Source organism: Equus caballus, chromosome 19, assembly GCF_041296265.1.
Source record: "Equus caballus isolate H_3958 breed thoroughbred chromosome 19, TB-T2T, whole genome shotgun sequence".
Classification (NCBI taxonomy): domain Eukaryota; kingdom Metazoa; phylum Chordata; class Mammalia; order Perissodactyla; family Equidae; genus Equus; species Equus caballus.
In genome coordinates this window covers 22810053-23042855 of record NC_091702.1, presented here as the reverse complement: position 1 = coordinate 23042855, position 232803 = coordinate 22810053, and the positions used below count along the sequence as shown (strand labels likewise).

Sequence of the window (232803 nt, the reverse complement as noted above, 5' to 3'; positions counted from 1 at the left end):
CTGACCTGACTTTACAGAACGGCGCTCCTATCCCCATCACTTAGATTATACTCCAAGTGCCCCTGGGTGCCTTTAGACGCAGGCAACATTTGGGGCCTATCGGAAGTTTCCCCTTGGAGGCCACAAAGCTTGGGGCAAATTATACCACATGTGGCATATCTAGCAGCTCGTTAAAGCGTTTCCACTCAGTGCTTTATGACGGATTTGGCAGCCTCAGGAATTCCAGTTGGATATGTAAACAGCCTCTTCTTGTTTGTTATTCTAATTGTGGTCATTATACAAACGTAACTGAAATGTACACTCTGCCCTTCATTTGCGTGTCGATTTGGCAAGCAGTATTTGAAAAAAAAAGTCTTGTCACCCACTTCTTTTACCAATCACTACTCTTCTCAGATGATAGATTAACTCATTCATTCATCCATTCAATTATTCCACAAATATTCACCCCGCACTTACCATGCACTAAGCAATGTGAGATGGTAACAGGCATGGGATATACAAAAAGGATAAGGAGATAGTCCCTGCTCTTAAGGAGAGTATGATCTGGTGGGAGAGAAATATAAACAGATGAATTACAGGTACTATTTGTTTGTTAAATGGCAGAATTCGGGTAGAAATAAAATTCTATGCCAGGAGACCCAAGCAGGTAGGTTTAACAGAAACATTATTTGAGTTGGATTTTGAGGGACGAGTGGGACATTTCCAAATGGAGACAGCTCAGAGGACATCTTTAATAGGAGAAAGAGCAAAGGCATGGAAAAGATATGGGTGGAAGGAATGCAGTTTTAGTTCTGGTCTAAGTAAAATATAATTAAGTAAAGGAAATCCACTTTCCATTGCCTTCCCTCCCCCTTCCCTCAATCTCATAACAGGAAAACTAACAGAAATAATTTGGAACTTTGCTTCTGTTCTCTACTGTTATAAAGAAAGAGAAGATTTTGTTACTAACAACCACGAAAACAGCAACTAACTTGGGTACCATGCTATTTCACATCGCTATCTCCCTTGATCTCACGAGTCGTAGAAAATAATCAAACCAGACTTGTCGAGAATTGCTGGCTGACTGAGGCCTACCTGGAATAAGGAATATGTTTGTGCCAGGGCAAGAGAAGTTTTCCAGGAGGTCAGTCAAAATGTCAGCTACAGTGTCCTCAGCTGTGCAGAAGTATTACAGGGACTGGCTGAGTACATGGTGCCTGCCTTCTCGGGTCTTATTGGACAACTCCCACGGAGTTGTGCCATGAGGTTGAAAGACAGATGACTCCTCAAGGGGCTGGTTACTGTCCCAGCAATGAAGCGGTATAGGGACTACATTTTCTAAAGACAAAATGAAAATTCGTGTCTGGTAACGGGACCTGATACCTGAATGCAAGACCCTCTAGAAAAACTGCCAAGATGGAGGGGAGCAGCAAGCATTTCCTTGAGAAGGATTCTGCTCTCTATATGAATGCTGTCCAATAAAAATGTAATATGAGTCACAAATGTGAACCACACATATAATTTTAAACGTTTTTATAGCCTCATTAAAAAAGTAAAAAAAAAAATATAGGTGAAATTCCTTTTAAAAATATATTTTATTTAACCTAATCTGTCTAAAATATTATAATTCCAAAATATAAACAATATTTTAAAAGTATTAACACAATATTTTACTCTGTTTTTATACTAAGTCTTTGACATCCGTATATATTTTCCACTGACGGCACATCTCAGTTTGGACTAGCCACACTGCAAATGCACTATGGCCATGGGTGTCTAGTGGTGATGGTATTGGACAGCACAACTCTATACTAAAGGAACTATCTGTGGCCCTCCCCTCCCTGCACCACTCTGTATTGGTAATAGTCCCCAGATAACCAAAGGATAAGTCATGGTTAATCAAGACTCTGGCTAAGGACATATGGTAAATCTCCTTGGTTCTTTCATTCACTTATTTATTCACTTAGTAAACATTGGTTCAGTAACCATTATTGTTAGTCAAGTTATGTACATCATGTCGTAACACAAAACGAAATAAGACTTGGCCTCTACTTTCAGAGTCTAGTTGAGGAGAAACAAGTAAAGCAATAATGATGCAAGGCCTTGAATTCTTTGACAGTGTGCTCAAGGAGCCTTGGGAGCTCAGAGGCAAGTCAGAGAATGAGCAAATAAGGGGGAAGAACTGGGGAGTCATTCACAGTGCTGCAGGACCAGTGAAAGGTTATTTGGATGGTTGTAAAGTGAAAGGGAAAACACACTTGGAAGTAAAAGGAATATGTGCAAAGATCTAAGGCACCATTCTACAGAAGTCAAAAGTAAAATCTGTAATAAGGAGGTTCGAGGGATGTCAGAGAATATGTCAGGAAACCTTGCATGTCTGTATATGTATATTGTATATGTATATATGTATATGTATATTGTATATACCCAGCTACAGTTGGCATATCATGGAGCCAGAGAACCTGCAAGCATCCAGCACCTGGTTTAGAGTCTTCTGATAAGTTCCAGGCAAATCCCTGCAACTTGTTTTTAGACAGGGACAGTAGATGTCTGTTATCAACATTTCAGAACCAAACTAAAAATCCAATAAATGATGCTGCAAATGTATATCCTGAATGTGAATGTACAGTACTGCCACAGATGTTCAGACTTGCAGTATTTTCAAACCACGGGCTGGGGGCTTACAGTCAGAATGTCTTGCTTATAAAATAGAATTTTTTCTACCAAATCAGAGAACGCTTTGCCAAAATATTTTCAGCCACCAGCAGAATTACACTTACCTTGGCTGACTCCCTTTGACTTTAAGAGGGCAGGCAATGGGGCTGGCCCAGTGGTGCAGCAGTTAAGTTCGCATGTTCCCTTTCAGTAGCCCGGGGTTCACCGGTTCAGATCCCAGATGCTGACCTACGTACCGTTCGTCAAGCCATGCTGTGGTAGGTGTCCCACATATAAAGTAGAGGAAGATGCGCAAGGATATTAGCTCAGGGCCAGTGTTCCTCAGCAAAAATGAGGAGGTTTGGTGGTAGATGTTAGCTGAGGGCTAATCTTCCTCAAAACAAAAAAGAAGACAGGCAAGATTCCCCCCTTGCCTACATCTCCAGCCTCACCTCCACCTTCATCCCATCCTGACACACACCCAAGTCCACTGCACTCCCGTCACAGTAGATTCCCTCTGGCTCCTGGAATGTAGAACTGTAGACTCTGTCAGTTGTGTACCTTTGCACATACAATTCCCAAAATGCACTGCTAATTTCTCCCTGACCAGCTCCTTAACACTCAGTTCAAGCGTAACCTCCTTGAGGAAGCCTCCCATCCTCTCCACTCTCCACCCCTCTGGGCGGGTGCTACCCTCACGGGCTCCCATTCATCCTCCTATCGTGAATATCTCTAACAGCTTTTTCCTCCATTTATTTATTATCTTCTCCCACAAGACTGTTAACTCCTAGTGGACAAGGCTTTTTTTAAAATTTCTGTATCCCCAGCACCTACTCAAGTGCTCAATAAGTGATTGATAAATGGATGAATAAATGAAACCATCAGATAATCATGTGGTCTTTAGAACAAGATGACTCAGGTTGGAGAAGTTATGTGTCGTGAATAACTCAGATACAAAAGACAGAGTAGTGGCTAGTCATTCAAATTTTTTTTAAGCAAAGTAATGCACGGTAAAGGATATAAAGGGTTGTGGCTAATTAAAGGGAGGCAGATTTGGGCTCAAAGTGGAGCTTTGTAACAACTAGGGCTGTCTCACAGAAGAATGGTCTACCTCGGGGTAGGCAAAATAGATCTGTGGACCAAATCCAGCTCACCGCCTGTTTTTGTAAATAAAGTTTTATTGTAACACATCCACACCCATTTATCTACATATTGTCCATAGCTGCTTACACACACAAAGGCAGAGTTGAGCAGTTGAAACAAAACCCTAGCGCTTGCAAAGCCTAAAATATTTACTATCTCTCCCTTTACAGAAAAAGTGTGCTGACCCCTGGTCTACTAATGAGGTTGTGAGATTCCTATTATAGGAAGTATTCAAGTAGAGGCTAGACCTGTCCAGGATGTGGAAGGAATAGGTTGCTTAAAAGTGAGAATGGTAACCTTTACATTTCCTCCCCTCTGGGCAGGTCTATGATTATAGGCCTGCTTTTCTAGGACAAAAACAAGTCATACTCTCTAATTTGTCTTTGACTGACAGCCCTATAATGGGCAACATTACTAGTTGTAGAAAAGGAAATCATCACCTTTACAGCCATGGTTTAGGCAATGCACCTGGCTTCCTAAAGACACTTTACTGCCACTCTGAATAACGAAGAAATATATTTTCGGCTTTAAGGGTCACCAGGGCTCTATCATGCGAAGAAGTCAGGAAAGATTCAAAAGAAACCAGGAGGACAGTGATCTGACCTGCTGCTGACTCCTTTGGACCACAGGTGTTAATCAGGGGGCAGCCCTTTAGCGTTGGCTGTTCTTTATGATGCTGGATGCTCATTGGTGGGAAGGGAGCCATCTATGAGATTACCTCTTCTGCTTGTTTTATTCTTATCGACTCCCCTCCACAGTGCTGGAGGTCAGGTCTCCAAGACTGCTTTTTCATCTTTTGGCAGGTTTATTTACTAGGAATGAAAAATTCTCAAACTGAAGCACTCTGGATGGAAAAGGATTCCTTTTCAGAAATCCTTGCATTTTCACATATTAAAATGACACTATGCAAAATGATTTTAACGTTGAATTAAAGCCACGTGTGCACATTCATTTGTTCTTCATTAGGAGGGTTGAAACGTTTGCATGCTTCCATACTGTCATTTCCAGAGGATGTACCTTTAGGTAGGTTAAGGAAGGAGCTGCTGCACCAGGAAGAGAGAAGGAATTCCTGTTTCCCATCACGCTGGAGGTATTGCTGCAGGAAACTGGCCACGGATGGTAGGTTGGGAGGCAAAGTGTGTATTTGCTCCCACTACTGCATCAGTAAAGCTCAGCAGTCATCTGAGCACATTTCTGTATAGGTTTATTGTTCTACAAATAAAAGAGGGACAGAAGCAAGTCCTGAAGACTCCATTTTAAAATGGTTACATGAGCTATCCCCAAAGATACTTATATTCATTCCATCCCTCTTCAAATATCTCCTCACCAACCATGTCCAGTCCCGGAAGATGCTCAAAGATGAAGGCAGCTGAAAAGACCACAAAACCTTTGTGGTAGGAATTATTTATTGCTGCTGTTTACTTCTTTCCTGTGGTCTCCTTTGAAAATGCTTACAGGTTTCTAGTCAACCCTCCTCCTTTCTTTCCCGTCCTTTTACAAAGTGATTCTCTCTCTCCTTGTTCACCGTGGCTGCTGTGCCAACGAGCGGCACTCTTGCTCTCAGCTTTCTGCCGACTCTTGTTATCAGTCTGGAGGAACTAGCTGCTTTAGAAGGAAAGAGAAGCAATCTCTCCACCATTCTGTGTATAAAGGGAGGATCACGGAAGTTATAGGTGTCTGGGGCCAACTTGCACGGACACTTGGCGTTCGTTCTTTCCCTCCCCTGTGCTGGAGGATACCCGCTGTAATAAAAAATGATGGAGAAAATTTGCTCCCATAAAGCCTTATTGAAGTGCTTCGCTGGAAGGAGTGACTGTAGGTTGGGAAGGGAAACGTTGGGTCAATGGAATGCAGAGCCATGCTCCCTCTTCTAAACTCCCATGGCACCAACTGGCTAAACCATTCATGGCTTTTATCAAATCCTGCTCTTCTCTGTTGTCTGTGCATGTCTGTCTCATGCATTCAAAAAGTGTGTAAAAATTCCTTAAAGGCAGTATAATTCCACATACACTCCTTTGTACCTCTAATAGATCCTAGCCCAGGGCCTTGCACTGTGAAATCATCAGAAATTTCTTCTTCTGTTCTCTTTTTGAAGCCTGTGAACTACGTTGAATATATTTTAAGAATTTTTAAAAATTTGAAGAGTAGGGGCCAGCCCCTTGCCCGATTGGTTAAGTTGGTGTGCTCTGCTTCAGCAGCCTGGGTTTCACCTGTTCAGATCCTAGGCACGGACCTACACACCGCTCATCAAGCCATGTTGTGGCAGCACCCCACATAGAGGAACTAGAACAACTTACAGCTGGGATACACAACTATGTACTGGGGCTTTGGGGAGGAAAAAAACAAAGAGGAAGATTGGCAACAGATCTTAGCTCAGGGCCAATCTTCCTCACACACACACAAAAAATTTGAAGAGTAATCAGAACACAGAAGAGAAAGGGGCAGATTTTTTCATCCTTCCTCACTGTGATAGGCAGAATGATTGCACCCCCAAAGATGTCCAAGTCCTAATCCCCATGACCTGTGAATATGTTGTGTTGCATGGCAAGAGAATTACAGTTGCAGACAGAATTAAGGTTGTTAATCAGCTGACCTTAAAATAGGGAGATTTTCCTGGATTATCCAGGTGAACCCAATATAGTCACAAAGGTCCTTAAAAGCGGAAGCAGGAAGCAGAAGAGGACTTGGGGCCAGAATGATGCTATGTGAGAAAGAGTATACTAGCCATTGCTGGCTTTGAAGATGGAAGGGGATACATGCCAAGCAATGCAGGCAGCCTCTAGAAGCTGGAAAAGGCAAGAAAACATATTCCCCGGAGCCTCCAGAAAGAAATGCAGCCCTGCTGATCCCTCGCTTTTAGCTCATTTCTGACATCAGAGCTGTAAGATTATAAGTTTGTGTTGTTTTAAGCCACCAAATTTATAAAAATTTATTACAGAAGCAATAAGAAACCAACAGACTCAACTATCCAAGACTTACGTAAAAGGAAGGGAAGTTTAATGTTGAGGCATTTTGTTCCTGATAGTTTCTGCCTCAAGAGGGCCTTCGATCCTGTTTGACCAGAACATTTCTAAGTGTTAGGAACTAAGAAGGAGTCAAGAGACCATAAGGAAAAATCTCTGGCCTCCGAGGCCCGTGTATGTCTCAGGTAACATCTTCTGTGGGAGGCAGAGCTGGCCTTGCTCCCACATGAAATGAGCAACTGTTTCTGTAGTTTATTTCATGGATAAGTTTCCACGACCAACTTCCCCAAACATATCCCTCCCACTTCCCAACTAGGTCCTGAGAACTGGGAGAGTAATATCACAGCCAGCTGAATAGGGCACCATCCCTGTTTTTCTGTAAGGAAATCTTATATCTGTAGATATCAAGGGTCTAGTTTTCACAACGGAAAACCACTTGCTACAGTGCCTGGACAACAAAATGTCACCTGAAAGTGGTGTCCCCAAACCTAATAAGCAGTGGCTGTTGCCAAGTGAGATAGGCTCAGAGCCAACGATGCTGGCTGGCAGCACAGAGGGATGCATGGAGACATCGGTGTTTGCCAAGCCAGGGAGAAAAAGTGAAAGAATTGGGTTCCAAAGACCATCTTTGCTAATATCACAATTTTGCTTACTGTCAACACTTAAAGGGGCAGGCTCCTCAATTCAGTCTTTGTCAAGTTCATTAGCCTGGAAGAGCTGCAAAGGCTGCCTCTGTTACATCCTCCAAGTGAAATAGGAGCCTCCAGGGTTCTTGTAATTGTTCAGTACTGAGGTACAAGTTGAACACATTTATGGGAGTTGGTCTCTAGCCCACTTCTTATGAATGCACATAAACACACCTTTTATTGCTCAATAATGTTTTCCCCTTTGCAACTTTTTATGAACCACTAAAAAAAAATGGGCTTATATTTTAATTTTTTCAAGAGAAGAAACCACAGAAATACCAAATCTTCCAAATGGGAACTTCTCTTGCCTGCTGCCTCAACCAAAAATTATATGTCAAGGGAGCGGTTGAAGCTTCAGCATCAACAACTCAAGATATTAATTTGATCCAAATCCAACCGACTTGCTCTCCAGACTGAGTTTCTGCATTCCTGTTTACGAGCCCAACCTTGCTCTCTAGGGTGCCTAAGGTGCAACGCAATAGAATTCATCAGTTCTATATGCCTATGGGATGTGCTCCCACACCAGCTCTATTACAAATCAGTATTCTCTTGCCCTGGCTCCTGTCTGGAAGAGCAAGGAACTTTTTCATCCATGCACACCTTTTCATTGCCACTTCCACACCATGAGTCCAGGCCTTTGTGATCTCCTGCCTGGACAATTGCAATAGTTTCCTAAAGGGTCATCTTGTCTCCAATATCCACATTCTCCAGTGTTGCTGTTAGACTAATCTTGAAGGAGAGATACAATCATATCACCCCAGTTTAGATGCTTCAATTGTTCTCCATTTTTCACCAAGTGAAGTTCAGTCTCCTTAACCTGGCATTCAACCTCATCCAGCCTGGCTCCAAATTACCTTTCCAGATGTATCTCTGACTACTACTCTCTTTCACGCATTCTGCACTGCTGACAATCTGGACGGTTTGGCACTCTGCAGGGTACTCCACACGTTCCTTTATTCTTACCATTTTGAGTTCTTTGTTACAAGCCACAAAAAGTGACTTGGCCACCTTAGGAACAAGGAGATGTGCTGGAAGGATGTGTGGAAATTCACAGAATCTGAAGAGCAAGGCACAGAAAGGACTGGAGCCAGAGTTGTTCGGGGAAGACTGCGCTCAGTAGCAGGAACTGTTGGACAATCTCTTCAGGGCACAAAGTGAATAAATAAGCTCCAGATTTTTGAGTTTCTTGTTTTGGCCTGGTTTTTTGTCATTCTGCTCATATTCCAGCTCCAGAGAGTATTCAATTGACCTGGCTTTGGCTAGAGAAAATCAGAGCACCTTGATAGATAATTTTATAAACAGTATTCGATAGGAGAAGAGAATTCCTCAAAAGTAAATTACAGTGGGAGTACCAAAAGAACAAATAATAGAGGCTGGGCAGCCAAAAGCAACAAATATCTGTGACACATTATATCTCTGGAACATTCATTTTCCACCTACCATTCTATGCCTGTCCTTCAAGAGCCAGTTCAGATATCATTTTGAACCCTCAGCTCATCCCTCTTGTCGTGAACTTCCGGTTCAGAGTGTGCTCCTTCTTTCAGTCTTCTTTACTTTCTTCCTTGTTTTATAATTTTTATGTCTTATCCCCTTCCTTGCTAGCTTGTAATGAGAAAGTCACATCCCTTCTCGATGCTCCAGTTTCTAGATCTACAAAAAGGAGATAGAATAACTATTTCACAAAATCATTGTGAGTAGGATTAATGTCTGTGTGTAATGGAATTAATTCAGTGCCTGACACACAGTAAGACCTCAATATATTGTTGTTGTTATTTTTATTAGCCTGCCATTATCATCATTATCAGTATATAACTCTTTCAGACTGGGAACCATAGTTTATTCATCTTTAATAAGCAAGGATTATCATAGATATTCCAAGAAATAGACCAGAAGAGAGCTTTCTACCGAACATTTTGTGGTTCTGAGGCAGCTGGAAATACAGCCCCAGTTCTGTTCTTTTGCAGCAATAACCTGTGTCTGCAGGAGGTTTTAAAATCGATAATCAAAAGAAGGACAGAAGGAAAGAAGAAAGAAGAGGAAGAGGAGAAGGCAGGCAGGCAAACATTAATAAGAACTTTAGGGTGACCCACAGTGATAGGAAACAGATATCCCCAGCCGCAACCTAGTTTTCTAACTCTGTCAGTGTTTCCCTCAAGAGCCATTCTTGGTACTGCTACTATGTGCAATAGTTAGGGATGCTACTTAGGCCCCCTTATCTCCCGAGGTTACCACTGTGGGTCTGTCATCTATGAATTTATCTAAACCTATTCAAATCTATTTATATGTCCAGCCTTTGTCTCTTTCCACTTGTATCTTAAAGCTTTGCTTTAAGTCTCATCTGGATGGCTAGGGAAAAACGAGAAAAAACTAGCCCTTCCAACAGAGAACTGGAGACAGTTCCATTTTAAATCTTGCCACCCACTCAACAGCCTTAGGCCAGGCATTTACCCTCCCTGCTTCACTTTGATCCATTTAAAATTGATATAATAATCTTCAGATTAGTGCATTAAAGGTTAATTAGATTTTAACTTTTTCATGCCGCTCAGAATATGAAGGAGATTATATAAATGTTACATCTTATTATAGATTCTGGATAAGAATCCTTTTTTAATTTGACTAAATTAGTATCCCTCCCCATCACTCCCTTGTCCTCCACACCACTATATTTTTTACACACTTTTGATAACCCCTGTAAGGCCGCAACATATGGTTGTATAGATTATGCATTGCACTACGCTAGGAGGGTGGCATTCATATCCTGTTTATCATAGATATGTCCATTCATTATGAAAATTTTCAGACGAACGTCAGTAACATGTCTCAAGGAAACATTACCTTTTTCTACTTTACACAAAGATATTAGGAAGACATTATGGCTAGATTTGAGACATCAGTATGTCTTCCCCCCACTTTATCTTTGAGTCCTTAATAAACTTCCATTTATTAAAGAGATTCAACAGAGCCCAGTGGTATTTCAAATATAATACACATGTAGTAGTTACCTCCTACCTCAGACTTATCAATCACAGTATACAGCCCTTTGATCCAAGTTGTTCCTCATAGAGCTGGTTTTTGAGGCCCAGCACTTCCTCTTCTAGCCATAGTTTAGGATCCAGAAGATACACACTTTAACACAGTCTATAAATTCATCAGGCTTGAATGTCTTCTCTTCAGATCCCCGATGTCTGGCACAGGAATCTGTCTCAGGTTGAGTGTGAAGACACCAGGCAAATCAACAGAGCAGCGCTAAATCATGTCCCAATTAACAGCATCCTTTATTTTCTCCTCAAAACGAGGTTGGCCCCTGGATTTGGCTCCTTTGGGGCACTGAAAAGTATATTCTTAACCCTCAGTGTGGAGCCAAGAAAAACATCTCTTGTTCTGTTTCTAGATTTAATATTTCCAGGTGGGTTTAAGAAAACCACTATTATTTTGTTCCAGGTACATACATACACTCACACACACACACACACACAGACACATACATAAGATCATCTATGTAAAACAAAATTTAACCATTTTAACAGAAATGGTTATGCATCTCACAGAATTGGGAATCAGAATTCTCAGGATGACGCAAGCAATCATCCATCAAGTATTCACAGGGTTTTATGTAAAACTCTGCTTTTGTTGAAATCACAGGGGAGGCAGAATTCTTGCCCTAGGATAACAGTGGAAAGAGGTCAAGTTACTTACTCTACTAAATCTCATTTTTCTAATCTTTAAAATGAGAATAATAATATCTACCTCACAGACCATTAGTTAATTGAAATAATAGACATAAAATCTCCTAAGTGGCCAATAAATATTCAACAAATACTTAGGGAAAACCTACTGCATTAATTAAAAAGACAAGCATTGTTCTTGCCTTCAGGAAGCTTTTACTCTTATTAGAGTCTTTCTTTTCTTTGAGAGGTTCTTGAGCAAGGGAGCAACCAATGGTGTGCTGGAGGAAGCTTGTACTGGCTTGCAAGAACCAATTATTAAATGTTCAGAACTAGTTGCTAAACCATTGGTAGCTTGAAATTTGAATTGGTTGTTAAACCATGGGTAGCTTGAAATGTGAGAGTATTTACTCCACAGAAATTGCCAAGCACTATAAATCAGGCTTTTTTTTCCCCAGAAAGCCAGTTTTCTAGCACACCATTGGGAGCAAAATATGAAAGCATGAGGAATTCACTGCAGTGGTTAAGAACAGGAATCTGGAATTGAAGAAATATGAATTAAAATCCTAGTTCTAGAATCTACAAGCTGCAAGAATTTGAGCAAGTCATTTAGCAGCTCTGATCCTCGTTATAAAATGGGATAATATTGTATCCTACCTATATTAGCCTGCTCAGACTGAGATAACGAAAATGGGCTGCATGATTTAAACAATGGTTTTCTCACAATTTTGGAGGCTAGAAGTTCAAGATCAAGTTGTTAGCATAGTCAGTTTCTGGGGAGGGCTCTCCTTCTGGCTTGCAGATGGCCACCTTCTTGCTGTGTCCCCACATAGCCTTTCCTTGGTGCATGTGAATGGAGAGAGAGAAAGAGTGAGATCTGTAAAATCTTTTCTTAAAGGACGCTAATCCTATTGGATCAGGCCCTACCCTTATGACTTCAATTTAACCTTAATTACGTCCTTAAAGGCCTTATCTCCAAATATAGTTACCCTGGGGATAGGACTTCAAAATATGAATTTTGAAGGGACACGAATGTTCAGTCCATAACACTATCTCATAGGTTTGTTGGAAAAATAAAATGAGACACAATATGTAAATGCAATGTCTAGTGCTTCACAAGTGCCCAATAAATATTAGCTATTATTACTATTACTTGTTAGAAGAGTGAGTCTGGCTTTGTGGGGTGGTGGAATGGGAGACTAGAGAGAGAAAGTCTACAATTAAGAAGATCATTGAGCAGACTGTTGGAAAACCTCAGACAGAGTTTCAACAAAGACAAATCCTATTTAAATGAAAACTTAAGAAGATATAGAAACTGACTAGATACGGCGGCAATAAGAAGAAACTATCAGAAATAGCTCTAAGGAGTCTGGGTGAAAAAGAATTGATGGAAAAAAGACACCATAAGATGAGAATCAGTTTTAGGAGTTTTAGACAATAAACTAAAACATTTGAGAACTTAAGATAATAACCAAAAACATCCAAAACCCCCAATTTCAAATTCAGAGAGTATGCATTTACTGGCTAAATATTTCTTGAGTTTTTACTATGTTCAAGGCAGTATAAAAGATACAAAAATGGTCAGTATATGGTCTCTGTTTTTGATATGCCTATGGCCCATTAAGGGAGAAGACAAGAAAAGAAAATTGTCACACAGCCTCGAAAGAGATTCAAATTAGGTGCAACGGATTTTCAAAAGAAAGGGAGAAGGCTTCTTGCTGGGGATAAATTAAGATTCCATGAAGGCAAAGGGATGGAGCATGAAGGATAGATTGGATTTAAATAAGTAGGAACATGGGCATGAGGCTAGAGAAAGGCAACCTCATAAAGACTCCCGTTTAGTGTAAGAAAAGACATTGAGTTGAGAAAATGTATTCAGAGGGCAGTTCAGTTCACCCAAAGCATAGACAGTCAATTAGAGAATAGTAGGAAATCAACCTAGAAAGTTCACCAAAGACCAAACCACAGAGGATCTTAACATCTAGGTTAAAGAATTTGAACTTGAGAAAACATTGATGAGGGAATTTAAAGAAGACACAGATAAATGTAAAGATAGCAATGTTCCTGGAATGGAAGAATTAATATTGTTGAAATGTCCATATTACTCAAACTGATCTCCAGACTCAGTGTAGTCCCTATTAAAATCTCAGTGACATTGTTCACAGAAATAAAAAAAAATCCTAAAATTCATATGGAACCACAAAAGACCTCAAATAGCCAAAGCAATCTTTAGCAAGAAGAACAAAGCTGGAGGCATCATACTTCCTGATTTAAAATATATTGCAAAGCTACAGTAATCAAAAGAGTATGGTTCTGGCAAAAAAAAAAAAAAATAGACATGTAGACAAATGGAATAGAATAGAGAGCTCAGAAATAAAGCTACACATCTACAGTCAACTGATCTTCAACAGGGGTGGCAAGAACACACGATGGGGAAAGTATAATGTCTTCAATAGTGTTGGAAAAACTGGATATCCACATGCGAAAAGATGAAATTAGACCCTTATCTTACACCAGATACAAAAATCAACTTAAAGCGGACCAAAGACTTACATGTAAGACATGAAACCATAAATCTCCCAGAAGAAAACAGGGGAAGATCTTTTTTGGCATTGGTCTTGGCAATGATTTTTGGGATATGACACTAATAAAAGCACAAGCAACAAAAGCAAAAATAGATAAATAGGATCATATCAAACTAAAAGGCTTCTGCACAAGGAAACAATCAACAGAGTGAAAAGGCAACTTACAGAATGGAAGAAAATACTGTAAACCATATATCTGACAAGGGGTTAATATCCAAAACATATAAGGAACTCATACAACTCAATAGCAAAAGAACAAACAACTCAATTAAAAAATGGACAAAGGACCAGAATAGACATTTCCCAAAAGAAGACATGCAAATGACCAATAGGTATGTGAAAAGGTACTCAAATTCACTAATCATCAGATAAATTAAAATCAAAGCCACAACGTTAGAATGCCAATATCACACCTGTTAGAATGGCTATTATGAGAAAGATAAAGTATAACAGGAGTTGGCAAGCATATGGAGAAAAGGGAACCCTTGTGCACTGCTGGTGGGAACATAAACTGGTGTAGTCACTATGGAAAACACTATGGAAGTTCCTCAAAATGTTAAAAATAGACCTTCCATATGATCCAGCAATCTCAATTCTGGGTATACATCCTAAGGAAATAAAATCATGATCTCAAAGAGATATCTGCACTTCCATGTGCATTTCAACCTTATTCATGATAGCCAAGATGTGGAAGCAACCTAAATGTCCATTGATAGGTGGAGGATAAAGAAAACGTAATATGTACATACAATGCAATTTTATTCATTAAAAAATAAGCAAGAGAGAGGCTGGCCCAGTGGCATAGTGGTTAAGTTCCCATGCTCCACTTCGGCAGCCCGGGGTTTACAGGTTTGGATCCCGGGCGCGAACCTAGCAGTGCTCATCAAGCCATGCTGTGGTGGCATCCCACATAAAATAGAGGAAGATTGGCACAGATGTTAGCTCAGCAACAATCTTCCTCACACACAAAAAAAAGAGCAAGAAACCCAAATAGACATTTTTCCAAAGAAGACACACAAATAGCCAACAGGTATATGAGTAGGTCTCGACATCACTAATCAACAGGAAATGCATATCAAAACCACAGTGAGATATCACCTCACACCTGTTAGGATGACTCTTATCAAAAAGACAAGTGATAACATGAGGGTGTGGAGAAAAGGGAACCCGTGTGCACTGTTGATGGGAATGTAAATTGGTATAGTCACTATGGAAAATAGTATAGAGCATCCTCAAAAATTTAAAAATAGAACTACCATATGACCCAGCAAACCCACTACTGGGTATATATTTAAAGAAATGAAATCAGTCTCTTGAAAAGATATCTGCACTCCCATGTTCATTACAACATTACTCACAATAGCCGAGATGCAGAAACAACCTAAGTGTCCATTAACAGATGAAAGGATAAAGAAAATGTAACATATATAGATGTCCAATGGAATATTATTCAGCCATATAAAAGAAGGAAGTCCTGCCATTTGCAACAATGTGGATGAACCTGGAGGACATTATGTTAAGTGAAATAAGCCAGACACAGAAAGACAAATGCCATTTGATGTCACTTATACATGGAATTTTCAATACTCAGTCACACAAGATGAATTAAGTTCTGGAGATCTAATGTACAACAATGTGACTATAGTTAATAATTCTGTATTGAATACTTCAGATTTGCTAAGAGGGTAGATCTTAAGTGTTCTAACCACAAAAAAAGAAAATTTTTTAAAATGGTAACTGTGAGGTGACAGGTCTGCTAATTAACATGATTTGGTGATTATTTCATAATGTAGATATATATCACATCAAGTTGTACACTTGATGTAGATATAAATATATATATATAATTTTTAATTGTAAATTATACCTCAATAAAGCAGGAAAAAATTTAAAAAATAGAAACTGCCTCCCAAAAAAGAATTCGAGCTTGACTCAGTAGGAAGTGGTGAGTTACCACCACATTGTTCAAGTATGAGCATCTTTCACCCACCCACAATGGATTTACTTAGACTCTTACATTCCCCAAATCTCTGAGTAACCTTTTATCAGCTGTGCTGACTTTTAAGGTGCCTAATTCCTGGCATTAATCCTCTTGCAATCCCTGTAGCAACCAGGCTGTCCACGATCCCAGTGCTCCATTCCCCAATCTCTGGAAAACTAAACCATCTCCAGCCTTTAGCTACGTTAACTTTCAAACTCAGAATTTTCTCAAAATTAAGTTTTGCTCCTCTCACTTCTGCACATATTCCTGCGTGCAGTATAGTTCACTGCAGTATCAGTTCATAACAGTTATTAAGCAAAACAAAGAGAAGCTAAAATATCCAGGTGACTTACCAAGAACAATTGGAAGGTCTTCTCCGAGGCCCTACTCCTCTTTTCCTCTTCACTGGGAGTATTTGGGAAGAAGAGAGTCAGGGGAAGAGTATGCAAGCAGAAGTTTTTGAGGCTCCGGACCACACACATGTACACACCTGCTGTCTCCCTCACAAGCATTTGCACCTCTGCCTCTTCCTTCCTCCAAGAGAGAGACTCCCCTAGGAGACCGCAGGTCTCTACAGAACATGCCCTTCTTTGTGTCTGTACCCTCATGTTGCAGGAGGTCATTGAGAGGGCGTGACCACCAGTTGAACCACAAGCTGGGTCAGGGCAATCAGAGGCTCCTCACCTGTACCCCTGTCCTTGAAATGTACACTCTGCCCACCATTCCCACAGTGGGAGCTGTTTTCAAGGATGCAGGCTTGAGAGACCAATGTGTTGTTGAGACCATCTAGATGGTATTCATGACTGAACCCTGTTCAGGTCTTTATATAAACTTTTAAGATTCTAGTAGGTGAGTAAGGAGGTCTACTCATCTTTCGGCCACCCAAGACCAGCCTTGTTTCTAAGTTCTCTTGCTTCTTATACCTGCCACCTACCAATCTGGAGACGTCTGTCTCTTTCTTCCATCTCTCCTTGCCCTCTGTATACCTGGGCCAGTTTCAGATTTCACTCAGGGAACTCCAGAGGTTGCAAAATAACAGCCCAGTACCTGGCTTTGGGCCTGACACAAAATAGGTCCTCAGTAAATGATTGAAGAAGGGATGGAGGGAAAGAGAAAAGAGAGGGAGGGAAGGGACAGCAAGACAACTGTGCACAGGGCTTTGGCACTGAGACGTACCAGGCTCAGTTACTTGAGAGCAAGTTTGCCTCCATTTTTAGATTTTGAGCTTAAGAACAAAGACCGTAATCTAGAATCACCTTTATTTTCTTCCAGCCAAAATGCCCAATATAGAATTAAAAACAGACTGAACATTGAGTACGTATTCCCTAAATTGAATTTCCTCAGTGAAGTGAGTCTGCTTTCTCCTTTCACTTTCAGGGAGGCCAATATGTAGGTTAGCCACACTTTTGAAAATCTACAGACTTTAGGGGGCCGGCCAGGTGGTGCAGCAGTTAAGTGCGCATATTCCTCTTCTCGGCAGCCTGGAGTTCGCCGGTTCGGATCCCGGGTGCAGACATGGCACCGCTTGGCATGCTATGCTGTGGTAGGCATCCCACACATGAAGTAGAGGGAGATGGGCACAGATGTTAGCTCAGGGCCAGGGTTCCTCAACAAAAAGAGGAGGACTGGCAGTAGTTAGCTCAGGGCTAATCTTCCTCAAAAGAAAAAAATCCACAGATTTTTGAAGATAGGTAACTTCTAAATCCAAAATTATAATGGGTTTATTATTATTATTATTATTACTACTACTGCTGCTACTACTACTACTACTTGTGCTATTCCTACTTCTTATACCCAGGAATACCTGTAGATCCCTAGGTTAAAGGAGACCGGAGTCTTTTAAAGACTCAAAACTAAAGCAACCTGCCTTCACCTTCTCTCCAGCACACCAGCAAGAATTAATTACCTACATGGGGGAATGAACAGAAGCATCATCCCATCCAGAAGGGGAAAACTACGCCCTGGGGAGTCAGAGGGCTGCAAAGCTGAGCCTGCTAAACTGCATCAATTTAAGGAGGATTAAAATGCTTTACCTTGCTTTCTCTCTGTCAGAAATGAATCACATTGCAATGAAGAGGAAGTCTAGCAACGACAGCAAGCCATTGCATGAGGTCAGCTGGCACAGTCTATCCTAGTAAAATGAAGTCTGAAGATGGCAGCTCGGTCTCCGGAGTTAGCGCACCTTTGAATTGTTAAGAATAGGGATCAGGGATTAGAAAGAAGCCTTGTATTTAAAACAGATGGGTTTCTCTTAATTTCTAGGGAAATTAGAGATGCCCAGATGCTGCCACTGATAGAATTGACTTCTATTAGCGTACTGCAAGTTTGATGCTGCGTTATTTGTGCTTTAGTTCAGATGCTTTGTCATTTGTTCAGAGCACAGAAACAACCAGCAAACCGAAGCTGGGAGAGCTCCTTTGTCCACATCCCTCACCGTCTTCCACTTCCCCTCTTCGGCCCTGCACAGAACACACTCTGATTAAAAGCCAGTCACCCATATAGTATGCAGGAGCCCAGCAAAGGTAATGCGCTCTGTTTGTAAACTGAATGGAATTTCAATCTGTTACCCAATTTTGCTGCACACCAGTTTTAAAGCTCTTCAGCAAGCTTCCTAGGTGATAATCAGTGCAAAAGAATTCACCGATTTATTCAACAAATTCTTCCTTTTTATGTGTATTTTCTTAATTTAGTTAATTGATTGAGGTCTTTCTTGACCTATTGGTGTAAATAGAAACAAGAGTCATTTACCATCTTTCATACTGGCTATTCCTTACCTTTTGCAGTGCATGTGGACCGAGTACTTTGCTTATTATAGATACTGAACAAATGTTGCTCAAATTTAACCAATCAAGTCAGGCAGATTCATATACCAAAAAAAAATTCTATATACTTGCTATTGAGCAAACTACTTCTTGCAAAAAATCTTGTATATATTATTTTACAACATTCCTTAAAGTTGTTTTTATTATCCCTGATCATACAGCTGAGGAAACTGAATCTCAGAGAGGCTAACTTGCCCCAGGTCACACTGCTAATGAATTACAGCGTTGGAACTATGCCCATGCCCATCTGATCTCAAAGCCATGTTTTTGGCTCCAGACTACTAGGCAGTGTCTCATCTTTGGTCCTGGGGCTAAATTTGGCTGCTGTTAATCGCCAATAGACTCCGCATGTACTTTCTAATGAAAACAATTCTTTACTATGAACAACTCCACAGAGAATTTGAAAAAACGAAGAGTAAATTTGGAAAGGTCAGAGCTTTGAAATTTTTTCCCATCATATTTCTTGAAAGCAATTGCTCAGGATGATAAGGAGGTGCTTACTTCCAGTAAAAGTGTGACAGTCCCAGAAATGCTGACTCACTTGTAATGGAACGTCATTCCTGGAACCACATGCCATATAAAGTGGCCTGTCAGAGCTCTAGCAGATGTGAAAGGGCCACTTTGATCACAGCACCTCTTCCCTCACTTCAGTGAGAGTGTTCACAGGATAGCTTCTGTCTGCTTGATGCTTACATGGTAGGTCTGTGTTAGAGAAGCAATACTCCTCAGGTTGCATCCTAAAATACATAGCTACCAGGGCATTTGTTCTCTTTAAAATGAACAGAGTTTGAAGTTAATAACTTATTCTGTCTTCTTTACTATTTTAGCATTTCGTTTTGTGGATTATTTTACCCTACTTCATTTCCGTGCAGTTCCCTTCCGTAGAGTGCTGCTCCTACATCACAGAGAGCAAGAAGCAGAGCTCTAGCCAACTCTCTCTCTCCAAAACCCCTGCCCAATAGTTTCTAGTATCTCTCTATGGCCGAGCCTTTTGGCGATGCATTTCCACTCTATCACTTCTCACTCTCTCCTCAGTACTCAGCCCTCAACCCATATTCCACCCACTATAGGAAAATGGTCTCATTCATGCACCTCCAAAGAGTTATGTTGAATGGATGCTTCTATTCCTTATTTATTTTATTTCTGCAATATTTGATACCACTCTCATTTCCTCCTTGAAACTTTTATGTTCCTTAACTTCCTTGGTATCATTCTCTTCTCATTTTCTTCCTGTTTGGCCAATCCTCCTTCCCATTTTCATTCATATGCCATCTTTCATATCATTCATCCTTCTTCTTCTTTTTGCATGTTAAATGTTAATCATTCATGGGATCCTGCTTCTGCACTTTTAAGTGTACTCTCCTTAAGTGACCTTATCCTCGAGACTTCAAATGTGCCCATTATACTGTCTGCCGAATACTATAATCATAATGAGGGCGAGGATCACACCAATCTTGGCCTGGAGCATAGAAAATGATTAACAGATGTTTGTTGAGTGCATTAAATATCTATCTCCAGCCCAAGTCTCCCTCTTGAGCACCAGACAATAAATATGTGTATGTGCACATGGGTGTGTACATATTATATGTCTCCTATTGGGCTACTCCAACTGAATGTCCTACAGACACCTCACTTTTATCTTATTCAAAAGTAGCTTATTCTCAACTAGCTCCCAACCTCTTCCTTAGCTTCGATTCTCTATTTCAGTAAATGGCACCATGCCAATCAGACACCCCGGATGTTGTCTTTATGAACCCCTCTTCACTCACATGCCCTGTCCCCATATCCAATTATTCATCAAATCTATTTTTTTCCCCTTATAAATCTTTCAAATCTATCCTCTCTACTGCATCCACTCACACTGCCACAACCATTGTTCAGGCCTTCATCATTATTTAACTACGGTGGCCTCCTAACTGGTCTCACTCTCTCTCCAGCCCTTGAGCACCCAATGTGTCCTCTACACTGCTATTAGAATGTTTTTCCTGAAAACAAAACCAATCACACACAATTATATATCCAGTATTATAAGTCCATGAATTTCCTAATAAGCACTGCAACTGGCACCTTTCATCAAAGCCTCACTCAAGGCAGAGGCAACCATACCCTTGTAACAGGATGCCAACCTTCTCTAATGGCAATCAGAGCTCTGGGTCAAGAGCACCCTAGGTTCTTATAGTTTGCTCATGCAAGGCCAGTGGGGCTTGTACCATAGTCCTAGCCAATATACTTATCTAGAATAGTACTTAGCTCACTAATTTAAAATTATTGCTAGCATCCCTTAGGCTAGTTAGTAAGTCCTCTAGTGCTAATGGAAATGGCTGAGAGTTAAACATTTACAGTAGCTACCTGATAGGAGTCTTTCAAATGGTGACTAACCTACCCTGGAGTGTGTATTTCTGATTAAGGTACTTCAAATATTAGCAAGCTGCCCCTGGAGGTAGGTTAAACTAACTAAAACCACACATATGTATTACACTTTCTATGCTGAGTGATTTTAAACTAAATTACAGACAATATAATGCCCCATTTTGCGGGGCCTTACATGCATGCCCAGTTTGCCTACTGGGTAATTAAGCAGTGCCAGTATGTACCCAACCCTTGGCATTCTCGCCTCAGTGCTCAATACAAAAAAGGATGTACAACAAATGTTTTGTTAATGAATAAATGAGTAGCTTTACTAATCCCTTAGTAATAGGGACAAAGACTCTGGATGGGAACTCAGAATTCATTTCCTCTATCTGGGCTTTAATCTTCCATTTTTCTGACAGTCGTCAATATTAAGCTGACCCGTATGAAAGTGCCATCTTTACAGTCGAAAAACACACAGATATTGGCAATCTTATGTGGTTCAGTCTCCTATGAGGCTCCCAGCCACCTTCAAAAAAACAAAGAGAAACTAGTTTAAAGTACTTGTAAGAATCAAGTTCTATTCTGATGCTTAATGACGAGGTCCCTGGAGGAGGAGCAGGTCCCTACTTCTCACTGTTGCTGGTGCCTCCAGCCTCTTTACCATCCTTAGTCCTTAATACGGGGCTGTGGTTGCTGTGAAGTTTTCACAGATCAATTAAATCCTGGGCGCTTCTGAGATGACGTTCAGATTATTGGGAGGGTGAAAAGAAATCAATCCTTACTTTTCAGCCTGCAGGCGCCCACAGATTTCCTGGTGTGAACAGTGAACTCACTCTCATTTCAAATACAAGGCAAAGATGGCCTCTCCTTTCAGGGCCACTAACTGATTGCTGAGGTGATGCACGGAAGAATAGGAACCCCAGGGGTCTTGCCTTGCCATTAAGGGCACAGACACAAAAAGAGCTCCTTCTACCAGGAGTTAGAAAGGGGAGAGGACGGAATTCCTATTTCACCAATCCTTGAAGTAAAATTACCTTGAGAATTTGGGCTTCAAACAGGGATAAGAGCACCAGCCTTCATTATCCAGCCAACACGGGAAGGGGAGAAATGCTTTTTGAGGACGAGCATCACTTTGGAGGGGCGAGGAGAAGGAATGAGTCGTCGAGTGAGGCAAAGTGAATTCCACCATTTAATTAGCAATCACCCCTGACCTGCCAGTCATGGTGATTGTAATTCCTGAATAGTTAAGTCAAAGTAAAAAAGCAGGTAATTAGACAGCAAGCACTAGAGCATTGAGAAGTGTCACTTTTCCAGCGTCTGTACTGAGAGCCAACTGGTTATATGTGCTACGCTTTTAATATGTTCTGCTTTCTAATCAGCAATCAGGACTGATTTGTCAGTCATTCTACCTATAATGCATAAAGCACTGGGACATAGGAAGAAAAAAAAAAAGCACGTTCAGAAAATCAATTATGCTTATATTTACATTCCCTCAAGGCTGAGGTGTTGCAAAAACTGCCGAAATATTATCTTCCTCTTTACAAAGGAGCAGAAAGGAAGGGTGAGATTGCAATTCAATATAATGAATAAATCTCTGGCTGTTTGGGGAAAGGGACAATAGCTGAATATTTATGAGATTGATGATAGGAAATGCATTTCATACGGTCAGCAATTATGGAAATATTGCACCATTTTTAAAGAGCATAGGAACGAGCACTTGTTTGAGAAATATAGAATCATCTTTTACATATAGGAAGCTCACAGGAAATGTTTTAAAATTCATCCTCTTTATTGGGCAGTGGTTGGTAGAAAGGGAATTTCTCATCTCTCTCAATCAGCCACATGAGAGTAACACTACACTCACACAGAGATAGTATGTAACTTCCTTCTAGCTGTCTCAAGAAGGTCCTCTCATCTCGTTCAGTTTCTCTGCTTCCTCAGCTCATATTCAGTGCCCAACCAAAGCATCTGCCTTCCTTTACCACCAGTCCACCAAAACTAGCCCTGCTGAGGCCACCAGGAACCTCTTCATTTCCAATTCAGTGACCACTTCCCAGTGCTCATCTTAACAGACTTCCTTGCAGCTGTTGCCACTGATGAACTGAAAGTAGGGTCTCAAAGAGATTTTTGCACCCATATTCATAGCGGCACTATTCACAATAGCTGATACATAGAAGCAACCGAAGTGTCTGTCAACAGATGAATGGATACGCAAAATATAGTCTATATATACGATGAAATATTATCCAGCCTTAAAAAAAGAAAGAAGTCCTGTCACGTGCTACAACATAGATGAACCTTGAGGACATTATGCTAAGTGAAACAAGCCAGTCACACAAGGACAAATACTGTATGATTACACTTATATGAGGAAAATCCTGGAAACAGAAAGTAGAATGGTGGTTGCCAGGAGGGGACAAATAGGAGTTGGTGTTTAACGGATATAGAGTTTCAGTTCTGTAAGATGAAAAAATTCTGGAGATCTCTTTCACAACAATGTAAATATTCTTAACATTACCGAATTGTGGCTTAAAAAGGGACAAGATGGCAAATTTTATATTGTTTTTTACCATAATAAAAAAATTTTTTAATCAAAAAATTAATGTATATTTTTTCACTTCAAAATGACAAACTAAATAGACATCTTCATATACTCTCCTTTCTGAGACTAGATTAAAACCTTAATAAAGAAATTGTTTTAGCTTTTTATTTTGAAATAATTTTAGATTTATGAAAAAGCCAAAAAAATAGTTCAGAGTTCGTGTATACCCTTCACTCAGCTTCCTCTAATGTTAGTAACTTATATACCCATAGATTAATTATTAAAACCAGGACATTAATGTTGCGACAACACTATGAACGAAACTAGAGACCTTATTTGAATTCCACCAGTTTCCCCCTCCACGTGCTTTTTTTGTTCCGGGATCTAATCAAGGATCCCACATTTCTCCTTACTCACGTAATCTGTGGCAAGTCCTCATTTTTTCCTTGTCTTTCATGTTCTTGACAGAGTACTGGTCAGTTCTTTTGTAGAATGCTGCTCAATTTGTTTTTTGATTATGTTTTCTCATGATTAGATTGACCTTAAGCCTTTGGGGCAAGGATACTACGTGACATAATGTTTTGTCCTTCTCAGCGCATATCAGAGGGGCATGCCTTATTACTGGTGATGGACCTGGATCATTGGATAAGGTGGAGACCGAAGTGTTTCCTCTCTAAAGTTAGTGTTATCCCCTCTCTAATTCACGGAGATGGTTTGAGACTGTGCTAACATCCTGTTTCTACTCAAACTCTTGCCCAATGATTTTAGCGTCTATCTTACTTAGCGGATCTCGCTACTGGGTTTGCATAGTAATGATTTTGTATTTCTTCTACATTTTTTAATTGGAATTTTTCTGTAGAGAACAGTGATCCTTTCTCTTCATTTACGTATTCAATTATTTATTTATATTGCTGTTAACTCAAGGACACATATTATTCTATTGGTTATAATCCAATATTATGATTATATATTTCATCATTCAAATTGTTCCATTTTTGGCCGTTTGGAGCTTCTTTAGTGTCGCTCCTGTGTCCTTACGACATGCCACCATCCTTTGAGCACTTCCTTATTTTCTGACACCACGAGATGTTCCAGTTTCATCTTTTATTTTCTCTCCTTTAACCCAGGAATCACTTTTCCAAGGAACTCTGGTTTCTTTTGTTGGAGAATAGTATTTATAATCCAGGATTATGCCACAAGGTGTGCTCATGGCTACTGGAGTATCGTTACTCCCAGGCCCTCTCAGCAGATACAGCTGAGTATTATGTGTATGAATACAAACCCACACATACACACATCAGTATTTATTTCTACATCTATCTGTATATACATCAAAAAACGATGAATTCATATTGACACTTATGATTCCGATCCAACACCATGAAGTTCATTCCAGCCTTCTCACTTTATTTATCTGTAACTTCTTTCTCCGACAGTGAGAGACCTGGCTCTCATTATCTATAATATGTTCACTTGTTTCTTCAATACTAGTATACACATAGAGTAGTTATGCAATTGCTCATCTATATCCTTGTGAGATACGGATTTGCTAACTAGATCACAGTACGCGTATAAAGTTCTTTTTATTTTTAGCCTCACAGTATCCAGTCAAAATATGATTTTCCAAAGCTATTTAGGACAGTTCTTTTTTATCCATCTACCTCAGTGCAGGTATGCCCTTTGCTTGTAACATAGTTAGGTTCATTTGTTACTGATTATATTCCATTTCTGATTTACCCCACTTCCAGGTCAATTTTAATTATTTACTGGGGAAAAGATACGTATGTGGAACATTGCTATGGTTCTAAAAGTCAAACCTAGGTAAAAAAAATATAGTCAGAAGAGCGTATTCCCTCTTCATCCCTGCTACCTGTCCCCATTCATTCCTTCTTCCCTCACCTTTCCCGCCAACCTCTGTAGGTAGCCAATCTCTTTGGTTTCTCAGTTATCTTTCTTGCATTTCTCTTGCACAAAGGTGCAGACACATATATAGTTTCTTATATCCTTATAGTCCCTTCTTTTTCACATGAAGATAGCTTGCTATATATACTCTTTTGTACTTTTCCTTTTCACACAGTAGTAGGTCTGTCCTGGAAATCACTCTGTTTCAGTTCATTAAACTCTTCCTCATTCTTTTTACAGGGGCGTAGTACTCCATTGTGTAGGTGGGCTACCATTTATTCAGCCACTTTCCTACATCTTGAAATTTAGGTTGTCTCTAATATTTGGCAATTACAAACACTACTGTAATAAATAACCTTGGCATATATATTTTTGGAATTTATTTGTATTTATTGGAAGTATATCTTCAAGGTAGATTCATACAGTGGGATTTCCGGGTCAAAAGGCAACTGCATATGTAGTTTTGTTAAGTATTACTGACTTTCCCTCTAGAAGAGTTACGTTGGTGCAACTCTCACCAGCAATTTATAAGGGAGTGTCTGTGTCCTAATAGCCTCGCTAGCAAAACCTGTTGACATGCTTTTTCATTTTTGCCAGACTGATAGTGAGAAATTATACCTCAGTATTGTTTTAATATGCATTTCTCTAATTATAAGTGAATTTGAACATTTTTTCATATGTTTGAAGGCTGTTTATATATTTTTGTGTCTGTTCCTGGGGTTTTTTCCCCCCATTTTTCAAATAGGTGTTGATCCTTTGTCTCTCAGTTTCTACAAGCTCTGTATATATGTTCCTGTTTGTGGTATATGTTACAGAAATGTTCTCCTAATTTGTCTATTGTCCTTTGATTTTGTTTATGGTGTGTTTTTTTGTCATGGAAGATTTTTTTTTATGTAGTCAGATTTCTCAATCTTTATTTTTATTGACCCTGGATTTTGAGTCATGGCTAGAGAGTCTTTCCCTTCATATTTAATAAGATTAAAGAAGAATTTACCCATGTTTTCTTCACATATTTGTATGCTTTCATTTTTTGCATTTAGATCCCTAGCCATTTGGAGTTTATTCTTGTGTGTAGCATGAGATGTGGATCTAATTTTATCTTCTTCCAAATGGTTACCAAGTTTTCCAGCACCATTTATTAAAATGTCCAGCTTTACCCCAATGATTCGAGATGCCACCAAATAAACTAATTTCTAAAGTTACAACAACAAAGAGATCATGAGAACCATCCACAGAGAAGAAATTTCAAAAAATTATTTATTATAAAAAGCAAATAGAAAACAATTGACTGATGAAGCTGAGTTAAGGAAGCCCTGCGTAGAATACACACAGAGCAGGGACATTCTGTAGTGAGGAAAAAAGCCAATTCATCCACACACAACTATCTTAAATGTGTATAACTATGGCGTGTCTCTTGATTGATTTTCTAATCTAAGAAAATGCTATGGCTCTAATTTAACACAAAAGTTGGGTTGGAAAATCATTTCTTTATCTGTTCTTCTGAAATTGTTTTCCGCTTTAGCCCCCAGAGTCAGAAGCATAATGATGAGCTTCCAGCCACATCTAGAGTAACATCTTGACATCTCCCACATACTTTAGGTCCTTGGAACACAGCTGGGTATAGTATTCATTCAATTCTTCCAGCTGTGAGTTTTTATCTTTTGCTTTTGGCTTTTTAAAATTTTACCAATTCATTTCCATTCTCCTAGAAAAGTTTCAGATAATGAAAACATCAATTTGTTTCAAAGGAAGTGGTTCTGGGATGGGACTTTTTATACTGAAGGATCATGAAAAGCCAAGCAAACATTTCCTGGCTGCATTACATAGGCAATCTAACTCCATGTTAGTCCTGGGCATGTTAGTCCTGCTCTGCTTCACACCCTGCAAAAGCATTGAAAGAGGAATCATTTAATTTCAAAAACACTTTGTGTTAATTACAAACTAGATTTTGAGTTTTGCTATAAGTAGGATCAGTTTGACATTTAGGAAACTCTCCAGAGTCTAGCTTTAAGGTGTTGATGAGGTGGGTAGACTAAGTCGCTAGGATTTGTACCAAAACATTTATCCATGCCCCTGAGCTGTTGGAATCAGTGAGTCAGTCAAAATCTTCACTTCATGTTTATGAGATGTCTTTCCCCCAGGGAGTTCTCCTCACATTCATTATCTTGTTAATCATCCGCCTATTCCCTTGGAGAAAAGAAAGTGAAGAAACATGGGTTATGTTAGCTCTTTTATTCCCAGAAGGGAATACTGAGGCTCAGAGAGAGCAAATAACTTAACAATTCAAACCTGCGAAATAATAATAATAAAAAAAATACTGTCATAAGAAATTGGTAGATTAATTATATAGATTTTATTATTTTAATCCCTAAAATTGATACTGAGAATAAGAGGTAAACTCTCCCCAAGGGGCATCATTAGTGTTAATTTGTAATTTAACACGAAAAGAAGTTTATAACTCTGTAGCAACAAGATTGGTCAAATAATACACAAACTTATCAGATTCTCTTCTGGCCAAGCTGCCAAAAATCCTACCCCCTTGCCCAGGCTGTGAGGACTTATGAGCTCTACCTCAGTTAGGAATAAATCACTGAATTTTCTCAGCTGTAAAATGAGTCCTCTGGCCTAGCCCATGCCTTTTGCCCTAGGTACTTGGAGAGAATGAAAGATTTGAAAAGTTCCCTACTCCTTAGAAAAAAATAATTACGTATGGTTAGTCAGGCAAATTATTAGAGGCTGAAAGCCCTAGGACTTTAAGAGAGACGAATATGCCACTATGACCAGAGTGGGAATTTTAATAAAAATGAAAATATACCATGCAAGTATCTATTGCTGTTTTGTGGCTCCTGATATTTATTTCTGGGAGACTGTGCTTATGATTCCAACCAATGAGGTTTTATAAGTTGGTCACCATTTGAAGTAATGGATATGTTTATTACACATATGAGGGAATGGAATTAAGTAAGATACAGGGGATACTGTCTTTGCATGAATAATTGTAGTTATTCCGGACAGCATCCAAAAGAAGAAAACATTATTATCCTCATTTTACAAATAAAATAGGGATACAGATAAAATTACAAAAGAAACTTATCCAGGATATCACAGCCAGTAGGTGATAGAGCTGAGATTTGAATTCAAGTCCTTTGATTCTCAAATATATGTTCTTTTGTGAGCACTTGAGAAGAATGTGGATTCTCCTGTTTTGGGATGGAGTGTTCTATGTATGTCTATTAAGTACAACTGTTTTAGCTTTTCATTTAATTCCACTGTTTCCTTGTTGATTTTCTGTCAGGATGACCTGTCCAATGATGTGAGTGAGGTAGTGAGGTCTCCTACTATTATTGTGTTATTTTTGATATCTTCTTTTAGGTTTATTAATAGTTGCTGTATGAACTTTGGTGCTCCTGTGTTGGGTGCATAGATATTTATAAGCCTTATTTCTTCTTGATGAAGTGTCTCTTTGATCATTATATACTGACCCTCTACGTCTCTCTTTACCTGCCTTATCTTGAAATGTGTTTTGTCTAATATAAGTATTGTGACACCTGCTTTCTTTTGTTTGCCATTGGATTGGAGTATCGTCTTCCGTCCCTTCACTCTGAGCCTGTATTTGTCATTGGAGCTGAGGTGTGTTTCCTGGAGGCAACAGATTGTTGGATCTTATTCTTTAATCCATCTTGCTGTTCTGTGTCTTTTTATTGGATAGTTCAGTCCGTTTACATTGAGGGTGATTATTGATGCATGAGGGCTTCATGCTGTCATTCTGTCACTTGTTTTCTGGTTTTCCTGCATTTCCTTTATTCCTCGTCCTGTGTGTTTTGGCCTGTCCGTTGACTTCTGAAGTTTCTTATGCTGGGTTTCTTAGCTTTTTCCTTATTTATTTTTTGTGTCTCTGTTCTATTTTTTAGTTCAGTGGCTACCCTGAAGTTTGTTTTCAGAATCTCGCGCATAACATAGTCCATTTTATGGTGTCCTTAGCCTAAACTGATTCAGTCTCTTTCCTCCTTCTCTCCTAAGTTACTATTGTCATCTCTTATTCCAACTTGTGTTGTGAGTTTGTGGTTAAAGAGACAAGATTGTCTTTGTTTTTGGTGTTTTCCTTCCCTTTATCCTAATTCTATAGTCGAATATTTGCTATCCTATTCTGATCCTATCTGTCTCCTTACTCTGTGTTTTGTGACCCTTTTCTCCATTTTTTTTCTTTTTTCAGGTATGAGGGCCTTCTTGAGGATTTCTTGTTGGGGGTGGGGGTCTCATGGCTATGAAGTCCCTTAGCTTTTGTTTGTCTGGGAAAGATTTAATTTCTCCCTCATATCTGAAGGATATTTTTGCTGGATAGAGTATTCTTGGCTGAAGATTTTTATCTTTTAAAGTTTTGAATATGTCATTCCAATCTCTCCCAGCCTGTAAAGTTTCTGCAGAGAAATCCACTGAAAGTTTGATAGCAGTTCCTTTGTAGGTTATTTTCTTCTGCCTTGCTTCCCTGAGTATTCTTTCCTTGTCATTCACTTTTGCCAGTTTTACTACTATACGCCTTTCAGTAGGTCTTTTTACATTGACATATCTAGGAGATCTGAAATCTTCCTCCACACGCATTTCTCTCTCATTCCCTAGATTTGGGAAGTTCTCTGCTATTATTTCTTTGAGCATGCTTTCTGCTCCATTCTCCTTTTCTTTGCCCTCAGGGATACCTATTATTCTTATGCTGCATTTCCTGAATGAGTCAGCTATTTCTTGGAGATTTTCTTCATTTATTTTTAGTCTTAGTTCTCTCTCTTCCTCTGTCTGGAGCCATTCAATATGTCTATCTTCAGTTATGCTGATTTGCTCCTCTGGGAATCCACATGGGCATTCGGGGAGTCTGTATTATGTTTTATTTCTTCCATTGTATTTTTCATCTCTAGTATTTCTGATTGATTCTTCTTTATAGTTTCAATCTCTTTTGTGAAGTAACTCCAGAACTCGTTGACTTATTTCTCTATATTTTCCTTTACCTCATTGAGTTTTATGACGATAGTTATTCTGAATTCATTGCTGTTTAGTTTGCTTATTTCTGAGTCCTCAGGACATAGTTCTAGGTGCTTATTTTCCCTCTGGTCTGGAGTTTTTATGAATTGTTTGGTGCTAGAACGCTTTTTTCACAGTGATATTATTCAGTTGCAGTTACAGCCTGTCACCACTAGATGGGGGTCGAGAGCAGCATATGCTGAGCCATCTGCCTTCAGCTGAGATGGCAGGTGCAGGCTAGGTTGGGGGGTTGCACCTTCTCTTGCATGCAGACCCAGGTTTCCCAATGAGCTCTCACTATCTGGTGTCTTGGGGTCTTGACATGATGAGGTCACCCCACGTGAAAGCTTTCACCTGTTAGAGGGCTTCCATCTGGGCTGCAAGGGAGCTAGGGAGTCCTGGGTGATCCTGCTGATGCACAACCCCTGTCCCACTCCTTCCCTCATGGAGCCTCCTGCAGCAGCAGTCCCAGTCTTTATGGGAAGGAGTCAAGTTCTCTCTTACCCCATTCTAGCTCCTCCAAGGGTGGCTCCAGCCTCTCCACCCTCCATCGTTTGGCTGCTGTGGGTCTCTGAGGATTCCTGTGCTATTAGAATATTTTTGTTGGAATATGGTTGCTCCTTTTTGTTGTACGTTGATGGGGAGAGAGTCCCGGGCAAGCTCACTCCACCATGATGCTGACGTCACATCAAATACATGTTCTTTCCAGTACATGGAACATTTGCCAGCAAAGACATGTTTCATCTTAATTTGAATTATTCCAACATTTTAAATTATGTAATTTACAAAATGGACCTGCATCTACATTTGTTGTTCTAAAAATAACGGGCTTCTGGACAAGATGGGAGCAAAATCAACTGTCATGAGTAGAAAAGGGATATTTTTTCTCTGTGGTTGCTCTGTGGGAACTCCACCCCAGGGGAGTTTGCAGCTCACTGGGACTCTCTGAAGGGTGCTCCATGACCTGGCCTGTCTGGAGAAGGAGGTATTGTGGGTATTTGTTAAATATCTGACAAAAGAACAATGTTCAAGGCTACGACTACTACTACCATACACCATGACATTAGTTTTCGACTTTTATTTTGCCCAACATTCCTGTGGCATGTGGTACTCTGCTATCAGCAATAGTCATGTAGTTCTCTGCTACACCAATTCACAGCCAAGTGGGCAGCCTATCTGAATCCCTGAGGATAAGGTGGTGAGCCCCTGCAGAAATTTGCAAAAGGCCCCTCTCTCAGACGATTCAGCTATGGGAGGTGGGGCAGGTAGGAAGAGCCATATTCCCAACACTTAATAAATCTAATCCTCATTAGAACAAATGAACCATGCCTTTGTGCAAATTATTAGAAATAGCCTGAAAAATTACAAGCAGGTCCCCTTCCTTCAGCTTGATGTAGCACCATGCCAAGGCAGGTGGCTGGATAGGTACGGGCTGTACTTCAGTCCTGACGCTCCTCTCTGGGCCAAATAGGACATGATCTCCACAACCACAGGCTGTGCCTCTGCACAGGGACCATGAAAACACAGGTCTCCACACTTCACTAGAAGCACAGAATGGCTCTAAGTACCTGCTAAAAAATTAACACCTCAATCTTTTTGCCCCTCAATAATTATCAACAGCTCAGTTAATTCACTGAAAAAGAAAAGCATATATACAAGAGCTGTTTAACCTAACTAGAAATTAAAGAAATGCAAATTAAAATAATTTTTCACTTCTAAAAGTTGAAATTTTGTAAAGAGAAACCAATGTTGATGAAGATAAGATGTGAGACTCATACACTGCTGCTGGTGGGGGCGCATGTTAGCACAAACTTACTGGAAAGCACTGTGGCAATGAGATACGAAAGGTAAAATTAAAGGCTACATCCTGTATGATTCCAACCATGTGACATCCTGGAAAAGGCAAAACTATGGAGACTGTAAAAACTGTCAGTGGTTGCCAGGGGTTAGGGAAGAAGAAAGAATGAATAGGTGGAACACAGAGAATTTTTAGGGCAACGAAACTATTCTGTATGATATTATAGTGGTGGATACATGTCATTACACATTTGTCAAATCCCGTAGAACATACAACACAAGGAGTGAACCTTCATGTAAACTATAGACTTTGAGTGATAATGATGTATCACTGTTGGTTCATTGTTTGTAACAAATGTACCACTCTGCTGCAGGATGCTGATAGTAAGGGAGGCTGTGCATGTGTAGGGGTAGGTGGTACACGGGACCTGCAATTTTTGCTCAATTTTGCTGTGAACCTAAAACTGCTCTAAAAAATGAAGTCTATTTTTTAAAAAAAATTTTGGAGGCAAAGATGTCCAGACCCTTTGGTTCAATAATCCTACTTCTAAGAATGTATCTTGAAGACATACACAAGATGCAATAAAAAAGCTTTGTTAAGGATGTTTATCAGAGCAGTTGTGAAAATTTAGAGACAAACTAAATATCTACCAGCGAGGTAACAGGAAGATAATTAGTGATACAGACATAATGAAATACTACACAGGCATTAAAATCAAGCTTTTGACGAATACATAAAAATATGAGAAAATTCTCAAGTGTAAAAATCAGGATATAAAAGTAAATGTAGTCCCCAGGGTATGCAGCCCTTTCCACCTCCTGGAGATGATAAAATCTACATCTAGGAGAAAATGTAAAGGTTTTTCTTTTAATATTGAGATGGAGAAGGCTTTCTGAAGTATGACAATGGAAAAAGAATCCATAAAGAAAAAAGGGATAGAGTTTAATGTATATAAAATCTTTTAACTTCTGGGCATCAATCAAAACAGAAATATAAATGCAAGTTAATGAAAAACTAGGGAAAAAAATACTTTCAATGTATGTAGCCCCAAAAAACAAATAAATAAATGAATGAACTAACCTCACAATCTGTATTAGGTAAACCTGGGTACAGATCATGCTACTTACTATTGTATTAAACCTTTCTTTACTCAGTTTCCATTTCTCTCATGTGTGAACAATAACAGCTACCTCATACAGTTGTTGTGTGGATTAAATGAGATAAAGCTTTTAGAATTCTTAGCACAATTTATGGTACATAGCTCTAAATTGATAATAGCTATTACTATTAATGAGCTAAATAAAACTCTAACAAGTCAGCATTTGTCACCCAAAATATTAGTAAAAGTTAAAATTAAAAATAATACCCAGCACTGGGAAGGGAGGAGGAACTGACACTCTCATAGATTGCTGGTGGGGGGTGTAAATCTGTAAAATCTTTTTAGATGGCAATTGGGCAATACATATCAAAACTCTTAGAAAGCCCAGATAGTCGTTGTTTGAGATATTTCAATTCTAGGCAGTTATCCTAAGGACTATCACACATGTAATGAATATACAAGGATTTTATGATAAAATTGCCTATAAATTGAAAGTTGGAAATAATCTTCTGTTCAACGATGAGGAATTGATTGAATAAATTATGGTACATTAGTACTGTTAGGATTTTTTCTTTATAAAATCATGCTTCAGTGGAACCAAAAAAAATTCTCAGAGGAAGCGTGAGCCCAATCATCCATTAAGACTTCCCAAAGACTGAAACATAATTTAAAAAACCAGAGTCATGCAGGAGCCAGCAACCTAAGAAACCACAGAATTTGTCCTCCTCTCATCACTCCAAATTTGTTAATCCTGACTGTTTTACTGAGTCCTGACTCAGCTGCTATCTAACTGATTCTACTATGCCTGCTAACCAACTACCTCACCCTCAACTCTGTATTATTTACCTTCCAATAACCGTAATTTCTCTTAATCTTGGCATCTACTGCTTTATTTTCCTCGTGCCAATCTTTTCCATGAGATCTTCAACCTTCTGTTTCCATTGTCACTGACTAAATCCTTGTATACGTTGTACAAGTTCTCGGAAGAATACGATTCATTGTGTTAATTGCCATCATCTCCAGCTCAACAAGCTTTTGTGGCAGGCCACTTCATAGATTCCAGTCCATGCAATGTCCACATATTGACTGCTCTGGAGAAGGTCAGAGGCTGCACGTGGACTAAGTCTAGTCCATAGACATGATTGGCCTGAGCTTTGTTGGCCCACACAGCGGGGCAATCAGGGAATTTCATTTAAAAATAGGAATTTTTAGCTTTTCTTGAAAATCCAAAGATCTGGGCAATGCTTAGTCTTTATTCCTGGATGACAACAGTTGGCAAAGGCTGAATGTTGGCCTCCCCCTTAAAACAGGCCATGCCGTCTCCAGTTCTTTGCAGTCTCCAATGAACTCCCTGTTGTCTCCTGCATCTGCCTGCTTACTTGCTGGCCTCCACTGGCTTTTGAGTTTGCAAACCCTGAGGTAAGTGCCCATCTTGGCTCCAATGATTTGTGACAGAGCAGTGGAGTCACATGATAAGAAACAGCTCCCTATTTGCAAGAAATGATATAGTCCTGCTCCAGCAGACCATCATGGATAGGACACCTTCAGGAGGGAGCTGTGGGTCTGTCAGTTATTCTGAGGTTTGGCTTATCCATTACACAAACAGGGCAGATACATATATTTTTATAAATATCAATATATATAATTTATTAACATGGAGATATGGTCACAATATATTGTGGAAAAAGCAGGTTCAAATCAATAAGATAGTATCCATTTATTGTAAAAAAAATAAATTTATATACAGACATTGTTTGTTATTTGAATCTAATCCTTTCCTGGTTTGAGATGTTGGGTATAAAATTTGGAAGTAGTGGGAGAATGGGCTATAAATATTCTATTATTCTAAAAGGGAAAAATTACAATCTGTTTCAAGCCCATCCAACAACCCCAACTGATCTTCCAAAATTTAACTAAATACTCTTAAACACCAATATAATAATATTCTCAAGGATTTCTGCATAAGTATATAAAACATCAACTACATAATTATTTAATACTTAACTGGCTTTTTTATTGAGATAACGTTGGTTTATAACATTGTATAAATTTCTAGCAAATATATTATCATGTTATGCAACAATACAGAAGAAACTAGTTTTCCTTATGTATTGCAACAAGCATACACTATAATGTAAATTTAAAACTATATATTTTAAAGTTATGTAATATGAATAAAAATAACAGTTAAGTAAGCAAACAAGAAAACATTTTTTAAATGATTACTTATCAAATAGGGAGTGGTTTGGACCAGCCCGGTGGCGCAGTGGTTAAGTTCGCACGTTCCGCTTCTCTGCAGCCTGGGGTTCACCAGTTTGGATTCCAGGTGCAGACATGGCACCGCTTGGCAAAAGCCATGCTGTGGTAGGCGTCCCACATATAAAGCAGAGGAAGATGGGCACGGATGTTAGCTCAGGGCCAGTCTTCCTCAGCAAAAAGAGGAGGATTGGCAGTAGTTAGCTCAGGGCTAATCTTCCTCAAAATAAATAAATAAATAAAAACAATAAGGAGTGGTTTAAGGACAGGAAGATGGAGGCTGCGATTAGGCAGACACTGATGCTGTTCAGGAGTGAGTAAAGGTGAGTGGGGATGCGGTGGCGGAGGGCAAGTGAAACACCAAACACCGGTAGTTCAACTATGTTCAAGTCCAAGGACCTTGAGGACAGTCATCTCTGTGGCATTTGAGTCTCTAGAAGTGGAGGGCTGTGATATGAAGATGTGATGATCTGATATGGTTGATAGCCATAAACCAAAAAAACAAAACAATGCTTGCAAGAACAATCACTTTATCTGCGTAATTCCAAGTTTTCTAAAGAACAGGCAACCAGGATTTATGGCTCTTCTTTCTCTTCCTTTGACCTAGAATGAACATCAAGTTGGGCAAGTTTCTTGGCCATAAGTTCTTGTACCATCCACTTCACTAAACCTGGCCTTCCTCACAAGATTTAGGAATTTTGCTTTGCATTAATCACTCCCTCAAAACCTTGGAAGTCAGCAACAATTGTGGGACCACTTTTTCCCATAGTCCATTCATTGTTTGTTATGATACATGCCAAACCCAGTTGATCAATTTGAAGACCTTCTGAATGTCAAAACTCTTCCATAAATCCTTAATCAAGGGAGTGTTGCCTGCATCATCACACCGTATATCAGCATATAAGCGCCACATGCTGCATCACCATCTGTAAACAATATGCCTTGAAGGCTGCAACGACTCTTAGGTCCAGAGGCTACAATAATGACATAATGCTGGGAGGCAAAAAGACTTCTGCGATATTATCTCTATAATTGTCAACACTAGAAGGACAGCTGGGAGCACTGTCTATTACCAAAAAAGCCTTGTTTGCAAGTTTTCCATCCTTGTATAATCTTTTATGAATAGAGACAGTCAGCTCCTCATGTAATCACTGAACACTGCCTTGGTCACCTAATCTCTACAAGTCGAATGTCACATAACAGGCAATTCACTCTTCAATAGTCCCTAAAAGGCGCTGGGGTTTTTGAAGTGATACAGCAGGAGAGGTGTTAGCTCAACATCACATTCACTTTAAAGCAGTGTTAGCCCATTTGGGATGGTTTATGTTCTGGCACTTTTGTCTCCTTTTCTGAAATGAACATACAAGATAGCATTCCTTTCCAAAATAGTCCAATTTCATCAACATTAAAAATTTACTTTGCAGTTCAATCACCTTAGTCAATAGCTTTCTGCAATTTGTGGGCTCATCTACTTTCTTTGCAGGCTTTTCAGCATTCTTAGGAGATATTTTCATATAATAATGTGTGGAATCTGATGAGATAATGCACAACATGTTTAAATGGTGTAAGCACAAGGCCCCGTATTATCAAAAGAAGAGCTGAGAACCTACTGCAGCACGCTCTCTATTTTCTCCTCTGAATTTGTGCACTAACTAAACAGTGTTGCTGCTGTGGCAACATGGATTTGTTATAATAAGTTTTTATTTCAGATAAATAATTTTGGGGAAAAATTTTATAAGTCATTTAAACAAAGATTTGGATAGTGAGATTCAGATGGCAAGGATTATCCACTACAGTATAAGAAGAATATAAAAGGATATAAACCAAGGTTAGTAGTAACTACGCTTGTAAGATAGGACAGAGTAATTTTAATAATTTTTCTTTTTGGCCATCAATGCTTCTAACCTGTCAAAAATGAATTTATGTGTCAATTTTACAGTTTGTGGAAAATAGATAAATCAATAGAATAAAATGCCATCTACCTGGGCTAGCACAGTGCTTCACTCCTGAACCATATTGTTTTAGTCCTCAAAGCAGAAAGTCACTTTAATAACATTTCCCACCCACTTATACTGCAGAACCTTATCAAAAATGTAACAAGATATTAAAATGGGACTCTTTTTCAAATCTGTTTCAGCAGAGACCACCAAGAAGTTGAGAGCCAAACAGAAGATGACAAAGGAAACTGGCAAAGGAGGTGTCAGAAAACTGACTTTTTCACCTTTGGCTCAACACCATGTCAAAGGTATAAAAAGGTTTTTCAGAAGAAGAGAAGAAAGAAAACATGCAGTGCTGCGACATTGTCCCTTCCCCTATCCTTGGGAGGAAAAAGGCTGTTTCTGCTTTACCTCAAGCTAAGAGAAAGGGGCTTTCAGGGGAACATTTAGAGAGCTTGACAAGTATTTCCTGGAATGTGGAGGCCACAGCTGACTGGTGTCTGACGTACGCCTGAAGGATCCACCACCTGAGGTATAAGAGCCAAGAAGGAGCCCAAGCTGCAGGGGGCGCCAGCTACTCTTGCCCCAACAGCATGGGCACAGCACTACCAGTCAAGTAAGATGCTTCCCAACCCTGACTTCTCTTTTCTCCAAGTCAGAGGAATCCAGGACAACTTAGTCATAGAGGGTAGGAGAGGAGAGTGTAGTAAGAAAGGAGAGAAGGAAAATTTCAAGACCTTCAAAGAAGCAAGATGCAAGACCATGACCCATTTACCACCAAAGACTTCCAGCCCAACCCAGGGGAGAGGAAAAGTTCAACTTCAAGCACAGTTCAGGGTTTTGATTATTTTAGTGGACTGAACATAATCAAGATGAAAACGAGATATTCTAGTGACTAAAAGTGAACGGAAACATTTTGTTTTCTAAGAATGATAAGAAAACCCAAGGGACCTGTCTTAAATTTCACCAAAGGAGTGGGGAAAATTGACGGGTGTTAAATGGATAGTGATCGTGGTGTGGGAACAGGAGAATAAAGGTGCTTATAAACGTACCCTATAGAGTTCTGTTTGCTCGTATTACTACAGCTCCCACGTGCATCATAAAGTCGTGTAGTACAGCATACTCCACATTCAACATGTCTTCTTTATCAGAGCCCACGGGAAGTAATTTTACCCAGGCTTTGTTCCAGCAATGGCTCTCCTCCATAGCAGATTGTTTGTTCTTGTATTACAGGCACCATGAATCAAGGAACTGGTCCTGCTTCTGGTGGGACTGGTTTTTGCTCACCTGTTAGAACGTTCAGAATAAAACGTGTGGTGCAACTCTAATGAATGCACCAAGCACTCTGTAGGCACTTGGGTACCAACCTCAATCCTACCTTCATCTTACCAATACTACTCTTTTTGCCATTGCTTTCTTTTATCTTTTTGTGTAGAGTGTTTTTATGTAAACCACCTCAAATCCTTTCTGTGATATGGTAGGGCAATAAATATATTCATCACAAATGTCTACACACCTAGCTTAAAATAATTTGCACTAAAACTGATCTTGAACACAATTTAACTTTGTTCTGATAAGTATGAAGGTGATTTGGGGTATTGTATTGCCTTAAGGACATCAATATGAGCATCAATTATTATGGCACTATAAATGTGATTAAGCTGATAAGGGGTCATTAAAGGCAGATCCAATAATAAAGTTTTCTCTGTGTTACTAGCCTGGAGTAGGTGGGAGGTGATGCTAATGTTCTGAAATCATCATCTTTAATTTTTAGGTGTTTCTAAGAAAACATTCATCTATATCTAAGGCATTTTGCTTTTAAAAAATGAATGTTGTTTTTACCTGACAATGTGATTTGTACACATTTAGGATTAGATAGGGGCTGGCCTGTGGCCAAGTGGTTAAGTTCGTGTGCTCCAACTCGGCGGCCCATGGTTTCACTGGTTTGGATCCTGGGTGCAGACATGGCACTGCTGGTCAGGCCATGCTGGGGCAGCGTCCCACATGAGACAACTAGAAGGACACACAACTAAAAGATACAACTATGTACTGGGAGGATTTGGGGAGAAAAAGCAGAAAAAAAGATTAGATAGATAGATACACATACATATACATATATGTACACACACAAATAAACTTTGACCATTATATTTAGAATGTGGACCAAGTAGTAAGAAGGGTTTCTAGTTCAAAATGTAGCTTAAGCCTTAAGTGAAGAAATAATGCAATCGCAGTAGACAGAAAGGAAAACATCAGTAGAGGAGAGGTTTGAACACATTTCTACAAGATGGAAAGAGGATGAAAGTTTGTTAAAGGATAAAACCCATTGAGGAAGCAGGGACCTAGAATTCATAGAAGGAGGAAGAGCCGCCCAAAAGAGACTGTTAACCAGAGGCTGGTCCAGTGGCGTAGGAGTTAAGTTCTCATGCTCTGCTTTGGCTGCCAGGCCCAGGGTTCGCCGGCCCAGAACACGGGTGCAGACATACGCACCACTTATCAAGTTATGTTGTGGCAAGTGTCCCACATATAAATAGAGGAAGATAGGCACAGATGTTCGCTCAGGGCTAATCTTCCTCAGCAAAATAAAGAGAGAGAGAGAGAGACTGTTAACCTTGATGGCAGGACCCCAGAGAGACTCCCAATTCAAGGTCAGAGGTAAGGAGAAGGACAGGAAGACAGAGAGCTGAAGAGAGATTAATTAAAATTCCTCTGCTAAACCACACTCTGGGTGGTAGGGGTGAGGAAGGTGTGGTTGTGGTGACAGGTGAGGGAGGAATGCAACAAGGACCATACGGGAAAGAATCTTACGAGAGAGTCATGTCCCCAAAGCCATGTAAACTGAAATGTGGTGTGATATTGAGCAATTGGAGGAGGGCTTGCTGAGAAGAAATGGAAATCCATTTGAACTGGAGATGAGAATCATTTGGCTTTGATTGGTCTCAAGGCTGAGACACTGAATTTATAATCCTAACGCATTACTTGTCTCTACACTGGACAGTATTCACTTAGTCATAATAATGTAAATGCTGTGTATTTAAGTTCAACCTTTGAATTAACCTATAAACTGAAGCTGGAAAACCTTAAAATGTTGCATAACAGAATGTAAATGTTACCAATTTTGACAACATAAAACTTTTTTCAGAGCAGACAATTTAATGCTCTCCCCCCACATCACCATCCCACACTGTCCTCCACAATGTCCCCTGCCCCGTGGTATCCCTTGCACTGGAGCCCAGACAGTGTGCACAAGAGCAAGCTCACCATCAGCACCACCTTTCCCAACCCCAATGCCCAGGACTGGAAGTGGCTGCCTTTTTGCATTGGGGACCTGGAGGCAGAAAGAAGAGAGGGCTTCTTCTGAAGGACAAGAGCCACAGAGAAGAAGGAAGAATGGTACTCTCGCTCTAGATGGTGAATAGCACGAGTGTGGGGAGTGACAAGGGAAAAAGGGCTGTTAGATGCAGGGGGGTCAACAGATACATGGTGAAAGGGAAAAGGCAAAGTGGAGGGAAGTTGACGCTTTCTAATAGCCTGCTCTATGGGAAACCATGGGACATAATCATTAATAGACAGATGACAGAGCCATCCCAGCTCTATCTGGTCAACCTCACTCAAGTTACATAACTACTCTGTGCCTCAGGTTCCATGTCTGAAAAAAGTGAATAAAAATCTCTATTTCATATGTCTGATGTGAAGATAAATGAGTTAAAATCAAGTGTTTAGAACAGTTCCTAGCATACAGTAAGCACTCAATAAATGTTTAATATTATCTAACATCATTGAGAGTTATGAGATGCTGTCTCACTTATTAAAATAAAAATAAAACAAAAATAACAACTGTTTTAAATTGGAGGAGGAAGGGGGAAAAAAGTGTAGAAAGAAAGTGTAGCTTAGGTAGGCTAAATACTTTTCAGCTTCTCAGAAATTCAGGGAATAAATAATGCCTGAAGTTGACAGTTGAAGAAACAGCAGTTTTGTATTATTTAAAGTTAGGGAAGTAACCATTAGAAACACTAAAAGCAGAAATAGTTATAAGCATTTATTCTTTTTCTAATCAAGTAAAGAATTATACAATTATTCTTTAAAAAAATAAAGTTACAAAAATTTGGCACAAATTAATTCTGTGAAAGCTGAAATCACAAAAGCCAAATAAATCAAGCTGAATCTATTCGTTTGCAAATGAATTCAGCCTGGCAGATTTATTTGGAAATGAAAAATAATCTCTCAGCCTACAATATTTTCCCAAGTTCTTGCCGCACTTTCCTGGGTTATAGCAATGCTACACCTCTTGGCGGTGAGACTCAGATCCCGGGGAGGCACAATATTGGTGCCTTATGTCACATTTTCAAACCGTACAAAAATTATTCTGGCCCACAGCCCAATTTCATCCAGGTTCATGTGGCTGCTTTTGTAGCTCTAGTGTGTGGGTGCAGCATATCTGGATGGCTGAAACGCTTTCCCTAACAGATTGCTACACAGGTTATCAGTTTTCACACTTCTTGCAGGCAGGTGATCTGCAAAGCATTGTTTCCATCAGTAACAACAAAACCGCTCTTTGGATCATTTTAGCATGTCAGAGCTGCCACCTTTATCATGCACCTAAGACTCCTTCATGCAGTGCTTAAAATCTGTATTCTTTCTAAGGTGTATGTAACAGGAACATGTTAGATTAACAGCTTCTGAGAGGAATGAAAACCCCAAAGGTATTTAGACATACATTGAATGTGGTGATTCTTCACGTCTGTGATATAGTTGGTTCTGAGAAGAAGAGTAGAACATTGGGGCTTCTTGAAGGAGAAAATAGCTGAGCAAAAAAGGAGAGGAAGGGCATTCAAGGGAGAGGGTACAGCATAGATAAGGAGCCAGAATCAGAGTGGGGCATGGTCTGGAAGGGTTTATATCAGAAAGCAGTGAGTGATGGCTCTAGTGAGGTAGGAAGGAGCCAGATCATAAAGGGAAGGCCTTTATGATACACTAAGGAGCATATATTTTTCTGTAAGTCTCTAGGTCTTATTTTCTGTAAGTCTCAAATGACATTGAGACATTTGAAGCAGGAAAGTAACATAATCATTTTGTTTCAGAAAGATTACTCCAGCTCTAAATGATGGATTGCAGAAGGAGGACAAGAATATCAGTTAGAAAGTAAATCAGACACTTCCTATGGGCCACTTCAAACCATCTCAGGCACCCGCATTTTCTTAGTGAAGCCATTGCTGGAGTGTGTGCTACCTACTTCTCACTTCCTACACCAGGGATTTCTGAGGCTTTGGGATGTAAAAATCACTGGGTATTCATGTAAGCACAACCTGGAATTGCTGCGGACTTAATGTCCATAGGACCACTCTTGAATGACTAGGATGGAAGCTGAGAAATCAATGCTTCCCCCTTTCACACAAGAGATGGAAATTTTCCACAGGACTGAGCAACAGTGGTTTGTGGTGGTGGCCAACTTGATACAGCAAACTGTGTTGGCTTTCTCTTCTCTGTTTTTCCATTCCTACTCCCAAGGATAAACTACCCAAATAAACCTGAATATAAGCTTTTGTCCTTCTGCTTTTGTGGAACTCAGGATAAGACTAAAGATTACCACATAAATCCAGGAGAAAGTCATGCACGCCTGAAATAAACCATGGCAATGGGAATGGAGACAACAGAATGGATTCATTCATAAGATCTTAAGGATGTGGAGTCAGCAACTTGGTTATGAACAATGAGAAAGGGAGACAAGCCTGGTTATAGGATGATACCCAGGTGTCTGGCTTAGGTGGTAGGTGGATGGTGATGCCATTTGTAGAAAGCTTTAGAGGGAAAAGAGAAACAATATTGAAGGGGTGAAGGAAGGAGAAGACATTTCAGATTTGAACATACAAAGTGTGAGGTGATTTTAAGTCATCAAAGGGAGGTTTTATAGAAAGATATAGGCAATTTTATACATAGATATAGATATATGTATAGATATATAGATATGGATATAGAGAAAAAGATATATATATATACACACATATGCATAAAATAGTATACTGTGAGTATGTAAAGTGCAAATAAATGAGGACCAAAGATAGACATTTCAGGAACATCTACATGTAAGGGGTGGGCAAAGATTCTCCATTTTATATATTCAAAGAAATACATTGAGATGTAGCTCAATAGGTATGGGGGGGAATAGTGGACAGAATGAAAGGAGGAAAGAGTATTTTAAAAGAAGGTATGATGCTTCAAAGAATAAAATATGTAAAAAAAAATTTAACCAGGGAGGTGAAAGATCTCTACACTGAAAACTATAAGATATTAATGAAAGAAATTTTAAAAAGAGACACAAATAGGGAGTGACATCAGCATCACGGAAGAGTGAGTTCTTCCCTTAGACTCTCAACCCTAAGATACAATGAAAAGGACATTCATAAACCAACAGAGGACATTCACACAAAACAATAGGTGTCTGAGAGACTCATGCAGCACATCTGAAGGTGGAGGTGCTGGACCATCTGGAGGAAATGTAAGGAGGTAAGGGTATCTCCTCTCTCTCCCCAGCAGTGATCTAGGGCACTAGACTGTGCATGGCTCTGCAAGGAGAGTGGGGAGGGGCAGCTGTCTATGGGAACCTCTTCATTCTCCAAGCTGCCTCCCAGCCATGGGAAAGACCCACACAGAGGAAGCCAAGGAATTGTGGGGGTGTCTTCATCAAGACAGCACCTCAGGAGAGCACATAATGAAGGCAGAGAGAGAATGCCAGTGAGATTGGAAATGCAAAAACAAGTGCCATTCCCCCCGCCTGGTGTACCAGCTCAACCAGAACAAAGGACCCCTGCCAGAGCACATGCACACACATTTGTAAAGCAGTCGAGTGAGCAGGCAATCGCAGATGTGCCCTGTCAGCATAGATGCCAAAGGACAGGCGCAGATGCCAGGGATTGCAGCAGGCTCAGAATACACAGCTCCTGCCCCCTGCACCTAAATGGTGGCAGGTGGAATCTGCGACCAGATACTTCCACTATGCAAAGTCCCAAATAAACCCCATCAAATATAATGAAAAGATATTTTAATACTCCAGACCAGGAGGAAAATGAAAAGCACACAGAAATCAATTTATGAAGGCACAAAAATTTCCAATCTAAAAAACAAAGAATTCAAAATAGATATCATAAAAAAACTCAATGAGTTACAAGAAAATTCAGAAAGGCAGTTCAATGAAATCGGGAGTAAAATTAATGCACAGAGAGAATTCTTCACAAAACAGATCGAAACTATAAAGAAAAACTCATCAGAAATGATGGAGATGAAAATCACAGTGAATGAGATAAAGAAAAACCTGGAGTCCTTGAATAAAAGAGCTGATATTATGGAGGACAGAATTTGCAGGTTGGAGGACAGAAATATAGACATGCTTCAGATGGAGGAGGAGAGAGAACTAAGACTAAAGAGAAATGAAGACATTTTCTGAGAAATATCCAACTCAATTAGGAAATGAAACATAAGGATTATAGGTATTCCAGAGGGAGAAAGGGGCAGACATCTTGTTCAAAGAAATAATAGCTGAGAAGCAGGCCCTCATGAGACATTGTATCTACTGGCACCTTGATCTTAGACTTTCTAGCCTCCAGAACTATATTCTAAAAAAGCTGGAGCTTTGGAGTGAAGTCAACATCATGGCAGAGTGAGCTTTCCTGGTAATCTCTCCCTTCCACCATGCAATGAAAAAGACGTTCATACTCCAACAGAGGACATCTAAACACAACACAAGAAATATCTGAGAGACCCACACAGCCATACAACCGAGGGTGGAGAGGCTAGAGTGCCCCCCAGAAGAGGTGGAATGGGGTAAAAGAAAACATTGCTCCCTCCCCTAAAGACTGTGGTCCAGGACTGTGGGCCACCTCTGAGAGGGAAGAAATGGGGGAGAGGATGTTCATTCATGGGAATGTCAAGGATCCCAAAGGGCCCTTGCAGCCTAGAGGGAAGCCCTCTACCAGGGCGAAAGCTTTCACAGGGGGTGACCTCATCAATTCAACACCCCAGGAGAGCAGACAGTGAGAGCAGGTAAGAAAACCTGACAGCACACAGAATAAAGTGCCACTACCCCTACCCACCCAGCACCAACTCCAGCACCTGAGATCTGGGCAGAAGGCAGAAGGCTCAGAATATGCGGATCTTGACCCCCACCCAGTGGCGATAGGTGGAAACTGCGACCAAATAAAACCAGGATGCAAAAAAAACAGAGCCACTCCCTCTAGCAATATCAAACATTATATTAGACCTCCATACCAGAGAGAAAATGACAAGTACCCAGAAATCAGTCTTGAGGACACAGAAATATGTAATCTAAATGACAAAGAATTCAAAATAGCTATCACCAAAAAATTCAACGAGTTAAAAGAGAATGTAGAGAAACAATTCAATGAGTTCAGGAGGTACATCACAAAAGAGATGGAAACTATAAAGAAGAATCAATCAGCAATATTAGAGGTGAAAGAAACAATGAAAGAAATAAAACAAAATATGGATTCCCTAAATGCTCGAGTGGACATGACAGAGGAGCGCACCAGCATAATCAAAGATAGCCATGTTGAAATGCTCCAGATAGAGGAGGAGAGAGAACTAAGACTAAAAAGAAATGAAGAAAGTCTCCAAGAAATATCTGACTCAATTAGGAAATGCAACATAAAGATTATAGGTATTCAAGAAGGAGAAGAGAAGGAGAATGGATCAGAAAAGATGTTCAAAGAAATAATAGGAGAGAACTTCCCAAACCTAAGGAAGGAGATGGAAATCCGGGTGGAAGAGGCTAACAGAGCTCCTAAATATGGCAATGTAAAAAGACCTACTGCAAGGCATATAGTACTGAAACTGGCAAAAGTGAATGGCAAAGAAAGAATACTAAGGGCAGCAAGACAGAAGGAAATAACCTGCAAAGGAACCCCTATCACGCTTTCCGTGAATTTCTCTGCAGAAGCCTTACAGGCTAGGAGAGACTGGAATGACATATTCAAATCTTTGAAGGACAAAAACTTCCAGCCAAGAATACTCTATCCAATGAAAACATCCTTCAGATATAATGGAGAAAGGGAGTTTGTAGCCATGAGACTCTCCCTACAAGAAATCCTCAAGAAGGCCCTCATACCTGAAAAGAAAAAGGGAGAAAGGGGTTACAAAGTATGGAGATAAATAGGTAGAAAGAATCAGAACAAGCGAGCAAATACTCAAGTATAGCATTAAAGATAAAGGGAAGGAAAACACAAAAAACAAAGATAATCTTGTCATTTTAACCACAAACTCACAACACAAGATGGAATAATATGTAACAAAAACAACTTAGGAGGGGAAGAGGAAAGGGACCAAATTGGTCTAGTCTAAGGAAATTAGAGACCATCAGAAAAGGGACTATCTTATCCACAAGATTTTGAATACAAACCTCATGATAACTACTAAACAAAAAAGCAGAATAGAGAATAGAGACACAAATAATAAATATGGAGAAAACAAAGACACATCATAAAAAACTACATAATTCAACTGGTAGATCAAAATACACACGACAAGAAAGCAAATGCAGAAGAACTGGGAAGTGAGTGATACAACAGCAGCATTAAGCCCCCATATATCAATAATCACCCTAAACATAAGTGGATTGAATTCTCCAATAAAAAGACACGGAGTGGCAAGATGGATTAAAGAATAAGACCCAACAATATGATGCCTCCAGGAAACACATCTCAGCTCCAACGACAAACACAGGCTCAAAGTGAAAGGATGGAAGACGATACTCCAAGCTAATGGCAAAGAAAAGAAAGCAGGTGTCATAATACTTATATCAGACAAAGTAGACTTCAAGATAAGACAAGTAAAGAGAGACAAAGAGGAACAGTATATAATGATCAAAGGGACACTCCATCAAGAAGAAATAACACTTATAAACGTCTATGCACCCAACACAGGAGCACCAAAGTACATAAAGCAACTATTAACAAACCTGAAAGAAGTATTAACAATAACACAATAATAGTAGGGGACTTCAACACTCCACTCACATCAATGGATAGATCATCCAGACAGAAAATCAATAAGGAAACAGTGGAATTAAATGAAAAGCTAGACCAGTTAGACTTAATAGACATATACAGAACACTCCATCCAAAAACAGCAGAATACACATTCTTCTTAAGTGTGCATGGAACATTCTCAAGGATAGACCATATGTTGGGAAACAAGGCAAGCCTCAATAAATTTAAGAAGACTGAAATAATAACAAGCATCTTCTCCCATCACAATGCTATAAAGCTAGAAATTAATTACAAGAAAAGAGCTGAGGAAGGGACAAAGATGTGGAGACTAAACAACATGCTATTGAACAAGCAATAGATCATTGAAGAAATTAAAGGAGAAATCAAAAAATATCTGGAGACAAAGGAAAATGAAAACATACCATACCAACTCATATGGGATGCAGCAAAAGCTGTATTAAGAGGGAAATTCATCACAATACAGGCTCACCTTAACAAACAAGAAAAATCCCAAATAAGCAATCTCAAACTACAACTAACAGAATTAGAAAAAGAAGAACAAACAAATCCCAAAGTCAGAAGAAGGACAGAAATAATAAAAATCAGAGCAGACATAAATACTATTGAAACCAAAAAAGGCAGTAGAAAGGATCAATTAAACAAAGAGCTCATTCTTTGAGAAGATAAATAAAACCGACAAATCCTTAGCTAGACTTACCAAGAAAAAAAGAGAGAAAGCTCAGATAAATAAAATTAGAAATGAAAGAGGAGAAATAACAATGGATACCACAGAAATACAACAGATTATAAGAGAATACTATGAAAAACTATAGGCCAACAAAATGGAAAAAGTAGAGGAAATGGATAAATTCTAAGACTCTTACAACCTCCCAAAGCTAAATCAAGAAGAAACAGATAATCTGAACAGACCAATCACAAGTAAAGAGATTGAAACAGTAATCACAAGCATACCAAAGAATAAAAGTCCAGGACCAGATGGCTTCCCTGGAGAATTCTACCAAACTTTCAGAGAGGACTTAATACCTATCCTTCTCAAGCTATTCCAAAAAACTAGGGAAGATGGAAGGCTTCCTAACACATCTACAAGGCCAACATCACTCTGATACCAAAGCCTGACAAGGACAACACAAAAAAGGAAAACTGCAGGCCAATATCACTGATGAACATAGACGCAAAAATCCTCAACAAAATATTAGCAAACCAAATACAGCAATACATCAAAAAGATCACATGTCATGACCAAGTGGGATTTATACCAGGCACACAGGGATGATCCAACCTCCAAAAATCAATCAATGTGATATACCACATTAACAAAATGAGGAATAAAAACCACACGATCATCTCAATAGATGCAGAGAAAGCATTCGACAAGATGCAACATTTTATCATTTATGATAAAAATGCTTAACAAAATGGAGATAGAAGGAAATTACCTCAACATTTATATGACAAATCCACAGCCAACATCATACTCAATGGGGAAACACTGAACACCATTCCTCTGAGAACAGGAACAAGACAAGGATGCCCAGTATCACCACTGTTATTCAACATGGTACTGGAGGTTTTGGCCAGAGCAATTAGGCAACAGAAAGGAATAAAAGGAATCCAAACAGGGAGCAAAGAAGTGAAACTCTCACTGTTTGCAGACAACATGATCTTATATATAGAAAACCCCAAAGAATCCATCGGAAAACTATTAGAAATAATTAACAACTACAGTAAAGTTGTGGGGTACAAAATCAACCTACAAAAATGAGTTGCATTTCTGTACTTTAATAACAAACTTACAGAAAGAGAACTCAAGGATACAATCCCATTCACAATTGCAGCAAAAAGAATAAAATGCCTAGGAATAAATTTAACCAAGTAGGTGAAGGAATTATACAATGAAAACTATAAGACATTGAAAGAAATAGATAATGACATAAAGAGATGGAAAGACATTCCATGCACATGGGTTGGAAGAATAAACATAGTTAAAATGTCCATACTACCAAAGCAATCAACAGATTCAATGCAATCCCAATCAGAATCCCAATGACATTCTTCATGGAAATAGAACAAAGAATGCTAAAATTCATATGGGGCAACCAAAGACCCCAAATTGCTAAACCCATCCTGAGAAAAAAGAACAAAGCTGGAGGCACCACAATCCCTGACTTCAAAACATACTATAAAGCCATAGTGATCAAAACAGCATGGTACTGGTACAAAAACAGGCACACAGATTGATGGAACAGAACTGAAAGCCCAGAAATAAAACAGGACATCTACACACAGCTAATCTTCGACAGAGGTGCCAAGAACACACAACAGAGAAAAGACAGTCTCTTCAATAAGTGGTGTTGGGAAAACTGGACATCCACATGCAAAAGAATAACAGTAGACCATTATCTCAAACATACACAAAAATAAACTCAAAAAGGATCAAAGACATGAAGATAAGTCCTGAAACCATAAAACTCCTGTAAGATAATATAGCTAGTACACTCTTTGACATCAAACTTAGAAGGATCTTTTCAAACACTACGTCTTCTCAGACAAGGGAAATAAAAGAAAAAGTAAGCAAGTGGGACTTCATCAGACTAAAGAGCTTCTACAAGGCAAAAGAAACTAGGATCAAAACAAAAAGACATCCCACCAATTGGGAGAAAATATATGCAAATCATATATCTGATAAGGGGTTAATCTCCATAATATATAAGGAACTCATACAACTGAATGATAAAAATACAATAGCCTGATCAAAAATTGGGCAGAGGATATGAATAGACATTTTTCCAAAGAAGGTATACAGATGGCCAATAAACACATGAAAAAGATGTTAAACATCACTAATCATTAGGGAAATGCAAATCAAAACTACACTAAGGGGTCCAGCTCAGCAGCACAAGGGTTAAGTTCACATGTTCTGCTTTGGCAGCCTGGGCTTCACCAGTTTGGATCCTGAGTGCTGACCAATGCACTGCTTGTCTAGCCACGCTGTGGCAGGCGTCCCACATATAAAAAGTAGAGTAAGATGTGCACGGATGTTACCTCAGGGCCAGTCTTCCTCAGCAAAAAGAGGAGGATTGGTGGCAGATGTTAGCTCAGGGCTAATCTTCCTCAAAAAAAAAAAAAAACTGCACTAAGATACCACCTTATCCCTGTTAAAATGGCTATAATCACTAAGACTAAAAATAGCAAATGTTGGAGAGGGTGTGGAGAAAAGGGAACCTTCATATACTGCTGGTGGGAATACAAACTGGTGCAGCCACTATAGAAAACAGAATGGAGATTCCTCAAAAAACTAAAAATAGAACTACCATATGACCAGCTATCCCACTACTGGGTATCTACCCAAACAACTTGAAATGAACAATCCAAAGTAATATATGTACCCCTATGTTCACTGCAGCACTATTCACAATAGCCAAGACATGGAAACAACCCAAGTGCCCATGGACTGATGATTGGATAAAGAAGATGTGATATATACATATACAATGTAATACTACTCAGTCATAAATAAAGACAAAATCATCCCATTTGCAACAACATAGATGGAGGGAATTATGCTTAGCGAAATAAGCCAGACTGAGAAAGACAAACACCAGATAATTTCTCATATGTGGAATATAAACAAACACATGGACAAAGGAAACAGTTCAGCAGTTACCAGGGGAAGGGGGGTGGAGGGTGGCCACAGGGGGTGAGGGGGAGCACTTATGTGGTGACAGACAAGAAATAATGTACAACTGAAATTTCACAATGAGGTAAACTATTATGGACTCAATTTTTAAAAATTGTAAATAAAAAATGAAAAAGAAATAATAGCTGAGAACTACCAAGCTGGGGAAGGAGGTGGATTTACAAGTAAAAGAAGCTAACAGAACTCCTAATTATATCAATGCAAAAAGACATTCTCCAAGACATATATTAGTAAAACTGGCAAAAGTCAATGACAAAGAAAAAATATTAAGGGCAGCAAGGCAGAAGAAAATATCTTACAAATGAAGCCATATCAGGCTTTCAGCAGATTTCTCAGTAGAAACCTTACAAGCTAGGACAGAGTGGAATGATATATGCAAAATCTGAAAGACAAAAACTTTCAGCCAATAACACTCTATCCAGTGAAATTATCCTTCAGATATAATGGACAAATAAAAGCTTTCCAAGATTAACAAAAGCTGAGGGAGTTCATTGCCACAGGAAACCTCCCTACAAGAAATGATCAAGAAGGCCCTCATACCTGAAAAAGAAAAGAAAGGGTTACAAAGCCTTGAGCAAGGAGATAAATAGACAGACAAAATCAGAAAATTGCAGCTCCCTATCAGGACAAGTTAGCAAACAATCATGAAATTAAAGTTAAAGGGAAGGAAAACATCAAAAATAACTATAATCTTGTCATTTTAACCACAAACTCACAACACAAAATGGAATAAATTATGACAAAAAATAACTTAGCAGTGGAAGAGGAAAGGGATGGAACCTATTTAGACTAAGGAAATAAGAGGCTATTGGAAAATGGACTATCTCATCTATGAGATCATTTAGACAAACCTCACAGTAACCACTAAACAAACAATCAGAATAGAGACACAAATGATAAGTAAAGAGAAAACCTTCATAGATCTTCCAAACTAAATTCGCAGTCCGAAATACATGGAACGAGAAACAGGAAATACAGAACAACCAGAAATCAAGTAATAAAATGGCAGCATTAAGCCCTCATATATCAAGAATCACTCTAAATGTAAATGGATTGAATTCTCCAATAGAAAGACACAGAGTGGCTGGATGGATTAAAGAACAAGTCCCAACATTATGCTGCCTCCAGGAAAGACTCCTCAGCTCTAAAGACAAACACAGGCTTGGAGTGAGGAGGTGGAAGATGATACTCCAAGCTAATTGCAAACAAAAGAAAGCAGGTATTGACATATTTATGTCAGACAAAGTAGACTTCAAGATAAAAAAGACAATGAGACAAAGAGGGGCAGTATATAATGATAAAAAGGACATTCCACCAAGAGGACATAACACTTATAAATATATATACACCCAACACAGGAGCACCAAAGTACATAAAGCAACTATTAACAAACCTAAAAGGAGATATTAACAGCAACACAATAATAGTAGGAGACCTTAAAGCCCCACTCACATCAGTGGATAGACCATCCAGACAGGAAGTCAACAAAGAAATAGTGGAATTAAACGAAAAACTAGACCAGATGGACTTAATAAGTATATATAGAAAACTCCATCCAAAAACACTGAAATACACATTCTTCTCAAGTGCACATGGAACATTCTCAAAGATAGATCATATGTTGGGAAGCAAGGCAAGCATCAATACATTTAAGAAGATTAAAGTCATATCAAGCATCTTTTCTGATGACAATGTTATTAAACTAGAAATTAACTACAAGAAAAAAGGTGGGAAAGTGACAAATATGTGGAGACTAAACAACATGCTACTAACCAACCAATGGATCTTTCAAGAAATTAAAGACAAAATTAAAAAATACTTGGAAACAAATGAAAATGAAAATACACCATACCAACTCATGAGATGTAACAAAGGTGGTCCTAAGAGGGAAATTCATAGCGATACATGCCCACCTTAACAAGCAGGAAAAATCTCAAACAAGCAATCTTAAACTACACCTAACAGAAATAGAGAAGGAAGAACAAAGCCCAGAATCAGCAGAATGAAGGAAATAATAAAAATTAGAGCAGAAATAAATGAAATTGAAACCAAAAAGCAGTAGAAAGGATCGATAAAACTAAGAGCTGATTCTTTGAAAAGTTAACAAAATTTACAAACCCTTAGCCAGACTAAGAAAGAAAGAGAGAAGGACAAATAAACAAAATTAGAAATGAAAGAGGAGAAATTACAATGGATACCACAGAAATACAAAGGATTATAAGAGAATACTGTGAAAAACCACATGCCAAAAAATTGGACAATCTAGAAGAAGTGGATAAATTCTTAGACTCATACAACCTCACAAAACTGAATCAAGAAGAAATAGAGAATCTGAATAGACCAATCACAAGTAAAGAGATCGAAGCAGTGATCAAAAACCTTCCAAAAAATCTAAAGTCCAAGACCAGATGGCTTCTCTGGAGAATTCTACCAAACATTCAAAGAAGATTTAGTACCTATCCTTCTCAAACTATTCCAAAAAATTGAAGAAGATGGAACAGTTCCTAACACACTTTATGAGGCCAACATCACCCTGATCCCAGCACCAGACAAGGACAATACAAAAAAGGAAAACTACAGGTTAATATTGCTGATGAACATAGATGCAAAAATCCTCAACAAAATATTAGCCAACTGAGTACAGCAATGCATTAAAAGGATCATATGGCACAATCAAGTAGGATTTATACCAGGGACGCAGGGATAGTTCAACATCCGTAAATCAATCAAGTGATATATCACATTAAGAAAATGAGGAATAAAAACCACATGATCATCTCAATAGACACAGAGAAAGCATTTGACGAGATCCAACATTCATTTATGATAAAAACTCTAAAAAAAAAAGGGTATAGACAGAAAGCACCTCAACATAACAAAGACCATATATGACAAATGCACAGCCAACATCATACTCAATGGGGAAAAAATGAAAACCATCCCTCTGAGAACGGGAACAAGACAAGGGTGCCCACTCTTGGCTTTCTTATTCAACATAGTATTGGAAGTTTTAGCCATAGAAATTAGGAAAGAAAAAGAAATAAAGTGTATCCATATTGGCAATGAAGAAGTTAAACTCTCACTGTTTGCAGACATGATTTTATATATAGAAAACCCTAAGGAATCCATTGGAAAACTATTACAAATAATCATCAACTACAGCAAAGTTGCAGGGTACAAAATCAACTTACAAAAAATCAGTGGCATTTCTATATTCTAATAATGAACTAACAGAAAGGGACATCAAAAATACAATCCTATTTACAATTGCAACAAAAAGAATAGAATTTCTAGGAATAAATTTAACCAAGGAGATGAAAGGCCTATACAATGAAAACTATAAGACACTATTGAAAGAATCAATGACCATAAAGAAATGGAAAGATATTCCATGCTCATGGATTGGAAGAATAAATATAGTTAAAACGTCTATATTACATAAAGCATTCTATAAATTCAATGCAATCCAATCAGAGTCCCAATGACATTCTTCACAGAAATAGAACAAAGAATGCTAAAATTCGTATGGGGCAACCAAAGACCCCAAATAGCTAAAGCAATTCTGAGAACAAAGAACAAAGCTGGAGACATCACAATCCCTGACTTCAAAATATACTACAAAGCTATAGTAATCAAAACTGCATGGTATTGGTACAAAAACAGACATACAGATCAACAGAACAGAATTGAAAGCCCAGATATAAAACTGCACATCTACAGACAGGAAATCTTTGACAAAGGAGCTAAGAGCATACAATGGAGAAAGGAAAGTCTCTTCAATAAATGGTGTTGTGAAAACTGGACAGCCACATGCAGAGAATGAAAGTAGACCAATATATCTTTCACCATACACAAAAATTAACTCAAAATGGATTAAAGATTTAAAGATAAGATGTGAAACCATAAAACTCCTAGAAGAAAATACAGGCGGTACACTCTTTGACATCAGTCTTAGAAGGATCTTTTCGAATACCACATCTACTTGGACAAGGGAAACAGAAGAAAAAATAAACCAATGGGACTTCACCAGACTAAAGAGCTTCTGCAAGGCAAAGGAAACCAGCAACAAAAAGACAACCCACAAACTGGGAGAAAACTTTTGCAAATCGTATATCCAAGAAGTTAATCTCCAAAATATATAAAAGAACTCACATAACTCAACAACAAAAAAACAAACAACCTGATCAAAAAATGGACAGGAACTGAACAGACATTTTTCTGAAGAAGATATACATGTGGCCAACAGGCATATGAAAAGATATTCAACATCACTAATCATCAGGGAAATGCAAATCAAAACTACACTGAGCTATCACCTTACACCCATAAGAATGGCTATAATCACCAAGACAAAAAATAACAAAGGTTGGGGAGGATGAGGAGAAAAAGGAACCCTCATACACTGCTGGTGGGAATGCAAACTGGTGCAGCCACTATAGAAAACAGCACAGAGATTTCTCAAAAAATTAAAAATAAAAATACCATATGACCTAGTTATCTCACTACTGGGTATTTATGTAAAGAACTTGAAATCAACAATTCAGAGAGACTTACACACCCCTATGTTCATTGCAGCACTATTCACAATAGCAAAGATGTGGAAGCAACCCAAGTGCCCATCGACTGGTGAATGGATAAAGACATAGTATATATACACAATGGAATACTACTCAACCATAAAAAAGACAAAATCATCCCATTTGCAACAACATGGATGAATCTTGAGGGTATGATGTTAAGTGAAATAAGCCAGACAGAGAAAGACAAACACCGAATGATTTCACTGATATGTGGGAGATAAAATAATACACAGAAAAAGAGAACTGATTAGCGGTTACCAGAGGGAAAGAGGGGTGGGGGGTGGGCATAAGGGTTGAAGGGGCACATATGTATGGTGACTGACAAATAATAATGCACAGCTGAAATTTCACAATGTAATAAACTATTTTGACCTCAATTAAAAAAAAAAGACACAAATAAATGGAAAGACATTCCACGCTCATGGATTGGAAGAACTAATATTATTAAAATGTCCATACTACCCAAAGCAATTTACAGATTCAGTGAAACCCCTATCAAAATTCCAATGCCATTTTTCACCAAAATAGGACAAACAACCCTAAAATTTGTATGGAACCACAAAAGACCCTAAACAGCCAAAGCAATCTTGATGAAGAAGAACAAAGCTGGAGGCATCATGCTCCTAGATTTCAAACTATATTACAAAGCTATAGTAATCAAAACAGTGGCATAAAAATGGACACATGAATCAGCAGAGCAGAATAGAGAGCCCAGAAATAAGCCCATGCATATATGGTCAAATAATCTATGACAAAAGAGCCAAGAATATATACAATGAGGAAAAGACAGTCTCTTCAATAAATGGGGCTGGGAAAATTGGACAGCCACATGCAAAAGAGTGAAACCAGACCACTATCTCACACCATACCCAAAAAAGTAACTCAAAATGGATTAAAGACTTGACGGTAAGATTGGCCATAAAACTCCTAGAACAAAACATAGGCAGTAAGCTCCTTGACATCAGTCTTGGTGATGATTTTTTGGATTTGACACCAAATCAAAGGCAATAAAAGCAAAAATAAACAAGTTGGACTACATCAAACTAAAAAGCTTCTGAACAGCAAAGGAAACCATCAATAAAATGAAAAGGCAATCTACAAAATGGCAGAAAATATTTGCAAATCATATATCTGATAAACAGTTAATATCCAAAATATATAAAGAATTCATACAACTGAATAGCAAATCACAAACAATCTGATTTCAAAATGGGCAGACGATTGGGCCAGCCCTTTGGCTGAGTGGTTGAAGTTCCGTGCACTCTGTTTCGGTGGTCTGGGTTCACAGGTTTGGATCCCAGGTATGGACCTACTCCATTCATCAGCCATGCTATGGAGTCATCCCACATACAAAATACAGGAAGATTAGTAGAGAGGTTAGCTCAGGGCAATCTTCCTCACCAAAAAAAAAAAAAAAGCACGGAGGATCTGAATAGACATTTTTCCAAAGAAGACACACAGATGGCCAACAGGTACATGAAAAGGTGTTCAACATCACTAATCATCAGGGAAATGCAAATTAAAACCGCAATAAGATATCACCTCAGAGCTAGTAGAACAGCTATTATCAAAAAAGCAAGAAATAAGTGTTGGCGAGGATATGAAGAAAAGGCAACACTTGCACACTGTTGGTAGGAATTTAAACTGGTGCAGCCACTATGAAAAACAGAATGGAAGTTCCTCAAGAAATTGAAAATACAACTACCATATGATCCAGCCATTCCACTTCTGGGTATTGATCCAAAGGAAAAAAAAAACACTAACTCAAGAAGATATATGCACCCCCATGTTCACTGCAGCATGTTTTACAACACCCAAGACATGGAAGCAACCTAAGTGTACAATGGTGGATGAATGGATAAAGAAAATGTGGTATGTGTGTATATGTATACATATATGAAGTATCATTCAGCCATAAAAAAGAAGAAAAGCTTGCTATTTGTGAACAACATAGGATAGACCTTGAGGGCATTATGCTAAGTGAAATAAGTCAGATGGAGAAAGACAAATATTGTATGAGCTCACTTATACGTGGAATCTAAAAAACAAATAACAAGCTCACCGATCTAGAGAACAGGTGGTTGCCAGAGGCAAGGAATGTGTGTGTGGGGTGGGAGGGTGGGCAAAATGGGTGAAGCGGGTCAAAATGCACAAAATTCCAGTGATAATATAAATCAGTCCTGAGGATGTAATGTACAGCATGGTGACTATAGTTAACAATACCATATTGTATATTCGAAAGTTGCTAAGACAGTAGATCTTAAAAGTTCTCACCACAAGAAAAAAAATGTGTAACTTGGTATGGTGATGGATATTAACTAGATTTATTGTGATGATCATTTTGCAAAGTATACAAATATCGAATTATTAAGTTATGCACCTGAAACTAATGTTATATGTCAACTATATATCAATTTTAAAAAATGTATAAATAAGTAAAAGGAAAAATAAGATTCTGAGTGGAAATAGTGAATTTTGATATTAATTTGAGAAGAATTATTTTAAATATTAGGTATTCCCATCTAGGAAAAATAAGTCTCTGTGGCCATTCGAGACTGATTCATGCCCTTAACGGTTTGTATATACATAGGGCCTGTACCTTTCTTATTAAATTTATTCCATTGTTGCTTCAGATGCTAACTGGATATTGACAACTTGGAGAAAAGCTTTTGATTTGTGTCTGTCTTTCACGTAACCAGTCAAATATGAATCCTACGAGATCCGACAAGGGAAGACTTCTGAGTATACAGCCACATTATCTGCAAATAAACATGTTGCCTATTCATTTTTTATAGCAATTATTTAATTATCTTGTATTATTGACTTCGCTAAGACTTTAAAAATAAAATAAATAGTTGTGGTGATGGAGGGTAAATCTACTTTTTCCTAATTTAATGCAATAGTGTTAGTATTTCACTATGTACCATGATATTTGCTGTCAGTTGTTACAAATCATCATGTTTAAGTGACTTCCTTCTATTAGTTTTACTTTGAAAATTTTTTCACTTAAAAAAATTTTTATTTTAAAGTATATCATACAACTTAAAATTTAAAATATTATAAGAACAACAAAATAAATACTGATGTGTACACCATCCTAAGAAATTAAAAATTACCGGTATATTAGATGCTCCCACATCTAATTGTGTTCCTCCCTGACCACATCTCTCCCAACAACCACCACTCCAAGAGGTAGCTATGACCCAGAATTTTGAGTTAATTATGCCCTTGCTCTTCTTTAAAGTGTTACTAGCTATCTATCCCTAAATAACTCCGCTTTTCTTGTTTTAGAGCTTTATACAGATAGAATAATGCTGTATCTATTTTCCTGCCTTGCTTTTTCACTCAGTCTGTTCCTGAAATTAATTTATTATTGCATGTAGATACAACGCATTCATTTTCATTGCTGTATGTCGTTAAATTATATGAATATGCTGTAATTCACTTATCCATTCAACTTCTGATAGACATATGGGTTGTTTCCTTGGGAATATTATAAGCAATGCTGCCGTAGGCATTCTTGCACCTGTACACCAGCAGACACACGTGTGTGCAAGGGTTTCCCTTAGGTAAGAGTGAATATAGTTTCGGTCATGTACAACTTTACTACATAATGACAAACTGACTTCTCTTCAACAAACCAATTTATCTATACACCAATATATCAACTGATCTTTCCTTGCACCAAATACCATATTGTTTATGTCGCGATATCCGGTAAAGCAAATGCTCTCGCCTTGTTCTTGCTCATGAGTATCTTAACTATTACTGGATACTTGCTCTATCAAGTTCATTTTAGGATCAGTCAGTTTAATAAACTAAAAATTCTTATTGAGGATCAATAATCAATTTGGGGAATTTCCAATCTAAGAATATCTCTATATTTTTAGATTTTCTTTAATGCTTTCTAATGCAGTTTTGATTTTCTCCATAAAAGTCTTGCAGATCTTGTTGCAATTAATTTTAGCATTTTATATTTTTTGTTGCTATTACTTTTTTTTTACTATAGCTTTTGATTTTTGCTGGTGTACAGATATAAAATTTTTAGTTATTGTTTCCAGAACCTTATTAAACTCTCATCAATTCTACTAATTTTTCTGTATATTCTTTGGGGAGAGGGAGATGGGGCTATGCAGACAATAATGTCCCTGCGAATAAGAGGGTTTTTTTCCCTCTTAAATTCTTATACTTTTCGGGTGGGAGTGGATCATGGTACTGGCTAGGATCTTCAATATAATGCTTTAAAGGACATCCTTGTATTGTGATCTTGAAGGAAATACTTTTAAATGTTCTTTATTAAGACGTTGCTGTAGTTTTTTCTTTGGCTAAAGTCTTTTATTGTCTTAAAAAATGTTTTCTATGTATTATTAAATTTTGCAAAGGCTTTTTATGTATTTATTGAGATGATCCCATGATTTTCCCCTTTATCTGTTAATGTAGTGAATTACATTGATTTTGTGTTATTAAAGCAACCTTGCATTCCAGAGATAAACTCAACTTAGTAATGATACATAATCATTTTTATACAATAGAGATCCATTTTGCTAATATTTAGAATATTAGCAGTTTTAGAATTTTTCCATTGATAGTCTTGAATGAGATTAAGCTACAGTTTTCCTTTCCTGTTCTATCTTTGTTTTGATATCAAGGTTATGTTAAACTCCTTAAAAGATGGAAAATGTTCTGTCTTCAAACTGTTTCTTGAATTTGGGGTCTAAGTATCCTAAAAACATCTAGGCCAAGTGTTTGTTTTCTTTGCCAGAAAGAATTTTAACTTTGGAGTCTATTTTTTAATAATTATAGAATAAACCACTTTTTTTCTTATTGACAGTTTTGTTAATTTGTATTTTTTTAAAAAATTATCAATTTCAACTAGTTTTCAAGTTGGTTGGCAGAAAGTTGTTCGTAACCTCATGTAGCATGTGTCCAGATGTAGCATATCATACCTAACATTATTTATTTGCTCTCTCTCTCTCAACCTTGCCAGGTGTTTGTCACTATTATTGGTCCTCTCATAGAAGTAACTAGCAAATAAAACAATAAATTACCATGAAGTGAACAACCGTATAAATAACACACAGGTTAAGAAACACAATGCTGCCAGCAGCACAGAAGTTCCCATGTGTCCCTTCCTCATTTTCCCCCTATGTTGGCTCTCAGGGTAATTATTTTCTTGCTTTTCTTTAAACCTTTACCAGATAACTCTGCACCCTTACACAATAAACTATCACTTTACCAATTTTTAAACTTTATGTAAATGGAATCAGATAGCAGTTATTCTTCTATATCTGTTCTCTTTCATTCAATACTTTCAGGATTTATCCAGGTCATTGCATGTTCATTCAATGCATGACTATACCACAGTATATTAATCCACTCTAACATTGACATAAATTTGATTTTCCAGCTTTAGACTATGTACAATGCAGCTATGAACACTGTTGCACATGGATCCTGGTATTCACATGCCTACTGATGAAAAGAATAAGAATAATAAGTTCTCACGTATCGAGGTATTTGTAGTCATTCTGGTTTAAATCTGATTCGTCTTGAAACTTGTTTTTCCCAGAGCAGCCTGACTGTGGCCCACCAAACATGCATTGTGCATCTGCTTCATTGTCCCAAAGCAAAGAATGCAGTCTTTAAAGGTGAGGATGTAATGGCTCCCTTTCTCTGATGCTGATACCAGGACTTCTTTGAAGATAAGCTTTTCTTCCCAGTGTACCCAGGGCAAGTTGACCTTCTGTGTATGTGCTAAACTGCAGCAAAATACCTCCTGTTACTCTGGGGGGAAAAATGCAGTCCTGTCATGCTTGATGTATGTTCTTTGCTCTGAAACAGTATATAGCCATGCTGTAAACCACACTCCCCCAGAGAACTTTCTTCCCTGCAGAAGAGAGCGCTTCTGGGCTAGTCCTCACATTAGGCTCAATAAAAACCACTCTTTCTTATCTATAGATTGGTTATTATTTGCATTGACTCCTACACTTCTCTGGAATATCTGGGACTGGAATTGCTGGGTTTTAAGGTAGACATACCTTAAACTTTATTGGTTAATGCCCAAGTGTTTTGTAAAATGGTTATTTAATTTACACTCCTACTAGCAGTGGAACACTTCTCTGCCTCCCGTTTGTGCTAATATGGCACATGTGCAATGGTATCCTATTTGCACTTTCTGCAATATGAATGAAGAATATTTCGTAATAAGCTTATTAGCCATTGGAATTTTGTCACTTGTGAAATGCCTATTTTTTATAGGGATGTCTGATTCTTCTGTTCCTTATATATTCCGTGTGAGTCCTTTGTCAGATATATATATTGTGAACATCTACTCTGTGACTTTCTTAATGATGTTTCAAGACCAGAAGTTCTTAATTTTAATGTAGATTTATCAACCTTTTCCATTATACTTATCTTAAACATGGTAAAAGGTTTAAGCAATCTTTTCCAACCCAACAGATTAAGATACTCTCCTATATTATCTAGTAAAATCTTTATAGTTTTACCTTTCATATTTACATCTATAATCCCCTTGGAATTCACTTTTGTATAGAGTGTGAAGAAAAGATTAGATTTCTTTCTTTTTTATAACAATATTCATTTTTCTCAGTACTGTTTATTGAGTTGACTGTCTTTTCCCCTACTGTTTTAAAGTGCCACTTTTATCCATCTGTAGGTACACCAAGACTTTTAACACCTCGGGCTTGCTTACTACAGCTTTATAATAAACCTTATTTCTGATAGAGCAAGACCTCTTGCTTCTTGAACGGATTGGTTATTCTTAATCCTTTTGTAATTTCCATATAAATTTTGGAATCAATTTGTCATGTTACACACACAAAAAAAACCTGTTAGTATTTTGATTGGCTCTGTTGTAATCTATAGTTCAATTTGGGGAAAACTGCTATTTTTCAATATTGAAGCATCCAATCCATGTTATGGTATAGTCTCTCCATTAAGGTCTTTAATTACTGTAAATAAAGTTCCACAGGCTTCTCTGTGAGATCTTGGACATCTTTTATTAGATTTCTTCTTAAGTGCTTCAATGGTTTTTATGCTATTGTAACAAGTACCTTTTAAGAAAAAGTATTTTCAACCTATTTGTGGCTGGCGTCAAGAAATACAATTGATATTTGTATATTGATTTTGTATCAGATTTTAATCTAATTTATCCATAGGTTTTTTAGGATTTTCTATCTACACAGTCATACCATCTGAGAATAATGACAGCATTATTTTTCCCTTCCTAATTCTTATAACCATTTCTTTTTCTTGCAACACTGCACTGGCAGGGGATAACAGTAAAATGTTGATTAAAGGTAATAAGGTGAGCAGTCTTTTCTCCTTTCTGATCTCAAAGGAGCTGTTGCCAATGTTTCACCATTAAGTATGATGATTGTTACAGTATTTTTGTAGATAGCCTTTATCAGATTAAGGATATTCCATTCTACTCCTAATTTGCAGAGGTTGATTTGATCATAACAGACATCAAATTTATCTAACGTTTTCTCTGCAACTATAGAGATATTATTTTTCTCCTTTAGTCTATTAAGTTGGGAAAATATACTGATGAATTATCTAAACTTAGAACACTCTTGCATTCTTGGTCTAAACCCAACTTGGTCATGAATTCTTTTTAATAAATTGCAAGATTTGATTTAACATTTTATTTTGAAATTTTGCATGCATTCTCACAAATAAGATTAATCTTTCTTGAGATGTCCCAAGGTATGCGGGACTCATAAAATGAGTTGGGGTCGAGGGGCAGCCAGGTGGCGTGGTGGTTAAGTCGGCACACTTCACTTTGGCAGCCTGGGGTTTGTGGGTTCAGATCCCAGGTGTGGACCTGCACACTGCTCATCAAGCCATGCTGTGCAGCATCCTGCATACAAAATAGAGGAAGACTGGCACAGATGTTAGCTCAGCCAACAATCTTCCTCCAGCAAAAAGAGGAGGATTGGCAACAGATGTTAGCTCAGGGTCAATCTTCCTCACACACACACAAAAAAAGATGAGCTGGGAAGTGTTCCCTTTCTCTATTCTCTTTAAGAATTTGTGTAAGATTGGTATTAATTCTTCATTAAATATTGGAGAGCATTACACAATGAAGCCATCTGGCCTGGTGATTTCTTTCCAGGAATGATTTTAAATGTGGATTCCATTTCTTTAGTGTTTATAAGAACATTTACAGGGCCGGCTCTGTAGCTGAGTGGTTAAGTTTGCATGCTCCGCTGCAGTGGCCCAGGGTTCAGATCCTGGGGGCGGACATGGCACCGCTCGTCAGGCCATGTTGAGGCAGCGTCCCACATCCCACAACTAGCAGGACCTGCAACTAAGATATACAACTGTGTACAGGGGGGGTTTAGGGAGATAAAGCAGAAAAGAAAAAAAAAAAAAAGATTGGCAACAGTTGTTAGCCCAGGTGCCAATCCTTAAAAAAAAGAACATTTACATTTTCCATTTCTTCCTAAATCAATATTGATGTGATATTTTCTAGAAATACGTCTATGAGAATTGTAGTATTCTGTTGCAGTAATGAATTCCAATCTGCTCATATCTTCCTGCGTCCACGGTCCTGGGTAATAGTACCTTCCCACGTTGACTTTAGGTTTAGGTATGCATATTTTGAGGAAAAAGTTCATACCTGTGTGATTACTAGGTCAAAGGATAAATGTATATAATTTTGGTAGGTATTTACTAAATTCCCCTCCATGGGGGTTGTAATCATTTTATCTTCACACTAGAAATATTTGAGTATGTTTCCCCACTGCCTCACCAGCAGGAAACAGTATCAAACATCTGAAATTCTGATAATGATTAAAAATAGTATGTTAGTGTAGTCGTAATGGTATTTCTCTTGTAAGATTGATCATCCTACCCTTATTTTAAAGGTCACTTTTCATTGCTTTTTGTGAACTTATTTCATGACAACTTTTCTACTGCATTGTTCTTTGGAGATTAATTCTTAAGAATTCTTCATGTACTCTAAATGTAAATCCTTTGTGTTATATTTTCTCCAAGTCTGTGGCTTTTGTTTTTTGTTTACACTGCCTTCTTTTGTATTAGGTTTCATAAAAAATCCACTAAAGCTTTTGGTTGGACTTAACTGTATAGATTACCTTGGAGAAAATTCACATCTTTCATACTGGGTCTTTCTATTCATAAACACATTAGAACTCTCCACTTACTTTTCTCCTAGACTTTGTCACTATAATGTTCTCAGTAAGGATTTTGATGTGCATGCTTCATTTTAAGTTCCACGTCTTTCTACAAATTTAGAAAGCTCTCAATTGTTCTCTCTTCAAATATTGCTTTCTATGCCTCCCTGTGATTAAATTTCTTTCCGGATGTTTTACAGGGACACTGGATGTTCACATTCTACTTCTTCTCTCTCTTAAACACCTTTCAGCACTTTCCAAGTCTGTGAGGTCTTCTGGGAAATTTTCTAAAATTGATCTTTTAGTTCACTAGTTTTCTCCTCAGCTGTGTCTCTTTTTATTTCATTTCTAGAAGTTCACCTTGGTTCAAGTCAAGCTTTTTCATTTTTTTAAAGTTAATGCTGGCATATTATTCAATATCAGTTTTTGTGGCAATTTTTGGTGATGGAAATTGGCCCTGGGCTAACATCTTGTTGCCAATCTTCCTTTTTTTTTTTCCTCCCTAAAGCCCCAGAAAATAGTTGTATATCCTAGTTATAGGTCATTCTAGTTCCTCTATGTAGGATGCCACCACAGCATGGCTTGATGACTGGTGCTAGGTCCGTACCCAGGATCTGAACCAGCAAACTCCAGGTTGCCAAAGGGGAGTGTGCAAACTCAACCACTCGGCCGCAGGGCCAGGCCCTGAGATTTTTCTTATAAGTATATTAACGTGTCTTTGTGATTGATGCATTACTTCCAGTTCTTGGAGTACAGATTCCATTTGCTGTTATCAGTTTATTTTCCTCACACCTTTTCATTTCCCATCTTGCTTTTAACTGAGATCTTCTTTTCAGCCAGGCGTTTTCTTCTTTTCTTTTAAAGACTGTTTCATATGCTCTAAGCCATTTCTAACGGATGGGTCAGATTTTTTAAAGTTTTAGGATCTATATAATAGGATATCAATTCAAGATCTATAATCTTCCATGGTCCCGAGGATCTATCTCCTATGCCTGCAACAGGACAAGGCAGGAATGCACTCTCTAGGCCTCCATCTTGGTCTTAAATTCATTCAGCTCATCATTGGTATCAGTCTGCACTTACCACTCTGGCTTTGATTTCTCTCAATTTCTCATACCTGGTGATTTTCATATTATTCTTTTATCTTCAGTTACATATTAAAATTATTTTTTGTTGTATTTCAATAAAGAGATGCTTGATGCTTCTGTTAGGACATCCACTCTCACTGTATTAATTTAGTCACGTTGCCAAAAGTCCTTAGAAGTTTATTAAGAACAGGTTCTGAGTTGTATTAACTTCTGAAATCTATTGATAAATCATATGCCTTTTCTCCTATAAATTGTTGATATAAGTCATATTGATAAACTTCCTTATATTGAACCACCCTTGCATTCTTGGAAGAACACTATTTGATGCATTGAAAGCCCTAAGCAGTTCAAAGGCTCTTTAGCATTAAGGTCGGAGCTATCTAGGAAACTGATGCCCATTTTGGCTCCATAATGGTGCTGAGTTGACGAATATACTTGAATCAAACTCTTTTAGTCTAAGAAGGCTGAAGTAATGGACAAGAATATATTCAGATTTCTATGTAATGCACTATATCCTGGAATCATGCTGTATTTCATGACTGATTCTTTCTTCCTTCAGACAAGAAAACTACATTCCATTTACCATGATCATGTCAACTCAGACCTACCATGTTTATTAGTCAGTCTAACGGTCATATATTTGGTTAGGCTGTATTTCCTTAATTACACTTGAGAGTTAAATGTTAATATTTTATTCAGAATGCATGCTTCTATATTCATAACTGAAATTAATTAGTACTTTTCTTTCTTACATTATTCTTTTAAAATGTTGGTATAAAGCTAATCTTAACTTCATGAAAGGAACTGAATAACCACCAATCTTTTTTAAGTCTGTAAAGTATGACTATTACTATAAATTAAGTAGTCTTTAAACATTGGAACTTGGCTTTAAAAATCATTTGGAATTCATGTCTTTTTAAACAGTACATATTTAACTTTCTACCTTGTGCTATTTATTGTGCCATCAGAATTCTCTCTCTTCTTGGGTCAACTCTGGCTATATTTTGCCTAGTTTCTCCAGATTTTCAAATTTGCTTTGGAGTTAAACATTTTCTTACTCTCTTCCATATATGTAATTCTTTATTTTTTATGGTTCTATATTCAATATGTCATGACTAAGTAGGGTATAACCTACAAATACAAGAGTGGGTTAACATTACAAAATGTATTAATGTAACCCATCAGATTAAAGAACAATAAACAAAACATCATTTTCTCAACAGAGAAGAAAAGGTTGATTATATTTAGTATTCATATGCATGAAAGTATATTAACAGATAAATACATGCAAGCTGTCTTCAACTGGTAATGGGGATATATCAAAAAATACTAGATACTAGAGCAGGTGTAGTTAATTATAAAAACTGGAAGCATTTCCTATGTTTTGCCAGTACACAGCTAATACATTTCCAACTTCATGCCTTATCTCACGTCATTTCCTCTCCCTTGAAATCCTACACTTTTGGAGGGAATCACAGCTCCAGCCCCAATAAAATAAAAGTTCCATATTTTCTGCCATAAAAATGCATACATGCACAAAAGCACAACATTTTATGTAACCATCATAGGATTCACTACCTCCATTCTGCAAAGTGGACTCCGGATTAAAAGCTCCTATCCTACACATAGCCCACTATACACGTAATGCTCAAAAATATTAATGCAGGAAGGTATAAGCACATAAATATGTAAGCAAATACACAACAGCACAGAAATGGATGCAGGCATTCACACAGGCCTATGAAAATTTGTCTAAAGGAACTATTTAAAACATGAAACATAAAATATACTTGGGTTTTAACTATTTATTTACAAAGTTCTTGCTAACACAACTGCTTTTAAAATATAGCAATAAAGGGTCATTTACTATTTAAAGTGGCACATGTGGCATAGAAAACAATCTAGTCAGTTAAACTATTAAGGCAAATAATTGGAAATTGTTAAATGACCATTAAAAGTTGGCAGTACTCCCTAAACAGGTAGGAAATAAAAATGCATTTATTCATAGGAACTTGATTCTTTCGCATTACCGACTATTTAAAAAAAATTGTGAAAAATAACATCAGTGCTTGAAAAATATTTTACAACAGCAAAAAAATGCATTCCAATTTTACATTTAATTATGAAACCACAACAGAAAGTTGTCCATACACGTATCTATGTATTTTACAGCAGGTTAGTAAAACTGATGCCAACTTTAGAGTTATTTCATAAAGAATATAAACAATCTTTACCACAATTTCCCGCATGGTCTTATCCTTCAAAATAAAATTCCATACACTATTGAACTAAATTAAGATTTGCTACTGGTTAAAATCACCATAAATATATTGTCTTTGAAACAGCTACAAGTATACACCAATATCATGTTTGTGCAAAAATATACATTATTTTTTAATCTTTCTGTCCTTATTTCAATTTTCAAAAGTATGTTGGAACAATATCCTTTAAATGTTATTCTTCTTAAGGGCTAATCTTTTTAAATCTGTACGCTAGATCGTGAAAACACTTGAGAATAAAATAAACTGCAAATGGAGCAGCTAAGTAACTACTTCAAACAGCACATGTGAAATAAGACTCCACTATTTAATCAGTACATACTATGCTATCACTTAATTTCTGCACAAACTGAGATACACAAATATGTATTCCCAAAAATTCATTCATGGACATTATACAAAGAGATTCACAGAGGTATTTGGCATCCACCAATAAAATTTATTTACTCTATCAGGTTGCAAAGTTACTGACATCATGAATAACTTAAATTATTGGTCCAATGAAGGATTCAAGAAGACAGAAAAATTACATCAAAATCAGTACAATTTTTTACATGGATTAACTGCAAAACTGTAACAGGTTAACTTCTTTCAAAAAGACAATCAAATCGCATAGGTTAGTGTTATCTACCTTCTTTCCAGCTTTCACCAAGTGCTAATGATAAGTACCATTTAAGTCAGTTTCTTATTTGGTATAAGGTGTTTATAAGCTTCTATAAATTAAGATTTTTTTAAGCTTCATATCAAATGAGTTGTAGATCTACTTAAAGTATGACTTCTCCTTTCAAAAAAGGAAGGAAGGCTGACAAGGGAGGGAGATGGGATACCCTGTAAAGACAAGACAAAGATTTTAGATTATCTTTCAGAAAATTCTAACATACTGTTTAGCATCATGCATATCATTTGTACATTTTACAAATTACCGTAACAATTAATTAAAAGACATCTGAAAATTCTAAACTCTTTAAATATGTTTGTGTGCATAATTTTGCTCCAAATAAAAAATGAGCAAAATTGCAGCGCTTCTGATAAGAGAGATTATTAAGCTACTCAGCTGTCTAAACTTATTGTTTCAGGGGTCAAAGTGAATAACATCAGAATTTTCAACAATAACAAAGAAACATGCACAAGAATACCAAAAACCCAAGAGTGGGTGTAAATCAAAATGAATTATAAAGAAAACTACTGTTTTAACATCCATGAATGGCTAACTGTAGCTAAACTTAGAGCTAACAAGGTAGCCGGCTGTTAAGTTCTCATCACAAGGTAGTAAAATGAAGTGTTGAAAGAGCTGAGTTGGTAAAGTATTACCGTTCAAGCGATAACAAAGCAATGATTTAAGTAGATAATATAAAAGTTTACATCTTCCTCAGGTGAATCTTTTATGATTTGCCATACTAAAGGCACAAATTTATATATATGCCATAAATCTAAGATTAAGAATCAGATTTAGAAAATAAATCCACTTTACATGACACTTACTACTATTCTTTAAAATGATCGTTTTCATAAATAAGAAAATTTGTAATGAGATTGATTTTTTATGGACTTAAGAGTAAATTACCTTGCAAAAATATTTTCCTGTGCCAACACGCAAAGAAACTCTATAAAGCCTAAGCTGTTGTGAATTCGAAGGAGTTATATAGTTGTGAATTCAAAAGTCCCCATCCACCTAATAAGTGATTCAGTTTAGAAAGAATACTTTCTTTTTTAACAAATACAAATTTCAAATAGCTAATTAAGCTCACATTAAACTTCGAGGCTTGTTTCCATTACTGTTGGCATATCTCCTAATTCTTCACAAATGTCAAAGATGACTTGGATAGAACTTTTTTTGAAATTTGAAAAAGTCAGTATTTCCTTCTAGCATCTCTGAAAAACTAGCTCGTGAGGCAGAATGACGGACAGATGGAACCCAGGAGTTCTGAGCGCGCCCACCAGTAGAGTTTGAGCGCTGAACATAAACAAGCTTAGTAAATCCAGTTACATTGCTTGTGGAAACAGAATGGGTAATCTGTCAGAACAGAAACAAGCAATTGAGAGGACACAAATGTCTGAAAGATATTTTAGATACTTATTTATATTTTATTTACATAAAAATGGCAAAACCATAAATAATATAAATTGCCTAAAATTTTTCTCTACAATGCAGTTACTTTCATATGAAAAGCTTGTAAGTTTATAATAGTTATTATAGATGCAGGAAATAAAGAGACAGTACTTTGGCCTTCAGAGCTTATAATCTGATTTTAATAAATGCAAGCTCACTGTATTTGATCACTTTTAACACATTTTTCATTGATCAAATTTCTTTGCATATATTTATATTACCAACTAAGTACAACTCCTCTCTCACCGAAAGGTTAACCTTAATCAAAAATCTGTATAAACATACTTATAGATTTAGCTGTACCTCTTTAATATATTAAGTAAAGGCTTAACTTTTTAAAAAATAAGTTAGTGAGCATTATGTGCCTTGCTGTATAAATTTTATAGAATAAAAGGTAACCACTTATAAAACACTAGAGCACTGTGTGCCAGGGACTGTTCAAAGTGCTTTGCACATATTAATTTATTTAATCCTTACAGCTACCACTTTAGGTTCATTTAAAGACAGTGAAATTGAAACAGATCTTTAATAACTTGCCAAAAGTCACACAGCTAGTATGACAGCAGAGCTGGGATCTGAACATGAGTTCCAGTGTTCATTCTCTTAACCACTCGAACTGCCTCTCAATATAATTGCATCATATGTATGTGTGTGTGTGTGCTGTACGTATTTAGTCCTTATAATAACACAATAGGGTAATATAATACAACAGGATTATATACTATTAATCGCTTTTCTGTCATCTACAAAAATGGGGATGAGAGAATAAGAAACTTGCTGAAGGACACACAACTGAGAAGTGACAGTCACTTGCTTTTCTTAATGTTAGTAGGTTTGATTAATAATAATTTTACAAAGAACATACAGATCACTCATTACTTAGTGACAGCAGTAAAGGTTAGAAATGTCCTTAATATTAATTAAACATCTAATAATTCTGACACCATTGGGAATTTGGATTGTTCAGGAAACATTTAAAATATATACATGAATTGAGAACTCTTATCATCCTTTGAAGTTCACAGCTTCAGAGATTATATTCTACTCATCACAGAAATAGTAAAAGGAATAAAGCTTAGTTTCTGCTACATTATTGGAGCCAATCTGTATAAACAGAACCATTGCTATTTATGTTAGTAAAGTGACAGCCCACATTGAAATGTATCTCTCTTCTTAGAGATTTTAGAACATATCTCAATCCCAATAAAATTTCATATCAAATAAACTACACATTAAGTATGTCTCTAGTTCATTAAGTGAGGTTTTCTCAGTTACTTTTACCCAATTAAGAGGTTAGAAGTTTAAAGATATCTATTTTAAAAATGATGGAGATATTAAGAGTTCCATCTTTAAAAAGTTAACAAATTGCATACCAACTCTATAAATATGAATAAGCCATTTAGCCCATTAAATCAAAGTCACTTACAGCTAATGATGATGTGCTAGACAGACGACTCATTACATGCTTCTCATTGCTGGAAGGACTTCTTCCCTCCACTGAGCTTTGAGATGCCATGAGAGCCCTTCGTAGAGCTCTTTTTGGAGTTTTGGAGAAAGAGAATGCTCTTGTAACCTAGAGTTAAAAAGAGCTATAATTAATTAAGCCTAGACAAGTTTAACATAACTGATAAGAATGACCATGCATAAACAAGGCCAAATGACACATGAAAAGCTTTTCTACAAATGGTATATGGCAAAATCAGAACCTCTTTGGACAAGGCAGTGAGAAAACACAGTACACTGTAGACCATTCCATGTCGCATTCATAGAGCATCACAGTCCAAGGGGAGAAAGAAACTGTGAGGAAAAACCTGGCCTGGGAGAGAGGAAACTTGGGTTTTTGTCTGATTCCACTAAATTTAGTTGTGAGATATTTAATACAAATCCACTTGAACCTCAATTTCTTTACTGAAACAGTGAAGGAGTTCATTTGAATCATCATTAACATGTCTATCTACTACACATCACACATGTTAAATGCTGAGAGATACAAAGGTGATTAAATAAAGTACAGCTCCTCCCCTCCAACTCAAAGAAAACTAAAGACTTTATAAATCTAGCAGTAGACTACAGCTGCAAATTTCGCCTGGTATATTAAAATTTCAGTTCTTTTAGAAAGTCCTATTTACCAAGATTCTTACATAGTCCTCAACATCTCTGACAAAGTAAGTAGGAAAGTTATCTTCATCGTTAGAACACTGAAACACACTTATGATCAGGAATAGATCCCAGGTCTCCTGACTCTATCATGTGCTCTTGGCTGAAAAACATCTGCAGCAATATTTAAGATGAATGCACATACATCTCTATCTAACACACCATCAGTACATTTCCACCCAGGTATACAGTTCGTAGAAGCATCACTGCAATCAGAATGAGAGGGATAACAAGTTGTTATAATTACTGAGGCAAAGAATTCACGGAACTAAAACTATAATCTCTGTGGACTATTCCCTAGAACCAAAAACAGCTTTGTTTTATAGACTATCTTTACAATGGTGTTTATGGCAATATTATTTTAATATACTCTGAAAAATACATTTTGGAGATATGTTAAATAATAATTTCACTAAGACTCACCTTTTTTGAAGTCTTTTTTATCGCTCTAGAGGCTCTACTCAATGTACTGTCCATATCTTTTGTATTTACTTCAAAGGATTCTGGATCAGCAGTGTACATAAGATTCTCCTGTTGAAAAACAAGTTTCTAATCATTTTAAATATATAAAAAATAAAAACACACAACTGTTTATAAACCTTCAAGCACTTATATACATATGGAAGTATACATAAATGAAGCTACTCAAGATTTTTGATGTGCTTAACATAATTTCTACTCTGAAATGTACTAATTTAAGGAGAGTGGAAAATAAGTATCAAGTAAATGAAAATTCACTGCAAGGACCATGGACACCAAAGCAATTGGATAAAGAACTCAATATAAAATCTTACTAACAAGCCTAAAACTAACAAGTTAGAAATCGAGCAGACATAATGCTTAATTATAAAGTCTGCTAGAAAACCAGTATCACAAACTCTCCTTGAGATAATCTCAAATCAAAACAGAGTTTCTCCTACTTTCCCCTTACTTCCTCAATTAACATCTAGACAGATTCTAAATCAGAGGTTCTGAACCTGTGATCAACGGCTCCTAGAAATGGCAATGGATAGAAATCAGGAGGTATGCAACCCCCATGAAATTATGTGCAAACTTCTGTGTGTACATAGTACAAAGGACATTTTTTCTGAGGAGGGGGTTCATAGCTAATACATTCTGGAAGGAGTCAAAGATTTAGGCCAAGAACCACTAACCAAAATTAATTTTAAACGAGACAACTAATCTCAAGTACTTCAAAATATTACTTGCTCCAATTATGTCTGGGCTTTCAGAAGAAAGCAAGTTAGACAAAATGTTTTTGCATACTTCAGCAGCCAATGTTCACTTTAAATTGATAAATCTAGGCCATGAACCGGCGAGCTGTCTCACTACTCCAGCACATAAGACCATCCTCTAGCAAGATCATTCTGTAGCTAAGGAGAATTTATACAATCTTGCAAATGTTGGTTTTTCTGAACATGTTCACTCTGCAAAATGTAGAAAATACCTGGTATATATAACCCATAGTAATTATAAGGCTCAAACAAGATAATGCACAGTATTTAAAATGAAATATTAAGCCCTTTACAAACACAAGATGTTAAATGAACAGCTGATAAGAATCTCTTCTGATTATACTAGAGTTAAGTTTATCATTCTAGTATTTTTGAACACTCAAAGAGCTTCCACTTTCTTGTTGTTAGGAAATAAACTATTACAATAGCATTAAAAAGTATAAAGTAATACCTAGGAATAAACTTAACCAAGGAGATGAAAAGTTTATCCACTGTAAACTACAAAATGCTGTTGCTGAAAGAACTTAAACAAGACACAGATGAATGGAAAAACATCCTATGTTCATGAAATGGAAGATTTAATATTGTTAAAATGTCAATAACCAAAAGCAATCTACAGATTCAATGAAATCCCTACCAAAATCTCGATGATTTTTTTTTCCAGAAAAAGAAAAATTCATTCTAAAATTCATATGGAATATCAAGGGACCACAAAAGGCCAAAAAGCTTGAAAAAGAAGAACAAAGTTGGAAGTCTCAAATTTCCTTGTTTCAAACTTACTAGAAAGCTACTGTAATCAAAACAATATGGTACTGGCATAAAGGAAGAGAATAGAATGGAATGGAGTAGAACAGAAAGCCCCAAAATAAACCCTCAGATAATATGGTCAAATGATTTGACAAGGGCGTCAAGACTATTTAACAGGAAAAGGATGTCTTTTCAACAAACAGGGTGGAAAAACTAGACAGTCACAAGCAAAAGAATGAACTTCGACCTTTCCTTACGCTATATACAAAAAAACCAACTCAAAATGGATCAAAGATCTAAACATAAGAGCTAAAACTATAAAACTCTTAGAAGAAAATACAGTGCAAAAGCTTCAAGACTTTGGATTTAGCAGTGATTTCTTGGATATGACATCAAAGGCAGAGGCAACAAAAGAAACATAGACAAATTAGACTTCATGAAAAGTTAAAAAATTTTGTCCAAAAGACATTATCAAAAGAGTAAGAAGGCAATCCACAGAATGGGAGAAAACGCTTGCAAATCATCTATCTCATAAGGGATTAATATGCAGAATATATAGAGAATTCCTAAAACTCACCAACAACAAAAATAAACAACCAGATTCAAGTTCAGCATTCACCACCTAAATTTTCTTGAGTTTTTCAAATTTAACTCTTAAATCTATCTATAACTAATGGGAATATAAGGTTAGGATACACACCTAATTTTCTCTAAGCACTTAACCAACTATCTTAGCACCATGTGTTAACAATCTTATTAAATTATTATAATTCTATATTTGTCATACAATAAAGTCTTATTTCAAGGCCGGTTACCCTTTTTGATCTACCTATAAATTTTTGAATCAGTGCACTATTCTGATCATTGTAACTTTAAAAATACAATTTAATAGTTCATAAAGGAAGTACTGTTTTCTAAATTTTTTACTGTTGCTTTTTGTTCAAAAGACCATCTTTAGAATAATTCTGTCAAACTCCAGAAATTTCCTATAGGACTTTATAGGAACTGTAATGAATTTACATCTTCATGGCTAGTCAGCATTCTCATTCAGGAACATCATAAGTCTCTCCATAAAGTATTGTAGTTTTCTTAAAATAGGTTTCACTTGTTCCTTATAAGGCTATTGCTAAATTTACACTAAAATTTCCTAAATGTATATCAAATTTTACTTGAAAAGGGGGTCTTCTCTTCCTGCACTTTCTAGTTGGTTACTGCTAGCATAGAGGAAAAATAGTGATATGCATGTACTTACATTTTATTTAGTTACTCAACTAAACTCTGTTATAAATAAGTTCTAAAGAGTTTTCAATTGGTTCTTGCCAATTATTGGGACAATCGCTTGCAAAATAGCTCTGAATAGTTAACATCTCTTGCCAATCCATGAGGAACAAAGCAGTCAGGACTGTGACTCAAGCTCCGCCTGTCCCTGAGTGTCCCTGCATTCCCATCACATTCACCTGCAAGCTTTTGCCTTAAGATTCCCTATACCTCACAGAGGAGGGATCCCATTTCCCACATGGCTGTACATACGGCACCATAAACTACGCACAGCTGTAGCTTTAGTTTTATGAACTTAATTTTGTTTTTATTTCATTCCATTTTTAATTTTAATTTCATTTGATTTCATTTCAATTTCATCCAATCAGCAAATATATATTGAAAATCTATTATTTGATAGAAGTTTTTTATATTCCAAGACATAGAGGAAAATTCAAAAAAAGGATGTTTTGATGCTGAAATATGTTCTCCTTCTTTGTTTTGTTTTTAAACTACAAAGTAAGTTATCAATGCTCATTCTGAATTGGTCAACTTACATTTTTTATAAACTGAAAACTGAGAAACAATAGAATTAGGTGGAAAACAATTAGAAACAATAAAAGAATTAATTTAATAAAAGAGACGGGTTACAAAATTAACATACTTATATCAAAAATTCACCTATATACAAAACTAGAGAACAACTTAAGCAGCAAAAACATCTCATTTATAATATTATAAAGAGAAAATTACCTAGGAATAAATCTAACAAGAAATGTACATGTCTACACTTATATTTCCAGAAAGATACCTATGAAAGCATCAAAAGTTGCACTGCTGATAAAAAGACTAGTGGGACAAGTACATATATTTTACTACAGTACACTTATCTATTTGATTTTTTTCTTAAGTGCAAATACTATTTTTCAATTTGAATTAGAGTAAAAATTATAGCATGAATATAACTAAATACTGGTAACTTTAATTTACTCCTTGAATAAAATATATGATTTCAAAATGTATTAATGTATATATAATGAAACTAAATTCCAAGTGTGTTTCATTTTGATGAAATGCTCTTTTTATAATGAAGGCGCCCGAAATTTAAACCCCTAAGCAGCTGTTAATAAAGAAGAGATTCGCAGTCTTTCCTATTGCTATCTTAACTACTACTAAGCATATAATAACCACCTATGAACTGAAAAGGGAGCAGATGGCTTCATGTTTTCTCTCAATGGACAAATAAATTGCTTCTGATTCAGTGCGGGCGGGGGGTGAGCAGTAGATATGAGGTCTTTTACGTTTCTAGAAGGCTCTGGGTTCAGAATGACAGAGAGTAAACACCTTGCTCACTAGTTGCTGAGAAGACAACGTAGCTGTTTGCTAAGACGTAACAATGAAGTACTTTCTTTAGTTCTCTCTGCTTAGAGGAAGATAAATAGGGCAAATCACAGGCAAAGTGCAAAAGAGGGAAAATGTATCTTCCGTATTCCTAGGCTTTTTTCTATTACTCTTTTTTTCTCATTAATAATTACCATTAAAATGGTAACTATTCAAAAAAATCCTACTGCTTTCTAATCTATTCCTCTAAATTTCTAAAATAAAAATGAAATTTATACTGGAACCGAAACTCATTTTCAATAACAAACTAAAATAATTTTTACAACATTTTATGACTTATTCAATGTATCTCAAGCATTAAAGCAGCTTGGGAGCAGAAGGAGTTCTTCAGTGGGCCTCCAATTCACATGCACCTGAGAGCAGTTCTAAAGACAGATCGGCCGAGTTTAAGATTAGAAAGTAGTAACCAAGTTCTCCCATTGAGATATAATATTAATTTCAAGGGAAACAGCTACAGATTTCAGAGGTCTACTCACGGGTGCTAATTCACAGAAAATTTTCTAGCATTTCTGACATCTTAAGCCAATGAACCCATCCACATGTGAGTTATCAGACTCTCCTTTCCCTAAGTTCTCCTCTCCCACCAGTCCTCAAACTCACACACACAAAAGAAAAATTATCTAGTGTCATGTGTCCCCTCCCTTAGCCTCTGCCTCTGCCTTAGTGATTTCCTCAAATTCTGTAATTAGGTTTACAGCTTAGAGCTTCTGATTTGGTCAAATTAAAGTAGTACCAATAACAGACATTTATATTAGCAACTTACTATGTATGGCTGATAACCAGAAGAATAATTATAATTTTAACTACATATCGTATTAAGTCCATTATAAATATTGGTTCAGAAGCACAAACTCTTCTGATATATGTTCTATCTTCAGCCTATTTCTCACATAGTTAGAAATTCTAGTTACAAATTTAAAAGCTAAGAATGAATATTACTACTCATAAATAGCCAGTGGTGATTTGACCAAGATGTAGGACAAGTTTGATTTTTAAAAGAAATATAAAGAACTAGTGGTAAAAGTAGTGAACTGTAGCATAGAGTATTTAACTATCAAGTTACTTCTTCTAAACTATTCAAAGTTGGGGGAGGGGAGTTGTAATATTGCTTAAATTCATTTGTTAATAAAATTATACTTTTCATATTAGACGTTAGAAATCTGAAATGGCTTCAGCAAAGCTACCATCTGACTTCAGGCAATATATGAACCTTACGAGTATGGATCATGCAATTAAAGGTTACATGTTGGCAAGAGACCAAAAATACATACCTATGTATTGTGACAGATAAAATTTTCAACAGATAAAAATTTTAATCTAAATCCTGAAATAACAGAATTTGGGATACATCCATGGAGAGAAAAACTACCAAGAGGGTTTAACCAAGAACAAAGATACCTGGATTCTAATGTTAGCTTTAAGCTCTTCTTGATCTTAGTTTCACATGTAAAATAATGACATTAGGATCTCGGAGAGGACCGGGGCGGGGGAACTTTCAAAGGCGGGTCCGGCGATCCGGTGGAGAAGCGCCGGAGCTCCGCCCGGGCAGCAGACAAAACTCTCTGTCTGCCGGTAGCAGAGGGGCCACGCTGAGCATTCAGAGCTCCCGGCAGAGGCCCGGAGAGAAGCCCAGAGGGCGGGGCGACCCCCAGCTGCCGTTGCCCACCAGGTGAGGCTAGGGATTGCCGGAGATCTCGGAGAGGACTGGGGCTGGAGAGAGTTCCAGAGACCCAGCTTAGTAGCCTAGGGGGAAACCCTACAGGCTCACAGAAGCCTTAGGGAAAGCCTCAGCACAGCACCAGTAGAAGGCACCCAGCCGCCAGCCACAAGGCTGGAAGACCCCAGGGCAAAAGCAGCATAGCTAGGTGTACTAACCACAGACTGTAGAAGATGCCAATAGCTCTCCTGCGACCCATAGAGGACAAGTGAGATTTGGTGGGTGCCGACAGCAACCGAGCGACAAATAAAAGTGATCCCACCCCTGGCCGCTGGAAAAGCCCATAACACCGTTGCAGACCCCAAGGAGAGAGCGCATCTAGGTGGGCAACAACAGTAGGCACCTGCAGTCTGAAGCCCCCCGTGACGGCCCCCACGGCAGAGGAGGGAATCCAAAGGGCCACTGTGGCTACGAAGAGGGGCCCAGGCCCAGTTAGCAACTACGGACAGGGTTCCTGGTTGGTGAAGTATAAACAGCTGCTCCCCCCACCGCAGCAGCTGAAACAAGTGAAAGGAGCAACTAAGCTCTATCTCCATGCGGAGGCACAAATCAACATCATCAAGCAATATGAAAAAATACATCAAATCTCCAGAACAGAAAGAAAGTAACAAATACACAGAAAACAATCCCAAAGAAAATGAGATATATAACCTAAATGATGATGACTTCAAAACAGCCATCATTAAAATACTCACTGAGTTAAGAGAGAATTCTGACCGACAACTCAACGAGTTCAGGAGCTATGTCACAAAAGAGTTTGATACGATAAAGAAGAACCAAACAGAAATACTGGAAATGAAGAACACAATAGAGGAGATTAAGAAAAATCTAGATGCTCTGAACAGTAGGGCCGATAATATGGAGGAAAGAATTAGCAATTTGGAAGATGGCAATATAGAATTGTTGCAGGCAGAGGAGGAGAGAGAAGCAAGACTTAAAAGAAATGAAGAAACTCTCCGAGAATTATCAGACACAATTAGGAGATGCAACGTAAGGATTATAGGTATACCAGAGGGAGAAGAGAAGGAGAAAGGGGCAGAAAACCTATTCAAAGAAATAATGGCTGAGAACTTCCCAAATCTGGTGAGGGAGATGGATCTTCAGGTGACAGAAGCCAATAGATCTCCAAACTTTATCAATGCAAGAAGACCAACTCCACGCCATATAGTAGTGAAGCTAGCAAAAGTCAACGACAAGGAGAAAATATTAAGGACAGCCAGGCAAAAGAAACTAACCTACAAAGGAACCCCCATCAGGCTATCAGCAGATTTCTCAGCAGAAACTTTACAGGCTAGAAGAGAGTGGAATGATATATTCAAAAATCTGAAGGACAAAAACCTACAGCCGAGAATTCTCTACCCAGCGAAAATATCCTTCAAATACGATGGAGAAATAAAAACTTTCCCAGATAAACAAAAATTAAGGGAGTTCATTGCCACAAAACCTCCTCTTCAGGAAATCCTCAGGAAAACCCTCATTCCTGAAAAATCCAAAAAAGGAAAGGGACTACAAAACCAAGAGCAGAGGAGATAAGTAGAAGGACAACAACAGAGAGTAGCAGCTCTACATCAGAACAGATTAAACCATGGGACGAGAAACAAAGGAAACTGAAGAAAACCGGAAAACAAGACACAAAATGGTAGTGGTAGGCCACCACGTCTCAATAATCACTCTAAATGTAAACGGATTGAACTCCCCAATCAAAAGACACAGAGTGGCAGGATGGATCAAAGAACAAGATCCAACAATATGCTGCCTCCAGGAAACACACCTCAGCCCCAAAGACAAACACAGACTCAGAGTGAAGGGATGGAGAACAATACTCCAAGCTAATAATGAACAAAAGAAAGCAGGTGTCGCTATACTAATATCAGACAAGGTAGATTTCAAAGCAAAACAGATAAAGAAAGACAAAGAGGGACAGTATATAATGATAAAAGGGACTCTCCACCAAGAAGACATAACACTTATAAATATATACGCACCCAACACAGGAGCACCAAAATTTGTAAAGCAACTCTTAATAGATCTAAAAGAAGACATCAACAACAATACAATAATAGTAGGGGACCTCAACACACCATTAACACCAATGGACAGAACATCCAGACAGAAAATCAACAAGGAAATAATAGAATTAAATGAAAAATTAGACCAGATGGACTTAATAGATATATATAGAACACTTCATCCAAAAACAGCAGGTTACACATTCTTCTCAAGTGCACATGGAACATTCTCAAGGATTGACCATATTTTGGGAACCAAAGCAAACATCAATAAATACAAGAGAGTTGAAATAATATCAAGCATCTTTTCTGATCATAACGCTATTAAACTAGAAATCAACTACAAGAAAAAAGCAGAGAAAGGTGCAAAAATGTGGAGACTAAACAACACGCTTCTCAACAAACAATGGATCATTGAAGAAATTAAAGAAGAAATCAAATATTATCTGGAGACAAATGAAAATGAGAACACGACATACCAAATCATTTGGGATGCAGCAAAAGCAGTCCTAAGAGGGAAATTCATCGCAATACAGGCTCACCTCACTAAACAAGAAAAAGCTCACGTAAGCAACCTCAAACGACACCTAACAGAACTAGAAAAAGAAGAACAAACAAGGCCCAGAGTCAGTAGAAGGAGGGAAATAATAAAAATAAGAGCAGAAATAAACGATATTGAAACAAAAAAGACAATAGAAAGGATCAATGAAACAAAGAGTTGGTTCTTCGAAAGAATTAACAAAATTGACAAACCCCTAGCCAGACTCACCAAGAAAAGAAGAGAGAAATCGCAAATTAATAAAATCAGGAATGACAGAGGAGAAATCACAACAGATACCAATGAAATACAAGAGATCATAAGAGAATACTATGAAAAACTATATGCCAACAAATTGAACAACCTGGAAGAAATGGACAAATTCCTAGACTCCTACAATCTCCCCAAACTGAATCAGGAAGAAATGGAGAATCTGAATAGACCAATCACAAGTAAGGAAATAGAAACGGTAATCAAAAACCTCCCCAAAAACAAGAGTCCAGGACCAGACGGCTTCTCTGGAGAATTCTACCAAACATTCAAAGAAGACTTAATACCTATTCTCCTCAAACTGTTCCAGAAAATTGAGAAAGATGGAGAACTCCCTAACACATTCTATGAAGCCAACATCACTCTGATCCCCAAACCTGACAAGGACAACACAAAGAAGGAGAACTACAGGCCGATATCACTGATGAACATAGATGCAAAAATCCTCAACAAAATTTTGGCAAACCGATTACAGCAATACATCAAAAAGATTATACACCATGATCAAGTGGGATTTATACCAGGGACACAGGGATGGTTCAACATCCGCAAGTCAATCAACGTGATACACTACATTAACAAAATGAAAACCAAAAACCACATGATCATCTCAATAGATGCAGAGAAAGCATTCGACAAGATCCAACACCCATTTATGATAAAAACCCTCAGTAAAATGGGTATAGAAGGAAAGTACCTCAACATAATAAAGGCCATATATGATAGACCCACAGCCAACATCATACTCAATGGACAAAAGCTGAAAGCCATCCCTCTGAGGACAGGAACAAGACAAGGGTGCCCACTTTCACCACTCCTATTCAACATAGTTCTGGAGGTGCTGGCCAGAGCAATTCGGCAGGAAAAAGAAATAAAAGGAATCCAAATAGGTAACGAAGAAGTAAAACTCTCGTTGTTTGCAGACGACATGATCTTATACATAGAAAACCCCAAAGAATCCACAGAAAAACTATTAGAAATAATCAACAACTACAGCAAAGTAGCAGGGTATAAAATTAACGTGCATAAATCAGTAGCATTTCTATACACTAACAATAAACTAACAGAAAAAGAACTCAAGAACTCTATCCCATTCACAATAGCAACGAAAAGAATAAAATACCTTGGGATAAACTTAACCAAGGAAGTGAAGGATCTATACAATGAAAACTACAAGACTCTCTTGAAAGAAATAGGCGATGACATAAAGAGATGGAAAGACATCCCTTGCACATGGATCGGAAGAATAAACATAGTTAAAATGTCCATACTACCTAAAGCAATATACAGATTCAATGCTATCCCAATCAGAATCCCAAGAACATTCTTCACAGAAATTGAACAAACAATCCTAAAATTCATATGGGGCAACAAAAGACCGCGAATTGCTAAAGCAATCCTGAGCAAGAAAAACAAAGCCGGCGGAATCACAATCCCCGATTTCAAAACATACTACAAAGCTACAGTGATCAAAACAGCATGGTACTGGTACAAAAACAGGTCCACAGATCAATGGAACAGAATTGAAAGCCCAGAGATAAAACCACACATCTATGGACAGCTAATCTTCGACAAAGGAGCAGAGGGCCTACAATGGAGAAAAGAAAGTCTCTTCAACAAATGGTGCTGGGAAAACTGGACAGCCACATGCAAAAGATTGAAAATTGACCATTCTTTTTCTCCACACACCAAAATAAACTCAAAATGGATCAAAGACCTAAAGATTAGGCCTGAGACAATAAGTCTTTTGGAAGAGAATATAGGCAGTACACTCTTTGACATCAGTTTCAAAAGAATCTTTTCAGACACTGTAACTCCTCAGTTGAGGGAAACAATAGAAAGAATAAACAAATGGGACTTCATCAGACTAAAGAGCTTCTTCAAGGCAAGGGAAAACAGGATTGAAACAAAAAAACAGCTCACTAATTGGGAAAAAATATTTACAAGCCACTTATCCGACAAAGGGTTAATCTCCATAATATACAAAGAACTCACACTGCTTAACAACAAAAAAACAAACAACCCGATCAAAAAATGGGCAGAGGACATGAACAGACATTTCTCAAAAGAAGATATGAATATGGCCAATAGACACATGAAAAGATGTTCATCATCGCTAATCATCAGGGAAATGCAAATCAAAACTACACTAAGATATCACCTTACCCCCGTTAGATTGGCAAAAACATCCAAAACCAAGAACGACAAATGTTGGAGGGGTTGTGGAGAAAGAGGAACCCTCATACACTGTTGGTGGGAATGCAAACTGGTACAGCCACTATGGAAAACAGTATGGAGATTTCTCAAAAAGTTAAAAATAGAAATACCCTATGACCCAGCCATCCCATTACTGGGTATCTATCCTAAGAACCTGATATCAGATATCTCAAGAGTCCGTTGCACCCCTATGTTCATTGCAGCATTATTTACAATAGCCAAGACGTGGAACCAGCCTACATGCCCAGAAACTAATGATTGGATAAAGAAGATGTGGTATATATACACAATGGAATACTACTCAGCCATAAAAAAAGACGAAATTGGCCCATTCACAACAATGTGGATGGACCTCGAGGGTATTATGTTAAGCGAAATAAGTCAGTCAGAGAAAGACGAACTCTATATGACTCCACTCATAGGTGGAAATTAGTATATTGAGAAGGAGATCTGATTGGTGGTTACCAGGGAAAAGGGGGGGTGGGGGGAGGGTACGGAGGGGGAAGTGGTGTACCCACAACATGACTAACAAAAATGTACAACTGAAATCTCACAAGGTTGTAATCTATCATAACATTAATAAAAAAAATAAAAAAATAAAAAAAAATAAAAAAAAAAAAATAATGACATTAGATTAAGTTTCTTTCAGCCTGAAAATCTTAATTTTTAAGGCATTTACAAATGGGCGTGACAAACAAAATAGTACAGAATAAAACAGTTCTACTTATTTTACTCTTAAGTAAGCTCCAATTATTTAGGGCACCAAAAAATATATGATAGGGAGGACAAAAACTACTGTCAAAGAATCAGATTTTTTTAATATCTTTTACATCCTTTGAGTATATATATTCTTAGAAATACTTTCTCTTCAACATGGCAAATGTTCTCTAATGATAAGACACTGACTCAGGGCTTTTTAAAAATTTACTATGTATAGTATTTTAAATGTGGGAAAGAGCTTGACTGAAGTCACTGAATATCTGAATTTACAAACATATTTTTTAGTAACAAAATTTCACAACTTGAAAGAATTTTGTGGTTTAAGACAGTAAATCAGCACATAGTTAAATGTTTGCTGCCATCTTGTGGCTGATTTAACTCTGTGAAATTTTTTCATTAGCTGTTTAGATTTCAGTTCTAAGATTATTAGCCATCTCGTGGCTAGTAATTCAATAGATTGCATTTTAAGGAAATTTTTCCATTAACTGTTTATGCTTCCATATTATCATTATAAATTTGGAAAGGATTGCATAAGCCATCTAGTCTGACATGATAAATGCAGAAGTAATTTCTACAATAGGCAATCACTGTACCGTAAGGATCTATTTTATATACAGATACCTAGAATTATGAAAATAATTCTTCCTTATAATGAGCATTTTTGTAAGCTTTATAACAAAAGCTATCTTCATCATTTTTTAGCCAGTATTCTGTTGTATGCAGTAGCACTGTATTACCCTGTATGAACATTTTCAGAACAAACCAACCTTTATTTATAACATATTCTTGTCCCATATAAATTTCAAAAAAAACAAACAAATCAAAAAGTCTGTTAATTGTTCTAAACACTGAGGTAGGGACCTTTAATCAAGTATTGTCTATTTAATAAACAATAATAATTATACCTCAATGTCTTTCAAAGTCAGGCTCAATTATAATAAAATAAATGTTTATTCCCACAGGAATGTCCAAGACAATGTCAGTTACAGTACTACCATACTGAAAAGAGTCATCTATCAATACATTCTCCTCTATGTCATTTGTGCAAAGATGAAGGGGTCTGTATCTGTCCATCACATGTCTCTCCCATACACAATGAAGAAAACAAATTATCTTCTAAGGGACCTAGATTTCATCCAAGATCTACACAGGCTACATAGTTTCTGGTGAGTCATTTAACTTCACTAATTTATTTTCTCATATATCTTCACTTTAATCTGTATATGATAAAGATAATTATATACTCACAATGGCATTTGATTTTAAGGGGTTGGACTGAGAAAAGTGGGTTGGCAACTTGCCTGATAGGAAAAGCAACTAGCGACAACTCACATAGTGCTTTCAAGAAGTTTAAAAAACAAAACAAAACACCCTCTATTTTACAAATAGCCAGGTCAAAGAACACCAATGAAAATCACAGGATACATTACAAGCCCCAGAAGCCTCACTAAATCAGAGCCACAGGCTATGAGGGCCTGTCTGCAAGCTAGGGACTCAACGAAATGTTTCATGCATCTAATACTTTTAAAAATCTTTTCCAAATAACTTATTAAACGAGGTGTCCTCAATACACACAAAACTAAAACTGTCTCACATTCATAATTAACAAGGTATTAGAGAGGGACAGGTTTATTGCTATGGAGTTTAAATTTCACTATAGTAGTGGTTTAAGAACTTACAGCATCTGCTTTACAAATGGTGTTGGCTACATGTCGACATAGCATCTTTAGCCAGTTTTCCTTTGGAAGTTCCTCTGATGTCATCTGGAAACTGAGTAGCACATTTGCCTGCTCTGTTGGTGGCCTTACAAGCAAGGCAAAAGCATTATGGCAATCTAGGATTCCAGAATAATCATAAACATTAAATGTTACTCTTTTGAAAATAATAGATTCATTCAAGTTTAGTTCCCTCTGAGCAACAAAATTCCAATGAAATTATCTCTTCCCCATCCTTCAGTCCACTCTTTTTAACTGAACAAAGAATATCACCATATTACGCTGAAATACTGGAAAGAATTAAAATAGTAAGTACCATGTGAGAAACCAAGAATGATAATTTGACATTAAGTAAGCAGTATTTTCCACATTTAATACTTTCTATGACGTTGTTTTTAAAATTAGATTATATCATTTCTTAGAATTCTAGAAGGTTTGAAGCCCCGCACCCCCACCCCAGTACATAGTTGTATATTCGGGCTGCGGTCCTTCTGGTTGTGATATGTGGGACACCACCTCAGCATGGCCTGATGAGCGGTGCCATGTCTGTGTCCAGGATCCGGACTGGCGAAACCCTGGGCTGCCAAAGCAGAGCATGGAAACTTAACCACTGGGCCACGGGGCCGGCCCCTAGAATTTAAGTTTTATAAGAATAATTCAATAGCTCAACCTACTGAAATCAAGTTCAAACAAATAAAATGTCCAAATATCAAAACAGTTAAAAAAATGTTTTGTGATGAAGATGCTAAAATGGAACCTATTTTAAACAATGAAGTCTTCCATAATTAAAATCCAAAAATATGGAGATGATTTAAATAAATGCACTATGTAACCCTTAAACGAATCTAGAATTTGACAACCAAGTAAGGATAGCAACATAGCTGCTGTTCAAGTTTTTTTAAACGTTTCTATTAACTCAAAGCCTTACATCATTAAAGGATGGGATCAGTAATGGAACCAGCTTACACTGTAAAAACATATGTCCAACATCCAAAATATGCCCATGTACATACATCACTAGCTGCCAACTAAACAGATGACACTGTGTTTAGTAGGTACAAAGTTTTAGCAAATTCAGGCCTTCAGAGAACCCTCCCTAACACTAGCAAAGTTGAGAGTACAAGCTTTCCTTAATACACATTTGACCCGTGTCAAGTCTACCATAGTCACTTTGGATGTATCTATTCATGCACATCCTTTCCTGCTCATATCCTAAACATAACCCTAATAATGCCGCCATCGGCAACAGGGAAGGTGTAAGATGCGGAGCACAGGTAACAGACTGGTGATTTCTTCTGGGTTCTGAAGGAATAAAAATAAGTTTTGGTGTGGGAATAGACTAAGCTAAGGCACTGTTTTGTCATGTAACCATTGAAGGGAGGAAGATATTCCTTAAAGGATGAAGATATCCCACAGGTTGAAATAGCACTTTCATTGGAAAAAAATCAAAAGTAAAGTCAGTTCCTGGAGATGGAGCTGAGACATAAGTGTAACAACAATTATTCTACCAGAACTAACCAACTATATTTAAAGATAATTTACCAGTTAAAAATTAAATAAATAAGGGAGTGAATCAAACTTACAATGAATATAAACTATTTCTATTTAGCCAATAGTTTATCCAATGAGCATACCTTCTGTTTCTCTTATGTCCAGCACCTTCTTAATTTGAGAAAGAGGCATTAGATGAATGTGCTTCAGAGAAGCTGGGGGACGGGTATGGCCATGAGGACTCCTAAAAGTGCCAATAACCTTGTGCCGTTTTCTTGCTATCTGATTGTAGGGAAAACAAAGTCACTGTCAGTAATATGAATAAAAACAATTAAAGACCAAATACTTAAAAATAAAATGGCACTAATCATGTAAATCTGTATGTAGCTCATTTGACTATTAGTCATTCCAGAATTATATGTGATAAGAAGGAGAGTTACTATGTGACAAATTCATCCATGTAATCGTAAAGCAGAAATTGTGTAGCTCTTCTCACGTTTATATGACAAGAGCTCAAAAATCAAGAAAATAGGCTAAGGGACAGGGTCTCTGCAAAAGGTCCCAGAGGTGTGAAAGAACTTAGAAGCACTGTGAGAAGTAACAGCATCGAAGGATAGAGGAATCTTGAGTTCAGGAAGGGGAATAGTTGCCCTGGGATCTCTCTCTTGGATTTAAAAAGATAATTGATACCAGTTTAAGAGCAGAGTTCACAATTATTTCTGATCCCGTGCAAGACACTGAGGTTAAATAGTAAATAATGCAGAAATGGTTCTGCTCTCATATTTACACACTACTGAAAGAGAGAAAGGTTAAAGAGGTAACTAACCAATACACTAAACAAAAAATACAAGTTATAAACTCAAGGTGCTGTGTTAAGATATAACTTTTTCTAAACTGGGAACTCATGCAAAAGAAAGAGATAGGTAAAGTAACACTGGAAAAGGGAGGAGCAAAATCAGAAAAGACCTTGTGATTCAGGATGTACTTCAGTTCTGTGAATTTTATAAGGTCTTTAAATTTATTGTTTTCATTTCCATGAAAGCCTAGTATATTATTTTGCCTTTTCAAAAGAAAATCTCTTAAGGTTAAAATCATCAACTGAAAGACATTAACACAAAATGATTTAGATTAAGTTACTTAATGAATTGAGATTGGCCATGATCGTGAATATGACAAACTATAGCTGAAAATTGTACTACCTTGTATTAGCTAATTAGAAAAGATCAAAAAGCAGTATCATAATCACAGGCAAGCAGAAATAGGACAGAGATCTATGTTACATATCAAATATTAAAAGTTCATTTACATTAATATAGTGAAAATAAGCAATAAAAACTCTTTCTTTAAAGAATTATTTCCACTGTAATATTTGAATGTACTTGTGATGACACCAATGCTAGTACATCAAGGTAAAAAATTCAAAACACAGATGAAAATATATCCTTAAATCCTAAATTAGTTTATCTTCAGTAAACATCATATTTAATGGAAAGCAACATAGATTTTCTTCATTTTAAATGTTTCCAACTTTTCTATACTCTTCATTCCAAATTTGCTAAGAATTGTGTGTGTGTGAGGTTTTTATTTAAACAAACAAGCTAAAGAATAAGAGTTTAGGATTATAAATCTTGAAGTTCGAGTTTAACGTTAGAAACAGAGCTGTTTCAGTTAATGTGACTCTGAGGCAGGGAGGCTGAGAGAGTAGAACAGAAAGTCACAGGTAAAGGAAGTGAGGGGCCAGGGAATCACATAATGCATCTAGAAGTCACAGGGAATGACCAGTTGCAGGAATTAAAGTGGAAGGGAGGTCAATGAGCCAGTTACAAAAGACTTCACGTAATTTGAAGGGGATGTAAGATCAAAAATTTCAAGGAAACCACAACTCTCTCAGGATTAAGGGGGTAAAAACCAGAATGGATTAGCCTATTAGATGAATGGAGCCAGTTGACCTAAGGACTTCAACAGGAAAAACCTTAAAAAGCATTAGTAGAAGCAAACAAATAGAAGTACTGAGCAACTATATATAGTAAAATCCCAAGACAATGCAAATTCAGATAAAATACGACTGAATATTGACTGCACCTACCCCTTTTCTCAAAAGCAAAGTAGGCTAAATTTCTAATTATAGAAGAGACAAGTGAGTCCAGAATTATCTGCTTCATGATTTTTTATGACTTTCTCAGTTTAGGGTACCGTATTTTTCACTGTCTTTTTGTGTTTTGTGACATTAGCAACCAAATGAAAATATCATTTTTCACTAACCTCGCAACAACCTCTGCATTTAACACAAGAGAATTTTGGGTGAGATTTTATTGTACCTGTAACTGTGCATGGCTTGTTCTCTAAGACTCTCTTGTATTTTATACTTTAGATAATAATGTGCATGATGTAAGAGGGCAGCACTAGAAGAGAAGTGAAGTAAAAAAGGTTAAAAGGAAGCAAAGACTTTAAAGAAAAAGCAAACCCATCAAATCACTTTAATGAAAGCAAGAGAAAGTTACCCAGTTACAGAAATGTCAAATTAGTCTTCTGGTTAATGTCTGTTTTATCAAAATGTTTTGTCTTCTGAGATGAAGGAAAATAGGACTCCCTTTATATCCCCCATTGGACTGTTTAGTTGTTTAAAAATATACTATTAAAATGAGGAAAGAAGAGTTGAAAAAGCACACAAACATAATTAAATTTGCCTGTAGGGTTAATATGGGGGAAAAAATTTAACTTAGATAGATGAGAATTTTAGAATTAGAATCAATGCACCCCATCTGATATACTGGCCACTCAATCACTCTAAAACCTACTGACTTAAGGAAGAATCAGGGGATCATAATTCATAACATTAAATAATCAAGTTATCTCCCTCTTCAACAAAATACTGACTTCTTTTTCACTAAAAAAACTACTTAAATTTCTAAAAGAAGAATTATTTTGTAAATCTTGAATAAATATACATAGAAATACGAAGTTTCTACAATTCTTGACCTAAGCATTTATTTGCCTGGAAATAAACTAAATTTTCATTTGGATTTGGATTTGAAACCAGGGCAATTTATCATACTTCTTAGTACTAGGCCTTCTCCTAAAAGCATTCTATCAACATTATTAAACCAACAATTGGTCATACAAATCAGTGGTATTATACTATATTAAGTACAACTTTACCTCCAGGCAGTCATTGAAGAGGAAGAGAGTTACTTGTTCTCCTCTGTCACAGGGGTGCTCACCTAGAGAAATGGTTTCAACTCGTTGGACTAAGCTTCGGTGAGACGATAAAAGATTAGCCTGTAGCAATTGAAAATATTAATAGAAGAGATCACTTGGTAGCAAGCAATTTTTTAAAAGTGATAATTTTTTTAATAAGTGGTCCCAAGATTCTGTTCATATTAAAACTGTAGAATCTAAACAAGAAAGAGAAAATAAACTGACAATCATCAAAAATGACCACTTACTGGGCATCCATCTACTTCATAAACAACATCAAAGATTTGCTTTTGAGCTTCAGTTTTTCTCTTATCTTCATTAATATGCCTGAAAAATTAGTAAAGTTATCTTTAAAAAACAACAGAATATGAAAACTGCATACAAATACATCTCCTGTCACTATGACGTTCTTCCATGTGAGTCTATTTTAATTTTGATAGGTGAATCAGTTAAAATAGTGCCCTAGAAGTATCCCACGACATTAGAAAAAAGTTCCATAGATCCTTCAGAAAAGTATGTGTAACTATACTCCTTACTACATTCTTTTTTTCAAATCATTATACACTTCCTAAAATACATTAAACCAGTACAAACTTCAAGGGAACAGAAGTTCTAACTATAAGTTCAGTTAAGGTTTTATGCAAGTCAGTTGCTAATCATTTCACTGAAACAAAAACTAAGGCTACTGCTTCCAGATAGGGTGGAATAAGAACGAAAGGATATACCCTTCTGCCAGAAACAATTAAAAAATTATCAAAATATAACAGAAACAAGGGTTCCCAAGACACTGAAAGTTAATTCCTATGAGACAGGAAACAAGGCAAGCCAACTATAGTCGATTATACTGTCTATAGGAGACACACTTTGGATTCAAAGACATAAATAGGCTGAAAGTAAAATGATGGTACTACTCCACCCAAGAACAGCAAAACTCACATTCTTCTCAAGTCTACGTGGAACATTCTCCAGATTAGGCCATAACATGCCTTAGAAAGTTTGATTGAAAGACTGAAATAATACAAAGTATATTCTCCAACCACAATGCAGTGAAATTAAAATTAATAACAAAAGGAAACTTCTGGAAATTCACAAATAAGTGGGAATTAAACAAAACACTCCTAAATAACCAACAGGTCAAGAAGAAATCACAAGGGAAATTAGAAAATACTTTGAGATAAATAAAAACAAAAACACAACATGCCAAAATGTATGGGATACAACTAACTAAAACAGTGCTTAAAGAGAATTTATAGCTATAAATGCACATAATAAAAAACAGTAATTTCAAATCAATAACCTAACCTTCCACTTTAAAACTCTGGGGGAAAAAAGAGCAAACTAAATCTAAAGCAAGCAGAAAGAAGAAAATCATAAAGATTAGAGTAGAAATTAATGAAATAGTGAATACAAAAATAAAAAAATCAATAAAACTAAAAGTTGGTTCTTTGAAAAGAACAACAAATTGACAAACTTTAGTTAGGCTGACCAAGAAAAAAAAAAAAAGGACTCAAATTACTAAAATCAGGAATAAAATATGAGACATCACTACCTTACAGATATAAAAAGGATTATAAGAAAACACTATGAACAACTGTATGCCAACAAATTAGATAGCTTAGATGTAATGGACAAACTCCTAGAAAGACACAAACCATAGAAACTAACTCAAGAAGAAACAAAATCTGAATAGATCTATAACAAGTTCAATTAGTAATTTTAAAACTTCTTACAATAAAAAGCCCAGGCCCAAATGGCTTCACTGAGTAATTCTACCAAACACTTGATGAATTCATAAGAATTCTTCATAAATTCTTCCAGAAAAATAGAAGAGGAAGAAACACTTCCCAACTTCTCCTGTGAAACCAGTATTAGCCTGAGACCAACGCCAAAGACATCACAAGAAAACTATAGAGCAACATCCCTTATGAATGAATATAAACACCAAAATCCTCAACAAAATGCTAGCAAACCGAATCCAGCAACGCATGAAAAGGATTATACACCATGACCAAGTGAGATTTTATCACAGGAACACAAGTTGGAGTTAACATGTAATTATCAGTATAATACGCCATATCAACAGAATAAAGGACAAAAACCACACGACCACCTCAGCAGATGCTGAAAAACTGTTTGACAAAATCCAATGTCCTTTCGTGACAGAAACATTCAACAAACTGGAATAAATGAGGACTTCCTCAACCTAACAAAGAGAATCTACAAAAATCCCACAGCTACCATCATACTTACTAGTGAAAGACTGAATGCTTTTCCTCTAAAATCAACAAGACAAGGGACAAGATGTTTGTTCTCCTCACTTCTGTTTAACATTGTTCTGGAGTTGCTGGCCAGGGCAATTAGGCAAGAAAATTAAACAAAAGGCATCCAGATTGGGAAAGAAGTAAAACTACGTCTATTTGCAGATTACATAATCTTGTTTATAGAAAATTCTAAGGAATCCACTAAAAAGATAATAAAACTGAAAGAAGTTCAGCAAGGCTGCAAAGCACAAGATCAATATACAATACACTAGAGTGAACAATACAAAAATGAAATTAAGAAAACAATTCCATTTACTACAGCATCAAAAAGAATAAAATACTCAGGAATAAGTTTAACAAAAGAAGTGCAAAACTTATATTCTGAAAACTACAAAACTGAGTTCAAAGAAATTAAAGAACGAAATGGAAATAAATGTTCACAGATCAGAAACTCAATATTGTTAAGATGAAAATACTCCCCAAATTGAAATATAGATCCAACAAAATCTCTATTAAATTTCCCACTGTTCTCCTCCCCCAAAACTGACAAGCTGATTCTAAAAGCTACATACAAATTCAAGAGACCCGGAATAGTCAAAACAATCTTGAAAATAAAGAACAAAGTCAGAGGACTCACAATTCCCAATTTAAAACTTAATATACAAAGCACAGTAATCAAGACTGTGTAGTACTAGCATAATCATAAACACAGAGATCAATGAGATAGAATTGATAGTCCAGAAATAAACCCTCACATTTATGGTCAACTGATTTTTCAATAAAGGTGCAAAAGCTTCAGTGGAAAAAGAATGGTCTTTTGAACACACAGTGTTGGAACAGATTTCCATATTAAAAAAAATATATCAACCCACACCTCACCCTTTATACAAAAATTAACTCAAAATGGATCACAGACCTAAATGATTTTTACCTAATGACTAAAGTTACAAAGCTTCTTGAAGAAAACAGGAGAAAATCTTTGTGACCTTGGGCTAGACCAAGATTTCTTAGATAAAATCATAAAAGTATCATTCATAAAAAAAAATTGATAAACTGAATTACATAAAAATCTAAAACTCCTGTTTTTTGAAAGAAACTGTTAAAAGAAAAAACACAACACAGACTATGTGAAAATATCTGCAAATCACATATCTGACAAGTCTTTTAACCAGAATATATAAAGAATTCTCAAAACTACAAAGAAAATAACCCAAATTAAAAAAAAGTAGACAAAAGATTTGAACATACAATCACCAAAGAATATGGATAGTAAACAAGCACAAGGAAAAATGCTCAATATCATCTGTCATAAGGGAAAATGCAAGTCAAAACTACGAGATTTCACTACACATCTATTAAAATTTCACAAATTAAAATGACTGACCATAGTGAGAGCTGATAAGGACAAGGAGCCACTGGTACTCACCACACACTGTTGGTGGGAATATAAAACAGTACAACTGCTTTGGAAACAGTTTGGCAGTATTTTTCAAAGTTATACACACATCTACTGTATGACCTAGCCATTCCTACTCCTACATATTTACCCAAGAGAAATGAAAGTATATGACCATACTAAGACTTGTTCACGAATGTTCATAGCAGCTTTATTTGTAATAGCTAGAAACTAGAAACAATCAAAATGTCCACCAACACACAAATGGATAAATTGTGGTATATCCATATAATGGAAAACAATAAAAGGGAATGAACTATTGATACAAGCAACAATAAGGACTAATCTCAAAATAATCATGCTGAGTAAAAAAAGTCTGACCAAAGATAGTATACTGTCTGATTCCATTTAGATAAAATCCCAGAAAATGCAAATTATAGAGATGAAAAGAAGAGCAACTGTTGCCTTGGGATGGGCAGGTGGGACAGGGAGAGGCAAGAAAAGGGACTACCAAAGGGGATGAGTAAACTTTCGGAGTTGACGGAAATGCTCACGGAAATGTTCCTTATCTTGATGGTGGTGATGGTTTCACGGGAGTACATGCATGCCAAAATTAAACTACATTTCACACATGTATAGTTAATTTAAAAAATAAATATTTAAACTACTACAGCATATATCTATGGCAAATTAATGTTTATAAGTTAAGTCATGTGTAACTAATATCATTAGAATCCAATTTTAGGTTTTTATGGTTTGCTTAAATGGCAAGCACTAGTTAGGTGGTGGTCATTATTTCCTTTACCTGAGGTATTATGGTTATTTCAATCAACCACAAGCCTTTAATCCATAGGCTAAACATTCAAGAATCTCAAGAATTCAGATGTGGTCAAATTCTATAAAGTTTATAAATCAGCATCACAATTCAACATAACAAATAGCATAAACTACCATCAAAATAATATCGGCAGAGTTTCTACACACTAAACAGGTAAACTGGGCAGGTAATAACCTCTTAGCTTTTCTCTTTTGTGAAGATATGCTAACACTGACTGCCTACTTCATAGAATTTGCTGAAAGAATCACGGTAGTATGTGTGTCAGAATATGTTAAACTATCAAGTGTTGAAAAATAACTATTACCCTGGCTTGAAAACAAATCAAAAGCACGAAGTTTGGCTGATGAACATATAAAATATGAACATAAGCAAAAAACAAAAAATGTATAACCCTTTCAGCAGCAACAAAAGCTGGTATTCCCTAATTTGAGCATTATTCTACTGCTGAACCCTCTCTGTAGAGCTAGGAAACCTTCTCCCTAAGAGCTCTTTCGCAAGTATGTTAAGAAACTATTTCACACAGAAGCTCCCCATGGAATCTCAGAAATCACCTAATTCTATCTATTAAACATGTTGATATGTAAAGTCCAAAGAGCTGAAGTGCCCTCACCCTCCATGAGGCCAGAGTTTTCAATTCTGATCATAATAATAGGCATGAAAGATGATTTCTGATCAGAGCTGTCTCCAAATTAGACCTACAGCAAGTAACCAAAGTTAACAATCAAGCTCCCCAAGTCAATTTCATCACATTTATACTTTAAATACATCTCCAACCAACCTCATCAATTTAATTATATAAAACTCAAGGATATGAAACAAAAAGTAAAAATACAAGTATTATAAGTCTTTTCTTTTTATTCCATCATGGTCAAATTCCTGAGTTACATTTGGGCAGTTTATAGAAAGATAAAAACAAGCTATGACTGGAGGTATATGAAGAAAATGTCTATTAGTGAATTTATAACATATTCAAATTTGTACACCATTGTTCCTTCCATGCATAATAGCTTAACACCTTCAGAATGTGTTCTTGATTAACCAATGTATTCTTACAATACTTCTCTCATCATTTTAATGTGTAACTACACTATTAGAGAAATAATATATATAATATTTTACAAAAATTTGTTACTGATATTTTTCTCTCCATTTAAGACTCTAATTTTTCTATTAATTCCACTCTAAATCTAAGAACAAAAAAAGTTTAAATAATGCACTTACGTCATTACTTCCTTTAGTGATCCAATAGCTTTTTCTAGAGTGCTTTTGTCAGGATTTTCTTCAGCTGTATGCTTCTTGAGATCTGTCATGATAAAATGTTTGCTCCACAATTAAAAGAAGTTCAGTGGTTTTCCATCTAAGACTTAAAAATGCTATCCATTATGATAGAAATAGGTTGATTAATTTTTAAAGGTATATCTAACCCTTACTTTAAAAAATGTTTTATGCAATGTTGCTTTAAGAGCTTCCTTCTTACACCTTTAAGGTTTCTACATTTTTTTATTGACCAAATTTTCAGAATATGTAACACATCTTCTTACACTGCTATCTCAATTCCCTTCTAGTAAAGCTTGGGGACTCCTAGATTCCTCAAACTCTCTCCACAGTGCTGAATGAAAACACACAATCTTCAATTAGCTGAGAGATCATTATACGTGTTATATTTCATATTGGGGCCCATGGCTCCATCACAGAGAGCATTTGGTATCCTTAATGGCAGGTCTGTTTAGTTTACAGGTTCATGAGATGCTTACTCTTTTACTCTTCTTAACCAAGTTGTTTATGCTATGTTCCACCTAATGGTTCCCTAGCAGCATGCCCACCTAATCTTTTAAGTGGGGTGACAGGAAAAAGGCTTAGAAATCACATTCATTTTAGTCATGACAACATTTGAGGGATTTCAACAAGTACTTAATGAAACAATAATGAAGATAAGTAAATAAGCAAAAAATATACTGCTCTATAAAGTTTACCATTTGCTTGCTCATATAATCTCCTTACAATCTATAAAATGGGATAGCTTTTAAAGACTGAGAAATCATTTTATAAGGTAATAATTGTAAATTCTATTAGATAACCTTAAAGAGAACAAAAATTATCAAATTTTTTAGTTACCACTACAATTCATATGTTAACCAAAAGATTTTAAAGAAAAAATAGATTAAATAGTCAAAAAGTTAGCCTTCTCATCTGCTATACATACTACTGTAGTTAAGATTTGGGGATCAAAAAGCTTTATTACACACTTATTCCTGTTTGGCAGTTTTTTTATTATTTCTTAAATTTAAGTATGAAAACTAAACTAGAATTTTATAAAAATATTCACTACTTTAGTCAACTAAATGTAAAAGCATATACATGCCTTTCTTTTACTGCAGGCAAAATTTATTCATAAAAATTTACTTTCTGCTGTAAAATTTCCTTCCATTGATACCTGCAGTTTAAATTCTAGAATAAATGGCTGTATGTTTCAAGAGTGCTCTGTACAATCTAAGGGGAAAAAAAGTAAGCAGAAGAATAAGTATATAGAACTTTACTAAGATTCAGAAAAGGACCAAACAATTTGAAACATGTCATCTCTCATCTTGTGATTTTGTGGATGAATTGTGTATTTACGTGGATGTAAATTGATTTTGAATTAGTGACACACCACAAAATGTAAGAAGACTTAGCGGAAGAAAAAGCATAACACGAGTCAATATAATTGATATCAGAACAATTAAAGCATTTTAGGCCAGACTGAATTTTTATAGCATCAGTGATTATTAAGATTATCCATAAAGATATATTCTATGTAAAAGATATAAACTTTAATGGTGAAATCTAAGAAAACTATGAAAGTGAGAAGAATTTCAATTTTTTAGAACAAAACAATTCCATAAAAACATCCAAAATAGTCTGAAAACAGATCAGACAAGTACCATTTAAAAGTAATGCAACACTGGGTAACCTCTGTACTGGTCTGATGAGAAGTTCGACAAGGCTCTGCCGTCCACATTCTGGTTTAGCTTGGTTTATCTGAAAGAAATTAATTTATTCAACAATAAAAAAAGGTCTTCTGCAAAGATTCACACCCTACATTTATTAGACTACACTTCATCTTTAGTGCCCTAGGATAAGAACTAAGGGGGGTGGTAGGGTGGGAGTTGTTCTCTGGCATATTACTGGGGTTGAATAATCTTCCAGGCCCTGAAGTGACCTCCTGGCCAGCCCAAAGGTTAACATTTTAACGGAAAGTGAGTTCCTGTACATACTCGCAAATATTCCACCTTAAGTTTCTCTTAAGTCTACAGCATTCAGAAGAAAAAAACAGTTTTAAAATACTAACTATGCTGATACCAGTGGATAAACAAAGTAAGGCACTGGTAAGAGAAAAAATCATTAAAAGGAAAACAAAATGTCACTGGAAAAGTTTTAGGTGTTTAAGAACTAAAACATGTATAACTTTTTTAAAAAAAAATAAATAACCACATTAAGTTTTGCATGCTCTGCTTCGGTAGCCCAGGGTCAGTTCCTGGGGATGGACCTACACCACTTGTGGCAGCCATGCTGTGGCAGTGACCCACATATAAAATAGAGGAAAACTGGCACAGATGTTAGCTCAGGGAGAATCTTCCTCAAGCAAAAAGAGGAAGATTGGCAGATGTTAGCTCAGGGTGAATCTTCTTCAGCAAAAACAAACAAACAAAAGAAACCCACATAGAACATTCTCATTCACTCAGCTGCCTTTTGGACCCTGCTACCTAGTATGTGAAATCTTCTGAAGCTAAATATCACTGCCACTCTCAGGTACAGCTAAAGTTAATAAATAACATTAAGGAGTTGTTATATGGATACATTTTGACCAAAAGTATAATTTTAATAAACTCCTTCAGAAATTATTCTTAGGTTTTAGGGGCTGGCCTGGTGGCGCAGCAGTTAAGTGTGCATGTTCCACTTCGGTGGCCTGGGATTCGCCAGTTCAGATCCCGGGTGCGAATCTGGCACTGCTTGGCAAGCCATGCTGTGGTGGGCATCCCACATATAAAGTGGAGGAAGATGGGCATGGAAGTTAGCTCAGGGCCAGTCTTCCTCAGCAAAAAGAGGAGGCTTGGCAGCAGATGTTAGCTCAGGGCTAATCTTCCTCAAAAAAAAAAAAGAAGAAGAAAAGGAATTATTCTCAGGTTTTAATCTGAAAGAAAAGTGAATTACCTTCAGAAAAGCATGAAATCTTGGTTTCTGTTTTTCACATTTAATAATTGTTTCCTTGCTCATTTCAAAGAAGTTTACAAAGGGAGGATAGGTTTTTACCAAATCTTTTGACTAGGAAAACAAAAGAAAAAAAAAAGCCAAAACAGTAATTTGTAATGCATGTCACCCTTAGACAATAAAACTTAAACTCAATCAATCAATACTCACAATCTGACATACTGAAAAGAAAAGTTTAAAGTAAGTTTCTTCTCAAGTTAAATACAGAAATTTATTTTATAAACTTCTCACTAATGAGTGAGTTGTGAAACAAAATGCATCAATTGGTACAGACAGCATAAAACCTGAAAAGCAAATAAAGACCCAGAAAGAAACAAAAGTATACTGCGGCTTACTGTATTGATATAAACATGACAAAGTTTAAAATTTTCTGTAAGTTCAGAATACAGTAATTAGAGTTGATTTATGCAGAACCCAAAAACATACTACTATTTATTGAAGGATCCAAACCACCATTAAAAGATCAATTATATTACTCAAAAGTACAAACAAAAAAAGGAAAAATATCTTGGGTAATAGTGGAGAATAATAGGTATCAAAAAGATACGTGACAATAATCTGCATATTTGCAATTTTCAACAAACCAGAAAACACCTAAGAGACTATATGGTAAGAACGGAATTTAGGAGGAAGCCTCAGAGAACAAAAGTGCCAGAACCCAAGGCACTGGAATTTATACATAGTATTCAAAGAGACTGAAAGAAATTTATAAATTCTATTCACAGCACTTCATTTAAAATGAATTTACAGAGGTGGTGTCAAGATGGCAGCGTCAGCTGACTCTGAACTCACCTCCTCCCATGGACACAATGAATTTACAACTACTCTTGGAACAATCACCCGTGAGAGAGAACTGAAAACTGGATAAAAAGAATCCCCACAATAAGGGATAGTGCTGACTGAGGTGAAGAGGCAGAAATTCCTTGCTGGAGAGAAAAAAGCCACCTTTGAGCCACAACATTTCACAGGCAGCCCAGAGCAATCCTAAGATACAAAGTCCTCCCTGGAGGAGTGGGGGACTTGAGCAAGAAACACTACCACAATCAGCAGCTTTTGGACTCAGCACAACCAAGACAAGTGTCATAATACCTGGCTTTGCTGGCTATTAACTACAATGAGGAATATTCCCAGAAAAGCTATTGGACACAAGGAAAAAAACAGCAGGCTCTTAAAGGGCCCAAGCACAAATTCAACTCTTTCAGAAAGCAACCTAAAATCACCAGAAAGAAAGGTGCACAGTCCTTTGGTGAAAAGAGACTCACCTGATAGGCTCTGCATGCATCTCACTGAGAGGTGAGACCTCTCCAGGGACTGAGACATTGGCGGCAGCCATTACTGTGACCTAGTGCAGGCATGCTGACACAGATGCTGGAAGACGTCAGTGGAGTTCTTCCTCTGGCCTGTTAGCCCAGGGTCTGCTCCACCCACTAGAGCACCAATTTAATCCAGCTCAGCCAGGGAAGGCAACCCACACTCTACCCAAAAGCCACCTCTTGGGCAACTTGTGGACCCACATGGGCAGGGTGCCTGGAACCTCTGTAACCAGGCAAGTGGGTCCACTTCAGGGGGCAGGGTTTGAATGAGGGAAGGACCTGCAGTGGTGGAGTGAGCAGAGCCTCTGCAGTGGGGTGACTGGGTACACTTCAGTGGGTCAAGGCACTCAAACAGGGCAGGATTGTGTTGATGGGGTGTGTGGCCCCGGGGCAGTGGGGCTTGTCAGCTGCAGCAGACTTGTGCTTCTCAAAAGCCACATAGGGGAGATGCCTCACATTCCAAAGCCTGAAACAACTGGGTGCTCCCATACCTGGGGGCGGCCCAACTAGGCTGCAATCCTGAGAGAGCTGACAACAGTTTTGCAGGCTGGATGTCCACAGCAATTATAAGCCTCTGTGCCTAGCAACCAGCCACACTGGGGGCCTACTCAGTAAAAAGAAAAACTGCAACAGCTATTACACTTTGTAGCCAACTGTTCTGGGACTTCCCATACTCAATAAAGTGACTGAAGGGACCATAATAGCCACATGCAGCTGAGCATTACAACGAGCTGGCCAAGGGGGCAGCCTAGCCTCCCTGGGCAACTGCAACAAGAGCAACCCTGTCATAACAGAAGGACACACGAAGGCCACACAGGGCACACTCCTGGAACATTTGGAACTCGTGACGAGAGGGAAGCACACTGCTGGGCCTCATAAAGCATCTCTTACATTAGGCCACTTCTCCAAGATTGGAAGATGTAACTGACCTATCTAATATACAGATATAAGCACAGACAAAGAGGCAAGATGAGGAGGCAAAGGAATACGCGCCAAGTAAGGGAACAGGAAAAACCTCAGGAAAAGAACTAAACAAAAAAGAAATAAACAACCTACCTGACAAAGAGTTAAAACAAATACTCATAAGGATGCTCACTGATATTGGGAGAAGAACGGATGAACTCAGTGAGAACTTCAACAAAGAATTAGAAAATATAAAAAAGAACCCATCACAAATGAATACGATACCAGAAATGTAAAATTCACTAGAGGGACTCAATAGCAGAATAGATGATACAGAAGAACCGATCAGTGAGCTGGACAACAGACTAGAGGAATACACCCAAGCTGAACGGATAAAAGAAAAAAGAATTAAAAAGAATGAGAACAGTCTAAGGGACCTCTGGGACAAAATTAAGCACACTAACATTCATATTATAGGTCTTCCAGAAAGAGAAGAGAGAGACAAAGGGGCAGAGATCTGCTTAAAGAAATCATAGCTAAAAACTTTCCTAACCTAAGGAAGGACACAGACATCCAGGTACAGGAAGCAAAGACAGCACCAAATAAGATAAACCCAAAGAGGCCCACACCAAGATATATCATAATTAAAATGTCCAAAATTAAAGATAAAGAATCCTAAAAGATGCAAGAGAAAGGCAACAAATTACATACAAGGGAAAGCCCATAAGGCTATCAGCTGACTTCTCAGCAGAAACCTTACAGGTGAAGGGAGTAACACAATATATTTAAAGAGCTGAAAGGAAAAAACCTTCAGCCAAGAATACTCTACTCAGCAAGATTATCATTCAGAATGGAAGGAGAGAGAAAGAGTTTACCAGACAAGCAAAAACTAAAGGAGTTTATCACCAAGAAACCAGCCTTACAAGATATGCTAAAGAGACTTATTTAAGAGGAAAAGAGAAGACCACAAACAGGAATATGAAAATTATCACACACACACAAAAAAAGCAATAAAATCACTGGTAAAGGCAAATACACAATAAAGACAGCAAATCAATCACCTAAGAAGGTCAAAAGACAAAAGTACTAAAATTATCTATTTCCATGATAAGAGGGTAATGGATACACATGCACAAAAAAAGAGGTCAGATATATCATCAAAACATAAAATGAGGGAGAAGGGAAGTAAAAGAGCAGAGCTTTCAGGAAGAGGTCAACTAAAGAGACCATCAACTTAACATAGATTACTATACATGTAGGTTATTATATACGAATCTCACGATAATCACAAACCAGAAAGCAATAATACACAAAACAACAAGAGAAAGGAACCAAACATACTACTAAAGAAAGCCATCAAACCACAAGGGAAGAGAAAGAGAAGAAAGGAATAGAGAAGAACTACTAAAACACACAGGAAAAAAGTTAACAAAATGGCAATACGTATATTCTTATCAATAGCTGCTTTAAACGTAAATGCACTAAATGCTCCAATCAAAAGGCAGAAGGTGGCCAATTGGATAAAAAAATAAGATCCATAAATATGCTGCATTAACCCACACACTAGAGACCTAAAGATATAAACTGAAAGCAAATGGATAGAAAAAGATACTCTATGCAAATGGTAATGATCAGAAAGCTGGGGTACTAATACTTATATCACACAAGATAGATTTTAAAAACTGTAACAAGAGACAAAGAAGGGTACTAAATAGTGATAAAGGCAACAATCCAATAAGAGGATAACACTTGAAAATACCTATGCACCCAACATAGGAACACCTAAATATATAAAGCAATTATTAACAAACATAAAAGGAGAAAGAGACAGAAACACAATAATAGTAGGGGACTATAACACTCCACTTATACCAATGGACAGAGCATCCAAACAGAACATCAATAAGGAAACACTGGCCTTAAATGACACATTGGACCAGATGGACTTAGTAGATATCATATAGAACATTCCATCCAAAAACTGCAGAATACACATTCCTTTCAAATGCACATGGAACATTCTCCAGGACTGATCACATATTAGGTCGTAAAACAAGTCTCAATAAATTTAAGAAGACTGAAACAATATCAAGCGTCTTTTCTGAGGACAATGGTATCAAACAGAAATCAACTACAGGAAGAAAAGCCACAAATATGTGGAGATTAAACAAAATACTACTGAATAGCCATTGGGTCAAAGGAGAAATCAAAACATACCCTGAGACAAGTGAAAATGAAAATACAACATGCCAAAACTTATGGGATACAGTAAAAGTGGTTCTAAGAGAGAAGGTTACAGCAATACAGACCTACCTCAATCAACAAGAAAAATCTCAACTAAACAATCTAACAGTACACCTAAAGGAACTGGAAAAAGAAGAACAAACAGCCCAAAATCAGCAGAAGGAAGGAAATAATAAAAATCAGAGCAAAAATACATGAAATAGAGGACTAAAAAAAACAATAGAAAAAAAGAAAATCAATGAAACCAAGAGCTGGTTCTTTGAAAAGATAAACAAAATTGACAAACCTTTATCTAGACTCACTGAGAAAAAAAGAAAAGGCTCAACTAAATACAATCAGAAATAAAACAGGAGAAATTACAATGGACACCTCCGAAATACAAAAGATAAGATACATTAGGAAAAGCTATATACCACAAATTGGATAATCTAGAAGGAATGGATAAATTCTTAAAATCAAACAAACTTCCAAAACTGAATCAAGAAGACAATTTGCACAGACCAATCATGAGTAAGGAGATCAAAAAGGTAATCAAAAACCTCCCAGAAAATAAAAGTCCCAGTCCAGACGGCTTCCCTGGTGAATTCTGCAAAACATTCAAAGACGACTTTATAACTATCCTTCTCGAACTCTTCCAAAAAATTGAAGAGGAAGGGAAGTTTCCTAACTCATTCTATGAAGCCAACATCACCCTGATACCAAAAGCAGACAAAGACAACACAAAAAAAGAAAATTACAGGTCAATATCACTCATGAACATCAACGTAAAAGTCCTCAACAAAATACTAGCAAATCGAATACAAAAATACATTAAAAAGATCATACACCATGATGAAGTGGGATTTATTCAAGGGATGCAGGGATGGTTCACCATCCGCAAATCTACCAACATGATACACCACATTAACAAAATAAAGAATAAAAATCACATGATCATCTCAACAGATGCAGAGAAAGCATTTGACAAGATACAGCATCCATTTATGATAAAAACTGAATATAATGGGTATAGAAGGAAAGTACCTCAACATAATAAAGGCCATATATGACAAACCCACAGTTAACATCATTCTGAATGGAGAAAAACTGAAAGCTATCCCTCTGAGAACACGAACCAGACAAGGATATCAACTTGCAACACTCTCATTTAACATAGTATTGGAAATCATAGCCAGAGCAATCAGGCAAGAAAAATAAAAGGGATACAGATTGGAAAGGAAGAAGTGAAACTTTCACTATTTGCAGATGATATGACTTTATAGATAGAAAACCCTAAAGAATCCACCAAAAAGCTTTTAGAAATAATAAATGAATATGGTCAAGTTGCAGGACACAAAATTACCATATAAAAATCAGTTGCATTTCTACACAGTAACAATGAAGTTAAGAGGAAGAGAAATTAAGCATACAATCCCATTTACAATTGCAACAAAAAGAATAAAATATCTAGGAATAAACTTAACCAAAGAGGTGAAAGACCTGTACACTGAAAACTACAAAACTTTTTTGAAAGAAACAGAAGACACAGAGAAATGGAAAGATATTCCAGGCTCTTGAATTGGAAGAATTAACATAGTTAAAATGTCCATACTCCTTAAAGCAATCTACACATTCAATGCAATCCCTATCAACGTTCCCAGGACATTTTCTACAGAACTAGAACAAAGAATCCTAAAATTTATATGGAACAACAAAATAGCCAAAGGAATCTTGAGAGAAAAGAAGAAAGCTGGAGGTATCACACACCTTGACTTCAAAATACCACCAAGCTATAGTAATCAAAACAGCATGGTACTAACACAAAAACAGACACACAGATCAATGGAACAGAATCGAGATCCCAGAAATAAACCCACACATCTATGGACAGCTACTTTTCAAAAGAGAGCCAAGACAACACAATGAAGAAAGGAAAGTGTGTTCACTAATGGTACTGGGAAAACTGGACAGCCACATGCAAAAGAATCAAAGTAGACCATTATCTTACACCACACACAAAAATTAACTCAAAATGGATTAAAGACTTCAATGTAAGACCTGAAACCATGAAACTTCTAGAAGAAAACATAGGCAGTACACTCTTCAACATCGGTCTGAGCAGTTTATTTTCAAGTACCATGTCTGACCAGGCAAGTGAAACAATAGAAAAAATAAACAAATGGGACTACATCAACTAAAAAGCTGCACAGCAAAGGAAACCATCAACAAAACAAAAAGACAACCTAACAATTGGGAGAAGATATTTGCAAACTATTTATCTGACAAGAGGTTAATACCCAAAATATATAAAGAACTCATACATCTCAACAACAAAAAAATTAACTATCCAATTGACAAATGGGCAAAAGATCTGAACAGGCATTTCTCCAAAGAAGATATACAGATGGGCAGTAGGCACATGAAAAGATGTTCAACATCACTAATTATCAAGGAAATGCAAATCAAAATTACAATGAGATATCACCTCATGCCTGTCAGGATGGCTATAATTAACATAACAGGAAATAATAAACATCAGAGAGGATGTGGAGAAGAGGGACATACACTATAGTTGGGAGTACAAACTGGTGTAGCCACTACGGAAAACAGTATGGAGATTCCTAAAAATACTAAGAATGGCTATTAATTAATTAAATTAAATTAATATATTATTAAAATATTAAATTAAGTAATATTTATTTAATTAATTAATTAAATATTAAGAATCCAGCTATTCCACTGCTGGGTACTTATGCAAAGAACATGAAAACATGAATATGTAAAGATACATGCACCCCTGTGTTCACTGCAGCATTATTCACAAGGGCCCACCTAGATGCCCATCAAGGGATAAAAGGATAAAGAAAATGTCATATATATACACAATGGAATATTACACTGCCGTAACAAAGAATGAAATCTGGCCATTTGTGATGACATGGATAGACCTTGAAAGTTATTATGCTAAGCGAAGTAAGTCAGAGGGAGAAAGTCAAATATACCATATGATCTCACTCATAAATAGAAGATTAAAAACAACAACAAATTGTGTGTATTTACACAGAGACAGAGATTGGATTGGTGGTTACCAGAGGGGAATGGGGGAGGCAGGAGGGTGAATGGGATGATTAGGCACTTGTGTGTGTGTGTGTGGTGATGGATTGTAATTAGTTTTTGGGTGGTGAATATGATATAATCTAGACAGAAATCAAAATATAATGACATACACCCAAAATGTACAGAATGTTATAAACCAATATTACCACAATAAAAATAAAACAAAATGTATTTACTTTATTTAATAAACTTAAGTGGTTCTTATCCTAAAGAAGGAGTTCACTAGAAGGTTTTATACAGAGCAGACATATGACAGCAAAAACTGCTATCAACTAAAGAAAGAGAAAAATAAAAACTCAATTATAGAAAATTTCCAAAAAAATCATTAATCTGTGGCCATTAATAAGGGAAAATAACTTGATATGTAGTAAAACAACTAAAGTTTGACAATTACTGCTCCTACTGCTGACCTTGAGCTATCAAGAAAGTGTTAAATTGTATACAGAAAGTATGTTTCAGAAGACAAAAAAACTTAATATATTTTACAAAAATAACTATGTCAAAGTTTTTAAAGCTCTCACATTTAAACAGGTTACTTTCACTCCCTTCAGTCCTTGATTAGATGATACTTTAATCTGAAAACTTAAAAAAGAAATAAAATACTTACATATTTAAGAAAGATGTCACCGATGCTTTTGCTCTCATCCCAATTAACAATAAGGTCTTCAAGATCATCCTGAAAGAGCACAAATCATTTAAAATTTAAAATTGAACTTGACAATTTAAAATCTTTTAATATTTTTAAGATATTCACTTGAAAGCACTTTAGAAAGTGTCTTAAACTTGATATTCAAAACAATTAATAATACATTCTTCCTCCTCAACAAGGAATTAACTCTTTGTGAAGAAAATATCCTTTTAAAAATGATTTTAAGAAAATATAAAGAGTGTCAAAGTCACTAAGACTAACTTCCCAATATGATGTGATAGTTCAATGTCTTTTCTAGTTAACTATGAAGGTGATTGGTGTTATTTATTATAAAAAACTACTTTCAATCCTGCTGCTGAACCATCTTATTTAACATCAGCCATTGGAAACTGTAATTTATAATAGAGATCAGCAAACTTAAAGGGCCAGATGGTAAATACTTTAAGGCTTGCAAGACATATGGTTTCTGTCACAAATACTCAACTCTGTCCTTGTAGAGTGGAAACAGCCATAGACAATCCACAAACAATTGAGTGTGGCTGTGTTTCAATAAAGCCTTGTTTAGCAAAACTTTACCAAAATCCAAAACTGGTTAGATTTGGTCCATCGACCACAGTATGCTAATCCCTTGTCTATAAGACTTATCAATCATCATTCAAAAATACTACATATTTGTAAAATTTTAGAAAACCTTTAAAAGCTCTGTAGGATAATAAAACACAAATCAGATGATAAAATGAGATGCCAAGAAATGACACGCCTTAATCGAAATTCTAAAAGTGACTTTAAAGTAGAAATTAATCAACAAGCTCTTATACCAGAGGTTCTTGAAGTATCATCCACAGACCCTCCAGCACAACCTTTTAGTAGGAGCCATGAGATTAAACTATTTACAATACTAAGGCATTATTTGATTTTTTAACTCTAATTCTCTCACAAGTATACAATAGAGTTTTCTAGAGACTATGTGATATGGCAACAGACTGAATTAAGCAGCAGATATGAGAAAGAATCTTCTATTAAGCCAGGCAGAAAAAATACAAAATGACATCACTCTTCTCACTATTTCTGTTTTTGGAAATTAGTTGTTTTTCATAAAGAATATATTATTTATGCTACCATGTATGTAATGAGTTATGAGGACTTTAAATGTATTAATAAAAATTGTTTTAATTGGATATCCACCAAATAATTACCAAAAAATTAACTCAAAATAGATTATATACCTAACTGTAAAAGCTAAAACAATACAACTTTTAGAACAAAACACAGGAGAAAATCCTCAAAACTTTGAGTTAGGCAAAAATTTCTACATGACTCCAAAAGCAGGGTACATAAAAGAAAAAAATGCATAACTGGACTTCATCAAAATTTAAAACTTTTGTACTTCAAAAGACACCATTAAAAAAATAAAGACAAGCTACAACAGACTCAAAGAAAATATTTGCAAAACACACAGCTGATAAAGGACTTGAATCCAGAATTTATAGAGAACACTTACAACTCAATAAGACAAACAACCCAATCAAAAAATGGACAACAGATCTAAGCACACATCCACCAAAGATAATGCACAAATGGCTAATAAGCAGGTGAAAAGATGCTCAATATAATTAATCATTAGGGAAATGCAAATCAAAACCACCAAGAGATGCCACTTCACATCCTAGAATGGCTATTTAAAAAAAAAAAAAAAAGTATTGGTGAGAATGTGGACTAATGTGAACCCTCATACATTACTCTAAGAATGTAAAATGATGTAAAAGCCTGGCAGTTTCTCAAAAATTTCAAATATAAGACTACCCACCAAATATAAGATGATCCACCAATTCTACTGGTAAGTATCTACTAAACAGAAATGAAACCATGCCCACACAAAGACATGCACACAATGATCATAGCAGCATTATTCATAATGGCCAAAAACTTGAACAACTTAAATTTCCATCAGTTGATGAATGAATGAAGAAATATGACATAGCCATATAATGGACTATTATCTGGCCACACAAAGGAATAAACCACTAACAGGCTACATCACACATGAAATTCAAAAATATGCTAAGTGAAAGAAGCCATATGTAAGACACCATATACTGTATATTTGCATTTATGTAAAATGTCCAGAAACTGCAAATTCATAGAGACAGAAAGCAGATTAGTGGTAGCCTAGAACTGGGGCTAGGCATGGGGATTAACTACAAATGGGTGTGGAAGATCTTACAGGGGGAGTAGAAAATGTTCTAAAATGGATTTATGGAGACAGTTGCATCATTTGGTAAAGTTATTAAAATCACTGAATCGTGTATCTGAAACAGGTAAATTTAATGACATGTGAACTACACCTCAATAAAGCTGTTAAAAAAATTGATGCATCCTAAAAAATATTTTTCAATTTTCTGTTTTAATTTCAAATAAAGCCAATGCCAACAGGTAAAATCCACATAAACAAAAGTTCCTCAATTTTTGAAAGTGAAAAAGGATGCTGAGACCAAATAATTTAAGAATCATTGTCCTATGCCAGCAGACTCACAAAAGCTCAAAAGGGGAAAAAATTACTTTTGATAGCATATAAGTGAACTCAAAGCAAAAATACTTTAACAGCCCACAAGTCAAGAAATAAATTTAACTATTTAAAATTTCACTTGAAACAACAGAAAGAAGAAAAAGATTAAAAATAAGACTAGCCATGAAGCAATATAATGTAGAAGAGTCTGGCAGTGACTAGCTTAATTTTAAATATTGGATCTAGGATTTGTCAGTTCTGTGCCCTTGGCTAAGTAACTTAATCTCTAAATGCCTCAATTTCCTATTCTGAAAAATTAGGATATTAATGAGTCCTAACTCATAAAGGATTAAATTAGTTAATACCTGTATAACATTTAAAAGAATCCTTAACAAATAATAGTGCTCAATAAGCTATTATTAACTATATTTTCCTATGTATTTAATATAAAGTGGAGACGGATATTTGGAAAACTGACGCGGAAGAGAAAAACCTTAGAACTCTCACAATGTAATCTAGTGACATGTTTTTAAAGTGTAAAAAACTACAAGATGGCTGTATATACTTATATAAGAACACTGCTATCAGAAAGTAAAACAATCTGTAGGCACTCTGAAAAATAGTCTACTCTGTTTCCAGTTAACCTTTAATTCCTAATGCTTGTTGATTAAATAAAGATTTCTGCATTAATCAACTGTTAGTTCAAGAACTAGGTAATAAAGGAATTAAGGCTTAGAGAGATTGAGTAACTTGCCTCAAATCACCCAGTTGTGAAGCAGTATTCAAACTCAGTTTTGTCTGACTCCAGATTCCATCTCATTCCACTTGAGATCTATACTACAGTGCCTATCCATTAGAAACGGGGAGTCAGATTGGCAGGCCAGCCCCCAAGAGTATCATTCACAGTGTCACCATTTCTTAAAATGTTCCTGTGGGAAAATGCCTAATCCAATTTAAGACAGATGCTGAAACATTATCTCCTTCTCCTTGTCCATAACATACCAGGAATTCTCCACAGAATTCTCCCAACTTTACCTCCTAGCCATAAGAAAGCAGAACTCTATAGGTCTAAGACACAGAGCTTAACTCCCAAAGCCTGTTTGAAAAGTAGAGGAGGTGGTAAACAGATGGGAGTGAGAACACTACATTACTTTCTTCTTTTCTTCCTTGTTAAAGATTTCTTCTGTACTATTACCATTTACTTTTATATAAGATGGGTTTCTCTTTTATCTAGCTCATTGCACAATACACCAAATTAGAAGATTACCCAGTATACACCTGTTCCTGAAACAAGTACAAGGCATCTTGAGACTTACACTAATTTAACAAAGGATAAACACAAAGAAAAAGCACTCCCTCCAACCTGGCCTTTTCTCTTTTGTTCCATCATGGTTCCATACAAAAGAAGGCATTTGCACATCAAGGACCAGTGTCAGTTAGTCCTCAAAAAGAAAAACTCACTCTCAGGAAAAGAGAGGTATTAACAATCTCAAAAGTTCTCACCTTAATCTAAATATCATCAGACCTTGAAGGCAAATTAAGAATGAGGCTGGGGCCGGCCAAGTGGTAAAGTTCGTGCCCTCCGCTTTGGTGGCCCAGGGTTTCGCTGGTTCAGATCCTGGCTGCGGATATAGCACCCCTCGTCAGGCCATGTTGGGGTGGCATCCCACATGCCATAACTAGAAGGACCTACAACTAAGATATGCAACTATGTACTGGGGGAATTGGGGAAGAAAAAGCAGGAAAAAAAAGATTGGCAACAGTTGTTAGCTCAGGTGCCAATCTAAAAAAAGAAAGAATGAGGCTAAAGGTGTCCACATAAAATCTAGATGAGAAAATACACCAAGTTCCTTCCAGTCCCGATTCGGACATTTAAAAGTAGCATGACCATAATTCAGCAAACATTTACTGACAGAAATCTAAGTGTCAGACACAGTGGTTGTAAATACAGTGAGTAAAAAATGGTTTTAATCCTTCACAAAACTTCTGAACAACAGTTTACCCACCTTCTGAATTTAATTATTAATATAAATTGCTATTTTTATTTATTGATTGCTCAATCTCAGGCACTATGCTTAGCAACTTGTAAAGAAAATAAAAATAAAAAATTTCACAATCACCCACGAGTCAAATACTACTATCCCCATTTAACAAATAAGAAAACTGAAGTACTTAGTCGCCGAACTTCAAACCCAAATCTGCTTTATTCCACAGTCCATATATCCATAACCACTATTCAATACTATAAAATACAGACATCAGTGCTTCTCAGGAATACCATATTAACAAGATGATAGGAAAAACTGTACAAAGACACATTTACATACTAAAATAGTGTATCTACAGCATGATCATCAAGAAGCAACATAGCATTAGTAATAGCCAAGACATGGAAACAACCTAAGTGTCCATCAATGGATGAATGGATAGAGAAAATGTGGTATATATACATAACGGAATATTATTCAGCCGTAAAGAAAAAGGGAAATCCTGCCATTTGTGACAACATGGATGGGCCTTGAGGGCCTTATGCTAAGTGAAATAAGTCAGAGAAAGACAAATACTGTATGATCTCACTTATATGAGGAATCTAAAAAAAACCAAACTCGTACATACAGAGAACAGATTAGTGGTTGCCAGAGGCAGGGAAAGGGGGATGGGCAAAATGGGTAAAGGTGGTCAAAAGGTATAAACTTCTAGTTATAAGTAAATCCAGGGGATGTAATGACAGCATGGTATCTATAGTTCATAACACTATATTGTACATTTGAAAGTTACTAAGAGTAAATCTTAAAAGTTCTCATCACAAGAAAAAAAATTTGTAACTATGTGAGGTGATGGCTGTCAACTAAACTTACTGTGGTGATCATTTCACAATATATACATACTTCAAACCATTATGTTGTACAACTAAAACTAATACAATGTTATACATCAGTTATATCTCAAAAAGAAAAAAAAAGGCAAGATAGCATCAGCATAAAGTCAGACAAAAAAGGGTTCAAACTGCATCCAGCATTTACAGATGTCTGACTTTGGAAAAATTAATCTCTGAGTATAGCAGTTTCACATCTGTAAAATGTGGACAATAATACCAACATCTTGGTAGTGTTCAAGAGATGTGGCAGTACTTGATAGATGGCTGGCTACATTTAAAAAAGAGGGAAAAAAACGCTATGTATAAAAGAGACAAAATACAACAAAATCTAGTAGTATTTGGGTGATGGGATTATGGGCATTTTCTACTCCTTTTTCCTTTTCTCCTGATTTTACAAATGTTTGACAGCATGTATTGCTTTCATGGTAGAAAAGAACACAGGCTCTGAAATTTTTAAGTGTGTGACAAACCTGAAATCAGCTAAAAATCAACTAATAGTTGAAATATTGGTAATCCAACTTTACAGAAGCTGCTTAAAGAATCACGTTACACATGAGAAAACTAAAGGGTAATAATCATTTTCAAAGCGCCAGTGAATCAGAGAATAAGATCTTCTGAATTGAGATTATGATACTGTTCACTTAAAAAGTTTAACATTTTATATTAAAAGGGAATTTGAATACTCAACTGGCTAAATGACTGACAAAAATTCAAACTGATCCACAACTTATTAGAAGAACACCAAGATGAAAAGCTCCTTGCCTTCCCACTCTACCTTTGTCTTTCCGTGTTTCTTACGAAGTAAAACACATTCCAAGGATACTTTCTTCTTCAAATATTCAGAATGCTAAATAAAAATAAGGATAAACTAGCCTAAGACTTGTTGGTTTTTAAGCTTTTGAGAAAATAAAGATTCCTTCAGAGTTCCCTTTAGATCTAGCTATAACTAAAATATGATCAAGAATACTGATAAAATACAAAATACAAGCATTTGATAAATTGCTTTTTATTAACTTACAGATCTTTTATATTGTTTATGACGTGTAATAAAATCGAAAGTAATTTAATGCATTTGTTTGAAAACATTTTATAATCCAGATTAATCTTTTTACTTGAATATTGAATAAACATTAATATGGGTTGTTTTGAGGAGAAAACTGGTCAATTTTGCTCAAATACCACACAGGAAAAATAGGAGGAAATAAAGTTAAACTACTTTTAAGAGTTCAGCTAAACTTGCCCAAAAACTATTTCACTATTAGAGATTGATACCTGGACATGATGGACCCTTCATCAAAGGGAAATCATTAAACAGAGGAAAGCATTATCTCATCTTATGGTTTTGGCATTTATCTGACTATAAATGCAGAAATGAATGAAATGATATCCAAGTCCCTTCCAGTCTCACAAACGAAAGCAAAATAAAAACATATAACTCAAGAAGAACAACAGTATGAAAAGAAGAAAAACAGTATACTAGCAACCACATCTCTAACAAAAGACACCATAAGGTCTTAATTCCTTATTTTCAAGGTTAATCAAAATCAAAAAACAGGCAAACAGCAAACATTAATAAGGTACTGGAGCAAAGGAACAAACGATTCCAAGGAATAAATGAGGGAGTAAGAAGTTTTACTTACAATATCATCCTGAAAAATCATAATTAATAAACACATCCAAAAAGAATTACTACCAACCTAACATATACAAATTTACCTTTATCTTTGTGTGCACATCAAAGATATCTGGGATACTACCAAAAATAGTCTTAATCTCTTCTGGTGCAAGGATGGGCCCGCCACGCTGTCCTTCCTCTTCCAGTGGTACCTGAAACAGCTAAAAGGTAAAAAGAGACTAGTTTAGGTAGATTGTGGGCAAAAGGAAAAAAAAAGCTGACATATAGACAACGACAAAGGAGAGATGAGATGTTGATGGGAAAGAAAAAAGGAATTAAAAAAATACTTCTCCCTAAATTTGAGACCATTTTTTCTCATAACATTTTCTGTTCTAATTTATCCTATTTATATATCTGTGTATGTGTGTATATATACTCTTATAATAAAATGTTAGGTTAGAATCTAATAAAAGTTTATCACAGTTCTACAAATCATTAAATTATTAGTATGATATAGGAGTAATTTCTACTTTTTTATTCAAATTACTAAGGAAGAAAGCAATAAGCAATCAATCATTTCCAGACATATACTTAATGCAAGTACTAAATGTTTTGAAATGGTAGCACAGAAACTTGGTTTAGGGGAAAGAGACTGGATTTGAAGCTAGAAGACCCATTTGAATCCATGTTGTTGGTTGTATCAATCGAAAAAAATAAAAGGAAAAAGACTCCTAGAACTAGTGATAAGTGAGCTTAGCAAGGTCACAGGATACTAGGTCAGCATGCATGCGCGCACACACATACAAGGCTCGTATTTCTATATCCCACATTCCTATATACTAAAACCAAATGAAAACCAAAATTTAAAAAGTAGTGCCACCTAGGCGGTTAAGTTCGCGCGCTCCGCTGCAGGCGGCCCAGTGTTTCGTTGGTTCAAATCCTGGGCGCGGACATGGCACTACTCATCAAACCACGCTGAGGCAGCGTCCCACATGCCACAACTAGAAGGACCCATAATGAAGAATATACAACTATGTACTGGGGGGCTTTGGGGAGAAAAAGGGAAAAAATAAAATCTTTAAAAAAAAAAAAAGTAGTTCCACCTACAATAAAAAATTAAAATAAGTATAAATGTAATAAAACATGTACATGAAGCTGAAAACCACATCAGAATGCTGATGAAACAAATCAAAGACGACATAAATAAATGAAGACATATGGTCATAAATTAAAGACTCAACACAGTAAGAATGTCAGTTCTCTCCCAAAGTGATCTCCGGATTTAACCCAATGCCTCTCAAAATTCCAGGATTTTGTAGATAAAGAAAACTGATTCTAAAAATGCATATGGAAAGGCAAAGTAACTTCTTACTATAAAGCTGCGGTATTGAAGACTGTGTGGTACTGGAGAAAGGAGAAACATACAAGATCAACAGAACAGAATAAAGCCCAGAAACAAACCCACGAAAATATGGCCAAATAATTTTTGACAAAGGTGCAAAAGCAATTCAAATGAGGAGGGCTAGTTGTTCAACAAATGGTAGTAAAACAGGACTTGCCACAGGCAAAAAAATGAACCTCAGCCTCAATATAACACCTTACACAAAAATTAACTCAAAATGGATCACAGACCTAAACAAAAAATCTAAAAGTATGACACATTTAGAAAAAAACATAGGAGAAAATCTTCTGATTCAGACTTAGGTAAAGAGTTTTTAAATATGAAATCAAAAGTAGGATCTATAAAAGAAAAAAAGTAATAAATTGGACTTCATCAAAATTAAAAACTTTTTCTCTGCAAAGACTTAGAATGAGAAGACACGCTATAGACTAGGAAAAAATATTTGCAAATCATATATCTGACACAGGACTAGTATCCAAAATATATAAAGAATTCTCAGAACTCAGAAAGGAAACCAAAATATATAAAGAATTCTCAGAACTCATAAAGGAAACAACCCAATTAAAAATGGGAAAAATTACAGTTATTTCAACAAAAAATATTTACAGATGTCATATACGGCCAAGAATAGATGTTCAACATCATTAGTTATTATAGAAATGAAAATCAACCACAATGGGATCTCTACACACCTATTTAAATTGCTAAAATAAAAAAATGATAATATTAAGTACTGCTGAGGGTGTGAGCAACTGGAACTCTCACACATGGCTGGTGGAAATGCAAAATTGTATAGCCCCTCTGAAACAAGGTTTCACAGTTTCTTATAAAGTTAGACACTACTTCAGTTCCTGGGCACAGACCTACACCACTCATTGACAGCCATGCTGTGGTGGCAATCCACATACAAAATAGAGGAAGACTGGCACAGATGTTAGCTCAGGGCCAATCTTCCTCAAGCAAAAAAATAAATAAATAATAAAAGTTAAATAAACTGACATATTCATACAGGAAAATGAATTACAGCTACATACAACAACACAGATGTGTCAAGAATATTTCTATCAAGTGGAAAAATGCAAGGCAATAAAAATATATAAATATGGTTACATTTATATAATTTGTTTTCCTACACAAAGGGAAATGACAAGCACAAAATTCTGGATAATGATTATCTCCGAGCGGAGGGAAAGAAATGGGAACAGGAAAAAACAATAGAGGTTTCAAAGATATTTGTAATCATTTATAAACATTCCTTTATCCAGGCAACATTTAAGTAAAAATCCTACACAAAAATATTCAGACAACGAAAATACATCAAGCTTCATTAAAATCTCTCAGTAGTCTTAAGACATCTTAAACTATCGTAAAGAGTTCTGTTTAATCCTCCATATAAAACTAGATAGCCAAAAACTATTGATTCTACCTTTCCAGTATTTCTCAAATCTATCCTTTTTCATTTTTGCTAATATCCTAAGAAGTTCAGGTCCCCAAAATCTCTAACCAAGACTGCTGAAATAACCTCCAAGTTGGCCTCCTTGCCCCCACAATCTCCCCTCTTCAATACCTCCTTCAAAGTGAACTAAGTTATCTGTCTAAAATATAAGTCAGATGATGTCATCTTTCCCTTTCCATCTAAAATTCTCCTATAGCTTACAGAAGACAAAGAACACTAGACAAAGGCCTTCTCCGGTCTGACAGGGGCAGTTTTACCTCAACTCTCACTGTATCCACACCCCACCCTAAACTCTAATCCCACTGGACCACTCAAAACACCTTGAATAATACACATCTTCAGTTGTCTGTATTGTTTGTGCAATCTCAAATACACTTCCCATGCATATTCTATGTACCAATCATACTCATAACTTTAAAATTCACTTCAATTTTTATCTTCTTTATGATGCTCGTTCCAACTTTCAACCTATCGAAAACTCCAGCCCAACATCTTCTCTAAGCTGAAAGAGAGTACACCTCTTACTTCATAAATCTCGAAATACCTAAATAAACCTCCCCCATGATGTTCATAACCCTCTACTTGGTATTATAATTAGGTATGCATGTTTTATGTCCTCTTCCAGTCAAAGCTCCTTTAAAACAGGAATCCTCTTTATCACCTGGCACAATACTTTATATTAATAGGCACCCAAGTATTACATAGAATAAATAAAGAAGGTTCGGGATATTTACTTTGGGGGCTAAAGTTATTCCAAATCCAATTTTTTAAAAAAAAGAACACATTAGTCCTAAAGCAAAGCTTAAAAGAGAAAAATATTATGAATTTAGACCACAATCTTTTTTTCTTTTTAAGATTGGCACCTGAGCCAAAATCTGTTGCCAATCTTCTTTGTTTTTCTTTCTTTCTTCTTCTCCCCAAAGACCGCTAGTACATAGTTGTAAATTCTAGTTTTAAGTCCTTCTGGTTGTGCTATGTGGGAGGTAGCCTCAGCAAGGCCTAATGAGTGGTGCCATGTCTGTGCCCAGGATCTGAACCAGGGAAACCCTGGGCTGCGAAAGGAGAGCCCACAAACTTAACCACTCAGCCATGGGGCCGGCCCCTAGACCACAATTTTTTAAATAAAACCTTAGGTGAGTTTATAATAAGCATAACGATATGAAACTTTTTGTCTACAGTCTAATAATTCCAAGAGCTTTTTTAAAAGGAGTTTTAGTGAATTTAATTGATACGCAAATTAAAATTCTGAAACTCCAGTGCATTTACCGTGGTCTGAAAGGATTTACATTTCTAGGTAATAAATGCTATGGAAGTACATGAACAGTATACACCAAAAGGGATTGTCTGCTACACAACTACATTTTGGCTGACTATAAAAACTTCAGTAAGAAACTCATCTAGGATGATTTCCCTTGAGGAAGAAAAGCAAAGCTGACTTGAAACAAGTGAACTTTAAAACAGCAGAGGGCCTCATAAAACCCTGACTATTGCTAAACAAATTAACTGTGAAGAATAACCTCTCCATGATTACCAACAAAGAAGTCTTTCCATTTCTTAACCATGCACTCTATCGATGGCACAGCAACTACAGGTTATTCTATTGGACTCCAAGGAGTTAAATTAAGAACTCAGATAGAGGTCAGTCAAAAATCAAACACAAACAGAAACTCCCTATCATTTTTCTATTCAAAGACAAGCTTACTGGTATGAACTTTATTTTTCTGACAAACTCTCTCCTTCATCACCTAAAACAAATTTATTCCTTCTTTCTACAGATTCCAAATAATGTTCTGTTACTGTGTTTTTCAGAACTTAGAATTTTGGTTGATTCCTTAATATCTTCTTCAAACATCTTACAGGGACTCATCAGAATTGTTTTTCTTCAGAAATCACTTCATAGTACATTTAATATTGGTAAGTAATGAGTTAACATTTATTTATGACTAACCACTGCATACTTTAAGAAAACTTGACACAAAAGAATTATTGGAAAAAATTACTGACATCCATAGTGCTATGCTTCGTGGCTCCTGCTTTTTCACAGATATACAGTACTACAGAAAGCAATGACTCTGGAACACATACTTTCAGAAACTTACCTACCACTTCCAAATATAAATATAAACGCAGCATCAAACTCAGTCCGCTCTAAGAGCATCTACTGAGGATCCTTCCCTCTTTAAAGTCACTATAAAAAATGGTGCTATTTTTGCATGAATAAAGCTACTATTACTAGGGCATTTCTCTAACAGCAGTTTCTGTCACACATTTTCATTTTTAATATCTATGTTCAAATTCTATGCTTACATAATTTTCTTGTAAGAAATAACATCTCAGATTTCTTAAGAACACTGGAACAGAGATCACTTTGCAACCAAACTCTTACCTGAATGATTGTGGCCAATATATTTACATAATTACTTTCAGTCTGATAGAGCTCTTTTGCAACTTGCCACCTGGCTGACTGCTTTGAGGGAACTGGAGTGGAATTTTTAGAAGACTTAGTACAGGACTTTGGGGTTTCTAAAAGGTAAAAAGAAGGAAAGATTTAAAACGGAAGCCAGATATAAGTACCAAACACTGTACAGATTTAACAGAAAGAAAGAGAAGGATACCTACTCTCATAAATATACCACCATACAGATTTTCATTAAAGTATAATTTCCTTACAGGATAAGGCCAGAAAAAAATAATGGTCAAAAATACCAATGACTCCAAATTCACATTCTACTGAACAAATGGCCCGAACTCTTCAAAAATGGCAAGGTCATTAAAGACAAAGAATGATCAAGACACTGATCCAGGTTAGAAGAGACTAGGGAGAGATAACAATATGTGATCCTGAATTGTATCCTAAACCAGAAAAAAATACTATTTTCTTTTGCTGAAAAAGACATTAGGGCATGGGGCCAGCCCAGTAGCACAGCGGTTAAGTTCATGTGCTCTGCTTTGGCGGCCCGGGGCTGGCTGGTTCAGATCCTGGGTGTGGACCTATGCACCGCTTGTCAAGCCATGCTGTGGCAAGCATCTCACATATAAAATAGAGGAAGATGGGCACAAATGTTAGCTCAGGGCCAGTCTTCCTCAGCAAAAAGAGGACTGGCAGATGTTAGCTCAGGACTAATCTTTCTCAAAAGAAAAAAAAGACATTAGGGCATTAATGAAACAACTGGTAAAATTTGAAGGTCTATAGAGTAGATCATAGTATTAATGTTAATTTCCTAATTACAATACTTGTACCGTAGTTACCTAAGAAACATCCTCAAATTTTGCGAAATATAAATTTAAGTATTTAGAGGGAAAGGCATATCATCTGCAACTTACTCTCAAACACCACAGATATAAAAACTACGTGTGTGTGTGTAGAAAAAAAGAGAGAACGAATGCTAAAGCAAATAGCAGATTATTTCCATTTGGGAAATCTGAGTACAGGAATCCTTATACTATTTTTGCAACCTGAAATGTTTTCAAAATAAAAAGCTTAAATAATAAAATAGAAAGCAACATATAAAAATATTTAAGTTGAAAAAGGAGGAAAAGGTTGTGATGATTACACAAATAGAATAATGAAAAACTTTTCGTGTATATACAGAGAAAGCCTCCCTCAAAAATCTCCAACATCAATTGCAAGTTCTTTGTTAGTTCAAAGTATCTTATAAAATAAAACATCCAGTCCAGGGGCCAGCCCCGTGGCCTAGTGGTTAAGTTCAGTGTGTTTCGCTTCAGCAGCCTGGGTTCCCAGGTTTGGATCCCAGGCACAGACTTACACCACGTGTCAGCCATGCTGTGGCGGTGATCCACATATAAAAAAACAGAGGAAGACTGGCACAGATGCTAGCTAAGGGCTAACCATCCTCAAGCAAAAAAAGAAGATTGGCAACAGATGTTAGTTCAGGGCTAATCTTCCTCAGCAAAAAAACAAAAACAATTTTTTTTAAAAAAATCCAGTCCAACCCAAAGTGGAAGGAGGATGCATTAGTATATTTTATATGCATTTTAAGAAAAATTTTTTAAAAAATGAAATTTCATATAATCTTAAAATACATTTTCTTACTATTAATATGGTTACAATATTTCAACGCTATTACAGAAACTCCTAATAGAAAGCTTTTCAATAGGAAAAGGAATGAAGGCAATAGAGTCTCAGCATACCAATTTTACTCAATGGTAACTTTAAGCACTACTAAAACCAGCATGTGTACTATGGAGTTTTGAAGGCTTTTTAAAGATAACTGACTCCAAAGAATTTCCCACTTGTCATACATAATCCAGGCTATTCTCACCAGACCCAGGAGCCTCGACCATTACAGGATGCTTCAAGGGGAAAAAACTGACATATGCTGATACAAATTTAATTATTGTCTGTAGGCAGTGATCTACAGACTGGGGATTCTACTACATAGAGTACCTGGTACATTAGTATAGTTGTCATGTCTGTTTTCTTAGTGGTTCATTTTTCTTCTCTTGTCCACTAAACTGCATATTCAGGTTTCAGTCCTTTATGATCAGCTCCTACCACTCCTAGTCCCTTGAGTCCACCATGATTATAGAACCAGTAAATTCTCAGGTCTCTGTATCTAACCATATTCCCCTGCCCAAGAACCTGGTTCCACTTTTCCAAATGCCTACAGGACATTTCCATCTCAATTTAACCTAGATTTTCCCTAAAACTTCACTATATTCCTCCAAAACATAAACGTCCTATTTTTGCCAAGGTAACATTTCTTCCATTTAATACTTTGCCGTCATCTCCTCTTATTCCCTTCCTATCACTCCATTCTATCAATATTTCCCCAGCATTTCTTATTTCTTTCCAACCATCACCAACCCTAGGTTCAGGGCCTTATCACTTCATGGCTCAGCTATCTCTAAACTGCCTTCCTCCTAATCATTCTTCAGAATAATCCACTACAAACTATATATTCAATCAATTACTCTGCTGCTTAAGAGTTTCTAAAGTTCTTTGTTGATGAAAATACACAGTTCAGATATATCTGTCTGATTTCAAAGTCCCCTAATATTAGGCTCAATTAACTTTCTAATTTAACTATTACTCTTCCATATTCCAAGAAAACTGACCTGTTCACTATTTCCTAGAAATTCAATTTATATACTGTTATCTCTATTCCTGCTCCTCATATATTCTCAAATCCACCTTAGTTTCCTGGGCCTACCTTAAATTGACTTTCAATTCCTTCCATGAATATTTAGTGGGTACCTACACTAGGCACTGGGAATAAAGCAGAGGATAAGATAGGCAAGGTTCTTGTTCTCTTAAAGCTTACATTCTGGTGAAGCAAATAAAATAATAAAGAAATAAACAAAAAACATAATTCCTAACAGTGATTACTAGTGAAGACAACCAGGTAATGAGTTAGTCAGAAGCAGTGGTAGAACAGGGACTTAACTTTATAGAGAACCTAGTAAGATTTCTTTAAGGCAGAGAGAGCAAGTATAAAGTTCCTGAGGTATGGATGTAGTAGAAATATTTGAACAATCAGAAAGATAGTGCGACTGAGGCTTAGAGAACATTATTGGAGAGTAGGATACCACAAAAGCTTAGAGGTAGGTGAGAAAGGATTACATACTTGAAAGCTATAGTAATACAAAGCTACCGAATGACGTTAAGCAGAGGAGTGGCATGATCTAATTTATATACTTTTAGAGACCTAAGTGCTGCACGTAGAAAGGCAAATATGGATATAAAAAGACCACTTAGAATAACACTGCAATCTCTAAGAGAGATCTTTTTTATAGAAAAGGCTGATTAAAGGGTGACAAAGGAATAGAGCTAAGAGTGGTAGACAGAACCAGGAGTTCTAATTTGATTATGTTAAGTTTGAGATGTGTATTAGACATGAACAAGGCTGGTATCGAGCAGGCAGTTAGACAGAGAAGACAAATTTGGAAGTCATCAGCATTAAAAGATTTTTGAAGCCATAGAATTAAATGAGATCATTTAGGGAGAATACAATAGAGAATAACTTAGGAATAACATTAAACATGTAGAGGTGGAGAGAGAAGTTAGGCAAAGAAGAATGAGAAATGAGTGATGTACACACAAGCCAAGAGAAAAAAATGCATCCAGGAAGGAGGAGCTGTTCATGTGTTGAATGCTACTGATTGCCTAAAAACTGTCAGTCTCCCCAGCAAGAGCAATTTCACATAGTAGGGACTGAAGTTCAATTGGAATGGGTTGAAAACAGAATGAAAAAGCAAGGAATTGAGATGATGGATCAAGGTAATTTTCTGAAGAATACTCATGTGAAATGGAAGAGGGAAATGGGATAGTAAATGGAGAGGGTCATGGGGTCAAGGGGGAGGTTTTGATTGTTTCTTAAATCTAGAAAACACAACATATTTATGTACAGAAAAAAAACAAAAATAGAGGGAAAAATGGATGATCAAGAGAGAAGAGTTAATTGTACGAGCCTTCCTGTATCAGTTGAGGACAAATTGAACTCACCCTCCCCTGACTTCATTGTACCTATTTTCTCCATAAAGCATGTGACATCCTATGTGACTTTTTTTTAGCTAGTGTTAAGAATCTGCTCTTTGAACAGCTCTATCACTTTCTAGCTGTGTGACCCTAGACAAGTGACTTCTCTATCCTCAGTCTAGTCATTTGTAAAATAGGGGTAATGAAAAAAGTTATAAATACTCAAAATATTAAGAACTTAGCATATACTAAAGACCATTAAATGGAAGCATTTTCATGTGCCTTTTCTCCTCTAGAAGAAAGGTAGTTAAAAGCAGAGCCTTTCATATTTACTATAGTAGGGATCTATCAATATTCTATTAATCATACCATTCCACTAAATTGTAAAGATGAATTTTTAAAAATGTGAATTACCTCCATAGTTAATGCTAGACTCTGGTGTATTGGAGATATCTAGGAGTGATCCTATAGAAAGGGAATGTTCAGCAGACGGACGCTTACGGGGAGGGAAAGGTGACATGTCTGTCTCTCTCGAAAGCTGAGCAAGTGTCTCTTTTAAACGACGTCTTTTGCGATTGCTGTTTGGTGTATTTAGAGAAAGCAGTGACACTGATTTCTTGAGCTCAGGTGTATTAGCCTGCAATGAAAAGCACAAAAGCTCAATTTTACTTCCATGGCTCTTTACTGAGACAGAAACAAAAGAAAAATATATTTATGAGTCTGACAAAATCTGGATTTTGCACAATAATTCTACAACTATACACTCTGCCAGGTAATTCAGAAGCCTCATAAAACATGATAGTCAAGGGACCAATGTAATTGTCTAAGCCCCAGCACCTCACTCCTTTTCTTCATAGCACTCTCACCAGTACACATTCATCTGTAAGCTGGCCTACTGTCTACTGCCCCATTAGGTCATAAACTCCAGGAGGGCAGGGACCACTCGTATTTTGTTCACTGTATCCCTAGCATTCAGCACAGTACCTGGACATAACACTCGCCAATATTCGTCAAATAATGCTTGATTTTAAGAGGTCTCTCCCATAACCTAAAGCATTTTTTTAAACTTTATATTAAGAACCTTACACTGAGAACAGAAGAGTCAGAAGAGAACACAATATAGTACCTATTTAGATTTTATAGAAACATACTAAATCCACACCTCATCTTCAACATTCCATTCAAAAGTAAATTTCCCCTAAAGCCTGCTTCTATACCTTTATGCCACATTGTGGTGAATAATACTACTCTTCACCAAGACTCAGCATGAAGACTGGATTTTTCTTGCCTACATTCTACTACTAGTCATTTTTTTAATGACATCTCTCCCCTTAATATTCTTCAATGACTCCCAATACTTATATGATAAAATCCAAACTCTTCAACACATTAAAAACTTCTTGGTTCTGCCTACCTAGTTAGCTTCATCTGTTGGCCTTCTTTCCCATACTCTTTTCTAAAGCTGTACTAAACTACTTGCCATTTTATTGTACTTTCAAGCTTTCGTAGCCTCCCCCACCTGCTGTCTAACTTGAATTTCCTTACCAGCTTAGCCTAATAAGTTGGCTCAACATTTATCTGCTCTTTTGAACCCTGCCTGAGTCTCTCAGAGTGAGGCTAGTTAGAATACTAGCACATACTGATCACAGTAAATATCATTCTGCACTGTACCTGTTTGTATATCTACTTAGAACCCTTAAGGTTCTAAGTTTCTGAAGATAGGGATGTTATTGCTCATAACGGTATCACCAAGAATTAGCACAGAATTAACATATATTAGAGTAAAGTAATGTCCATTACACTGAATAGTTTCACTTAAATCTACATAGCCTAAGACTATTATTCAATATCCAATTGTTTATTCTGAAACTCCTAAAGATGATATAAAAGCTGACCGTATGCTAATTATACCATGCTCATTTGGGATGGACCATCATCTTTATACAATCAAGGTCACAGGACAAATGACTAAGGGACAAAAAAAGCATACCTTTTCATATAAATACATAGTTTCTCCAGCTCGGGCATCCATTTGAATGCTTCCCCAGAACCACTAGGTGAGAGAAAGAACATTTTAATTAAGAATTTAGTTTCTCAGAAAGGCTACTAGTAATATTTTTTAAAAAGCAATCTCATTCTAGAATTACTTGCCTCTTGCTTCACAACATAAAGCTTCTTCGAAGGTTCAAATGGAAGTTCTTTTACTATATTCTCTTCAACTACAAGGTGAGTGCATCTTTCATCTCCAACTGGTAAATAGTTACCTCCTAAAAAAGGAATGCATACAAGCATAAAGAAGCCAAACTATCTCCAAACCCAAATTTTTAAAGAGGCATATTCACCAGGAAGTGATTAAGCCGAAGTTGGAAATAAAATACATATAACTTTTAAATTATGCTAAATTCTACCTTGCATTTCAGTCATTTCTTCCATATTGGTTTTCTCTTCATCTGAAAATCCCAGGAAACTTAAAATGCAATCTTGAAATGGAGGAACTTTAAAATCATTTCTAAAGTCATCAACTGATGCACAAAAATCCCTAAAAACAAAATACACTCTTCTAAAACCAGCTTAACTTAAATTCCAAACTAGGTATATCCATGTATAAATCTACAGTAATTCTCAAGGCTTTATCATAATCTATTTATTGAAAATATTTTGCATCTGGTCCTGAAATGCTCACAAAAACTTCAGTTTAAAAAATACCACTGTGTCCTCAGTCATCCCAGAAGAAACTTCTGACAAAATCTGATCATGGGTAATCTTTACAAGATGCAAACCTCTGCTCTGTACATGAACTTTTATGTCTTCCAGACGTTCTATAGTTTCGTGAAATCTTAACTAATGATGAAGTACGACAGCAAGGAATTATGAGGTTGGAAAGCTTAACGAGGTTATAAATTGCAACCACCACTTAAAATGTAACCAAACAAAATAAGACAAAAATACAACACAATCTAAACATCCAGATGCATTAAGCTATTAACTAATAATTTTAGAATGTTTGTGATAATCAAAATTATTTCACAAGGTGAAGTCCAAAGATAACACAGGTGTTTTTCAATTTTCATAATTTTTTTATAACTTTGCTCATCTTAGACTTTATTCCCTAAGCTATGCAAAAACTAAATTCATTTTTGCTATACTATCTACGAATTTAGGGTTTTGGGTAATTGAGTTTACCTTTATAAGATAGTACGTTTTTTTCACATAATGAACTACAGAATTTCTAAACACTTACTGTTCATTCCGCCTTTCCCAAGCCTTATAAATCCATTCTGGCTTCATAATTGGAGTACCCAAGCTCACAGCAATCTAAAAATGCAAACATTAATTATAATGAATTTTTACCTTAAATAACTATATTCATAGAAATTCTAAGCAATGATACACATACTTTTTTTGCACAGTTTTAGATCATTGTTCATCTGCTTTGTAACAAAATTAAAGAAAAATTAACACAAAAAACTGTCTTTCAATCATACAGCTTAGGTTAAAATACTTTAAAACAAGTTCCATGATGTCAAAACCATTTCCTTATTTTATTTTAAATAAATTTATCTCTGAAGTTAAGTTCATCTTTATTATATTTCTATTTCTCCTTTCTTCATGTTTACTTCCTTAGAAGCACTGACCCCTAAGACAGTACTACAGAAGAAAACATCTGATTAAGTTACATTTAGTTATAAATTGGAGAGTATACCTCCCAGGAATTCAAGATTACCCTAAAATTACCATTTGCACATAAATACACTGACAGAGAGTGAGAACAAAGTGATAAACTCTTTTAAGATATTCAAGTGCAATCTTAAACTAAGATTTTAACCCTAATAAAAGTACTTTTCTCCTGTTCTAATTTTCACAAGTTAAATCTTAGAATTGTTTTATAAGAACATTGCTCTGTTTTTATAAAGACCACTTAGACAAGAGTGAAATACTTACTCTCGTCACTTTCTGACCTCCTCATTCACAATGCTCACAGTAATATTATTCATCTGTCTGAAATGTTATCCATCTACCATCCTCCACAGTCCTACTCATCTTTCAAGACCTAACTCAAGATCCATTGCTTCCTTAAAACCTACGGGACCATAATCCTATGAATTAAAATTTGCGCTAAATATACATACAGCAAAAATTGAATTTCTGATCATTAATAACTTGTGGGAGAAATAGATGAGAGTGCTATTAATAAATCCATCCCAAATAATGGTATATTGAAATACAAAAAACAACCAAGTTTACATACCCTGAATTTTTCACCTTGCGTACAATTTGCCACCAAATGTGTAACTTTTGAATTGCAATCTTTTCGAATAACTCCACCCATGTGATGGACCAATGTCACTAATCTGACCTCAAAAGAAAAATTAAGCAATATTGTCTTTATGATTAATTTGAAGAAAATTTTAAACGATGTTTACAATTCATTTAGCATTTACTGAATACTTTCCATTCATAAGAGTACATATAAGAATTTTTATAGAGATATAAATTTTATGTCAAAAAATTAAAAATTCATTTGCCTTACTGGCACAGGCAAAATTATACATAGCAATAAGCTAGTAAAGATGATCACACAAAAAAAGTTAATTAAACTAGCTTTCATATAACTTATTATTTTCTTAACATCAAGTTACATGACACTAAGATGCTTCCCACAAAATTAGAGTAATATCCCCTTAGCTCTAACATAGAAAATTTTATGAATCAGAAAAAGTTTCCATGAATTCTCTAGGGTAATGAGAATACTTTAAGAATGGACTTGCATAACAAAAAATTGCAATGTGTAAATAAAAATTTCAAATAATGTGGTTGATGTGGTACATAACAAAAAGATAGTTTAAACAGATGACATAGTTATGAAATTTTGCTGTTAATTTATAGGCCAGCCATCCTAGACAAAACACTTGTGTCTTTACAAGGCTCTTCAGAATGTTTCTTGGTAACATTTAAAACTTGATATATTCATAGTAATTTCTCCTTCAAGATTTTTTAAATAAAACCATAATACAACTACCAAAAAGATGCCACTTAAATTGATTTTGCTGTAGAAAATTATTCTTTGAATAGAATGTTTTAAGATACTTACTAGTTCTTCTTTCTTCCTGAATCCAGTAAAGCAAAGTGTGAGATTCATCATGCTTGTACAATAGAGTGGGCGACATGAAAATGGCAAGGGCTGAGGATACAACAATTTTAAATGTGTGAGCTTTCTTTATAGTAGAAAATAGAACACATCTTTCTCAAGTTAAATATATTTCCCCCTCTTGCCAATCAAAAAATTACTTGCATTTTTCAATATGCAACAAAAAAACAGAGTGCAAGTTTCACAATAAAAGATTTTCACATGATTCCCAAATCATAGTTGATACATATAATCTAAACACACCTTATTATTGGCAAATAAAACAAATTTTTTTTAAAGATTGGTACCGAGGTAATATCTGTTGCCAATCTCTTTTTTTTTTCCCCTTTCTTCTCCCCAAAGCCCCGCAGTACATAGCTGCACATTCTAGTTGTGAGTGCCTCTGGCTGTACTATGTGGGACGCCACCCCAGCACAGCCCAACAAGCAGTGCCATGCCCACACCCAGGATCGGAACAGGCAAAACCCTGGGCCACTCAGCCACGGGGCCGGCCCCTAAACATAAAATATTTCTATCCAAACCTTTAGCAGGAGAGAAATAATAAAAATCAGAGCAGAAATAAATGCTATTGAAAGGAAAAAGGTGGCAGAAAGGATCAATGAAACAAAGAGCGAGTTCTTTGAGAAGATAAGTAAAATTGACAAACCCCTAGCCAGACTTGCAAAGAAAAAAAGGGAGAAAGCTCAAATAAACAAAATCAGAAATGAAAGAGGAGAAATAACAACAGACTCTGCAGAAATACAACGGATTATAAGAGAATACTAGGAAAAATTATATGCCAACAAAATGGATAACCTAGAGGAAATGGATAAATTCTTGGACTCCTACAATCTCCCAAAGCTCACTCAAGAAGAAGCAGACAATCTGAACAGACCAATCACAAGGAAAGAGATTGAAACAGCAATCAAAAACATCCCAAAGATTAAAACCCCAGGACCAGATGGCTTTCCTGGGGAATTCTACCAAACTTTCAGAGAGGATTTAATACCTATCCTTTTCAAGCTATTCCAAAAAATTAGGGAGGATGGAACACTTCCTAACACATTCTACAAGGCCAACAGCATGCTGATACCAAAGCCTGACAAGGACACCACGAAAAAAGAGAACTACAGGCCAATATCGCTGATGAACATAGATGCAAAGATTCTAAACAAAATTTTGGCAACCAGAATTCAGCAATTCATCAATAGGATCATACATCATGATCAGGTGGGATTCATACCAGGGACACAGGGATGGTTCAACATCCACAAATCAATCAACGTGATACACCACATCAACAAACTGAGGAATAAAAACCATATGATCATCTCAATAGATGCAGAGAGAGCATTTGACAAGATCCAACAGCCATTTATGATAAAAACTCTGAACAAAATGGGCACAGAACGGAACTACCTCAACATAATAAAGGCCATATATGACAAGCCCACAGCCAACATCATACTCAATGGGCAAAAACTGAGCGCCATCCCCCTGAAAACAGGAACGAGACAAGGATGCCCTCTATCACCACTCTTATTTAACATAGTACTGGAGGTCCTGGACAGAGCAATCAGGCAAGAAAAAGGAATAAAAGGAATCCAAATAGGGAGGGAAGAAGTGAAACTCTTGCTGTTTGCAGACGACATGATCTTATATATAGAAAACCCCAAAGAATCCATTGGAAAACTCTTAGAAGTAATCAACAACTACAGCAAAGTTGCAGGCTATAAAATAAATTTGCATAAATCAGTAGCATTTCTATATTCTAATAATGAACTAACAGAAAAAGAACTCAAGAACACAATACCATTCACAATCGCAACAAAAAGAATAAAATGCCTCGGGGTAAATTTAACTAAGGAAGTGAAGGACCTATACAATGAAAATTACAAGGCCTTTCTGAGAGAACTGGATGACGACATAAGGAGGTGGAAAGACATTCCACGTACGTGGATTGGAAAAATAAACATAGTTAAAAATGTCCATTCTACCTAAAGAAATCTACAGGGGCTGGACCCGTGGCTGAGTGGTTAAGTTCGCGCGCTCCGCTGCAGGCAGCCCAGTGTTTCGTTGGTTCGAATCCTGGGCGCGGACAAGGCACTGCTCATCAAACCACACTGAGGCAGCGTCCCACATGCCACAACTAGAAGGACCCACAACGAAGAATATACAACTATGAACCGGGGTGCTTTGGGGAGAAAAGAGGGAAAAAATATAAAAAAATCTTAAAAAAAGAAAAAAAAGAAATCTACAGATTCAACGCTATCCCAATCAGAATCCCAATGACATTCTTTACAGAATTAGAACAAAGACTCTTAAAATCCATATGGGGCAACAAAAGACCCCGAATTGCTAAAGCAATCCTCAGAAAAAAGAACAAAACGGGAGGAATCACAATCCCTGACCTCAAAACATACTACAAAGCTACAGTAATCAAAACAGCTCAGTATGGATACAAAAACAGGTGCACAGATCAATGGAACAGAATTGAAAGCCCAGAAATAAAACCACACGTCTATGGACAGCTAATCTTCGACAAAGGAGCTGAGGGCACACAATGGAGAAAAGAAACTCTTTTCAACAAACGGTGCTGGGAAAACTGAAAAGCCACATGGAAAAGAATGAAAATTGACCATTCCTTCTCACCTTTCACCAAAATAAACTCAAAATGGATCAAAGACCTAAGGTGAGACCTGAAACTATAAGGCTTCTAGAAGAAAATGCAGGCACTACACTCTTTGACACCAGTATTAAAAGGATCCTTTCAGACACCATGTCTTCTCAGAGAAGGGAAACAATAGAAAGAATAAACAAATGGGACTTCATCAGACTAAAGAGCTTCTTCAAGGCAAATGAAAACAGGATTGAAACAAAAAAACAACCCACTACCTGGGAAAAAATATTTGCAAGTCATACATCCAACAAAGGCTTAATATCCATAATATATAAAGAACTCACACAACTCAACAACAAAAAATCAAACAACCTGATCAAAAAATGGGCTGGAGACAGGAACAAACATTTCTCCAAAGAAGATACACGGATGGCCAATAGGCACATGAAAAGATGCTCATCCTCGCTGATCATCAGGGAAATGCAAATCAAAACTACACTAAGATATCACCTTACACCCATTAGAATGACAAAAATATCTAAAACTAATAGTAACAAACGTTGGAGAGGTTGTGGACAAAAAGGAACCCTCATACACTACTGGTGGGAATGCAAACTGGTGCAGCTACTATGGAAAACAGTATGGAGATTCCTCAAAAAATTAAAAATAGAACTACCATACGACCCAGCTATCCCACTACTGGGTATCTATCCAAAGAGCTTGAAGTCAGCAGTTCCAAAAGTCCTATGCACCCCAATGTGCATTTCAGCATTATTTACAAAAGCCAAGACGTGGAAGCAACCTAAGTGTCCATCAACTGATGACTGGATAAAGAAGATGTGGTATACATATACAATGGAATACTACTCAGCCATAAAAAAGAACAAAATCGTCCTATTTGCAACAACATGGATGGACCTTGAGGGAATTATGTTAAGTGAAATAAGCCAGATAGAGGAGGACAATCTCTGTATGACTCCACTCATATGAGGAATTTAAAAATGTAGACAAAGAGAACAGATTAGTGGCTACCAGGGGAAAGGTGCAGTGGGGGGTGGGCACAAAGGGTGAAGGGGTGCACCTGCAACACGACTGACAAACAATAATGTATAACTGAAATTTCACAAGATTGTAACTTATCATTAATGCAATAAAAATTTTAAAAAAAGAGAGAATTGAAGATTATCATGTCTTTATTATTAGTGTCTACAATAAAAGATGCACAATGACCTAAGCAATTTTAAGTTAATAAGACAAGCTTAAGAATGGGAAAAACATAGCAATAAAACCAAAGAATAGGGACTAAGTCTATTACAACTCTTATATTGAAATGCTATTTAAAAGCAAAAAGCTAAGGGGCTGGCCCAGTGGCGCAGCGGTTAAGTGTGCACATTCCTCTTTGACGGCCTAGGGTTCGCTGGTTCGGATCCTGGATGCGGCCATGGCACCACTTGGCAAGCCATGCTGTGGTACACGTCCCACATATAAAGTAGAGGAAGATGGGCACAGATGTTAGCTCAGGGCTAGTCTTCCTCAGCAAAAATAGGAGGATTGGCAGCAGATGTTAGCTCAGGGCTAATCTTCCTCAAAAAAATAAAAACAAAAAGCTAATGTAATTTCCCTAATTTTAAATCATGCAGCAACTGAGAAAAATGGAAATGCAGTAACTATTCTGTGTAGAGAAAATAAGTTTATGAATGCATTTCTGGAACCCAAATTATTTCTTCCCAAGACACTGTAGGTACTAAGACAATTTACATATACACAAAAACACACACACATATATACACACACACGAATATATAGTTATTATTTAACTTTTAAAGGTCTTAGACTTTCACTACTGAAATTACAATAGAAAGAATTAAATGACTATATTAGAGTAGCCACTACTATGCCAATTCTAAATATTTCATACTCTCAACAATTAATGGAATTTTTTTCCTTATGAATTTTCAAAAATTCATTAATAACAATTTAACCTTGGAAAGTCATTACAAACATATATTCTTTCTTACCTCGCCTTTCTGTGCACAGTTTAATACAACTGGTGGTCCAATAACTCTACAGTCATTCTTGTATAACTCATTAAAGACAGCATCCTGGAAGTTCATGACGATGAATACATTTTCAAATTCTGGAGAATCCAAACTTTCAAATTCTTCCACTGATGCCATCTTTACAAAGGGCACTTTAATTTCCTTGATTTTTTTCATATAGTTATTAGAAATAAAATTTATATGTTATTAAATTAATTCATATAACTCTCCAAAGAAGATCTAAAAAATTCAATACCAACATTTAAGTGTTCTACAAATACAAAGTTTTAAATCATATAATAATGAGCATTTACTTAACAGTCAACAGCCATATTTCTTTATTTGTATTTTTATGTATACATATCTCCATCCACATTAAGATCTTAAATTTTGAAGATTATTATAAAGGCATAAGCTTCTGACATAAGTTGGTAGTCATTATAAATCATCTTGTATGCATATAAAATAAGAATGAAGAATTCTTTTAAGTACATACATTTTGATAATGGAATGCATTAGAAAGATATCCACTACTGCTTTTTATTCTGACCAAGAAATGACGCCATACATATAACTATTCCTGCCCAAATTAACTGTCCTCAGAAAAACAGAAAAAAATACTACGGCACTTAATATCTACAAAAAGGATGTAGATTAACTTAATCATTTCAGTATATATGAGGGAAATAGAAAGATGTGAAATATCTTTGCAGCATGGCAAATGTAGGATATAAAAAGGCAAGTTACTGTTTAACACTTATACTGTAAATCTACAAAAAAAGAAGATATTTAAGTACCTGTATGACTCCTGTGTAAAAAGAACAGAACCATTTAAAAGAAAATTCTGAATGGGGCCAGCAAATGATTTGAGCTTTATTTGCTAGGCTGATGGGATGGGCTGAATCATGTACCCCCAAAATACATGCTGAAGCCCCAACCCCCTGTACCTCAGAATGCAACTGTATTTGGAGATACACCCTTTCAGGTTAATTGAGGTCACATGGATGGACCCTAATCCAATCTGACTCGTGTCCTTATAAGAATAAATCTGGGCACACACAAGAGATACCAGGGATGTGCACACACAGAAGAAAGGCCACCTGCAAGCCAAGGATAGAGTCCTCAAGAGAAACCAAACCTGCCAACACCTTGATCTTAGACTTCTAGCCTCCGGAACTGAAAGAACATACATTTGTTGTTTAAGCCGCCCCAGACTGTGGTATTTTGTTACGGCAGCCCTCACAAACTAATACAGCTGATACAGAGAATCAGGTATATTCATATGCTGAGGCAAATTCCCTGATGATTGTCAATTATTGTGACATAATTTTGAAAATAAAGCAAGCATTTAGAATAAATATAAAATTAATGAGAAAAAGGCTGAAGAGTTTAAAGAAAAGTATCAGATCTTTGTAAATACATGGTATATCATTTAAATTTAACAATGCCAAATTACTTTATAAGGATTTCATTATTTACAATAAGCTATAGTGTGGGGTTTCAGAAAAACCCAAATTTTAAAAATAAATACAAAACAATTTCTATTCATCTAGCTCCATAGTGCACAAAACATGCCGTGTGCCTAATTTAGGGCCAATCACCATAAGTGAAATATAAGAATACAATCAAGGGAAGTGCAGCATGCCGCATGCAATGAAATGCTTGACCTACCATATTAACAATACTTTTTATTAATTTTTCATCCGATTTTCCAGGACAACTTTCTCTTATCTTTATAACAGGGACTTCCATTATTTTAACACTCTGTGGAAAAGAGACTTAAGTATGAGATAAAGAAAACTATAAATTTATTTACACAGTGATGGAAGAAAAATAGCTTTTTAAAAAAAACTAAAAGCTAAAACTCCATACCTTTAAGGCTTTTATAAGTTCTTCTTGTTTTCCAGCCTCTTGAACCAATATCACTCTTGTTTCAATTTGAGGCATTTCTTCTATTAAAATTAAAAATGTTTAAATATCTTTATCAGGTACTAACATCAAAACCAGCAGTTCCTAATCCCTTTTTTGGCTATATCTGGGATGTTTTCCATGTTTGAGATCATAACATTCTCCAAAATTAAAATCACTTAATTCCCAGTTTATTAAAATGAAAGTGGCCATATATCATTTTAGAGGAAGAGAAAACATATTGTAGCAGAGTATACAAACATCAGCACTCCCCCAAACCACACAGAGCAGTCACCACCTTGCACAGTCACCCTCTTCAACAGCGCATGCGACCGTAGGGAAAACCATTCACACAGAGCAGTCACCACCTTGCAGAGTCACCCTCTTCAACAGTGCATGCGACCGTAGGAAAGACCATTCACACAGTGGTGAGGGAAGAAGTGGCTCTTCACCTAACCAGTCATAACTGAACATATTCTAGCCAACTGTGTTGCAGCTAGACTGCTGTCACATACACAAAAAGCAATATCCAACAATAAGGTGCCTTCCCCTCAAAGTGGGGAAGCATTAATCCAAACAATACTCAAACATCTACATAGTGTAAGGAGTTTCTGTCAACAAATATTGACTGAATACCTGTACTCTAGCTTAACAGCTAAATCATAAGAAAGTCACTAGACAGGAAGTTTAGGATTGAAATAGCAATTTGGTGCTTGAAAGCATATAACAGATTTACCTTCAACATATGAAGTAGAGCCAACAAACAAGTTTTCCTTCGAAGTTTCGGTAACCTTAGAATCAAAGATGGAAGAGTCGGCCAAGCTCGTCCTCTCAGTAGAGGACGTTGATCCAGCATTGTCAGCCATTGTTTGTACTTTTCTACGTTGGCTGAAAAAACAAAATTTGAATAAAAATACATGAAACAAATACCATCGTTGGGCAAAAACAAGCATTAGGGGCTCTTCTTTTATACCTAGAATTTATAAAAAGCATCATTACCCATTTTTCTTAAAACTGAACCAAAGAAAATCACTCAACTTCTCTGGGCCTCAGTTTCCTCTTCTGTTAAAATAAAGATAATAATACCTGACTCACAGGAATATCATAAAAACAATTTATCAAAAGTACTCAGAACATTAGGTGACATAGAACGAACACTCAAAACGTACTCATAATTATTCTACCTGTCTCCTCCACATCTTTGCCCTCAGCCAACCTATTTCTCTTCCTATATTCATTTATAATACCACCATCATGCCCTAAAAACTCCCACTCAAAACCCAGATCCATCCTTCCTCTTTCCTCTACCTCATTCACCCTCACCAAAATTCCAATCAATCCCATTTCAAGTATCTCTGAGACCTGGCCCATCTTCTCTAAGCTCAATGCCACAATAGCCACTTGGTCAAATACAACAGCTCCACACAACTTTCTCTGCCACCAGTTTCTTCAGAAGTCACTCTTCACAGGGTCTTCAGGGGTATGGTCCTAAAAACAAACGTGACCATATAACTTCCCTGCTTAGAACTCCCAGGAGCACTCCTCCGTATAATGACCAAGTCCAAATTTACCATCCAGTTTACAATTTGGTCCTAGCCTACCTATTCTGCCCCTCTCCTCTAATTCCTCCAGTCCACAATACTGTATGCTCCAGCCACAATTTTTCAAATACAGATCACAATTTACTCCACACCTACTTGCATTTAATAGTGCTCAATTCTCCACCTAGAATGTCTTTCAACCCCCAACCCACCAGTCTTGACTCATCCTCTGTGGATTTCTCTGATCCTCTCATGTGTAATTGGATTGCTCCCTTATCTGTATTTTCACATTACTTTACAAAAGCCTCTTCTTTAAAAGATTTAACAAAACAATTATGCATGGGTTAGTACCAATAACTCTAGATTGTGAAACAAAATCTTTTTTTTTTTTTTAAAGGTTTCCAGGACTTAAGAGTTGAAAAGTTAAGCAAGAAGGGAATGAAGAAAAAGTTGAATAGACTGCCATCAATTCAAACTGGGGTTTTATATACATTTATTATCTTCAAGTATTGGACAAATATAAAGAGGAGGGCTCATCTTTATCTGGAGGTACATGTCTGATCTAATTTACCCTTTCCAGCTTTTACAGATTAATAAAAAATATAAATAGCTTCCACCAGATTCTTAGCAAAATAATAGTTTAAGTAAACTGTATGCTGTGGAGAAGCATTAAGGCATCATTAGATTATTTCTGGATGGTGATACTAAGTAGTATGAAGATGTACACATTAATAAAATAATAGACCTAAAAGCACAATTGTCAGGTCAGGCGACTCAGCTTCCAGTGTCAGTTCTGCTTGGTTACTTACTAGGGTAACTAACTTACTAGGGTAAGCCTCAGTTTCCACACTGGTGAAAGAGCTAACAGTACAACTCAAATCCAGTAGTTATGAGGAAAATTGAATACATGTCTTCAAATGAGTGACAAGTATCAACTCTCAAATAAAATTCACACTGTGGACATTTCTTAGTGTCTTCCCAAAAATCCATGTCAAGCATTATCCTAAGGCTCTCCAAAAGAGTGCTCCAACAGTTGTTAATAAGAGTCTTTATCTAGAATCAATGATAAATTCCATACAGCTGTTACTTTTTTGTTACGTCTCTTTCACTTAATTGTTTTCAGTAAAAAAGAAAAGACTCTAAACAGGCTTTCATTCAAAGTTCCCTTAAAGAATATTTTTTTAAAAGTCAAGAGATGAACTAACCTGCTTTAAGGAATGGAGGAGAGAGATTTTAATAAGTCAAAAACTCTATGAGTTCACATTTTTCTCCTGTGTCTATTTAAAGACTATCAAAACAGGTAACTAAAAATTAAAGTTGTCTCTGATGGTACTGTGTATGATCAATTCATTGCCGAAACAGCTTTAAAATTTAGGAAAAAGCAGCTGCACGTTAAATTTATGACATAACATCCAACAGTTTGATTGCAAACTGAAATACACTCTTTTTCATTCACGTATTCTGTAAGCTTTTAAAATAAACACAATAGGATTAGTGTTCATAAACCTATACAGCTTATTTCCCATCCAAGAACATATTCCAGGAGCTTCTGACTAAATACACTAACTATAACACAGGCCTCTTTTAATCTCAAAGATAAAAATTGTCATTTAGACAACTATTCACTTTAGGCTTCCTTTTATTCACTTTTTAGGCAATCATTTTCACGGTGGAGGAGCTAAATGCAATACTGGATCTGTTGGTGTTACTGACAATCATGTTATTGTTAACATTATAATTAACAACTAACACATTTAACGCTTAGTAAGTGGCAGATATTGTGCTAAACCTTTCCCTTGTATTTCTTAAATCTTTGCAGCAATCCTATAAGGCAGGTACTATTATCCCCATCTTATAGATAAAGAAACCTAGAACGGAGAGGTTAAGTAACTTCCCCCAAATCGCACAGTGAGTGGTAAAACAGGGATTCACAGCCGGGCTGATTCCAGAGGCTGCGCTTGTAACCACTAATCTGTACCGGGGAGGATGGGGGGGCGGCGTTTTACAGAAAAACCAAACTTCCCACAAAGACGCCAAGCAGAATCCTGGAGCGAAATCACCAAGTACCCGGAGATAAGCGCCCAAAGGCTGCAGCTGCCGGGCCCGGAGCCACAGAGGACAGGGCGGCTTGCCAAGACCCCCTTCCAACTCCCTCCCTGCACCCAGAATCTTCCGGAAATACCTGACCAGGTGAGCGGTGAGGACCGGCTCCCCTCGGCGTCACGAGCAGCGCGGGGAGCGCGGGAGAGTTCACGCAGCCGGGCAGCCGGGGCTAGGGCGCTCCGGGATTCGCGGTCACCGGGGCGGGGCTGTCCGAACAAGCCACGGGGCCCCCTGCTTCGGTGAGCGCTGCCCGGCTCCCACCGCCCCCATCCACCCCCACGGAGTCCTCACCGCTCTTAAAAGACGCCCAGGACGTTCCACCGCTTCAAGCGCCGACTCGTCTCCCGGTCCCCGCCATTCCTCGCCGGTGGCAGCCACCGCAATTCAAAAGTGAGCCGCTCTCTCTAAGAGCCATGCCGATTGGCGCGTGATGTCAACCTCCTTCCCATAGGCTGGAGCCTCCAGAGAGGGCGGTGATTGGCCGCTGCTCTCCGCCCGCCTCCCCGGAGGCGCCGACTGATTGGTCGTGCGTGTGTTTCAAATAAACCCAACGACTCGGACGCCGGGACGCCGGGACGCCGCGAGATTGTAGAGTAGTGCCCGGATGTGACCAGCAGTGGGTGGTGGTGGCCCCTGCTCTGGGAGTAGCAGGTGTGTCTGTGGCTACCGCATGTTTACTCAATAAACATCATCCCGTTTCCTGAAGGCCGTTTGAGTGGATTCTCCTCCCCTCGACTTTTTTCTTAAAGCGGCACCACCCCTTTAAACCTAGTGCCTCCACAGATGCGTTTTTCTGGTTGCTGTGAGCTGTGAGATTTTTCTGCCTGCATCCTTTCTGCTTTAGGAATTTAAAGTTGGGTCAAGGGGTTTTGACTTCGCTGGTTGTGTCGGCTTAGCAGGCTAAGGACGCGGGAACCCGGGTGCTCTCCAGGTCGACTTCCAATTAGTAACCGCTTATTATCCCACCCCCCATCTTTAAATCCTCATGTATGGAAAGCAGTGTGCTCTGGTCTAGGGAACTTCACGGATGATGAGAATAAATTCTTAGGGCATCTCACACTTTTTTTTTTTAAATAGAAGCTTGCATTTGAGCAAATGTAAAAATATGTCATGAGAATCTAGAATTTCCTGGAGCCAAAAGAAATTGCTTCCTGCTGCCCCCCACACACAAACACCCCCTCTGAGATCTTTTACTTTCCCCTAAAGTCTAGGCAAAAGTATATCGTTCTTTCTGTAATTACTATTGCTATTATAAAAGAAATCTTTTATTTACTTTATTTCTCTAAATATAATGCCCTGTAACACAATCTCAAGTAGAACACCCCTCCCCCCGATGGGTTTTGCATAGTTTCCTCCTAATCGCTGATTTAAACAAAAGAAGAAAGGGAATCCGTTGCCAGAAGCTAAATCCCAATAAGAGGAGGAAAACAGACTTCCGAGCATCTCAAAACAGGTTGTGGGGATTTACAATTGTTCCTAATTTTGTCAGGCCACTTTAGAATACCTGAAGAGGTTGTGATCCAATCCACAAAACAAGTAAGCAGTCTGGTAATTACTGATTTCCCTGGATTGAGGAATATTTAGTCTTCTCTGCATTATGATGCCTTGATAACCGTTAGGGCAAAAGAAGAGAAAAACAGTCATTGAAATTGAACTTTGGAATGTGCTTGCGTAAACTAGGGTGTGCCCAGCATTCCAAAAATTCTCATCACTGAAAATATATTAAGCTAGTGAGCAAAGCAGCCTATTTCCTCTGTGCACTGCTCCCTGCTAAACAGGCTTTGCACCCAATCTAGTGATTGACTATATGGTATCACCACACAAATTACACGCTAGCCTAGCAAAAGCTATACTTGATTCCTTTTAGGGGATATATGGCAGTTGGACTAGCAAATAAGCAAGCAATACAATCTTTTAACATTTCCTAACCATGTAACCTCCTTTTCCATTTCCTAGCTATGTGATCTCAAGTTATTTAACCTCTCTGTGCCTGTTTGTCCTTTTAAAAAAGGGCATGATAGTACTTACCTCATAGTGTGAGGATTAAAAGAGTTAATATATGCAATTAAAACATATTCTGGCCTACAATAAATTCAATAGGTGTTAGCTGTTATGATTACTACTACTTTTACTACTGTTGTGGCTGCTGCTACTATTAACTACTGCTGTTATGTCAGCTGAGGTCCCGTAATTGCCTGATGGGACTGATGGGTCTCTACACTGCCTTCTCACCCCTGACCACAGGAGCAATGGCACCTGCTTCTGTTGCCTTTGCCCCACCCAACCCCAGCAGCAAATCCCACCCCCCATCAGACCAAGCTTGATGTAGTGAAGACCTCCCTGCGTTCTTTTCCTACCAGAGGGAGAACAGTCCTTCTACACCAAAGCTCATCTCCCTCTTCTCTTTTAAGGGAAAGCCTGCTGTGTTTAGGCCATTACCTCTTGTTTAGAAGACATCGCCCTCTTGCTGCTGCCCTTGACCACGCTTCTGTCCCCTTCCAACGGAGACACTAGGCGAGATTCTTTGTGTTAAATGTTAGCCTCCTCCTCCAGGCTCCTTCACTGAAAATATAATTATTGAGTTCCTATGTCAAGAGGACAAAACTAGTTAAAGTATAGCATAGACAGATCGAAATGAGAAGTTCTTTGGAAGAATAAACCATTAAAAAATACTTATGTGTCATCCACAACTCCTAAAATGCTGAATGAACAAGTTTCAGACAAAAAGTACTAAAGGAATTGAACTGAATTTGATTATTTAGTATATTAAAGTGTCTGACATATTTTCCGCAAGCAGTAAAATCATTTCCAAGGTGGATAAAATGAAATAGAACTACTGAGCTTCCTCCTTTGGAGGATCAACTTCCTCACCTCCATCTCTGAATTGAGTGACACTCTGGAGCATCTTTCCTGACTCCCATCTTACACTTGATCCTCTTCCAGTTTATTCCCTCCTGATTATTCATATTTCCTTTCTTTCCTTCCCTCCTGCCCCATCTCCATCTTCTGTTGTCATCTACCCTCCTTCAAAGCAACAGAGAATGGAGAGTTAGGAAAGTTAGTTTTGGGTTTTGGAATATACCCACTCTCACTGACAAGTGCACACTGCCCATCAACCACTCTTCAAATCAGAGTGAACAAGATTTCTCACACCTTTGTAGTTTGTTCTAATCTACTAATAAGAACTAGCATATCTGAAAAATTATTAAATTTGTTGCAACAAATGGCAGCATTTGTTGTAGTGGTCTTTGTTTTTATTACCTAAAGTTGTGATGACATATATTACAATTTCTAGATTTTATTTTTAAATGCAAAATGTTAATCAACCAATAATAACTATTTTATAGTAAATTTAAATATTTCATCATAGGATTAAATGTTTTACTGTAACTAAATACTAACATTGTCATGTCACATAGATCTCATGTAATTGTTTTTCTCCTCTATCACCATCCTTACCCCATCAAAGCATTTATGAAGTACATAGCTACATATAATGCCACACTAGGTATAGTCACAAAGATTCAGTCCCTCTAAGAACTTATCACTTAAGATTTTTATTTCAAAAATTTTAATGAATAGCCATGAAATTCTGTCCTTTCTTGGAATTATTAACATTTTCCAATTAAAATGTCATATTTCTGAGTTGGTTAATACAGCATCTTCTAACCTGTCATCTCTGCCTGTAAAACAAGCTTTAGAAATTATAATCACTGTGAGCCAGAAGAAGCTATTTTACACACTTCAGTAGTCAGTAATTAGGATACGAATCGTTGCTTTATTCATATGAATCATTAGGCTATAAATCACTTGACATAGATTTGCAAGACTATCCAAATCTAGCACTTAAAATTTCACTTGGACAAATAGAATTAGCTTTCCTTGACGGAGTAAGTGGTTTCCAAATATGATGAGGCCATTATTTCAAATTATATAATTTGATTAGCAAAATTTTAGATGTGGAAAAAAAATCTCAGTTCATTAGTCTCAGTCTTTATTTTACAGAGGAATTTTACCAAGGCCAGCAACATAGATGTTATAGTCCTTTACCAAGGTCAGGCAGCTAGTTAGTGGCAAAACCACCATCAAAAGTTTTAGGTCCATTAATCTAGTCTCTCTTTTTATTAAAGTTATTAATATTTATGCTATATATTTTACTTATAAAAGTACCAATGTCTTTATTTGTAATGCTTATTTTTTTTACCTTTGAAAATATTAAGATGCTTTCAGTTCCATGAGAGCCTTGTTGGTCTTGTTCACCAACGTATCTCGAGCACCTCGCAACAGTTCTTGGCACGTAGTATGTTCTCAAAAGTTGTTGCATGCATAGCATTGCAATTGAAATCAAAGAATCCATATCGCCGCCTTCTAATCCATTCTCCAGCCTGCATTCAGAGCAACGTTATGCACATCCAAACTCATCATAGCACCACTGCTTAAAACACTTCAATCCTCCTGGGCCTGCATGGTCTGACCTCTACCTACATTTCCAGCTTCATCCTACACCATGTTCACTTTCTTTCTCTTCAATCCTATACCTGCCTTCCTTCTCAAAGACTTTTGCGCCTGCTCTTCTCTTTATTAATCCTCTGATCCCCATTCCTTTAACCTAGAGCTGGCAACTTCTACTCATCCTTTAGCATTTGCTCATTTACCACTCCTTGGAAGGTCTTTCCTAACTAGCCACACTATCAGAACTCCCATTATGCAGCCCTCAGCACCATGAGTATCTCTTTTGTAACTTATCAAAGATGTGACTATTGGATTGATGTTTGTCTCCTCCACTATCTAAGCTACTTCAAAGTAGGGAAAATGTCTTTTTGTTCATCATTTTATCCACAGTGCCTAGCACATAGAAGACACTCAAATATTTGTTGAAATAACAAGTGAATGAATTAATGAATAAATGAACTTATTTTTCTTATAATATCAGTGATGCTTTTCCCAAAGATACTAACAAAAGTTTCTATTATTTTTACTTTTATCTAACCCATTAGTTATGATAATTTTTCAGGAAAAATTAAGTGATATACTTCCAAAATTAATATATTCACATCAGGGGCCGGCCCTGTGGCCAAGTGGTTGAGTTCACGAGCTCCACTGCGGGCAGCCCAGTGTTTCGTCAGTTCGAATCCTGGGCGTGGACATGGCACCGCGCATGGAGCCACGCTGAGGCGGGGTCCCACATGCCACAAGTAGAAGGACCTGCAACTAAGAAGATACAACTCTGTACCAGGGGGCTTTGGGGAGTAAAAGGAAAAAAATAAAGTCTTTAAAAAGAAAAAATATTCACATCAAGGATAAAATTACTTTTATCATTAATTGACATTTGAGTAAATTACCCAAGAATGGAATGATTTTTGTACCACAGCTAGGCCAGCCCTGAGAGGAAGAGAGTTCAAGCTAATGGTGCTAAATTGATTTAGTTAAGACTTGCCAGTGTTTATGAACACAGTCAATTATCCATATGAAACATTCAGTTTTCCTACAACCTATGCTTTCATACATTATACACTAACACTCATAAATTCCCTCTTCCACACTATCTACTGACTTGTAAACATCTGAGTTATCTCAAAGTGATACTGTCTGCCAGTTTGGTTTTGGGAGCAACTCCATTGTGTAAAGAAGTATTTGCTATGACAACAATTTGAATACTTTGTACTTAGCAATATTTTTGTTGCTGCTGTTCAAATAATGGAAAAATGGAATTGCTAATACAGTTGAAATAAAAATGGAACCCAGGTCATCAAAAAATGATGGATATTTGGCCTCAATTGTATGCCCATTTGACATAAGCAGATTAACTGTGGGTTTAATAATGAAGGAAAAATTACAGGTATGCAATAATAGAAATGCATTTGGGGAAGATATTTAAAAGGTGAGATACAGTGTTACAAATGATATTCAAGTGCACAATGCAATTATATATAAATCCTATGCATGGAAAAACTTAACTGTAAAGAGATACACAAAATTTTCTTAGTATCTATATCTGGACAGTAGCATTTGGGGAGATTATTTCTCCCTCTCCTTTCCATTTTTCTGGCAATTTTCAAATTTTATGTCATGAGCATTTTAGTGGACAATTGTTGTTTTCCTGGCTGTTGAACATTTAACCCTTCCCTCCTAATAATAGTCTGATTTCCTTTTTGAGGAATACCTCATTGAATATGGTTTTAGTGAGAGGTAATGCTTATCTGTTATCATAGATCTAAATGGGGCCACATCTTCCCATAAAGTTCAGCCAATCAGATGCTCTCTCATAGGACTTTGAATTTTTGGCATGTACTAAAGATATGGAAAAGGTTAAGGATCATTGCATTCCAATAGCTAGCAACAACAGTGTGCAAACCAGATTCTTGTGGTCAGATAATCTTTGCTGATGTTTCTACTGCATATGCCTCTGGAGCTCTCTAACTCCTGCCCTTTTCCCAAGGCTGCTCCTCATACTGATTCTACAAATTTGCAAAACAAATTAAATCTTTTTTTTCCTCCAAGATAGCTAGAGCGGTTTTCTATTGCTTGTGACCAAGCACGCCAAGATATGAAGATATGTTGCTTTTACAAATCCAAATCTCATTGGCTCCACCTTCAAAATATATCCAGAATCAAACCAGTTCTCATCCCCTGCAATACCCTTTTCTAGGCTACCATCATCTCTCACCTGAATTATTGCAATAGCCTCCTAATTCATCTCCCTGATTTTACTCTTAAACCCTCACCGTCTATTCTCAATAAAGGATCCAGAATATTCCTGTTAAAACATAAGTCAGGGGCCAGCCCCGTGGCAGTAGTGGTTAAGTTGGTACACACTGCTTTGGTGGCCCAGGGTTCACAGGTTCTGATCCTGGGCACAGACCTAGCACTGCCTGTCAAGCCATGCTGTGGTGGCGTCCCATCTAAAATAGCAGATCTTCCTCAAGCAAAAAGAGGAGGATTGGCAACAGATGTTAGCTCAGGGCCAATCTTCCTCACCAAAATAAATAAATAAATAAAAAACAAAAGTCAGATCATGTCACTCTGCCCAAATTCTTTAATGGCTTCCCATTTCTTCCATACTAAAGCCAGTGTTCTCACAATAGTTTTCAGGGCCCCATACAATCTCACTGACATCATCACCTATTCCTCTCCCCTTCACATCTTTACTCACCTGTAGCCACACTGGCCTTTTTGCTGTTCCTCAAACATGTGAGGCATGCTCCTGACTCAGGTTGTTTCCTCTGCTTTTATGTTCTTTTCTCACATGTGCATGACTTGCTCACTCTTCCTTAATTCTTGCTCAAATGTACCGTCTCAATCAGCGTAGGTGGCTACCCCACCCAAAATTGCAGCCCTTCCACAGGCACTCCTGGGCCCCTTTGCCTTGCTCTTTTTATTTCATAGCCATTGTCACCTGTAAACATATTATATATCTATTTTTTATGTTATTGTTTATTGTCTGTCTCTCCACACTAGAATGTGAGCTCCAGGAAGGCAGGGAGCTTTGTCTGTTTTGTTCCCTGGTAACCAGTGACCAGGTCAGTACCTGCCACACAGAAAGCACTAAAAGATTTTTTGAAAGGAAGAAAAAGTGGAAGAAGAAAGGAAAGAATGAAAAATAAAAAGAAGGAAAGGTTTTAAAATGTTCCAAATATTATTTACATATTATAATGAAATTTTAGGCTATTGTTTTCAAGCGTTTTGAATATTTCTTCAAATGAAATATCATGGTGAGCTCCAATCATAAAGCAGATAAAAGCCAGGCTGAATTGAAATAGGGAAAGAGGGGTCCTGATTGGCTTTCATAGAGACTGCAGAAATTTAAGTTCTTCCAGAACACAGAATGTGAAAACCACCAACCACTGACCACTGGCACAGAATTTGAAAACCACTCACCTCTGAATTTGAAAGGCCAAACCTTTGCTTACAGAACAAGAAGCTGACATTTACTCCTAATAGAGATGCACACCCAGCTATGAAGTTATTTTGCAAAAAAAAAAAAAAAAAAGAATTATCTTTGAATTTGACTCATGTTAATCTCTAGATGTGATTTTTTAGGGAATACAGGGAACAGAAAAATATGATAAGTCACACCACAGGGATACAACCAGCAAGATCTAGACTTGTAGAAACTCTACAAGACAACCTGATTTCTTCAACAAATAAATTGCAAGGGGAAAATGAGCAATGAAAGGGTAAACAATAGATTAAACTTGAGACCAATATAACCAAAAACAATATATGTATTTTATTTGGATTGTGATTCAAACTTTTTTTTTAATTATAAGAATAGGATTTCTGCTTCTTCTATAGCTGAGTGAACGTCTAGTTGACCAATTCTTTTACAAACAACAATGTAAATTTTTGTAATAGTGCAAAGAACAATTACCTGAAGGCTCTGAACAGTGAGCGAAAGCAGGTAGATTCTGCAGGAGAGTAAAAACTTGGAAGAATGGACTGATAGGGGATAATTTTCACAATTTAATGGCTTTTTGATAAGGCAACTCTGCAGTTAGTGTCACGTAGAGGCTAAAACTAAGAAAAAAACCAAACAGTCTTTCTGGCATAAAGTCCAGAAGACAGAGTTTGGGGTAACCACAGCTGCTGGAAAGTAATGGGGAGTCCTGTTGATAGCCTGAGAGGAGCACGCCAAATTCTGCGTATAAACTGAAACCATCTCTAGCTGAATCCTTAATCATGCAAATACAAGGAGGACTGGTAGTAGTCCAGCCAAGAAACAAAGAACAGAGCTAAGTTCTGAGCTGCTGCCCAAAAGACAGAGTTTTCAGTTTGAGTTCAAACAAGTTAATTGCCTGAAAATACAAAAATAACAATTTTTTGAGGACTATAACAGAATTCAGAATATTCAAGACATAACCATCACATCCAGGTTACAATCCAAAATTCTGTGCCATACATAAAAAAACATGTGACACATTCCAAGAGGAAATAAGCCAACAGATGCTAATTCTAAGATAGCCCAGATGTTGGAATTAACATCCAAGGACTTTAAAGCAGTTATTGTAACTATGCTAAATGAGATAAAGGAAAATATGCTTGTAATGAATGAAAACAGAAAATCTCAACAGAGAAATAGTATAAAAAAGAATCAAATGGAGCATAAAAAGGAAGAACCATAAAAAAATTCACAAATCATATTTCATCAAAATTAAAAATTTATACCCCTCAAAAGACGCTGTTAAGAAATGTTAACAGTTAAGAAAGTGAAAAGACAGCCACAGATTGGAAAATATTATTTTCAAAATACCTATGTGATTAAAGACTCATATCCAGAATATTTAAAAAACTCACAACTTAATAATAAAACAAGCAACCCAATTTTTTAAAAATGGGCAAAGAAAGATCTGACAGATACCCCACCAAAGAAGAGATACAAATGGCAAATATGCACATGAAAAGATATTCGACATCATTATTCATCAGGGAAATGCAAAGTAAAACAACATTCAGATACTACTACACATCTGTTAGAATGGCTAGAATTTAAAATAAAAATGGTTAGTACCAAGTTCTGGTTAGGATGTGGAGCAGTAGGACCTCTCATACATTGCTAGTGTGGATGTTTCTTACAAAGTTAAACAGATGATTGCCATAAGACCCAGCAGTCCCATTCCTATGTATGAGGATCTTTGAGGAAATTTTATTCACAATTGCTAAAAACTGGAAAAAACCCAAAGATGTATCATTAGTGAATGAATAAACAAATAGTGGTACATCCAAAACATGTTGTACAATTCCACTTATATGGCATTATGAAAAGGACAAAGATATAGGAACAAAAAACAGATCAGTGGTGGACAGAGGCTGAGGGTGACAAGAGGGGCTTTATTGCAAAATGGAACAAGAGAACTTTTTGAGATGATAGAAGTAAAACATTAATGGTATAGTCCAGGTGATCTGTAAATAGGTATTCACTGTTAAATTATTTCAACTTTGCTGTATGAAAATTTTCATAATCAAACGTTGGGGAAAATATTCAATAAAAAATGTATTTAAAATGAGAATATCAAAGAAAGGTAAATGCAGACTGGATATTTAATGATATGAAGGAATTATTTTTTTTACTTTTGTGTGCATGATAATGACATTGTGGATATATTCTTGAAAGAGATCTTATCTTTTAGCGATATATTCCAAAATATGAAAACCAGACTTTTGAGACCCTTGCCAAGTTTTTCTCTGTTCCCCAAATTTACTTATTTTTATTCATGTAATTGACTTTGTGGGCTTTCCAGTTCTCCTTTTTTTCCTATGGTAGTGACATACTGACACTGAACACAATACCTTTACTAAATTCTGGAGCAGAAGTAGAGCAAAGGAGTGACTATTAGTGAAGGAATTCACAACCTATGGGATATGACCTCAAAGGCGCTGGGACCCAAGAGAAGTTTTAAACCTACGATGACTGAGCTACTGAAATTCTAGCAAACATAAGAGACCAAGTAAACAGTGTGTGAGATCCTAAGGACCAGAGAGGCACAGACAGGAAAAGAAATTCCATATTTTGGACAACAAAGGTAAATCAGAGAAAACCTAAAATTCATGAAATTACATGATTCTAAAAGTTCTTAACCTTTTAAGTTCAAGCACTCCACTTCAGCAGCCCAGGGTTTCGCTGGTTCAGATCCTGGGAGGGAACATGGCACTGCTCATCAGATCATGCTAAGGCGGCGTCCCACATAGCACAACCAGAGGCACTCACAACTACAATATACAACTATGTACCGGGGAGCTTTGGGGAGAAGAAGGAAAAAAAAAAAAAAAAGATTGGCAACAGATGTTAGCACACGTGCCAATTTTAAAAAAAAGTTCTTAACCTTTGCCCTCTAGTGAATGAACTAATAGGTACCCTATGGAGTAGTTTGTGAGTTTTTGTGAGAATTGTATAAAATAATGTTAGTGCTTAGAATAGTGAAACATAGAAAGCACTCAATAAATGCTAGCTATTACTATTGTTATTTATTTGCCAAATATTTATTAGGTACTTATTATCCACCAGGCACTGGGGATAAAACTGAAACAAATGGATGCAACTTTTGCCCTCATAGAGCCCAGAGTTAAAAGTGAACTTTACTCAGACCATCCCCATTCCATCATACTCCTTTCCTTTTTGTACAACTGGAGTTCACAAGGTCATATAGCATCCTAACCATCCATAATAGAGAGGTAATTGTATGTTAATATGTATAAAATGGAAAAACATTTCCATAATGCATACTAACATGAAAGCTGTGATGCTTGATATAGTCACAGACGTGGGGGAAAAACATTAATGCTTTATCTCTCATTATTTTTACCTTCTCTTTCACACGCAGTTGAACTTATTTTATAGAGGCTATTAAAATATTATGCTATTTTCTCCTTCATTAAGCATAATTCCTTTAATTTTTCATTAACATTTTGCATGCTTCTCTTTTTGAAGATTAAATGGAGCTGTTACCTATAATAGAGATTTTTTATCAACATTTTCAAATTACATATTTTCATTTTCCTAATTAAAATTTTTTGTTTGTTTTCTTTTCTTTCTTTTTTGCATGAATGTGGCTGATCAAGGAATTGATATATATTAAATCACTGCTCTTGAGAACACCAATACAAAACTAAAAGCCGGTAGGTTATTATATAGTGGATACCTCTAGACAGCACGTCGATATTGTTTGATTTCTTAAATTGTGAACATGGATTGCGTTTATAAAACTTGGAAAACAAAACAGCCTAATTCTGCCATTTCCTTATCAAAGCTTTGACTTCCTGTTAGTTACCAATAGCACTTTCCCGTGAACACTCAAGGTCTTTTACAGACTCTCCCCCAAGCAGAAAGAGCAAATGTGTTTTCATGCTATGAAAATAAGGGACACAAGTTAAAAGACCCATTTCCAGGAAACTCTCGAGCTACCTTAAGGTAAAAACCACAATTCATATATTTCTCTGAAATTTTAAAATTAGAAATTACATCATCTACCTATAAACTTTACGAATAATAGTGTAAATCTCAAAAAAAAAAAAAACAAAAAAGCTAGAGTTTCCAGTCTATTACTCTATTCCATTGTCTCCTTAGAACTGTCATGAATATATTTACTATCTTACTACTTAGGTTCCTAGAGAAAAATCTAATATGTATTATCACAAGATTATCAGAGGGAAAAGAATTTTTTAGTAAAACAGACTTTGTAGTATCTTGAGCAAGCTCTGGCTTGGTATCTTGAGTGTACTTTAACATTCCTCAAGACAGAAAAATTTTATTATTGCGGCACAGTTCCTCTTCTTGAACCAAGAGAAGGGAGTTTAAGCAAAGGCTTTGTTTCCTAGGCCACAGAAATGAAGGACTGGGTTCCGGTTTACCATCTTTAGCTTCACCTCCACCTGCTTCACCTGGTGGTTCTTTTTATATCTCCTCTCAAACGTGGACTTGTTCTGCCAGGAACCAGGGATCCACAGTGGTCTCCCTTTCCCATGGGTCCCAGGCTGAATGAAATTGTACCAAGCTCCACTACTTTTGTAAAGAATGTGAATCTGCTCCAGCGTACTGGGTCCAAAAAACATCATTCTCTTTAGTTTTCTAAATTAGATACATCTGCCGAAGCTTGCTACTCAACAGCACTGGTGGGAAATTTAATCCACTTTGTTTAGCTGATTATATAGGAGAATGAGGATAGGGCAGACAGGCTCCACCCCTTCTCTGGGATCATAAACAATCTAGGTCATCATATACAATCCAAAAAATTGGGGGCAAAGGATTCAGTCCATTTTAATCACCTCTGAGATTTTTTTTTTTTTTGGAGGAAGATTAGCCTTGAGCTAACTGCTGCCAATCCTCCTCTTTTTGCTGAGGAAGACTGGCCCTGAGCTAACATCCATGCCCATCTTCCTCTACTAAGATGTTAATTAACGATGCCTGCATAAATTATTTGCAGGCAGCCACCTCTACTCCTTTCATGGTATGCTTAAACAAGAGTATCTCTTATTCCCCAAAATCAGGACACTTAGTGTTCAGCCTCCAAGCATCCTCAGGCTGCTCCTACTCAGCAGCTGCCCCTGTTTCTTCCTTCTCCTAGAGTCCTGCATTGGAGTGGGTTTGAGATCTTCATCACTCTCAGAAGTGCCTCCACCATGCTTCAGGAAAAATACACTGGAAGTCAGGCTAGAATCCACCTTCACCTCAAAGGACTAGTCTGTGTCTTCTTCCTCCTCTTCCTCCCTCCAATGCTTCCAAAACACAAAATGGCTTACTTCTTTGAGGGCAAAGAGGGGAGTGCTAATGAGTCCTCAATGTCATGGAGCTCTTCACGGGAAGGAACTTTCACTCCTACATGTGCTTTATTTAATGCTAATTTACTACACTAATTATTTAAACGAGTTATTATGAGATACTAAATCAAAACAAATTAAATTTAAACATTGATTACTTACTTAATGAAACCATGAGACATGTAATCAAATTTCATAATTTATTAGTTAAAAATCACAAGGCTAATATATCAGATTTTCTTAAATATTATATATACATTTATCAAACTAAAAAACACAAATTATACTTATTACAAAACTGATTACTACTTTTATACTTCAATCAGTTAAAAAAGTATTAATACTATGGATTTAAATTTATGCTTTTCATTATTTCTACACTATCCTCATTATTATTTCTCATTCATCTTAGAAGTTGCCTTCCTAGGGTTACAGAAATATTAATTACCTTGAAGGTTATAGTACCAAACAAAGGAAACAAAAAACATCAGTTCAGGGTAGACAAGGTTACAGATTGTGCCTTGTCAGCATATTGGGCCTGGTTGAACCTTTCAAATCCTATCTGCTGATCTCCAGAATGTACTTCCTTTTCATACTTATTTTTTGTGGCAAAGACTCTAATGTAAAATTTAGGTTAAGGTATTTTGGGCAGAGCGGAGTCAGAATCAATAAGAAAAGCAGGGGATAAATCATGAATATTAGGGCTAGAGAACATCTTAAAATCAATCTCTGTTCTCTTCATTTCCTAAACGAGGGAAGAGAGAAAGAGAAGGAATCAGATGCTGATGGCAAGGAGACTGTTAAGATGGCCTTTTGAATAGACCAGGAATCATGATTCTATGGTGATGAAGAAGGATGATAGCCAAAAAAAAAAAAAAAAGCAGGAAAATGTGAGAGGCAGGGTAAACAAAACTGAAGACTTGCCGGTGACTGATTAGATGTAGGAGAATAACATAAAGTTAGGTTGAACTGCAAGTTTCTATCATCAGTAGCACGCTACGGGGAATTGATTTTACAACAGGGTATAGCATGCTTACAGCAGCGCTTGCCTTGTTTCTCAGGGCAGCAAAATTAGTAGAGGCACTGAATGGAGCGACCGCCGTTGCACAGTGCTATTTTATATCCCCAACAGGGTTGGTTATCAAATTGGTTTTTCTTAATCCTACACAATAATTTTAGGTGTTTTAAAACAGTGATACTCGAAGTGTGAGTTGTAGATTAGAACCAGTCTATAAACTTTTATCAATTCACAATAAGTACAGAAACTGCAAGTGAGCATTTAGAAACTTTAATAGCAATTTAACATTGCTGTGTCCAGGTGCATGATCAGAGTAACTTAGCGAAAATATTGGTCTGAAAGGATTGAAAAAAACCTGGTCCTTTACAGACAGTTTGAGAAACTCTGTTTTCAAAGATAAGAGAAGCTATTCATAATATATGAAGTTATAAAAGTAGGTGATAAAACTTTATATTGTATGAGACTGTTTTCATGAATATATATATATTTGTCTACAGTAAAAGTGGAAATATATTAACTAAAAAACGATTAAACAAAAGAGTGTATATAAAATACTTAGAACACTGCCTGGTGCATAGAAACACTCAATAGGTGTCCTGATGAAGATGATGACGATGACATTACTATCAACAATGGTGACAATGCTGGGACCTCTCTGCAGGTGCCAGTCCTATTCTTGCTGTTCTATAACTACCAAGGATTTCAATTCCTTTTTTTTTCCTACTTTTTTCTCCCCAAATCCCCCCAGTATATAGTTGTATATCTTTTTAGTTATGGGTCCTTCTAGCTGTGGCATATGGGATTCCACCTCGCTGTGGCCTGATGAGCGGTGCCATGTCCACACCCAGGATCCAAACTAGCGAAATCCTGGGCCACCAAAGCGGAACACGCGAACTTAACCACTGGGCCACGGGGCCGGCCCCAGGATTTCAATTCTACTTCAAAGCTGCTGCTACAGCAACTACTGTGCTTAAGGGTCCCTCCTGCTGGTGCAGGCTCCACCCAAGGATCTCAGCCTTTTCGTTGTGCCATTCCAAACACACATTCATCATTACTCAAGGATTGTTCCTATGGCAGACAGCCTCATGATTCTTTCTCTTTCTGGGTCAGTTGCAACAAGAAGGAACAGGCTATTAAGCCTACCAAGAAACCTAGACTACCTTACACAGCTTAAAAGTCAAAATGCACAGTGTTTCTTGTAAAAGTCAGCTTACATCTTCCTTGCAGTTCTTATCTAGATTTACAAATGAATACAAATTTATTAAAAGTGTTATAGCTGAAAGAAACACAAGAGATCAAGTAATGGAGATCAAGGAGCGAAGCTTTGGTAACATATTTGAGTGTATAGTCCAGCTTTGCCATCGCCTAATTGTGTGGCTTTCTTATGCAACCTCTCATATCTCCTCTCTTAGCCTGAGGTAGTAATATTACTTATCTCTCTTTCAGCAGTGACCTGCAAAGCATGTGCTCGGTAAATAATAGTTATGATTATTAGTACAACTCCACCATTTACAGAGGAGGAAATTAGGTCAAAGAGGCCCAGGATCCCATGGTTGGTCCATAATTGAACTAGGACTCAATGCCAGTGCTCTTTCCCATCCCCCTAGCTGCCTTTCACAACTCTATGCTGCAATTCTATGAGTTTTTAGAAATAACTCAGCATCGTGTTTATTTTGTCTTCTTGGAAAACATAGGCAAAAATATATATCAGGTTCAGTGTATATTTTTATTTTGGGCATTCATTAATTTAATTCTGGAAATGCAGTGGTGTGGACCTGTAGATGGAGAGAAAGAGGCAGAAGGAGCAAATGCAGCTAAGTTGTAATTCCTGTGTATCCAATGGCTGTACACCACTGACTAGCCTCCACCTTCAGGAATTCACATATGTTAATGAGCTGAGTTTACAAAATATTAAAAAATCATCATAATTGTGAGTTTATTGTGTAAATGGTTATTTTGGGGCTTTCAGTTACAAACAACAGAACCAACTCACTCTAGGTAGATTCAACAGAAAAGGCCCAATCATTCTGAGAGGCTAAAGCTGCTTGGAATTAGAACCCAAAGCTACGATGAGACTGTCCACAATGCCTCTGTGAACAATGAGCATGGACACTACTACCAGCCTTTGCCTCTGAAGCCCCTGAGAGCTCCGTGCCTCCCAGCCAGATTGCACAACACCTCGTTCCTCATGACTTTTTTTTGGGTAATAGGCATTCCATGAGTACCGCTAATGGCAGAATCTAGGGCACATGCTGGGTGACTGAGATGTGAGAGAGACTGGGAAGGTGACAACTATAGCTTCTAGCTTACAGACCTGGGATTCACAAGTTGGGAAATTACCAACATTTACAGAGTGTTCAAAAGAGTCCAGGAGGCCACAGATATACCAAATGCCCACTATGATGCTCATGCAAGTTTTCTTTGGAATAGTGTCCCATTCATATGCCCCCAAGATGGCATAGGAAGATTCAGATGATTCACCTTTTAAACAATATGGCATAAAGTGAGTATTTCTGGGAAGTTAAATAGTTTAAAAATTTCCTTTTTATTCTTTTCCCCTCCAAGATTCCTCTCTGTCCCCTACTTTTCTTGTTATTCTCCCTCTTTTTTTCCTTTTTATTCGCTGAAACTATAATTTCTCTAAATATGTTTATCAATAATCTGTATAAATGACAGCTGTCATTAAATTTGAAGAAAATATAGAGTGAATTTACCAATGCTTCATAATATTCACGCGTTCAAAATATTTGCTAAGCACCTACTATGTGCCAGGCATTGTTCTAGGCACTGGGGATACAGCAGTGAATAAAAGATACAAAATCTCTCTTTCCCTAGCGGATAGAATGAGAATTTTAAATTACTTCAAGACCTTACAAAAAGTAATCAGCAAGGTAGGATCAGGTTCAATACGAGAAAAGCAAAAGTACAGTATATAATTCAATTTTCAACAATAACGCTCTAAAATAAGGACTCTCCAGACATAGTTCAAAACAACACAAAATAAAATAACTGGTAGTTGTTTTCTAAATGAGTGACTAATGTTGCATACCTTTTAAAAAATAATTATGATATGGGAATATATTAGCAGATATATAAAGAGAAAAATGAGGACACAACGCTGCAGGCCAGGACTTTTATGTGGCTTCCTCTTCTTCTGTCTACTGTTTAAATATTGTTAGTTCTGTGTTCAACCCTCTCTCTGTTTTCCTGACTTTTCTTCCTGTTAATGTTTTAAATAATCAAATTTACATGACCAGCTAAGTTCTCTCTCCTGAGATCCACACCCATACACTGAACTGCCTACCAGATTCTCCCTTTGGAAGTCTCGTGGGTTCTCGAACATCAATAAGCCCCAAACTGAACTCAATACTATCTTACACAGACCTTCTTCTGCTGTATTTTTTAAGCGAGTGGTGCCATCTACCAATTGCCTCTGACTCCAGAAACAGAGTCATCTTCCACTCCTCCCTTTCCCCAAATTGTAATAGCCCAGCAATCCTGTGTATCATACACCTCTAAAATCTGTCCAGTAATTTCCACCTCTTCTGCTGCAATCTTATTCAGGGTGTCAGCTCTTCTCACCCAGATCATCACTTCCAGCCTGACATCCTGACTTTCATCTTGCTCCACCCACTACCGCAGGCATACACCATCAGAATAATCTCTTTAAAAGTGTAGATCTGATTATGTTACCCACCTTCCATTAGACTATTTCAATGGCTTCCCAAGCCCTCAGGTCAAGATAAAGCTCAAAGCTATACCTTAAGAATCAAGGTCCTTCATGATGTATTTACTGCCCCCTTCCCTACCCTGAATTGTGCACTGGAGCGCCAGGATCCGACTGGGGCTGGGTATTCTACTCTGAGGAAAGTATATATGCACGCTTTGGATCAATTATAGCTTTGCAGCACCTCAAGTTACTATCCTCAAGTTTATGAGGGGCTTGCATTTAGAAAGAAAATGATAATTACTTGTTTAGCATCTGAAAGCATACAAGATTGAACATTTGTACTAACAAGATTAAACTGAATCAATGGGAGATTTTGGTTTAGTCTTAAGAGAGAGAAGAGTTTTTCTGTTTGATTGATTACACCTGAAAGCAAGTTGTCAAATCTCCAGAGGTGTTTAAAAACATAATTTTGAGTAATGAGATATTAATCTACCAGGAGGCAGGCAGTTGTAAGAAAGGATTTCTAAGGAAACCTCATAGCTTCTGATTTTTCTGGTGGAACATTTTCTCTTTCCCCACTGCTGTGCCTGGTTAAATCCTTTTTGCTTCTTCAGGCTCAAAGCAAATATCACCATTTCTGTGATGCTTCCTCCACTTAACCTCTAACTGGATGGACTAATTGCTCCCACCTCTGTGTGCAGTCGCACTTCTCACAGTGTATTATTCTTGTGTTTTGCTTCCTATAGTGTATTATTCTGAGCTGGACAAGTGTGTCCCGTCTTTAAAGGCAGGAAAGTCACAAGCTGGTAAGCTTACTGTCCCTATCTGCTATCCCCCTCCACCACCCTCCAGCATAATGCATGCAATATATTTTTGTCAGATTTAACTGAATTGCAAGTTAGTCTTTAATGCACTACGCTTTGAAGTGTTTGAGGTTTTCATTTGTTATTGTGAAATCAGTATTATTGCCTTACCATCACAGCTTCTATATGTAACTAGGACTTCTTAACACAGTTAGAGCATGAGCTAAATTTAATATTTTTCCGAAATCAAGTATTTCTAACCCTTAAAAAATTTTTAAAAAGCATCATGCTAGTAAAAACTGTAGCGAATAGCAATGGAATATTTAAGTGTTTACAAAATCCCTTTAGTCACCAGCGTCTAAATGAACGTATGTATAAAATGCATCCATATTTGGCATACTTTAGTTTTAGCGTGTTGACTGAAATAAAGAGTCTAGGTGGGGGCTGGCCCCATGTCCGAGTGGTTAAGTACATGTGCTCTGCTGCAGGCGGCCCAGTGTTTCGTTGGTTCAAATCCTGGGCGTGGACATGGCACTGCTCATCAAACCACGCTCAGGCAGCGTCCCACATACCACAACTAGAAGGACCCACAGCAAAGAATATACAACTATGTACTGGGGGGCTTTGGGGAGAAAAAGGAAAAAAATTAAAAAAAAGGAGTCTAGGTGATATTAGTGAAGGAGTTTATTCAATAATCAGCATGAGGAGTTCAAACCCTGGGAAAACAGTTCAAAAGAGTATTCGGAGGAACTGCTCCGCAGGGTGTTGGGTTAAAGTGCAGCTTATATCTCTTTCACAAAACAGTGCACGTGCGGGGAAGAGGGAAAGAAACAAACTTACAACTAGACTTCATGTTTATCAAATAAAAGGGGCTAGAGTACATCTGAGCTAGATCATACACTGAAGGTAACATAAACAACAATTTCTCGGTTATACATCAAACAAGTTCAGAGACGCCGATGATGTCTTTGTGTGGAGGGAGGCAAGGACCAGTGTTGTTAATTATTCCCTCAATCTCTAAGAAATGCAGCTGGGAAATATGAGAGCGAGGTACCCCTTTATCTCTTATTGCTATGGATCTGTCCAGCTGGTGTCTCCAGTCATGAGGTGTAGGGTTGCAAGGTCATTTGACACAGGCTGAGATGGCCTGCACGGCTGCTTCATAGCACAGCGTGGATTTTACTCTATTGACCTAAAGCCTATGCAGTTGGCTTGCTAGATTTGCCTGTTAGACCAGGGAGAGGGGTCCCAAAAGTCTGTCATAAGTGAGTAAATATTCTTTCAATGCAGTGGGTGATAAGCAATCAACACAGACCCAACAATGCTTTGTCTAAGAACTGAAATAAAGACATGGGAGAATTAACCTTATATATTATGAATTTTAATATTAACTGAGGGAGTGGTACTTTTTATCACTAGACTATACCTCTCACACCACATTGTATGTTCTTTTTTTCCCTTTATATCCCCAAATCTAGCATAGTAATACAAACACTATTGTTTAAATAAATAAGTGAAAGAATGAATATATGAATGAGACCAAGCAAAAGTCATGCCTAAGAATGATAGTAGGATAATAATCAACCTCACTGGAAATTTATATTTCCTACTTTTTATACAGAGAGAGAAACTGAAGTCTAAAAAATAAAATACTTCATATCATTATCTTGTAAGGCTGTTATGATCTATACCCTTAGCATTTCCAAGAGAGGTATTTCCAATAAAGATCCTGACTTTAATTTAGTTAGGGTACATGTAATTTCTCGGGCAATCAGAATATTTCTCTACCCTCATCCCTTTCTTGCACACAATGCATGATGCCTAAAAATTCTACCGCTAAATATTATAGCTGTGTTTCTGGTTTGAAGGGTTACAAATCTGAAAAAACTAGGGCTTTAAAAAATATTATTTTTGATTTGTGAAAGAAGAATAGAGAAGTTACTCATTCTAACCTCAAGAGAGAAAGTTTGAAGAAAAAAATGTACATATGCTCTTTCACTGGAAAAATATAAATGAAATTACAATTACTTTGTTTATCATTTAGATTACTAATTTCCTCCCCACTTCCTCAGCATCACCTAAAGAAGGGATTTAGAGGATGACTATGTTTTTAAGAAAACAGGATTTGTTATTAGAGCATTGGGTTTAAGTCCTCTGTTTCCTTTCTTTCTTTTTTTTTTTTTGAGGAAGATTAGCCCTGAGCTAACATCTGCTGCCAATCCTCCGCTTTTTGCTGAGGAAGACTGGCCCTGAGCTAACATCCGTGCCCATCTTCCTCCGCTTTATATGTGGGACGCCTACCACAGCATGGCTTGCCAAGCGGTGCCATGTCCACACCCGGGATCCAAACCAGCGAACCCCGGGCTGCCGAAGCGGAATGTGCACAGTTAACTGCCACATCACCAGGCAGGCCCTTCTAAGGTATTTTTAAAACATTATTATAGAGTAATGAAAGAAGGAAATTTAAAAATTCAAAGTACTAAAAACAAAATACAATTATTCATAGTTCCACTGCACAAACACAAATGCATTTGAGGTTTGGGTATATTTACCTCCACTTGTTGTATTTAAACTTTTTTGTGTTGTTTTAAACATAATTTGTGTCATAATGTATATTCACTTATTATAACCCAATCAGTTTTTGTGGTAGTATCCTGTTTTTAAAATTATTTTAAGGGCTATGTGCTATATTTACATTTAGATATAATATTTACTTATTTTAATATGTAGAAGAAACTCATTTATATGTTTATTTTAAAATAAATATTTTCTTATAAGAAACCATTTACATAGTTAGAAAGATGTTTTAAAAAAATTTTAAATCGGGGCTGGCCCCGTGGCCGAGTGGTTAAGTTCGTGCACTCCGCTGCAGGTGGCCCAGTGTTTCGTTAGTTCGAATCCTGGGCGCAGACATGGCACTGCTCATCAGACCACGCTGAGGCAGCGTCCCACATGCCACAACTAGAAGAACCCACAACGAAGAATACACAACTATGTACCGGGGTGCTTTGGGGAGAAAAAGGAAAAAATAAAATCTTTAAAAAAAAAAAAAAGGATTCAAAACTGTCTTTAAAAAAAAAATTTTAAATGACTAATATTTATTAAAGAATTTGTTTTCTACATAAAGATTCATATTATAGCATCATTTATAAAAGGAAACAGGGTACTGTCTGTTTACCTACCTTCCTTAACATCTGTATGATCTATTCCCTCTTTATAATTTTTTGGAGTAAAACAGGGCCCTGAAAATTATTTCACATTCCTTGACTCTTGGCAAAGTTAAATATTTTCCTATGTGTTTCTTTACTAGGTGTATTTTCTGCTACATTGATATAAACGTTGTTAAAATGTACTAATCCACTAATTTTTATCAGTGCATTTTTATATTGATAAAAACTGTAAAATAATAGAAAGTTTAAATGTTCAAACAAATGTATCAAAAGTCTTCCATATTATTTTTTACTATGTGTAGCAAATTATCATACCTGAGTTACAAACTCTAGGAGCAAAAATCCTAAAACAGTGCTCACATGATATAATGCTGTAATAGTTGACTCATTTCCCAGGAGCCTTAAAATTACAACTTGCTGAATTAATTGTAAAAGATTCCATTTAATGACACACATTCACATGCAAATAATGAAATCCTACACACTTTAAAGATTTTTGTCTTACCTTTTAATTCCTGGTAACATTAAGGAGTTAAAAAATAAAAGAGTGGAGGAAGTCATCAGCATGATGGTGGCATAAGACAGCCCTTGTTTTTGTCTCTCCTCTCCCAATAACAAAATTCTGGTATCCATCCAGACAAAAGTGCCTTTGAGGGAGCTACAGGTCCAGCACCAGGTGTCGAGGGACCTAGGAGGAGTCTAGCCCACCCCTGCATGGGGTAATAGGCAGACAGACTTCATTTCTAGCTGTGGATCCTGCAGTGGCCCATGAACTATCTCCAGTCTCTCTTGGTCAAGGTCCAGGAGTCCCGAGAGAACACTGAGTTAGACAATCATTCAAAGAACCTTTGTTGAAGTCTAGATCTCCAGAGGAGAAGTCCCAGTACTCTGTTAGAGCAAAAAAATATGATTTTGGATGCATCAGAGTGGGCAGTCAGTAATGACCGGAGGAAGTGACTACTACTTCAAATGTGAACACACTCACATTTGCAAAATGCAGTGCAAAACTCCAGGAAACATTGAAAAATCAATGAAACACAATACCGCCAAAAAATCACAATAGTCTTCCAGTAACCAAACACAAAGACGTGGAGATCTCAGATAAAGAACTCTAAATAACGGTTTTAAGGAAACTCAATGAACTACATGAAAACACAGAAAGACAATTCAACAAAATCAAGAAAACAATACACGGATAAAATGAAATGTTTAACAAAGAGATAGAAATCATAAGAGGAAGCAAAGCAAAATTCTGGAGCTGAACAATACAATAAACGAAATAAGTGCAATAGAGAACATCAAGAGCAGACTGGATCCAGCAGAAGAAAGAATCAGTGAGATCGACGACAGGAACTTTGAAATTATCCAGTCAGAGGAGAACAAAGGAAAAAAATGAAAAAGAGTAAAGAAAGCCTACATGAGTTATGGTATACCATCAAAAAGACCAATTTGTAATCATTACTGTTTCAGAAGGAAAAGAGAAGGAGAAGGGGGCAGAAAGCTTATTTAAAGAAATAATGGAGGGCCAGCCCAGTGGCGCAGCAGTTAAGTTCGCACGCTCTGCTTCTCGGCGGCCTGGGGTTCGCCGGTTCGGATCCCGGGTGCAGACATGGCACTGCTTGGCAAAAGCCATGCTGTGGTAGACATCCCACATATAAAGTAGAGGAAGATGGGCACGGATGTTAGCTCAGGGCCAGTCTTCCTCGGCAAAAAGAGGAGGATTGGCAGTAGTTAACTCAGGGCTAATCTTCCTCAAAAGAATAAAAATTAAAAATTAAAAAAATTAAAAATAAATAAATAAAAATTTAAAAAAAAATAATGGCTGAGAACTTCCCAAATCTGGGGAGAGATTTGGATATCCAGGCTCATGAAGCTCATAGGTCAGTAAACAAAATCAACTTAAAGAGATCCTCTCCAGGATACATTAGAATAAAACTGTCAAAAATCAAAGACAAGGAGAAAATCTTTAAAGTAGCAAGATAAAAAACAAAAAAGCTTATAAGATACAAAGGAACCTTCAAAAGGTTATCGGTGGATTTCTCAGCAGACCCCTTACAGGCCAGGAGAGAGGAAGGTGATATATTCAAAGTGCTGAAAGAATAAAAACCCACTAATCAAGAGTACACTACCTGGAAAAGCTGTCCTTCAGAAATGAAGTTAGATAAATACTTTCCCAGACAAACAAAAGCTGAGGGAATTTATCACTACTAGACCTGCCTTACAAGAAATGCCAAAAGGAGTTCTTCATGCTGAAATGAAAGGATGCTAATTAGTAACATGAAAATATACAATACATTGGTAAAGGTAAGTATATAGTCAAATTCAGAATGTTATAATACTGTAATATGGTGGAATATTAACCACTTAACTTTAGGATAAAGGTTAAAGGACAAGAATATTAAAAATAACTGTAGCTATAATAATTCGTTAATGAATACACAATATAAAAAGAGGTAAATTGTGACATCAAAAATGTAAAAGGGGGGCCAGCCCTGTGGCCTAGTGGTTAAGTTCGCGTGCTCTGCTTCAGTGGTACAGGGTTTCGCTTGTTCGAATCTTCGGCACGGACATGGCACCGCTCATCAAGCCACGCTGAGGCGGCATCCCACATGCCGCAACTAGAAGGACCCACAACTAAAAATGCACAACTATGTACTGGGGGGCTTTGGGTAGAAAAAGGAAAAATTTTTTAAAAAATGTAAAACGGTGGGAATAAAAGGGTAGAGATTTTGTATGCAATCAAAGTTAAGTTGTTACCAGCGTAAAATAGACTGTATATCTATAAGATGTTTTATGTAAGCCTCATGGTAACCATGAAGCAAAAACCTACAGTAGATTCACAAATGAGAAAGAGAAGAGAATCAAAGCATACCAATACAGAAAACCATTAATTCACAAAGGAAGGCAGCAAGAGAGGAAGAACAGATCAAGGCAACTACAAAACGGCCTGAAAACAATTAATAATATGACATTAGTAAATCCTTCCCTATTAATAATTACTCTAAATGTAAATGGATTGAATTATTCAATCAAAAGACACTGAGTGACTGGATGAATTAAAAAAACAAGATCCAACTAAATACGGCCTACAAGAGTAACTTTAGTTTTAAGGACACACATAGTCTTAAAGTGAAGGGATGGAAAAAGATATTCCACGCAAGTGGAAATCAAAAGAGAGCAGGGGTAGCTATACTTACATAAGACAAAATACACTTTAAGCCAAAAATGGTAGCAAGAGACAAAGAAGGTCATTATCTAATGATAAAGGAGTCAATTTATCAGGAAGATATAACAGTCAAAAATATATATGGATCCAACATTGGAGCACCTAAATATATTAAGCAAATAGTAACAGATCTGAAGGGAAAAATAGACAACACAATAAAAGTAGAGGTCATCAATACTCCACTTTCAAAAACGGATAGATCATCTAGACAGAAAATCAACAAGGAATCATATGACTTGAAGCATGCCTTAGAATAATGGACCTAACAGACATATACAGAACATTTCATCCAATAGAAGCAGAATACACATCCTTCTCAAGTGTATATGGAACATTCTCCAGGATAAATCATGTGATAGGTCACAAAACAAGTCTTAGCAAATGTAAGAAGATTGAAATCATATCAAGTATCTTTTCCAACCACAATGGTATGAAACTAGAAATAGATGACAGGAGGAAAGCTAGAAAATTCACAAATATGTGAAAATTGAACAACATACTGCTGAACCACCAATGAGCCATGGAAGAAATCAAAAGGGAAATAAAAAAATATCCTGAAGCAAATGAAAATGAAAACACAACATACCAGAACCTGTGAGATGGTGCAAAAGCAGTTCTAAGAGAGAAATTTATAGTGATAAACACCTATGTTAAGAAAAAGAAAGATCTCAAATAAAAAATTTAACTCTATATCTCAACGAACTAGGAAAAAACAAACTAAGCCCAAAGTTAGCAGAAGGAAGGGAATAACAAAGTTCAGAGCAGAAATAAATAAAACAAAGACCAAAAAGACAATAGAAAAGATCAAAGAAACTAAGAGATGTTTTTTTTTTAAAAGCAAAACAAAATTGACAAACCTCTAGCTAGACTAAGAAAAAAGAGGATTCAAATAAATAAAATCAGAAATAAAAGAGGAGATATTACAACAGATACCACAGAAATACAAAGGATGATAAGAGACTACTTACGAACAATTATATACCAACAAATTGGATAACCTAGAAGAAATGGATAAATTCCTAGACATATACAAACTACCAGTACTGATTCATAAAGAATAGAAAATCTGAACAGACAATAACATGCAATGGGATTGGAACAGTAATCAAAAACCTCTCAACAAAGAAAGGCCCAGAACCAGATGATTTCCCTGGAGAATTCTACCAAACGTTTAAAGAATTAATGCAAATCCTTCTCAAAGTCTTCCAAAAATCAAAGAGGAGGGAACACTCCTAAACTCACTTTACAAGGTCAGCATTACCCTGATATTAAAGCCAGATAAGGATGCTACAAAGAGCTGGAAATAAACCCTCACATATAAGATCTACTAATATTTAACAAAGGAGCCAAGAATACTCAATGAGGAAAGGACAGTCTCTTCAATAAATGGTGTTGGGAAAACTGGGTATCAACATGCAGAATAATGAAATTGGAGCCTTATCTTACATCGCTCACAAAAATTAACTTAACATGGATTTAAGACTTAAAAATAAGACCTGAAACCATAAACCTCCTAGAAGAAAACATAGAGAAAAATCTGCTTGACATTGGTCTTGGCAATGATTTCTGGATATGACTCCAAAAGCACAAGCAACAACAGTAAAAATTAATAAGCAGGACTACATCAAACCAAAAAGCTTCTGCACAGCAAATGAAATAATCAACAAAATGAAAAGGCAACCTACCGAATGGGAGAAAATATTTGCAAATGATATATCTGATAAGGGGTTAATATCCAAAATATATAAAGAACTCATACAACTCAAGAGCAAAAACAAAACAAAACAAAGCAAAACAAAAAATACTATTAAAAAATGGGCAGAGGAACTGAATAGACATTTTTCCAAAGAAGACATACAATGGGCCAACAAATATGTGACAAGGTCTTCAACATCACTAACCATCAGGGAAATGCAAATCAAAACCACAATGAGAAATCACCTCCCACCTGTTAGAATGGCTATCATCAAAGACAAGAGATAACAAGTGTTGGGAGGATGCAGAGAAAAGGAAACCCTTGTGCACTGTTGGTGGGAATGTAAATTGGTGCAGCCACTATGGAAAACAGTATGGAGGTTCCTCAAAAAATTAAAAATAGAACTAGTATATGATCTAGTAATCCCACTCCTGGGTATATATCTAAAGGAAATGCAAGCAGACTATCAAAGAGATAACTACATTCCCAAGTTCATTGCAGCAGTATTCATAATAGTCAAGATATGGAAACAATCTAAGTGTCCATCAACAGATGTGTGAATAAAGAAGATATGGTATGTATACACACACACACAATGAGGCATTATTCAACCACAAGAAAGAAGGAAATCCTGCCATTTGCGACAACATGGATGGACCTTGAGGACACATTATGCCACGTGAAATAAGCCAGACAGAGTAAGACAAATACTGCATGATATCACTTATATGTAGAACCTGAAAAAAAAAAAAAAAAGGCAAACAGAAACAGAGAGTAGAAAAGTGGTTGCCTGGGGCTGCAGGGTAAGGGAAATAGGGAGAGGATACGAACTTCCAGTTTTAAGTTAGACAGAGAAAGACAAATATTGTATTACATCACTCATACGTGGAATCTAAAAAAAACCAAACTCATAGAGATAGAGAGTAAAATGGTGGTCGCCAGGGGCTGGGGTTAGTGGAATTGGGAAGATGTTGGCCAAAGGGTACAAACTTCCAGTTATAAGATGAATAAGTTCTGGGGATCTTATGTACAGTGTGGTGACTGCAGTTAATAATACTGTATTATCTACTTGAAAGTTGCTAAGAGAGTAGATCTTAAATGTTCTCAGCACAAAAAAGAAAAGGTAATTATGTGACGTGATGGAGGTGTTAGCTAATGCTGTGAGGGTAATCATTTTGCAATATTTAAGTGTGTCAAATCGATACATTGTACACCTTAAACCTATACAATGTAATATGTCAATTATACCTCAATAAGATGGAAAAAAATCAAACACAGGGATAAACATTTAAGAGGGGCTAATCAAAGTTTTGGATTGCTTTTCAAAATTTTACATACATGAAAAGCAGATTTGAATTTAGTAAACTTGTTTTTTTTAGATATTCTGTTATGTACAATTCTTTACCTGATTATATTTAGCTGTGGAGGAGAGGGAATGATCTCTTTTCACATTGTCAGCCTTTCAGATCTAAATATTAGACTTTATCAGCTATACATATCGATTGAACTACGGCTATGTGCCTAGAAGTGAGTTGTGACCTGGATACAGGGCTAAGGGCAGGCATTGGAGGAGGTAATAACTTTAATTTGGGGCTCAAATTTTTAAAAAGAGTAACTTTCTGGGAATACACTAGCAACCTAACAAAAGTAAATATCCAATAGAACTAACCAATAATTGTTTTTTTCAAGATAAGTATTTAAAAACCAAGATGCAGTAGAGGAATTTGACTGAATAAATAACTCACTTGATTTATTTTTAATACACCTAGTTGCTAAAATTTAAATGTCATCCTGACTACTTGGCCTAAGAACTTAGGCCAGTGGATACTTTTTTTTTTTAAAGATTTTATTTTTTCCTTTTTCTCCCCAAGGCCCCCCGGTACGTAGATGTATGTTCTTCGTTGTGGGTCCTTCCAGTTGTGGTATGTGGGACACCGCCTCGGCGTGGTTTGATGAGCAGTGCCATGTCCACACCCAGGATTCGAACCAACGAAACACTGGGCCACCTGCAGCAGAGCGCGCCAACTTAACCACTCGGCCACGGGGCCAGCCCCAGGCCAGTGGACATTTTTAATGATTAATTTTTGCAAAGCACATTTTATCAATGTAAATCATTTATTCCTGAGCAGCGTGGACTAATTATCCTAGCATTGATTTACATAAATCCAACTAAATCGGTAAAATAAATTCTGATTGTAAATCACTAACTCTGGTTCCACCAGTAGCTCAGTTAAGAACAGACCTGAAACTTCTGCTGATAAATTTTATTATTTTACATCATTCATAAAATCAATAGAAGTTGCTCCTGAAAGTAAGAGTCTTGAGCACCCAGACCTTCGATTGAGCAGTGGGCTGGCATAGGCCCTTCTCCCCTTGTCTGTCTGATGTGCTTTTACTCACCTTTGAAGACTATTCTTTCTACACGTCCACTATAGTACTTAGCAAGTTTTCTTCTATTTATTTTCCTGTTGACTATTTTCTTTCTCCTAGACTGAGAACTCCTTCCATGCCAGGATTCTGTCCCATTCCCAAGCATGATACGGTGTTCAGTATTTAGTAGGCCACTGGTAAATGTCTGCAATAATAAGGTAATTGTAACATATTGTGATATTATATAACCTTGAATATTAATCAATTCCTCGATACAGTTTTATAATAGACCGTGAAAAGATATCTGGTTCTTGAATGCACACATAAAATGGAAGGAGCCACTTTATATCAAAAACTATAAAATCATTTTCTCGGGGATTATAGGAATATAAGTCTTAAATATGTTAGCCATAGTTGTTTGCATCAGTCTGAAAATCTGAAAAAATGGAAAAATGGAGAAAAGATACTTAACCAGAACCCTACTAAGCAGGTAAATGTTTAATAATCTTTCTGAACCAAGATTCTGAAATAAGAAAATCATTTTAGTACTTTCAGAAATATTGAAAATTACTTTAAAACAGATTCTTTCAGGGTACAGCTACCCAATAACATAACTCTTTCCATCTAACTCATCTCCATCTTTACCCAGAGGCAAGTCATTTGAATTGGCTTTGTGAGAAAACTGACTCCTACTGCTCATTGGTCAGTTAGCAGTTACAGAAGGTGCTTCCATGATAAGCTTCAAGGCCCAGACATACTAAATGTTGAACTTTATAAAATATTGTCACTCTGAGAAAGTGACATTTCAGCAGATACCTAAATAATAAAAATGGGCCAACTAGAATGAAAAGTAGGGGGCAGCGAGTGCCAGGTAGAGGAAACAGCACAGAGTGACCTGTGTAAAGACTGGGGCAGAAGAGCCTAAGTATATCTGACTACTGAAATGAAGCCCAGTGTGGGTGCAGCATCCAGGACAGGTTGTGGAGACAGTAGGTGAGTTACGGAGGTAGGCAGAGGCTGAGCAGCCAAGGTTGCTAGGCTTGGAAAGGAGCTTGGAATTTATTTGAAGATAATATTCACATTCACAGGTGACTGGCTGGAATCCTGAATGCCAATTCACCACTTTCCATCAGACACACCCCGAGACCAACAACTATGCCCAGTTGTCTTCACAGGCCACACCTTTTCTGGTGGGTAGATCCATCAAGCACACCAAAATAACAATCAGTTCCTTGGAGAGCACAGGATGTTTTAAAAGCTAGAATGTGCCTGACTTTAAGCAATAAATATCTTTGGTCAAAGACCCTGACTTGTGTCTTACTGTAGAGCACCTTTCTCCTTTGGGAAACCTGAGCTAAAGTTGACCAGATGATGGTTAAAAAAAAAATGGTTTCACATGTTTTCTACTGACCTTAAACCTTCTGATTTGTTTATTTCTACCTTATTTTAGAAGATAGGGGTGTGTGTGTGTGTGTGTGTGTGTGTGTGTGTGTGTGAGAGATAGATTCTTTGGGCAGTATCAGGCTTACATTTCTGCAAGGCAGATAGCCACCAACACAGGCCATGATCCTCCTCACATATACTCTTTTCCTATCAGCCTGAAACCCAAACAGTACAGCCAGTCTTTTGAGTTAGAAAACAAAGAAAGTATTACTTCCAAGAGGCTATTAGTCAATTACAAGGTGCAGGAAAACTCACATACATCCCCTACCCTCACCCCACCCCTTTTCCCATTAGTCAGAATTAGTTATTAGATTAGGTGTCGTTCCAAAAACAAAAGCCTGAGCTTTAGAAGATGAGCAAAGGGAATGTCACCTGTACAAGAGTTGCCCAAACTATCTCCGGAGACCTGGGGACTACCATGGCGAAGGGGCAGGATGCCCTGCTAAAGTGCTTCCATTACGCATTTAACTCTTGGGTGCTGTACTGGATTGAACAGTGCCACACACCCTTCCCAAATCCACTTCCTTCCCAGTACCCCAGAATACGACCTTATTTAGAAATAGGGTCATTAGAAACAGGGTCATTGCAGATGTAATTAATTAAGATGAGGTCATAATTAAGATGAGGCCCATGAGATAGGATGGGCCCTTAATCCAATGTGACCCATGTCCTAAGAAGAAGATAAGGGAGATGAAGACGGATACACAGGGGAGACAGCCATGTGAAGACAGAGGCAGAGATTGGATGCATCTACAATCCAAAGAAGACCAAGCATTGCCAGCAACCACAGAAGCTAGCAGGAGGCAAGGAAGGATTTTCTCCTAGAGCCTTCAGAGAGAGCATGGCCCTGCTGACACTTTGATTTCAGACTTCTAGTCTCTAGAACTGTGAGAATAATTTCTGTTGTTTTATGCTCCTCAGTTTGTGGTACTTTGTTACAATAGCAGCAGGAAACTAACACAGTTACTGAGGGCAAGATTCAGGGAAGTGGGAGATGAGGCACAGGAGCGGTCCCTGAGTTGTGGGTTTATGATGGGAAGATGAGGCACTCTGATGCTCTCAATCAGATGCACCACTGCCGTGTTCCTGGAGCTGCCTTAGGCTAGACTACGCTGGATCCATCAAACTCCTGGATCTTTTGGATGATGATATACTAGGATGGTTGCAAGAAAAAGAAAAACTTCCTTTTGTTCTTTGAAGACAAGCCAAGGTTTTCTGTCTTAAGTGAGTATAATGCTGTCATAATTGGCAACATCAAGGATGAACTTCAAATCATAGTCAGTAGAGGGTGTTATGCAAATTAGGCACACGTTATAAATACAGTGATTTACAAACCAGTTTTCTTCAACATATCATGTAGCGACTTTGACCTTAATCAAATGTTTAACATTGCATTTATATCATGTTGCTGAGAATGTTGCTGAATATAATTCTGAGTAAATCACAGGACCGAACCCATCGTCTTACCCTCAACCTGCTTTCCATCCAGTATTTCTTATGTTAGTTGATGACATTACCCAAACCAAAAACTTTGAAGTCATTATTGTCTCCATCCTCTCCCTGCTCTTTCAAGAATCTAGTTAGGAAATTCCAATTTAACTTCTAAATGCTTTCTTTCACTTTCCTATCCATCACTACTCAGTTTCTCTAGATCAGACAGTCCACCTTCTGGCCTCTTCTTCTAGACCTCTTTTGTCAACGTGTCCCCCTCCTTCTCCTAAACAGTAAATGCCAAGGCCCTCAGGCCTGCTTTTCTTCCCCCAAACCCTCTCATTCTCAGCTGCTCTCTCACCCACTGTCACAGCTTCAGTTACAGTAAGATTCCCATACTTACATCCCCAGCTTGGACCTCTCCTGTGAGCCCTGACTTGTATGCCTGTGAGTCTACTCAAGATCTCTACTTGGATTTTCCATAAATACCTCAAACCTAAATACTCCAGGCTCAATTTGTCATTGTCCCTCAAATCTTTTACTTTTCCACCCTTCTTTATCCAGTTGCTTCAACAAGAAATCTGGGAATTCATCTTGACTCCTCCTTTTCCCTCCCTCTCCAAGTGCTTTTGATTCTACTGATTGATTCTACTCTTAGACATCTTTGACTCTTCAACTCTATTACCATCACTTGATACAAGTCTAAGTGAATATCATCTCTTTCTTGGACACCTTAGAAGCAACACCCTCCCAAACAACTTCGCTGCTCTCCCCCTACCAATATACCATCCACCTTGCCACGAGATCTAATGGCAAACCCATTAATGCCTCTCCATTGCCCACAGGATAATGTTCAAACTCCTTGGCATAACATCCAAGGCCCTGAATCATGTGACCTCTGTCTAACTCTTCAGGTTAAACTCTCCACCTCCTTGCATTTGATGCTCCAGAAATATCAAACTACCTGTGGTTCTGTGCTCACCCCCCACTTCAGGACTTTTGTATATGTTCTTCTCTCTGCGTGGGATAGCCTTACCCCATCTGCAATGTCCACCTGCACACTCCTCTTCAACCTGCAGAATCTGCTCAGTCATCACCTTTCTTGTGGATCTTCTTACTCCTCACTCTTCCAGAACAGAACTAATCATGACTTCCTTTGCACCACGTCTCCGAACTTTGTACATATTTGGAAAAATTTGTTTATCTGACTTTCTCTCTGACCAGAGTGGACACTTTTTGCGGGAAAGGGACTATTTTCATCATGACAGCACTTACCATAGTGGCTTGCAGAGAGCAGGACTCAGTAAGTATTTGTTGAACTAAAGTCCTCCTTGTCCTTGGATGAAAAAGCCCACTTCACATGGCATAGTAGATGGCACTTTGGATAAATTATTTCCAGTAATAAAAATAAACATTTTGTTAAGCAATGATATTGCTATGTCACATAATTAGGAGGTTTTAATAAAAACTAATTTCAGATAGTTCTATATAAGTGGAAATGTCAATTGCTTGACTCAAATTACACTTTATTTCCTTAGAAGCAGAGCATTTTATTGATCGTTCTCTTTTTTCACCCATTACAATCTCTGAGTATGTACCATCCCCCATCTCTAAAATATATCCTAAATCTGCCTCTTGTCTCCATCGCACTGCTACACTGCCACTCCTGGCCATCACTGTATCTCATCTGGGCTCCTGTAAAAGCCCCCTGACTGGCCTGCGCTCTGCACACAGCTAGAGTGCTTCTTTTCAAATACAGATCAGATCCTGTTACTACCCGGCTGCAAAGCCTCATTCAAACTCCTTATCATAGCCTACACAGTCCTAAACCATCTGCCTTCCTGCGCTTGTGCTGCCTCCCTGACTGTGCCGGGACCACCACCTCTAGCCCACTATTCCTGCCTCACTAGCACTCTTTCTGTTCCTCAACCTCATTAGCCCCTTATTGCCTCTGCACTTGTTCCTTGGCCTCTAGATTCCTGCACGGCTGTCTCCTTGGTCGTTCAGATCTCCGTTCACATGGTTTCTCCTTAAAGAGGTCCTCTTCATCACCCAGTTGAAAGCAGCCACCAGCCACACAGTGTCACACGACCCTGTTCTATTTTCTTCATAGCCCTAATCACTTAGCAGCGGAGTTGAGTGGTAAAGCACGTGAGCACGAGAGCTGACTCTGTGGGCTCAAATCCCAGCCACACCTTTCACCAGCTGGGTGACCTGGTGCAAAGCACTTCACCTTTCAATGCCTCTGCTTTCCGAATAATGACAGTACCTACTTCATAGAATTGTTGTGTGTTAATACATTTAAACTGCTCAACACAGAGCCTGGCTTATAGTAAGCACTCCATGCATGTTAGCTATTATCATTTATTTATTGTTTGGCTCTCCCTTCTGTACCTTCCTTACACTCACCCCACCACCACCATCACCACCAAGCATGTACATCAAAAAGAGTGGAGACCTTACTGCCTTGCCCCGACTCCGTTATTTCCTAGTGGGGGCCAGGTATATTTGTTGAATGAATTAAGTTTTGGAAACAAGTGCTGAAGGCTTTTATCTCAAATTGGTCTCATTTTCAAAAACTCTCAGATCTGTAGAAGAAGCACTAGGAAGTATTGTGGTTTCTTTGATCCTTAGTTTCTATCTCTCAGTGCACTGCTTGAGGGAGGTAGGAGAAGTAAAGACTGGTTCCATCACTTACGAACTAGAGGACTATAAACAAGCTGCTCTGGGCCTCGAGAGGCTCATCTATAGAACTGGGCTTGTTACTAGTGGCTGAAGACAGACTGACGAGTCAGCTGTGGGGGTTTTTGTTGTTGTTTCTTTGTTTTGTCATCAGCTCTAAGATCTATGATTTTACAAATATAATCAAAGTCCAGGAAGAAAATATTAAAGTCCACAAGGTAAAACTTTAAGTTATTTTACAGTTTACCTGAGAGCAAGTTATGTTAAGCAATCCAGTAGCCAGCTCCGTTTATATCTCTGGGATTATTGCTAATCACCTAAAAGATTAGTCTTTAACTTTACGCACATACGTTGACCCACAAACATATACATCTCTATCTGTTTAGTTATATGCTTAATTAGTAACTACAAAAAATCAAAACGTAAAACAATAACCTCAAACTTGCAAGCTTGAAACACCATTAAAGTGTGCCTTTCATATAAATGCTTCCCTCCAACTTTGAAAACGAAACAAATTTTCTCCTAATAATCTCATTATCAGTCCGAAATTTATGATTATCTGACTTCTTTGGGTCAGATTAAATTGAAATTACTATATTAAGGTGCAAAATTATATGTACCAGGTGTCTTAAGGCCTCAATCAATAAGTTTGGAGTCGTTCTCTTACCATCTCCTTGAGACAGTTCTTCCAAATGTTTTCTTTCTGGATTTCAGGTTGTGGTTCTGCTGGTGAAGTTCTCTCTCCCATTCTGTACTCACTGCTGCTCCAACCTTTAACAAGAAATCTGGATTCAATGCTCTTTCTGCTACCATTGACCCACTGAAAGAATTTTTTTCAGGTGGTGTTTTCCCATTTATTTATTGATTTATATTAGTATAGGCTCCTGGATTTTTATTTTATTCAATGGTTTATAATCCATCATTATTATTTACTTTGATACTAAAATCATCCAATCTTTAGCCATTAGGAGATCCTTCAAGCCGCCACCTGTGTCCTCTTGACCAGTCCCCATCATTATTGATCACTTCCCTATCTTCTAGCACAACAGGCTCATCCTGTATTTTACCTGCCCCAGCCCTGGAATCAGGCTTTTTCCCAAAGAGCTGTGGTTCCTTTTACTGGAGAATGGGATGTGGAAACCACGGCTTGGGTGCTAGATGTACTACTGGCTTATCATTGCTCGAGCTATAAGAATTTGTAGTCACCTCCTTTCACCACATATTAGCTAGAATTTACATTCCATAGCAAGTCTGGTTCCAGAAGACAGTGGATTTTTATTATTTTTCTCGGCATCTCCATTTTGCGTCAGAATGGCCTCCTGCTTTGGACAGAGAGACTCATCACACTGAAACGGTTCCAGGTTTCCATTTGAGGATCTTCTTCAGGAGGGAGCCCTCGGTCACAGGCGTGCAATACACACCTGTGTCCTGCAGAGTCCGCTGTGCGGTGCGCAGCGCAGTCTCAGGGCCTTCTCTAACCTGAAGCGTCTGCAGCACTTCGCAGGAACACCGACGAGGGGGCACGTCAGCGCCCCTACTTCCTCCCGACGCCGCCTCTGATTGGCTCCTGGGCATATAAGACACCGGTGAATGAGCCGCCGGCCCTGGCAGAAACTTGCCGGAGGTCTTTGGGTGGCATCGTCCTTTCGCCCTCAACCCGCGGGCGAGCCGACCCCGGGGAGGATGAAGTCGTCCTGTGTCCTGCTCACCGCCCTGGTGGCGCTGGCCGCCTATTACATCTACATTCCCCTGCCCAGCTCAGTGTCCGATCCCTGGAAGCTGATGTTGCTGGACGCGACTTTTCGGACCGCACAGCAAGTGGTGAGACGCAGCCCAGCGCTGATTCTGTTTCTCTTCTCAAGCAGTATTTGAAGGGGGAAACAAAATTTCCGGACCACGTCCCACGAGAATGCATGTTTTTCTAATGCAATGAGGCTATCGCTTTTTAAGGTAGTTCGGTCTGGCATTTTCAGCGTGTCGTATTCGCCTCCTTCTTGCTAGCCGCGGGCCAGATCTATCTCTCCTTGCCTGCATTGGTGACGGAGAAGGTGAAGTTCTCTAATAGAATTTGGCAACCGTTTAACCCTTCGTCTGTCCTAAATATCCCCCCCCCTTTCTTGGTTTGCAACGTCAAAAATCAATACTGCATCATTTTATAAACCATCCCTCCCCCATTTTCGTTCTCCTACAGGGGCCGGCGGAGAGGGAGTTAAATGTTTTAGGAAGGCTCTGGGAAAATCAGGCTCTCATTCTGGGCAACGCAGCCACCTTAAGAGCAGAAGCGGGCACGGGCCAGCTCCCGACGTCCCCAGACTGGAGCCCTGCATCCCGGGGGCAGCAGTCAGGGCTCTAAGCACTGGAGGAGCCGCGCGGCTCTCGCATTTCATGCGTGGCGTTTGTCAGCTCAGCCCGAGAAAGGAGGCCTGGAGGCTGGGGCTGGCTGCGGGAGAGGCGGCGGGACGGCAGCGGCTGTTTGCCTGGTGCCTGTGGTTTCTGCTTGCCTGCAACGTTTACTTTTTGTCCTTGAAGGAGATAACGTCTGCCCGAGCCAGGGTACCCTGGCTTACCCTGCCAGGGTAACATTTCTCTCTACTGTATCATGGGTGTGTATTTTGTTTCCCTGCCTGGGGTTTGTTCTCCTGTAAAGGGCATTCAGAGAATCTAAAATCTAAACTACCATCTGCAGCCAAAGCTGAGCCTAAGACTGAACAGTGTTTCTGAGCAGCCTGCCGGATCTGAACTCCGAACCCTCCTGCAAAACCAGCCCCTCCCGTCCCCCACCCACGGGCTTTAAACGTTGTAAACCCCCTTTTTTTTTTTTCAGGAATGTCTAGAGAAAGAGAGACAAAAAAAAATCCTGATTTTCCTAGAGGATGGATGCTCCTTTTCCTGTCCATTCTAATTGTGTCTGTAGGATGACATAGTCTCTGGGGGCTCTGTCCTATCAAAAAGCCCCTTGGCTAGGGGCTTGCAGCACATTCCTAGTAGGCATTTGTTTGTCTTGAATCCAGTCACGTTCTCCACCCAGGTGGCCTGTTGTCCCTTAGGAAGGGTCTACGAAGCCATCGATCCACTTACCTCCCTCCTGCCTACTCTGATGTTGACATGGTGGAAGAATGACCAGCCCCTTCTCTTGCATGGGTTCCAAGAAAGGCAGGCTTCATGTAGGAAGGCTGCAGTCCCTCTTCCTCCAGAAATTATGTAATTTGAGAGTAACATCCTTCAAAGATTCTGGGGTACCATTGTCTTTACCTGGGTGGGCTAAGTGGCCTTCTACAGTAAATAATGGCTAATAAGAATAAGAAGAACAGGGCAAAAAAGAATCAAACTGCTATATTGGCCACAGAAATTCTTCTTAGTTTTCAGGTCACCAAGGAGGTCTTCTCCACCATAAGTAATTTGGGAAAAGCCAGGTTTGGAGAAAAGCTTTTCATCCTCAGCTGGACTGCCAGCCGCCGGAGGCGAGGACTTTGGTCCCCGTGGTCCTTTCCAGAATGTGCCCTCGGCTGTTGTTGGGAACAATAGTGTGTGTAAGGCCGAGTCACAGAGTTGGATGGGGTAACAAAACACGGTCACCTGACACTGTGGCCTGGGAGTGGGTTTGCACAGAAGTGGCTCTCATCAGTTGTCTTCTGAATTGTGGAACATCAGAAATATCATTCAGACCACGTGGAAGCATCTTCTGCCCTTTAAGGCAATTTACCAGTGTCGCTTCAAATTGTCCTGGGGAAAAGGCAACATGGCTTGAGGCGTTGTATGTTAATAAGAGCGTGACTGTTAGAGTCGTGCCTCCCTGAATCCCATCCCATCCCATCCCAGCCAGGTCGCTTACTGCCTGTGAGGCCAGGCAATTTACTAATCTTTTCTGATCCTCAGTTTTCCATGGAAAATAGGGCAAATAGCTGCCTTGTAAGGTTGCTGTGAGGTTAATAATGTATTTAAATGTCTGGAACTTGTAGTGTTCTTCTAAAAGTTGTCCCAAAGGTCCCCTATGGATTGTGGGGAAAATCTGTGGGATTCCCCAACTTTGCTGAAACAATAAAACTAATGTAAACTGGAAGCATTTTATCTCACTGAAAGCTGGAGAGCTCCCATGAAATTAATTGCATGCCGGTTAATTTTAGTGAAAGTTGATTGGCTCAATTACGAAAGCAAATGAAGCTGCTTCAGACCTGAAGCTTGGCCTCCTTCCTAACACAGCAGGCACCTGCCTAGCATCAAGAACTATGAATGCTACATTTCTTCTGTTGTCATTAGCAAATGCGTCACCCCTCACTGCCCCTTCTTGTCTCCTTTATCCTCTGCAGATAAGTCAAATTACTGGGATTATGTTCATTGTGCTTTTCTTCCTTGGGGCCTTCCACTATTACTTAAGAAGAAGCTACTTGGGATCTTTCTCTTAGTCATCTCAAACACAGATGCCCTATTAGAATCCCCTGGGGAGCTCTAATAAGTCCTGATGCCCAAGTCACACCCTATATAAAATTTTATTCAGAATCTCTAGAAGGTGAGTCCCAGGCATTGGTGTTGTTTAAAAGCTCCCTAGGTGATTTCAATGTGCAGCAAAATTTGAGAACCACTGTTCTTTGAGATAAATAAAAAGCATTCCAGATGGAGATAGTATGTTTTCCTTACCCTGCTCGAGTCACATTGCACACATGTTGCTGGGAGAGAGCCCCTTTACATGAGCCTGGATTAGTTTATCAGATTAGTTGGTTGATACTTTGGCTCTAAGAGTCTAAGGGGATAAAATACTAGCTAGGCAAATTTCAGTGTTAGAGCAAAGCCATCATAAGACTTGAGCAGGGGAAAAGCACAAACAAAAGTGGGTCTGGGAAGAGCAGTGGAGAGAGGTTTAGATGAAGACTGGGCAGCTGGAAACCAGAAGGACAAAAGGAGGGAGTTTTAGGGGAGTTTCTGAATACCGACTTCAAAATGCTATGCAAGCAAAGATTTTAAAAAGTGGTAATCCCAGTACACATGAAGATACTGAGAACTGTGCACTGCTGAGTTCGGCAATATCTGTTGGAAGCCAGAGAAGCATGTTTATTCTTTGAACCAGCAATTTCTCTGGATGAATTTAAGTAATCATGGATATAGGCAAAGCTGTAGCTATAAATATGGAAACATTTTATAGGATCAGAAACCTTGTTCAACTAGTCCAAAAGCGCTACTATTTTTGAGAAATATGGGAGAACATTCAGTAACCTTTTTTTTTTTTTTTTTTTGGTGAGGAAGATTGGTCCTGAGCTAACATCTCTTGCCAATCTTCCTCTTTTTGCTTGAGGAAGATTGTCGCCAAGCTAACATCTGTACCAATCTTCCTCTATTTTGTATGTGGGATGCCACCACAGCATGGCTTGATAGCAGTGGGTAGGTCCACACCCAGGATTCAAACTGGTGAACCCCAGGCCGCTGAAGCAGAGCGTGCAAACTTCACCACCACGCCACTGAGTGGCCCCCTCAGTAACCTTTTTCATCTTTCTTTTTTTGCAGCATTATTTGAAAGAATGAAGGGCTGGCCCCGTGGCGGAGTGATTAAGTTGGCGCGCTCTGCTTCAGCGGCCCAGAGTTTCACTGGTTCAGATCCTGGGCTTGGACATGGCACCGCTCATCAGGCCATGTTGAGGCGGCATTCCACATGCCACAACTAGAAGAACCCAAGACTAAAATATACATCTATGTGCTGGGGGGATTTGGGGAGAAAAAGCAATTAAAAAAACAATAAATAAATAAATACATAAAAGAATGAAAACTTAAGAACAATAAGAAATTAAGTAAATTATGGTAAACCCATATTTTGGAATAGTATACAGTCAAAAAATTTAGGTTGTAAAGTAACAGTGAATGGCCTACAAAAGATTTGTGCTGTACATTAAGTGGGAAAATGCCACAAAACAGCGTGTATGCCATTATCCCATTTAAAATGTCCATATCAAAACATATAGTTATGTATATCTCTATTTATATACATATAGAAAAAGCAGAAGGATATAATTTAAAATACAGTGATTTTTTTCTGGGTTGTAAGGTTATATCTTCAAGGTTCAAACCTGTATATTCTCGTTTTTCTACAATGAACATACCATAAGAAATTATTTAAAACCCTTTTTCGTAGTAGGTTTTCGTAGATTTCCTACTTCTAAAGTGGAATTGATGTGCATACACGTATCAATGTGGTTAATATTTTAGTAATTGTTCTATGAAAAAAAGCAGATTTCTTTGAAAAAGGCATCCTGGATCCCCTGATACAGCTGTCACAAGTGGATGCTTCATGCTCAGTCACTGAGATGTAAAACAGATTGAAAGCCTACTGTGTGAGGTTTTAGGGAGATGCTAAAATGATCTAAAAGACACTACAGCCTGGCAGAATGGAGAAGCCATGTTAATATACAGCTATTAAAAAGGTAGCTGTCAGGTGTTGCAGAAGAGATACAGTTACAGAGGCTCATAGGAGAGAGAGGTCATGGACAGTTTACAGGGGTGGTGAAGATGGTGACTGATGGCTATAAGGGTATCTGAAGGGAGTTCAGAGCAAGAGCTTGGCTTGGCTTGTCTTGATTACCTCCTAATTTACTAGTTCTTATACTATGTATCTTTTTGATGACGTAATGTGAAAGAGAGGTTGTTGAAACTGGTATTTCTGCTGAGTGTTCTCCCATTTCTTATGGATGACCGTGCTTTCAGACCAGTTGAGCCTGGTTTTTCGTCCTGTAAAATGTCCCCAAACCTGGTCAAATCTAAAGTAATCTCACCAGAATTTTCTGTGCATGCTGTGCCTTTGGGCTGTATGGGAGTGATTTAATTGACAGCTCAGCTGGATGCTATCCAGAGCTTCAATTTGCTAACCTTTTTCATAACCCTTCATGAACTGGAATGTTTACTAATGTCAGGTAAATTTAACTTGAAAGCATTAGTAAATAATAAAAGTTTTGTCTACCTCTTTTCAGACCTGTCATGATACATATTTCTTCATGTAAGTGAAAGATTTCACCAACTACAATAATTTTTAGCTTATTTGATGAGATTTTCTTTAAACACCTGGCGGCAGACGGGCGTTAAGAATAACATCAGAGGGCCGGCCCAGTGGTGTAGTGGTTAAGTTCGTGCCCTCTGCTTTGGTGGCCTAGGGTTCTCAAGTTCAGATCCTGGGCGTGGACCTACACACTGCTCATCAAGCCATGCTGTGGCTGCGTCCCACGTACAAAATAGAGGAAGACGGGCACAGCTGTTAGCTCAGGGACAATCTTCCTCAAACATAAAGAGGAAGATTGGCACTGATTGTTAGCTCAGGACCAACCTTTCTCACCAAGAAAAATAAAAGCTTCTAGGGAAGTATTTAATCAGGATCAGTCTGACAGGTGAGCAATCTGAGCTGATCTCGGTAGATAGCACCTCCTGGTGGATGCATTTGAAGACTAAGGTCAGATTGATTTGCTGCCAGGTGTGTTAGACAATGCCTGATTTATAGTTTTCCTTTTAATTTTTCCTAGAACTCTACAAATATAGCCCTGAGCTCAGAAATACCATCATTATTACTGTATTTTAATGGGACATCGTATTTCTAACATATGGCTTTAGCTTGATCTGAAGACATTTCTGTGAGGTGTGAAAGTGCAATAATCAGTCTCAAACATGCTATTAACGCAAAAGTACTTCTTTTAAAATCATGAGTATATGTTTGATTTTACTGCCACATAAAACTATGTGAGAACTGTCTACCACTTGTTTTCGCCTTCATTTTATGTTTATAAAGAATTAAGAAATGTAATTGAATTTCCCAGTGGCAAACCTAGCTATATTCCCTAATATGTGTCACATTATGAAATTTTAACAGTCTATCTTTGTGTTTCCAAAATAAAATTAAAATCCTACCATTTGGAAGCCATCACTCATTCATTAAATATTAACTGAACAGCAATGCTAGGAACTGGCAAAACAAAAATGAAAAAGGCACATATCTAATCTTGAGGAGTTTACAGTCGAGTGGAGGGCAGATAAACCTATTGATAGTTACAGAGTGTGCGCTTGAGTGACAGAAGGAGAGTCATGATAGAGGCATTTATGGGTTGCCACAAAAGCCTTAAAAAGGGTGTCTAATGTAGACCTGGGCATGGGGAACTGTTTCGCTTTCACATTGCCATCTAATCTGAGTTATCCAGGTTGAGTGTTTACCGTAAAAATAACTGACATCTTTTAAGCACGTGGTGAGTATTTACTTTGCGCCAGATTCTGTGCTATGTGCTTTGCATGTAATTCATTTAGTCCATGCTATAATTCGATGAGGCGAGTGTTCTTATTTTTCTTATCTTACAAAGGAGGAAACTGAAATGCAAAGAAAAGTAACTTGCTCAGGATGACACAGGTTATAAGAGGTGGAATCATGATTCTGTTCCAGCCTGTCTTACTCCGAGCTCAGGAGCTTACTCATTCATTGTACTAGACTGTATTTCCATAGGAGCTAGTGGAGTGAAGGAGGTGGGGGAAGAGAAGAGAGGGGAGAACAGAGGGTGAGGAGGGCATTCCAACCAGAAGGGACATTCCAATGGGAGAGGATGATACAGCTAAAGAACTAAAAGTGGATTTGACTGGCTGGAGCATAAAGCTCAAAAGTCGGGAGATGAGGCAGGAAGGAAGCACAGGCCAGATAATAAAGGGCTTTGTGGGCCAAGAAAGGAGCCACTGAAAGATTTTTAGTAGGGAAATCACGTGATCAAATCTGTGTTTCAGAACAGTCTTTCTCAGTGTAGAGACTAGAGTTTAAGAAAGCAAGTGAAGGTGAGAGACTACTTAGGAAGGAATCCAGGTGAGAGGTGGGGGCATGAGCTAATAAAGTAGGACAGGTTTGGAGTGAAGCTCACCAGAGTTGCTGACGGAGAGAGAGTATGGAGTGAAGGAGGGAAAGAAGTCAGAGATGACTCCTGGGACAGACTCCGGAGTAACTGGGTGAATGGCGATGATGACTCTGATTTAGGAAAAAGAGCAGATCTAAGAGTGAAGATCCAATAGATTTTTGGACCTTGTTCTGCAGTGTCCATGGGACCGGTCCAAGGATAGCTGTTCATAAATAGCCTGCATACACAAGACCAGAGCTCAGGAGAGTGAGCGAGCGGGGTTGGACATACGGAATTGGGAGTGGTCAGTGAACGGGGGGTGGTGGAAGTACTGGGGGTGAATGGGTATGGACTGAGAGTAAGATTGGGAGATCCTGCCAAGGACACGCCAGGGGGACACCAGCGGTGAGAGGAAGAGGAGGCTAACCCTAATAGCAATGAGACCCTAAAGAACATCATTTTTTATTATACCTTACCTTTATGTAGCACTCTAGGTTTTACAGAGGGTTTCACTGCTGTCATCTCATTTTATTTTTACAATAAATAACTGGCGAGCATTAGTTATTTCCATTTGTCAAGTGAGGAAATGGAAGTCCAGAAAGGGTCAATGACATCCCCAAGGTCTCATGATTAGTTATACTGGCAGAATAGCGACTGGAATCAGAATTCTGGGACTCCTAGTTTCATTCTCTCTGCTGGGCCAGGCTGACCTGAAAACAAAGTCCTCCATGATGGATTTGGTCCTTTTTCTCCCTGGTGCTGTCTCTCTGACAGGCCCCTCATAGCGGTGACCACGCGTATGGGAATGCTCATGATAACTTGTACACGGTGTCCTGACTTTTTTTGATCTCTAACAGTTAAATTAATCTCCTCTAGTGTTTCCCAATCTTTTTTCCTGCCAGAGACTTGATTACATCCGTGAAGATGCCAGGGGAGCCTGGAACAAATGTGGGGGGAATCTGCGTGAGCTTGAATGACGGAATTCACAAGATTTATAAGGAGAACTATACAAGTGGTTCTCAAATAGAATGCCAACTCTGATAAATTTTTTCAATAGTTATAAAAAATGGTTTTAAGTTTTTACCACTATAAAACACCTAACCATCAATATCTTGTGGCCCACCTGTAACCTATTTGTGGCATACCTGCTGGGAAGCTCTCCTCTCTAAAGTTTGTAACTATTTAAATACATGTTTATTATTACTGCTATTAAACACAGTCCCCAAGTTGCATATACCTAGGTAGCCATATAATTTATTATCCAACCAGGGCATTTTTTGAGAGTGATAAAGGCTGCTATTAATAATCTTGCCAGGACAACCATTTTAAACCAGAATTATTCCCAGACAAATCTGGATAGATGCTCACCTACGTTTCTTTGACTTGCACTGACCAGCGTAACCCAGTCAAAGTAGTAGGATGATGCCTGTGCTCCCTGTTCTGCTCAAATCTGACTGTGAACCTTCCTGGAACCCACCCCCTACCCCTCACTCCCTGGCTGCCCGTCCCCCAGGATAGTGGCAGAATAAAAATACTAAGTTCCTTAGCTGGTGCTTAGGGCCTGCCACAGCCTGGTACCGCTCTGCTGAATCTAGCCTCACAGTGTTCCCAGGACAGTCGACACACTCGTATCTGACACCTTTCCTCCTGTTGTCACCCTTGCATCACATGCCCTCCCACCCCCTCACTTTGGCCACATCCCACACATCTTTCAACACCTACTCAAAAATCATCTCTAAAGGCCGGCCCGGGGGCGCAGCAAAGTTTGCACGTTCCGCTTCAGCGGCCCAGGGTTTACAGGTTCAGATCCTGGGTGTGGACATGGCACCGCTTGGCAAGCCACGCTCTGGTAGGCATCCCACATATAAAGTAGAGGAAGATGGGCATGGATGTCAGCTCAAGGCCAGTCTTCCTCAGCAAAAAGAGGAGGATTGGCAGCAGATGTTAGCTCAGGGCTAATCTTCCTCAAAAAAAATAAATCGTCTCTTGTGGATACTTCCCCTCTTTCCCCAGTCAGCCTTTACACTCTGCTAGCATTTTGTTTTTCTTTTATGGCCCTTATATTTCTTTCCTTATGTTGATATTTATGTACAAGCTTCCCCCCCCCCAAATCATAAGTTTTCTTGCCTATCATAGGCATAAATTCTCTCTTAATGTTTTAGGCTTTTTGTTTGTTTGTTTGAAGCTCATTCACGGTAGAGAAAATAGGAATTCATGGTTCCGCTTTCTTCGGTCTTCTGTGTTGCTCCATTTTCCCCAAGGGGCAGACCTAGTGCTCCCAGGTGCTTCTGACTCTGAATTTACCCAAAAACGGCTTTTTGTTGTCCTTTGCAACTTTTTTTTTTTTTGCAAGCCTTGCTATTTTCTGGGTTTCTAACTTCCTCATAGTATTTTTGCAGATTTATGTTTGTTTTTGAATTTGTAATGAATTTTGTGCCTATTTCTAGCTAAATGTTAATTATAGTTACAGGCAGCCTCCTTAAAAGATGGCTGGCGAATTCACATTCATTTGCTACCATTCTGCCTTTCCCTTTTCCTCCTGAATGGTTAATTGATGAATGCCCCATGAGAAATTAATTTGACTGACGTTCTTCTGTGCTACCTGTCCCATGATATGCCCTGAGACTCAAAGTGCCTTTTATCTGATGGTTCTGAAGTCTATTTTCCTAAAGTGCAAGATGTTTATCTCACTGCTCCTAGTTTCTGCATCAGTTCTAAGACACGGTCACGCTGTCCCAGCGTTTCAGTCACTTCCATTTCATGGCACAGTTCCTCCTTGTTAGTGAGAAGCAAGTCCAGAGCAGCAATAATCCCTGCTTGCTTGACTTTCTTAGCAAGGCAAGTCAATTCTTTTGCTCTTAGAAGCTGATCTGCTTTTAGTGGAATAAGATTGCTGGCAGATATCGGGATAATGGATCCATTTACTGAATGATAAACACAACTAACTTGTGAAATAGTAGTTCAAGTCCTCATTTTTATGAGAAAGGAAATAGAAGCTCAGCAAGGTTAAGTAACTGGTTTGCAGACACATGACTGCCTGGGGAGGCTGGCTGTGAGCCAGGTCTGCTGGTCTCCACAGCCCTTTCAACTTTATTCTACAGCTTCCTATTATGATTGTTCAGTCTCCTCTCCTCCCCTTCCCGCCACCCCCTCCACTCTGACATCTTTTGTACTAGCTGTGTGATCCACATTAAGAAAGTGTCACACAGGGAAGGAATGTATTATGTATTTACAAATTTTAGTCCTGGAGGATTTTAATACATATTACACATTGAAGAAGGTTCCATGGTTAAATAAGACTGGGAAATGCTGAGTTAACAGAGTTCACCAGGGTTTCTTTTTTAACTGTAAAATATTTCAGAATTCCTACCTTACTAATGTGTATATTGAATCTTAGAGAATACACTGTGAGTCCCAAATTTAGTTGACTATAGATCCTTATTTTACAAAAAAACTCATGATACTGTTGGGATATTTACCAAGTTTGGGGGACCGTTTTCATAGTGTTTAAGAGCATGGAGTTGGGGATCGGGGAGACCTGTGTTCAAATCCAGGCTCTGAGCATTAGCTGTGTGACCTTGAAGAGTGTATTTAACCTGTGAGTTTCTTTCCTGATCTAGTAAATGGCCACATTACTTGGCCCATAAAATTATCGTGAAGATGGCATGAGATAATGTATATAAAGTGTTATTGTTGGTCATCATCATCACACATTAATATGTAAAGCACTTGGAGCAGTCCCTGGCACATAAGAAATGTATTTAGTCCAGATCTGATTTTTAGCAGTTGTCTCCAGTACACTCCAATAGTAATATGCCATTTTTTATTCTTTTATTTTCACTCTTATTCTTGTCAATCTGCTACTGATCTCAGGTTTGTGGATTCTATACAGGTGTAGATCTTAATCTGGACTGCTGTTGGCTACTGCTACTGGGTTTAAATCCTGGCGTAGCCCTTGCTAGTTGTGAAACTAGTTGGGCAAGTTTCTTAAACTCTCTAAACTTTAGTTTCTTTACCTGTAAAAGTGGGGTAATGACACTTGTAGCGCCTCCCTCAAGGCTTGCCAGATGGATTAAATGTGATTGTGTATATAAGATTCTTGGCACAGTGCTTGGTATATAGCAAGAACTAAAAACTTCTTCCTGTGGTTAAAGTTTCAGAGTCTACCGGCTCAGTTGGCTCATGTTCTAACTGCATGTATGAATCAGCAGCAGCAGCGTCACTAACTCATCCTGTTCTAACCATTTTACATGGATAGCACCTCAATCTTTATAACAACCCTGTGACGTAGTACTATTTTTATTCCTGTATTGTAAATGAAGGGAATGAGGCACAGAGGGGTTAAGTAACTTGCCCAAGTTACACAGCCGGAGCTAGAATTCTAATTCAGGCATTCTGGCTTTGGAGTTAGTGCTCTAAAAGCTGGAGATATTGTCTGTCTCTTAGACTATTACTGTCTTAGATCAAAGATCTTCACTGGGCTTTGCCAAGGTATCAATTCATTTTAGAATATTCTGTGTCACCTGAAAAGAGTTCCTTAGACTTTAGGTTCCTAAGGTACAGCTGGTGATATGACATTTTGTCATATAAATTAAAGTGCTTTACTTGAATTCGGTCCCGATGTGACCACCTTGCCACTATGTGAAGGTAGTGAAGTACTTGCAAGCCGGGTTGATTTTTCCTCAACAAAGGGCTTTGGATTTGCTCAAATTATTGCCATCTCTTGGGTCCAGAGGTCTGTCCCACAACTATGGAAAAGATGACTTTGACTCCTAAAGTTATTAAAGGTTTCAATTGACCACCATAATAGAAGAAATTCACCTTGACCTCTGTGGTTCGTTAACTGAACAATCATTATGTGCCGGGCACTGGGGTTATAGCAATTCACAAAACAAACAGCACTTGGCCTTCCTCTACCTACGATCTGGTGCCAAAAATATGTGACAAGTGATTATACAGAGGAAAATGTAGGAAATATGGGGAAATTTGTTGGCAGGTCAGTGGTAATTGAAATCCCGTAAAGCCATGAAATCCCCTAAGGAAACAATGTTGAATGAAAGAGAGTAGTTTTAGAGTTTCAGAGAAGAGGTTGGAGCCAACAAAGGAGACAGAGCAGTCAGGGAACAGAGAGGAAACCTGGGGAAATAGTGTGAAAGAAACCAAGGAACCACCAAGCGGGAGTGGTCATGTGTGTTGAATTCTCCTGAGAGATTGAGGCACATGAGGATGGAATCAGGCCATCAGCTCTGTATCCTGGTGTTACAAATGTAACAGCCCAGGTAACTGTGGCTTTTACATTTCAGCCTCTCAACCTGTAGCCTGTTTGTTGGAACCGTTTCAAGAATGTCTGCCAAAACTGTTTTGACTTCGGCAGTGTTGATATTGAGCTATCATTTCTGTCTGGAAATAGCCAAAATAAACTTTATAGCTTCTGATTAAACCTGACATGGAGGTTACTGATGGATATTACTGATGTACTAAATAGTTTTATATAAATATATATAATAGTTTTATATATATAACAATGTAGTACATTTTAAAAAATAAATATATAGCGGGCAGGCCCCATGGCCGAGTGGTTAAGTTTGCACACTCCCACTTTGGCGGCCCAGGGTTCCGCCGGTTCCGATCCTGGGCGCAGACATGGCATGGCTCATCAGGTCATGCTGAGGTGGCATCCTACATACCACAGCTGGAAGGACCCACAACTAAAACTATACAACTGTGTGCTGGGGGGCTTTGGGGAGAAAAAGGAAAAATAAAATCTTTAAATATATATATATATATTTTTTTTTAATTAAAAACAAGGGGAAATAAAAAGTAAAGAAACTCCCCATCCCCCAAATACTTAACTGTAAATTAGTGTTGGTAGGTTCATCTCTGTGAAAACACATTTTAAAATTTAGACTCTTACCGGGTAAGTAGCTTTTCCTGTCTGCTTCAGAATGAGGTGAATATTAAAACAGATGAATATTAAACTTGCTCCCTTGTAGACTGATGCCTATTAATTCTGTAGTTAGCAGTGGACCATTTAAATGCATGTACTATACTTTTGTCAAGGACAGTGGACCAGGATTTTACAGGACACACCATGTGCCAGATTTGGGTCTTAGCAGCCTCAGAAGTTCCTACTGACCAAGACCAATAACTTGTTAGTCTTATTTCCCCATATAGCCGACCAACGTTGCGTCATTCTACAACTTAAACGAAGATAGTCTTGGATGAAAAGAAAAAACATTGTTATTGGTTATATCTACAGAAGGAACCTGTTTGGAAGTGATTTTCAATTACTCTAAGAACATTAACATGATTTCCTGACTCCATAAAAGCATATTATTGGGCAAACCATAGAATTTTAACTGCTTAAAAAGTTGGACTTTCGTTTGAATGTTTTCAGTGGTTGAATGTCTTTATGTCATTCTCTCGCCTCCCCCACTGCCATTTTTTTCCATTTTTCAGGTTTCAGACAGTGGCAAGCAGCCATGGGTGGCATTTTTAAGGTCCATATACCTGTTATCGTTAAAGTTGCAATAAAGATTGCAGAAAGGTGGTTTTATGTGCATGTGGGAGAACCAGGTTTACTTAGTCTTTTTGTAAACATTGAAGTTATACTTTAATGTATAGTGTTATACTCTGTTACAGCTCTTCCTCTTTCTGTTCATAAAGGAAAACCAGGCATTATTCCTTCTCTAAAATGCCAGTGTATTTTCAGCAAACTAATCGCCTGGAATGTGCTAGACACAGCAGAGACCTTGAGGTGCTCACGTTCTATTTTGGAAAAACCAACAAGTAGGCAATTCCAACAAACGTGCTGAATGCTGGGGTTTGTGGTACGGAGTGGGCGCTGTGGGGGCCCAGCAGCGGAAGGCTGAGGGACTCAGGCAGAGAACCCCAGAGGAAGTGCCGGCTGAGCTGAGTATGAAAGGATGAGAAGAAGCACATCGGGTGGATGCGGAAGGAAGGGCATCCCAGGATGAGAAAACAGTAGATGCAAAATTCCGAGGTGGAAGAGCATGGCACATACAAGGAGCTAGTTCTGTTGAGTTTCTGAAAGGTATAAAATAAAAGTTTGCAGGAGATCTTTACATGACTGATCCATGGGGGTGGAACTAGTCTCAGTCTTGCGTCATTAAGATACATTCACCGTTTTAATTATGGTGACTTTAAGTAAGCTAACAGTAGGATTATGAAAGCACGCAACCAGTGCCTGGTGTTTTTCAAGAATAAGTACTACTTAGTAAATTAATCTTTAAACTACTTATTAAAAATATTCTCTGTTACAAACCTGTAGAGTAGTAGTTAAATTTTGGTGCCAAAATATATAATGTGATGGAAAACAATTTGTTTTTCTACTCTTGTTTGGTTTTAGTGGCTTTTTGTCTTAAACAAAAACTTCTTTAAGTCAGTCTTTCTTGTGTCCCTAAGCCACCACTTCAGAAAGTCATTCTTTGTTTGAAGTTTCAAACAGACACTGCAGCTGTTGGCAGCTGTGGAGACTTGCTTGAGACAAAAGCGTCTTGCATATTCGTCACAGGGGTTGGGTCTAAGGTTAGAGAACCTGAGCTCTTGTTTTAACCACCCAGTCTACTGCCCCTCTCACTTCGATTTTCCTCTTTTCCTCCACCCTGTTCTTTCCCTCCATAGAACAGACTGCCATTCGTAATTATCTGTTGAATTACTCCTGAGTAATTTGTCTCCCTCTGTAATTCTGTCTTCCCTGCCAGGCTGGAAGCTCTGTGAGGGGAGGGAGCATGTCTATGGGCTTCACCTCTGTGGACCCAGCTCCTAAAAGTACCTGGCACAAAGTAAACTCTCACATTTGCTGAGTGAATAAATGGTGAGTGACCCAATGTCCCCAGACAGCTTTTACAGTAAAGAGAGGTGGCGACAACCTCCTGAGAGGAAGTTTTCCCTGTACATTCTCACTTCTCAAATGAGGCATCATCAGTAAGATCAACCAGCAAAACATGCTTCTTTTGCCCTGGATTCCTGTGCCCTCTCCAGAAAGAGCCCAAGTAGGAAAATGAGATGGGGTCCTGCTTTTTCAGAGAGCATGAACAACAGTGAAAGGAAACATAATCAGCAATGTAATCATTCTTTCAGCTATTAGACTGAGCACTAATTATGTACCAGGCAGTATGCTAGACCTAGGAGAACAAAGGTGAAGGGGGTAGATCTAGAAACTGACAGTGGCAATAAAACAAGTAGAAGCTTGAGCCAAGTACTAGAGAGTATTGAGGCAGGAGTGACTGTCCAAGGAGTGAGTTGGACAGGGTGCCACAGAGCAGGAGGCACTTGAGATGCATACTGAAGCATGAGCTGGAATTTGGTCATGAGACAAAGCAGGAGAAATTCCAGTAACAGATAGAACCCTACAGTTGGCCCTTCTATATCCTGGAGGAAAGTACGTACTGCATGGGTGAGACAGATAAGTTGTGCAGGCAAAGTTGTGTACAGGGAAGTGGTGTGTAAGAATGTGAGTGGGTAAAAGGTGTGTTTGGGCAGTAGGTGGATGTCAGAGGGTGGAGAATTTTCTTTAAGTTCTATAATCCCTGGCTGTCACAGCTACTTTTAAAATTTTTTTCCCATAGAAGCATAATTCCTTTAGTAAATTAAAGGACTGAATTTTTTTTATATACTCAAACTTCTATATAATTATGCTATAAAAAATTTAGGTGCCGGCCCGGTGGCACAGCAGTCAAGTGCACACATTCCGCTTCGGCGGCCCGGGGTTCGCAGGTTCGGATCCCGGGTGCGGACATGGCACCGCTTGGCACGCCATGCTGTGGCAGGCATCCCACATAGAAAGTATGTAACACTGACAGACCTCCCTTTATGCAAAGTATGTTTTCCACTTTCTTAAAACTCCTTTTGTGTTACTTCTTCCTAGTTCTCCAAGAAAAATGGGGGAGAGGAGAACTTAACTCTTGGCATAGTACAGTCTCTAGAATCAACTGGGAAAACTTGGAGAAAATGAAAAGGAAGCATGGAGAGGAGGAAAGGACAGGTTGGCACGTACCACCAAGTTTCCGGAGGGGCCCAGGTTCACCCAACCCGTTCATCTAAAGACTAGGGCCCCCATTTGAAGAGTCTCACCTTCAGTTGACCTTCTGGGCTTGTTCCTCCAGTTCCCTGGAACCCCTGGGAAAGATCCTTAGGATGGCTTTGCATGCATGTGCCCCAATGTTTAGAGTCACATAAAAGTTGTGTAACTGAGGAAACCCAGCACAATCCTATGTCCTGATTGGATGCAGAGTCAAGCTGAAATAAGATCAAGAGCCCACCACTTCTTACCTCCCCCCACAGGCATACACTGTGTGAACATTTGCAGTCCCTTTCGGGGCAAAGCGTTGGATACTGAGGGTGCGGGAGACCAGAAAGAATTGGATCCAGCCAAGGAGGAGTAATACTTAGAGAGCACACAGTCCCTGGCCAAGGACTCAGAGCTGCATTAGAGCCCTGGGTATGGCCCAAAATAAAGCAGGACCTTGGTAAGTCATTCAAATGCAGATTCAGCGTTGATCTGTAAAACAAGGGGGCTGGACTAGGTGAGGCCTTCCCGAACCAGTTTTAAGGGAATTTAATACGTGTGAAAGGATTAAAGACTAAGCAGAGTTAAATAAATTTCTCTTTTCCTACTGGGACTTCTGTCTTTAGAAAGCTGATGTGCCCTGTGAATTTCTGAGAGAAGAATTGGTATGCATCATTTCCCAAGCTTAGTTAATCACAGGATGACAGAACGTTTCACTCTTTGTTCTCTGTGCAAAATTGTCTCCCCAAGCTGCTGTTCCATAGAACTCAGTTTGGGAAAACTTGCTCTGTAGTTTTCCTTCCAGCTCTAACATTCTCACATTTTAAGTATGTAAAAAGGCAACAAAAGCCTAGAAAGAGAGCTCAGGGATCAGGTCAGCTGAGAGTGAGGATTTAGAACAATGCTGTTGAAACATGGATGCTCTAGGTCTGGGAGGCAGATGGAACAGAAAAGGGGAGGGCAGAATTAAAAGAACAAAAATAAGTATAGAGTTGAGCAATTTTGCTATGAAGGGGAGAGAAAGAAAAATTAGGGTCACAGAAACTTGGAGATAAATTGGAACTTTTTTCCATAAAGATGTAGTGAAAGAACCTGAAACTAGGCCCAGCCCAGTGGCACAGTGGTTAAGTGTGCACGTTCTGCTTTGGCGGCCCGGGGTTCACCAGTTTGGATCCTGTGTGCGGACATGGCACCACTTGGCAAGCCATGCTGTGGCAGACATCCCACATATAAAGTAGAGGAAGATGGGTGCGGATGTTAGCTCAGGGCCAGTGTTCCTCAGCAAAAAGAGGAGGATTGGCCGCAGATGTTAGCTCAGGGCTGATCTTCCTAAAAAAAAAAAGAACCTGGAACTAGGAATCAGCTGACCTGAGTTCTTGTCCAAACCTGTAACCGGACGATTTGGGGCTTGTCACCACACCTCTCTGGGCATCAGTTTCCTCTGTTTTCAAAGAAGAGTGTCTATATATGTGGGCCTTTCAGGTTTTAAAATTGTACAACTTTATTTGCATCCAGTTTAAGTTAGTAAGGATTGAGCCCTCCAGAAAGGGATTTGGTGAGGAAAGATGTGTGAGGAAATGAGGGCTGAGACCTAGATTAGAGAGAATTAGGTCAAGAGAGGCCATTCACAAGCTCCACGAGGATAGATCTTTAATGGTACTCTGAAACTGTGAGTTCCAAATGCTGGGATTTCTCTACAGAATCGCACATAGAGTAGATGGTATCTGTTCAGACGCCTCCTTATGTTAACATGGCTTAATTTCCCAAGTAAACCCAGGCAGGCATCTGAACTAGACTGAGTTATCATTAACTCTCCTAAGGAATTGATTTACTTGATTAACTTTCTCCCAGGTTTATGTTTTTTTCATTAGTAGAGTACCTGATAATTGCACATTAGTGAGCCATTTCCAATTTTTGTTTGTTTGTAGTCTTGTGACATATTCTAGATTTGATTTTCTTGGGTATTTGCTAAGGTAAAATTAGTAGTCTCATAATTATGAGACGCAGTAATGCATGTCTTGGTAAGTAGTTACAGATAGATGGGAAGCACCAGTGTATTTCTTTTTCAAGCATTAAATATACACTTCTAAGTGTGATTATGGACACTCATTCATTCCCTAGGTGTTTCTTGCACACCTTCTGGATGCCAGGCAACGTGCTAAGTGATGAAGCAGTGAGCAAACGCATTATTATCCTTGTCACCTGTGTGGATGGGCACCCAGCTTCAAACCAAGAACCGCATAGCCTATGCAAACATCCACTCCTTCATTCATTTTTATTGACTGATCCTATTCATTTTAAGTCATAAAAGAATGATAAAATGGTAACTTTCAGCAAAGCTTTACCAGAAAGAAAATATGCTTAGTCACCTTATTTACTCAATACCCAGTGTGAGAGGAGGAAAAAGTTGGATAATCCTGTTTTATTAACACCACAGTGGTAAATAACCTTATGCTTATGTTTCTTTTTTAAATCACTGGGTCACACACAATTCAATACCCACCAAGAAACAAAGAATCTTTGTGTTAAATGCGTTCTTCCTGAAACTCCTGAACTGCTGTGTGCCAGACTATCCTTAAGCCAAATTTGACTGTGTGCCATTTTATAGTAAAATAATGCAGGCATAACTCATGCAACCAACTTAAACCTTTTCTGCTTCTGAGCTGGGGGCACACACTTGGATTGGTGGTTTTCCTGGCCTCATTGACAGTAGTGTCCTGTCTCCAACACAGGCTTCCTCGAATCCATCACTCTCCTCTGCAGTGTAAAGCTGATGATCTCTGGGTTACAAAAGATAGCGTTTTTCTTTGGTTCTGCTTTTTCTGCACTAGGAAATTTCAGGGCTGAAGGAGATGAAGAATTAAGCATTGACAACATGTTCAGTTTTGGCTTGAGTATTCCATGTGTAGTGTGATGATATGATGAATGGGTTCCAAAATGAAAATCTGTACTTCATACCTACTTGACAACCTTTATAAGCCTCAATTTCCAGCCTTCACAGAAGAGATCATGAAAAAATACTCTCAAATTTAATTCCTCTGCTTCAACACCTTTGGATATATTTATTGTGTTCAAGATGAAAATCAACACTGAGGGGCTGGCCAAGATCTGATCGCTTCCATTTATTATATGTATTTTAGGAACGTCGGAATAGGTCCACATCATATTTTAATACAAAACCTGAGCCTTTTTAAAGTCCATCAAATAGTTTTAAATGTTTCAGTGGTTTTCCCCCCTTTGTTTTCTTTCTCCTCTTCAGTCTCTGCCCCCTCTTATTTGTTGGTGTCATCAGACACCTCAGACTGGGAATCCTCATCGTTAGACTCCACCTCATCTTCCTCTTCTTCCTCCTCATCCTTCCACCTCTTCATCCTCCCTGAATCCTCAACTTCTAAGGTCCATGCACATCCCTCCATTTTGCCATTGAACTCATGGATCTTGACAAGTAAGGCCGCATAGACGTCATTATACTTTTTCCCCCAGAGCTTGAAATTCCCTATCAAATTTGGCTTCTATCTGATCACATCGCTTCTGCAGCTTTTACAGGGCAAGAAAACTGGGCATTTCACAGGTCGAGGCAGGCTCTCACTAAATCCATTTTTAGCCGTTGGTACTCTGTCTTCCGGGGCCTGGGGAAAGCCAACTGATCGGCACTCTCAGTCTCCTCTCTGCGCGCCGCCTTCCGCCTTTGCTTTCTCGGCAGCCGCCTCGCTCGGCTCCGAAGATGCTTTGTTTCCTGAGTCTGTCACATTAGATTACAAGTGGCAAAGGTGAAGGGTGGCTCCGACGGAGGCCCGGCAGCCCAGCTGCGCCAGAAAGAAGTGAGCTGAGTAGGGGAGGGGCGGGGGGAGGGAGGAGGTGGAAGGAGGGCGGGCCTGAGACTAGAGCCGCTGCCCCAAAGGAGGCGGGGAAGTGGTCCACCGCGATGAAGTCGCTGCCACCCCCGTCCCCTACAGCTTTACAGCCTTTTGCGCATCTCTTTATCTCTGCGCAGCGGCTGTGTGCCAGCCTCGGTACCTGGATATGCAGATGACTCCAACCGGGTTTCTACCCTGCAAGAGTTCACAGGGGAGACGGACACAAACAAGCCTCACACAGAGAAAGGAAAGGTGCAAAAATGGAGATCTGTTCAAGACACATGTTGACAGAGAGCGTAACACGCAAAGCATAACGCGATCAGTTCCCTGTGGAGGACGGCCTGGGGGTTGAGGGGGGGACCTTCACGGAGGAGGTGTCTTGAAGGATAGGAATTCGCGGAAGGGACCATTCAATCCTAGGGGAGGCCAGCAGTGGTCATTCAAACGTTCTCCCATGGCTTATCGCCAGTCCTGCACTTAGCGGCATGGTCTCCAGTGTCTTCACCCATCACCGTTGCAAAGAGTCACTAACAACAGAAACTGCCTAATGAAAGACTGTTTCACACTCTGAGTTGACTAGGCCAGTGCTTCTCAACTCAAACGTGCAAAAGAACCACCCGCAGAGATTCCTGGGCCCCACTCCAGAAATTTCTAAGTCAGGAGGTGGAGGTGGGCACAAGAATGTGCATTCAGATAGGCCGCCCTTTGAGCAGCCTTGGACTGGACAACCTGCTTGGTTGTGTAATGGTGAAAATAGAGATAAGAGATGAAAGAACTAGTTTTCAGTAACCTTCTCTTAAAACAGGTGAATTCTAAAAATTAACAATTTACTAATCAGTAGGTGAGCCAAACTCCTTTTGTCTCTTCTCTTTTGGCATCTCTTTCTTTTCGGGGAACCAGACTTTTGCTTCATTAGACGTTGTCCTGGGTGGATGGGGGACGGTCGGGGAGGGGAACAGAAAAGGGAATACATGTTCTTACAGAGCATCATAAACACCAGATTCAAAGTCATCAAATTAGGAATATTTTAATACATTCAAATACAGTGCCAACCCTATTTGTCTCAGAGCCATAGGACAGTAGTCTATCCCTACTTTCCAGCAAGGTTGCTCTTCCGTACCTTAGTGTGTTGCCGTACTTTGTTCCTCTGTGTGGAAGGGCTTTCTCCCCCCTCTTCTTCTGGCAAACTGCTGTTTGCTCTGGCAAGAGATTTTCACATATTGAGGTATATGGGGTATATTTAGGTTCAAAGCTGATTCGGCTTGAACTAAAGAAGCCGGACTTGTGGCCTGTCAAACATACATTGTACACTTGCTTTAGCCATTAAAGTGAAGAATGCGTTCTCAAGATAAGAACGCAGACTTCCCCTCCTACGCCCTGTTGGTAAAGCCTGCTCCTGTTAGATTCTCTTCTATCTTAGTTGGTCTTCTGTACCTTCCAGACACTGGGTTCGTGTTGACCTGCTAATTTGCAACTGAATACCTCTTTGAAATTTGGATGCGTATGGATCCTGGGCATGTTTAATGTATGTTCTTTGTTCTAAAAAGATATAAGACTGTACTGAAGACCATGCTTCTCCGGATGCTTCTTCCTTTCTGGAAAAGGCCTTCCGGGGTTATAATCCTCACTCAGGCTCAAGTAAAACTCACCTTATCTCTCTCATCTATAGAACGGTCACTGGTTATTTGGTCCCAACAGTTCTTCGAGATCCAGGTCGAATGTCACTAATGCTGTGATCACATAGCAAGCACCTCCGGGTGGAAATGGTTGCTTCTCTCTCTGTGTATGTACCCTCAGTACTTATCATACAATGGCATTGCACTGCGTATATCTGCCCTATGCACCGTCATCTTCTTGAGGATGGAGCCACCTTTGCATTTCCCGAATCGGTTTTGGTGTCTGGTGCACAATAAACACTCAAATGCTTGCCAAACAAGTGGATGAAAAATAGAGATGAACCTTTTTCCTCCTGATGGGATATCTGACCTATAAATTTACTCAGGAGGGAAATATAATGATCTCATCTGTTGTATAGATATTTTGATTTAGACTTAATATGTTAGACATTAAACACACTAGCTTGTTGTAGTTGTGGACCTTGACTGAACGTTTATGAGGAGCAAATTGTTTCCATTTTCTGAATCTGTTCAAGAAGCTTCTCCTGGGGTGGATTTCAAACCTCCATTGTTAGGGATTGCAGATTCTGTCACAACAGCCTGCCTTCCTTCTTGAGCCTCTGGGACTGACTGCTGGCGGCTGTCCTGTCTCCTCTGATGCCTCAGGCCAAGGAGGGGCTGAGCTGCTTTAACTTGAAACTGCTGGCTGTAGAAATTCTAACTGCTGGGAAGCAGCTGGCTTTTGTACTCATGCCAATTTTCTTAGGCAGTGTTCACATAGGCAAACTAGTCCTGCTAACCCGCCCAGCAGATGTGCTGGCAGATATGCTGCCAGTCGGGTAGAGTTTGGGATACATTTCATGACCCGCTTCTCTTCCCCACCCTGATTTTAAACTTTTTACTTTAAGAGTTCAAAACCTACGTGATGGGAGAGGCTCAGCTTTAAATAATGGCTTGGTTTAAATAATGATTTTCTTCTGAGCTCTGAGTAATAACATTCAGAGTGATGGGGCAGTCATTGCGATTTGGGATTGTCACCTGGAGCTTTACGATCCTGGGCAAGGCATTTAACTTCTCTAAGTCTCAGAAGAGCATCAAATGAGAGTAACACCTGCTCCTCCTATTTCGCAGGTCCTTGTGAGATTCAAACAAGCGAAAGTTCAAACGGTCATAAACTGTACAACATTATACAAAAAAGTCATTATTATAATTGTATTTTATGTAGAATGTGTTAATTTATTATCACATTATGCATGTACACAAAGGGGTCTTAATTTAGTATAATCATCATCTGAATCAGGCTCTTCAGACATCTGTAGATATCCATAAAAATCATTTGCCTTATATCTTTGAGGTTTACGTGCCATTTAAGAAACCATTTTCCCACGGTCACGTCTAATTTGCTGCCTCCTGCACTTTACATAAAGCGGAAGATTAACTCAATTTCTGGAATGTCCCTTGTAACACCCTTGTGAAGTCAGGCAGAGGGTGTCAGTGGGCAGGCTCTGGATTGCCCTATAGCAGAGAGAAGTTGTGGGTTTCATTTAGAAGTTTAATTCTCTTGTGCTGCCTTTAGTCAGCTGCTGTTGGGAACACTCAAATGAAGACAAACGCTGCTTGTCCTCACAATCAAGGGACGCTTTTAGTAGCCTAAGTAGCCTCATGAAGGCGTTTGTTTATGACCAGCTGTACATGGGGCACTGGAAAAAATGATACCCAAGCCTCAGACCTTGTCTCAAGGAGCTCACAATCCACTTATTACTATTATAGCTAACAAAGATTTGAGTAAAAAAAAGAACTCAAATTAATTTTGTAAAGTCTCATTTCAACTGTTGCATGTGTGTGTGTGTGTGTGTGGTGTGTGTAAGGAAGGTAAAGGAGAGTGAGACAGGAACAGGACCCAGAAAGAGGTGTTACCAGAGAAGGCTTGAGGGAGAATGGTGCTGGTGAGGAAGAGCTGGAGGAAAGGGGAAGATGGGGGTGCCTCCTTGGCCCAGAGCTGTCAAGACTAGAGCTGCTGACCCTGCTCAGCATCCCCCAAGTCATGCATCCTTTTTGGGCGTCAGTTACACTTTGTGTAAATATGGGAGGCTACACATTCATTCTAAATGTAAAATCTTCCAGGTTTATGATGTAGACTCAGAGAATAAATTGACTCCTGAGTGGTAGTAGAGAGTGATAGTTGAGGGTTATGGAGCCAGAATGCTTGCTTTAAGATCCAGGCCACCACTTCCTGCCTGTGTGACCTTGGGTGATTCACTGGACCACTCTTGGTCTGAGATGCCCCCACACCGAGAGTAGTGACTGACAAACAGTAAATGTGGATATGCCTGATCTGTATTCCCCTTGACATGTCTTCATAGAACATAGGAGGCTTTTAGAGCTAAGCAAGTACCTTAGCAATATAGAAACTATTTGTCCTCTGTGTGATAGTAAAAACAAACAAAAAAGTGTAGAAACTGGAAAGAGATAAGCTTATCCTTTTTGTGCTCTGCCACATCGAATTGCAGCCTGGGAGTGAAGAACAAACGGAAGGCTTTAGGGTGAAGGGGTTAGGGTATCGGATCCCTCGGTGAGCTCTTGCTGTTCTCCGGTCACCGTGACCTTGTTAATTGAGTGGTGGTGAGATTCTCCCCAGGTTTGCTTTGTAGCTTATAATGAAATCCTTGGATCCAGGACTAAACAAATTCGAAGTTCTGTAATGAGCAATCTCATCAGAGAACCCTACTGTTACATAATTATGTTTGTGCTTCACAGGTTGGCTTAGTAATTCCCTCCAGTGCTTTGCTACATGGAGAGGGTGCAGCTGTGCCCCACATGGAACTTTTTTGGTCCATGCCTACTCTCAGAGTGTGGGACAAAAGGTTTATTCTACAAAAATAATGCTGAGCAGAACAAATAAGGGAGGAAGGACTGCTCTAGGAAGGACCCCTAACCTCATGGAGATCTACCAAAGGCCTGAGCAAGGTTCCTGCCAATTCAGGGCCGTGGGAGAGACGGGACCACAATAGGTAATGTGGATTTACTCCTCACATGCACTCTTTTTTTCACTTCTTTATCTGGGAAACTGGAGCCCAGAGAATTCAGGAAGCTTGCCCCGGTCAGATAGCTAATAAATGAGAAAGCCAGGACTTGGCCCTGGTCTCTGTCCAAGGTCTGTGGTCTTTCCTCTCCATCATACTTCCTTAACCCATTCTGCCCTTGACAAAAGAATTTCAAGGCAGGATAATGAAAAGTGACTCTTCACACCCTTTACTTCTTCTTCTTTTTTTTTTTGAGGAAGATTAGCCCTGAGCTAACTACTCCCAATTTTCCTCTTTTTTTCTGAGGAAGACTGGCCCTGAGCTAACATCCATGCCCATCTTCCTCTGTTTTATACGTGGGATGCCTACCACAACATGGCTTTTGCCAAGCGGTGCCACGTCCGTACCCGGGATCCAAACTGGCAAACCCTGGGCCGCTGAGAAGCAGAACGTGCGAACTCAACTGCTGCGCCACCTGGCCTGCCCCACACCCTTTTCTTCTGAGGAAGCCTTGAAGATGGGGTTTATATTTCTTAAAGGACTCTGCTACCCTGAAGTCCTTGTATATCTATCTCTCAGTTTAGGAACATGTAGCTGGTGATTGAGCCTGGCTCCAAGCTAACGTGAGATTTCCTTTGTGAGTTACCAGAGCTAAGCTAAGGTAGCGAGACTCCATTATATGACAGATTGAAATGCTGTGAAGGACAGACATAAGCGAATAAAAAGAAGTAACATTATGAGCACTTATATACTAAGTTCTATGCCGGGCATCCTTTAAAAAAGCACTATAAAGTAGGTATTACGATCACTCCAATTTTATAGGTGAAGAAACTGAGGCATAAAGAGGTTTGGTGACTAGCCCAGAATCACCGAACTAGTGAGTGTCAGGACTGGAATTGATCTTTGGCTGACTGACTCTATGGTCCACACCCTGGGTGAGTAGGGAGAGAGGAAGGGTGAAGTAGAGGAAGTGGAGTACTCACTGGGGGCTGGGAGGTGGGGAAACCCTGATTTGTAGCTCTTGCTTATTTCGGTGATGTAAATACTCCCACCACAGCCAATTTCAAGCTACTGACCTGATGTCCGCTGATTTGTAAATTTCACAGTTGGTTTTTGTGACCTGGCAAGAGCTGGTTCTAGCACCCCACTAAAGGGCATTGCCAAAGAGACTAGCAGGTAGAGAAAAAAATAAAGTCATGCAAGTTATGCTTGAGTACACTTGACTCTAGAGAACTGCAAATTATAAGGGGTGGGGTGGTGAGAAATGCGGTTGGAATGCAGAATGGGGTCAGACTGGAATGCCAAGCTCAGATTTTTTTTCTGTAGGAAACTGGAAATCAATGGAAGTTTTTAGGCAGCCAGGTAATGTGATCAGCCTTTTAGGGTAAGAACTCTGACAGCAGTATGCAGCAGGTTATAGAGAAAGAAAGTGTTGTCTAGAATTCACATCAGTAGGCAAATACAAGGCAGCAGTGGGAGTGGGGTGGAGGCTGGGGGTAGAACTACATTCAGAAGTTGTTGGCAGGTGGAATAGACATGAATTAATGACTGAGTAGATACACATGTGAGAGAAGGAGAGGACTGAGGAAAATATCAAGGTTTCTAGCTTGGAAGCTAGATTTATGATCAGATCACTAATTGAGAATTTAATGGAGTAAGTTGCTGAGTTGGGGGTGGAGAAGGGAAAGTAAAACATATTAATTTTGAAGCTTATCGGCTAGATCCTGGAGACAGTTGGAAATGTGGCAGTATGGACCCAGAGCTTAAGAAAGATCAGAGCTGGAATTTGGAAGTCATCAGCATACGGCTAGTAAGCACCTGCTATTTGCTAGGCATTGTGTCATAGCAATATGTTGGCTTGCTCAGGGAAAGCAGGAATTGTAAGTTTGAATAAAATTTTAAAACTAGAACCTTGGGGAACAGGCCAGAGAGCGGGAGAGGAAGAAACAATAAAAGACAAAAAAAAAAAAAAAAGAGGAATTAATTACTAGCACGGGAAGAGAAACAAGAGATTGGAGAAATTAAAGAGGAAGAGAGTTTCAAGAAAGAGCAGTTGTTAAATGCCTGCAGAGAGGCCAAGTAGGTCATTGGTGTTGGCAATGGCTGGTGGGTCATTGGTGAACTTAATAAGGACAGTTTTGTCAGAGATACGGGCCTGGAAGCCAGATCGTAATGGGTTGCCTTCAAAGAGGACAGTCTTTGAAAAGTCATTGTCTTCTTTAGGGTCAAGACTGATCTCAACAGAAATCAAGTTCTATTTAGAGGCAAGTCCTCTCAGCTTTCCTCCTTACCTCCTAGAAACTTATCTGATACAGCCCTCCCTAAGGCCAATGCTTCCATCAGTTTTCCAGATCCTATCTCCTTCTTCCTCTGTCTCAGTTCACTTGTCATCTCTCCTCTGCAACCTTTGCCTCTCATTATTTACAGGCTCTTTCCCTACAAGCATGCTCAAGTCTCTCTCATAAAAAAAGAAGAATTTTTTTTTCACTCTTTCCCTCATCCTACTGCTTTCTTATCTCTGCTAATGGCGAAAGTACTGTCTACATTCCCTGTTTCTTCACTCCCACTCACTTTGCAACGACTTGCTCTTTCTTGAAACTCTCTTCCCCCTTAACTTCTCCAGTCTGTTGTTTCTCCTGCCATGCTGATAATTAATTCCTCCTCCTCTTTTAGATTGATGTTTTTTTTTAATTTTTTCCTTTTTCTCCCCAAAGCCCCCCAGTACATAGTTGTATATTCTTCGTTGTGGGTCCTTCTAGTTGTGGCATGTGGGATGCCGCCTCAGCGTGGTTTGATGAGCAGTGCCATGTCCGCGCCCAGGATTCGAACCAACGAAACACTGGGCCGCCTGCAGCGGAGTGCGTGAACCTAACCACTCGGCCACGGGGCCAGTCCCACCTCCTCCTCTTTTAGAAGGTGGGCAGATCTTTTAATGATTGGTTCTTCCTCTTCTGCCCACTGTCCCTTTAAATGATGCTGTTCCCAAAGTTTCATTTTTTATTTTATTCAACTTTACAATTCTTGCTTTCCCTGAGCAAATTGACTTTCGCTCTCTGGTGGAACTTACCATGTGGCCTAAAGCCTCCCAGAAATGGTGCTCAGACAGCCCTCTCCTTTCTTCAGAGTTGGGTTGGGTTGAATTAGCGATCCAGCCCCTAGCAAGTGAAGGAATGTTCTAATCTCTGTAGTTGAGGTGGGAATAGGAAAGAGGACTTTGATGCCTTCCCACCCTTCCAGGAGGAGAGTGATGCTGAACACTCGTAAAGCAAAGCGTGGGTGGTGGGCAGAAGACTGAGGTGTGGAACACCTGCTCACACCTGCAAACATCTGTGTGCCTTTCTCCACCCTGCTATCCTTCTCCAGCCACTGAGCCTTCATTAAAACTCGGTTAATCCTGCTCATACTGTCTCCAGCCCGCCTCTTTGGACAGCCTCTGTCTCTTCTCTCCCAGGCTGCATTATACAAACCTTTGTACTTTTAGGTGCATGTCTCTGTTTTTGAAGTTTCCACATCATATCATAATCATCCATTGTGTTTAGGATGTCCCTCCGTGTGTATGTTCCTCAAAAATAGGCCCTTGTGCTTTCTTCCTCCTTGTATCGCCAAGGCTTAGGCTTGTCGTGTGACCAAATAGGTATTTAATAAATGTTGGTTGAATGAATTAGTTGACTTGATTTACTTAGTAATTCTCAACCTTGCTATGTATGAAAATCACCTCAAAAGCTGAAAAGATACCCATCCCTTAGGTCACATTTCCAGAAATCATTATTTAATAGGTGTGGGATAGAACTCAGGCATTGGTAATTTTTAAAAGCTTCTGGGTAATACTAATATGCTGTCAGTTTTGAGAACCATTGGATTAAATGAAGACAATAGATATACCAATGCCTGCTATATGCTACTTTTTTTTTTTTTTAGGGAAGACTAGCCCTAAGCTAACGTCCGCCGCCAATCCTCCTCTTTTTGCTGGGGAAGGCTGGCCCTGGGCTAACATCCATGCCCATCTTCCTCTATTTTATGTGGGACGCCTGCCACAGCATGGCTTGACAAGCGATGCGTAGGTCCACACCCAGGATCTGAACCAGCGAACCCCAGGCTGCCAAAGAGGACTGTGCGAACTTAACTGCTGCGCCACCGGGCTGGCCCCTGCCAGATGTTTTAATTAAATTCCCACAATAACTCAGGAAGTGAGCTTGGTTTTTGTTAACATGTGGGAAAAAACAGAGCCCAGAATGATGTAATAACTTTATAGAAAACCAAGTCGGTAAGAGGCAGGGTAGGAGCTGACCTCGTTACCTTGCATTGCCTTTCCAGCTGCCCAGGCAGCTTCTCTCCAGTGGCGGGGAAGCCATTCAGTCTCTTACCCATTCTTTCAGAAGCGGAGCATTAGGCAGCTGGCTGAATTGTGTAACATTTGGAGAAATGTGGCGTTAGCTCTATTCTACCCCCAAGAATGAGGTTGGATGGGAATCAGTCCATGCAAGGACATGTCTGTATCACACTACTGTCTCTTTCACTTTTATAGGACAATTATGCCTTTTTTTCTGGGCTGGGCACTCAATCTTGCCTCCAGGTCTCTTTCTCTGGAGGATGGCCATTCCAGTAGCTTCTCGGCTGACCCTTTACATACATCCCCACCCTCCCCTCCAGTCCTGAAAAAAGCCTGTGTCTAAATCTTAATTTTTCTTTCAGATTACCTGTAATTTCTTGAAGGTATTGATGCTAATCTTTGATGTTTGTAACACTGTTTCTCCTTCTGCAAGTTCTATATGACATATATTAATTACAAAGAGAACTAAAAAAAATCGCTTAGAGTTTTTGGAGAACTTTATAATATCTCAGACTCACTAGAAGATATGCTGGGATCTCACAAGTTAAGTTAAGCATAAGTTACAGGTTAACAAAAGTTGCTGATGGTCAAGTTGTTCTAAACATTTAATTTGTAAATTTTCATAACTTAAGCAAACATTCCCTAAATACTCTAGTTAGTCTTAATTAACTTGCTAGACATAACTATTGTCAAGTTTGTTCTGTGCGATATAAACTGAGTAACACTTTTCTTTTATAATATTAAGTATTAGTTGGAGATCATAATAATAAACAGTTACGTAGTATTTAATATGTGGCAGACGCTGTTGTGAGCGCTTTCCATATGTTTACTCGTTTAATCTTCAGAACAACTCTGTAAATTAGGTACTGTTATTCCCAGTTTACAGCAAGGAGATTAAGGCATAGGACGTTAATGAAGACATACAACCAGTAAAGAGTAGAAACAAGAGTCAGGCCCAGGCAGTCTGGCTCCCCAGCCTATGCTCTTTACCAGTGTTGTATGTTTGCCTGAACATGTGGGTTTGGAATTAGGGCAGTTTTGCACATTGATAGAGGAAGATTGATATGGTGCTGTAATTCCTGAGCATCGCTTAGCCTCTACTGACCACTTTACCACTTGGCCTGAGCAACCATAAACATGGGAATTCTCAGCAGGTTGGATGGGAGGCATAGGAAAACCTTGCCATAGTCAAAAGGTTGGGATGGCCATTTAAATATTTTAAGGGAGCAGTAGATCCAGTCAGACTGGCTTGTCCTCTACCTCAGAAGCTGCAACTGGTAGCTCTTAGCCCAGATTTGGCCTGCAGGCATGTTTTATTTGGTCTGCAACTTAAAAAAAAAAAAAATCTGAATCAATGCTTTAAAATCAGAGGATTTCTCTTAAAAATCAGTCTTAGAGAAAGTCCAGAGAACTGTGAAAGCTTAAGGAGGGATGGAAATTTGGGGAAAGGAAGGGCATCACTCAAGATTTAAATTCTTGACAATCTAAGTTCTCAGTCCATCCTTTACCCACCTTTGTATTCTTATAACCTGTAGCAGAGTCTTCACATATAGTAGGTGCCTAATTAACACTGGTCAGATTATGGTTATCTGATCTCTGGTAGTCTCTTGCCACAAACATTGAGGCTTTTTGTAGAAGAAAAGTTCTGTGGCCGGCCCCGTGGCTGAGTGGTTAAGTTTGTGCCCTCCACTTTGGCGGCCTGGGGTTTCACTGGTTCGGATCCTGGGCGCGGACATGGCACCGCTCATCAAGCCAGGCGTCCCACATGCCACAACTAGACGGACCCACAACTAAAATATACGACTATGTCCTGGGAGGCTTTGGGGAGAAAAAGGAAAAATTGTAAAAATTTTAAAAATTAAAAAAATAAAAAGTTCTGCGTTAGTGGATCACAGGTGATCTGTATGACTGTCTTCAGTGCAAGTCATGCAATTCGCCTGCCAATAAAGAAAAATTAAATCTGCATGTAAAAGTACATGTAAATGGGGCCGGCCCGGTGGAACAGAGGTTAAGTTCCCACTTTCTGCTTCTCTGCGGCCCGTGGTTCGCCGGTTCGGATCCCGGGGGCTCACAAGGCACCGCTTGGCACACCATGCTGTGGTAGGCGTCCCATATGTAAAGTAGAGGAAGATGGGCACGGATGTTAGCTCAGGGCCAGTCTTCCTCAGCAAAAAAGAGGAGGACTGGCAGTAGTTCGCTTAGGGCTAATCTTCCTCAATAAATAAATAAATAAATAAATAAGTACACACAAAATTTACACCGTTTAAAAAATATGACTATAATTTTGATGCAGACAATGTTCTATGAAATTGTTTTCCTACAATAGGCAGGAGTAGAACAGAATTTGGACAGCAGAATTAAAAAGCTATTTGGCAGGATGAAATGGCCATTACTGGAAAAGTTGGAGGACCACTGACGTAGAATACAAACCTTGAACATGAGAAATGAACCAGGTAGTGAGTTACAGTAGATGCTCTAAGTGTTTAATGTGGTTGGTTCGTGTTGAAATTTGACCACATGCTAAGTTATTGATGTGTATGGGGTATCAGTGTTCTATGGCTTTTCCCCAGCCTCTTGCTCCCCCTTTGACATGAGCATACCGGTGAACTCTTCAGAGATTATTTTATATGTTTAACCTATAATAATTTCAGAACTTGATAATCAATGCAGTCCTAATAACACATGTACATAATGGGAAAAATGATTGTCTCAGCTTCCTTAGAAACATTGGCCTGTCTGTCCCTGGGCTCACGTTTCTTGATGCAATGGTCTTCTGGATCGGAGGTGTACTAGTAACTATAACCACCACATGTAAGGCTTAGTACGTGCCAGGCACTGCTATAGGTGGTTTTACTCTTTTTAAGCTTCACAACAATCTTTTGAAGTAGTTAATGTTGTTATTCCTGTTTTATACATGAGAAATCGAGGCTCAGGAAGGTTTATAACTTGCCCAAGATCCCACTGCTGGTGGGTGGGGGAGCTGGGCTCTTAACCCAGGTGCTCTGGCTCTGGCGTCTGTGCTTGACCTCGGTGCTGTACATCCTCTTAGAGTGAGCCTTTCATTGCCTGCTCCCTCTGTCTCTACATCCCATATTTACCTTATCTTCCATAGGCATCAAATGGTAACTCTTGCCCAACACTTTGCATTTGGTTTCTGACCTTCTTCCTTGCTACTCATGCTTCATCTTCCATTAAGGCACGATTCGGGCTGGACGCCTTATTGCATCTCATCCCAGAAAGGACAGGCAGAAGTAATGCCTTCCTTCACTAAGCTTGTGCAATCCTTTATCCAGGAGTGTCTTAGTAAGCTTGCGTCACTTAGCTAGCTAACATCAGCTATTCATTTACAAGTCTTGGTTCTCCTCTATTTCCCTAAGCTCCCGAAGATTGTCTCTTTCTCCCTCTTAAGGTTCCCTGACCATAGAATATATTCCCTAATTTATATGCTGAATGAATTAACAGAGAACAATCCCGTTCACAAACATAACAACTAACTTCTATGCTAATAAGCAGAGTCCAGTTTCTGCTTGGCTTCCTTTGATTCTTGCTTGACTTCTGACCTTCAGTCATCAGATCTGGGTAGAGAGCCGATGGCCCACCGATTTTCCTGTGTCTGGTTCCACTGAGGTGTAATGAGTACTCTTCATCCCTGTCATCTCCTCAGGCAGAATTCCCTTCCTACATCCTGGAATGGTTATGGGGGCAAGTGTTGAGACCTCTAGCGCTGCCTTAGAGTACTTCAACTAGCTAAGACTGGGTCAATTCCCAACCTGTGGGGCTCTTAACACTCAGCTTGCTTCTTTGTGCTACTGGAGTTTTCTGGCTACTTCTAAAGAGGATTCAGGAAACTTTGTTAATTTGAGAACGTTTCTTAGGTGGATCTGAATTTCATTTCACAAACTCAAGGATGCAAGAAATATAATTTGGTCTATATTTTGAGCCTTCTTTCTTTAAGTAGAACTTAATCCCAGTGAATGTAGGTATTCCCCCATTGCTGTTTGCTTTGAGGTTTTGGAGGGTCTTATACAGTGTTGAGGCATAATGAGCGGGGAAGGCCATTTGGGTACTCATCTTCAGCCCACATCATTGTTCCACCTGGTCCTTGGTGTGTGGTCCCTACAAGTTGCACTCAGATATCCTGTGTTCTCATCTATAAGAGCCCTTCAGGTCCATTAGTGCTCTCTTTGATTCCTGTTGGACCCTTGAGAACATATAATGGATCGTGGATAATGGAGAGGTTATCTCAGATCCATCTGCAAGACACTCATGCAGCCCTTGTTACTTTTAGGTCTTTTTTGGGATACGGAATCCCTCTGCTGCTCCTGCACCAGCTGGAGCCTGAGGAACACTCCGAGGCCGTTTGAGACCCTGTCTTCCTAGACATACCTTGCAGTCACACTTCCCTAGAGTCTTGCCTCTTTCCAAGGTTCCGCCTGAGCGTGGGGCACATGCCTGCTCTTCTCAGATTCCACAGGCATATCTGCAGGTTGCTGTGTCCCAGGGTTCTTTTTTCGTTGGACCTTAGATATCAATCCACACATTCTTCATTTCATCTCCACACTTTCCACCTAGCTTAGAGAATCATTTCTATTCTAGGAGTCTTCTTATTCATCATGTAATCTTCTAAATCAGTCTATTTTTTTTAATTCTCCGAAGGATGTAGGCTTTTGAAAATCAGGAAGTCACTCCTGTTTATTTGCTATTTGTTTTCATAACCCTTCCCTGAATAACAACTACAGGTGGGTGTGGCTACTGATTTTACTTGTTGGGCAGTAGGGATGGGAGGGGAGTAGTGAGAAGAGCTACATGAAACAGTAGATATTGGAGAAGAAAGATAATATTTACAATTTTATCATGCCTCATGACATCCCATAGACATGTGAATGTTGTCCCCAACTGAATAGGACTCAGAGCAGTTTCTTGGGCTCCCACGGATCTAAGCCACATCTCTAGGGCAATTCTGTCTGTCCTGCAACCTCCCCGCCATGGTTTCCGGAATCCACCTTCCACACTGGTTACTTTAGTTTTTAAGTTTCTGTTCTGTCCTCCTCACAAGGAGGATGATAGTCCCTACCTCACAGAATCGTACCTAGAATTCAAGAACCTACCCTGACACTGTAGGCACTCAGACAGTGATAACTATTGATGATAATAATAATAATAATAAGGGTGGTTAATGACTGATTACTGTTTGTTTCAAAATTTGAAAATGGAGAGAATCAATTTCTACACCGTCTCTAGGATAATTATTTTTCATTCTCTTATTTATCAACGCAATTCCAAACCTTAGTACAATTTTATTTTGGCACCTTTCTGGGGTTTTTTTTTTTCCCACCCATCCACCCTTTCTTTCTCCCTTCTGCTTATCTTTTTTTCCTGCATAAACAGACTATCCCTTCTCCAGTCAGCACTTCTGCCCCCACGCCATCCTGTCAGTATTGTAAATAATGCAGATAGTTGTTCAGAAATTCTGTTAATGCAGATGGTCATAAGCTAACAGAGCAGCAGTGTTTCTGGAAAGGTAAGGGCAGATTGAGTCAAGGCTGAGCCACTCAGAGCAAGCAGGACATAAAGGAAACCCAAGGTGGAGTCTCGGTAAAATGAGCACTCTCTCTAATCTGTTTGGTAAAGACAACTCACTTGTTTTACAGCTTTCCCATCGTTGAAGAAACTCACATATAATTTGTCTTAAGTCTTCAATAAGGCCTTCATTTAACTCCAAAAAATATATAGTCCTGAAAGTAACACAGCCAAGTCTGCCATTTCTTCGTATTTTATTATTTCATGCCTATCAAGCCACTTGTCCTGTGAGAAATGGAAGGATCCTTTGTGTTCTCTATTAATTGATGACAGTGTTGACAAGGGGTTATTGTGTGAACTCTAGAAATCTTAGTGAATACAGTGATTCTCAGCCGTACCCTGACAGATCGCAATATTCCCCAAGTTAGACTGATATTTTACCGCAAGGCTCCAATGATGATTGCCTTTTCCCAATTTGCCAAAGACCTTAAATTGATGGCTAGAATCGTCTGCATGTGTGTGTGTGCATGTGCACACACACGCACATTGTTTATTTCATTTTGAGAACAGTTGTTTTAACTTTTCCAGTAAACTGGGCGATTGATCCATATAGAAGTTGAGTTACTTTATTAATATTCATTTGTTCTGATGCTGCTTGTATTGCCAACAAATGACTATTAATAGAATTCTTGGAATAGCTGTTCGGGGTAGATTAATTGCCTGTCGTTCTTGTTTTTCATGAACACTGGCTAATGGTTTTATGATGCGGGGCTTTCCAACCTTTTTCATGACAGGGCATATGTATACAATAATAACATTTTATATGGGACACTGGAGGAAGTGGCTCAGGAGCTTGGCGAGGGGATTAGTCACAGCACGTCTGCACCGTCTTCAAGGCACAGCAGCGTGCCCCCTACACATGCTGGGAAGCTAGATTATGTTGCCTTGCAGACTTTATGTAGTCCTGATTTCTGCTAGCAACATTGTTTCCTTGATCTTATGATGGCATTAAGCATTTCACTAATTATAATGTTCTGTTTCATATTCTACACAAGGGTGCTGTTAGTCTCCAGCTGTTCCTCTTGCCCAGCTTTGAGAGCCACCAGGAGATACAGTATCTAAGTTCATGCTCTGTGCCAGGAAAGTTTCCAGTCGCTCTTTGACACTTCTGGGCCTCTCTAGTTTGACTAGTCGCTAGCATCCAGTTGGCTTCCAATTCTCCAGCTTTGAACCGTGGCCGTTAAGTCTCACAGGGAGGTCAGTTCTGAAAGTGTACTCAGTAGGAAGAGCTGGTCTAAGAAGCGGACAGAGGGGAGTACACTCTGCAGGGCTTTGCTGGGTGGATGACTTCGGTCTTTTTTCTCTAGATTCCTTCTCCAACCAAATAACTTTCTGTGAACACTTAATGCAGAGCTTGATGTCCTCAGGGTTCAAAGGAGAAGAGACGGTAGGCTGAATGTTGTTTGCACGTTTCTGAAAAGCTCCTGGTTACGTCTGAGCTGGTTTGCTTCTAAATACCAGGGCCACAGTTGACTCGGCTCCTGCCCTCTCACACACTCGTTCCTTTCTCCTACTTTCAGAACAACCAGACACACTTAAATATATAATATATAATGTTTAATAAGCTAACACAAATATATAATGAGCTTAGAAATGCTTTTAAAATAGTTACAGTAAGTATAAAGCTTTCCTCTCTTATTTGCATTTAAATAAAGTATTCTTCCTCTGCTCAGAGTATGTAATTGGAACTATGATGTGCTGATTTAGGGAGGGAGAAAAGGGGTTGAATCCTGGAATTCACAGTTCCTAGGTTTGAGTCCCAGAAGGCAACTTATCCAGTTAAATGGGCAAGTTCAGCTAATTTCTAAGCCTTCTTGATAAAATGGGACTGATATTTCCTGTCCCATTTCCCTCTCAGAGCTGATCTGAACATCAAAGGAAATCTCATGTATGAAAATGCTTTGTCAGCTCTAAAAGTGGAAGGTAAACATAATTTGTTACTGTGTTCAAAGTGGCCATTGAGTCCTTAAGTGCGGTGGCCGTTGCTTGTGAGAATTCAAATACTGAGTTGGCGAGTGTTGCTCTGGTGATGACAAAGTTGGAAGCTGACGTGCTCTCCCTCTTTCTTCCCTCCCTCACCCTGCAGAGTAACCTGATACACTACCTGGGCCTGAGCCATCGTTTGCTGGCACTGAATTTTATCATCGTTTCTTTAAGCAAGAAAAGCGCATGGTCATCTGCTCAGGTGAAGGTGACCGACACGGACTTTGATGGTGTGGAAGTCAGAGTGTTTGAAGGCTCTCCAAAGCCAGGAGAGCCGCTGAAACGCAGTGTTGTTTATATCCATGGAGGAGGCTGGGCCTTGGCAAGCGCAAGTATGTCCTGGTCACCTTCAAGTTGTCTGGGGCTGTGGTTGGCCCTGGGAGAGACGTGAGATTGAGTTTAACTTTCTTATTGGGTAAGGAGAGGGGGACCATTTGACTTGGTTCCCCCAGACAGTCCCAGTTACCCCTATTGTCCCAGCAAAATTATTAAAAGTGCCCCCTTTTTACACTGAAAGGGTCCTGGTTTGGATGATTAATTATGTGGTTATCCTATATAAAGGTTTTTGCCTGTTGTTAATTCAGGCAGATTGTTTTGAAAATATTTCCAGTGACCCAAACCATAGACTAACTTATTGTGAAGTGTTGACAGTAGCTTTCTACAGCAAAACAAGGTGAAGTTTCATTGAGCCAGAATGTGAGGGAATTATCTGTAGCTCTTTTGCCAACTTGTGTTTTGAAGACGTCTTTCTATGAAATAGAACAAGTATTTCTAAGTATACATGTTAACTTGTCAACCTTTTGTCTGCTTCTGAAACCAAAGATGAAAATATATAAAGTATGCCACCATTAAAAGGAAACAATCTTGCAGAGTTCAAGAATATTCTCTTTAACATTGGATAACTTCATGAGCAGAACACATTCAAAATGGCGGGCAGCCAAGTGCAGCAGCCCAGTGGCAAGCCTACCAGGAGGTAGTAAGGGCCTTCTCTCTGCCTGTAATTGTTGTGGAGCTACTTCCTCATCTTCAGCCCAGAGCTTTTGGCATCTCCTAAGTTTAAAGCTAATGGCAGCTTGTTCTAGCTTTTGGGTTTTTTTTAAATATCATGTTATTTTTTTTTTAATGTGTCAAAGGCCAAAAAGTATAACTTTTTCTAGTAATCCTGTTGCATTTAACTCCATGTTCATCATTTATTCTTTTATTCACTGATTTGTTCACATTTTCAACAGATGTTTACTGAGTATGTAGGTTTGCTGAAGGGTTTCCTGGGGTATAGGACTTTCAGTACAAAAACTCCTACAGTTATGTGTAAACCTCTACCTTTGGTCACTCTATTTTGTGCTAGAGGATGGGGATATAAAAAGGAATAAGACAGAGTCTCTTCCCTAGAAAAGATTGTCAGTAGCATTGGACACTTGCCAGGCCAGACATTATGTTGGAGATCAGGAAGTGTAGGTGCCAGGAATGGTGTGGATTGTAGGAGTCAGCCTTTTCCACATAATTTTGACTGATCGCTCCTGCCAGAGGAAGAGCTTGGGCTGGAGGAGGTATGCAGGTGGTTACATAGTTATTTAAACTTCTGGTTCTAAGACTGCCTTGGAAAGCCTATAAATAAGGGAATATTTGATTTTCCCTTGACACAATCCACCCCTTAATTTATTGGAAGAACAGATAACGGAGTAAATTTTTGCATATTAAAATTGCTCTGTCACTGTGAACCATTGGATCCTCTTTGTATGAAATGCTGACTTCCTAAAATTCTAGTTTGTTATGTGTTGCTTTAAACAGAATCCGATAGTCTTCAAATTGGTGACTTCCCTGAATTGAGCAAATAAGAGGATTAAAAGAGAAAAATTTTTTGGTTCTAAGGAGGAAACTATTTAGTTGCCGTGATTTTTGGAAAGGCATACATTTGAAAAGCAGAATTAATTTGGCAATTTTTATGTAGTTCATTATGAAATAAATGTTAGTTAAAAATACATTCAAATGTAATCTAATATAGGCTTCCTGTTATTTTATAGTAATTACATTTTAACAGAAACCAGATTTAAGTTTTGCATATTTGTACATGTAACTCTATTAATGAGACATATGTTCTCGTTTGCTTTTTATTATGTTTATGATTAATAGCTGAAGTCCAAGTCTAAAAACAATCCACAATTAGCAGAATTTAAGAATGGACAGTATTAAATAACCTGTTTAATGGTGATTGCCCCTTTATGTCTTTTAGAAATCAGGTATTATGATGAACTGTGTGCAGCAGTGGCTGAGGAATTGAATGCTGTCGTTGTCTCTATTGAGTAAGTAATTAATGCTGATCATAGAAAAAAAATTTTTAGAAATGGATCCAAGATAACCATCTAGCTATTTCATTTTATAAGTAATAAAGTAAAAGTCCAGAGAGGTGAAGTGATTTTCCCAAGATCACACGAAATGATTTCTGATATAACTTAGAATTTCTTTTTTGTTTGTTTGTTTTTTTGTTTTTTTTGAGGAAGATTAGCCCTGAACTAACATCCGCCACCAATCTTCCTCTTTTTGCTGAGGAAGACTGGCCCTGAGCTCACATCCGTGCCCATCTTCCTCTACTTTATGTGTGGGATGCCTACCACAGCATGGCTTTTGCCAAGCTGTGCCGTGTCCACACCAGGGATCCCAACTGGTGAACCCCTGGCTGCCGAAACAGAACATGCACTTAACTGCTGTGCCACCAGGCCGGCCCCAAACTTAGAATTTCTTGAACTAACTCTGTAACATCTCAAATTATCTTTCTATTTTAGTTTTGGAAACTTTTGGAAAAGGAATTAACTGAAATTTAGAGAAATATACAATCAGTTGTCTATAGCATATAGATTTGATTACTCCCTCTTTAAATCTAAAACCTAATCAGCATTTTAAGAGAATCTTTCGTACAACCAAGAGTTGGAAAAGTTATTCTTCTGTGGAGTCAGGTTCTGTAACTCAGACTTTGTAAAGAGTAATGCATTCAACAAATCTAGTTGATGTAGTTATTATTGTCGTTAGTAGTAGTGTTAATGTCAATGTTTTGAGTTGTTTCTGTTCTAGACTAGTCATTTTTCTGGGAAACTGAGAAGAATGTGCATAATAATTATAAGAATTGTAATGATGGTAATAATGCAAAAATCATAGCTCCTGTTCCACGGCAGTCACCATGCAAGTACAATTGGGTCCATTGTCTCTCCTCTTTTGGATCTTTGTTCAAATATCTTTTCAGCAAGGCCTTCCTTGACACCCCTATTTAAAATTGCAACCCAGTTTTCCTTTGTTTTATTTTTCTCCAAAACTGTCATCAACATCTGACAGGCCATATATTTAACTTATTATGTATTTATTGTACTGGGTGGAAGTAGACAATGTAAATTCCATGAAGGCAGAGATTTGGGGGATTTTTGTGTGCTTTGATCATTGCTGATCATTAGTGCCTGGAAATGTCCCTGGCAGATAGTGAGCATTTAATAAATATTTATAGAATGAATGAGTAAAGAGTCTTGCTTAATTCTCATGTAAATCATCTAAGATAAATATTTTGATATTTTCCTCATAGATGAGGAAATTGAGGCCCAAGAAGTTAAGTAACCTGCACGAGGTCACATAGCCAGCTAGTTACATAGATTGAGTGGGGAATTGAGCCCAGGTTGAATCACCCCAAGGCCCCTATGTTTCTTTGGTCCAGTGTCAGACCAATATGGAATGATGCTATGTGACAGGGTTATGTCAACATCAACCACTTTCCATGCCCCAAGCTTATCCAGCTCTCTTCTTCTCTCTGCCTCCCTCTGTTCATTCATAGCTCATCTCCTCCTTGCCCCTACGCCAGATCTGAGACTTAAGAGAATGCATTCTTCTGCAGTCCCTTTGGAAGGGCTGGTCTCCTGAGTCATTTAGGCAGTTCGGATCCTATGAGCGGCGGCCTTAGAGTCACACAGAGCGATGCTGTGGCTGCCTCCTCGGTGACTTTGGCTCTAGACAGCTCTGGACAGCTGCCAGACCTCCCTCAATCCTTGGCCAGGCCTTCCAGATCCCTCAAGGGCCCTCACTTCTATTTTGTAATTCAAGAACTTTCAAGTAAATGATTGCATCATCTGGCCTGGGCAGCAGGCCAGAGGAAAGCAGGAGCTGTTTAAGCAGCTGAGCCCCATTATGGAGCAAGGCCCTACAGCTTGATGCTGGGGAATTAGCCTCAGGGCCCTTTACGGATTTCTCCAGCTCTTCGAAGCTCTGAGGAAAGGAGGAAAGTTGGACTTCCTGTACTGGACACCATGAAGATTCTCCACACAGGCCTGACTCTCCAGGGCTTCAATATAAGCAATTGGCAACATGCCTAAGCTCATCCTACACGCCCTTCTCCACCTGCCAGCATCTGTCTCAAATAAAACGGGGGTTCTTTTAAGTCTTGGCTTATCATAAAACACACTAGGATGGATAGGATGTTTCTAAGAAGATTTTTTAAAAAGAACTAAAACATAAAAGGGACTGCTTTCATTTTAACTTTCCATTGTGCCTAATCTATGCAGTAGCCTCCAGAAGTTTATCAACTGGGAGGCATCACCGTAGCAGCCTGGTACCATTACTCATGACCATGTGACCTCAGGCAGGTCATTTAACCTCATGTGCAAAATGAGGTTAGGAACCTTTCCTGTGCATCTTGACTGGGAGCTACTGGGAAGAGAAATCCTATCTTCTTTCCTTTGGGGCCCCATCACCCAGTACAAGGCCTAGAACATGCATGCTAAGTAAATATACTTTGAGTTGGGATAATGACTTCAGAGAGCTGTCACGAGAGTCAGTTTGGAAAGTTGAGATAAAAGGGCTTCAGATACTCTAAAGCACTGGACAAGTCTGGAGGATTAGTGCTCCAGCCCACTGAATGGAAAATTCTAACTCGCAAATTTGTTTCTCAGTGTGTGGAACTCATAGCACTTTGCTTTTCTTTTTTTTTTTTTTAAAGATTTTTTTTTTTATTTTTTTCCTTTTTCTCCCCAAAGCCCCCTGGTACATAGTTGTATATTCTTCGTTGTGGGTCCTTCTAGTTGTGGCATGTGGACGCTGCCTCAGCATGGCTTGATGAGCAGTGCCATGTCCGTGCCCAGGCTTTGAACTGACGAAACACTGGGCCACCTGCAGCAGAGCACGGGAACTTAACCACTGGGCCACGCGGCCAGCTCCTCACAGCACTTTTCTTTGCAGAAATAATAAGCTAAGGTGGTTAGAACCCAGGCCAGCCAGCACGCAAAGAGCCAGAGAACCTATGTTTTCCTTGAGGTATAGCCAGCATCATATGATCACGATGCTTCTCTTGGAAAGTATATTCAGAGGTCTAACTTGGTAACATATTTCTTTTCATTCCCCACCTCTTTCTTCTTTCTTTTATTCCATAAATATCTATTGAATTCCTCTTATGTGCCAGTTACTATGTTAAATTCTGGTGATATAACAGTGTGAGTAATAGAGATATAATTCCTGGCTTCATGGGGCTTACAATCTAGATGAGAAAGCAATCCTTGAACAAGTAATGTTAAGTGTGATAAGTAATGTGAAGCAGAGGGGTAAGTAGTAATGGAGGCATCTAACAGGTAAGATCTCACCTAGTTTGAAGTGTCAGAAATGGTGTCTTAAAGAAAGTGATATTTGAATCGAGCTCCTAAGGATGAGCAGAACCTAGTTAGACAAAATGAGTTGGTCATAGAAGTCCAAAGTGGTGTAATAAGAAGGCTTGGGAGGAAGGGAAGGAGACAGAGCGTTAAGGGAGTGAAATATGAGAGAAGACAGACGGAGGGACTCACACTTCTGGGGATGACTAAGGGAAAGAAGAAATAGGGTGACTGGTGCTGAGAGTTTTCAGGAGCATGGTGGACCCTTGGTTCTCCTGGATTCCACTTTCTCCTGGCAGGGAGGCTGTCTGGAGACTGCTGCTCCTTATCCTCGGGGCCCACGGGGGTGGGTAGTGGTGCCATGGCTTTGCTTCAGCTGGGGCATGGCCTTGGGGAAAGTCATAATCTGAGGAAGCTGGTGGGCAAAGGTTGGTGGCAGCCCTGGTAATGGAATCACCTCACAGGAAGTGAGAGCCGGGAGTTGGAACGCCTCAGTTCCTGTCACTGGTGCTGGCTCAAGGTCCTGGGGAGAGGCCCAGCAACTGAGGTAAATAAAGGTCTCAAGGTGTAAAAACAGGCATTGGCTTCTACTCAGTAGCTTTTGCAACACTATGCTATTTTTATATATTAATTGCATAATAAGTTTAATAAGTTTGTTATATAAATGAAAAAGTTCACCTTATAGTGCATGGATGTATACTTATTTAGGTAATCTGGGAAGGTCTTATTTTGTGTTCATAAACTTATTTTCATAAACTTCAGTGCAATTTAGCTATAACATTGTACATTTTTACCTGTAGTTTATATAATAAAACACAACACTAGAACCTATAAGACATAAGGGAAGAGGAAGATTTAATTTTTTTTTTTTTAAAGATAAATGCGGGGCTGGCCCAGTGGCGCAGTGGTTAAGTTCGCACGTTCCACTTCGGTGGCCCGGGGTTCACCGGTTCAGATCCCGGGTGTGGACATGGCACCGCTTGGCAAAGCCATGCTGTGGTAGGTGTCCCACGTATAAAGTAGAGGAAGATGGGCACAGATGTTAGCTCAGGGCCAGTCTTCCTCAGCAAAAAGAGGAGGATTGGCAGATGTCAGCTCAGGGCTAATCATCCTCAAAAAAACCCCAAAAAAGATAAATGCAGGATAATAACAAAGTAGGCATGTTGGATATTGTTAAGTTCTGTTTAATTCTATAAATTCTGTTATTAAATTCTACAAGGTATATATGTTGCCTTTTGTGTGTGGCAAACTGTTTCAACTTGTATTTTGCTTTTAATTAAGTCTTTACTACACTCAAACTCTCCGTTTTATGTAAATGGAAACCCATTCCCATTCGACCAAACGTTAGGTGGAACGAAACTTTACAGAGCTGTACAGAAGAATGCTGCTAGAGAAGACAGAGAAGAAGCGGGAGCATTTATCCTAGTTTGCTGCTAACAGAGTTGTAAGCAATGGGATCTTTATGCCTCTGTTTTTTTCATCTGTAAAATCAGCTGAGTGCAAGCTGACAAAATCACAGCAGTTTTAGGAGGCATAATACAACGCGCATCTCGATAAATAGATGTTCAAATAAGATACTCTGAAAAACCCAGAGCACCGGTGACTAGCTGTGATTCCCTCCTGCTCCTTTTCCTGCTCTTCCTCCCAGTCGTGAGAGGAGAAATCCTCATGCATCTCTCCCACTGGGCAGCCCTGGAAGGTGGGCAGACCAGGTTCCTAAGGGTTCCCCTCCGAGAAAGGGAAGATCTTTCTCAAAACTTTCCTTCAACTCGGTCCAGGCCGACTTAGCAAACCTGAAGGCCAGCATCACAAATAATTTAATACCACAGAAAGATGGTACTGTGACTTCTTTTAAGAAGTAGTTGTTTTATTTTCTTCATTATTGTTAACTAATGAATCTCTCCTTTTCAGACATATATATGACTAATGTCTTCTTGGCTCTGTTGTCTACTAACAAAAAAATCAACTGGTTTCTCTCTCGTCATGTAGGTCTTTTAGAGTTTCCTAGGGGGGAAATTGGAGCTTTATAATCGAGCTTTTTTAAAAAAGTCTGTGCTGCAGCTACAGAACCCCCATGACTTCAAAGCACAGCGAGGTTGTGAAGCCTAGTTCCACCCACGCCTGAACCCTGCAGAGCTATGTTTAGCTTCTGAAATGACACAGAGAAAGGAGGCCAGAAGAACTCAGCACCAAGCCTGCTCGGGCTTCGGGCTTCTGTTGCCTCCTGAGGAGTGCTCTGGCTCTCTATTTACCGTTGAGCTTAAAGGCAAGGTTGGCATCTGAATGGGAGGAGGCAGTTTAGATAAACAAAGAGAGCCCTGGGAGCTCCCTGCTGTGTACATAGATATGTCTCAGAAAGTCTTATATTGTGAACCCTGTGAGAGAGAATTGCATCATTTGAATGGATCACAATTCTAGGCTTGGTCACTCCCAGGGTTTCGGTGAAGCATTCTGCCCTCTGTCGGTTCTCTTGAATGGTGTTCTTGTCCAGTCAGCCAAGGCTTTCGTAATCTCTGCTCTCCCTTGCTATCTCCAGGGGCCAATTTTGAGAATAGACACAGAAAAGAAGACCCTTCCTCAACCTTTATGCACAAGCCACTTCTTAAGAACAGAAAGGAAAACAATTATCCATTAGCAATTTTATTTTATGTTCTTATAGTGGGAAGGAAGCTCCCACCTGTTAGAGGGATAGATTATTCTTCTGGAGTTCTCTCCCTCTGATAGAGAGCAGAATGTGGATGTAATTACTGATTCGATTCAGATAACCCCTACTGAAGATGCGGCTTCTCTGAGACTGAGGAGAATATTAACCTTTTTATGTGCTCAAGATGAATCTATTGAGCTCTTCCTGGGAGATGGCGAAAAGGAAAAAAAAAAAAAAGGCCAAAAAAGGAATGAGGTTTTTTCTCTCTCCTGCTGAATCTAATAGGAGTATTCTTTCATTTCAGAATGTCACATGTACCTTTCACCTAACTGGCAGCACAAGAAGAGAACTCAGTGTCCTTGCCCACAGCAGAAGACTGGACACTGGTTTCCCGGTTAGGTTATTTGGAGGGTGAATGTGCATTACGACGCTCTTAAAACACTAGCGTCATTCAGGGCTTCAACTTCCATAGGCTTGGAGCAACTTGCACTTCCCCTCAACCCTAGGCTTGTGTGTGACATCCGCCTTTGACTTAAGGGGCAATTTGTCAGTCCTTCTGAGCATTGCTCCATCTCTCTGGTCACCGTTAATAAAGTAGGTAATAAAGTAAGTAATGAATCATAGAAATGGTGCTGCTTATTTCAGGCGGGTATTCAGCAAACTCTTTAGTATATCATTATGACCTTTTGTCTATTTCTAGAGGAAGTTGAGGTATCTGTGTTATGACCTCTTGTGAGACAGACTTTGAGGGCTCCGAGGAAAGAGGGTCACTTTGGGCTGGCTCTTAGAAGGTTTTGTGGAAGAGGTGGCACTTGAGATGAGGCTTCAGGGATGGGAACATTTGATGAGGAATTGCTGGGGAAGGGCGTGGGGGGTGGAAAAAGGGGCCAATGCGTTGGGAACGGGAACGGGGAGATGTGTTCAAAGGCGAGTGACAATATGGCTGGACTCGGTGCTGTTTCTGAACCCTGGCTGCAGGTTAGAATTACTTGGGGGAATTTTTCTTCAAATGTAAGTAGGCTGGGCCCCACCCACATCAAATGAATTGGCGTGTTTTATAAAGGGACTCAAACCTCAGTGTTTTTGTAAAGCTCCCAAGATTATCCTAAGGTGCATATAGAGTTGAAAACTCTGAGCTATGCATAGAATATAGGAAGTGGAGTGCTTGGCGAGATGAGTAGGTGAGTTAGGAACAATTTTTTTATGTTTTTAAAGTCTTATGATTTATTACTTTCCCCACCACCGATAGTATTATACGACATATATTTTATATGTAAAAGGTATGAAATAAATATTTCAAATTTTGTTTGGAAAGAAGAAAAGTATGTTGTTTAAGGTGTACCATGTGCCAGGCACTGTGCCAGGTGGTTTGTTTAGAGTATATTGCAAAACCGTTGAAATCATGACAGACATTCTGGGATGTCAGAAATCTACAGTTTTGAGAATTTACTGCTTTGGTGAGATAATGAGAACACAAATACCTATTCAAAAGGCTGTGGGCTTTGAAGATTGAGAATATTTTTAAAGGAAGAGGGGATATGTGGGTCTTGAAGTCAGATCACAGCTTTGCCACGTCCTGGCTGCCGTGGACAAGTTACACATCCTCCTTGGGCCTCGCGCTCTCGTCCTTAAGCCCACAGGTTTGCTCCTATATTTAAGTGAGACACACCTGGCGAGGTGCCTTGCCTAGCAGGAATAAGATAATTTTTCTAGAGTGTACACATTTGTTAAATTGATTAAACCTCATTCCTGAGTTTCCACCACATTTTGTTCTTCTGGTAGGAGGGGTGCACAGTAATAGATCGGCAGAAGCTGGCACTGCAGAGTCATTTATCTTTGCAGTGAGTTGGCAAATTGAGACGATATTTGCTGCAAATTCATCAGATGTTTTAACTCAAGATCCAGAATTTTAAAATTAAAAAAAAAAAAGGCAGTACTTTGCAGGGACATAGCTTTGAACGAAAGCAGCAGATAAATATATTTATGCATGCTTTCTTTGGCCATACCACTCAAATTTTCTCCCGTCTCTGTTTTCTGTGTCTAGAAAGACATTACAGAACTTTGGCTGTACTTCTCAGGTCAGTTTCAAGCTACCGAAGGCTCATCTTAGGCTAGGTGACCTCAGAAATATCTAGTTTCACTATATTCTCCTGTCTATGAAAACAGTGTCCCTTCTTATTGAATAACAGTAGAGAATGTTTCCAGCTTGAACCAAGGTAAGGGGAGGGGTTAGAAGATAGATCTTTAAGGGCACCCGAAAGACTTTTGCATCATCACCTGTTTTTAAGTATATTTACTCTGTTATCTGAGCCAGTTATTAATCGACTGGTAAGATTTGAGGCAATAGTGTGTTCTTTTAGATTACCAATTTATCTTGATTCAAAGTCACTAAGACCTTTTATGAAACATCAGAAAATTTAATCCATGGATGTGTTCTAGTAGAATATGTTCTGACCTCTGGGTCACCAAGAGAACAGTTTATCATGATATGTGGAATCCTGCTGAGACAAATAGCCTTTATTTTCAAAACTTGAGTCATGAAGGGCTTTGTTTTTATTTCGTTGAAAGAATTCAGAGATCGTAATACTGAAGTTAAAAAACTGAGACCTCACCCTGGAATTGGGGGTAAATAGAATCATGTGAGATGTCTCCACCTAGTGGACAAAATGGTGTAATCCTACTCCTTTCTGCCTTTATTAACACCTGGACAAGTGTAACAGCAGCTTTAAGACGTAATGAAACCAACTAGAGCAGAAACATTTTGGATGATTAGTTGATCACCACAGAAGGAAAAATAAGAAATAAATTATAAAATTTATTTTATCTGTTATAAGGCAACCACTAAGGGAATTTCTTATTGAATTTAGAGTTTTAAAATGTAGTAATTCTTGAATGACCAGATCTGCATTCACTACTTATCTAGGTATTTCACAAATATTTGTCCATTTTATTGTATTTACATTTAATGTCAATACATTTAGTTAATTATCTGGATTTTAGATGGGGGAAATTAATGGCCTTATATAAAGTAGCTTCGAAAAAAATTAATGTGCTAATTATAAAATGGAAATTAAAGACCTGAGTCTTAACTATTATTAGATTTTAATTAAGTAATTAGTTTCTGTCCCACCTTGTATTGATCTGCATTTAACTTCTTTTACAAATCAAGTAACTCTTCTGTGCCTCACTTTCTTCATTTGTAAAATGAAGGTATGTTAATACTCAAAAAAAAAGTTTACTGAATGGATGATTATGTGCCCAGCACGTTGATAGATACACACAGTGATGACTAAAACACGGTCTGTGATACCAGAGAACACACTCGTTCAAGGAAATACAGAAAGAAATCATTTTTGCATGAGGCAATATGAACAACAATATACCCCAGCACATAGAAGTACCAAGGGGGGCTGGCCTCATGGCTGAGTGGTTAAGTTTGCGCGCTCTGCTTCAATGGCCCAGGGTTTGCCAGTTTGGATCCTGAGTGTAGACCTACACCACTCATCAGGCCATGCTGTGGCAGCATCCCACATAGAAGAACTAGAATGACCTACAACTAGAATATACAACTGTGTCCTGGGGCTTTAGGGAGGAAAAAAAAAAGGAAGATTGGCAACAGATGTTAACTCAGGGCCAATCTTCATCACCAACAAGAAGCTTAAAAAAAAAAAAGTACCACCAAGGAATGGTAGCCAACTCAGCCCCAGAAGCAAAGAATGCCACCTGGAGGAGGCCAAACTCTCGAGCAAGGCTTAAAGGATGAGTGAGAATTAATAAGCAAGGAAGGAGCATGGAGCCTGAGAGGGTGCTCCAAGCTGAGACTACCAATATGGATTTGTAAGATGATGTGGTTGAGACGTTTGACAAAACCAGGGTTCTTTGGAACTCTTAAATGATTATGAATCCTACTAAGTGTGCAGAATAGGATCCCAAAGGGACTCTGATCATACACAGTGGGGCAGTAGAAAAAGCCCCAGCAGTGTCCCAGAGGGCCTGCCCTGGGCCGTCTGGCAGACTTGGCTTCCCTTTTGTTGGTTGACGAGTAGCCTCCAGTCAGTGAGTGCGTTGCTTGGGTTTAATGTCCGGCTGGCATGACCTCTTCGGTGGAGTACAGTTTTACTATATGTATCAAGTAAATCATGAAGAATGCCATAAGGACTCATTAAACCAACAAACGGGTTAATTTTAATTAAGACCAACAAAGGGGTTAATGCTGCCGAGTCACCTTTTAACCCAGAGGAGTTGTGAATGGAACACTGACTTCCAGAAATGAAATTCCAAAATCTATTGTGTTTCTTAATAATCAACATCTGCGTTTCACTTTGAAGTTTCGTTTTTGCTTTAGTGGTGGTGGTAGGGGGAGTGTTTGGTTTGGTTTGTTGTTTCGTTTGGTGGCTTATAGTTAAAAAAAAAAAAAGGTTATTGCCGATACAAAATCATTACATTTTTAAACTATTTGATTTGCCAGAAAATGAATGTTTTATTTTTATATTAATTCCTTACCTGTTTGTGTCTAGTGTCAAAAGAACCAGTTTCCTCTTAAACTTTAAATGGCCTGTAAAGACTTGGCGAAGTCCTTCAATGAATACAACTTTTGTCTTCACAGATACAGGCTAGTTCCAAAGGTTTATTTTCCTGCACAAATTAACGATGTTGTACGCGCCACGAAGTACTTCCTGCAGCCAGAGGTCTTACACAAGTATTCGGTTGACCCAGACAGAATTGGCATTTCTGGTGACAGTGCTGGTGGGAATCTCGCCGCTGCGCTGGGCCAACAGGTAACAGGCTGCCCTGAGGTGCTGGTGTAGGAGGGCACGTGATAATATCCAACAGACCAGTATATTCTCTACTGTGCATGGCAAAGGCTTAGCCAGGTGGGCTTGTCACTAGGGGGCCAAGTTATTCAGATGACCACACTTAGAGAGCTCTCAGAGATCTTTCTGAAGTAGGAAGAGGGGTCATTGAAAGAAGTGTCATTTCTGAGTCCTTGTAAAGGCCCTGATTTCAATTAATGTGAAAGGAAGGGCTAACATTTTAGAGGGCTCCCTTGCTCTCAGGAATATACATGAAAATTAAGTATCCCCCTCTGCTTTTCCATGTTGGACTTGCAAAACAGGGTATTTTTGCTTAAATTCCAATCGCTAAGATTGTTTCCTTAGAATTTTGAGCCAAATTAAAAAGTGTTTCCCTCAATTTGTTTTAATATAAAAAAATTAAATGGTTCAGGTACATTAAATGTCATAACACAAGTTAATCTGAGCTTACCTGGTTACTTCTTTGAAAACGGTATCTCTCTCTAATAGCAGCCAACATTTAGGGTGGCTGTGTAAACTTAAAGATAAGTACATTTCCTTCCTCTTATGGATTAAATAACTTAAGAAGAGCATCTCTGTCTTCTCACCTCCACATTTCCTTGGGTACCCTCAAATAGCATCTGCCTTTTTATTTGTGGTGTACCTTGGTTTTTTTCTCCCTTGCTATGTTTAAAGAACTTGGTTCTCCAATTGGCCTTGGCAGATTTGCTATCCCTGTGTCCACATGTGGTAAGAAGGAGGTCCTGGTGCAGTGGGGAGAGCATCATAGGCTTTCAAACCAGACAGAACTGGGAGAGAATCCAATTCCCCTCTTTGAGAAATATTTGGGCAAGCTCCTTCACCTCCCTGAGCCTCAGGAGAAAGAGGATAATGCCATCCGATTGCCAGGACTTAGTGAGATGATGTAATTCTTGGCACATATTAATAGTACTATTAACTGATTATTTCCTCATGTTTTTACAGAGCAGTTACATCTTCCCAGTAGGGTTCTAAAGTCCCGTGTGAAACAAAATTGTATGGCTAAAGTGACCTTGAAGATGGTTTAGTTGCCTATGAAACACAGTGACTGAGTTAGCTGCCTTTTGGATGTTACACGAAAAAATACATCGTCTTAGACACTAGACTTACAAAATGAGGCAATGTATCCACATTTCAGGGAGGCCTGGGAGAATTGAGGTCTGCTGAGCTGGGGGATTCACTCAAATTTCCATGTCAACCACCCTGGGGCGTGTGCTCGTTAAGTAGAAAGGAGGGTGCATCGTCAGCACTCTTTAAATCCTCACGCATTCTCCCAGCATGAAGACTAAATGCTCATCAGAGGAGGTACCCTGAGGTCCTACTAAAATGACTCTGGAGTCCTATCATCTGCTCATTTAGCTTTTCCTACTCCTCTCCTCTGGAAGAGTCAGACTCGTTTTTTTCTCCCAAGTAAGCCATTGCCTTTTGGGGACTTGCAGGCAGTGCAAAACTAAATAAGACTCATGCATTCTCCATCCATAGCACCCATCAGAGTGCGCTAAGTGCCAAAAGATAAATACAAGTATTAATGGGGGTTTAAAGACCTGAGAGATCACGTACCTTTGAAGTGTTCCCTCAAAACGATGAGTTGCAAACATCATCCCTTTTTCAGTAAATAGCTAGCAGCTCGATAGGGTGGCAGCGGCGGTGGGGATAGAGAATTAATTTTTTTTTTTTTTAAAGATTTTATTTTTCCTTTTTCTCCCCAAAGCCCCCCGGTACATAGTTATATATTCTTCATTGTGGGTCCTTCTAGTTGTGGCATGTGTGGTGCTGCCTCAGCGTGGTTTGATGAGCAGTGCCATGTCCGCGCCCAGGATTCGAACCGACGAAACACTGGGCCGCCTGCAGCGGAGCACGCGAACTTAACCACTCGGCCACGGGGCCAGCCCCGAGAATTAATTATTTTTTAAACTACGTTACTTAATACCAATAGCTGGCAGAAATTTAACCCTTATACTCCTTTGATTCAAAGTAACACATTCAACTACTTTATAAGGTGTCGTTTCTGTAAAAAGAGCCATGCAAAATGAAATAATGTTTGCTGCTTCTTCTCCAGATTAGTCAAGATGCCAACCTGAAAAACAAGCTCAAAGTGCAAGCTTTAATCTATCCAGTTCTCCAAGCTTTAGATTTTAACACACCCTCTTATCAGCAAAATGTGAACAGCCCGATCCTGCCCCGGTACGTCATGGTGAAGTACTGGGTGGACTACTTAAAAGGCAACTATGACTTCGTCGAGGCCATGACCGTTAACAATCACACTTCCCTGGATGTAGAAGAGGCTGTCGCCCTCAGGGCCCGTCTCAACTGGACAGCCCTCCTGCCCCCATCTGTCACAAAGAACTACAAGCCTGTCGTCCAGACCGCCGGCAACGCCAGGATCATCCAGGAGATCCCTGAGCTGCTCGACGCCCGTTCTGCCCCGCTCATCGCAGACCAGGAAGTCCTGCAGCAGCTCCCAAAGACTTACATCCTGACGTGTGAGCACGATGTCCTAAGAGACGATGGGCTCATGTATGCAAAGCGTTTGGAGAGTGCAGGTGTGGAGGTGACCCTCGATCACTTCGAGGATGGCTTCCACGGGTGCATGATTTTCACCAGCTGGCCCACCAACTTCTCAGTGGGGATCCGGACTAGGAATAGTTACATCAAGTGGCTGGATCAAAACCTGTAAAGGAGTGAAGTTTCTAGAATGCTTGAGCCCCTCTTGACCCTCCTGCACCTGCTTTGGAAAGACATGCACTTTTTAGTCGACTTATTTCCTCTTGTTACTTGTGAGTTATAGAATCTCTATTCCCTGCAGATTTATGTTAATTTAATTATTTTAAATGCATTTGACTAATCTAAGTGCAAAAGCATCTGAAATCTGGTTCTTAAAGTGGACCAGTCTCTGTCTTCTTGTTGTTTTAGCCAAACTGCTACTAATACCCACAGCTGCAGAAAGCAGGACTAGGAGCTGGAAATAGCTCTGGGTCCTGCCTTCGTCAAGAAGTTCTTTTTAGAAGAAATTTTTCCAGCTGTGGATGATAGAGTGACCTTGAATGAGTTAAGAAAATGTAGGCTCTTCTTCAACTTGCTAGAGTTTGCTTTGAGTTCAGAGCAGTGTTAAATGTGTGCACTTTAAGGTCAGTGCTGGGTACCACGTGCCCTCCGTTCTTCATGAATGGATGGTTTTGTTTCCTGTGGGAGTTTCGGCAATGGCTTTCTAGCAAGGACAGGTTTCTCAAATGACTTTCTTCCTTTATAGTGTTAATTTTATGAGATAGCTATCTATAAGTCCAGCTGGATTATGATGATACTTGAAAGTTACTTTCTACCACTATTATTGGAAAATAGGAGGTTTGCATGCACTGAATATATGTACATTGTTACATTTTTTGGTTATACCATCTCCTTGGGAGAGATCTTTTGGGAGCAAAGTTATTTAGATTTAGAATAAATTTTCCATTACAGAACAAGTAAAAACAAATGAACCAAACTACTGTTTTCATAATGAATACTTCTCACATAAATTACCAAGAGCAGTGTGTATATATTTGGCAGGGTCAGAAAAGAAGATCCATTTAATATTAGTTTAAACTTATGAAAAATACCTTTAGAGGGTCTAGTTTATTCTTGAAAACAACTTTTTCACTTACACGGCTTTAAAGTGGGGCTATTTTGGTATATATAATGTATTGTTTATTTTTTTAAGTTATTTAATGTTAAAATATGTAGCTAGACTTAAGTTTTTCAGGATAATGTTGGTAAAGAATATTAGAAATAATGATATTTTTAAAAAACTATCTTAGAGTTTAAAATCTACCTTGGGATTATATCCACATATAATTTATGAAAAGAGGTAAAATAGCTATTAATACTACTATACATTAGGTTTAAATGTTTTGATGTTTATATGCGTATGCAAATTAAAATAACTGGAAACTATGACGACACCTAGTAAAGTCACCTAAGTTTATAGTTACAGCTCAGACAAGACACACGTGCTCATCTCTGCTCTCTCTGTTTGGAGGAGCACTGGCTCCTATTCTTCTGGGTGAAGGACAGACATTGGCGCCAGCTGCCTACGTCTCTCATTAACTCCTTCCAGCCAGGTCTAGAAGTTACAACAGCCCAAGCTTATCTTCATGTAAAGGCTTCACTGCCAGTGGGAACGTCTTCAGCACAGCAAGAAACTGCACTTCTGACTAAGTTGAGTCGCTCTGCCCTCCTTCCTGCCACTCTTACTTCTGCCCCCATCCACGCAGGGACTGCAGAGAGCGGCAGTAATGATACAATGACATCGTCCATGGAGAGAAAGTAGAACCTTTTCACTCATTTGAAAGATGAAATATTTTTGGCATTGAAATAACAAATGAAAATTTGCACACTTACTTTTCATTTATTGTGTAAGCATTTAATGTACAAAAAAGAAGTAAATGCAACATTGTGTGTGTGTGCCTGTGTGTATATAAAAATAATCATACAAACTAATGTGCTAATGGACTCAGGCAAGTCATTTATCATCTCTGAGCCTCTTTTCCTTTTCCTCTAAAATCAGAGAATTGAATTATTTGATCTCTGAGGTCTCTTCCAATGATAAATTCCAACCATTTTGTCAGACTAGCAAATTGTATTGGCCTCTTCTCTTTTTGTAGGTCATTATTCTATATACAGAGACTCATGCATCATCAAAAAATTTTTTTTCTGTAAATCTAGGATTTTAGTTCTTACTCTATAGTAGCTACCCTTCTCATTTAATACTACTCTTTTTGACACCTTTTGAAGGGACCAATGTTTGGATCTTATTTTGGTTATCTACATCTAAGAAAGCAAAGAAAACGTAATACACACACAGAGTTCCTTAAAATGATGTTTTCTCAGAATTGCAAGGCAAATCCTATGGTAATTGCAGACAATGAATGATTCCGGATCTCTAAAGGGCTTTCTCAGGTGAGAAGGAAGTGAAAGAAAAAAGAGGACAACCACTGTTTCTGATGAAATACTTGAGTTTCATTAAAGCTTTTATATATTCGAATAATTCGTCTAACAACTTGCACTGTATCCCACCTCAGACCTTGCTTTAAGGTCTTCCTTGAAATTTTCCTTGGAATAATAAAAATTGCAAATCATGATACACAATAACCACTAGACACAAGAGAGGCTAACCCAACCCGAGCTCTGAGCTCTAAGAACTCCTTTGGGAAGTCTGCAGAGTTTATGTTGAAGACATTTTGGTTCGGGTGAGTTCATTTTCTTTAGTTTTTGTTTTTATAAAAAAGAAAACCTTATGCTCTGCAGATTGGTTTTTTTTTTTAGTGTTATGGCTTTGCTTTGTTTTCGTATTTTATGAAAAAGTTGATAGTCTTTTTGTAATATCATTGTGGAATATGAACATAAATATATGAAGAAAAAATATTGAAGTGCTGCAAAATATAGTGACGTGTAAATGTTTTATCATCTATTTGTGAAAAATTTAAGACAACTGTATAATTATCTCGGTGGATATAATATTTTATGCATGCCATTTTAACCTTTGACCTTTTGCTTATTTCCCACTGCAAAGGGGAAGGCAGATTTTATGAAGGATTTTAGTAGCAAATCTATTTTGTAAAACGAAAATCCAGTGTGGAGGCAGGAAAGTATGTATCTGTTTTGACTCGTGTTTGGAAATAAAATGGCTCCATCTGGGAATGTGCGTCATCTCATTTTCTGGCTCCCATCTCTCTCTTTCCCTCTATATCCTAGATCCCTAGCCACAGTTCCCCCCAAATCTTCTGCCCCTTGGAGTACTCCAGCTGCCTTTCAATCCCCGAGAGCTGGTTCAGTGGCCTCCTTGAGTACATGCATTTCATGTCTCGATACAGCATGTGCTGCTCAAATTGGGGAAACCTACCTTGGACTGGCGAGAAGATTCTTAAAGCCAGGCAGGCCCTGAGATTATTTTGGGACTTTTCAATACACTTATTAAGAAGGGATGATCACAGCGCAAATGAATTTGGATTTGAACTGGTTCAGCCAAAGTATCAATTCCACCGGAGGTAAGTTCTCAAATTGACTCCATCATTACGAGCAAATCTGGTAATTTCACGCTTAAGTTTATTACGCTTAGTTTGTATCAGTATCATAGGAATTTACAAAACTTTGTTTTTCCAAATGAATTGTTTGTATTAGTTCTAAATGGTCACATACAGGCTTGTATATTAGATTTTCCTCTTTGATTATAGTTACTTTCATCTTCTCCAACAAGACCTCTAGTCTATGGCTATATTTTGCTGGAGGGATCTACTTACAGTTTCAACAACTGTCCTTTGGGGCATTTAAAATGTACTCTGTTTGAATATTGTTTTTCTTGCAATTTTCATTCTTTTTTTTATTGCTCATTTTTTTTTAAATAGCATCTCATTTTCCAGCGGAGCCCCTATTTAAATATCTAGAGGATGTGGATATCAGTACCACACTCCCCAAATCTCAGAGATTGGAAATGTGGATATGATTCCTAGTAGGGATATGTGCATTGCTCAGCCCTGTCACTCAGCACCAGCATTTTGTATCACTAGAGAGAGAGGCTTGTGACATTTGGTATCTTGTTTAGAAGGCTCCTCCCCCAGATTTCCCCACAACTGGTTCAGTGTTGACGGTTCAGATTGAGAGCTCCACCTTCTCAGACAGACTCCAACTAGCCCCCAACCCTTCCAATCCCCACCCCTCTCTCCAGCCCCAGGCCCCCTCCCTCTGATTGCTAGGCTTATCATCGCCGCTTTCCATCTCACTTCTCTGTCTGCAATTCTTATTCATTATTTGATTATGTGCTTGTTTTCTGTTTTCCTCATACTTAAATGTAAACTCCATGAGGTGGGGACTTGGTCTTTTCCATTCCTGTTTCCTAGGCATTTAGAACAGAGCACATAGTGGACTTTCAAAATGTGTTTTTAAATACATAAATCCTTAGTGAGAAAAATGGAGCTCATAGGAATGAGGGTATTATTATTTTTGTTTTATTTTTTTAAGTATGCTTTTTTTTTTGGCGAGGAAGATTGGCCCTGAGCTAACATCTGTTGCCAATCTTCCTCTTTTTTTATTTTTCTCCCCAAAGTCCCAGTACGTAGTTGTGTATCCTAGCTGTAGGTCATTCTAGTTCTAGGTGGGGTGCCACCA

At 38.3% G+C, this 232803-nt stretch overlaps 2 protein-coding genes across 51 annotated transcripts; one reads left to right on the top strand and one right to left on the bottom strand.

Moving 5' to 3' along the window:
* Window positions 1-67707: 67707 nt before the first annotated feature.
* ECT2 (epithelial cell transforming 2) lies at window positions 67708-175876 on the bottom strand. 50 transcript variants are annotated; one of them, XR_011429027.1, is made up of 32 exons: window positions 175743-175876; window positions 174989-175092; window positions 172915-173017; window positions 168796-168970; window positions 143766-143946; window positions 142001-142146; window positions 141066-141165; window positions 136654-136805; window positions 135882-135961; window positions 135681-135773; window positions 133989-134171; window positions 129315-129404; window positions 128472-128579; window positions 127464-127537; window positions 126631-126761; window positions 126374-126489; window positions 126213-126275; window positions 124637-124859; window positions 120170-120306; window positions 115027-115146; window positions 107885-107953; window positions 99665-99775; window positions 98395-98491; window positions 96695-96776; window positions 91227-91305; window positions 90940-91059; window positions 87924-88062; window positions 86254-86408; window positions 72887-72994; window positions 71733-71879; window positions 69945-70210; window positions 67708-69024 (listed from the first exon to the last, which is right to left on the bottom strand). XR_011429027.1 is itself a non-coding variant. In XM_070243259.1 (32 exons), the coding sequence occupies exons 8-32, from the start codon at window positions 141155-141157 to the stop codon at window positions 68935-68937; spliced, it is 2859 nt and encodes a 952-aa protein (XP_070099360.1). In that variant the 5' UTR covers window positions 141158-141165; window positions 142001-142123; window positions 143766-143946; window positions 161979-162361; window positions 168796-168970; window positions 172915-173017; window positions 174989-175092; window positions 175743-175876; the 3' UTR covers window positions 67708-68934. The 50 variants fall into 50 exon arrangements, 26 of the variants coding, with proteins under 26 accessions (XP_070099360.1, XP_023479087.2, XP_070099362.1 ...); XR_011429026.1 differs by having other exon boundaries at window positions 142001-142123; XM_070243259.1 differs by lacking the exon at window positions 69945-70210 and adding an exon at window positions 161979-162361 and having other exon boundaries at window positions 142001-142123.
* On the top strand, window positions 175771-231339 carry NCEH1 (neutral cholesterol ester hydrolase 1). Its single transcript, XM_001495343.4, has 5 exons — window positions 175771-176142; window positions 212679-212907; window positions 214806-214875; window positions 225438-225609; window positions 227723-231339. The coding sequence occupies exons 1-5, from the start codon at window positions 175912-175914 to the stop codon at window positions 228338-228340; spliced, it is 1320 nt and encodes a 439-aa protein (XP_001495393.1). The 5' UTR covers window positions 175771-175911; the 3' UTR covers window positions 228341-231339.
* Window positions 231340-232803: the final 1464 nt, after the last annotated feature.

Excerpts from the sequence above, each read along its gene's own strand:
- ECT2 (XM_070243259.1), bottom strand. The coding sequence starts at position 141,157 with ATGCAGAGAAGACTAAATATTCCTCAATCCAGGGAAATCAGTAATTAC. Across the intron at positions 126,276-126,373 it reads TTTATGTTGTGAAGCAAGAG|TGGTTCTGGGGAAGCATTCA; the intron begins GCAAGTAATTCT and ends TCTCTCACCTAG. Across the intron at positions 124,860-126,212 it reads CTATGTATTTATATGAAAAG|GCTAATACACCTGAGCTCAA; the intron begins GTATGCTTTTTT and ends TTTTCATTGCAG.
- NCEH1 (XM_001495343.4), top strand. The coding sequence starts at position 175,912 with ATGAGCCGCCGGCCCTGGCAGAAACTTGCCGGAGGTCTTTGGGTGGCA. Across the intron at positions 176,143-212,678 it reads TTCGGACCGCACAGCAAGTG|AGTAACCTGATACACTACCT; the intron begins GTGAGACGCAGC and ends CTCACCCTGCAG. Across the intron at positions 214,876-225,437 it reads GCTGTCGTTGTCTCTATTGA|ATACAGGCTAGTTCCAAAGG; the intron begins GTAAGTAATTAA and ends TTGTCTTCACAG.